At 40.5% G+C, this 285835-nt stretch overlaps 15 protein-coding genes and 1 long non-coding RNA gene across 36 annotated transcripts; 9 read left to right on the plus strand and 7 right to left on the minus strand.

Annotated features, from left to right (window-relative positions):
• Positions 1-32611: 32611 nt before the first annotated feature.
• Positions 32612-35202, plus strand: LOC113012188 (uncharacterized). The gene is made up of 3 exons (XM_026152237.1): positions 32612-33426; positions 33579-33646; positions 34013-35202. Exons 1-3 carry the CDS (start codon positions 32917-32919, stop codon positions 34113-34115), a joined length of 681 nt encoding a protein of 226 aa, XP_026008022.1. The 5' UTR covers positions 32612-32916; the 3' UTR covers positions 34116-35202.
• LOC113012187 (kelch domain-containing protein 1) lies at positions 35089-42817 on the minus strand. 3 transcript variants are annotated; one of them, XM_026152235.1, is made up of 14 exons: positions 42709-42817; positions 42278-42394; positions 41741-41811; positions 41386-41503; positions 40864-40976; positions 40182-40269; positions 39982-40065; positions 38269-38349; positions 38120-38178; positions 37895-38004; positions 37717-37789; positions 37531-37615; positions 35735-35787; positions 35089-35369 (listed from the first exon to the last, which is right to left on the minus strand). In XM_026152235.1, exons 2-14 carry the CDS (start codon positions 42383-42385, stop codon positions 35225-35227), a joined length of 1188 nt encoding a protein of 395 aa, XP_026008020.1. In that variant the 5' UTR covers positions 42386-42394; positions 42709-42817; the 3' UTR covers positions 35089-35224. The 3 variants fall into 3 exon arrangements, with proteins under 3 accessions (XP_026008020.1, XP_026008019.1, XP_026008021.1); XM_026152234.1 differs by having other exon boundaries at positions 42278-42432; XM_026152236.1 differs by lacking the exon at positions 35735-35787 and having other exon boundaries at positions 35302-35369; positions 42278-42432.
• On the plus strand, positions 42450-49612 carry pole2 (polymerase (DNA directed), epsilon 2). Of its 2 annotated transcripts, none has more exons than XM_026152233.1 (19): positions 42450-42522; positions 44198-44298; positions 44388-44463; positions 44727-44804; positions 44958-45051; positions 45146-45220; positions 45340-45423; positions 45585-45641; positions 45727-45775; positions 45871-45943; positions 46526-46698; positions 46780-46869; positions 48195-48249; positions 48338-48397; positions 48488-48565; positions 48715-48823; positions 49000-49176; positions 49276-49343; positions 49451-49612. In XM_026152233.1, exons 3-19 carry the CDS (start codon positions 44399-44401, stop codon positions 49467-49469), a joined length of 1404 nt encoding a protein of 467 aa, XP_026008018.1. In that variant the 5' UTR covers positions 42450-42522; positions 44198-44298; positions 44388-44398; the 3' UTR covers positions 49470-49612. The 2 variants fall into 2 exon arrangements, with proteins under 2 accessions (XP_026008018.1, XP_026008017.1); XM_026152232.1 differs by lacking the exon at positions 42450-42522 and adding an exon at positions 43725-43886.
• Positions 49613-51261: 1649 nt separating this feature from the next.
• On the plus strand, positions 51262-56993 carry klhdc2 (kelch domain containing 2). Its single transcript, XM_026151168.1, has 14 exons — positions 51262-51440; positions 52049-52330; positions 52425-52504; positions 52682-52799; positions 52940-53052; positions 54172-54256; positions 54447-54530; positions 54742-54822; positions 54974-55032; positions 55227-55336; positions 55426-55498; positions 55592-55679; positions 55765-55817; positions 55896-56993. The coding sequence occupies exons 2-14, from the start codon at positions 52067-52069 to the stop codon at positions 56017-56019; spliced, it is 1332 nt and encodes a 443-aa protein (XP_026006953.1). The 5' UTR covers positions 51262-51440; positions 52049-52066; the 3' UTR covers positions 56020-56993.
• nemf (nuclear export mediator factor) lies at positions 56815-66526 on the minus strand. The gene is made up of 32 exons (XM_026151161.1): positions 66339-66526; positions 66159-66227; positions 65226-65328; positions 64800-64925; positions 64534-64682; positions 64348-64415; positions 64163-64252; positions 64001-64074; positions 63859-63929; positions 63690-63765; positions 63455-63595; positions 63144-63352; positions 62878-63051; positions 62736-62799; positions 61749-61837; positions 61560-61663; positions 61417-61479; positions 61191-61303; positions 60227-60284; positions 60082-60140; positions 59876-59996; positions 59550-59793; positions 59417-59459; positions 59280-59329; positions 59026-59173; positions 58770-58847; positions 58444-58659; positions 58181-58216; positions 57946-58052; positions 57826-57869; positions 57661-57740; positions 56815-57251 (listed from the first exon to the last, which is right to left on the minus strand). The coding sequence occupies exons 1-32, from the start codon at positions 66395-66397 to the stop codon at positions 57174-57176; spliced, it is 3204 nt and encodes a 1067-aa protein (XP_026006946.1). The 5' UTR covers positions 66398-66526; the 3' UTR covers positions 56815-57173.
• A 59-nt stretch (positions 66527-66585) lies between these two features.
• Positions 66586-73034, plus strand: mok (MOK protein kinase). Of its 3 annotated transcripts, none has more exons than XM_026151165.1 (12): positions 66586-66913; positions 68606-68720; positions 69062-69151; positions 69222-69292; positions 69381-69459; positions 69544-69592; positions 69690-69868; positions 70098-70199; positions 70585-70758; positions 70905-71064; positions 71137-71334; positions 71570-73034. In XM_026151165.1, the coding sequence occupies exons 1-12, from the start codon at positions 66730-66732 to the stop codon at positions 71645-71647; spliced, it is 1479 nt and encodes a 492-aa protein (XP_026006950.1). In that variant the 5' UTR covers positions 66586-66729; the 3' UTR covers positions 71648-73034. The 3 variants fall into 3 exon arrangements, with proteins under 3 accessions (XP_026006950.1, XP_026006952.1, XP_026006951.1); XM_026151167.1 differs by lacking the exon at positions 66586-66913 and adding an exon at positions 66938-67376; XM_026151166.1 differs by lacking the exon at positions 66586-66913 and adding an exon at positions 66938-67338.
• A 224-nt stretch (positions 73035-73258) lies between these two features.
• Positions 73259-80158, minus strand: wdr20a (WD repeat domain 20a). Of its 3 annotated transcripts, none has more exons than XM_026151163.1 (4): positions 80127-80158; positions 77727-77909; positions 75949-77292; positions 73259-74386 (listed from the first exon to the last, which is right to left on the minus strand). In XM_026151163.1, the coding sequence occupies exons 3-4, from the start codon at positions 77203-77205 to the stop codon at positions 74333-74335; spliced, it is 1311 nt and encodes a 436-aa protein (XP_026006948.1). In that variant the 5' UTR covers positions 77206-77292; positions 77727-77909; positions 80127-80158; the 3' UTR covers positions 73259-74332. The 3 variants fall into 3 exon arrangements, with proteins under 3 accessions (XP_026006948.1, XP_026006947.1, XP_026006949.1); XM_026151162.1 differs by lacking the exon at positions 80127-80158 and adding an exon at positions 79830-80120; XM_026151164.1 differs by lacking the exons at positions 75949-77292; positions 80127-80158 and adding an exon at positions 79830-80120.
• Positions 80159-81206: 1048 nt separating this feature from the next.
• On the plus strand, positions 81207-83484 carry LOC113012537 (uncharacterized). 3 transcript variants are annotated; one of them, XM_026152807.1, is made up of 5 exons: positions 81207-81476; positions 81667-81736; positions 81834-81908; positions 82116-82208; positions 82298-83484. In XM_026152807.1, the coding sequence occupies exons 2-5, from the start codon at positions 81710-81712 to the stop codon at positions 82937-82939; spliced, it is 837 nt and encodes a 278-aa protein (XP_026008592.1). In that variant the 5' UTR covers positions 81207-81476; positions 81667-81709; the 3' UTR covers positions 82940-83484. The 3 variants fall into 3 exon arrangements, with proteins under 3 accessions (XP_026008592.1, XP_026008590.1, XP_026008591.1); XM_026152805.1 differs by having other exon boundaries at positions 81681-81736; XM_026152806.1 differs by having other exon boundaries at positions 81681-81736; positions 81837-81908.
• Positions 83485-83987: 503 nt separating this feature from the next.
• Positions 83988-110980, minus strand: dync1h1 (dynein, cytoplasmic 1, heavy chain 1). Of its 2 annotated transcripts, none has more exons than XM_026152804.1 (78): positions 110583-110980; positions 109410-109497; positions 109135-109308; positions 108754-109009; positions 107756-107942; positions 107383-107654; positions 107027-107254; positions 106260-106913; positions 105710-106132; positions 105422-105601; positions 105132-105281; positions 104853-104999; positions 104530-104670; positions 104184-104360; positions 103907-104017; positions 103689-103808; positions 103360-103599; positions 103040-103195; positions 102767-102880; positions 102551-102661; positions 102247-102456; positions 101996-102142; positions 101696-101862; positions 101329-101502; positions 100828-101182; positions 100532-100726; positions 100153-100435; positions 99963-100063; positions 99687-99846; positions 99214-99454; positions 98951-99134; positions 98595-98807; positions 98247-98485; positions 97986-98142; positions 97653-97877; positions 97334-97564; positions 97077-97217; positions 96749-96982; positions 96399-96605; positions 96173-96294; positions 95903-96068; positions 95640-95803; positions 95399-95528; positions 95121-95254; positions 94898-95012; positions 94656-94817; positions 94284-94498; positions 93984-94188; positions 93676-93849; positions 93447-93566; positions 93203-93323; positions 92411-92606; positions 91957-92074; positions 91654-91869; positions 91332-91544; positions 91046-91173; positions 90804-90957; positions 90471-90617; positions 90192-90342; positions 89828-90081; positions 89559-89693; positions 89375-89469; positions 89106-89280; positions 88945-89020; positions 88669-88829; positions 88475-88586; positions 88306-88366; positions 88098-88221; positions 87883-87996; positions 87619-87789; positions 87252-87469; positions 87065-87168; positions 85877-86085; positions 85459-85612; positions 85225-85367; positions 84930-85098; positions 84522-84646; positions 83988-84401 (listed from the first exon to the last, which is right to left on the minus strand). In XM_026152804.1, the coding sequence occupies exons 1-78, from the start codon at positions 110830-110832 to the stop codon at positions 84273-84275; spliced, it is 13923 nt and encodes a 4640-aa protein (XP_026008589.1). In that variant the 5' UTR covers positions 110833-110980; the 3' UTR covers positions 83988-84272. The 2 variants fall into 2 exon arrangements, with proteins under 2 accessions (XP_026008589.1, XP_026008588.1); XM_026152803.1 differs by lacking the exon at positions 92411-92606 and adding an exon at positions 92787-92982.
• Positions 110981-114844: 3864 nt separating this feature from the next.
• On the minus strand, positions 114845-119279 carry tmem30b (transmembrane protein 30B). Its single transcript, XM_026153039.1, has 8 exons — positions 119121-119279; positions 118536-118734; positions 117283-117390; positions 117052-117159; positions 116803-116893; positions 116584-116721; positions 116262-116471; positions 114845-115652 (listed from the first exon to the last, which is right to left on the minus strand). The coding sequence occupies exons 2-8, from the start codon at positions 118722-118724 to the stop codon at positions 115474-115476; spliced, it is 1023 nt and encodes a 340-aa protein (XP_026008824.1). The 5' UTR covers positions 118725-118734; positions 119121-119279; the 3' UTR covers positions 114845-115473.
• Positions 119280-119867: 588 nt separating this feature from the next.
• kdm1a (lysine (K)-specific demethylase 1a) lies at positions 119868-132188 on the plus strand. Of its 6 annotated transcripts, none has more exons than XM_026152242.1 (22): positions 119868-119976; positions 120655-120706; positions 121278-121562; positions 121890-122058; positions 122197-122330; positions 122408-122486; positions 122580-122672; positions 122792-122898; positions 123040-123121; positions 123440-123534; positions 125072-125089; positions 125940-126082; positions 126164-126254; positions 126346-126480; positions 127862-127935; positions 128851-128962; positions 129146-129278; positions 129382-129569; positions 130556-130670; positions 130848-130975; positions 131398-131544; positions 131882-132188. In XM_026152242.1, exons 2-22 carry the CDS (start codon positions 120662-120664, stop codon positions 132080-132082), a joined length of 2574 nt encoding a protein of 857 aa, XP_026008027.1. In that variant the 5' UTR covers positions 119868-119976; positions 120655-120661; the 3' UTR covers positions 132083-132188. The 6 variants fall into 6 exon arrangements, with proteins under 6 accessions (XP_026008027.1, XP_026008029.1, XP_026008030.1 ...); XM_026152244.1 differs by having other exon boundaries at positions 121893-122058; XM_026152245.1 differs by having other exon boundaries at positions 120655-120691.
• An 8995-nt stretch (positions 132189-141183) lies between these two features.
• On the minus strand, positions 141184-189615 carry luzp1 (leucine zipper protein 1). Of its 5 annotated transcripts, XM_026151237.1 has the most exons (8): positions 189244-189615; positions 169293-169349; positions 152006-152358; positions 149662-151888; positions 148323-148906; positions 148119-148238; positions 142775-143044; positions 141184-142135 (listed from the first exon to the last, which is right to left on the minus strand). In XM_026151237.1, the coding sequence occupies exons 3-7, from the start codon at positions 152135-152137 to the stop codon at positions 142811-142813; spliced, it is 3297 nt and encodes a 1098-aa protein (XP_026007022.1). In that variant the 5' UTR covers positions 152138-152358; positions 169293-169349; positions 189244-189615; the 3' UTR covers positions 141184-142135; positions 142775-142810. The 5 variants fall into 5 exon arrangements, with proteins under 5 accessions (XP_026007022.1, XP_026007024.1, XP_026007025.1 ...); XM_026151239.1 differs by lacking the exon at positions 169293-169349; XM_026151240.1 differs by lacking the exons at positions 169293-169349; positions 189244-189615 and adding an exon at positions 189046-189211.
• Positions 189616-197959: 8344 nt separating this feature from the next.
• LOC113012464 (platelet-activating factor receptor-like) lies at positions 197960-202786 on the plus strand. The gene is given in 2 exon segments (XM_026152697.1): positions 197960-198014; positions 201537-202786. A coding segment is annotated over 1 exon segment (1215 nt). The 5' UTR covers positions 197960-198014; positions 201537-201542; the 3' UTR covers positions 202758-202786.
• An 8877-nt stretch (positions 202787-211663) lies between these two features.
• LOC113012355 (platelet-activating factor receptor-like) lies at positions 211664-215006 on the plus strand. The gene is made up of 2 exons (XM_026152491.1): positions 211664-211717; positions 213040-215006. The coding sequence occupies exons 1-2, from the start codon at positions 211664-211666 to the stop codon at positions 214270-214272; spliced, it is 1287 nt and encodes a 428-aa protein (XP_026008276.1). The 3' UTR covers positions 214273-215006.
• Positions 215007-220854: 5848 nt separating this feature from the next.
• Positions 220855-224606, plus strand: LOC113012139 (platelet-activating factor receptor-like). Of its 2 annotated transcripts, XM_026152155.1 has the most exons (3): positions 220855-220981; positions 221069-221090; positions 222707-224606. In XM_026152155.1, exon 3 carries the CDS (start codon positions 222713-222715, stop codon positions 223835-223837), a length of 1125 nt encoding a protein of 374 aa, XP_026007940.1. In that variant the 5' UTR covers positions 220855-220981; positions 221069-221090; positions 222707-222712; the 3' UTR covers positions 223838-224606. The 2 variants fall into 2 exon arrangements, with proteins under 2 accessions (XP_026007940.1, XP_026007939.1); XM_026152154.1 differs by lacking the exon at positions 221069-221090.
• Positions 224607-224653: 47 nt separating this feature from the next.
• Positions 224654-226100, minus strand: LOC113012499 (uncharacterized). Its single transcript, XR_003270701.1, has 4 exons — positions 225837-226100; positions 225258-225398; positions 225119-225146; positions 224654-225026 (listed from the first exon to the last, which is right to left on the minus strand). It is a non-coding gene; the product is annotated as an uncharacterized LOC113012499 (long non-coding RNA).
• Between the last annotated feature and the right edge of the window lie 59735 nt (positions 226101-285835).

Consider the following 285835-nt stretch of genomic DNA (forward strand, 5'->3'; position numbering starts at 1 on the left):
AGACAAGACTGTTTTTGTCAGTGACATCAAAACTGCCAAAACGTCATGAAATCATTTTCTGATCTAAACAGCAGGAAATGTGTTTAGGTCGAAGCCAAACTGTGGCCATAATTATTGGTCCACTCTTTTGAGCCATGTTGCTGTGCCTTAAGCGAACCGTGATGAATAGAACAGCATCTGTTGACATGACGTCAGAATGGGTTCTTAAATGGTGTCAAAAATCAGTCAAAAACAGCCTGCTTGATGATGACTTTTATGTGAAGGTCAAATAGAAGATCTGCATTGACCCAAAGGCTTTTGTGTCCTCTTTTTTTTTCTTTTGACTCTCTCTCTCTCAAAAAGATGGAGGGGGTCAAGCAGCAGGGTGGGGGTAGGCGGTAGTGACTTGACATGAATTGTAAATGAGTGAATAAAAGTGTGGATGCGAGTGTCCATCTACACAGCACTGCTTCAGCCCTTTTCCCTTCTTTTTTGCTTACTTCGATTTTATACTGTCTTGTAAGCATACCTAAATGTTAATAATTCTAGTGCTTGCAGATGCATTTCTACCAAGCTCCCTGTTTTCTTGCAGACTCAAAGGCCTTGAACTGTCAGTGTCTTCCCCCCTGAGCACATACAGCGCATTGTATCAACTTTCTGGTTCAGCAGCTTTGATAATAATCTGACCTCACCTGTTTGGTTGACTTGGGGAGTTATGATTTTCATTCTGCATGCTGTGTGAACACCGCAAAGTGGGAGTAAGTATTCATCTCGCAGCCGCATCCTTGCTTTATTTTGCAACGGTTATATTGTGGCAACAATCCTCCTGTAATGCAGTGTCATCTGATGCTGTTTTGTCCTGGATTGAAGCCATTTTCTACAGATCACTGCCAATTAACATTAAAAGCAAGCAAGATATGGCACTAATGTTGCCTGATAAAGAGCGCGCACACACACAAGCACACACAAAGAACAACACGTGAAAAGGTCACGATGACAAGGTGATAAGCCGGTGATAGATATGAACTTTGGCAAAAAGCAAAAGCCAAAATAGCCGCCAAATATTGCTGAATTTAATAGAAAGCAGAAGAATGTGCTCGCTCCATACATAACGGTATAGTGAGTGTCATGAAATAAGGATATTCCTCAGAAATAAGTCGCTATTATGGATCTGATTTATTCAAAGTGGCGTTTCAGAAAATGTGTGCACAGCTGACAGACCTGAAGTAGGTTATTTGTACTCCTACACCTAATACACTGTGAAAGTCTGGGGCACATCTGGCTCTCTTTCAGCTTTTACTTCTGCCTGGAGGCTGTGTTTCCTTATCATGCCTCATCTTTTGTACACTATGTTTTACTGCCCTGACAAGACACCAGAGGTAACAAGTACATTTACTCAAGTAAGATGTATTTAAATGCAGATCTGAAGTTCTCTAGGTCTTCAATTAATTAATTTAAAAGGAGTGTAAAATGTTTAGATTTACTTCTAACTGCTACAAACTTTTGTACTTTTACTTAAAAATTTTCCCTTTCCTAGATTAAAAAAAAAACAAAAACAGATTCCTTACATCTCAGTATATAATTATTGGTCGTATGCTGCCAGAGTGATACAGAGGGAGAATTGTAGGACACAGGAGATACTTTAAACTATCTTGAAATTATTCTTTAAGTAGAATAAATGGATGCAAACTACTATATGCCACAAGGCTGAATGCAAAGGTTTGATTTTGATCTGAGTGCTGTATGTCTTCCTCCTCTCTCTCTCCCTACTTTCTTGTATCACTTGGTCTAGTCTCTTGTTATCTAATAAAGGTGAAAATAGTTATCCATTTTTTCTCACTTATCCAATTCAAGGTCTCCGGGAGTGGTTCATGCTTAATATAATAATATAATATTGCTTTATTTGGAAAACTGTCAACTAAATATGGTCATTTTGTATCGTACACTTGCAAAATCTGACTCCTGCCTTTTACGTTTAAGTCCCTGAGATGCCAGCAGATGTTGGATGCCAGCTCATGTGGATGATGGTCCTCCATGCTGCAAAGGTTTCACCATGGCAACGCTTTGGCATGTGCCAACGAGGCCCCTGGCAGCACTCGCTCTCCTCCTCAGCGATGTGGCAACCCCGGTGTTCCAGGCCACCACATTGTTTCAGCAGTGATTAATTACTGTCCTGATGAAATGTGAAGGCTCTGGAAATGTCACAGGGATGACACGAGCTTGTCAGTGTGGGCCAGCAGGGAGCAGCGTATCACACACGGACATTTGGAAGGGTACAAAGTACCAACCATTATTATCTGAGCCGGTATCAACCAATTCAAATTAATTTGTCATGCAACTATTAGCTCACAGCAAGAGCAGTAAACATCTGATTGTACTTGTTATTTTAATGCCCACAAACACTGAGCTCTTTGGTTTCTCTAGGCTGTAAGAACACAATACCATCTCATGCAAACATACTGTATGTTTGAGATGTCTGCATAAGTCTTTAATCCATATTTTTCCTAGTGGAAAAAAAGCAAAGGAAGGTATCGCTTGATGAAAACCACAAATGGCATACCGAATTTCCCTGATGAATTGGTCCATTTACTGAAATAAATTGAATTGATGCAAAGGATCCCAGAGGAGCAGAAAATTGTTCAGCTATGGATGAAAACCTTCGCCGAGCTTCAGCAGCTACAAGCAGCCAAGCTTATTTTGTGTTACAGAGCTACTTATTACACGTAAGACTTGTAAAGATGTGCTGACAGCCTCTGTTTATCCCACTTAATAAGAGCAGATTTTTTTTTTTTTTTGTCTCTGACCTAAAATGTTTGCTAATTAACTTGGGACAAAAAGAGGAACAAAAGCAATTATTTAAATGAAAGACTCAGATTTCCTTTTGCCATCATATGAAAGATATCATGTGTTGAAGCTCAAATGATGAGCCTCCATCACAACAAGTATCTATATGGTGAAGAAGATCTCTAGTGGTGTTGAAAACGAGTATTTCTGTGACTGAGCAGACACAAGCATTAATTCATGGTTTACCATATGTTAAAAAAAAAAGCTGGAGATGCGTTGTTAGACTAATTACTTGTTAGGGTTACAGTTTTCAAAGTCACTTTCAAGAATCCTTAAATGGCAGGGCGCATATGCTTGAGCCTGTGAGAAGCATCATTGTCAGAATTTATTGATTTTGATCTTGTTTTCTTAGTTTCCTCTTTTGGCAACAAATGGTGGTATATCCATCTCTCGTGAGTGCTACACTGAGGTTGCGAAACATATGGCAAAGCACCAGAGTGAATGTGGGAGCAGATGCTTTTGGTTAATTGAAATGCATCTGATCTTGAATGATTAGTGTCCATCAGAGCATTTCCTTGTTTGGTGTGCTAATGATCGGGCTGCTGTGACAGCGTGTTTCCTCATGCTGATTTTATGGGAAATTTAGCCACACACCATTACCACTTCCAGATCACTGATGTCAGCATTGTAGGTCAATTTTTGAGTAGCATCAACTCATCTGGATAGACCGAGAACAACGCAGTTCATTCAGCAACGTCAGTGCTGTATGTTTACTCGGGATGCATCTGTTTACTTATAAATGGATGCACCACAGCAGTAACTCAAAACAGAAGGGATCAAGATGGATAAACATGTTGTGTTTGGGGGTTTTCAAGGTTTAACAAACAAGTATTTATTTATTTACTTATTTATGATGCACCTATGACTCAAGCACATAAACCAGAGATGTCAAACTCATTGTACATTGTAGACTACTTTGATCTTAACTGGACTAGACCAGTCAAACTCCCCTTTATGTCAGTGTAAATAAGCTTAACTACACATTTAATCTCTTAAAAGTGTTAATGTGAGGGAAAGAGATGCAATTTCTACAGTCAGTCTCAGTTTTTCAACATGAAAAATTCATGTTTTGTTGGGTGAGGATCGACCGTGATGACTTGTAGTGACTCATAAACCTCTTTTCCATTATTACCTCCTCGGTTCGACTCGCCACGACTCGACTCGGATCGACTGGTTTTCCATTACAATTTAGTACCTCCTAATGTGCGTGGTTGTTGTCATAGCAACACAGGTGGATGTGGAGGCACAAATATACCTGCTGCTTGGTCTGTGGCTTTTTGTCAGACTCAGGAACCGCATCGTCATTTTTTGTAGCCATTTCCCTCATTGCCGGGTTTCAAAAAGGGCGGTTTTGATTTTCGTGAATGAGACACTCTCACAACTCATCGAGACTGACCAGCCAATAGGTGGCATGCAGTCTCATGACGTCATATTTTAGTACCTGTTCTGATCATTTCGAACCCTGGCTGACCAGGTACTAAAAAAGTATCTGGTACCAGTTACTGTGACATAATGGTCAAAGTAAACTGTAGCACGATTTGAATGGTTTACACATCATTTATCTTTGAAGAAGTCTCCACTAGTTTGAAAGCTGCCCAGCTATCATCGTGGACTTTAAAACTTAAATTAGTTTGATGTTTTGTTTTTGTTGTTTCAGTGTTCTTTCATTATGCAGAGGTTGAATGCGTTCCCTTAAAAATGTACAACAGTCAGTTGAAAGACATCAGAAGTCTGAAACAAAAGATAGAAACTATCTAATCAGCTAAATGGCAAATTACCAACTAAAACAGGTCATTTCAATAAATATCTGATGGAGGATTTGCCCATTAGGCCCTTTAACTGTTACAGACAGCACCCATCTATTTCTGACTTGTTCATTTCTGACATGGAAGAGGTGGAGCGTGACATTGCAATTAGATACAGTGCAAAAGACTTCAAAGACACTAACAGTTTTCACTCAATTTTCACAGCATCCCTGCTCAGCGTCATCAAAACTGAGATTGGCATCAAACCATAAACAAAATGAAAAGTCTTCAGTATCGTGTTTTTCAGGTATACAACTGATCAGTCACTATCAACACATGTTAAGCTGTTTGTCAGTCAGATATCGGTTTCCAAAGAAAATTAGGTTGTTGACAAGTGATTTTTAAGAAGACATAAACGGCATACTGGAGACAGTTGCTGTTATATTTTAATCATTCTCGCTTCAAACCTTCTACCAACATCAAAGATAGCGTGTGAGGCAGAAGTCAGACGGATATTCACAGATTAGAAGAGCGCTGGAGCTGATTTACAGGAGCAATATTCCTGCCGAATGGTAATTTGCTGTCTCATTTCTATATTGGTGGTGACCTCCTGCCTCTTGTGCTTTTGAAATGTTCATCTGATAGCGAAGGTGATGCTCAAAGAAGGAAATATGGACTGCGAGTTCTCCAAACTATAGGATTATACATGCTTCCTGTTTCATCAGCAAATGAGCGGGCCTGCGGTATAGTGTGGTCTCCAGGGGTTTTGTTTTCGGCTTTGTGTTTTTTTAGCACATCTCTTTAAGTAATTTAGTTCAGACTGTGCAGTTTTCTCAGTTTCACGCTGGTCATCGGCTTCAGGTCCTTCTCATCTTGCTTTATCACGTTGTTTACTTAAAAGAAAATGTTTGCAACATTTTTTTAAAATTCAGACTTTGAGGAATTTGTAATAAAGTACACTGCTGAGCATGCAAACATCAGTTACATTAACACACTTCACCGAACAAATCTAAACAAAGCAAACATCAGCGGCTGTCCTTGGGCTTGGTTCAGGCTGGGCAGAGGGGTAACCTAAAGACTCAGAAGGTGTGTAATGAGGATTTTACTGCTCGTGGGGACTAGAGGAAAACAGTAGTCTGCTGCCCTGGTGGCTTGTGCCGGGGATCAATGGTCATTAATCTTTCTAAAGAGACTCTGGCTGCACTTTTTAGGGGGTAGAAGGATTGCTGACCCAAGTACAGGACGTCTTTCTGGGTCCAACAAGCAAGGTTTTCTCTGTTTGGATGCCACAGCACTTCTCACCTGTTTTGCCTAGCTCAAAGCAGAGCTTAAGGTGGAGACAAAGAATTAAAGCCAGGACACAACGTGAAGTTATTGACGCTTTCTCTTTTTTAATTATACAGAAAAGGTTTTTTTCATTCAAATATTTTTCTGCAATTAATCAGGTTGTAGAGCAGTTTACTGTCACTGCCACTCCTTTTTTGTTTTCAGCTATTTTAGAGGTTAAATAATATAATATAATAAAACCTTCTTGCCCACATGATAATATAATTTCCCCTTTCCCAGAGGATCAGTAGCTATAAGGTTGCCTACCATGGGTTATGGGTGATAGTGTGTTTGGACCAAAAAGCACTAGTATCACTATTATACTCACCCTTAGGAAAGGTTTTTAGAGTGCTGCAAAAAGCAATAACCTGGCAACTCGTGCAAGGTTACTAGAACTAGGTGTCTTGGTTTCTATCTTCTTATCACACCATTTTAGGTTTAGGCCGCACAATTATCAGTCTGTCCTTTATATATGTGTCCTTTATGTCTACATCACCAGAGAGGCCTCTGTAGCATCAACATAACACAGCAGTCTACTGCAGCTCAATTGGTGCAGAGCTAGATGCCTGTGGCTCCTTATGGAATAGGTCATTGCAACTCCCTAGGTACCCACAGCCCGCCTCAAGCTGGGCAATCCATAGCCAACAGTGTGCTGCCTTGCCACAATCCAGGAACTGACAGCATGTTGCCTCTCCAGCTCTACTCATCAACAGGACTGAATGTCTTAATCGGTCCTCATGAAATTCTGACTTCCTCTACAGAAGTGGAGCACAATCACAAGACCAAAGTTAAGTGGTGATCAACACCTGGTCAAAATGTTGGGATGATTTTGGCTTTGGGAGAATTAAGATGACTGGGAAACTGCTGGTGGAGCTTTCGCTGTGGTCACCGGAAACACTCTGGATTCAACCACTAGCACTAGCATTAACTAATTGTTAAAAGGAGCTCCAGGATACTAATTATCAAGCTCACAGTAAGCTAACAGACTGCTGAATTTGACACAAATCACTTCTCAGAATGCAATAAGCCAGAACACCCTTACTACATAAGTGTCCTCCAGACCCATCCAAATATGGGAATACTTTAGGTATGTTCTGTATAATGCTTCCATGTCTACCTTTAGCAAGAAGATTCAGCCAACAGAAGTGACCTCAATTAGGAGAAGAGAAAAACTCTGTCTGCATAATATGCTTGCACTAATGACTAACCCTGCAGGACATCCTAAGTAAACTTCAGCGGCATGCCAGGCGATGCACCACTGGCTATTAGTTCAGGCTCTGCCCCCAGATACAGATCACAGCTGACATAGGCATCACCAGTGGATGTATCATGGAGTCAAGTAGGCAGTGGGTCTGTCACAGAGGAATACTGATCCTTTGAATTTTGCTTTAGGAAATTATTGCACTACTCCAAGTGAGGAGTACACGAGAAGAACATGGTCATTGAACATGTCTTCAGTGACAGTAACTGCCTGCCTATGTTCCAAGAGCTGACTAGAGACCCAAATTTGTTTAAGCTTAGTAACATCCCAGGCTTTTTTTTCTTGGGAAAATCACACGGGAAAGCCAGGAGCCCTTATTAAGACCCTTCACAGGATTAGATGTCTACTAGACAACTTAACACCATCAAGTCCATTAATGACGACATGTCTAAACTGACAAGTGTGTGCAAAATTGCACGCTGGCATACTCCAGTTTACATTGTTAGCAACACTGAGTCCCAAACTCCACAAAGATGTTTTTTACAAGCACTGCCTCTAAAGCAACCATAATCACCACATCCCTTTGCATTGCAAAAATGCTAAACATCACCATACTGGAGAGAACTGGTACATGCAAGTAAAACAGAGATGGGGAATTCTGACTTTTTCTCAGAATTCTGAGATTAAAGTCAGAATTGTGACTTTTTTTCTCAGGAATCTGACTTTAATCACAGAATTCTGAAAAAAAAAAAAGGGTTAATCCTCTTCCATAACTATCCCTCTTCTGCATATGTCCATCTCAGCCTTGTCAGTCTGTCTCCAATTGCCTCAACCTGGACTGTCTCTCTTATGTACTCATTTTCCTATTTTCGATTTCATCCATCTTGGTCACTTCCAATGAGAACCTAAACATCTTCAACTCTGTCAGCCTCAGCTCCAGGTCTCACTAACTTTTCCACACTGAAGAACAACTCCAAGACAAACCCCAAATTACTTAAAACATATGAGTAAGAAATACTTGAAGGTTTTGAGTGCTCTCCTGAACTCCAGGGGTGAAGCTGTAGCCAGAAATGTATCAGTTTTAAGATGAATAAAACTCTCACAGATAGACGGCAAGGATGAGTCTAGAAGGGCGGCATGGGGTGCACCCCCACTGACAATGCAAGTGTGACACTGTTATCTGCATATTTCAAAACATGTCCCTTTTTCAAACAGCAGAGTCACAACTCAACTGCAGATCGCATGTTTCTTTTTGGCATACAAAGTTAGTTAATAAAGTTCTAAAGATGTGAAATCACATTTTTTCCTTGTTGCAAAGTAATATGCATAAAACTACTTTCACACTCACAATGGCTTCCATGTGACCTAATACTGATTTTAAAACTTGTGGCTGTACCTTTGCTGTATGTGATGGGCTTGCTTCATTTTTGATTTATAGCCTCCTAACTGTTATTAGGTTAAATTTGTCTGTTTTTATGTAAAGCTCATGGTTTCAAAAATCAAAGTAACTGGATTTCAAAATCTATACATTAAAACAGAGAACAACATCAAGTGAAGAGCACAGACTTCAGTGTTTGTTACAATTATATACTGTTAAATTAATGACCCCACCCCCCAGCACAAACACCGTTTGTCCCCCCTCTGCCACCCCACTCAAGAAATCATAGAAACGCCCCTAATAGAGGGTCCTCCAAGTTTGAAGAGACAATGGTGAATGATGAACCTCTTCTTGCCTGAAGAATAAACCTGCTCAAACTTCACCTGTGCCACAAATCGGCTGATAGAGCAACACCCATTGCTGCACCAGAATTCAAAGCACAACTATAAATTCTTCTAAGACCTTATTGTAGCCTTTTTTTTTTTCACAATAACTGTCCAACAGCATCATGATTGAAAAAGCTGGTTTCATATTTAAACTAGTGATCTCACCTCAGCTTCACATGTGCTGTAGTTCTTTTTTTTTTTTTTTTTTTGTAAGTACTATAATTCCTCTGGCCTTTAGCAATATAACTACAGCATAATAGCGGAGCAGAAACATGCACAGGCGATCACGTAATGCATAAAATTACTGATAAACACTTGGGAGGGGAAAAAAAACAGACCTCCCCACCGCTGTGAAATATATTTGAAGAGTACTTTTCACTCTCGAGTTTAATGACATGAAAGTAGTGTTTAATAGTTTAATGAACTTGCTCATACAATATAATGCCTGTGTGATTTAGCCACCCACACACGACTTTCACAGAGCAGCTAATGTGACATTATAAAGAATTATAAGTAGTCATGTGTGTAAAATAGAGCCGTCATCACAGAAAGACATAGGAACTATATTTTACACACTCTCTTGCCAATATTACTGTAATACAGCACTGGGTATTACACTGCATATGACATTGTACCATTAATGTAACCATGCAGACTATTTCAGTTCACATTCTGTTGAATATTCTACCATAGTCTCCTCAGTAAGTATATATTCTTCAGTAATATTATAAGGAGTTGTTTTGCAGAAAAGCAAGGGACTCGCAATCTTCTTTAGCTGACCTCAGATGAATAACTAAACATCTGTCAAATTAGTTTTTTATTTGATCTTTTCAGTACTGTACAAAGCTGCATTTTAGGGAGGGAGACTGTAAATACAACCCAGACATCGCCGACAGGCGCGGCACTGTTTGACTGGAGTCAAGGGCACTTAGTGACATGATACTAATAGGGGTTGGCACTGAAACATAAAAAATACAAACACATTTAGTTAAGAGGGCTTCAAGGATCTCATAGGGCAAAGCTATAACTCTTTAGGCTACAACCAAATAATAGCACCGTTGCTTTTGTGGAATGATAAATATAAGGTTTTATCTTATAAGCCAACATAAAAAAGAGATATTTCTCTAAATGATGCAAACTTTCCACCAAATGATGGAAAGAGACATGCAGTAGTTCCCTGGTAAATCCATTAATTGCATGTAGTATGAACTAGTAGTTTTTCATAACATAAGGTTAAATACAAATACAAAATCATCACATAGTTATGATTACTTATTGTCAAACTGAATATTAATGAAACACTTCAACTTCTACTAAACATTACATTGTGGAATAATAACTCTCTCAAACTGATCGTATTTAATATGCATTTTATCTCCATTATTGCATCATCTTCCCAATATTATTATAATACTGCATGGAGTATTTTATTCTGTATATTATACTGACTATGTTAGAACACGTGTTTTTGTTATAAAAGGGTGTGACTTACTTAATTGCAATCATTTATGAGAGATTTCACCTCCTATATTCCCAGTAAATGATAACTTTTATCCTCTGGTTACAGTAAATGTCGGTTTAAATTTGTATCCATCGAACAGTGAGGTATTTCAGTGAGGCCTAATGTGCTGGAACTAAAGATTTAATTAAAAATCAGTGCATGACTAAAGTTGTATTTTTAGACATTTTGTCTTGCATCATGTTCATATGTTTATGCGTCTTTTTCTACTTTTATTGAAACGACATTAAATCCAATGCAGATCACGGTGGACAGCTTCTTTGATTTTATTTATGCACAGTGGCAGATGGCATCCCTAGTCAAAGAGCAAAGCGGGCTTTATTGAGACATGTTATAGGCAGACGCAGGAGCAGGCAAAAGCCCATAATTTAGACCAAATGCTGGGTTTAAAGCCTTCAACTTTTTTTGCTGGCTTCCTCACGACACTCTACTTTTTTTTTTTTCCTTTGGTCAGTATCACAATGGCACCAAGGAAATATTTTATATATTCAGCTCATTATTCACTATGTCTAATTAATGCTACACTAGAAATAAGGAAAGTGCAATTTAGCATCTCTTGCTTGTCCCTGCAGGGGAATCCATTTAGGTGCAATGTAAAATCCTCTTTGATGTAGAAATCTATTATCATTGGTATCCAGAACGGTTGATGCACAGCACAACAGCAAACGTTCTATTTTATATCCCGGAAGGAATTTATTTTGCCGCACCCCCTGTAGCTATTTATACTTTAATTTCAAGTTCATAATATTTTTCTGAGGTTTAATTGAGTGTATTCGCCTCCGTTCTGTCCTGCATTCACTGCCTCTTGTACTTGTCATCCATGTTGAAGGAATAAAGACTGGAGGAACGTTACAAGCATACTGAGCTATAAGTTGCTGAAAATCAAACTTTCAATATTAATCTGTTTTTTTTCATTAATCTGTTTGATGAACAATAAAGCTATTATTACAAGTAGCTTCCTCTTCTTGTTCTTGCTTATTTTTTAACCTTCCTAGTCATTCAGTTAAATTTACCCAAATTGTTTTCCCCCAGTTTTAGACATTTTTTTACCCTCTTTTCCCGCTTTCTGGTTTAAAAAACACACTTTTTCATTCAGACGAAAAATTGTGCTAAACAGCTTTGGTACTATTCTGTAGTTTTTGCTATTTTAAATGGAATATACTTATTTATTATCGTTTTATAGGTTTCCACATAGGGTCCATAGATGTATACCAGTCACTTATTAAACAATTAGTAAACATTAATAAGCATTATTTATTTATTTTTTTTCTTTCCATTACTAGTATAGTTTTCATCAAACAACACATGAAGTAGTTTTTTAAAGTGCCCCCTGTCATTGTCTATGTCGTTGTAGATTAAGAGTTACAATAGTTGTCTTCTGGAAATAAAGCTGAATAAAGTGTAAAGTAAGTAAGAATGTCCAAATAATTAAGCACTTTTACCTCAAAGTAGCACTTGATTAAATGTATTCAGTTGCTCTGACACTTCATTGTTGCAAACGTGAAGGACGACTGACAGACTTCAGTGTCCGCCTTTGTCTTGATGAGTTTAATCAAAAACTAATAGTAATAACAGAAAAAAATGAGGCTGAAAGATGAGGGTACGTAAAAAGGTTTTTTGTTACTGCATGAACTGAGTTTTGCCCTGCAGCATGCTGCGGTGGTTTAATATTTAATTTTGTTCTCCAACTCCAACAGCAAACCTTGGCTAACTCAACCTGTAAATAACCCCCAAATATACCATATTTATCAATGAAACGTCAATTGAAGACAGACTTTTAAAACAGCGTCTCATTCGAGAAGTACATCTGGCAAGGTCGACAGCTGTTTCACTTTCAAATTACAAATAGTGGGTCTGTTTGAGTTAGTTTTTTTTTTTCTCTGTTTCTTGGCCCTCGGCCATCCGGTAAAAGGTCCAGATGACCTGGATCAGCTGAGCTGAGCAGAAAGCATAGAATCGCTGTGGATCTCATCTGGTCTTCGATGTGGACACATGAAGGACCTCAGCTGGATCTGAGTTTGCCACAGCATGCAATCACAGTAGAGCCAAATATGCTAATTAGTTACATAAAGAGTTGCTTTCCCAAAGTAGGTATCAACCATTATATAAAGCACTGTTAACCCTTTTAAAATGATTGCTGGATCACTGTGACAGCTAATAGCCCGCGCATTTTCTGTGGTTGTGCATGAAGCAGAAGACACAGGGAAATGTGTGTCTGTCTATATGCAAATTTGGTCGCATGTAAATGGTGTTTGTGCGTGTTAGTCTTTGAGACTGTGTATATACATCAGAGTGAATTAGCATGTCTTAGGCTTTACAGTCACCTATAAAATAGAGCTGATTTGTTGTCAGAATAAATATGTTACATCTGCATTTTCTTGTATAAACTGTCATTTTAAAAAGCTGAGAATCCTATTAAATCTCTCTCGCCGTTCTTTATGTTAATCTTTGCTCCATACTGCAGGTCCTGCCCTAAATTCCTGACAGGCACTATTCCCAGTAATTAGGCTGACGCCAGCTCCCGGTAATGCTCCAGCTTCGAGATTCCCTGTGACAGAACCGCGAGAAAGTGTCAGGTATAAATTATATTTACAATAAACTCAGCCAGTGGACCGTATTCCTGAAGCAAGCCAGACCTTCAAATGACATCATTTAGTATTTTCTGTCACACAGGCTAGCATTAGCAAGGAACAGTTTTTTTATTAGGTGGTTTTTGGCCCACATATCTCGACTTGAGCTTGAGCTGGACATTAATCGAATTATACTGCCTGTACCTCTACCTCATTTTGCTTTATGTATTATACGGACACTTCCATTCTTGTCTTTTGATCGTGCGTCTGTTTTTGTTTAAATTAATGCATCATTGGTACTTTGCAAAGTGAACAAAAGGAAAGTCCATTTGTAGGAATCTATCATTATTTTTGGACTGATAAACACTATACAAGTGAAACAATAACCTTCCTGCTTCGTGTTGCCTCTGGTTGAATTCAGCATTGTCACAAAAAGTAAAAAGAAATTGTGTTATGTGGACTGAGGCCAGAGAGAGCGGTTGTCTTTCAAAACATTTGTCATCCGAGGTAATCAAGTAGAGGCAGCTACATTCATTAACTCGCCTCAGTTCATGCCCACTTGTCTGCAGACTTCAAGCTCCATTATTGTTATGGGGTAGCTCGGTGACATTTTGCTACTGCTCTGAATATTCATAATGCTCAGAGTGCGCCGTGAATGATCAGCAGTCCTGACATGCCGAATGTACAAACACTATAGTGACTGTGCTCAGAATTTGTGAATGAATTCCAGTGAATGAATGAATCATATGGGATCTGCTCTTTGAAGCTGTTTACAGTGATGATTACTTCCCTTAAGTCATGTTTTGTTCTGTTTTTTTAGGGGACAGTTTGCCCCCAAATTACATCTGCATACAGTACTGTCTAAGTCTTGAGCTACCCCTTGTTTCTTTACATTTTCCTTCCTGACTTTGTTCTTTAGAGTTGTCTTTAGCAATAGTTCTTCAGGTCTTTCAAAGTCTTGCTTTATTCTGCCTTTTCACTTACCATTTTCTCTGACCATTTTCAGAGGTTTGTATTTTGTTAGTTTGCTTGTTTTTTTTGTTTTGTTTTTTTGTTTGCTTCAAAGTTACTTAACACTGAGCTATACATTATTAAATTATAAAAATAGATGAACCAGTGTTGTGTCTACACATAAGAGACAACTTAGCAAAGGACCAACTTCAAATTATATCTTCAGGCACCTCTGAAATAGACAACTGGAAGGAGATGGATGGATGGATGGATGGATGGATGGATGGATGGATCTACAATGTTACTGGCCTTGCAGATCAGTTTATTGTTATTGTTTATGTTCCCATGGGTGGTCTAGTACCAACTCTGTGTTTTGTCTTCTGTGCATCTCGTCTGTCTACAAGTCTGTGTTTAGTAACTTCCTGTTTTATTTTCTTAGTCTTTGTCCTGTGTGCGCCATATTTAATTTTGCTTCCTTTGTCTTGTCTGCCTTGATTATTATCAGCTGTGATCCCGCCTGTTTCCATCCTCTCTTTATTAAGAGAGTATTCACTCTCTGCATCACCCTGTTTATTGTCACGACAGGTGTTCTCTACTAGTGAGGGGTGGGGGGGGGCTTCAGGGGGGAGGGATTTGCTCTATTCTGCTTCACAGTCCTGGGTTCTGCATTTGTGTCCGCAACCTGCCTGTTACACAGCACTGCATAACACATATCTGGATAGAAAAACACACAGTGGAAGACACAGTCATGAATTGGCCCCCCAAAGCCTGGACCTCAATATTATTAAAGCACAGTGAGACCATCTTGACAGAATATGAAACAAATGGCAGCCAAGATCTAAAGAAAAGGTTTTAATGTCCTTCAAGAAGCCTGAAGAACTATTCCTGAAGATTGTTTAAAGAACTACGAGAAAACTAAAAAGGGGGCTCAGGCTGTGTTGAAGAAAAAAGTGATCATAAGACTTTCAAGAAGTCTACAAATTCTGTTTTTGCCTTATTTTACCATATTTCCATGTATGTTCGCACATGTTTCAACAAGTCATCGCACCTATTTCCCATTTTTTTTGGTGTACTGGAAAAGAAATGGGGGGTGGTTTTAAGACTTTGGCACAGTACTGTATTTTTCTCTGACTCCTTCTGCTATTTATGCACCTATATGGTTTTGTTGTGAGTTTCCCAGTTTTTTGAGATATTGGCTGTAGAAATGTCGGCCTCCCTCTTGAATTTAATGGAACTAAATGGACTTGTGGTGCTCCAAGCACCGAAAACAAAAAAAAAAGAAAAACATTTTAAAAGCTTAGCAGCAATCACTCTCTCCAGAAATAATGATTTCATTTAGGGGTTATATTTCTCCCAAACGACATCTGCCAACTGCAGAAGGAAACCTGCGTCTAACTGTGATGAGAACTTGTTACACTGCCACAGGATGTAAACATTAATGGCATCCCCTTCAACTGAAGTTTAATGTTAGCTAGCTAGCTGCACATTTCTTTGGGTTAGCTCATTAGAAGGACCGATAACGCAATACTTTAGATAAGTGTGAAATTGTACTTTTAAGCGCTTGGAAAAATAATCATATTATCAAATTTTATTTTATTTTGCCTTCATTGATGTTATTTGTCTTGAACAGCATCCCACTGCGTAGTTTAGGGATTTAGCAGGAGAGGTAAACTAAACCTGGCTTGTGAGTGTTTTTTGCCATGAGTAAAATGAAAAGATTACATCTTTACATCATAGAATCATGACCTTAATGTCAGCTTATTTAATTTAAAAAAAAAAATGCTTTAATGCCAACGTTGATTTTATCCACACACGTTCAAATGCATGACTTTTTGGTGCAATCAGGGCATAAAGCTGTAGCTCCCATTTTCCAAAAACAAAAGTAGAGAGGAGGTGCTTGTCAGTCCAGACGTCTCTCAGTGGAGGACTTGCTAAACACAGCAGAAATTCAGAGGTGGGTGGGATGCTGGTAAACAACAAGTCTCCTTCTCCTCTTGTAGTGAAGATGAAAGTAAGTGTCTCTGTCAAAATAAGGGAAGACAGTCTTACGATTTTCTTAGTAATGATAACCGCAGGCAAGATGTAAAAGATTAATGAGTAGATCCTGTCAGGAGCGAATCAGTCAAGTAAAGCTCATCACAGGCACAATCAGTCTCTTGCCTTCTTTCTTTCCTGCTTTTTTTTAAAAAAAAACATGCTAACTTGTCTTTCTTTCAGTCTGTCAATGATAGACTCAACACTGAAGGTGAACTGTGTGGCTAACATAAAGAAGCTACTTTTTGCAGCTCCTTTATTTACAAGGGGTCACCACAGCTGATAGCTTTGCATGTTTTTTTTACACAGGATCCCCTTCCTGATGCAACCTCAAAGAGGTTTGGTGTCTCCTCCCGAGACCAAACCAGGGAACCTTTATTTGTGATGTAAATATGTAAACCACTACACCATGGATACCATGCAAAATATAGCTAAGGTTTCATTTTGTAACCTTACATGCAATCGGAGTGATTGGTGTTATCCTGCAAAGTGACAGACAGTGAAAGGTCAAGCACAAAAAGTCCTAGACAGCATGTGGTAGTAAAAAGCTGCCATGACCTTCAGAATTCTGGGAAGAGGAGCGCAGCGTTATGATGTGGAGGTAATTGAAACATGGGGCCATGATTAGTGGAAGTATTTATTCCTGGCTTCATGGCAGTGAAAGGTCGCCAAAAAAGCCAGGGTTATTCATTTAGATCTTAGGCCTTGCAAGGCTACAATGTAACGTCTAATCTGTATCACAGGTAGAAAACACTGCAAAAAGTGAAAGATTTTAAGATTTAGATTTTAAAAATTAAAGATACGGTTCAATTAAAGTGTTAAACATCCCGTAACTTGTCCTGGGAAATTGTTTTTGACCTTATATGGAACTAAAGTTTATATGATCAATAGTTCACAGCTTGCTTCTTATCAAGAGATAGTCAAATGCCTGAATTGCCTGGGCTCCTAATGTTTTTAAATGTATTCACTCCTCCGGAGGCATAGCCTTAAGTCAGGGTTAAGTAAGGTTATTCTACAGTGAGTCTATTTTTTTAGCTGGAATAAAAAACCCTTCTCACGTCTGAGAAGGGCAAACATAAAACCATGAAAAACTAAATTATTTAAACTTTTTGTAATTTTTTTTTACATATTAATGTTGTGTTTTCTTATACGTTTATTTATTTTAATTATGTTTAATGTTGGAGTTTTTTGTTTTGTTTGTTTTTTTCCCATGAAGAATAGAAATTTGTGCAAACAGCTAGCCCCTTTTTGCACATGCTAGCAAAGTACATATTAAAAAAAATAAGAAATGTATATTTTTTTGGTATGATGCTGAAAAAGCAGTAGATACAGCTAAATTGTTCATTTTTTTAGCCTAAAAATACAACAAAAAATGATTTTCTTTTATGTCCAACAAGAGAAATCTATGTACAAATCAAAGACTAGATGAGCTGAACTACAACAGAAGGCTGTTGCTTGCTCTATTGCTGCTGACACCCGGGGTAATTGCCCTGCTCCACTGCTGAAATGTCATGGCTGCTTTTATCCCAGGTGGGCTATTCCATCAACCAATAAATGCCAATGCCCCTCTCTCAGCACCAAAGCACCATAACATACTCTGACACAACAAATCAGTGAATGACACACACCTCAGAGGAGATGTAATTACTTATCAAGCACTTAGCACTTAAAAAAAGCTCTAATTTACTGACTGCTAATATGGGGACTAAGTTGAATGTGACTGGTCTTTCAGTGGGATTGACAGTTTACCAGCGTTAATGTTGTCATTTAATGGTTAATATTTTAGAATAGAAACATATTTATGTAAATATTCTAACAAGATGCTTCACGTAGTACAGTAGATTTCTACATGTTTCAACAAATAGCTGCAGAAAAAAGAGCGTTAATCTAGGAGTCACTTTACTGTAAAGCATCACGATTTCCTCCCATGCAGACAAACTGTCTCCACAGCCGGTCATTTCGCTTTAATTTCAGACAGCAATTACCACAGACCTTATCTCATTTATATGGTAATAACACCTTTTGATGTGAGCTCTGGCAGCACAGATCAGAGCTAAGCAGGGCTGGCCTTTTGCGGCTGGGGCTCGTTCACTTCATTCCCCGAGCTGGCTGCACTGACCGGCAAAGAGGGTCAGTCTCTGAGGGGGCTCAAGCAGCAGCTCCGGCCTTCGTGGATCGGAAATTTAATTTAGTGTGACATATTGTTGGTTGCACTTAAAGAGGTAACATGTCGTCCTTTGTTTTGAGACGTGAGCACAAGGGGTAGTTTGACCTTCAGCTGTGTTTATTAGCAGCAGAGGTGTTGCTCATTATGCCGTCAACCTGCATTGGCAATTGCAGAATAACAATACATGTGAATGGCATTAGCAAAACATGCTAGTTGCTAGGGCTGCTCGATTATGGCAAAAATGATAATCACGATTATTTTCACTGAAATTGAGATCACGATTATTTGACGATATTTATTTAACCCTTTAAGACCTACTATAGAACCAAGTCCACCAGAGCTTATATTTTTTTTTTACATGCTGTAGTGCCATTTGTGGGAGCATTTCAAGTTGCTATACATCAATACAACTGTTATAGCCCATATTTTAATAATATGTATGCATTAAGTCAATATTAATTACATAAATTGCAAAAAAGTGCAATAAACTACAAAAAAAATTGAAAATTGCTTTTGTTTTGTTTACATATATTTCTACTTGGAGAAATTTAAGAGGTTTATCCCTCAAAACTTTAAATACAATAAAGTTGCAAAAAATAGTTTCCCACCACAGGAAATTTATTTTGAGTGTCTTCATAGTTTTATTTTGGAGATACAGCAATTTTTATATACTGCAGGAAAAACAAAAAACAATCCTATGATGCAAATTTGCAAAGAAAACAGCAGGTGCATCATTTCACTGTGGGAAGTGTTACGAACAGCTGATAGGAACGGCAAAGCGTGTTTCTGGAATATTATGTTTTTGTTCCTGCAAGCGCTTTTTATGCGATTTTTGCAAAGCTATATGTGGAACGAAACCGTGACCGAGGACAAGCTGATGGCATCAGATGTAAGTACAACTCCTCCGGTTTCATATGCAAAACAAATTATTGCGCTAGCTTACACGGTTCAGGTTCTACAGGGATTTAAAAATAGTTACGCAAAACGGAGCGTGCTGCTCTGACCGGCTTTAAAGGGTTAACAATAACTTTTAAAAAATAATATAAAATAGTGTGCAACACCACTGAAGTTTTTTTTTTTTTTAACTCTTTTCAACCAACGGCAGTCACTCTCCAAATAACTTCTGCTTAGCTTTCCGAGCTTCCCTCGGGTCCTCTTAATCAGCGGTCTCCACCCTTTTTTGCGCCACGGACCGGTTTATGCCCGACAATATTTTCACGGACCGGCCTTTAAGGTGTCGCGGATAAATGAGGGAGGGGCTAATAATCGGCTCAGTCATTTTTAATGATCGTTGAAAGCCCAGATCGTAATCGTGATTAAAATTCGATTAATTGAGCAGCCCTACTAGTTGCTTTTGTGCACTTACATTATAAATTTTGTCTACATATACTTTAATGGTTTTGTTGGGTTGAGTCCTGTTGATCTTATATAAATAAACATACATCACTAGAGTAAAACTAATGGGCCTCAGGACTGTCTAAACCCAGGTCACTCATGTTCCCTTTTAGTGGGTGAACAATCTAACTGTCATGGTCCCGGTGAGTGTTGGCTTTTTCCACAGTGCCAGTGATTTCCTCCTCTGGGCGGAGTCACGCATCATCACTGACAGGCTGCACCTGGAAGTAATTTGGCTGCCGGCTTTTAAGACCAGCGCTCACAATCATTCTTCGCCAGATTGTCTGCTAACCTCAGTTAGTTTAGGCCATCATCGCTCATGTTTAAGACTCCTTTGTGTAGTTTAAGTTACACTATTGCTCGTTCACTAATTGTAAATAAAGTGTTGCTTTCACCCATTCCCCATGCTTCCGTGTGCTGTCTGCATTTGAGTCCATATTCCTGGTGGCCATTGGGCCGTAACACTAATGCTTGGTGAATTCTGCTTCACAGCAAGAGGTGACATCAAAAACTGGGTTTGCTAGTCGATTATCCTTGTGATAACTTTTCTGACACCTCCTACTTAAAGCTAGGTTAGCCCTGAGAGGTCAAACACACTGCAACTTAAGAAAACACCAATGAATCAAAAATGCTTCAAAGTAGAAAAAAAACAAAATTATTTTTGGGGCAACAATAACGTAACAGAACAGCTGGGACACTCTTAAAAGAAGCCGATGATTCATCGGTGTTGTGAGGGCGAAAAAGATGCAGGAACTGTGTGTTTCAATCAGATCATTAATGCTAGCTTGTTACTGTTAACCTGTCACTTCTGCAGTTGTTCCATCACAATATTGTGTCACCAAAAACACTTCTGTTTTGTGAATTGTTGTGTTTTTGTTTGTTTTTAGTTTAGTTTTTTTTTTTCCATTCTGTTTTATTGAACTTCTGTTGTGTTTGTGTGTTTTAGCAGCGTTTTAATATTTCTTAAGTTGCAGTAGGTTTGACCTCTCAGGGAAAAACCCCAAAAGTCAGAAAGCTCATGAAGCCCTGCTTTATAAAGCTAGTATAAAAGGTAACATTTGATTATGTGAATCTAATCAACACCATCATCTTAACATTTGGTTGTCTGGTACCTTTGATGTAACCTAATACTGACTGAATACCACATCCTGTCCAAAAGCCTGTGCAGTACAGGAAACGTAATCACAATACGGGAAACTAACCAGTTAAGCCTTCACCAAACTGTACAAGCTGCCGAGCTCATTTTCATAAAACCTTTGACTAACACAAAATTAATATCCTTCAGTTTGGTTCTAAGAAGGCATTTTACAAAAGCATAATTCAGCAACATTATGTAGATATAATATCTAAATTAAAATCTCTAAAATAAATCAGGACACTATGTGTATGATTTAAATTTACATTTATAAAACTTTACTTGGTGAACATCCCTTATCTTTGAAAATTACCTTTCATATAAACGCTATGAAACGGTAACCCTGATGAGGATCACACTGTGCCATCCCCACAGTCCAAGGTCATAGTTTTCCCAGCTTCCTGCTATCCCTTTTATCATTATTTCTATTTTTATTTTCAATAATATTGTCATTTATCTTCATTTATTTATTTTATTTTATGTTCTTCTGATTATTAAGAAGTAGTAATAGTAGCTGTGGTGGTGGTATTATTATTAATGATATTATTAGTAATAACAACAACAATAATATGTTGTTGAATAGTGTATAATCTATAATATCTATATACTTACATAATAACATTTGTGTGTTTTTATGTAGTTATTGTTATTTGTGTGTGTGTGTGTGTGTGTGTGTGTGTGTGTGTGTGTGTGTGTGTGTGTGTGTGTGTGTGTGTGTGTGTGTGTGTGTGTGTGTGTGTGTGTGTGTTTTGGCAAATAGTGGAAAAGACTTCATTTTTGCCCAGAATAGATTAGCAGACACTTGGCAGGATAGACAGCTTCACCACATTCAAGATGTGATTTGAATATTAACCTGAAGCGTGATATCCGTGTCACACTGTGAGAGCTGAAGGTAACGGGAGGTCAGCCAGAGGTTAAAAGAAAGTGTGAGCCATGCCATGAAATATGGGATGTGAGAGTAATGACGTTTCCAAATGTCTCCAAAAACTAAACATAGTTTGTGGAAAGTCTGAAGTTAAAGGAGCGCATTAAATGGAGAAAATATAAATGATGTCCCCAACTGCTGTTTTTGTAACAACAGACCTTTTTTTTCCCTTTCCTGGCCTGAAGTGGCTGCCAGGTGCTCTGGTACAACCTGGCTGCACTGGGTTTGAGCTTTTTCCTTCAGTGAATCTGACTCGCCTTGTACACAGCAGTATGAGGACAATAATGAGAAGCACAGTATTGATTTTCTATGAAAACACTACACTACTTTGTTGCATTTCCTTAACCTTGGCTTCCCTGAACTCAGAGCTGCCCAATTCAATTTTACTCTGTTGGATTCTCATGTCTCTCTCTCGCTCTCTCTCTCTAGGGAAAATTTCATTAACTCTTTTTTTTTTTCCAGTGGTTGGCATCTGCGGTCCTGCCCGCAGTTTAGTTAGGGGCAAAAAAGAAAACACGGCTAAAGTCAACATCGTTTTTCCAAACGGCACTCTGTCAGTACTCAGAGGGATGTGAGAAGGTTAAATTTACATGTGCGGTTCTGACAACTTCCAAAATATGACTTTTTACGTGACAGATCTGCACTGTCACTTCTCAAACACTCATGAATCCAGAGCTCGCGGAGAGCAGCCTCCCACTCGCAGACGAGCGTCGACAGCCTGTGTTTCACGCTGCGTTTTAAGCTCATTTGGGCTCAACAGTCTTGGCAGGTCAAAGCAGAGCTGTAAGCACCATCAGACTTGTCACTGAGCAGAGCTTTTGGGATGTTGGTGGTCTGTTTAACAGGCGTAACATTTATCCTCTGTCAGCCTGGCAGGTGGTTGAACCAACACTGTGCCTCTGGATGGAGCTCAAAGTTAAGTCCTGCAACCTATTTGCCTTTTGTCACCATGAGCGCTATTGTTATATCAACTATGATGGATACGTTTAGGAATCTTCAGTGTTCCACGGATATGACACGTTCAATAAAATTGAATTCTACATTCTAGCTGAAAAAAAGGCTGTCAGAAGAGAGCGGTGAATGCAGGAGTTTCTTCCTTATAGTCCAGACTACAGAGCTGCAAGTGTTCAGCCCCCTGCCCAGTGTGTAAACTCCTGATGTAAACTAGGTCGGTGCAGAGAGAGAGCGCGAGCGAGAGAGATGCTGCTGGGAGCGTTGAATAATTCAGCCAAGTCCACTGAGCTCTGATAACACGAGCAGAACAACAGCAGTATATGGGCTCTGTGCAGCCGGAGAAGTGAATCGCTTCATATGGACAATGCATTGCACCCTGTGTGCAGTCAGTTAGCTTCACTTGTGTTTTCAAATCAAAAAAAATGTGCGTGCAAATGCTCAAAGTGAGCAAAATAAAGACAATACTTAGATCTGTATGTTACAGCCTGATTAGAGTGGTATTAAATCCTTCCTCCTAATTTTTAAACGAGCAAAGGGCAAACAAAAAAAAGCTTAAATGTCCTCCTCGTCTACACCCCAGCGTAAGGCTTTGATCAGCATAACCTGCCATATGTCAGAGTATGTTTACTGCACTCCTATTATATGCAGAGGTTGTTAACTTTTACAACCTCTTTTGAATGATGGGGGAAGTGCACACGTCTTCACAAAAAACTGTTGAGGAAATCTCCTTTTTTTTTTCTTCATTGCTGACTTTCTGCCGTGTCTGCCAGATCCAAGTGAATTAGATGTGGATGCAGACGTGCTCATAAATCTTACAAACACTGAGGTAACGTGTTTCAGACTTGCTTACCAGGTGTAATTTGTCAAGAATGGGTAACTCTATTCTACACAGAGCGTGCGCCCTTCCACCTCAGTGGCGTGCTACAGCCGATAGGGCTCAATGTTCAGTGTGGCATCACTACATCAGGCCATGGAAGAGATGTCATCGAGACCAAGACAAGACAGTCCAGGCTTTTCTTCTGTATTTTCAGCTGTGATAAGTCGTTGTTGGGTTTTTTTGTTTGTTTGTTTGTTTGGGGTGTTTTTTTGTATTTTAACGATTCGGGTTTGCAGATAATATTTCCTTGAGTAGCATTTTGCAGATTTCTGTATGTTAAAATGTGGTATTGCAACACGTGCAAGACAGTCTATGATAACTTCCTGCGCTGCTGCCCTCCAAAGGACTGCAAATACCAAGATTCAAATAAAAAGCTGATAATATGCGTAACTGTGTGTGAATTGTCAAGTATTTTTTGCAGAATGAGCCAATCAGGGAGTCAGTCAGGAGGTAAATCATCCCTATTATCTTCACAAAACACTAACTGTAGGGAAAACATCTTCAGGGCTTAGGGATGCTGCAGTGACAGTAAGGTCTTATCACTGACTTTAACTGCATGCTAATTAAGGGAAACTTTCAGCCAACAATGCTGCTCTAATCTTAAGTAGATTCCCTTCAAGGAGTCTGATCTGTAAGCACAACACAGCTGAGGGAGCAGAGAAGACTGTCACTCTGATAAACAAGGAATTACCTCGACATATCTGCACGCTGCTACCTGATGGTGACGATTTACTGTATGTGTGATGATGTCAGAAAAAAATGCAGAGAAATTACTTTCTCTTTTACTTTCTTTGCAGAGAAATGACCATAAGGTAAAATGATGAGGTTTTAGCTTGAATCACAGATCAGATTTGCCAAGTTTACCTTTCTTCTTCTCCTCCTCCTTCTTCTTTTTCCGCTGCTTCCTTTGTGGATTGCTACAGCAGATCATCTGCCTCCATCTCACCTTATCCCTAGCATACTCCTTTGTCACACAAACCCTCTAATAAACGCAGCTACAGGAGGCGGGGGGACAGTTTACTCCCAGTGACGAAGCCGAACCCTGGATAAATAGGGAGGGTTGCATTAGTAAGAGCATATGGCGTAAAATCCTCCCCAATTCAAACATGTTCATAAGAATGAAGTTTGTCATGTTAACACCTAATATTTGTGATATTGTGAACAAATCAGAAATATAGAGGTTATCCCTTGTTGGAGATGGGTGTAATCTGGGATACAACAAAATAATGGAGTAAGTAAAAACTGTGCTCTTTGGCTTTGCAAGTACTGTTAGGCTGCTACTTTCCTGTAGTGTTTATCCAACAAACATAACCTTTAACCTGTATCTTACATCTCTGCACCTGTGTTTTTTGTACTTTGAGAAAGGTTGAAATGGCAATACACATACACAATTCACCGTCCAGTTTGTGTTTTGGAAAGTTCAATGTCAGTATTACTAGCTGATAATTCAGTAACTGTCTGGATTGCTTTGTTCAGATGTGATTAATGCCTGAAGTGTCCTAGGCACACAACACAGCTGCAGGACCATGGTTCAGCTGATGCTAAACTCTGACAGGTGGAGGAAGTTTCACAAGGTTTAGGCATAATAAAAAATGCTTTACTTGTTTAATCAAGGGGGGGGGGGGGGACTTCTTCATTAGTTGTAGACGTAGATGAAACTAAGAGAAAAAGAAGCTGAATGAGAAAAATGCTTTTTGGGGGCTTTAAAAGCAAAGATTGTAATTTTTCATTTTCTTCTTCCTTTAATTTGTGAAACTTTTCTTAGATGTTCAAATTTAATTGAATTCCTCTCTCAATATCTGTGAGAGTAGTATTAGTTTTTAATACGCTTTATTGGAATAATACCTTTAAGGACTATAAAATTAAACAGCACAAGGCTGTTTATGCAGCGTAGTGTTGTAATAGATGAATCACAGTTTGAAGAAATTCGCTGCAGATGGGTGAAAGTTTCTTTGCAGGTGGCCCTTGCAGGGATATCTGAAGTGTGCATGATAATGGAGCTGAGTTACCTCCGCCGCCTCCACACCCCCACCGCTACTCTCTCTGTGGCTCTCTGCTCAACACACTCCCACACGCTACCTCCCGCTCCCTTTATACTCAAGTCTGAATCTTTTCTCCTCGCTCGTCCTCTCTGTCACATCGGCTCTGGACTGTCACAGAAACGGCTTGTGATCCAAACCCTTCTCCTGTTCTCTTCACTTACATAAATGCCACATACTGTTGGAACCCTGAACCATATTTTTAGACTGGCATAGACAGGGCCGATAATGATGCCAGCCATCAACAGTCCTATTATGTAACATGGACAGGGAGAGGCGGTTGCACATGCGTGACACTTTTTTTTCCCCAAAACCACACTATATTTTTCTATATCTGGCAGGTTTGTTTGAGGACAGGTACAAGCCTTCACATGCACAGTAAACACTGAGCTGTGTGTTTGTGTACTGCGTCCACACTGCAGTGCTAAAAGCGATCTTTCAGCAACCCACCACATACTATGTTGTCTGGCAACTCTGCAGCAAAGCCCAACATGGATGTTACTTTAGTGTTCAGCCACCTGTGAATGTTTTTTTTTTATGCCAGATCAGTTAAAAACCAAGAGTTTGCTTCATAAAAACTTTCAAAAGGCAAGACGATCTGTCAAATATACAATGCACATACATTTTAAAGGATTTAGGGATCCAGGAAGGTCTGTGAAGAAGGCCTGTGGGCTTTTCCTAAGGCATGAAAGATGTGACATACGTAGCTGTCTGGGTTTTATCAATTAAAGGGTACTTTCAGGACCATGGACAGCATCAAATTGGTGTTGCTTCCTCTACTGGGCATTCTGTACTTTTTCTGTACCTTCAAAAAGTTCTTGGAAGTGAAATACCTGGGGATGGAATCAGATCAACTTTCACATTCTCTCTGTTGTTTTGTCAGAGAGTAAAAGAGAAAAGGCAGGAAATCACTGACAGAAACGTTTCAGGGTCCTGTTCAGTATCACAGCAATAGAGGCTCTTTCTGTATTGAAAAGGTAGTTACATTTACCATTTAAAGAATTATTTAAAGCATTGATGAAGCAGGCAAATGCTGATGAAATACACAGGAGATAAGCAAAATATGAAGCAAAACTGAAATGTTTAAGAATCTGTCAGTATTCCACTGTTATCTGCAGTTCACTGAAAGCTGGATGAATTAAGTACCAGTTCAATGAATAGAACTATTTGGGAAAATAAAACTTGAATAAAAGTCTACATGATCAAGGACCTTCAAGACTTTATTTCTCCACAGCTATGTGGAGAAATGTGTAGTAACACATTTGGAGTAACCAAAGGCTGATTTGATTTTGTCAACCTATAAATAATAACTTCAGCATTTATAATTACATGTATAAATATTACATTAAGATTACAAGACAGTATAAAACATGCCCATGACTTTGCTCAGGACCAAGTACCCGATCTGTGCAACAAAACGCCACACATAACTCTGTATGAAATAGAATCATAGCAAGAAAAGGTAAATGGACTGACACTTGTGTACCTGTGCTTTTCTCTCAACTGGAGCATTCCAGTTGGAGTGCTTTTAGCTAACATTCTAACACTTTTGCCCTAATGAATGCATCAGGGGCAACTTTAGGTGTCCAAGGATACTTCAGCATGCAGACTGGAGCAGCTCGGGATCAAACCTCTGACTTTCCGATTAGTAGGGGTGGGTGTGGCTCAGTGGTTCGGTTCCCCATCTGCTCATACACATGCATACCTCAAATTGCTCCAAACTGCTCTTCAGCAAGTTATGAATGTGTGAGAATGTTAGTTGGTTTATACCATTTTTATCATTCATAGCTTAGCATGTTAGCATAGCATATCACTAAAATGTCTTGATGCGTGTTCAAAAATCCAGGTACGTCCTGGACTACAGGTAAATCACTGTAGTCTTTATGCCCAGCTGGGAAGAAGCCCCAGGATATATCCAAAACCCACTGGAGAGATTATATTTCTTATCCGGCCTGGTCTGGGAACACCTCACCCAGCAGGAAGTGGAAAGTCTAGCTGACGAGAAATTTGTCTGGAATATCTTGATTAGTTTGCTGTCACTGCAACATGACCTTGGATAAGTGGAAGAGGATGGATGCTGTAGTCTTTCCACGAAAGATGTCTGCAGTTAAGTTATTAGCAGTCCATAAAAGATTGCAAAGATTTTTTTAAAGAATTTACCTCCTAATTCCCACCATTATGGCCTTGATTTTTACCCTTGACTGTTTACAGCATGCTAGAACAGTGAGGCAGTGGTGAGGTGTGTGGTATGAGTTACAGATAGGCTCAAGGTGGGCATACGGTTACATTAGGGATCATCTCTGAGCTCAGGGATGAATTTCCATGGAAATTTCCACGCAGATGAAATTGCGAATCTGTAGTGAGAGTAATGAGCAGGTGGAAGAGAACCTGGAGAGGTGGAGGCATGCTCTGGAGAGAAGAAGAATGAAAGTCAGTAGGAGCAAGACAGAATACATGTGTGAATAATAGAAAGAAAGGTGTAACAGTGGAGCTGCAAGGAGTAGATGTAGTGAAGTTAGATGAGTTTAAATACCTGGGATCAACCATATAAAGCAACAGTCAGTGCACAAGAGAGGTGAGGAAAAGAGAGGCAAAGTAGAGCAGGTGGAGACAAGTGTCAGGGGTGATTTGTGACAGAAGGATAGTAGCAAGAGTGAAAGGGAAGATTTATAAGATGCTGATGCTATGATGTATTCTTTGGAGATGGTGTCACTAACAAAACGACAGGAGGTCGAGTTGAAGATGCTAAGATCTTCACTGGGAGTGACCAGAATGGACAAGATTAGAAACGAGTACATCAGAGTGAAGTCTGGCTGAGATGAATAAATAGTGGATACAAAGGAAGTTGACACAGAGAATGCTCATGGATGTAGTGAAGGAGGACATGTAGAGGGTTGGTGTGACAGAAAAGTACGATAGGGTAAGATGAAGGCAGACGACCCACTGTGGGGAGTCCTAAAAGGAACAGTGGAAACGAAGAAGAAGACTGTTTTCAGCATACTTTCAAATGCACAAAGACATGCAATGGGACCATTAAAAACAAGAGTGGGTGTTTAGGGTGACACATTCTTTCCACAAAATAGGCAATCTTTTGTAGAATGTAGAAATTTGGAAAAGACAGAGGGAAAAAAGCACTAAACAAAGGATACACTTTTAAAACCCATGCTCTAGGGGGAAAAGGTTAGCACTAGCCTGGGAGCAAAAGAGTGAGTAAAAGGAGGGAACTGTAATATAAACATGAACAAGAGGCACATTTAAAAGGGAATTAACAGCAATAAATACAAGATCCAATAAACAGAATGTAGGTCAAGCAGAAGTTAATCAAACAAAACTGAAATGAACAGAGGTTTCAGCGTGACACTTCAGGATGCTGACAAACAAACCAAGTTTAATGCAGGGATTGATTGCCGTGTGTTTCTCTCCAAATGAAGCTTCTTACCGAGCAGGTAATTAGGAAGTGAGCAGATGCTAGTATTGAGCGCTCCGAGCGCCTGAGAGAGAGGCAGTAATTGTTTTCTGTTGATTACATGGCCTTTTGACAGAAAAATGGGTCACTGCAGCAGTGACCACTGGCTTGCCTGAGAAGACCTTCCAGGACACTGTTATAACAGTTAATAGTGGGGAAGTGAGAGGATCTCCAAAGCTGATTTCACGTCCACATGTAAAACACGTGGCTGTATAAAGTGCCAACATGCTTTGCTTTTAACATGAAGTAGCATTTATGCAACTTATATACTTTTTCATATTTATTAAAGTCATGGTTTTTGCTGTTATTTGCTCTCATATGACCAATAGTTTGGTATTTATAATAATCTGACAGGTTACTTGTGTCACTGTTACACTCACATACTTTCACTTTAAACTATAGAGTTCTTTTTTTGTCCTTTCCTTTCTTTTTTGTCTATTTCCTTGTGTCTGCTTCAGTATTTCAGTGGTAAAATTTTGCTTTTTTGTTTAAAATAGTGTGAAATGCATTGTTTTTCTTAAATAACTATACTATTACTAAAGGTATAATTTTGTGAAATCCCATAGAAGGAGCTCTAAGCTTTTCTTTTTGTTCTTTTTAAAAATAAAAAATGCATTTAGCTCATGAAGAGTAACAACTTGTCCTGTGCATGGATCGGCATGGAAGACACCCTAATTTGCTTTTGTTGAATACTAGCTCCATCTGCTGGTTACAGTTTCACCACTTCTAGATATCAGCAGGCAGTCCTCCCTTACAGCGACCTGTCAGACTCTTATGTTAAGGAGAATTCGTTAACTTTAAAGGTTTGCAGGCTTGTCGCCGCTTCATCTCTGTGACGTACTTTTACCGCTATCACAAAAGCAAACGCTTTAATTTATGCTTGGTAATGTAGCAGATTAAGAGCTCAAAGATAAATACAGACGCTCCTTGTTCTTTTACTGCACTTCAACTCCTCTTGGTTGCACTAACTGTTGCCCTGACAACCTTATGTCACCCTGTGAAAGTTACAATATCCCTCTGTCTCAGCTCCGCTCATCTGCTCAGCTGATTACGTCTACAGTATGTGACCCTGAACGGCCCTTTTATCTGACTGTGAACCAATTTGGCTTCCTTTCCCTGTAGAAAATCTGTAATCTATCCATGACTTCAGAGGCATTATATGGCCTTGGATTCATTTCCTGCAGACTTACTCTAATCTAGGGAACTACTACATCCCTAACCTTAACCTTAAGGCATGCCGTCACCTTTAAATTTAAGGATTTATGTTATAGCGACTTGTTTATGTTCATGAAAGGAAGCCATGTGCCCAGAATGTAACAATGTAAACAAAATGAGGTCCCCACAACATGAGTAAGACCTGCTCACCACACACACACACACACACATTTTCTTGTCTATCTTTGTGAGAACATTCAGCAGTGTGATATATTTTCTAGCCCCTTAACCAAGTCCTAGGCATCCAACTAAGAAGTGCGTTTGGTTCACTTGTTTAGGCTATACTTTAAACCTATTAAATTTACTTCTAAAACAGTAAAAGCATAACAGTGCCTCAGTATTTTGCTTATGTTGGAAATGTTGGCATAAGATCCCATATACACATGTGGATTTTTCTGTCACTGAAGGAAGTCTGGATCTGATTATTGTGAGGCAAAATCTGAAGTTATATAAAAAAAAAGGATTTTTTTTTTTATATCGTGATGATGAATCAATTTATATGACGTGGTCTTGCCAAAGACGGGTGTGGTCTTTTGTGAGGCTGTAGGGAAATATTTATATAATCATATTTTTTTCTATTAAAGAAAAGGGTCTGATTCAATGTGGTCCCCATTAAGACATCATTTAGGCTATGAAAAAATAAGAAGGAATAAATTGCTTTACAATGTTGTGGTGTGTAGATCCTGTTGACCCTGTCCTATTAATGCTTGTCTACTGAGGAAAGAGGTCCAGGCAGTTTTACTGGAATGCCTATCAGCGGGCAGCTGGCTTGTTAAATACTCTCCAGAGATTTGGTTTTGGGGTTGTTGTTTTTTTACAAACATATGGCAGTTTTTTTCCTTTTTTACTCAAACACAACAACAATGCTTTTATTTGTTGTCCTCCAAATGGAGCAGCTGAGTCATAATAATTAACATTTTTCACATATGATGTTCTGTTGTTGGGAGGGAACAAAGGACGTTTGTTTCCACAGCACTGCAAAAACAACTCACATGTCTGCTGATTCAGAGTTTGCATAGGATATGATGTACAAAGCTAAACTAAATCCAAGGTCAGCGTTTCATAAATGCTTTTCCCAGTCTTTTAAACTTCATCCATACTGGAGAAATATTCTTGAATCTGGAAGAAGTAAGAAAAACCACAGTTATGTAGCGAGCTGGGCCGTGGCTTCTATTTTGTGGCAGATCCTCCCCCTCGTCTGGAAGCTGTTGAATTTTTCTCCAGATGTGGCGGCCCGATCTCTTTAATGATACACCAGAGTGCAGTGCAGGCGGAGAGTTAACAGAAGTAGAGGTTGAAAATAACATAAACGAGACTGCTCGAGAAGCAGGGCTGGAAAGTAAGCCTGTTGTTTAAGTTTTATGTTTGACTACTGTCGAAAAACAAGACTTATTTTCATTTAAGGAGATTTAATTTACATTTGGGAGAGAGAGGCAACATCTGCAGTATACATGCAATTTATTGCACAATCGGGAAGATGTCTCAGTTTTCCAGCTTAGCTCTGAATCTCCATTTTTTTCCCCTAAAAGGCAATCTCTGAGATTATCCAATCTTTGGACAGCATCACTGAAATGGAGAGAGTCAGTAGTGGGAGGTTTTCATACTACTGTAAATGTGATCAGGATGCCACACAGGCTCTTCTGTCATGATGAGATGTAGCTAACTGCAGCTGAGAGTGTATGGAAGGAGAGCTATTTTTATATTTCAGTATCATTTTACTTTTAAAAGTTTGCAGGTTAAGTAAGATTTGCCGACATGCTGCGTGTGTTCTCTAATAATCAGTGACCAAGACAGGAATTTCCTCAATGAGACATTTGAGACCTGCAGGCCGACTTGCTTTTTTTCTACTCTCACATTGCCAATTTCCTAAACGACAGGTGTCTTTGACTTGGTCAGCCTCCAGAGAGAACAGGTTGCACAGCTGTCTGGCACACACTTGCATGTGCACACACACACACACACGTAAGAAAAGAGAGAGAGAAAATGAGGCATTTAATGAAAGATGGCAAACAAGTTTTTTTTCTTTGCTTTGGTGCACTCTGGGTTTTTGTTGGACAGCTTTGGCACTGAGGTGCTCCTGTCATGTCTTTTGTATGCGCAAGTGGACCAAACAAAAGCTTATTGAGGAATCTCTGGGAAGCCTGAGCTGTTGGAAAGGAATGCCCTCTCTCATGGTCCAGCACTTTAATCTTAATCATTCACTGGAGGAGGGGGGCTCCTGCATCAGGGTGACAGGAATTCACTCACTGTTGGCCCCAATAAAATCTATTAGGTGAAGAAGGGAAATAGGCTGGTCATGTTTCTGATACAGACAAATTGGACTAATTCTTCCTGTTAGCCTTTCAAAATGACTCCCTATCATTAAAGGGAACACGTGAATATTTACGTATATTTCCCTTTTTTGGGGATTGGTTGCTTAAATCCATGAGAATACACAGGCAGATGTTATTTTTTTTAGCAGTAGACACAATGGAGGATGTGTGTTTCCCCCTATAAGAAGGCGGAGTTTTCTCCCTGGGGTCCTGAGCCAAACTTGGTTATGTAAGGGATACACAGTTTCTCATCTTGATTTGGAGTTACTCGAAAGTTTACTGCCGTTTATTTTAACAACCTGTCTGTAGAAACATTTTAAAGAAAAGCTTCGTTTTTTGCCAAAGAACTGCCTTCCTATCGTAAAACTAATTGAAGACTGACCTTAACCACTGCCAAGGACCACGCTTTTGTTGGTTAATATTCAACTGCAAAAGCGCTTGCCGTGCCTCAGGAGCAATTTGGAAATGAGACTACACTAGCAGCCCAGACACACGGACATGGGCTCGGGTACAAGCCGAGGAAAAAGAGTCGCACCTGCTTGTGTCAGCGAGGTAAACGTGACCAAAACGGGGACCGATGTCGCTTCACCTCAAAAGGACAGCCGTCTGTTCAAGCCTCTTAAAATTCACTCAGTTTTGCGCAATGTGCGTAACCGCGCGCAACCTGACTGCCACAGCGAAGGGCAGGATTCGGACTTTTCTGGGAATGAGGAGGATATTGATGGAGAACTGGACACAGTTATGGCAGATTACACAGAAAGAGAGAGCGCTTCGGTAAAGAAGACCCCTCCGAAGAAGACGTTCATCAGATCCAAAACATACGGACTGTGTCATTTCAGCCAGGAGGACGCTGAAGACGACTTCAGCTCTGCTCCGAGGCTCCGAGCGTCAGGAAGAGACCAAGAGCCACGTGTCGCACACAGTGTGTCAAGAGATGTAAACAAGAAGGGCAACTCTGCCTTCGCACACGTTAAAAAGCACACATCTGGGTGTACCACCGAGCACAATGTAAGGACTTTTAAATTTCTACTTTTAAGTACTTTTGCCAGATTGTAATCCAGTTTATGAGAACAAAAGTATGCTTTTAAAGTAACAATAACCGCGAGTTATTATTGAATGAAACACATAATATCCATCCTTCCCTCTCTGCTTTATGTCAGTCCTCCTCACAGGGCTGTTTGACAACAGAGGCTTTGTCGGAAGACGTCCCCACATCAGAACAACAACCGTAAGTAGGCAACTTAAATAAATTATTCATTCCTGACCTCAGTGGAGGAAAAATGCGCAGAGCAAGATCAAATTCACCTTAAAGGAATCGAAATACCAAATCCATTATTCTCAGAGCGTATCAGATACGCCAGATGTTTGCAAGCAGGGGAGAAACAGACAAGTGTCTATTGTTGAAGAATGCCAAAAAGAAAAACATTCATATTTCCAACTTTATTCCAACTTTCTCACAGCGCCATTTTTGTTTTGTTAGTTTTGTTTTGTTTGGGCCTCTACACTCTGAGCGTTGGGTTAAACTGTTTAAATATGTGTCACATTTTCTGTTTGTAATCTTCACCTTCCTGATGTGGGTCTCTACATTTCCCAGGACGTTTGATAGCTGCCATGGCTCTTCTCTCACCACGCCAGTCATCCTGTACGATGGATCAGAAGAGGAGCTGATGGATACCATTGAAAGAGAGTTTAGTTGACCCTCCGAGCTAAGAAAGCTCTTTTAGCAAGCTCTCATGACAGGAAACCGTTTGTATTCAAAGAAAGGGAACCAGGGTTTATTCTGACAAATTTCCTGCTTGCTGGAAAGGCTGCACAATCTATATTTATGCAGGGTTGCCAGGAAAAAAATAATGAACACAGTCTGTGTTGAACTTAAAACAGCATCACTCCCAGTCTGTGCATTTAGCCAAGTCTTATTTAACAAGATGCAGCAGTAATTGCAGAGTTAAAACACCAGCTTGAATATGTGCCAGGAAGTTCTCCTCACACTCACAAGGGTTGGGTTTCTGAAGCAGGTAGGGTGTTACTGTCCAGCTCGACTCCTACTGAGCACTCATTTGCTACCTATTACTAACATGGTTTAACATGTCTGTTTAATGAGACAACACAGACCCTTTCTGCCAGTTCTGTAAATGTCAGCAGGAGAGGTACATGCTTGTGATCTTTTAGCAGTAAAGATGGACTTGTTTCCACCAGCGGTTTTGTGTGAGCATAAAGTGTTCAGGGCTTTAGTTTCTCATGTAGCAAACCCTGCCAAGGTATGAGCAGAGAATGTTTACCTAACATTTCCTTCCTGACCGCAGCTCCTGCACTTTCTCCACCCTGCGAGAATGTGGCTACAGAGAGACTTTTAGTTGGGCAAAGTCTGTTTCTGCTGACACAATTCAGCCATTGAAACACTTCAAAATAAAAGCCTGCTGCCACTTAGTGGCAGAATGCAGAAGTTGTGTGCATGAATACAAACGTGAAATTTTATCAAACTTTTTAGAGGAAATTTCCAATATGAAAATTTGGAAGCAGAGTTAAAAAAAATTTGTGTGTGTTTGAAATAAAAAAGCAGAAAATGTCGAGTTGTTGGTCATGTGACTACTCTGGGAGAAAACGTGTCTGTAGCTGCTCTGTTCTGCTGACTGAGTTATCTGCGTATTGTAATAATCTGCATCAGGCAAATCAAAGTGTCAATCTGTCATTTATTCAGCGCAGTCATCGCAGGGACTGTAGGCAGACTGTACAAAATAAAATATTAATTTGTAAAACAATAAAGGAGAAATATAGCACTTTAAACAGCATGGCATTCAAGGTCTTTTTAGCTAGTCATTTGCTTTTTCGAAGGCCTGTAGAAAGAGATCCTTCTCTGTAAGAGCTTCAGTAGCTTGCGAGGCAGGAGAGGAAGTTGATTTCGGAGCACCTCGTTGTTTCTCACATTCTTTGCAATGTAATCCTCACAAATCCTGTCAGGAGGAGGAAAAAAAAGCCTGTCAATTCTCATTTCTATTTTGGGAGACGAATGCATATTTAAAGTAACGTGCCCTACAAAGCAGCAGATACTTAGGACAGCAGATATTTTACTTGTCTCTAACAGAGCTGCTGCAGGACAAACTTGTTTGTAGCAATAAAGTGAGAATCACGGTAGGTCAGGCAAGGCTGATGGCGCCTGTGAAAACTCCGCCTCCTCCCACTTTACATCCTATTCATTTTGCATCGGACTTAATAAGTGCTGCAATGCTCTGTGTCGTACAAGGGATCTCGCTTTTACTTTTCTTGCCTTAGTTTTTTGACATCTTGCTGGTAAAGGTATCACAGAAAGTTTTTTTACCTAAACAGGGGATATGGTTGCGTCTGAAAAACAAGTGCATCATTGCAGTGACCCTGAAAAGAAATGCACAAGGTTTACATAGGTTCACATCCATAGACATATTTGTAGTCTTCATTTATTCACAAAACTATGTTCATTAGATCAGTTCCTTTAGCAAACATTCTCCGTAGGTTTTTTAATGCCTCATTGTCAGGTGTAGACTGCTCTGTAGAGAGAAAGAGACCTGATGCCTTACAAAGCAAGATTAAGGGCTTAGTTAACTTCATGGTTAACGCTGAGTTTTCAGTGTTAGAAAGGCAGTTCACTTCATGTTAGGGTACACTGCCACGGTAACTTGTACTTCAGACCTAAGGGGAGTACTACAAATCAGGATTAATGGGTTAATTTGCGAAGTCTCGAAATGGGCTGACTTTTTTAGTAATCTATGTTGAAAACACCCAGACAGGAACATGTTCGGTTTGAAATCATCATAAAGTTCCAATTTTTTCCCTATTCTATTAATTCAGTTTGCTTCAGTTTTATTTATATAAAGTACTTAGTGTACTAGAAACAATCCCACAACACTCTATGAGCAAGTATGTGGCGACAGTCGGAAAGAAAAATTCCCTTTTAAGAAGAAGAAATCTCAGACAGAAACCAGGCGTAGGGAGGGGTGACCCTTCCACCATGACCAGAAGAGGGAGAGGGGAAATTTAGAAGGGAGCCAATATAGGGCAGCTCATAAGGGAGAAATATGGTCTCTCTTTCAAGTCCCTGTCAGTACACTCTCTGCACCACTTTGGATCAATTGGCTTTTCAGGGAGCTTTTGGGGCAACCTGATAATAATGAATTAAAATACAGGAGCCTCAAAGTAATAAAGCATTAAATGAAATGTAAATTCTGGTGATTCTGAAATTTTACAAATATTTTATACTCGATTTTAATCAGTTGCTAACACTCGTTTACACATCTGGAATTGCAGCTACTAGAACACAGAGCAGAAACTGTTCAGACTTTTTATAACCAGGAACACTTATTCAATCAATAAAACCTGCTTCACTTTGATCTGCAGACAAACTAACTAACCTCTGATATAGCTGTGTTGAACTTGCTACCTCATATAGCACTCTGACCTGCTCTGCAGGTTATGTTTCAGTTAAGAGATAAACAGTACAAAAATACCACCTGATCACAAATCAATTCTCTGGAAAACAGTGTCACCATTCCTGGAAGAGCCCATGTAAAGGCAGATCTATAGTTTAAAAAGACTGTTTAAAGTCTATGTTTTTTTGTTATAAGCATTAATAAAAAACATAGATCGTCAAAAACAAGCTCTAATTTGCATTGGCTGCAGCCATTCAAACCCACTTACACAGTGCTGCTTCGGCTGCATTTGTGTCACCTTTAGCCGATATTATATGTTCAGATTTTTCATATTTTCCTAATATGAAGAAAAAGTTTGCCCTTTCTTTCTGAAATATGCCACTGTGCTACCAGCAGACTTGTCCATGTCTACGATTGTTGTCTTTCATGTCATAGCTTGGAAGCGCTGGGTTGACTTAGTTAATTACCACCTTTGTTTGTGTCAGTGGAAGTGAAGCCAGATAAGCAAATGATAACTGTGCACGTTGAACTTGCTTCGAAGTACAAGCCCCTGCAGTATAGAGTAAACCCTGTTTAAATTTTACATAACATACATGTAAACAAAAACATAGTTTTCATGTTGCACCTGTGTCATGATTTCCAAAGACGTGGAAAATTAAACTAACTTCACCTTTGTTTTTAGCTTCTACATGCGTCTCCCTCTGATACTTACAGTGTCGACAAGCAAGATGTAGTCACAACTTCCACCAAACACAATCACATCAGCATCTTTGCCTGGATTAGCTGTGTGCCACAACCTTAAACAGGAGAAGGTACCACTTAAAATCTGATCACAGTTTACAGCAACGCTTTATAACGTTTGTTCAGAGTAATAAATATTACATTCATAAGTTGTTACCTTGGCTTATTCTTAAAGGGATGCTCTAACTCTTTCCACTTCTTTGTTTCGACATCAAGCAACCACCCATCACCTAATCGAGCAAGGTTTGTTTTACTAAGAAGAAAACAACTAGAGGACATAAAAGGACCAAAGCAGCAAAGGAAATAAACTTGAATAAGAGGATGCATTTTCTTACTCATTGGTTTGCAGTCAACACTCAGACCTCCAAACAGGAACAAGGTGTTGTCTGATACTGCTGTGAGTGTGTGCCATGATCTCCCCACCGGAGTTGGGGACAACGGGATTCTGGAAAACCGATTTGGCATGATACACACAGTTAACTTAAAAACTCACTGTGAGCTCAGGTTCTGCATACACCACATGACAAGGTACAGTATAGCAATGACACATGGCTACATACATTTCTGACCATGTCCATGATTCAAGGTTTAAGCAATGGATGTCATTTGTCCTGGTTTCCTGCATTTAAAAAACAGCACAAGTAACTTTCTCTGATCAACACAACATGCATCCATAAACACTACATCGAAAACCAACTGGGACTCTTACCATAACTCTACCTCCACAAATGTATCCTCTGTAACCGAGCGCAGCACTGCCATGGGCTGCCCTTGGAGCAGGAGCTCGGCCCTGCAAGCAAAAACAGTGTATAGTACTGTGCAAAAGTCTCAGGCTACTCCAACATTTCTTTATTTTTTTGCTTCCAGGGACCCAGATGTTATTGGAATTTTTTTTAAAGTTCTTGATGAGTTCTCCAGACTTTCTGAAAGTCAAAGTTACCTTTTCTGTACAACATTGAGTGTCTAAGAGCATTTCAACCAATGGTGTTTTCAAAATAGATAGCATTATGAACACAGAAATGTACTACCTGATTTTGTTTCATTTACTTATTTTTTAGCCATTCAGTGATAGACTTTCTAATGTGATCATTGTCCCTGCTGCATAACCCAAGTATGCTTGAGCTTTGGTGCACAAAACTGATGATCTGACATTTTCTACTCAATCTGCTCTCCATTAATTTCGGTAAGTCATCCCAGTCCCCAGACCATCACACTACCACCACCATTTTTGACTGTTCTGTATTGAAATGCTGTGTTAGTTTTATGCCAGATGTAAAGGAATTCAAACCTTCCAAAAAGTTAAACTTTTGTCTCACAGAATATTTTACCAAACATCTTTGAGCTCATCAAGTTTCTCCTTGGAGGTCTCCCATGAATGCTGTTTTTGCCCAGTTTCTTTCTTATTGTTGAATCATGAACTCCTAACTGAGGCTAGTGAGGCTGGCCTCTCTCTCTAGATCTCTAGATGTTTTTGTGACTTCTGTTCTAACCTCCTGGATGAGTCATCAATGAGCTCCTAGAGTAACTTTGGTCAGCTGTCCACTTCTGGGAAGGTTCACCACTGTTCCAAGTTTTCTCCGTTTGTGTATAATGGCTCTCATCGTGGGTCACTGGATTCCCAAAGCCTTATAAATGGCTTTTCAACCCTTTCTAGACTGACATATGTCAATAATTTGACTTTTCAGTTGTTTCTGTAGCTTTTTGAGATCTTTTAGCCAACTTCACTTTGTTAGACAGACTATATTTCAGTGATTTCTTGAGCCAACAGGTCTAAAGGTCTTGGGGTTTGATAGTGAAATTGAACTCAGATTGCGGTTTATCACAGTTAACTCCTTTTTAAAAAGGGGAAAATTCTGTTTTTCAGGTAGGTTTGGATAGCCTTTTTCCCTTAATAAATGAAATCATAATTTAAAAACTGCCGTTTGCGTTTACATTGGTTATCTTTGTCTGAAATTCCAATTTGTTTGATGATCTGTAATGACGATCATGTAATATGAAAGTAAATCAAATATGCAAAAAAAACAGCAAAAGGGCAAACCCTTTTTCACACTGTACATGGTAGCATTTCTTACAGATTGCACTGGATAAGAACAACACGCATAGGTGATGATGAAATATTGCATCAGCTGTTTCTGTTCAGCTGTGTAAGCATGCCCTGCAGGAGCTGCAGTCAAAGATGTTCCACATTTCTTATACACTGTCTCATCAAAGTGTTGTATAAAGATTGCATGTGCTCAATTTTGGAACATTTTGAGAGCAACAGTCAAACATGCCTAGCCTTAGGTCTTAATAATTATCTTTTATTTATATTTCCACTTGTGAAGTTACTAATTAAAGTTTTATAGCATCAGGGGAAAAATCCCACACATGAAATTCCTGACTTCAGTCAATACCAGCATGAATTAATCTCAAACTGACTCACGTGGGTCCGCGGTTCACTCCAGCTGGACTGCATGGGGTCAAATATGTGAACTTCATTGTTCCATCCCCAAAAGACATCTCCCACCTGGCAATAACAAAAGAGCTAAGCAGGTGTAAAGAAGCTAACTTTTCTAACAAAAACCTTCAAAAAAATCTCACAGAGACAGCTAACAGACTTGTAGTGAGTAACAAAAAACCTACCCATGAAGTTTCATCCACAATAAAGCTTCCACTCCTCCGGTCGAGATCACTCAGTAGTTTGTGACCATAACCACCAAAGTAGGCGAGCCTGGAAAAATATCACACAAAAAAATAATTTCCAATTAACATAAAATTATACATCCAATCAAGAACAGACGTAACGCTGAATAGTTTTCAAAACTCAACACAGGTTGTGTTTTTGTTCGGATGATGACTTTAAGATAAAGAATGCTAAAAAGATGTTGAAAGCCTGACAAAACCTGGATTTAACGTCAAATCCAAAAACAGTAAAACCAAGATTACAAGATTAACTTGTTAACAAAAAATGTTGATTGTGTGGACATCCAAATCTGCTCGGAAATTGGTGCAGGAAACAAAGACACATGGATAGCCTCTTCACTTCATGTATCAAAGTAAGATCAAACACCCAGCATTCAATTTAAAAAATGAAAAAGACACGGAAACCTAATTTATCTATTTATCTGTCCATTTTCTTTCACTTTTCCAAACCAGCGTCATGCGGGGAAAATTCAGTATCTAATCCTCAAAATTTCTTTAGTACCAGTTTTTGACAAGTAATCTTAAAAATAGATTTTAGTTCACAACTACTGATTTCCTGTAGTGATTTATGTGGTAACAAAATGCTGAAAATTAAACTTGATTAAAATTTCACTGTGCTCACCGTCCATTGTAAACCCAGCAGGACAATTTGTCTCGGGGAGAGGGGGCTGAGCCAAACTCATGCATTATCCTCTTCCATGTATATTTCCCATCTTCCAGGTTGACGCCGTACATCTGTAGGATGAGAAACACTGATCAAATCTTCATTCCTTTATCTCTTTGCTGCATTTATTTATCAACATTTAACATTTTCTTTCAGCGTCTTTCCGGTCTTTCCACCTTAAGTTCATGCCCATAGATACTTCTGTTTCGCACAACATTATAAGGTTTATGTGGAGTTTTTGACCACTAGAGGCACTACAGAGTAATCTTTAAATGATCAATACTTCCAGCTACTGATCATGGACACAAAAAACATAAAATGTACATTATTTTTAAAACACTATCTCTCCAAATTTTACATAAGGAAAGAAAGCATCGGGAGTGCTTGCTAAACCTTAAGCATTCACACAATGTAAACATAACTATGTTTACAAAAAAAACACGTGTCATTAACAGTCACTTCCTCAGATATTAGTCAAACCTGATTGGTCTGTCCATTGTCATCACAACCTCCAAATATGTACATGTGTCCATTCATGTAGCAGCTGCAGGTCCCAGACATGGGGGGAGGGACGTCCCCATCCATGTGACACACCTTCCTTCAGAAAAATGGAAAAAGAAAAGAAAAATGCAGAAAAACTGCTTATATTCACTCACAACTCAGAAGTCAAACAGCCCCAGGAGAGTGCTTGTAAGTTCAAACATAGCTGAAATGTCATATGACTCCAACACAATTTCCACGAGTTGAAAAACAGAGTGAAAGTCAGGGCTTAACAGGCATTGGTATTTTTTGTTTTGCAAACAGAAGCAAGCAGGAATTTTTTCAGTCTTCTTACCAAATACCTGCGTCTAGTTCATACACCCAGATTTCATCATTAGGTAAGAAAACTTCTTCCTCAGCAACAGACTGGAAAGAACAAAATAATTAAATAAATTAAGCACTTTAGCATAACGTCTCATTTCATTTTTATATTTTCATCTGTCTCCAGAGAAGTGTCAGGTGTTTGAGTCAGAAATGAAAAACAAAACGAAATTAAATTAAACTAAAAAAAATATTTTATATTAACAGATGTTTAATCACTACTGACTTATTAACATATAAGAAGCATTATAATACAGGTGCAGGCGGTGGAGTTAGGTCATGTGGTTTGGGAAATGAAAGCAAAAAAAAAAAGCAAGAAGCTGTTACATATAATAATGCACAGCAGTCCTCATTTATTTATGAATGTATTTTTATTTTTAATTTTACTAGGTATAAATTGGCATATACAGTTAATGCCACCATTTAAATATCACATGTTTAATACAGTACTGGAGAAATTTCCCTTCTCTTCCTTGTCATTTGTGTCTTTTATGTTTCAGTGTTTTCTCACCATATAGCCTCCCCACACATACAGGAGATTGTCATGCAACACAGCAGTATGTCCGCTTCGTTCCCGGGCGACCAGCTCCGAGCAGTGCCTCTCAAAGGCGGAATCCATAACTGACTGCTATTTACACACAGAGACGTGAAGGCATGCACTTGAACCTAAAAATCACACAAAAAAGGAAAAAATGTCTAAATGTCTCACCTATGCTCAACTATATGTATTTACGAGAACAAAGGCAACAGCTAACTGTGAGTAGAAACTCGAACCATCCTACTGTCTTCGGTTTATGCTAAATATTATTTGGGTATGCGAAAAGAAAAAAATGGTAGTCTACTAATTCAACCGACAAAAGCTCGGAACAGGTTAATACATAACCACAGTACAAAAACACTGAAAAACTAACGTTTAAATAACCATACTTAGTGCATACTCACGGGACGCAACGCGCTGTTAGCTGTCGGATATTATTTCTTCATGTTTTTAAACCTACATATTTTGGACAAGAAAGCCTCGGTGCCAAATACTGTAAACACAGCTACAAAATAAAATACTACTTCCGGTGAACCTCTTCCAGCATAAAATTTCTATTTGTTTTGTTTGTTTGTTTTTATCTCACAATAACTCGGAATTTTGAAGTTATTGAGTCAAAATTTCGAGATATTAAGCCAAGAATTTTACTCTTGGACAGCATTTTGTCCTGTTATTTATTTATTTATTTTTGTATAGATTTTTGTTTTGGTTTTGTTTGTTTCAAAAGAAGACCCAGAAAGGCACAGTTGTTCAGCTTGTACAACATGGACAGTTTCTCTGTCCATCCATTCATAAGCACTAATAACCAGTACTTATGACTAATTACACTATATAGTCAGTAATATATTCAAAAGGATTTTTTTTATAAACTTGAATTAAGGCCAAACAAACAAATATTTTCCAAAATCAATTTCGAAATCAAAAAATACCATGAGACAAATCTACAGTTTTGGAGCAGAATTGTTTGTGTCATCGATACAGTTAATTTGTGGCAATAAACAATTACTAACGTATGGTTCACTATGGTAGCTTACTGACAAATAATGAAACTACTATGTTTTATATAATTATCACAGTCTATAAATGGCAGTAAAATATAAGGTGACACGTGATAGAGTAATTGTATTCTGTTTTGTCAAATCACTATTAACATGCTAAGAAATATACAATATAAACAATGTAACACCTTTTGCGCTTCGTTTTGATAACTTCTGTTATTATTGTTATTATTTTTGTTATTCATAAATAATTTATCCTTAAAAAGCTAGGTGATGTTTTATGCATCTTTAGCCTGTATTAAAAAACACAATAATGGAAATTAGAATAGACTTAAAAGAGAAACTCACAGTCAAAAAAAACATAATTTTGTGAAAATGATTCGGCAGATTTGTTTTCAAGTTCGCTTTTTTTAATAAAATAGAGGCGGCCCCTAAGACGGAAGTGACGACACTTGCGGAAGTTTGCGGAAGTTGACATTTAGCGCCAAAGCTTGAGTCGGAGCAGAAATAATCATGGATGTTGCACGCAGAATAAAGACGAAAGTGTCTTCTGGCTTCAAGATGAGAGGACTTATACTGCGCCCGTATGTATTCTTGTGTAGATAAAAATTTTTTTTTTCTGCTTTGAAAACTTTCGAAAACACAACGACGTCTTTTGTTTCATCTTGAAGTTACGAACAGGCAGCTCGCTGTGCAAGCCTTCTGTATTTTGCCTTATTAAATACAGAAAAAATGTTTTTAAAAACGAACAAAGAAAGCTTTTTACACTTTTGTTAGACTTCATTTTTATTGGATGTGCACATATAATTCGATGTAGTTGGACCGTGTTTAGTCATGTAGTTGTTATCTTTGTTTATTTATTTGTTGATTGGCTTCTTCTTGTTCTGCGCTCCAGTGAGGCCAGCAGGTACCTTGTAGAGGTGCTGGAGTCCGTCAGTCATTCTGAACTTGATGATATTATTGAAAGGGTCTTGGATGCAGTGGAAAAACAGCCATGTGAGTGCAGTACAGCTTGTTGTGTGCTCCTATGTTTGTGCTCCCATGTGAGTTTTTTCAGACTGTGACTGTACTGATTTTTCGCGCAGTGTCCTCCAGCATGATCGAGATGTCCGTGGTGGAAAGTGCCGTGCAGGATTGCACTCAAACTTGTGACGAAACAATGTAAGTTTAAAAAAATAGCATTGTTCTAATATTTTTGGAAGGACTCGGGGTGTCCTTTGTACATCGACTGAAATGAAATATCCACTGGACTTATTACTCATGTAGAAGCTGACACAGTATGCTTAATTAATTGATCATAAAGCATTTTAATATAATGAATGCCGGTAAAAACTAAATGCTGGGACAGAAATCATTCAGTTGCAGGTTCTTTGTAGAGTAAGGTTGGGATTAACTTGTTTACTTATATGAGTCGTCCCTTCCAGAGATAATGTTTTCAACATAATTGGAGCCTTTGATGTGCCCAGATACATTTACAGTGTGGAGAGGAAGAAATTTGTACCGTGAGTAAAACAACTTTGGTTTTTTTTTTTCTCTTTTGTTTTAAAGTTAATGTAAATTATTGTTTAAATATAAATGTTTCTGCCGTTTTGCAGACCGCAGTGTGTCTGGCAAAGATTGTAAAGCTTTTATTTTGACTTTTGACTTCCATCCAGCATCAGTATGACCAGTCATCCAGCCCCCAGTCTGTGTGGCCTGGCCAGAGAAAAAGCTGAACTCTTCAGGGAGCGCTATACAATCCTTCAGCAAGTCAGTAAAATCTGTCTCATGATTCCAGGCTGACCTGCTGTCTTTGCTGCCATTTTTAATATGTATAGTGTGCATGTCGTATTCATTTCTGCAGCGAACACATCGCCATGAACTCTTCACCCCGCCAGCGATAGGAGCTGCTGTTGAAGAGGGTCAAAACAAATTTCAGGTATCACATCTAAGCTACTGTAATGGACACTGTGTTAAACGTGTATTACCTCATGTCAGCTATTTAAAAAAACAAAACAAATTTAACTAACCATTTTTAGCATTATTTGTGTTTCCTAGCTGAAGACGGTTGAAGCATTGCTTGGTAGCACAGCTAAACTGGGAGAGGTGATTGTACTTGGTATGATCACACAACTGAAAGAGGTTAGTGATCCAGATAAATATAAGAGATTATGTTTTGTTTTGTTTTCCATTTCACTGAATGCGATGAAAATTGTGACTTTATGTTCAGTTTGAGGATTTTGTTGTTGTTGTTGTTGTTGTTTAATCTGGTTCATTTAACATTTGAAAACCATTCTTTTCAGGGTAAATTTTACCTGGAGGACCCAAGTGGAACAATACAGCTGGACTTGTCCAAAGCAATATCCTTTGATGTTAATAAAAGTCCTTCATATTATGCAAAATCACATGGAATATAAAAGATAAATTCCTTAGCTCCACTCTCACCAGTTTCATAATGGCCTCTACACAGAATCCTGCTTTGTACTGGCAGAAGGTAAGATAATTATTCTAGTAAAAATGGCAAAATGTGGATTTTATACACACATCCAAGCCTATTTGTGAATTTGCAACTCACGGTTTGTTTTCTAGGTTGGTACGAGGACTCTGTGTTCCACGTCAATGGTTTCGGGTTCCCACCAACAGAGCCTTCATCAGCCACAAGGTCAGAGGAAGAGTAGTTGTACTACAAAATATACATTTTGACATTACATTCTAGTATAAAGTATGAGTTTCTGTGTGTGTGAGATCATGTTCAGACTAAAAGTTAAGGAGCTTCCAGTGAAGTGAAGTCAGTTTAACTTGTCTTCCTTGTTAATTTGTGAAAATGCCACTGAATTAATATGAAGGCAAATACTCTTTAAGTTGGAGATCATCGTCATTATAAGCTACACAGACATGCCAAGATCACACTTCTCAACAGCAGACTATAAAGACTGAATACAGTCACAGTATGTTACAGGAGGGCTTAGTTCCCCAGCCTTATTGTAGTCAGAATGCAGGACTTAAAAATGTTTTTTTAGGAAACTTTTAAAGTGTATAATTTTAATTCAGTTACCATCAGGGGATTGTTAAGAAACAGCATCTTATGAGAACACGATGAGCAATTGTGGATTTGGGCTGTCCTGCTTGGGTCCACAGTATTATTTCATGTTTTACTTGAATTCCTTGATAACTACGGCTCTATTATATGAGGTCCCCAGAAAATGATTCTGATTCCTTGGTGTAATTGTTATATTATTTCCAGAGCATACTACGGAAACATTAACTTTTTTGGAGGTCCATCTGCCACTTCAGTGAAAACGTCCGCAAAGTTGAAGCAGCTGGAAGAGGAGAATGAAGACGCCATGTTTGTTATCGTCTCCGATGTCTGGCTGGACAGTGTGGAAGTGATGGAAAAGCTCAACATCATGTTCTCAGGTCTGATAGTGAACTTTACAAGTCAACAGTACACTTTTGCGTGACACCAGTAACATTTTTGATGTCATTTCTAAATTGCAGGATATGCTGCCATGCCCCCCACCTGCTTCATTTTCTGTGGAAACTTCTCTTCTGCCCCGTATGGGAAGACACAGCTCAAATCACTCAAAGGTAAAGTCTCATAACACACTGAACATCTTGAAATCTCTGCTTGTGAGTTTTGACAGATGCTCTAAAATTTTATTGACATAGTTTTTTGTGTAAACACTGTATGGATCAATTGACTGGCCGTGATATGGAGCTCACGCTGAACGTAAGCACAGCGATTTCCTGTCACGTATGTCCTGTGACAATTCCAGGAATGTTTATTTAAACAAGACAGCTGTGAAACGACGTGTCCTCTGCTGTCCGCTATTATTTTGGTGTCTGAATCCTGGTGTGTGTCCTCAAAAAATTCCTCCGTGGAATGAAAACATTAGTGCCCCTGACATACTGCATACTCTGACCATCTCATACTTCAGTGCACGTTATTTATGGAGCAAATATGGCTGCTGTGCAAGTCATTAACTGTTATAGGAAACAGAGAGTGAATAAAGAGCCACAAGCCAGTGTTATTTGTTTAAAACGATAAGAAGAATAACAAGCTGCTGGAAACACTCCTCAGAGATTCTGGTCCATATTGACATGATAATATCACACACTTGCTGTAGATTTGTTGGCTGGACATCTCCCATTCAACCACATCCCAAAGGTGCTCTATTGAATTGAGGCCTGGTGACTGTGGAGGTCATGTGAGTACAGTAAACTCACTTTCATAGTCATATCTTGTTGGAAGCAGTCATCAGAATATGGATACCCTGTGGACATGATCAGCATGATATTCAGGTAGGCTGTGGCATTTAAAGTTGATGCCACAGCAGAAATCGAGACTCGACAGACCAGGCAACATTTTTCAAATCTTCTGTTATACAATTTTAATCCATTGTAGCCTCAGTTCAGTTTTTAGGTGACAGGAGTAGCAATCAGAGAGATCTTCTGCTGCTGTAGCCCGTCTGCTTTAAGGTTTGACATGTAGTGCATTCAGAGATGCTCTTAAGGATACAGGGTTGTAACAAGTGGTTATTTGAGTTACTGTTGACTGCCCATCAGGAAACAAGCCAGTTTTGTCCAGAGTTGGTTGTGTGGGAAAATCCCAGTGGATCAGCAGTTTCTGACCAGCTTTTTTGGCACCAACAATCACATCTGCTTAAATCACCTTTCTTCCCTATTCTGTTGTATGGTTTAAGTCTTAAATGCTTCCACATGCATAAACGCATTCAGTTGCTACCATGTGATTGGCTGATTAGATGGATATTTTGAATAGCTATACATATATAATCGGTCAATGCTAAAATCTGTAGAACATCTGAACAATTTAATAAAGGGACAAAGACAAAGGTTTTCAGAGGTTTTACTCATTTTTTTTATTATTATTAATTTTGTTTATTGTTTTTTAGAGTCACTGAAAGCCCTTGCTGATGCTATATGCTCATACCCCAGCATTCATAGCAGGTAAGCTCTAATAGATTTTTCACTCTGTTCTGCTATTGTTTTGTTTTCTACTTACTCATGTTTCAGTGTGTTCATCTTAAACCCGCAGTAGTCGCTTTGTGTTTGTTCCCGGTCCTGAAGACCCTGGTCCAGGCACCATCCTGCCACGGTAAACCTTAATAGACGCTTAGATTTCAACTTTATTCTGTGAGATTTTGATTCGAGTGGTTTGAACAAATGTGGGTAAACTATGTTTCAGACCTCCCCTGGCAGACCACATCACAGAGGAGTTCAGACAGAGAGTGCCATTTTCTGTGTTCACAACTAATCCATGCAGGTGAAACAAACATGTGGCTCTTATTTGATGCACAAGTATCTGCTAGTGTGTTTAATTAAGCTTGGAGTACAGGTTTTAGATATGATTTTGAATAGTTTTAGTTAAAACCATGCAGACACATAATGTAATGATGCATATTTCTCTGACAGGATTCAGTACTGCAGCCAGGAGATTATCATTATCAGAGAGGACCTGGTCAACAAGATGTGTAGGAATTGTGTCCGATTGCCCAATAACAATCTTGACATTCCAAACCATGTGAGTTTCAACTTTTCTTAACAAACCTGTTCATACAGGAAGAATCATCACTTCAGCATTTATCATGTTGTCAGAGGTTTATAAGCCTTTGTTAATCATTTTTTGCTAATATTTTTAAAGCAAAAAGTAGCTTTTAGTAGTGATAGTAGTATTTTTCTTTTTCTTTCTCTTCTCAGTTTGTTAGGACAATCCTATCCCAGGGTCACTTGACTCCACTGCCTCTGTATGTCAGTCCTGTATTCTGGGCCTATGACTTTTCCCTACGAGTCTACCCGGTACCTGACGTCATCGTCTTCGCAGACAAATACGACCCCTTCAGCATCACTAACACAGACTGCCTCTGTGTCAACCCGGTATGAATGAATGACAGATTCTTTGTCAGAAAATCGTAGAGGATGCTTTCTTCTAATATAAGTAAGCAATATCTTTTTTTAACCTGTTTACTTTGTCAGGGTTCCTTCCCAAAAAGTGGATTCAGTTTCAAGGTGTACTATCCATCCAACAGGACAGTTGAGGACAGGTGGGTTTTTTCCTCTCTCTTTGTTTTTGGTGTATTTAACAGTGACAATGGTGGTTTTAATGGTGATTGTGCTCAAACTAAACAGTTTTCTTATTTCTTCTTCACAGCAAACTTCAAGGGCTGTGAAGAAAATCCCGGATTTGCAATTTGACTGTACATTACTTTTGTATGATATTAGATGTTGAAAATTGACTGGTAATCAAATAATTTTATGGTCTTTGAGTCTTTGTTCTATGAGGAATAATAAAGTTTTTATGCTTTGTACTGAACTTTCTGACCTTTTTGTGTCTATTAGGGCTGCCACAAACTATTATTTTGATAGTCGACTAGTCACCGATTATTTATGCGATTAGTCGACTAATCAGATCATCATCCACTGGACGTAAAACTACAGCTTATTGCACCAGCAGCATCTGCTCTTATATAACTATCATTAGCTTACAGCTTTAAGCTTTTAAGGTGCTAACTAAAAATAAAGACAAGATGATAGTTTATTCAATTTTAATGAAATTTGCAGATTGTTTCGGTAAAGTTTAATAAACTCCTTGCTATCTAAAATATAACAGGACACCGGAGTATATTCTCCAGCATCTCACACTTCTGATAATCAGCTGTCTGCTTGACGTTTATTCAGCTGTGTAAAAACTATAACTTTAATCTCAGCCAAACCGATTTACTCAGGAACAAATAAAATACAAAAAAAAAAAAGCCAAACAACAACATTTTTAATTTATCTAAGTGACTCATATATATTTAACCTGAGTCGCGAAAGACGGCGGTGGGTTTGAAAACAATTTGCCTGGAGTCCGGTGTTCTCACGGCGCTAGTGACCTAGCCCCCGGCTAGCTATCGAGCTAGTGGGTAACAGACGTCTCCGAAAACGTCGGAGCGCTTTTGAAAATATGTGGTGTCCTGATAAACTGAGCCGATATTTGAGGTTTACACAGCTACATTCTCGCCTGAAAATATGTTAAACGTTTATTTTGTGACCCAGAAAGAATAATAAGAGTAATATTAAAACTAACTAGCTACCGCCATTGTTGGAAACTAAGCTGGGCCGCGCTATGAATTCTGGGACACAGCTGCTTCTTCTTCTTCGGGGTTTAACGGCAGCTGGCATCCTTGTACATGCTGTGCTGCCATCTTCTGTTTCAGTCCGTTATTACACTCTTAAATCCTGCTATTATTCCTGCGTCTTTTGCGATCTTACAAAGCTTCAAACGACACGTCGACTATTAAATCAGTCGTCGACGATTTTGATAGTCGACGTAATCGTGACTAGTCGACAAATCGTGGCAGCCCTAGTGTCTATGCATTGAATTGCAACTTGAACCATCCTTAGTAGTCAGTAGCATTAAGTTAATAACATTATCAACTCCTATCTGTTTTACCCTCTATAGTCACTATATCGTAGCTTTGTGAAATATGTTTTTCTAAAATTGTTTCAAAAGGACCGACACATTTTTATATGTGCAACCAATTTTACTCAATTAATGTGCAAGGTAAATACCAAAGAGTGGCTCTTGTGATAGATGCATCCTGTCCCTGATACAGGCATATATGCTGTTGGATTCAGCACAGTCAGAGCTTTGAGTTCTGCTGTAGCCTCTCCCATTCAGCTTGGCAATTTATTTATTTATTTTTATAATTTTATCTTTATATAACATCCATTTCATATGAAACTTTAACGAAACGAAAAGCGTTGTTGCGCTTTGTTCTGCGTTTGGGAGTCTTAAATTTTGGGGGTACTTTTCCACCCTACTATTAATGAAAACAATTAAATGTGGAGACTTTTATTTTGAAAAGAAAAACGTCTCCATTTGATTTTGACCTAATTGTGTGTACCTGTTTCTTATATGAGAGTTGTCCTGTAGCAGTAGTGACTTTGTAGTAGTAGTAGTAATTATAACAACAATAATATAAATAATAAAACCTTTATACAACGCAGGACGGCCTAGCCCGTTAATTCCGACCTTATAAAGATGGTGGATTTAAAAAGTCTGTCATTTCCGGTCGTGCCCCCCAGAAGATTGTGATGACCTTACATAAATGGCGCATTGCTACTGAAATTTGCAAGGAACCCTAGTATCTGATAAGGTAAAGCGATGACAGGACTGGCTAGATTTTGTGTAGGATATTTGAATTCTGGTTAGTTTAGACAAACGAGGTAGATATATCTGAGCGATATTTAGCGCACAGTTTTCGGTGTGTTTTTCTTCTGCAGAGGGAAATAACTGTTTGGTGCTTGCTAGCACGAATTACAGCAAAGCAATGAAGAGAATTTTAGACAAATATATGAATTAACAGCATTTTGTTAAGCTGTTATTCACTGTAAGTCTTCCATGTAATATTAGAGGTATGCTTAAATGCCAGCGTTGGGCTAGTAGCCTAAATAGTTAAGGTAGAAAAGTAGGTCAGCATTTGTCGTGCTACTTGCTAACATGATACAATCCGCTGCCATGGTAAATGATGATGTGACTTTGACCTAGAAACAAGCAAATGTCTACTTGACACAGAGAGAGCATGTTCTATTTTTATGGCTAATTTTGCTCACCTCCACTGTTTTAAATGTGGGTCATTTCCTTGATTGTTTGTTTTTGCTTGTTTTAAAGATTATTTTTGGCCTGGGATTAATGCGTTAATAGAATAATCCTATTGGCAATAACCTAGTCGATTTCTCAGTACCTTACGTCTTGCTTTGATAGGAAACAAAAGAGGCTGGCATGGCAGAGGGAAGGGCAGAGATGGAAGAAGACAGGGGAGATCTGCCCAACGGAGAGGATGACAACGACTCGGATAGAGATGAAGATAACAGATTAGTTGGTTGGATATTACATGAAGATATGGATGAGGACGAGGAAGATGAGGAAGTGGACGATGAGCAGTTATTAGACGCTGAAGCAGTTGAGCAGGACGCCCCAGCTGAGCGCAGTGGTCATATAGCAGTGGTTGACAGAAACATCATGTATGTGTGGGGTGGATACAAGGTATGCTCCTAAACTGCATTGCCATTATGTTTCTGTATCTTTCTGCCGTCTCCATAATTGTCTAAATTTCACTGTGTTCATCCTCCTGAACAAGAATGCTGAAAACCATGGATTCTTCGACTTGTATCTGCCGAGAAACGAGATCTGGACCTACAACATGGAGTCAGGAGTCTGGTGAGGGCATCTGGCTTGCAAGCCAATCATACCTCTACTTTGTAATTGTGTACAAAAATGAATATAAACATATATATATATATATATATATATATATATATATATATATATATATATATATATATATATATATATATATATATATATATATATATATTTATTTTTTTCTATTTACAGGACAAAGCATATAGCTGGAGGTAGCCTCCACACATCGATGTCAGGCAGCTGTGGGGTGTGTGTTGATGGAGTTCTCTACCTTTTCGGGGGGCATCACGCCCGGGGAAACACAAACAAGGTAGGGTGTGACTAGGGTTAGACTAAATTTCCTATCTGCTTCTGGTGTTTTTAAATAGGTGCTTGCATCACATTACCTTAAAAACATATCAGCCAGCTGTGCGAGCGGACAGTCTTTACAAAACGTCTTTGCTCGTATAGATTTACCGCTTGCCCTTGAGAACTCCCAGCCTTGTGTGGGAGGAAATGAGGGATCTTAAAGGACTTCCGCCATCATCCAAGGACAAGCTGGGCTGCTGGGTTCAGAAAAACCGGTAACAGGATAAGGGTTTTTGTTTGTATGTTTGTTTTGGAGGTTTTTTTTTAATGTAGTTACTCATTGTGCTTGAGAAAATAAGGCTCAGTTTCACCAATCCTTCATTTCTTTTGACAAACATGTTTTTAGATTAACTGTGAAATGGGTTTTTTTCCTATAAAAAGAGTAAAAACAATAGATTGATCTTGAGTTTACTTGAAAGTAAAATGGCATTAATTTTGACACAATGATGGTCGTTGTTTTAGAAGTTTTATTACTGTATAGTTTACATACTCTAATTGTAGAAATGAATGTTGTGGTAATTTTTGGCTTTTAATGATTTCTTCTTCCAGGATGGAATGATTGTACGGCAGACATCATTAATGACTGAGTGCACAAGTTTGAATTTATTTTGGATTTCCTCTAATCCAAACAGGGTCAAATACATACATACACCCCCGCTTAAAATTTGATAAACTCTCCTTTGACTAGATGCGGTTTCTAGTCATCAATACTTGCTTCATTGTGGTTGGTGACACTAGCACTCCAGCAGTTTCCAGTTCATGGCAGGCTTGAGCCTTGGTGGTTCCTGGGTTGTTCGTAAACATCCTAACCAATTTCCTCTTATCTGAAGGTGACAGTTTGGTTCTTCCTCTAGACACTGGACAAAGTGGTGACACATCTGAATGTGTGTGAATCTAAAATTTTCCTTCTTATATCTTCTTGAAGTTTCACATTGTTCTGAGTATTGGTCAATCCAATGACTGCTGTCAGGCAAATCCTTTTCAATGCTGCACATAGAAACTACCCGTTGTAGTCAATCACGATCACTAATGAGGCCTTTGCCTTCAGAGCCACTTATTAAAAGATTTAAGTGAGTTTATATATATGTTTGAGCTTGTATGTATGCTTTTGACACTGTGTGGATTAGAGATTTGTTTGTTTTTTTAAGTCATTAAAGACACATGTACAATCCTTCCACGCTGGAAAAACAGTCCAAAGAAATCATTAAAAGTCCAGAGTTCATGCTCATGATAAATCTGTGGTCATTTCTGATCACAACACAATGAGAAATGCATAAGAGAGATCATTTCTGTAAGATTTTAAATATGTAAGTAATTTGTCTGAATGATTGCAGAATTATCTACTTTGGGGGCTATGGCTACGCTGCACAGGGCGCTCATCGAGGGACTTTTGAATATGATGAATCCTCTTCTCTTGTGGTCTGTAAAAACAAAAATCTTATGACAAATGATGCATTTAAACAAAACTATTATAAAATTGTTTTGAAATCCATTAGATGCTGTTTTTGCTAATTAAATGTACTTTTGATAGCTGGAGCTTCTTGAATAATTACGGCTTAATATCTAAATGTATCCCTCTGCCTTGTCCTCTTTGTTTTCACCGCTACAGTGGGACAGCCCTGGGCGAGGCTGGAACAACCACATCCATATCCTGGATCTGGAGACGTCAACGTGGAGTCAGCCAATTACCACGGTAAAAACACTTCCTTACAACTTCAGCACATTCGATTTTATGCATACACACAAATGCGTGTGTCACATTGCCCTGCAGTAAAACTTGGAAACATCCTCTGTAATCAAACAGCCTCTCCCTTTTTCTTCTAATTTAAAAAAAAAAAAAAAAAGAGAGATCTTAGTGATCTTTAAACAGTATTTTCAATTTGTCTTGGTTTGGCCTGATGCAGGGGGACACCCCTTCACCCAGAGCAGCTCATGCCTGCGCAACAGTTGGCAACAGAGGCTATGTGTTTGGTGGCCGATACAAGGTAAGCATGGGCAAAACGTGAAATTTCAAATCAAAGCATCACTTTTCTTCTTTTTTTTTTCCACTCCTAAATTATGTGCATAAGTGTGTGCACTCATTTAAAGATGAAGATGTTTTCAAAATAAACAAATGTACTTTTGTTTTGTTCACAGAACTACAGATTAAATGACCTGTACTATCTTGACCTGGACACGTGGGAGTGGCATGAAATGTAAGTGCTTCTTAATGTGCTGTGGTATGTAATCCACACTATAAAGGTTTTTATTAATCAGATTATACATAATACGGATCATAGCAAAGGTTTTGAATTGAATCTTTTTTTCTTTTCTTTTTTTATATCACGTTTCTAATTGCAAGACTATCTGATCCGATTATTCCCCTGTGACCCACTCTGCCTTGTTCTAGGAGCGTTCCCCAGCAGGGTCCAGTGGGCCGTTCCTGGCACTCCTTCACTCCTGTGTCACCAGACCACATCTTGCTATTTGGAGGTTTCACCACAGACAGGGAGACGTTGAGTGAGTCAGACACTCGACCTCAAGGAGCAAATAATCAGAGGTCCTAAAATAATACCTGATCTCAAAGAGATTATTTTTCTGTCTTTTAGGTGATGCTTGGCTGTACAGTGTGAGCAAAAATGAATGGAAGCCTTTCAAACACAGTCACACAGAGAGCCCCAGGTGACCATCTCACGTTACTGTGAACAGCTGGCAGTGCGCTGGCAGTTTTTCCTGAGCTAAAATGTGGACAATGTTTGACTTTGTGATTTTTAGGCTGTGGCACACAGCGTGCGCTGGTCCAGATGGCGAAGTGTTTGCGTTCGGAGGGTGTGCCAACAACCTGCTGTCGCAGCACAGAGCTGTAAGATGGTCATCATATCTCAATTTAACCTGCAGTTAATGCAAATTTTCACTTGGTGAATTAGATTTTTTCCTCCACTTCACAGGCACACAGCAATGACCTGCTGGTTTTCAATGTTCAGCCCAAATCATTAGTTCGGTGAGTGCATACAGATTTGAAATCCATTTCAATTTATTTTGCCATCACGTCGTGTTCATCTAACTCTCCAATTTCCAGGTTCTGCATGGAGACCATCCTTCAGCACAGGGAGCGTTTGTCTAGCTACTGGGACTGTTTGCCTAAACACCTCCTGCACAGCCTCAAACAGAGAATGGCACGTGTCAACACACTGGGCTCTTAAGAGGACAATTAGAGGACAATATGTATGCGTGGAAGGGATACATGCTTTCTGAAAGCAGGTAGTCCTTTTCATGTCAGTGGATACTTTCATACATAAAAACCTCTCCAAGGAATGCTGAACGGCTTCGGATTTGTTAGAAATGGGTCCCGCCTGACGCATGATGGTTCACAGGCCATCCTCAAAACTGTTAATCACCTTTATAGATGTTGCCGGGACAACCATCATTGTTGAGTGGTGGTGGTGATGTGATAGCACAGAGGAGAAACCTCTCACTACATTTGGGATTAGCTTTTTTTTTTTTCTCTCTAAACATTCTTTGCCCATCTTAATTTTGATGAGTCGTTTCGACAGTAGTGATGAAAAGCTTAAATGATGGCGTCGTTTTCTGTCCAGATTAGATGAGTCTTATGACGACAAACGTGAACTAAAAACAAAACTTAAATTCATTAAGACAGTGATTCTGTATCAAACAATAAATTAAAAATAAGTTTGTTGTAATTATTACTATAATTTTTGAGAATATCTTGAATACAGTGTTTATTGATGTTGAATGATTTTCCGAAGTTCTCACAGACCTAAAACTCGTGCTTGATGCTACACATGACTATCTACTTTAAGGCACAGAAATGCTAACTTTAAGTTTTTATGTGTATATATGATTATTTATATATGTGTGTGTGTGTGTGTGTGTGTGTGTGTGTGTGTGTGAGATTCTGTACGTTCAAAGAGGTTTTTAAAGCCTGAAATTGGAGAAAATAAATTGTTGAAAGTGGCTACTGTAGCATACGAACTTAATTTAATCAATAACTCACTGCAAGTTTATTGGGGCTGCGGCTTTGTTTGGAATTGCCTGGTTTGCACAAAATTCCCTTGATTGATTTAGTTTGTTTGTTTGTTTTTAAGTGTGGGATTAAAAAGGCATATTATTACTGCAATGCATAATTTGTACTCAGAAAATAAACACATGACATATTCAGCTTTGTTACATGTTGTGGTTCACCAAATACAATCTCAAGAATTCTGAGAAAATAACCACCCATGTCTGAAATATAGGTGAAGTCGGCAGAGTCTCAGTGAACCGGACTGAGGTGCAGTTCCGTGCTGAAGAAATGCTGTAAATTTCAAAAGTCTCTCCGGCTCGTGTCTTCTATCCTTCATTTTTTCTTGGCAGCCAGCAGGTTTGGAGCAGACACCTTGACTTTTCCTGGCATGTTTCTGGATAGGTCAGAATCCTGCGGCAGAGCGTCGTGAGAAAAGGGACAGTTTGAATTGTAACACAAGGGAAAACTGTGCTTCCATGCCGTAACAGTTTCAAACAGTTTTCGATAAGATTATTCTATTTTTACAGTTTGTTGGGTGGAAAATGTGAGGTTAAAAAAAAACCCTGAAACATCTGTTTGACCCTAAACGTAATCCAATAAAGATTCAGCAACAGGTGAGATGACTGTGCTGAAGTTCATTCATTTTAATCTCATGAAATGGCTACAAGTGAGGCGACTTTATTAAAATGCTTCTTATTTTGTGTAGCATTCCTTGATAAATGACTGGATTGTAGTTATTTTCTAATGGATACTAACTATGTAAATTTAGCAACACAAATTAACAGAAAGCACTCTTTAAAGGCAAGAAGGTTTTTTGTACCTTGACGCTGCGGAACAGGTCTTTTTCTCTTGGTGACACCTCTTTGGCTTTCATGAAGCTGAACACTGCAGTGCGTGCAGCTGGTAGGAGCACGAACAAGAATTTACCATCAGCTTGAAAGAAACTATCTTTACAGTAATGTCAGTCAAAAGCTTTCCGAATTACCTTTGCCTTTTTTCTGAGAACCTGGTGTCAGTTTCACTTTGTGTCTGCAGAAGACAAGCAAGCAGTTAGGCTTTGGTCTCTTCAATTTGACTAATACAAGGAAAAGCTGATACCACTCACTTGTAGTTGGAAAGAGCAGTGTACGGAGCGCAGACTGGCACTGCAAACAGCATCACATCCTCCGGATGCGGCTGGCCTGTTAGAGAGGTGAGCAGATTCTCTGCTTCCTAAAGTAACAGACAAAAAGAAATCCTTTAAAATCAAGCTATTCTTTTTAGTAGTATTTTTAAAGGGCATACAGATTTCTTTTTTAGGATTAATAATCCATATTTAAATATTTATACTGCAAACTTACCTCTGCTCCAGGATTGTCCTGGTCCACCTCATCTTCCTGAAAGAGAAGAAAGCTTTGTTGAACCTTTCCAGGTACCGGTCTGTGGCCATGAGTCACCAAACAGCCACAGATAGGTTTGTTCTAAATACAGTATTGTGTAAAAGTCTTGAGCTACTCTTAATTTCTTTATATGTTTCTTCTAAGGAGGCAGACTTTGATTATTTTTTTATGCAGATAACTTTGTAAACATTATTATACATACACATACTGAATCCTTTCATTACCTTATCCTCCTGTTCTGCAGCACCTCCCTCCTCTCCGGGCTGCCTCTTCTCCTCCTCCTCCCCTGCACCCTGCTCTGCTTTCTTCCCAGCAGTCTCCACATTACGAGCTTTCTGATGTTGTTTTTGAGCGGCCGGTTTCCTGACGGGCTCCTCTTTCCCCTTCCCTTTCTTTCCTTTCTTCCCTTTATCTTTCTCCTCCTTCGTGGAACCAGCTGACTAAGGAAGCAAAGCAGCTGAAATGTTATTTACTGCGACACCATCGAGAACCACGTGCGCTGCAAGTACTAGTGCCAGCTGCATGTAAGGGTTTTTCTATTCATTCTCACCCCAAGCAGCTGCATCATCAGCTCTCTGTCCTCTTCATCCTGATCTTTATACTTTTCTTTGATCTTCTTCAGTTTGTTCTGTAATGACAGAAGAGTGTGGCTGGTACCTTTAGCCCATTTTTTAAACTAAATGTAATCTTATAATCTTCTCATTTAGTAAAACTTCAGCTCTCAATTAAAAAAAAATACTAAAAGGTTTTAAGACCTCTGATGCTTGCACAGCACAAAAAATGCCAACTTCATCCGTCCGTCTCACCTTTTGACCTCTCTTTAACGGCTGCTGAGAGGGTCCACTGCCACTTTTGGACCCCTGATCCCCCACCGGTCCACCGGATGACTTGTCAGGCTTCTCCTCAGTCTCACAGCCCTCCTGTTTCTGCTGCTGCTTCTTCTTCTTCTCTTCTCTAAGGGAGGAGGCAAAAACACAGCAACCGGTCATCTTTCTCTGCTCATGCTGTCATCATCCGCTTGTAATATAAAACAGGATTTTCATTTGGGTTATACGCTCACCTTCTCTGCTTGGCAGTCATGTGTTTTTTCCCCTGTGAATCTACGTCATCCTGAAAGTCAATGAATAAAAAATTGCTATTTATTGTACTTTAAATGAGATGGAAAAAACTTAAATGTCCAAAGATGGTAATATTTGCCTGAGCAGTTGTTTCTTTTTTGAAGCCGGAATTCTGGGAGCTCCTAGAAATAAGGAGAAATGTTATTAAAGTACTTTTAATTCTGCAAATATACATCTGTTTGGCTTTTCTTTTGCTTGGTTAGTGGTACTACCTGCTGGGTTGTAAATGAGAGAGGGTGATGGTCGTATCTGGAAAGCTGAATTCTTCACTCTCTTCTTCCATACCACTGTCACTCCGCTCTGACACCTTCGCTCCTGTATCTGCTGCAGAGTCTACTTCTCCACTCGCGCCATCATCCTCCTCCTCTGTGTCATCCTCCTTTTTCACCTCCACCTCCTTGGTCTCTCCATCGTCTGCTCTTTCTTCACCCTGATCTTCATTACTGCTGTCATCCCCTAGAAAGGCAGCAGAAATGGCTCAACAAATGCATATAGATAGATATAGACAGAAATTACATCATTGATGGCTTCTTCCTACCTATGAGCTCCTCTCCCTCATCTAATAGCTCGGCAGTTCTGGATGTGGCCTCCTCCATGTCTTCCTCTACGGTTCTCACCTTCCTCTCCCCTTGGTGCCGAAACACACTCTGATCATCCACCTGTAAAAAGCAGAAGAAACATTAGCGAATTCTTTAAAAATGATAAAGGCTTGAAAATACACTCACAGCTAGTGATGGTACTCACCTTGAAGAGGAACCCAAAGCCCATAATTAAGTAAGAAGGTGGCAGAAAATTTTTCTTTCCTAAGGGAAAAAAAATTACAAAAATGAGTCCCATCGTATCTCTTTGTAGTCGGTCTTTCGTGCATTCGAATTCTGCTCTTTGATACCTCTGATCATGAAGCTTCCAGTTGTCAAGTACTCGCCAGTGGGAGCGGTTTTAGACACCTGGGGGAGAACAAAACACATAATACCACTTATCAATTTATTAATAAACAATTATACTATAAAAAACACCACATGCCTGTAAGTTCAAAGGTCCCAGAGAGTGTTTAGACTTTAGTATGGAGCAATTTTGTGAGTGTATCCCTGATTTAATTACTGCAGTCTTTGACTGCTAACAGGATGGCTGCTTTAAAACTAACATATCTGTGAGTAGCTTCTCATTTCTTAAACAGCCATATCAAAATATATCAAAAGACGTAATTATTGGCCTGCTTCAAGCAAAGGAAACAAGTAAGGAAACTACAGAAACTACAATAACCTGGAGAGATTAGTGGTTAACCATCTCTTAGGAAGAGGGATTGTAATCAGTGATCACATATCAAATCAGAAAAATACAACAGAAGAGCTCACAGCTTTGATTAATAGTGAAAGTAAGAACATTTCCATGCGGACAATGCAAAGACAACTGGAGACTAAAGAATTAAAGTAGGAAAACCACTTATCAGTGTGGCTAATAGGGAAAGGAGTCTTCAGAGTGCTAGGGAACATAAAGATTGGACTCTGGAGCAATGAGGAAAAGGTCATGTGGTCTGATAAGACCTGTCCTGAAGTGATGGGTGCGTCGAGGTAAGAAGCAAGGCGGATGAGGTGATCCACTCATCGTGCCCAGTGCCTACCACAGAAGCTTGTGGGAAAATGTTATGATCTGAGGCTGTTTCAGTTGGTCAGGTCTAGATTCACCAATGAGGCCAGCTGACTATCTAAATGCACTGAATCACCACGTTTTTCCTTCTCTGATAGCGCCTGTATATTCCAAAATGATAACGTCATGATTCATTGGGATGAATCGTATCACTCTCCTCAATGATAATACATACATAAAAAACATGAAGAGTTTTCTAGACTCACCTGATGATGATGAACCCACCAAGCACTGGTGACAATCTTGGCATCCCAAGCAGCACTGTAGCACACAGCCATGGTGCCAGCTTCTGTCAGAGTACGGGGAGGGATGGGATTCCCTGGAGCAAGACGATGAGCAAGTGGAGGGTGTAAGGAGAAACTAGTTTAACTCAGAGAAACCTAAACTAGTTTAGTGGGGGGAAATGCATTGAAAGCTGCATTTTAAGTTTACCTGAGGGGTTTTTGATGACACAACTAGTTGCTCCATGGAGGTCAGCATGAACATAGATGTCACCTGAGAAAGTATAGAACAAGTGATAAACCAGATTTTGACGGTATTTATTTTCCAAGAGAAGTGTGTAGAAGCTTCCTTACCAGCCCGGAGGTACCGTTTAACGATCATCTCGTTCTGCTGCTGGTCCCTTCCTGCGATGACGAGATAGTTCTCGGAGCTGATGAACCACAAGAACTTTTCAAACCTGCCAAACGGGAACAGACAGTTAAAGCAGACTCAACAGATCAAGCACATTATAAAGTTCCCACACATACACATCCATGTCTTACCAGTAGACTTTCCTGGCCTTCTGAATGGTGGTCACTGTCTGGACTTCTTTCAGGGTCTGCTGTGTTTTTTTCTCAGCTGATTTCATGGCCTTTAGTGACATTAAGTTAGAAAAATTATCAGTAAAATCTAAATTTAAGTATAAGAGTATAAAGTATGTTATTCTGTTATTTCACAACAGATGTAGCCTCAAGGCATTTTATTGTAGCGTGAAGACCTGGCAGTAGTAGAAAGAAACTCATACAATCAGTTGACCCCTTGTGAGCAAGCACTGTTCACAGTGGGAAGGAAAAACTCCCTTTTAACAGGAAGAAACCGCCAACATAACAAGGTACAGGGAAGAGCAGCCATCTGCCGTGACTGGTTGGGGGTATGGGGGGAAAATAAAAAGAGCAAACAGAAAAAGGACAAGAGAGAAACTGTGAGAGAGAGCCCCAGAGTTTAGTGATAACTTATGATTAAATACAGCAGTGGTGTACCAACACGTGGGAAGCAAAAAGAGATGAGTGAAGAAGAGCTGAAGGTGACGGCTAGTCGGCTTGAGTACATTCATTTCTCCACTGCAATTAGTTCCAGGTCATATGCCAGGCAATGGTAGCATTTTATTTAGTGGTGGTCGCTTCAGTCGCCCCGTCTCAGAAGAGATAAAAATGTATCTCACACCTACCTCCCATCACCAGTGGTATCATGCGCTTTGTACAGTCAGTGGTCGCTTCCAGTGTGGACAAAGCTTAGTTGATGGTTCAGGGTAACCTGATCCAGCCCTAACTATAAGCTTTACTAAAACAGGAACGTTTTAAGTCTAATCTTAAAAATAGAGAAAGTGTCTTGGCTCCCCCGCATAAAAAAACTGGGAGTTTGTTCCACAGGAGAGTTTTTTAATGCATAAGAAAACAACGTTCCTTAGAAGAACAGATCTGGATCTTGCTTCCTGCTGATCGTACAGTCACATCATGGCATATGGAAAAATGAAAAGACAGTTTTCTTACTTTATCTGCTGCTTCAATGGTTTTCTGTTCCTTTTTTTCAGCGCTGCGTTTGGAGTCGTAGTACCTAAAAAAACACAATAATAAAGTCTATCAACTTTCCCCACAGAATGCATTATTGTGTGCACATCACACATCAACCTACTTTTTGGCATTGGCATAAGCAGACAGCCCAAGATCCACATCCACCAACATGGGTTTGTTCCTCTGCAGCTTCTTGTTCTGTCCTTTGTCTTTATTTTTGTTTTTCTTCCCTTTCGTTTCCACAATTTCTTTCTTTTCTTCCTCTTCCTGATCCTCCTCAGAAATATATGGATTCCTGGATGTGACACAACACAACACGCGTATATCAATCTGACTTCACATAAAAATTACGACATTTAAGTTCATTGCTTTTTGGGGTGATCTCACTTTAAAAGCATGGTGATGTGGTTGGTCTGCAGCTTGAGCTCTTTGATGGCACAGGCCACGGGGTCTCCAGCAGCTTGTGCTTCTTTGACAAGAACACCGATCTCAGTCCAGTCCACCTGATTGGCCAGTGCGCTGCGCACCACCTGCAGCGCCCTCTCCACCACAGGCAGGTTCATCTCCACTAGTTCACCCTTTATTCTGTCCACCTCCTGCAGCACACAGAACGAGATTTTAGTCACGATCAGCTGATGTCCTCAACATCTCCTTGTGCGTACAAGCAAGAATTATTATGTAAAGCCTTTGCTGCTAACCTGTGCTTGGTGCAGGGCCTCCAACCTCTGCTCATGGTCCTTCTTAACATTTTCCAGCTTTTTCAGAGCCTGTTTCTCCTGCTGCAAGGCCTTCAAGTCAATTTTTTGACTCTCCATCTTGGAAAAAAACTCATCTACCACCTGTGTCAGATTATTGTGGTGGATTAGTCTTTATTTTTCTTGAAAAAATAACTTAATTATGATCCCCCAGGTATGTAGCTGCGCTAACATGTACCTTGTCAAAGGTATCAAACTCCAAATAGGGGCTTTTTGCATGCTGGGCAAAAAGGAATGGATGGAATTCATCGTATCTGCAAGTAGACATCATACACATGAGCTAAACAATCCTTTACTTCACAACCAGATGAAAAAAGGTACACCTTGATGTAAAAGCAGAGTCATACGTGAGAAGCTCTTCACTGGGTTTGCCAGGAGTTAAACTTGGTTTCTTCTCAGTCTTTTGAATGATGTAACCCTTGTTATAATAAAGAAGAGTTAGTGAATTCAATCAGACAACTACAGAATCTTAATCTAAAAACTGCTTACTCTGCCACTGAAGTTCTCAGTTTTTTCCATGTAAGTTTCTGCAATCTGCAGAGCCTCCAGGATTTTAGGAGCAACTGAAGAAAAAAGCAGGGAGACCAAATTTAGTTGGAGATTTATAGAAAAATATAAGAGAAATAAAATAGTCTAACTGCCCTACTATACCTTGGGCAGAATCAACTTGACTGTCAATTTTGATAGAGCCCGACAGTCCTGCTTCTATCAAACTGTGCTCTATCAGAGTGGCTCCGTATGCTGTGGATGCGTTAGGAAAGGAAAAAAAGATTCATAGTCTTTCTACATGTTGAAACAAAAGATTAAACTTGTGTATCTTTTGCCTGGATACTTACGAAGGTGAGGATTCAGGACCCTTTTCACTTGCTCCCCATTTGGTGCTTTGCTAAGGATTTCAGTCAGCCTAAATAAAAAAAACAACAATAAATCACTGATATAAGGTTCTGAGTTTTGTTTTGTTTTTTTTAACTAAATTTTGAACCATGTTCAGTTTATTCAGAAACTAGTAAAGAGGTCCTTGCCGCTCCAAACTGATGAGAGGTTCGGGGGGTCTGGCGCTTTCCACAGGGTAGCGCTCTCTCACAGCAATCTTAACGTCTTCTGCCTCTGCTGTCCGAAACCGCAGCAGATTCAGGATGGTGTACTCATGATCTGCAAGGATGATGTTACCCTGAAAATGGAGATGAACACCCCGACAAATAGGCATAAACAGATATGCGGTTGCACGTAAGTAACAGGTTTTGAATATGAACATGAAATGTAAAAAGCATCTGAAATGTTTTCTGACCCTGTCATATAGTTCGATAATCAAGTGGTAGGCAGCTTCATCTGAGCCAAACTGCATGTCGACAATCCGGTCAATCCCAAGCTGCTTAATCTGAGTCAGTCGGCGTGTCTTCAGGTGTTTTCGACACTGAAAAAAACCTCTTTAACATCAGTTTCATCACAACAAGTGATCCAAAAACAAACAAACACAAATGTAGTATATAAATAAATCACAACAACCACAAGTCATTGTAATGACATTTACTGTACAGATCCATCTATTAGGGACAGGCAAATCAATACAGTCACTGAATTTGTGCAAGTAAGGATACTAATTAAATTATTTATCCACAGTGAAGCCAAAGGGACAATAAACTCATTACATCACAATAAATATCCTAAAATATCAACACAATTATATTATTTTATGTTTTTTAAATAGTCTTACTTTCATCGCAAATCCTGAAGGCATCATGTTCTTGGGCCATTCAAAGTCTGTGGAATGAATACGAGTCCCAGACTCGATCAGGAGAACAGCTTTGCTGTCAGGCCTGCCGATGCAACACTCTGTTATTCTCACTGATTCAAAGTGCTGGAAACAATTCAGTAAATTTACTGTTTAATTTTAAAGTACTTTACTTGAGTACTTCCATTTCCTGCTCTGGTAGGAAGGAAAATATCATAAGTGTGCAAATGTATTGCGCCGTCCCTAATTTCTATATACTTTTCCAAGTATATCAGACTTTACTGACTGACCTAAGGCTCTTTCAAAGTTTCCCTTGGAGACTGGTTGCCTTGTTATTTATTTTCAGTTCAGTCCTTGTACCTGACCATTTTCACAAGAATGTTGGTTTTTGTTATTGTTTTTTTAGGCACTTGACACTGATCTAACAGGCCAACACATAACTCAAAGGATAAATGAGTGATGTGTCTAAAATCAATTTTAAATTCTATTTTTAACTCTGTTACTAGCAACCTGCCACAAAAGCACACATCTGTCCCCATTTCTGTAGCTGAAGCTATGCAAAATACAGACATCACAGTTTGACGGGCATAAAATTGTGTTTTTCCACTAACAAGGTGATTACTAAGGAACTATTAGTCAAAAGAACAAAAGAAGAATTGACAAGTCTAAAAAAAAACTATCTACAGCAGATGAACAGCAACTGACTGGGACACACTTGAAACATATTTCCGAAGACGATGCATTCACTGAAATGTGGCAACTTGTGTATGAATGCATCAATTGTCATTAGCATAAATGAAATGCAAAACCTAACAATGTCATTCTGCTGCATAGCTAGTTTTGTGATGTTTCTGTTGTATTTACTAGCTTTATTCATTATAAAAGAGAAAAACTTTCAGAGGACAGTTTTCTTACTTTTGCAAACGGATGAGATACGTCTTGTTGTCGATGTCATACACATTATAGACTCTCATGCCAATGTAGCTGCGGAAGAAAGAGGTAAAACTTCATGAATAACTAAAAGTGTGTGAATATGCAGTGGACAGCCAGTCAGACGAGAGTTAATTTTAGCTTAGCTTAACAACAAGCACCTACTTGGCATTGATCTCGGCAATAACGGCCCTGATATCCACAGTAGTAAATCGTGTTTTCATCGTGATTTTAATTCAGGGTACAGCAACAACAAAAAAGAACTGTTCAAAGTGATAGGGAAAATATTCACATTTCTACAGCAAAATCGGCAAAGAAAACATGCAGGTAATTCCTGAACATGCGCACATATGGCAGTTTTACGGAAACTGGTAAGGCACAAAAATGATCAGGTCCACGCCTTTTGCGCACAGTGGTCGTGAGTGAATAGGACTCTTATCTGGTAACGTTATTCTTGTTATATGAATGTAGGTGAAGCGGCTGCTTTGCTCCAACGGGACTTGTTTCTGTATGCTTTTAAGCTAATGGTCTAGATTTTACCAATAAATGTGCAACAATGATGCACTACTCAAACTGGCTCATTGACGTAAAAAACAGGGCAAGCTTTCGAAATGAGTACAAATCACCACCTAACACCGACTGGATTAAGAGGGGGAATATTGCGGACATGCAGAATAACAACCCGCATCTTAACGAAAAAGCATCCGAACTAGCAGCTGCCATTCATCTCTTGAAAAAAGGTAAGAAATCGATTTGCAGCTATATATCTGGGCCTGCTGCGAATAATTCAGCTCGAGTGGCACTTTTCATACGTGACAGGCCATATTTTGTTGTTTCTTTTAATTCAAACCATGTTCGGACTGATGTGAGGGAAGCAGCTAGAGTTTCCAGTTTCCTCCTTCAGGTCAAAGTGGAGGGCGAAGGCGTGCTCCGTTACCAGGGCGACGGTCAGCTAACAGGATTCACGCTAACGGCGCTAGGCTAGCACCCTCAATGCGACTTCAATGTCCTTTTGACGCAACAGTACGCTAAAAAAAAAAAAATATATATATATATATATATATATTTTTTTTTTTTTAAACTTATGAGCGAAATGAAGCATCCACATATGCATGTTGTGGATAGTCGACGCATAAGTGGTATCTAAAACTCAAAGGAATGCATCGTAAGTAACTAGTTAGGAGCTGAGCGGAGTGATGACAGGTCTGTCTGGGTTACACATCGATTACGTTTCTTTACAAATGTCTTTTATGTATTTGCTAACTATGAGCTGTTTTAACTGTAACTGACTAAGTAAATGTTATTGTTAGTTATATGTTTTCCCCATACATTAAATCAGCATTATACCGATAATTGGTAACGTTAGAGTTGACCTACACGCCCGCCCGTATTTGCCATTTCTATTGCCAGACATGCAGCGAGACAGAGAGAGAGACTATAAACAGTAGTCAGTAATTAAAATAAAAAAATAAAAATAGACAGCCTATATATTAAAAAATACTTTTCTTATTAATTTTGGATAGTTAAGACATTAAAAATCAGCTTTCTTAGCAAGAAAGAGCATTAAAAAATGATGTTATCTGGTTTGAATTTAGCTATACAGATTGTCAAAGCTGCAGTCACACAAAAGTAAATCTCCTTTATAGACGACACGAAGTGATTTTGCTCTTGTGGGTTCTTTCGTGTATTTATTATGTGTGTGAATTAGAAAAAGACAGATACAAAAGGCGAGACTTCCACTTTTGACATTTCCATACTACAGACGTTACAGCTTTTGTTATACAAAATGAGTTGGTACAAAAGATGAGGATGCAAGGAGTAGAGGTAGTGAAGGTAGATGAGTTGGGATCAAGCGTCCAAAGCAAGGAGCAGTGACCAAGAGGTGACCAAGAGAGTTCAGGCAGGGTGGAGAGAAGTGATAGAAGGAGTAAAATAGTTATTACCAGTTAGTTAAAATCATTAAAATTAAAGCTACATTTGTAAGTAACAAATTCTGAAAGACCCTAGTTTCTATATGGGTAATAGGTTGACCTCTGCATTCATAACACACTGACTATCTTTGGGTTTTTGACTGTTGGATGTATGAAAAAAAAAGATTTTATACCAACTTACATGTTTGATAAATTAATAGTCTTCATTGTTTTCTCACAGTTTTAAGACAAAATGTCTTCAATTGGATGTTGAGGGCTATAAATTAGAGAATGACAGCTCCTTGTCTCCCACCAAAATTATCATGGGCTTTATTGTCCAATGGGGCGTGTTCTAGTTTTTACTGTCTGTGGAGCACAGGATTCCCCTCTAGATTAGGCAGACTTGTTTTTTTCCTGTGCAATTACACACACAATTTAAATTATTCATAATATTAATATGAGAAATAATGTATTCTTGTTTTTTGAAAACCTTTTATATGTCTTTTTTATGAATTGTTGCAGGCTACAAAATAATCAAGAAAATTGGGGAAGGCACATTTTCAGAGGTCCTGAAAACTCAGAGCTTAAAAGATGGGAAGTTTTATGCATGTAAAGCCATGAAGCAGACAATAAACAGGTATGTACTCTGGAACTAGCTGTCAGTTAGTAATGTGCAGTTCCCCCATACTCTGCTTTGTAAGGGCAATTGATACATAAGTCAGCAGTTGAGTATTCTGTTCACAATAATGCACCAATTACGGTCATTAAATCTGGTAAGCCTGGTGTAGCTCACTGAATTAAGAAAGCAACCCATATATGTAGGGGTATCGCCCCAAGGCCATTTACTGAGTGTCTTCCTCTGCACTCCCTCCCAGAGTTCCTGTATTATCGCAATAAAAGCTAAAAAAAAAAAGAAAAGAAAAAAAAAGTACATCCTCTGTCATATTAAATGTGCTAATGGTTTACTCTGTTGTTAAGTCTTGAGCAGGCCAACAATCTGCGGGAAGTCCAGGCAATGAAGAGACTGAGCCCTCATGCAAATATTGTCCAGCTACATGAACTGATTTTGTAAGTGTTGCCTGTCACGTAGTTAAATGTATGATATGGTACGTCATGTTAATTTAACAAAATGTTTCAGTGACAAGGAAACTGGAAGGGTATCTTTGATTTGTGAGCTGATGGAAATGAATATCTATGAGTATATACAAGGTAAGTTTAAATCTGGCAGGGAGTCACTTTAACTTTTAGGCTCACTTTGTAGCTGTTTAAGGATCAAAACAGTTTTTATTCCTTGCAGGAAGAAAAACACCTCTGCCCGAACATACAGTAAAGCACTACATGTACCAGCTCTGCAAGTCGCTTGAACACATGCACAGGTAAAAAGGAAACACTCAAGTTCACATGAAATGATTAAATAAAGGCATTATTTGGGTATCCTGAGGCTGTGTTCTCTTTTATAGCTGTGGGATCTTTCACAGAGATGTAAAACCAGAAAACATTCTTATAAAGGTGAGATGCATCATTGCAGTAATCAGACTTACAAGAATGTAATAGTTGCACTTTTATTTTCAGTGTCATTTTTAACATATATTTGTGCAACTTGCAGCAAAACATTTTGAAGCTTGGCGATTTTGGCTCGTGTCGGAGCGTGTACTCGAAGCCCCCGCACACAGAGTACATCTCCACACGCTGGTACAGAGCCCCAGAGTGCCTGCTCACTGACGGGTATTACAGCCTCAAGATGGACATTTGGAGCGCCGGTTGTGTCTTCTTTGAAATCATGAGGTATCCTGTGCAGCACAGAATTTCACCTGTAATACTTGAAGTTTGGCTAGAGGACATTGCATTTCAATTAAACTTCATTCCTTGTACAAGAGCATTGCCTTTGCCCTTCTTTGCATTCTCAGCTTTCTGTGTAATTCGACCTCCTGTCTTCCCACCCCCAGCATAAACAAATGTGAAATGAAACCTGTGTGAATGGCTTTGCTGTGTCAATAATACCTGTGTGTTTCAGCTTGAATCCTCTCTTCCCTGGAACCAACGAGTTGGACCAGATTGCCAAGATTCATGATATTTTGGGAACACCAGATCAAAGTCTGCTTCAAAAGTTCAAGCAGTAGGTGGTCATTATGTTTATTACAGTTCATTATGGTAATTACATGTGACCGAAAGCGGCACAAATAAATTGTGAATACAGGTCCTTCCATTAATGCTTGAACTGTATAAATATTTTAGATTCAGCTTATTTTTTTTACAACTTTAAGAAATGTAATGAAGTACTCCAAGTACACTAGGGTGGGAGCTAGGGTTGAAAATACATTTAAACTCTGTTACAAACTTCATCCAAATTACACACACAAATTTATACCCACTCCAATTATCACAAAATTCTGCATGACTTCATTAAATATGCTAAGGTTATTACACAAAAAATCAGCTAATCAGTACAGAAGTTTAATGTGCTCAGCTATGCTTGTCCCGGTGTTGTAATGTCTGTGCAGGTCTAGAGCGATGCATTTCAACTTCCCTCCAAAAAAAGGCACTGGCATCTCACGGTTAGTCCCCAGATGCCCAGCTCCAGCTCTGTCTCTCCTCTATCAAATGCTTGCCTATGACCCCGATGAACGAATCGCTGCTGAAACAGCCCTAAGGCACACATACTTTAGGGAAATAAGGTGAAGTGCTTAATTGTATTTATGTATCTTAACTGATAACTAATATTTTCCAGAAGTTAAATTATAGCCTTCCTTAGTGTCAAAGTCAGTTTGAGTGTATTGCTTAAGGGTTTTAAATAAATATGCTCTTGTGTTTCTTCTCCTAGGATGGCAGATAAGAAGGCCGAGAGTCTTCACAGAGTTTCTGGGACTATGGATGTAATCGGAAGTTGTGTGACACAAAACTCAGTTGACCATATCTGTCGACCAGCTCGAGTTGGGAAACAACTGAGAGGGAGACACACAAGACAAACACCTTTAATGAGTGTAAGCTAAAGCTCTAAAAGTTGGCTCCAATAAAATCCACCAAATTACATCTGATACTTTCTCTATTTCCAGCACAACATGAAGCATGTAGCAGACACCCTCATCCGACGGAACATCCCTCATTATCCAGCAGAGCTGCCCAAGCTCAACGTGGTTGTACCGGGACCGCAGATCTCCTTCCCAGTCTCCACTATGCCTGCATTTACAGTCACTCACAGAGGCACACTGCCAACTATCACATCCAAAAAGTGCCAGTCACAGTTGGCCAAGGTAAACACCAGTATGACAGACACCAGGATTTTCACATTTTTGAATTCTTCATTATACCTTCTGGGAATAACATCTACCAAGAGCATTACACAAATGCAGTAAAATAAAAAAACAAAAGGCATATTAATGGTCACTAGAAAAAAATGTGAAGAATCAAATTAATACCACTAACCAAGTGCCCTGATGATGCTTTTTGATATGGCCTTTCATTTGGCTGCATCTACTCTCTTCACAGCCCCGGGATGACTCACACCATGCAGCTTTCAAGACCTACTATATGCCACCTCTGGATAGAAAACATGGAGGCTGCTGAGAGCCAAAAAACAGGAAGTATTACATTAAGAAGAAAAAAAAAAAAGAAAGAAAAAATAAAGCTACTGGCTAGACCTGTACTGAAATGGATAACTTGAGAAGACACGTCTGTAAAACATCACAACTGTGCTTGAGACGCGAGTCACAGAAGACCATAAAACCTGTTATCTCAACTGCAAACTGACAACTGAAATTCATAAACGGCATATTCTTTAATGCCGCGGATTAAGAGCATGGAGGTTTAGTTTTACTCTTAAAAATTGAACACACTGTACAGTGGGAACTTCTTGTAAAGCAATACGACACCTGCAAAAAGCAGCCACTTGGGCTTGAGCTTTATTATTGTACAACTTTGAATCAAATGATTAAGCCAATTTTAACATCCCCCCCCCCAAAAAAGAAAAGTGCACACAGATGTCTTCAATTTGCTACCCTGCTCTGACCTCCCAGCTATTTTTACAAAAACCACTTTTAGAAGTTTAAAACGTTACTTGAATGAGACTGAGACTGCCTCTATATAATTATAGTTTGACTTCACTGTAATACTCTGGAAGTTTCAACAGCTGGGTTCTTTTTTTTTTAAAGACAAAGGGACATTTCAAACAAATCTCCACTAACTTTGTTGACTCATATTTTTCCAGAAGCTGACATAAATATTTTTGAGGAAAACCTGAGATCAGGGAATTCCCCCCCAGTAACATAGGAGAGGTCCAGTTGGAGAGTGCACTACCTTACCTGGAAATCTTCACATTCCACACAGTAGCTTTGATTAATCTGCTGGGATTCAAAGTTGTAAAAAGTAATAAATGTGAAAACATTCAGTGGTGTTAATTTTTTTTTTTTTTTTTATTTCTAGAGATGTGATGGAAGTCCTTGAAATAAACAATTTTTTAAAAAGCCCAGTCTTCCTGTACAAATGTCAAGAACAAGAACTTAAAACAGTCCTCAGCATCAGTGTTGTGGTTGGAAACAGATTTTGCACAGTTATGCTTAAAAACTGACTGCAGATTAGGTTTAAAAAGGATATTTGAATGTTTGTTGGATGCAAAAATGTAGCTTGGCCAGTACCTCCATACCCCTTCGCTCGAGGGACTGTTGCTTTTCATTTCTCTCAGAGCTGTGAGCTCTTTAAATCAGACTGACTCAGTCTGCACATCATTGTGAAACATTACTGGAGTAAAAAGAAAAACTCATCAAGCACCATTTGTATAATGTTGTATTAACCACTGCTCAAAGCTCGCATATTATCGACAAACTCCTGACGTGCTGACAGAATAAACTGATGAGAAAGTGGGTAATTTAAGCTCCATCAGCTTTCCATCTAATGCAGGGGTCACTTATGGCATTATTATCAGTGCATTAAAAATGCATAACTGTCAAATGGAAAAGCCTCCTCCTTTGTTGTGTTTGTCTGTTTTTCGTCTTTCATTAGTTAAAATTTCAATCTGGAGAAAAATAATAAAATAAATTAAAAACAGCAGTTCTGAAGTTGAGCAGCATTAAGATTCAAGTATCTGCCAGACTTCCACTGGAAATTCCACACAACACACATTACAGCTTTTTGTTATACCAAATGAATTAGGCGTGAGTGCAGGAATGAATGAAAACGGCAAACAGTGTATTCAAGATTATTTTAATATTATTAATATGTATACTTTAGAAATATAACTATCAATGACAAAACTTCCACTGGAGTAATGGTAGTTTGCTTAGGCCCCCATCAAATCAATTAATTACAATATACACATTATGATACAGAGCAGATTTAAATCTGAAATAATATTAAAATAAATGCTCAATAGATAAAGGTTTTAATTGTATTTTTTATCATTTTCTTGACCTACTGTTAGCCATCTGTGAGTTCTGAGCACACCCAAAAAATGTAAAGCCATATTCTTCTATAAACTAATTTAAGTGCAAACCTTTTTTTTTTTTCTTTAAAAAGACTATGATTGCAGCATCCAGCTATATAGATTCAGAATTCAAGACTGAGGCTGGTAAAGCCAAGTGGAACCAGGCAATCCTCAACTCTCTTTTTTTGTTTCATTAGAGAAGTTATAAAACAAAAAAACGACAAAGTAGCTAACAAAAATCAGTGCAAAGTCATCAACGGGGAGATTCTATTCAAGAAAAGAGAAGTAGTGGGTGAATGTGGATGGATGCAAAAATTTCAGATGCTTACGCACTTGGTCATAAAAGGATAGTTCTTCTAAAGTTCATATTTTAGTCAGTAACCCTGAGTTGGGTTAAATGACAACATTAAAATAAAAAAGATGATTATGAAAATTAAATGAACTATCCCTTTAGTCTCAAGCCACAGTTGTCTGGTTTGCATCTAACAAAGCCAAGCATTAATTCCAGAAAAGCCTAATGAGATTTGACACGCGCGCACACGCACGCAAACACACACGCACAAACAAACAAAAAAAAGATTTTAAAAAAGAATTCTAAAATGTATTAAAACTCGAGAACAAAAGCACAATAGTCCACAATTGCACCACACCTTTTCCTGTTCCATTCCTTCTCTAGGTCGAGTGAGTGATAAAACAAAAAACAACAGAAAAGCCATTAACAAAACTGGGAGAGGGAGGGGTAGAAAAGAAAAGGAAAACTTGCAATGCTTGCAGGGTGAAGAGCAGCATCAGACTCTGGGTTGCAGGGTTCTTTAGCAGCAGAAATATTGTGGCTATACTACTGTTCCACTGGGAGAGCTGGCTTGGTTTTGGGATGACAATAAACCCTGAAAAAAGGAAAACAAGGAGATTTGCATTGGGAAAGTCCACATACTGAAGCAAAGAAAGGAAAAAAAAAAAAATCAAACAACAAACAGCTCATTAGAAAATGCGTCCCATCTTTCCATATTCCAACCGATGCAAGAAATGAAGAGCCTGTGCACAGCGGTTTAAATAAATGCTTGGTGTAATAACATCCGCGATAAAGGCACTTCACTTTATAACTAGCCTTATGACCCTCCTGATGGGACCTTTATGAACATTTGACATTTTATTACAATGCACCTGGATCCTTAACACAGCACACTTCTCTGTAGCCGTGGGTTTTGTATTAAAAAAATAACTTTTCCACAGCCTCAGCATTAAAGCATTTTTTAACCATATGTCTTTTCAATACAAAGTAGACTTTTAGTTATGCTGCATATTCCAGACTATATGTGCAATTCTGGATATGCAAGTGTGCACAAACATATTTTGCTGTAAGCGTGTGGGGAAGTGCAGAGAGCCTGGGCAAATACAGAGCTATTAGCATAAAGGGTGAAATATGAGCAGGGTTGGGATTCAATAGCAGTTTATCAAATCCAAACAGTTTCAGTTTAGGTCTCCGATCAGCTGGCCTAAACTGGTCGCAGCTTTAATGAAGACTAACAATGATTAAGCCAACCTGTTCACAACCTGCATCTCAAACCTGAAAATAAGATCTAATGTTGATAACTGATATCACAGCTCAAACATACCGACACCACAAAATTCACTTGCTCAAAATGTTAATTTGATAGATAATTGTCTTCTGGGCAACAAAAATCAACATAAATAGTGGTTGCAGAGTGATAATGTCTTCATCTCAAAAAAGTCAGTGGACTGAAGAAAGCACATTAACCAAGAGACAGCTTAAATGGAGCCTTTACAGAATTAACAAAGTAAGTGTCACTAATGGCAAGTCATTTTAACTGGAGAAATCAACAGACAGCACTAGCAATAACGGAGAAGCTGCTTATATCACCTGCATGATTTGATCATTGCTTTGCTAATGGGAAATAAAAACTCTAAGAGATAAAAATGAAAAAAGCAAAAACAAGTGTGCACGAGATTTGAGAGTGTCTGAGCTTGATGAAATTTGACCATCTTGTTGAACGGGAAATGCATCTGATGACAAGAACCCAACCATAACCCTCTGAATGTGACCACATATGCAAATGACTTGTTGGCTATGCATTGCGAGATCGTTATGGCGAACCAATGAATACATCTTATGTCTTCCTTCACCTGACAGGTCCACAGAAAATTCTATCTTATTATATAACCACAAACTGTATTGTCATAGCATAGGATGTTTTTTTTCTCCCACTGAAACTTGGGCATTGGAAAGCAGGTGTACATTAAACCAAGTCTTATAACTTATGTTTATTACTTCAGTGGCAATTTGACTATAAAAGCTATAAATCGTATTCCAAATATCCACAGTTTAACGTATGCGTTCAAAATAAGTTTAGTTTCTTAACTGCTTTATCGACTCATAAGCGCCATCATTTCAAATTTCCTCCCATTTCCTACATTAAAAAGAACTTACCACTTTGCCTGGCCTCGCCCATGTGCAAATAAATCCCTCCTGACAAGCAGTCACTAAACAGTCCTCTAAAAATATGAGTACAGTCAGTCTCTCGTGTGCTATTTTTTTACAGATGAGGGGCTCGAGGAGGGGCACGTCCTCCATGCGCGGGCACAGCAGAGTGCCCAGAGTCTTGGCAGGGTCTGTTTTGGTTTTTGTCAGCAGGTTGAGCTTGTCGCTACTCTTGCTGCTGATGTGACCCATGCTGTGGTTGCGTTTGTGGTCCTTCTCGTGGTGGCGCTCCTTCCGATCATGGAGTGACAGTGTAGCAAACTTACTCACACCTGTAGCGATGGCGCTGTCCATAATACCACTACTGATTCCACCGCCACTGCTGGCTTTGTTGGTATTGTTTGCCGTCGTTGTTGTGGTGCCAGCAGAATGGGGAAGGCTGTTGGAACGTGGTAAAGTAGTAGCGATGGAGTTAATGCCAGGAGTATTGGCACCACTGTTGTTTCCATTAGTAGTGTTACTAGAGGTGTTAGTGATTATTGTAGCACCTGCAGGAGGGCTGGTAGCATTCATCACATTAGTATGTGTCCGTGTCCGTGAGAGGGGAAGATGCGGGAAAAGGATGTCCTCAGTGAGGTCCCATAGGCACAGCTGAGTGTCCTGCCCCACTGAGCCAAACCGGTATGTAACACTAACAGGCCGGCTGTCTGTGGAGTTACGCTTAGAAAGTCGAGACTGTGTACTGTTGGCCCGGTCTCGTCCAAAGTGGATCATCTGATCCTGGAAGTCCTCATCGCTGCCACTGAACTCCATCGGGTCGCTCTCCTCCACACTTGTGGTGTAATGGTCAAAAGCCACCACACTCACCCACGACTTGTGGCCGTGACCTCGAGCAATGACCCTGCAGTCCAAGAACGACCACACAGTCACTAGATCGTCCTCTCCACCCGCAACTATATATTTTCCATCAGGGCTCCAGCACACGCACAACAAACCACCAAAATAGCTCTTCATGGTGCCGTGAAGCTCAACAGCATCAAAGTTGAACACCCGTAGGAAGCCGTCTTGGCTTACACAGGCGAGGAACTTCCCATCTGGAGAGAAGGCAAACTCATTCAGAGCTCCCTCTCCTACAGTCCATTTAAGGAGAGGGTTCCTCGTGGATTTACTCTTGCAAGTGTGCACAGAGTAATTCTCTCCCTGTTTGAGTAGCTGGTAGTGTGGCGCTGTGGTGCCGCAGGTATGCTCCACATTGTACAGGTACATATTCCCACTGGCATGAGACACTAGAAACAGACTCTCTGAGCCTGGCACCCATTTCACACATGTTACTCTGGACTTGTCTATTAATCTCTGTCAGGAGAAAAAAATAGGTTGAGGTTTGAGAGGCAGGAGAGAGCAGAAGAGAAGGGGAAGACAAAAAATAATAATTTTAATACAGTAAAATTGACGTTGGTATGCTCAACAAGCTTTAAGTTTTTAATACAACAAGCTTTGGGCCATTTGGTAATGTTATTAGTAATTTTTACTTGACTTTTTTTTTCATTAAGATGCATTAAATACATAAGAATATCAATGCATTAATCACACAAAAAATCTTATCAGTTGTAAATTAATTGTGGAGTAGAAGATAATCAATTCTGTGGGATTGGATGACATGCAAGCACCATATTGTCACTTCCTGGTTCCTAAAAAAAAATATGTACGGTGACGGTAAGGTGCAACCTTAAACAGTACTACAAAAATAGTACATAGATGTTATTCCAACCTGTGTCCTTTAGACTTACCTCCTCATTGAAGAGCTTGCTTGTCTCCTTCTTGATAGGGTCAATGAGCTGTACCTGTCCTGCTGAGAAACCCACCAGCAAGGACACGCTCTCTGCTGTAGCTGTGAGGTGGTTGAAGTCATGACACGTGGGCTGCGTTCCCTTGTAAATGCGCTTGTCTATGGGCTTGCTCAAGTCAGCGGCCTGAAAACAGAGACCGAGATTGCAAGGGGGGAATGAATGCATACAGATTGCAGCAACCTTCAAATATCTAAAATGCCCAACTACTCTACTGCATGGCAAAGTCTATACTTAGTCACACTACCAGTAATAAACCATAGCAGCTGAGAGTGCCGTGTTTTATATCAAACTATCAAACCTTTAAGACTGAGGCAGTGCGTTTTAAATCAAGCATCTTGAACCGCGTATAAGACAAGTGCCTGGAAGCAAAATACTAAACATTGAAAAACACACAGAAGAGCATGAAGAGCAAGGGCATGCCTTTTCTCTATAGAGAAACTGATCAAAAAGCAGTTGTTTTAGCCATTTTAAGGAAACAGTATTATACTACTGTAAAGAAGCTGCAGTAAATGCATTGCAGACAGTTAATATAACACAACAGTTAAATTTGTTAATGATTAACAGTTTGAACAACTGGTAGAACGGAAAATTCTTTTCAGGGTAAGGTGATGACTCAGGGGTTCCTCCATTTCCATGACATGCGACTGTTTTTGTCTTGCCTCAAAGAGCAAACGTGTCAATGGAGGTCTTGATCAAGAGTCCACTAAAAAGTACAAAATCACAAGACTTCTGCCTCACAATGGCAGAAACAAAGGCTGAAAGAAAACTTCATCATGTTACAATACAACTAAACATACCTGCTGTATTGCACATTGGCTTGAGGGCTGACATGCAGATGTTTTCCAAAAACCAGTATGTGCCAACAGTGATGGCTACTGTACAACTCTAGCTACTGTACATTTCTAGTTTGTGTTTTTTGTTTTCAAAAAGTATGTCTGCTACAATATATCAGAATACATTTCTTACTTACCAAGCCTTCCAAAATATATGACTTGAAGTAATTGCCAACTGTGTAGTAACCTGGCATTTAACATTTTCTAACTATGTTAACTTGCACATATTAAAAACCCTGAGGTCACACGAGTTTTTTCCTTTTCCCAATTGCTTCAAACAGCTCAAATATATGGCAGACCTTCAACCAGGATACAACTATTTCCCTCTGAAAAAAAAATGGCTACACATGACATGTTTGTGTGTAAATATGGAAAATGCTTTTATACGCAGGTTCAATTGAACAAAGAGCTCATTCAATCTGTGATGTCAAATCAGGTATCCGTTAATAACCACATTAAGGTGCGACAACATATTTTTTATCAACAGTAACGTGGACAGTTAATTTTGATACTCAATGACAGCGAAGACCTGTATTCATATTAATTGCTATGTGATTTCCACATTATGCTCAACTATGGGGTAGCAGATCACAATAACACTATGTGCCCATTGATTGTTATTAAATACCAAAAATATACCAAATCAGCTCAGTTTGATTAGCTCAGCCTCTCAAGAAGAATTCTTAAGCCAAAATCAGAGTGCCATTACGGCAGCAGTTAGCCACATGAATCCGCATCACCGTGATTGTCGATATCTGTCAGTCAAAAGGTCTTCTACAGGTGTCAAGGGTGGCAACGTAAATCTGTCAATGCTGACACGGACAGTTTTATTACAAACCAAGCCCGTTATAAACACCATTTAAGCTCTGTCAACTTGAACCGTTACAGTAGGTCAACTTCACCAACATGATATTTGCAAAACTACAAAAACCCGCCATCAAGTGTAAAGAGAGTGACGGATAGGAGACGGGAGTTTTAGCCCCTGGCCTCGGGGTAGCTACTGGCTTGCTAACGTTAGCCAGTTACGCTGGCTAGCTAACTAATAGGCTAGCTTTGAGCTAAGTAGCTAGCTGCCAGCTAATTTCAAAGTCAAGCACCTGTCAGAGTGACTTGACACGCCTAAACTCCTGCAACACCTCACACAGCACTGTGGCATTTTAACTTGCAGCATAGCGAATTTCCTCAGGCATAAGCCACATTAGCATGCTACCTTTCTAACGCCTTTGTAGATGTAGAAGTAGAGCTCACGGCCCACATTGAAACAGATCCTGTCGCCGTTGCCTGACTGGTCGTTGACGTTCACGAAAGAGACCTTGACGGGGTTGGAGCCTTGTGAATTGAAAGGCACCCTATTAGGACGGCTGTATTCGGAGTGAGTGAGAAGTTTGTAGACGCCTTCCCGAGTGGTGAACTGAGTTTTAATTTCGTTCATCTCCTTCCCTCCTCCCTCCGCCGCCATCTTTGAAATTAACATTCATCCCTTTCCCCCAGGCCGGATCTTACGCACGGATGTGAGCGGCCGTTCCGACTCTCCCGTTCCCCCCAACGGCTCACGGTGGAACTGGTGGAAGGGATGCGACTGGTTTCAACAAGTTGTGACAGCTTTATCTAAGACCTTGCATTATCAACTTAACACAGAAGTTTGATTCAGCCACAGATTTTAATTTTGATTTTAATTTTCGCCCGTGAGTGAACATTTACATATCTCGAAATTTCAAATACTCAGGAATAAGTTTATTTATCAAATCAAAATCAAATCAAATCACTTTTATTGTCACATCACATGTGCAGGTACATTGGTACAGTACATGTGAGTGAAATTCTTGTGTGCGAGCTTCACAAGCAACAGAGTTGTGCAAAATACAATAATGTAAACAAGCAAAATACAAGAATGGCTACATCTGAAACTAATAAATATATGTACAATATATAATAGTATATGCATTTCTGGATGTGTATACTAAATATTTTTCTACGTGTGTGTGTGTGTGTGTGTGTGTACACATATTTTACAAATTAAATAGAGTAAACAATAAATAAATATATAAAAATATACAGAGTTGAGACATGTTCAAAACAGTGGCATTACTGTACAGTAATACATAATGTTGAAGTTCCAGTAGTTAAGGTGAGGTGTCTATGACGTGTTCAGCAGTCTGATGGCCTGATGGAAAAAGCTGTCTCTCAGTCTGCTGGTACGGGACCGGATGCTGCAGAACCTCCTTCCTGATGGAAGGAGGTTTATTTATGTTATTTATTTATTTTTGTTGTTTTTAGTTTTTTTCAGAGACGGAAACAAGCTCCCATAAACTAGGCTTGATTGTATTAAAAAAAAATAAAAAAATACATTTTGAAAAATAAAAAAATACAAGTTTTAGATATTTGCACTGTTTATATATAAATATATAGTAAGTTACTACTCGATCAACCACACGTTTAAGCTTATGATCAAGTTGCTGTTTTTGTTTTCTTAAAGTACAGTTTACAATATATATTTCATACAAAAAAAATATATGTTTACATTTTAGTTAGAATAAGCTTTAAAACTTAAAAAAACGCAGGACCGGTACACGTTTTATTTTGAAAAAGCAACAACCGGACGTATTATTTTGTCACAATTTTGAAATTAGCCAAGTCTGTGGTGTTTAAAACTTGTGACAGTGCAGTTGTGTAGACTGCTCACCTGACTGTGGCCACACTTGGCTGTTTCTTATTCAAGGCACCTGCTCTTTAATTAAGCTGCCAGCATTCCTGACCATCTTATCTCGACTTATTTGCGTTATTTCCAAAGAAAATTTGTTTCACGCGCCAAATGTCATGGCACACAGAAGAAGAAGAACACAACGTCCACTTCCAGGTATCAGTGATTACTATTTAATTGTTTTTTCTCCTTAGACGTGGTATTTTCCTAGTTAATTCATTTTCATTTGTGGTGTCAACGTAACATGTGCACAATCTTTTCCAAATAAATAAAATAAATAAATCACCTGTATATGTTATTGGCTGTCTTTTGATTTAATCATTATTGCAATGTAACCTACATATAGTTTTCTATATTCAGACAGCACTGATAGACAAGCACCCAGCAGTATGGACCAGCTTACTTTAAATTACATGGTAAGAATACTTACCCAATGCCCATCTGCAGGTGCTCTGCATTCTTCTTAGACCACTTGCATACTGTTGGACTAGTATGACCTTTGTTTTTTGTTAGGAGATGTGCAACATGGAGTCCAGCACAGATTCTGACTCTGAAATCAGTCCAAGATGGTCCGACACCAGTACCATGGTACTGCTTGAATTCATCAATTGGGCAATACATGCACACTGACATAATAAGCAAATTTGGAAGTATATAGTATAGTTTAAGCATTTTTCAAATAATAGGGGAAAAACAGTTTTAGTGATCATTTAACATATAAAGCCAGACATGCACCGATCTTTGTAAAAATAACTGCCAACTTATTGATGTTGAACCTCTGGTGGTTGTGTTTAGGGATGTGTGAGCAGTGCACCAGAGAGTGGTGCCTCAAGGAGGGCGTTGCCATTAACGCTTAAGCCTGCAGAAAGGCATGGCTGTTATTCTTTGGTATGCACTCTCCTCTCATTCATCCATTTGTGTTGAAAATGCACATTGCTGATCATGAATTAAAATGTGTGCGCTTGTTATGATTGTAGGATTTGGACCCGTACGATGGGAGCTCTGAGGATTCTGACGAGTCAAATGTCAATGTCTCCAGCAGGCAATCGAGGCAGCAGGCAAAAGGTGGTGGAAAAGGAGGATGTCGACTCTCGGGCCGAAGCAGGCGATGTATCTGTAATCACTCTGCTTCTGTTGCCCTCAGAGAAGGGACAAAAAATGACAAGAGAGACTGTCTGAGAGAACAGCCGAATCTTCTGGATGTCCAGATGAAATGTGGAAGTGACTCTGACCGGTTGGTCTGCGAACTGGACACTCTTCCCTCTAACAGTGACAGGGATGCTTGTAAAAATCTTCCAGAAGAAAGGGTAACTGATTCAGTAACACACAGACAAATCTCTGATATGGAATTGCAGCTTGATGATTCAGGCTTGCGTATTACAAGATCCTCCACACTTCACCCACCTAAACCTCAAAGCTCAGTGGAGGGGAGTTCATCTCACATGCTGGGTTGCTCCTCTGAGAGATCTCCCTGCTTGTGTAACCTTGGATCTCTGTACAAGAGAAAGCTGAGTCTCCCTGGAACAGACATGATTGAGTTGGGACACAGGAAGAAGCAGTGTGTCTTCAACATGGACGATGAACAAGAAGGAAACAATTCTGCATCTGAACCATGTTAGAGTTCTTTAACAGTTGAGATTTAAGGTGGACTGAAATACTGTAAATAGTTATTTGGAATTGCACTCGGTTTATTCATGAATAGTTAACTTTGAGCACCTCCTGATCGTTAAGGTGGCATTTGGTTATCACTTGCTTAAAATTTAGTCACAGGTGACTCATCAAAACCTAATTTTTGTTCAAATGAGCTGCTTAAATCCAAATGAATGAATAAAGTAAAATATTTAAGTCTCCAGTGGTTCATGGAGGTTCAATGAGTGTCTGCAGTTAGGTCAGTAAGCATTTGAACAATGTAATGTTACCTCAAACAGTTAATATGTGATTTTAAGTGCAAACCTTTAGCTTTACTTAAAGGGTTTTAGCAAAACATGGCCTTTTGGTGTTGTGCTGGTCTGTGCATTCCTTCCTTTTAACCAGATGGTTATGTTGATTTGACTCCTTAGGTTTGAGTAACAGGGAAACTAGGCTCACCTGGCCTTGTCAGTCTATTGTCTTCTACTTTTGACCCTCTAAAAGAGTGAGTGTATAAAAATGGTTTTGCCAAACAGTTATTGCTGTAACAGATATTTTATGCATATTGTCATGAAACTTTGGTAATATACTTACCCCTCCAACCAGCAGGTGGCAGTAATGGATAATTATATAGTTGTGCCTGGCAGCTCAGTGAAGGTTTCATTACATTTCATTAAAAAAAAGTAACTAAAAGGAGGACTGTGACAGAGGGCAAAAAACAAGTTTACATTTGAGATTTCTTGCTGAACTTTGCTTTTGTCTCATGTTCAGTCCAGATGTCTTTATATAATTTGGAAAAAAAAAAATCATTCAGGAAAAAACTGTCTAAAGTTACAATGCTGATATTGCATTTGGGACAATCCATAGCAGCTTCACAAGAAAGAACATTATGTCACTGATGTTTCCTTTGGCATGTGTGTGTGATTCACTTAAACATTTCCTTTAGAATACTTCCCAGTCTGAACAGGCTCCTAAGAAGAAAAGAGCTCCATAGCAACAACCATGCACGGCATTAATTAAAACACAAAGACCAAGCAGTTCATTCCAATGAGCTTTATTCCATCTAAATACAACAACGTGCTGGTTCTTCCATTAAAACATCTTTTTTCCAACTTTCCTTTCCAAATTTCATTTTCTTTTCATTAACCATCAGACAACGTCTCAACCTTCCAAAACACTTTCTAAACACTAAGAACTGTTACATGTTCACTGCAGTTCCACAAACATCTCTACTACAACTACTATTATGGGGTAATGAATGTAAGTGATTAAATGTGGTTTGATTATAATCAAGACTTAAAGTGAGGAAACGTCTCGTTTCAATTACTCTGTGCACAGGATGGCAACTCCACGCTCGTAGAAGCTGTGAGGATCTTCCTTGGTGGCGATGTCGAAGTCGACGGTGAAGATTAGGTCAGACCGGGTGAAGTTCAGGTACACGGGTAGAGTGACCTGCAGCGAAAGGAAAACACAAAAGGTGAGAAGGACAACTCCATAGCTATATTTCAAAATCTAGCTTTTTAGATCCCAATGGGGCTGGGGTTTTTTTTTTTTTGGGGGGGGGGGGGTTACCATGTGTCTCTTCTCAGCATTACTCTGCTTGATCCAGCGGAGCTGAGTGAGAGGCAGCTCAGTGGAGATGGAGGTGGACAGAGACAGCTTGTTGTTGGCACAAGTAGCTCCCTGAAGCTTCAGACCTGAGGGTGCAGCAAGCAAGATTGGAATGAGAAAAAGAAATTCATGTCTTAACAACTCACTACATTAGACCACAAATACAGTTAGTAGCATGTTTTAGAGTCCTGCGAACACCTTTTTAGGTTAGATTTCAGTCCAGATTAAACAAACAAAAAAAACATGTTAAATTCATATGGATATGATTTAATTACAACGCTGTCTGTTCAGTCTAAAGGCCGCATTGTTATCTGATTTGTGCAGTGCTTTTGCCGCCAACTAGATCAGATGATATGTGTTAAGTCTAACCTTTGATGCCGAAGCTGCAGGCATCCAGTGAGGCGCCCTGAGCAGTGGTGACGTTAACCTCGAGACACAGCTCTTCCAGGGACCAGCTGTTTGCCTGTGCCACATACTGGCGGGTGGCGGTAATGTAAGCCTCTGGCACAAACAGGCTGCCCAAGCACACATGGATGTTCTGGAAATGATGAGAGGAAGAGACAAGGGAGTAGAAATAAAAAGAAAATGAAAACACATTTTGTTTTCATTTTTAACCAAACTATTTAAGAACCAAAGCTTGTTTGAATGTGTGCACAAACAGTACCTTCAGTTCCTTTGCACCCCCGCTGGCAGCTGCCTGGGAGATCTGCTGCAGCTGTTTGATACGTTCACTGAAGTCTGACACCCACTGGATTACAGTCATGGAGACGGGGACTGTGTACCGACACCAGCTGCGAGGGAGGATTCCTGAACAGACAGGTGTATACCACAGGTATATAAAGTATTCAAACAAATAAACAAATTCATTAAAGTACATCAAATAGTCTGAGTGAAGAACCTTTGACAAGGTCACTGATGAGTGTTCGCAGGTAGTTTGTCTGCTTCTTCTTGCCCTCGCACACTTGTACCACGTCGGACAGATCCTGACGGACCTCCTGAAGCATCTTACCTCCCATTTTCACTTCACGCTCAAAGAACCTGAACAGGGGGTCCTGGTATTTGGACAAAGATAATATTAATGCCAAAACAAAACCATAAATTAGAAGCCAGACAGATGTGCTTTGGTGAAACTGAAAAAGAAAAATTGTTCATTTACTGAAAATCAAACTTTTTAAAGTCCGTTATACCCGATTACCTCACATTTCAGGCACAAAGATTGAAAATCACCCGACGGTGAAACAATTCCTTGGTTATAAATGAAAGAAGGATATTGTCAGCACAAGCCTGCTTGCCAGTCCTCTATTCTCTGTCATTACCTTGATGTTCTCCACTGTGCGTTTGAGAGGATTAACCGTTTGCGGCATGAGCTGCAGCCAGTTGCAGGCGGTGGTGTGGAGGGTCCTCATCCAGGCTGGCTGGGTGTCAGATGTGGATGAAGTGCGCTCCTTCTTCTCAGTCTCGTAGGCAAGGTCATCCTCATCCTCCAACATCTGCATTTTCAGCATCTTACCCATCATGTCAGTGCCTGCGCAGCCCGGCAGAGGGAGTGATTGGGCAAGGAGGGAGGTGGAAGACAAGGCCATGGTGGGATGTAGGAAGGGAAGAAGAAATTAATCACAGAAAAGAAACAAACACCTTACCTCAAGGATGGGTTAAAGGGTTTGTTTTATCAAAAATAAAAAAAATAAAAATAGGACTACACTGGGTCAGACAAAATACACAAGGCTTCAGGCAATAATTCCAACACATGTAACCTTAAACGAAATTGCCAAGTGGATAACGATCCACATTTCTGAATTACTGGATCTGTAAAAGAAATCAGCACAACCCCAAAAAAAAAAAAATAATAATAAAAGGGGCGGGTTTTAAGGGAGAAAGTTTGTGGTGGAGTGGGGATGAAGGAAGGGGAGACTGGACCATGTGCTCAAGGGATGGATGCTTTGGCAGCCATGACTGTGGAGGTCAGAGAGGGGGAGTGAAAGGATGGGAAGCAGGCATGGTAGGATGTTTGAAGTCCTAATCTGCAGGTGGGACAAGATAACATCTAAGCAAAGCAACATGATGGCTGTGAAATACAGCTGCTGAAGGGTGAGGAGACCCACACCCATCCTTTGGGAAGAAAACCTTTAAAGTAAAATGGCTATGACTACAGCTACGCTGCACATTATAGCTATGCTACAGAAGGCTGCTTCTAAAAACTAACTGATAAAGAGGGAAGAGAACTGATGGAAGGATGAGAGATGAGGAAAAGGAATGTTCTTAACATGTTTTTTGACACCCGGCACAGTGTTCTGTCCAAAGTAGACGCAAAAAACAACTAAATCTAAGATTTCGACCTCTCACTGCACGGCGACAGCCTGCCAAAGTACGAGTTATGACACTAGAATAGAGAGAGAGTTGGTTAATGAGCTACCCAGTGAGAATATTCAATCTCAACTTGTTAAGTATAAATGGAACACAGATGAAAAACAAGCTGTCGTTCAGTAACAGCAACAGCAGCATACCCTGAGTGGTAAGCAGGACCTTCTCTGCATTGCTCGGTAATCCGAGCCAAGATGGCGTCTGAGTGTCAGGAAGCATCTCCACCCAGTGCATGAACTCCTCACGTCTGTAACAAATCAAAATGATCAGATGCTTAACAGAGAATGTTTATCAGAGAACAACAAAAGCTAAAACTTATCAGATACTAACCGAATGCCATCAGGCATCTTGATGTCCTTGTGTCCGTCAACTTTGAGAGCCAGTTTGAACTCGCTGTCAAAGCTTCCCTTGGTGAAGATGCGGTCCAGGAAGGTGTTGAGCAGCCGCTGGTCAAACTCGTTGTCGATCCGACCTCCATAGATTGACTGGGCCATCAAGGTTTTCAGAGCTGCCCAGGGGATCTTGTCTGGAGCGATGTTCTGACGACCCTATGTGTGCATGAGTGTAACGATTGGAGTGAAGCAAGGTCATATTATTTAAAACTGACCATTATCTAATAGATTTAGGCAACAGCTACAAGGAGGAAAGGATTAGTCATACAAAAACTAGAAAACATTTAAAGTGTTAATTCTCCAACCTTAGCAGTGTCATCCAGCCAGGTGTCAACCGTGTCACAAGCAGAACGGAGGTCAGACTCTCCAAACTCGTATTTCTTGGACCAGCCCAGTGGTGCGTAACGCAGGCGCTCCTGGATGACCGCATGGAACCAAGCAAGCAGGAAGTAGAGACGCGCACGTTCGTTGGGGGCCTGCGTGGATATGGGACAACATGATTTACATGGAGAATGTTTGGACAGCACTGATCGTTTATTCTTCACATTTGTGTGTGTCCATTATGTTACCTTGCACATGCGAGCCACTGGGATGCTGCTGAAAGTTCTCAGCATGTTAGCCTTGACGCCGGGAGGAGGCTCAAACACAAAGATACGGCCAGCACGAAGCAGATTCACTGGCACCTGGTGGTAAAACACAGCGGCATGAAAAACAGGAAGTAGTGAAAACTGACAATGAATTAATCCAAGTCTAAATGACAAATCTAATGAATGATGTGATATACCTTGGGGTTGATCTCCATTGTGAGGAACAGCCTGAAGCTGGCATGAGGCTGCATAGAGTGAAGTTTTTTCTCCAGCTGCATCAGCCACCCAGGGGCCAGATGGACGTTCTCCAGCATCACCCACCTGCAGGACAAGGAACAGTCAGGATATCAGTACAAGAACACAAACTGTACAGTCTCACAAACACAAAGAAACCACATTAGTCACCTGCCAGACTTGACAGCAGTATTGATGTCTCTGTCAGCCTTATTGAAACCTTCAGCAGAACCTGTGGAAAACATCAGTAAGCAGTTATTTACAATATCCTCAAAATTTCTCATTAAGCACTTGATCTACATTACTGGTAAACCAAAAGTTACGTTTATTTCCTTCTTACCGATAGAAATTGAGGTGATTTGTTTGTTCTGCTCAGCAGCCAGATCTCTGACAAGCCCACTGGCATCATAACCTGGCACAGAACACATCAGCACTGGAGTGCTGGGCTTCACCTACAGACACAAAAAAATAAGAATTATCAGCAAGAGTGACAATGGGAAGGTCATTGATCTGAAATAAATAAGTGATCATTACCTCACTGTCGATGATATTAGCTAGATCAAGAGGCTGCTCAATGATGCTCATGAATGTGTCTCCCAGCACCTTTGATACAAAAATGTGTGACATGGCCAGGAGACGGTCGGGACGGAAGGCCTGAATCAGCAGGAGCTGGTGCAGAGCTTGGCCAATGGTAGCTGAACATATAATGGACAGTTCAGGCAGATATAATTTATACAAATATATACACTGTAGTGTGTTTGTTTTGTTTTTTGCTTGGCCTTAATGTTTGTACACAATGTATATACTCACTGGACTGCTTCTCCTCTGACCACAGGTATGGAACAGCCAGCTCTGGAGTGTTGCTCTCAATCCACATGAAGAATTGCTGAAGTAACAAGCAAAACAAATGATTACTAATAGAGTTTCTAAGAGTCAAACTACAAACTACCCATCGGCCTACCATTACTCACCTCGTCAGCCTCGACTTTTTCAACCAAGTCTTTGAAAGCTGGCAGGCGGCTGAGTCGAACCATGGCCTCACTCTGCTCAGCGGTCAGACCTTTCACCTTGGGAAGTGGTGTGCCTGTCAGTACGATCTCCTTACCACGTAAGAAGTGCTGGAACTCTGGATCATATGGCAGCTCACTGGAAAAAAGGAGAAAATAAATAAGTAACGGTGCTTCATGCAGTATGCCATGACTGCTTGTGCTCCATTAGTGTAACTCAGGTGTTCTCTTACCTGGTCATGCCCTTTATGCTGATCTTAGCCAGCAGCATGGCAAATGTAATGTGGTCCTGGTGCAGCATACCTCTGGCAACCCTGTTGAACGCCACCTAATGCCACACAAATCACATATAAAGCTCATGACTGTTACATTCACCCCCCCAAAACAACCCTTATTCATAGGAGTTATGTTATAAACCTGGAAAAGATCCTTGGTGATGACAGCAAGCCTCTGTGAATGATCACTAATGTTCTTGAGGTTGGCGTTCTCATACAGCACTGTGTGATACGTGTCCAAGAAGAAGTGAAGAGAGTACTGGTAGAGGAAGTGCATCTGAAGGGAGAACATTTGCTCAGTTTATTTCTGAGTTCCTATCTCTGTGTGCATTGATGTTACAGCAATTTTGAGAAAAGAAGACAATACTACCAACAGTACTAGTTTAAAGAGCAAATGAGATGTGCCCAGACCTGGTTCAGAGCCTCCATAGTAAAGTAGATGCTGCTGCAGGCAGAGGACAGAGACAGGTACTGCTGTGACACGGCCTCCACCTCAGCCATGATGATATCAGTCTCCTCCACCTTCCTAGTCACCTCAGCTGCCTCCTTCTTCAGATTCTCCAGTGTGGTGATGATGGTGTCATCATCAAGGATGCGACCCTTAACCTCATTGAGGGCCTGCAGCAGAGATTTCTCCAGCTGACGAAGACGCAGCTGGAACTCGCCTGAAAGACAGTCATAATATAAGAGTTGAATCATTAAAATTTCACCAATCTCTTTTCCCACCACCTGTGTCTTATCATTTTATCACAGAATCTCAATGTTTCTGTCTCACCCTGCAGTTTAAGGAGGTCTGAGCGTTTCTCATCCACGTCAGGTCTCTCAGCCTTTAGGACCTCGTTGAGACACTGGCTCTGAAGGCTGCTGCGTGTCACAGTGAAGTTGACAAAGGTAACACGAGAGCACAAGTCTGGTGGGAACTCAACCTGCAGACACAAGAGACCATAACAATGCAGATAAACACTTTTGTATAACTGTTTTGTTTTGTACTTTTTAAACAAAGCAAATAACAATGTTAGTTGATCAATACTGATACAATAAACAGTGCCCTTACCGTTGGGTCTCGGGTAGAGAGGAAGATGACAAACGAAGGTGACAGATCAATGTCCTGGTCTCCAAGGGTGATGAGAACACGCCCTCCAGTCCTGCGGACCTCTCTGTTCAGCACTGGGTTTAGGATGGGGTCGTAGCTTTCTACGTCCTTTGGAAATAAATATTTCAAATTTAATCTCCCTTGAGATTAAAATCTATTTTCCAAGTTGTTTTTTATTACCCCCCCCCAAAAAACTCTAAACAAACTAGTCCTTTGATTATGGCAGCTTTAAGAAAATTATCAAGCAGCAAGCACACAAGGAAAACACTGGCAGTTGGAGAAGGTAGCTCTTACCTGAACCAGCAGTGGGTTTCCAAAACGCAGAGCACTCTCCAAGTTCTTCCTAAAGGCATCATCCAGGAAGCTGGTTCTTGTGATCTTGCGGTCTTTGTACTCATTCATGATGAACTCTGTGGCTTGGCCTGATGGATCGATTATTAGTGGGTACCTAATAAGAGATAAAGAAAGATCAAAGATGTTTAGAAGTAAGTTCAACTGAACACACAGCCTAAAGGAGATAGGTGAGGTTTGCGGACCTGTTGAACCGTTTGAGCATGATGGCATTTTCAGTACAGAGGTCATCAGCTGGGAGAGAGTTTGCTTGCCAGCGGAGCCTCTCATCTGCATTGGACAGGTACTCAGTTCTAGCAATATCTGTGCGGAACTGCAGGAGAAAATCAAGTCAGTGAGCACCTTGAAATTTGATCTATTGACAGCACTCTTGCTGGTGACTATGGTTTATATTAGTAATCACAATGAGGCTGACATTTGGAGACGTGTTGATCAAAAATGACTGGACATGTGGACTGGAGTAGGAAATACCTGAATGTTGGCCTGCTGCAGGTGATGAGACCATGTAGTGAACAGGTTCTGCCTCATCTGTTGTTCAAAGTAGCCGGCATACGTGATGAATGCTGCAGAAAGCAGACAGTCTCCTGCGATGGTGGACATCTGGTTCTTGAACGTCTCACTGGTCTTCTCCCAGCGGTCTCTCTCTGCTGACAGACTCTTCAGCAGGGCTGTGCTGCGGTTCACCTGGGAGTAAAGAACATAAGAAATGAGATTTTTTTTTCCTCCAAGAAACTTCTGTTTAGTCCTGAACAGATGATCTGAACAGAACCAGGCATGTTTTATGGACAATTACCTTTGCCTCGACTGCTGCCAGATCAGCCTTGATGGCCTGGGCCTCAGAGATAAGGACAGCGTATTCCTCCTTGTACCGAGCAATGCTGGCCTCCAAGTCTCTGATCATCTGCTCCACCTCTTCTGCCTTCGTCTTATTGTCCGTGGCATCATCCTCAAGCTTCTGCAGCTCATTACGCAGAGGCTCCACTCGCTTCAGCATGTCAGCATAATTAAGCTAGAGGAGTGGTAGAAGTGTACATTAGACGAAAACCCTCATTACCCAGTTATAGTCCTTATTTTCATATTGTTCAGGCTTCTCTACCTGAGCAATCGCCCATTTCACCATGGGTCCACAGGCCAATGATGCCCTATTCACTTGGTCATAGTTGTAGCTTGGGTTGGAGAGATAGTTCTTCTTCATCTTCTCACGGATGGAGTCGCTGGAAATAGTTGAAATAGTCCAAGGAGTTACAATACAGCAGCACTCTGTGCAGTCAATAATCATTGAGAAAATCAAACTTGTGGAACAGTGTGGAGGATTATTTTGAATTGGGTTTGGAGGTGGGGATGGGAACAATTTCTACCAATTTCTGGCTGCAAGAAATCACAAGCACAGTAGTTTTTACCATCAGCTTATTCTTAGATTTAAAACCAGCCGATTACACTTTGTTCCAGTAGATTAACACTGATTGCTAATCACAGGTGCCACTTGTACTGATTAAATGGCATTTGTGCTTCCATTAGAAAACAAAAACAAAACACACTGACACATATACCTCATTTCCTCAGAGGAAAAGTTGACTATGCTGCTGATGAAATTATCCCTGATAATAACTTGTCTGATTTTTTTCCAGTCATTTGTCTCCTCGCCCAGCATAAGGCAGATAGACTCCAGGGCCAGTTTGACTGCAGCTGGGGGGTTGGTCATAGCCCGTACTTCTACTAGGTGCTGCCGCTTAATAGAACTCACGGCTAGTTAAGTGAAAGGAGGAATGTGTTTGCAAGATACAAATAGTAGTGTTTGGGGGGGGGGAAGAATTTGGAAAGAGGTTCAGGGGGGCAAAGACAGAAAAACATGAAGGAGGGGGAGAGAGGGAGACAGAAGGGGAAATTTTTAGTAAACAATTATAAACAAAGATTCTCTCATGTCACCTGATCTCTTCAGCAGAGAAGTTAACAATGGTGGGGATGAAGTTCTCCCTCATGATGATGGAACGGATCTGCTTCCAGTCCGTTGTGCTCTCTCCCAGGAGCAAACAAATAGACTCCAGAGCAAGCTTCACCGCTGCGGGTGGATTGGCCATGGAACGCACCTCCACCAGGTGCTGCTTCTTAATGGACTTAACAGCTATCAACATCAGGTGAGCAAGGATGAGGTTTTATGATGAGGGAAGGGGGCATGATGATGGGAGGATGTAAGCAGAAGATGTTAACAAAGTCTACATAACAATTCAAGTGCTGTTGTACTGGTTTTGCTGGTTTTATGACATCAAATGACTGAAAGAATAATCTTAAATTAATTTTTTTTTTAAAGACACTGATGAATAAATGAACAAGAATCACTGTACCATTCTGAGCCTCAATAACAGCTGGCTCCACTTGGTCCAAATCCTGTTTGACGCTCAGCTGTTTGTCCTTAATCACCTCCTGCTGCTTGTACACAGCTTCCTGAATCTCCTGGCTCATCACCTTGAATCACAATGACAGAGTAAATAAATTAAAATCTTAAACACTTAAACACGTAATTGCAGGCCTAAGCAACAATGTCTAAAGTCTTTAAAAACTAGTCATTTCAAAGTTCAGCCTTCCTACCTTTTTCTTCTCGGCCTCCTGCTGGTCTTTCACCATCTTCTTCAGCTTGTCATTGGCAGCAGCATTCTTTGCCTCCAACTCCTGGCTCTTAATTCTCAGGTCACGACGAAGTTCCTCCACCTGTGAAAGGAGACAAACACAAGCACTTCTAACAAGCTGACAAAATTTTCATTAGAGAAACTAATCTGATGGCTTTTTAAGATTTCATGAAACGAAAAGGCTACTTCACCTGATCCACAGTCTCCTTGATCTTGCGGAGACCAACGTTGAGGTGCATCTGCTGCTCCTCCAACTCGCTGCGTTTCTCATTGAACAGGTTGGCATACTGATTGATGAAGTCAAGGTAGTGACGAGGAGTAATGGCCATTGTGTGACCGCCACGCTTGGCCAGACGGTTGTTTGCCTGAAAGAAGTTAAAAGTATTATTTATGTACGTCTCAGTAAATTTTACAATCATTTGTATCCAAGAACGTTTGCAAATTTGCAACTGCTGTTGAAATAACAATAAAGTAGCTCATTTGCTGGAAACAGCTCTACCTGATGAAGTGTCTGATGTACAAACACACAGCCATTGACGATAGCTTCTCGGTGAGATGGTGGCTGGGGCAGTTTGTCGTAGACGATGGGCATGTAGTCTGGCACTTTGTAGTTGGGCTTCTCCAGATCCATCTTGCTGGTGAACTCCTTACCCACCTGATATAGGGCCTCTGTGGACCAGTCTCCAAACCAGTTCAACACACACCTGACGCAGAGGAATGTTTTCAGTAAACACGGAAACTCAGTGCAGTTTTCTTTTTCCTCACATTTATTACAATCATCCACTCTAAGTGTCTGTACCTGTTGAACAGGGCAGGAGATGTGGCAGCTCTGTCCTTCAGGCCCTCTGATGAGGGGTTCATGGTGAAAACCACGTGAAGGTTTCTGATAACCTGGCTGGTGAACCACTTGTACAGCTCCTCATGTGTGTCAAGCATCAGACCCTCTTTCTGGGCTCCTTCCTTACACTGAGTCATCAAGGTGGCATACTCATCTCCCTCAAACAGCCCAGGAACCTATTAAAAAAAAAAGAAGAAAAAAAAGAAGGGTAACATTAACACAATAAAAGCCAGAAAACAATGGACATACATTAACCTCAGAAAACTAGGGGCGGTGTTGTCTTTACACTCAAATGAATAAAGCACCACAAATAAGAAACTAGCTGTAAGTTACCTCTCCATTGGCCAGAAGTGTGTTCATTCTCTCAAGGAAACCAGAATCCAGCACATTGGACTCATCCATGATGAAGGCGATCTTCTCGTTCTTACAACCTGAGCGACGCAGCACAGTACGCAGGTCTTCATCAAAGTCCTCCCCAGTGTATTTCCTGTGTACCTGAAAACACAAAAACACGCTCAACAATCCATGCAAAAGGCAGGGAAATGTTCTATGACTACAAATCACTTGTATCTAACCTTAATCTGGTAGACGCTCAATCCGTTCATCCAGGCTACAAAGCGGGACAGCGTGGTCTTTCCTGCTCCACTCACACCAATTAACAGTAGATGTCCCTGAGGCTGACGGAAGATTCTAACAAAGGATAAAGATTTTAAAAATGTAATCCAAAATTAATATTTATTTTTGTCATTTATAATTAAAGTAACACTGAGATGACAACGCTCAGAAGCCTTTACTCACCGGTCAATTCTGAGGACGTGGTCCAGAACCTCATTAAAGAGCACCAGAGGAACATCCAGCTCCTCCTCATAGAAGACCTTCAGACGGGCCTTCACGTAGTCTCTCAGTTCCTCCTGTTCCACTGGGATGTAATCCTACATACACAAAAACACAAACTCAGTAAAATTCTTACTAGAGCCATTAATGATGAAGTCAATTCTTACAACTCTTTAGTAACTTAACAGCAGCAGGATCAGAGTTTGGCCATCATATTTGAGTACATATGGCCACATATGTACCTTGGAGAGCCAGTTACTGTAGAGGATAGGCCTGTTGAGAGCCTTCTCCTTATCAATGTTGGGGAAGTGTTTGAGAGCGACCGTGTCAATGTTTTCATCTGTCCACCTTCTCTCTTCATCACCTACAAGCCTGAATGACACAATCAGATATGATCACATTTTAAACGTTACTATCAAAAATGTTACACTTTACAGCTGATGCAGAGCAAGCACAACTAGCCTCACATCAGTGAGCACCCACCTATCCTGGAAGAGACGAAGGGCTTCGTGGGCCCAGATGCGGATGAGCCCTTCTACAGGAAGAGTCTCAAGTGGCCGCAGGGCCTCGAAGATACCCCTCACCCAGCGGGTCATCTCTCTGGGAGAGTAGATGTAGTGGGGTTGTGTGTCCTGGGTGAAGCGCTCCTGAAGTGGAAAAAAGAATAATATTCAATATTTTTATTTATATGGAAAAAAAAGTCTCCAATAAAACATGCATATTAAGAGAAATGTAATCATCTTTACCTGAGACATGGTGTAGAACTCAACCATAGCGGCTGTAAGAGGTTCAGCGTAGGTTCGCAGAGAGGGGATAAGGCGCAGCATGGCACGGTTAAAGGTTCCATAAATCTGGGTAAGGGAGGCTGGGCCTGGATAGTCCACATACACCACAGGGACGTGACGCAGGAACCTAGAAAGATTATGTGGTAATATGACCACTGTTAGAGCCTGCCTTTTGCATTAAACATTAATTATACTACAGTTCTAATCAGATGTTCAGTCTGAGAGCTGTACCTGTGTGTGAGAGGCTTTCTGCCAGGGTCAGTGGGAGGATTACAGGCTCCAACAAATTGAATCCTCTCCAGTTTGACCCAAGTCTGGTCTGAGGTGCGGTAGAAGCCTCCGTGTTCCACCATCTGCACAGACATAGGATCCCAATTTGATGCAGCAATGACTTAAATGAAGTGCTTAGACATACTTAAAAGTACAAAGGGCTTAACACAGAATCATTTTGTCATACCTGTCTGATGAAAGAGATAACTCTCTGTGTGCCGTACTTGTCCATGTCTGGCAGATTGATCTCGTCGCAGAACAACACCAGCCACTTCCCCAGCTGGACAGGGGCGAGGACCACACCATTTGGAGTCCGCCGGTACTCGCAGTAGTGGTCAAACGTCTTCAGCAGCAGTTCTGGTGTGGTGGCACTGGAGAAGTTCAAACCAACAACCTGGTAGAAAGCAGCAGTAGACATTTTAGCTATTAGATGGGAACAGCTTAGTTACAACAATAATGCCAATATCTGATTAGAACTGATTGTGAATATTTCAAAGATCAGGCAATTAACGTGAAAATGATTTCATAGCCCAGTACCTCCATATCAGGCAAAGCCCTGAGGGCACTGAACAGGGTCATGGTCTTTCCAGAGCCAGGTGGTCCACACAGCACCAGTGGTTTGTGCTCGGCCAGCCATGTGTAAAGCAAAGCTTCATGGCGAACAGTGTCCAGGGTAGGAACAACAACATCTGGGGATGCCACCTTGTGGGTTTCCACTTCAATCTGGGGCACTTTGCCCTGCCAGGATTGCCACTCCCCTGAGATGCACACCTAAACACAAATAAAAACATAATAATTAATCTCTAAAAAAGTGGATATAGGGAATTAATAGCAGCAGCAACTCTTTGACAAAGAAAGGATGTACCTCATAATCAATGATGGGAACATTGGGTGCAGTGGGAAGTGGCACAGTGGTGATGCGACGGATATACTCCCCAAGCTCTGCCCTCATCTTCAACCTTCCATCACCAGAGAAGGACCAGAGCACAGCGTAGATCAAATACCTCTGCAAAGAAATTCCATGAAAACAATTAGTTTTAGGAAAGCACAGTAATCATGTTGATGCAACACCTCAGCATTTATACTTCTTTCATTACAGAGCAAGAAAAAGGAGAACATTACCTGCATGTACTTCTCCAGCTGATCAATGGGCATGGGGAAGTCGGGGTGGTTGTTGTTGTACAGAGCCACATTACGGCAGGCCTGGTGCAACATTGAGAACAATGAGCCCAAACATCGCATGCGGGTGAAATCCATGATGTGTTCCATCTTCGAGGCATGCTCCAAGGCCTTGATCACGAGGCCGGTGGAGGTAAAGTACGGCTGAAGGACCGATGCAGCATCTCGCTGGATCTAGTTTAAAGCAGAAAGTGGGGACAGCATTAGTGTGTTTTTTATTTGTTTGTTTTTAAATACAGCATGTGTTCTTCTCTAGATTTACCTGCAGCATTGGTGACGCAGCCTCGTCCTCATCCTCTGTGCCTTTCCTCTTCCGCTGAGCTTCATCCTCTCCCTCGTCCAATGGGATGCTGCGAATGCGAGCCAGGAAGTTGTTGAAGATCATGTCAGTGCTGAGAACATCCTCACTGAACCAGACCATACCACACCGGGACACAGTGGCTAGGGTGGCATACTTCAGATCCTGCACTTCAAACATCACACGCACCTGGACAGAAAAAGAATAATTTGGGTTGAATACTTAATGAAGTCTCCAGGACAGACTTCATTAAGAAAAGAGAAAAATAAATTTGTGTATAAACTGCCATGCTCTTACATTTGGTGGCAAGCTGAGACGTTCTCCATTGGGCAGGGTGAGCAGCTTGTTGTCATCCAGAACAGAGTTCAGATTTTCAACCCACTCTGGGTCAACGTCGCCATCAAAGATGATCCACTGACGCTTCTGTAGTTCACCTCGGACATTGTCAATGATCCTGAAATTGAAAGAAATCGTTCATTTAAAGATTAAAAAGAAATTAATTACAACAATTAGACTAGCTTGGAAGATGTGTAATTACTCAATTATTACAGAACTCACTTCCTGAGGATGTGTGTGAACAAGCCATCAGTCCATTCACGAGTGTTGGGGTCCAGGGTTCCGTACAGGTGGTCTTTGCTGATGGCCTTGGGATCGATAATGTGGGCCACGCCCTCCACACCCTCCAACCTTTCCAGGGCCTTGAGCAGCACCCTCCATGCCATGGTCTTCCCACTTCCTGAAGGTCCCACCATCATCAAACCGTGGTTGATCTGTGTGATCTGGTACAGCTGGAGCACCTGGAAAAGGTTGAACGACAAGTTAAATGTCAGTATATATGAATCTTATAACAGGAAAATGTTTAAAGCCCATTGAACTAAAGTATATCAGTTCCACTCAGCTTCATACCTTCTCTACCCACATGCTGCCTACATCGTCCCCATCTCCATAAGTGAGGTACATCTCTCCGCAGACCTTCTTCAGCTCCTCCCTCAGAGCAGTCATCTCTCCCCTATGGTACTGAACTCCAGGGAAGACGTCCGACAGCAGGCTGAACAGCAGAGGGATGTCTTCTGCCACCAGCTTGGGAACCATGGTCTCACACACACTCTGGATCAGGATCTAAAACAAAAAAAAAAAAAAAAAAAAAAAATGACAGACAGACTGAATAAAACAACTCATTTTCTAAAATAAGTTTGTTATACTTGCAAAAACTCTGCCCTGAATAAACATGACCTCCATGTCCAAGAGTCTACTTTACATACCTCCTGTTCTGGAAGGTTCTCTGCAATCTCATTCTCATCAACATCCTCTCCACGCTCAAGCTTCTCTCTCTTGATTTTCTGGATTCGCTCACGCTTGACATTGCCAGCACTGATCAGCACGCTCTTGAGTGCTCGGAGACCGAAGTCGTAATGGCTCTGGGAGGAGAGCTGCTCGTCGCACAGTCTTTAAAGAAGCAAAAGATTAAGTTGTCATACCTCTGACTTAAAGTCCTGTCAAAGTTACTAACTAAAACAATACATACTTGAAGAAGGGCACAATCTTTTTGGCAAGGGTCTCAGCTGTTCGGAAACCTTGAGAGTAGAGCATGACCTGTGCAATGAGCTGGCGGTCAGGCTTGGTCATGGCCAAGCTACGGAAGAGCTTCTTCAGATTGTCAGGCAGGTTGGAACGGCCAGCATAGCCAGGGTTCATGGTGATGAAGATGGCCATGTCTGGGCTCACCTTGACCTGCTTGTTCAGGAGCTCTGTAGTGACAGGTACGCCTAGGAAAGTGACCAAAAGGAAAAAGAAGGAAAAAAGACTTACTTATAATACACTCCCCTGGAAAAACCTAATCACTGGTGATGAATATAGTGGCATATTCTGGTGATATTTTTCCTCAGCAGCATGAAGTGTTGAAGAATATTTGCTTTGCTGCGTTTTATTCTCACAAATGTCTAAGTCTGGATATTTCTCATTAAAAGGACAGCCATCTTTCACAAATACTATGCATACTTCTGTCTCTGTTGGGGTTGCTGTGCTCCCTCAAGGCGACCTGGATGTACTGGACCTGCTGGGAGACGGCCGACAGCATTCTCTCTTCCAGACGGTTGAACTCATCGAAGCAGCCCCAGGCTCCTACCTGGCACAGACCCACGAAGATACGGCCCATTGCCTGAAGGAGAAAACGAAAAATGGTCACTGAATTAATAAGCAATAACAGAGCACAGTGTTTAATCTCTGATGGTATGCTGGTGTCCTGTTATAAAATTGCTAAAATGATAAATTTACCTGGAAGTCAAAAGTCTCATCACAGTTGAAGACCAGGACAAAGCGTCCAAGCTGGTGACCAAGGGCTTTCACTGATTCAGTCTTCCCAGTGCCAGCAGGACCTAGATAAAGGACAAATTCAGTCAAGGTTGGGGGGTTGTTTCCCTCTTTGCCATGTTGTAAAACAAAAAGTTAAATAGTAGTTCCATACCAAATGGAGATCCACCAAGGCGAGCCTCCAGGGCCTGGGTCATGGTGAGATAGCAACGGTCAGTCAGTGGGGTCTGAACAAGCTTGTCCTGGACACCCAGGTACTCAAAGCCATAGTTGAACTTGGCATTAGCCATCTGAATGGACAGCTGCTGCAGGACATCTGTCTGCTTGGGATCAAAGTAGAAGCGCATCTGGCTGAGCCACTCAAAGGACTTGGGGTTGTCGATCTTGTTCTTGATCAGAGTCCTGGTTACATCACGCTGGTGCACCAGCTCTGTGATCTAAGAATGGAGAGCGAAATGGATTTTAGACAATTTTTATCCAACAACAATTTTTCACAAATATCAAAAAAAAAAAAAAAAAAAGTCCAAACTCACCAGGTGCTCCAGTTTCCTCCTGCGGATTGGAGGCTGCTCCATCAGCACAGTGTCAGCCAACACGTTGAGTGTGGCTTCCACATTCGACAGAACTCCCTGCAGTGGCGTCATGTCCCCACCACCAGAGATGGTGGTCAAGGCAGACTCGATGTTCTCAGACCAGGCAATCTGGGCGGACAGGACCACCAGCTGGGCCTGTGAAACGAGAATAAAGATAAGGCGACATTAACACAGTTCCAGATTTCAAGAGTGTATCGAAATTAAAACAGTATGGAATTAATTATTTAAATCCCAACCTGGTAGCGATCAATCCAGTTGATGTATTGGCTCAGGTCAATGGCTGTGCCCTTGTTAAAAGTAGTGACCTCTGTGACAGACTCTGCCAGCAGTTTGGCCAAGGTCACCCTCATCTCCTTCTCCACCAGTGTCAGCCACTCATTTATCTTCGGGTGCTCTGTGATGGAGACTGGTGTCTTGTAGATAATCTCTTCACCCTCACGTGATGAGATTCCCAGCACCTCAGTGTTGTCCTCATTGAGGAGGATGCTGGAGACACCAGCAAACATCTTTTTGAAGTGCTTCTGGAGTTTGGCCACGTTCTTGCTGTTGCCAATTATCTCAAGCAGGTCCTCGTCTCCCACAAAGTAGAACCTGCCAACAAGAAAGTAATTGATCAAATCATTGTATTAATAAATGCATTCAAAATATCCGATACACTCTTTCACTTTTAAAATACATTTGAAGACATGTTACACATTCCTCCTTCTGTTTGCTCAGCTTTAGTATGCCCTTCATACCTGGGGAATGAGGATCTTTCTCTCTCCAGGTATTCGCCAAGGGCTTTCTGGATTTTTCCAAGAAGATCAGCCAGTCGCTCCAGGGACCTCTGCACTCCCTGTATGTTCAGGACATCCATCACCAGAGGAGACTTTGTCACCTTCTTCATCAGTGCCAAGAACTCAGTGCTGATACTGGAAAAAGACAGAGACAGATTACACAAGAAGTTAGTAGAAAATATTTTTATGGAAGGAAATGGGGACTAAACATGAGTGCGCCAAATAAATCAGGTTATGATTCTTAAAGTTAACTTATATTTTTTTTACTTATATTTTTTTAATATTTTTAAAATGCTGACACGATTTGGCAGCATTTAGAAAGACTTACCTCTGGAATCTCTGAGTTTCTACAGGCAGAAGATGTTTGATGTCAGCACTGCCTGTAAAGATACCTTCCAGATAGACCCAGCGACGCTGCACATCAATCCAGACATCAAACAGAGCCATGATTCGATTCAGCTTGTCTTCCCAGCTCAGGGCATCTTCTTCAAACACCTGGGAGAAAACGGAAAGAAAAACACGGTACTGATGTATGCCATCCTGACTGGCTGAAATATAAAGGAAAAAAAAAAAAAAAAAAAAAAGCTCAACTGCCACCTTAATAAACTAAACGTATAGTTCTGTTTACCTTGTAGTAAGGAGACAACTTCATGGCGGACACACTGTTGATATGTTCTTTGACCTTGTTGAAGAGGTCATCCCAACCTCTAATCAGACGGCACTTGTTCTGGTAGTTCACCAGGTCGAGCTCGTAGGAGTTCCACACTTCACGGATCTGAAAACCAAAAGAAGCATAAGTACAATTATAGCATAACAAACCACAGAGCTATTTCTAATGATGTAGGCTATAACTGCCCATCTCTTGCAAATCTTCTTTACCTGTTTCAGGAACTCCTCCAAAGCCATTTCTCCCTGGGCTACCAGAAGAACATCCTTCACCACCATCTCATTCTTCTGCAAATCCACATCCCAAATCTGTCCAAGAGTCAGCTCTGACGGGACCCAGTTCACATGCAAGCGCTTCATCAGCTGCTTCCAGTGGCGGTCCTTCAGAGCCTCTGATTTAAGCTCAATCACCAACATGTTGACCTGGAGTGAAAAGGAAACCACAGGAAATGTAAAATGTAAATTTGTCGTGTAAGTTAGAACTTTTGATTAGTTTGAGTGAAACTAGTTTACTGACCTTCAAGTAACCTTTAAGCATCCTCTGTACGTACTCGTATGAAGCATACTGCCTCAGCCTTGCTTGGAAGTTCTTCAGCTGGTTCAGAAGTGCATCAAGACTCTGACGGAGCTACATGTACAAATAAATCAACTAATGTTATATTCTGTGAAGAATTTAAGGATCATACAGAACGGCACAGGGATTTAATCTAAATGTTTGCTCTGCTTTTGGTACCTTGCGTGGTTGTACAGAAACCCATGGCTGCTCTTTCATTTGGTCAATCTGCTCCCAGATCTTCGACAGTTCAGACCACACCTCTTTCAGGTCATGCAGCTCCTCCAGCGCCACCTACAGGTCACCACAAAGACAGAAATGGTTCAAAATGTTCAGTTAATGGTTTAATTTTTAGTTTATGGATAATGAAATGCAGCCAGAAAACATAATGAATGAATTTTACATTTATCATTTTGTAATTTAACCATTTATGTAAATGTGCGCTGGCATTACCTGCACTCTCTCCTCACTGCCACTGAGCAGACCAGTATCAGTAAGCTCCAGGGCCTCTTTGGCACGGGCACACTTCTCCCTTTCAACCTTCAGACGACCAAAGTTGCCTTCATAGATGGTCAGAGACTGAAGGGCCTCTTCAGGACGCAGGTTACCCTAAGGGAACAGATCAGACATTTAAAAAAAAAAAAAAATGTAAGTCAAATTTATCTGCCATTTCTAAGGCATCATGAAGTTATGCATCTAAAAATATTAACTACATCTAGCATTAAATGTGCTATAAATAGAAAACTAAATTTATTAAGATAAATATTTCTTACAGCAACTGGTTTGGTCTTCTCCCAGTCATTAAGCAAGTCAGTGGTGCGGTTTTCCACAGCTTTGTCCTCTTGGACAATCTTCATCTGCAGGTTGGCCACCTGCTGCTGGATAGCGGTGTCCTTGCGCTTCATTATGTCACTGAACGCACCCCATTCGCCTTCAATGTTGTCAATGTAGAGCCAAGAAGGAGGGAACTGAAATCTCTGCTTCTCCAGCAAACGCTGTCCGTTACGGAATAACTACGGGTAAAAAGGAGGGAGATTGTGATTAGAAAATGATTTTAATTTAACCGATTTTAAAAACAAAAAACATAGTTTGGAGTACTTACATCCACATTTTTCTCAAACTGTTTGATCTTTCGCTTCAGAGTCTGGACATATGTTATGAAGTTGACAGCATCTGAAGTACTAGCCGTGTCCACAGAATGTTGTTCGAGATCTTGACGGGACTGATGAGGAACAGCAAAGCATGAGTCATCTGTCCTGAATAACTATTACCCTGTGTGAAAGTGATCCATCCAACTATGTTGGTAAAACCATACGTTACCTTGGAGATCTGAGCGTGGAAGTCCTGCATGTTCTGTCCCAGCATCTGACCAAACTTGCTGAGAACCTCCTTGTGCCAGGAGTCATACTTCAAGTTCACCTTAGACTGGACCTGTTATCAGATAGAAATATGAAAATTTAATGTATAGCCAACACATGGGGGTTCTGGATTGTCAAAAATACAACTGCACGAAACAAATAAGGGAAATTTTAATGTGGAAATGTATTTCTCCTCCTCCTACTTAAACACAACACTGCGAACCATCAGTCATTACTACCTTGCCATAGTCGATGACCACTGGTCCAAACTCTTTTCGAGTCTCAGCATTGTCAAAGGTTCCCCTAGCTTTGCGGATCTGGACCAGCAGGGCTTGCCACTTTGTGAGGTCTTCACCAAGACGGTTGTAAATGTTTTCAGCTTGCATGTCCCACAAGCACTGGTACTGCAGCCAAACCTGAACAGCAGTAACAAAAATAAAGCATATAAACAGTGAAATAACCACAAATGTATATCCTGTATGTCCGAAGAGTCATAAAAGCTAAAGACAAACAATAAAAAAAATAAATAATCAATAGCTATCAATTTGTAAGGTAATGTTTTATTTTAAAATAGGTGCCCCTTACCTTAACATACTGCTCCACCTCATTGACGATGTCTTCCACAGCATTGTAGGCCTCCTCTAAGGCCGCAGGTCCATCAGGCATCCTTGTGAGGGCATTACGGTAGAACTTTTCCTCCTCTGAAAGCTCGTAGTGAACACCCACCTAACAAGGAGGGACAGAGTGGCTTAAATAAAAACAGTACAAAGTACAATAGGCCAAACCATCAAATATCATTCCTGCCTGAGTAAAATAAAGACATTTTGTCTAAAAAGTGGTTTTACACTACATGATTACCTACACCAGATATTCACCAGTGCAAACAACAACTGTTTTAAGATGGCTACCTGGTATCTCTGACTCTGGATCCTGGGCAGAGAAAGTATAACCATCTTCCAAGCAAACATCTCCTGGTAGAGCTTGTAGCGACAGTCTTCAATTGGTGGGTTCAAGTAGATCACCTGGTTAGTGATCCTCAGCTCATGGACCACATTCTAAGAATAAAGAAATAATAATAAAACAGCAAGCTGTGCTTAGATGTTCATGGTTTTCCAAGATGTTAAAAGAAGTGTATCAACATTTGAAAAGCGTGACAAAGCAACACAGTACCACTTCACAACTCTCACCTTGATTTTGGGCTCCCCTCCTGGTTTGTGGCTGACTTGTGGAGCCTCTGTGTCCATGTCCACATCAGCTTTGTCTTCTACCTGGCCACGGAGGACCTGAGTCCAAGCCTTAAGACCAGCCTGAAGACGCACTCCCAGGATACGCTCAATCTAAAAGAACATCCATTTTAATAACATAGCAACAAGCACCCTATAAAACAAAACAAAGGTTCAACTATACACCAAAACATTCCAAGTATTTCTATTACTTTATATTCGTTACAGAACAATATGTAACTTTCAGTACAGACCTCAATGTCAAGCTTGTTGACCCAGATGGGCAAATTGGAATAAGAATGGAGGTTAAGGTCATCCACAGCTTTCTGCACACGGTTCAGGATGTCGGAGAAGGTCTTGTGGTCAAACATGCAGGTCTCCAGAGAACGAACCTCCAAGTCAATCTTCTCTTCAATCAGTAAGAGGTCGTCCACCTGAAAAACAATAAGACAAAATTGTTTGATACAACTTGTCATTTAAAAGTTAAATGACAGTTTGGAGTCTGTGTTCGTGCATATCTGTAACATCTATTTCACACAGACCTTCTCCTGGAAGTTGAAGACCGTCTCAGCTAGTCTCTGAACATAGGGATCCAGCTTGTAAGACTCCCAGACGAGAGTAATGCCCTCAGTTATGAGAACCTGAACCTCTTTCTTAAGTCCAGCAACCAGCAGGGAGATGGAGGACCGCTCCTCTACTTTCTCACAAGTACGCTCGTAGGTGCGAACGCTCTCGATCAATGAGATGGCAAATGGGTACAGCTGATTAGCTTGGTGGGCCTTGTTGACAATGGCCAAAGGAACACGGAAACTCAGCCACTTGAGGTTGCGGACCTCTTTGGAGAGGGTGATGATCTCAGGAAGAAAGTTGACTTTAAGCTTAAGCATGTTTCCTCCCCTTCCACGGGCCCGGGTACTTTCAATGGTGAAGATCCGACCAGACACACCAAGGTTACGCTGCTGAACCTGATTTAGAAAAGAAAGGGATAACAAATATTTTGAATTTGCAATTAGCCCAAAACAAAGGAAGCAATATGTAAGAATTACAATCTAATATTCTTCCAAATGTCTGAATCGGTGTTGAATAAAATACCTTCCGGGCCCAGTCATCAAATATCTCTTGAGTGTTGAGTTTAGCCCGGAAACTATCTCCATCCTGCTTCAGCTTCAGCCCTTCCACATGGTTCTCCCAGCCTTTTCCCAGAACATCTTCAACCCTCTTCATGTACGCAGTCAGCTGACGGTCTATCTGCTTGGCCCAGATGATGGAGCCAGACACCGGAGGCAGGTCCCGGACATGACTCATCTTACAGGCCTGGCTCTGAGGATACTGCACTTTGAACTTGTCGTGCAGCGATTCGATGTCATCTTTCACACGCTGGATGAGCTGTGTCTGATACTCCCGGATGGCACCACGGATGTGGGGGCGCACGAAGAGAGCATTGAAGCGGGAGAAGATGCGGAACATCTCATTGGCATTCTTGGCAGTACCCAGCTGATCACGCAGGCGGGCCGTGATACGGGTCTCCACGCGGTCAATGCGCTCATCATAACGTTTCATGGCGGCTTCCCAGGCCTCCGTGCCCTCCTTGGACACATCCAGGCCATCAACCTCTTTCACATTCTCATATGCCAGGTTGACCTCCTCAATAGCATTGGCATCAGCAGCATCAAAGAGAACTCCAGCCACCTTCATATCTTGAGGTTCAACTGTCTCTCCAGGGGCATGCTGAGGCACTGCAGATACCTTAAAAAAAAACAAAAAAACAACAACAACAGAAGAATAACATTAAATCTCTTAGTCAAGATGTGATTTAAAAAAAAAAAAAAAAAAAAAAAAAACACTATTTAAAGGTTTACCTGAGGCCTCAGCACACGGACGATGACAGCCCTCAGCTGCTCATGCTGCCTTCTGAAACGCCTCATGTGGTCCAGTCGGGACTGAAGTTTCCTATGAGCAGGGCTCAGACGCCACACCATCTTCAGGTTCTCCTCTCTCTTCCTCTTCACGATGTCCCTAAGAAGCACCTGCAGTTTCTCATACTCATCCTCCCAAGTCTGGAACACCTCGAAGCAAGCCACCATCACCTGCACAGAGAAGCGTAAGGGCATTCAGGAAAATGTATAATACTGTGAGTGGCCAAGGTGTGTGTGTTTGTGTGTAATTGTGGGTGTTATTTTATGCTGGAGACAAAAAAAAAAAAAACCACACCAACCTTTTCAAATTCCTCATAGGCTACATGCATGAGCTTCCTGGTACCCAACACCTTGAGCAGCTGGGAGCTCAGGTCCCTGGAGATGGCCTCTACTAGGCGTAGTGCTCTCTGGATGGGATACTTTGTGTTCCTGATCTTTTTCAGGTGAGTAAATATGGCCATTAGAGCCTGGCGGATCTTATCAAGCTCTGAGGCAGAAAGCAGGTCATTAAGAGGGAAGTCTTTCATCAGAGGATTGTAGTCATTGACGGTTTCCACTGCCTGTTTCAAACCTGCAGGAAGAAGTAGAGGAGAAGTGAACATTTACTCGCGCTTTTCTAAATGCAAACATGTGTTGAGCCAGCCAAGTAAAAACAGCAAAGTTATAACTTACCAGTGTCTGTATCAAAACTGACAGTAGCATGGAAACGTTTCCCGTGTTTCAGGATGTCCAGAGTGAGAAGAACCTCTGGGCTCTCTCTCTTCTCTTGGATCCTGTTAAGGGCTCTCTCCAGATTCAGCCAGAAACTAATTTCCTGCAAGGCTGTGCCCGAGGCCGGGTCACGATCGAGCTTAGTCACCTAGAAGGGCGCGAGCAATGATGATAGTGTGACCAGGAGATATTTTATTTTGTATTCTTATGATCACAGTTATAATTAGAAGTATCAATCATTAATCATTTACCATTGTGGAATCTGATGACAGTATAATCTTTGTTTTATATCTATGGTAATCTGAGTAAAGATTAATGGATGCATATTATCATCATTGTAATCAAGTCTCAAATGGTATCCACAGCATTGTATTCACCGTCCATAACTGGAGGGTCCAGCAGGACCTTGTTCTAATTCATTTGCAGGCCTACATCAGAACATGCACATAGAGAGTTATGTAAACACGCACGTTCACCCTTATTTACACAGGGAGGTCATGTCAGGACATTCTCTAGTTGGACACACAGGCTCACAGAACTGCACAACATGACATGTCACACACTTGTTTTTCTTTAAAGTATCATCTGATGTTTGTATAAGGAGAACTTTGGACTATGGGGAGACTGTTATCATTTCCAGTAAGGTCTAACTGTGTGATGTCATCATGGGTTATATAAGGATGGGGAACGGTCCACTCTTTGGAGATTGTTGCTGTACGTCAGTCTTCCCATACTTCTGGTTCAGAAGTGTGTAATAAAGATCACTATTCTGACATCTACTGAGACCATGCAGTCGTTTGTCTTCTCCTCAAAACTCGAATCATGACAATAGCAACCATAAATCAAGGGTTTTTTATTAGAGAGGTTTTTTTTTTTTTTCCCAAAGACTGGTTTTGCTTTGTTATATACTTCCATCATGGACTTTTAAATTGGGACAAATATATAGAAATTCCTCTTACCTTTTGGATCTCCCTGATCCAGCGGTTAACTCCAGATTGCAGCTGGTTCAGGAAAGTAGGATCTTCCACCTTGTCGCCAAAGTCAGTGACTTTGGGCTTCTCCCCACGCTCATAGCACTGCTTGGCGATATTTGTGATGATGGGGTGGATGAGCAGGCTGATTTCAGGAATCTCAATATTTTGCTGCAGGTGGAGAAGGCCCATCTCCAGCTCAGCAATCTTCTTCTCGACAGAGGGGGCCATTTTATCCCCATCTCTAGAAAGTTGTAACAGATAACAATGTTACAATGTTTTTTCTTTCCATTACATTTCCATCCATTACAATTCAATGCAAGTTCAGGATTTAGTTTATTTAAGGAAGGCTTTGCAAAGTAACATTACCTGTCGGCTTTCCCAGACTCACGAATGTAGGACTTGAAGAAAGGTGCGACAGCATTGCTGATGAAAGAGTGAAGCGTCTCGTAGGGAGAATCCTCGCTCAAAGTCAGCACTCGCACCTGGGTTGATATCGGTTTGTCTGCATCAATGACGCCCGTCCTCTTGATCAAAGCCAAGCTACAGAGTAAAGAAAAGGTGAATATATTCATCCAGAATAGCCAGAATTTAAATAACTGAAGGATCATATGCAGTATTACTTTTTCCAGTGCATTATTTACCTGTTGGACTTGATCCCATAGTGGATGTCAATGTTAACATTATAAGTGATGCACTCTTTCTCCTCCTCACTTTCATCTCCGACCTCCTCTGTGAGGAAACAAATACATATATTAATTAACTAAACAGATGACCCATCATTGAATGTGTGCATCAGGTTCTTCATACTAGGTGTAAAACAAGGTCAAAGTAGCACATTAATACCTTGTCTATGTCAATATGAGGACACCAAAGTGCAAATAGTCTTGCTTTATTACATTTCCATTTGCCTCATGTACAATAAGGTAGGGCATGTGACTGCTTTTATTTTTAAATTATTTCAAACTATTTAAAGACATGCATGATTGACTCCTTAAGGCCAGTGAAGTTGCAATGCAGCTAAAAAAGAATTAAACTATTTGGACTCTAGATAGATGTGCACAATGAGAAATGCTGCAGCAGATGATGGTGCAGCTATTCATGTCCACACCCTACCTTACAAGTGATGAGTGGGCTGCATTGCAGTATCAGTATTATTAATGCAAAACCGCGAATAGGCCGGGGAAGTGACTCTTTGGGCTAGGAATCCAAAACCTCCAGGCTAAGACTGGTCATGTGTGGTATCAAAGGATCAAGATTCAGCACAGATATAGTAGGAAAGCAGCTCAGAAGCTGAGGATTAATTTGCCTGGGGAAACTGAAGATAATGTGTTTATTGACACAAGCTGGTTCACATGATAAAATGACTTACAGCTATGACAAAGGAGCCATTCTCTTTGAATTCCTATAATTATGCTTCATGTTTTTATTATGACTGTGTATCTGTCTCGTTATTTGTGCACCAGGCCTCAACGTGATATGCATATATAATAGCTTTATATAAATGCAGAAGGAACACAAAAATAACGGAGTTACGTCAACATACAGCTCCATTTTTTTATTGTTGTGATTGATTGTTTTATCGTCCCCACCCAGTGCGGCGCAGTTATCTTAGTAAGTAGATGGACAGCTTTAGCGACATCTGTTAATATCGTTGTAAAAGCAGCAGTTAACGATGAGTTTCCAAACTATTTGGCAGGTGGTTAACAAGAAAAGCTAATTTGCAAAGACGCCGACTTTATTCTAAAGTAACTGGGTGAACAAACAGTGTTGCTATTAAAATCATATTTGTGAGCTAGTCGAGTTCTCTGACGTACCTTTCAGAGCGCTTCTCTCGACCAGGATGGTGTGAATCTGGGGATCGGCCAGGAATTTTCTCATCTGCTCCACGGAGCTTTTCTCTTCTAGGGCGGTTTCCAGCGAGGCCGGGGCCTCTCCGCCATCTTCCAAAAGCAGCGGTACCAGCTTCCGAATGTGCTTCTGCAGCACCGAGGTATCAGCCACCGTCTGAACGGCCGACACCTCCATAGTGCCGGAGTTTTCCTCCGTCCCCCCGCCGTCGGACATCCTTCTAAGAGCGTCAACGACGACTAGGTGTTGTGTGAAAGTGAACAAAGAAAAAAGGATGACGGTAACAAGCTGACTGCAGCTTCTACCAGCGGGTCATAGGTTGACTGACTGCCGCTGTCAAAACGTTGCAACTGACGCAATCTGTTTTATATGCGCAAAGGATTATGGTATTTGTCGTTCCTTAAATGGGGAGTTCACCGAGCTGTGGTCGTCAAAGACTACAATACCCATAATGCAGTTGAATTAATCAGTTTTTTTTTTCTGTCCTTTTGTTAGTACCATGTGCGACAAATAGGGGGAGAAAGGGAGTTGTCTCGAATGATGCAGCTGAAATAGCTTTTAAAATACAAACTTTGATTTGTGCTATTGTTAATTCAATAATAATGTAATTTTAAAAAATCAAAGGCATGTTGAGGCCCATGTTCTATTGGGGACTACGAGTACCAAAATAAATTTGATAAATAGATAATTAATGAATTAAATGTACCATTAATAAATTATAATTGAAAAAAATGAATAAATGAATTTATGGAATGTTTTAAAGAAATTAATTGACATTAATTCATTATTTACTCATTTAGTTGATTAACTATTTCCTATTTTAATTATTAAATGACACACTTTAATATTCATTTAATTCAAATCAAATCAAATCAAATCACTTTTATTGTCACATCACATGTGCAGGTACATTGGTACAGCACATGTGAGTGAAATTCTTGTGTGCGAGCTTCACAAGCAACAGAGTTGTGCAAAATACAATAATGTAAACAAGCAAAATACAAGAATGGCTACATCTGAAACTAATAAATATATGTACAATATATAATAGTATATGCATTTCTGGATGTGTATACTAAATATTTTTCTACGTGTGTGTGTGTGTGTGTGTGTGTGTGTGTGTGTGTGTGTGTGTGTGTGTGTGTACACATATTTTACAAATTAAATAGAGTAAACAATAAATAAAATATATAAAATAAAATATACAGAGTGAGACATGTGCAAAACAGTGGCGTTACTGTACAGTATGGAGTGCATAATGTTAAAGTTCCAGTAGTGAAGCTGAGGTGTCTATGAAGTGTTCAGCAGTCTGATGGCCTGATGGAAAAAGCTGTCTCTCAGTCTGCTGGTATGGGACCGGATGCTGCAGAACCTCCTTCCTGATGGAAGTAGTCTGAACAGTTTATGGCTGGGGTGACTGGAGTCCTTGATGATCCTCCCCGCTTTCCTCAGGCACCGCTTCCTGTAGATGTCTTGGAGGGAGGGAAGCTCACCTCCAATTATCCGTTCAGAGCACCGCACTACTCGCTGGAGAGCTTTGCAGTTGTAGGCGGTGCTGTTGCCATACCAGGTGGTGATGCATCCAGTGAGGATGCTCTCAATGGCACAGTGATAGAAGGTCCTGAGGATGCGGGGGCTCATGCCGAATCTTTTCAGTCTCCTGAGAAAGAAGAGGCCCTGCTGCGCCTTCTTCACTGTTTTGTTTGTGTGTACTGACCACGTAAGATCCTCAGCCAGATGTACACCAAGGAACCGGAAGCTGCTCACTCTCTCCACAGCAGCGCCGTTGATGGTGATGGGGGTGTGTACTTCTCTGCACCTCCGGAAGTCCACTATCAACTCCTTTGTCTTTGCGACGTTGAGGGTGAGATGGTTGTCTTGACACCAGTGGGTCAGGGCGCTGACCTCCTCCCTGTAAGCTGTCTCATCACTGTTGGTGATAAGACCCACCACTGTAGTGTCGTCCGCAAACTTCACAATGATGTTGGAGTTGTTAGTGGCCGTGCAGTCGTAGGTGTAGAGTGAGTACAGGAGAGGGCTCAGTACACACCCCTGTGGAGCACCAGTGTTCAGTGTGATGGGGGATGAGGTGATGCTGCCCAGTCTGACCACTTGGCGTCTGTCAGACAGGAAGCTAAGGATCCAGCTGCAGAGGGAGCTGCTCAGTCCTAGATCCTGCAGTTTCCTGTCCAGCTTCGAGGGAACGATGGTATTGAATGCTAAGCTGTAATCTACAAACAGCATTCTCACATACTAATTATGCATTTATTTAATTCCCTTTGGCACTCTGGGCCCTCCATAATGTGCAACCCTGTGACCTACTACATATTTATTATCAGTACGTGAAACGTGGAGAATTGTTTTGTGTTGAATTACTTGTGTTAAAGTCTTTACTCAAGAAAAAGTTATAATCCTTGTTAGGTAATACTTTTTAAAAAATTGGTTGCTTATATTTAATAATCTATATTACACCTATATAAAAAGTGAATACTCCCTTCTTCTTTTCAGGTTATTGTCGCTAGGGGTCGCCACAACTGGTCATCCTATTCTCCCTCTCACCCTATCCCTAATATCCTCCTTTGTTACACCAACTATCTGCATGTTGTCCTTCACTACATCCATGATTTGTCAATGTGGTCTTCCTCTTTTCCGCCTGCACGGCAGCTCCATGTTTAACATTCTTTGCCCAATATCTAAAATATACAATTGACTGAATTAATTGAAGGTTTTCAAAATAAAGTCATAGGACAACACGGGAAGGCCAAAGAAAATTTGTTCCTTGAGATCATAACACAGACGAAAGAAAATATTAAACAGATCTATAAAAGGACTGATTAACTCTTAGGAAAAGAGAACTCAAAAGTGTACCCATAAATGGGACAATACAAAATGTTATAAATGTAAAAAAGTATATATAACCTCATATTAATTTGTTTTTAGAGCTTAGTGCTAGTCCTCCAGAAATGCAGTCCCAGATTGGTTTTAACTAGCACAAATATTTTGACTTTTAACCACACAGATGATGTGAAAATGAATCAGATTCTCTCAACACTATCAAACTCAAAAGCGAGAAAAGTATATTCCCTGGCACATGAAAGTTGTTGTGGTAATTCCATAAATAAGGTGACAGACAGGAAATCTGAATGCAATGAATCTTTCTTTCTTTCTCATTTCTGCATGTCATGCTGCTCACAGGTGAATAAGACTGACTTAAAGTTCATCAGATCACTTTACAAACACATTCTACTATTGAATTCAGATATGCATTTAGTACATCTGAATACAATACGAGATTTATCCAGCCTGTTCTGGGCAAATGAGTATAGCAACAAGGTCCGCCATGTAGGTGTGCCTAAGTAATGCATCATTTTTTGCGCAGTCAGCTCTCTCCTAATAAGCAATTAATGACTGGAATATATTTCCCCAAAATTTGAAAACTTGTATAGATTTCTATCTTTAGTCATGATATATATTAAAAAAATGATTTTGAGGACTTCGTCTTGTGAGCATTCATTTCATTATGACTGCTTAATTTTTTATGTAATTCTGTATATATGTGATTAAAATTGTGTGTGTGTGTGTGTGTGTGTATGTGTGCCCCTGTTGATAGATTTTAACTTATATACTTTAACTGCAGATACAAGTTAGCTAAACTTTCTTTCCTTTTGTGTGTAGATTTGTATCTAAAGTTCTGTAAAATAATAACTAAAGCTTTAAAATAAATGTTATGGAGTACAAGGTACAGCATGTGCATTCAAAATGGAGCAGAAAAAGAAAGTAGCCTAGCATATTTTTAACTATATGAAAAGTGTGTTTGAGTAAAGTACTCTTTCCATCCCATTGTTAGACAGTAATAGTGGCATGGTGGGAATGGGGCCTCTGGACATGTGCTCTATCGGCACTCCATTGGATCACATTTAAATCAAGTGTCATGAGTGGGCCCCACCCCGGCAGGACAATGTGAGAAGTATCGCCCCAAAAAGTTTTCAGAAACTGCTGGAAGAACAGGACAAAGAGCCGGAACAAGTCCCTTCTACAGAGACCCCACCCACAAACCCACAGGACAAAAAAAAAAAAAGATCACATCTCAATCTCCCTTTGCCTTTTCATCAAGAAGGCAGACCCACCAGCACATGATATTACACATTTGATAATAAAATAAAATGTCATGTACCAAATTGAGCTTTTTGAGTATGATTATATATGCAGAATAAGAAGTAGGACACAATCGTACTGGTCATGTTTATTTAAATAAATACCAACATAAAGTAAAGCATGAGTTTCAAAGAGTAAACAGTTCAAACTGGAACAAGTTAAGAGAAAATATAATTAGGGGCTTAGCCTATACACCGCATCCCTGAGTAACAGCAACATTTGCAACTTCTATTACACACCCCACAGATTAAATAGCTTTTCAATGATTTATGGCTTTAATATTGTTACTGAGTTAAAGTGAGAATGCAGCTCAGTTTTTGATGACAAAAGCATGTTTTTAAGAGGTCTGCTGGCAATGACTATTTGTTGGCTAGACAAGTAAAGGATTAGTTTACAGATGTGCCGGTGGACAACTATATATACCAACATTTAAAAAAAATAAAATAAATTATGCTAGCTCACTAGTTGCATGGAATCAATACAGTAACATCAGCATCAAGTCCTTTGAAAGTTAAAAACAGACTTTGTCTGCACCTCCGGAGATAAATCTTCATACCCAGGATAAAATACGTAATTTGAGCATTTCACATGAGGACTAAACCGCACCTTGATCACCTCATCGAATGAAGGCCAAAAAGACGGAAAGGATAATTGAAAACGTTGATCGAGTCGATACATCCGCTGAAGTCCATGACAAGATGCTCATTCCTCATCGGGGAACTTGAATTTAGCATAGACGATGAGCATAACTACGGACATCACGACACACAGGGAACCAATCACGAGGTAGGCAATGCCGAGGAATTCATTGCTTCCACCCATCCAGGACACATTGCTGAACACAATCTTCTTCGCCCCATTAAAAGCCCGAACAGGATAGTCTGGGGCACAAGTGTTAAGGATATACACTGAGAATAGATACAAATGGATACCAGTTGTGGAAAACAATAACACTAAAGCAGAAAAGACATAAGTTATATCAAAAAGTACATTTTTCATTCCATAAAAATCTGTCTTGCTTGTATTGCAAACAAACAAATATATTTAAATGTTGTATTGAAAGTATTCAAACTTACAGCCCTGTTTTCTAAAGTGGGCGATATGGAGAACTTTACATAAGTCCTGCCTTGGCACAGGACAATCAAAAGCTATTTGCCTAGCTTGTTTACCTATGTCAGAAGATTTGCCTGTTTTTTTGGTCACCTTAAAGAACTCCTGAGTCATTGTGCTCAAGCCAGTGCTCTGGTGAACAGAGACACACCCAACCCGTTGAACAGGTTACGAATACACTGCTGTGGCTGTAACACGACACTGGAGCCTCGTAAATCTTTAAATCGTGGAATTTTTTATTTTTTAAACAGCAGGCTATTTTGTAAGTGTTAAATATCATTGGTTTCATATCATCATTTATACATGTGTATAAATACATATATTATAAATATGCATCATCCTTTAAATCATCGTATATTCTGTAATGAGTACAAGGATACTGTAGGTGATGTCAATCGTGTAGTTTCCAGCTGGGAGACCCTTTTGATAATCCCCGCTTGCATCGATTCGTCGATACAGCTTTCTGAAATTTGGCAGTGCTGCCCTCCTCATCCACACCAGGAAATCTTGATTCACAAACCCGTTGTTACTACGATCTGATGCGTCCAACTCATAAGCAGGCTTGGCCCAATTTATGGGTTTCACAGTACCTGCAAGTCAAAGTAGGCCAACATTTACCAAAGTATGTTAAGTTCCTGGAATGTGCACTTTATTACCCTCTATTAAACACAACTTAAGATAAAATTAAACTAAAGGTACTACCATTGAAGGCATTCTTCAGAGGTGTAACGCTTGGATTTCTGTATTTGATGTTGTAGTCTGTCCACCACGCTATTCCTTTTCCATCCAAGGTCACGTTATTTGTTGTCCCACTGACGGTCCGAGTCAGCGTGAAAGTGTCTTTAAAAGAAAAAAAAAATTAACACTTCCTTTTATAGAAGATACTTTAATCTCCACAATTACTAGAGATCCCATACAAACCATTGAACATGCTGTTTGCTATTGATCCACATGGCACAATTGGTTTTTTGCTGCTGTCGTAGTTATAGGGGGAACAGGAACTACTGGGGCTCTTCAAGAGATACAGACATTTTTTTTAAATTCATGGTCTGTAAGATTTACATGAATTACAGAACTGTAAAAGTAAATTCAGCACAGCTTTAGAAACTGCATGTTTTTACACATCCAAGTCTGTGCATGTCTGTGAAATACTGTGTGTTCTTAACTCACTGTAAAGGAACTCAGGTCTCCATATAGCTGATTATCGTCTTTGGATGCCCCATATCTTCTGTAGTTTTGGAAGTAGTTTGACAATCCGTAATAAAAGAACACAGGGCCCTGGATTAAGGAAAACAAAACCCACATAAAAAAAAAAGCAATAACCAAAAAACCCCACTGAATTGAGAGGCAGGAGTACAGTTATGCTGGCATAAATTATATAAAATAAGGATCCATCCCAACCTGAAACAGAGTAGTGAGGGTGAAGTTCAGTGAGCACTTGCAGTTTGCTATATCTGACTGGGAGCAGCTAGAACATGGTGATCCGTTGCTATCCCCAGTGTAGTCCAACTGTGTGGGAAAGAACATCAAAGTATGAATTCTTACTTCTCAAAAACACCTATTTTTATTCTTGTAATCAAGTCTGTAAGCAGACAGCATGGTCAGTAACTGTTTATAAGAATGATCCCATATATCAATTTTAATGTTTAAAGACTGTTTAATAACAGGGGCGGATCTAAAGAAATTTTCTTAGGGTGGCATGAGGGTGGCAGAGAAATCAAATGGGGTTGCAAAATCAAAGCCTTTTTTTTTTTCAAACACATATGCAGGTGATGACATATGGTTAAAATGATTCAAATGCAGTAAATATACATGCTTTTCATATAAATATTGTCTATAACTTAATTATTTTCTGTAGCCCACATAATTAAACATGTTAGTTTCACATAGAATCCACATAAAACACGTGAATTTTGATTCTATGTACTCTATAGCCAGTTTAATAAATAAATATATAGCACAATATGTATAAAATTCAGAAAGCTACACAACATGGAGCGGTGTTGTTCAAAATGTGCTCTGGCACAATCATAGGCATGGCTTTCTGCTGAAAACAAGAAAAAAGCCGGTCCTGCTATGAGCTGAACCATTTGTTAATGGTGTAGGGCAGCGGTCCCCAACCCCCGGGCCTCGGACCGGTACCGGTCCGTGAGTCGTTCGGTACCGGGCCGCGAGAGTTGAGGCTCGGGTGTGAAATGTATGGTTTTCAGGGTTTTTAATCGGTTTTCAGCGTTATTTTGTTATCGTTTTTATCGTTAACTCGGTTTTCCTGGGTCTTTTCACGTGTGTTATGAATAAATCTTTTTTTCGGTACCGGTACTAGTTTTATTTTGTTGTATTTTTCCGTGACACCTTAAAGGCCGGTCCGTGAAAATATTGTCGGGCATAAACCGGTCCGTGGCGCAAAAAAGGTTGGGGACCGCTGGTGTAGGGGGCTAACACTATTCAATAAATTCAAAGTTAATGGTATCTTATTTTAATAAACAACACTGTCATGTGCAAAACTAGGGTGACACTTGGGGTGGCAAGAGATCATTTTAGGGTGGCACATGCCACCATTCTAGATCCGCCCCTGTTTAATAATTATAATTATTTTAAAAAGTTGTCATTTGATTGTTCATCCTAGGCATATGCTTTCAGTGTGGAGGTCATACCTCTAACACCTGGATGCTCCTGGAAGTGACAAGGAGAGCGACTCCAATGCCGATGAAGGCCAGCCCAATGAGGACAAATCCTGGGATTACAATTCCAGCAGAAAGTATAGGCTGCCATGCCGGAAGCCTTTGCTGGGTGAAGGCGGTGTTGTCTGGCCGGTTGGCTGACTCTGACTCTTGTTTCACCATTTTCTCGCTTCTGTTGGATTGAATCATTATAGGTTTACAAGTATGATCCAGTTTATAGCATTGCAAATGTGTCTATCACATCCACGGCAATGTATGAACCCCCTACTAAAAGTATACTAGCTCATTTGTTCACCAAAGATTTATACGGTGTGTTGACAACTGACGTCACAAAACACTGTAGCACAGCTCGACATAAAACACAGCGAAAACCTTTGTAATACTGTACACACGAAATCTAAAACCCCGACCCCAACGGTATACAGATTGTTAAAAGTACACCACTGAGTTTTCGCTCACTTTTAAATGGGTTTGTTCAGATACATAGTTTACCCCAAACAAAATGCTTTATCATTATATTCACGCCTAACACTTGGGTTTATATGTTTAGCCACTTACGTGCAATCAGCTCTAAAACGAAGACACAAAAGCCTCAAAAGCAGAACATCGATATGCTTCCCTGAGTCGTGAGCCCGACGGAGCGGAACACCTTTACCTGCTTACCCCGCCTACTCTGCCACACCTGCTCTTTTCTTTTCTAGGGATGACGTCAGTTGTTTGCAGGGTCGGGGTTTTGCGGACAGAAAGTAGGACGGAAACGCGGAACTTGCAGGCTTGTTTTGGCCACTAAAAAATAAATAAAAAGCCGTGATACTGGGTTGAACTATGTCAACTAGGCCTATGCAAATTTGAAACTCCGAGGGTATCATATTTGAGATTTGTGTGAATAAACTCCACAAAAAATGCCGTAAGTAGCAAAAATTATGCAAATTAAAACCGAAATGGGCAAACTGATATGATTTACTTTTATTCAACAAATATTTTTTGAATCAGGCTTTACAAGGCTGACTTAATTAAAAAAAATGATAAACTGACTTGTAATTTTGACTCAGTATAACATATGCTGTAATTTAGTAATAAATGATTTTTTTTTTCTTTAAAACGCTCTTTCCGTGCTGGATTCAGAAGCTGTTCCAGAGCACCAACATAGTGTTCATATCTAAAGGTAAACAATATTTCATCCATTGCAGTAGTTATGATCCATTTAACCACGAAAAGCGCCCTCGAGTAATGGCAGTAACAGTAGGAGCTATTCAAAGGCTCGGCATTGTTTTAGATTGGCAGTTATCTCAACCATTAACTACACAGGGCGGCAATTGCGTAACGTTTTCCATTCACCAATCACAGAGAAGTTCGTTGTGCAAGGTCTAATAGTGTGGAGTCTTTGTGTTGACATCTTCTGGGGGATTGAGAGGTATTATTAATATTTTCAGTATTTTATAATTTCCGGTTGCCTTAAAACAGTAGCAGTGTAGTGCAGAGTAGTGTGAGAACGTTTGCAAACGATTTCGCGAACAGTGTATCAATACGCATTAATTTCCAAACAAACCGGCGTACGTGCTCTTATGCTACCATTGGTGCTAGCCGGAGCTTATTGTTAGCATTGGCTAACCTAGCATGGTCGCCAATGAGAAATTAGAAAGGAATATATTAAATTCAGTTAAATCTATATGGCTGCAGTACATTGCGTGTTTAGCAGTAGCGTTAAATGGTTACGATATGAAATTCATATGGTGCATTTAAGACTTTGAACAGAAGAAAACCTGCTGTTGGCAAATGATTGCTAAGCTAGTTTTGTCGTTAGCTTGCTAGCTGAAACAAGTCAGAGAAAGACGGTTCCTGACTAACGGGATTGGGCATATTTAATCAGAAAGTAGGATACAGACGGGCAAACGGCAAGCCATTTCCTGTTTTCTTCAGGAGATATCTCGACTTGATCGACAGACATTGTGAAAGACCTTCGTCCCACGCAGGGTCTCAGTATTTTACGAAGTAATTTAGCTAAGTTAAAATCAATTTAAAATTACACAAAAGGCCGATATCAAACAGTCCTGTTCGTAACCATATTTCTGGTTCTGTCTTTATTTCTTAGTGTTTGAATGGATATTACCAGGTGCACGGAGAAATGGGTAAAACAAGACAAGGTTACTGTACCTTGGTGCCCTCATTTCATAAAGTCATGACATCCATGCACACGCAACATTGTTTAAATCATCCAGTTATAGAAATAAAAAAAAAAAACGAATTAATGTCTTTATTTTGGGATGATGTATTTTCAAACACCAGGCAGTATTTTGCAGTTCTTGCTTCAAATGGCAGGAGGATGTTCAAATGTTTATGATGGAAAAATAATTGTTAACCAAACCTTCAATTACTGAGAATTACACTTACAAGGGCTTTTGGACTGACGGTGCAAAGACTTGCAGGCCCTTGTGCATTGTTTCTTATCCCTATGGATTTTGTACTTTTTATATGTTGCTTTAAAGTAAATCTTTAATTTTCATATATTTTGCAGTAGTATAAGTGCAGTAATGTGTGCACACAGTTATTTACCCAGTGCTCAAAACCACATCATCATGTTCATCCAATATTTTCTTTTATTATTATTATTGGTTACACTGTTGCTAACATCTAAATTTCAACCATTTCACTTTTTGTTGTTGTAAGCATCATCATTAAGGAGTACATCTCATTCCTGTTCCCTTTTTTGTTTAGGAGAGGCCTCCAACATCCTCCATAATGCTGTCTAGCAAGAAATCAGATGCGGGTTCCTCCTCCTCTTCTTCGTCTTCTGCAGCGGGAGGTGATAGGGTCCCGGGTTCTGACATCCAGACGGGATCTGCAGCCTCAGTGGCTGGAGCTATGGATTCAAAGAAAAAGGACAGGTCTTCCCCTAGTGGGGAACATGGAGGAGCCTCTTTGTCACACCAGTCAGGCCCCGGAGGGGCAGATCAGGACTCTGCTGAAGTCCGTAGGACGAGTCGACGCAAGCGAGCAAAAGTAAATATTTTAGGTTTATAGATGCTCACGAGGGAAGGAAAGGAAATAAGTTTATTGTGGCATCATGAGAATTGATTATATTCTGTGCTTCAGGAGCGTTCATTATCCGAGGAGTGTTCATTATCCCAAGACACAGGTATTTTTCTGCGTCTGCACCTCCGTGAAAAGTTAGAAGTGGCAGTTGTTTCCCAGTGTTTACAGTGTGATATTTCTGGCAGTTGTTGGTTATGCCTGAGAAATGTTTCAGCACTTCTAAGAGAAGTGGGAGTAAATGAACGATTTACACAAACGCCGGTTTTAATGATGCTTTTATTGTGCCTACTGTTGCAGGTGGAGTACCGCGAGATGGACGAAAGCCTGGCTAATCTTTCGGAGGATGAATACTACTCAGAGGAGGAGAGGAATGCCAAAGCAGAGAAAGAAAGGAAGCAGGTCATCCCTCCTCCACCCCCACCTGTGGAGGAAGAGAATGACAGTGAACCAGATGAACCGTCTGGTGTGTGAAACACTTGCATGTTAGAGCAGTAAAAGAAGACATGTTCTGCTAATTGGTTGCAATTCTTAACTGAGTGGCCTGTTAAACTGATCTTAGACTTCATTTCAACAGAAAAGAAATATGCGTGTTTATTTTTAGGTTTGGAAGGTGCTGCTTTCCAGAGCCGTCTTCCTCATGACCGTATGACATCCCAGGAAGCAGCCTGCTTCCCTGACATCATCAGTGGTCCCCAACAGACTCAGAAGGTCTTTCTGTACATTCGCAACCGCACGGTATGTATTCATATAAATGGATTAATTTGAGTTTCTAGATAAAGGGCAGTACTGTAATTCATGTTATTCTCATCCAGCTCCAACTGTGGCTAGACAACCCTAAAATACAGCTGACCTTTGAGGCCACAGCGCAGCAGCTTGAAGCTCCATATAACAGTGAGGAATTAAATAAAACACTTTTTCCCCATTATTTTTATTTTTGTCCTCATACAGAAAGAGAAATTTGATGTCCATTTGTTCTCTTTGTAGGTGATGCTGTGTTGGTCCACAGGATACACAGTTACTTGGAAAGGCATGGTCTCATTAACTTTGGTATTTACAAGAGGGTCAAGCCTTTACCCAGTAAGTTCATCCAGTTATTCTACTGCTGAAATAGCACTAGCAATTAACCTAATTTTGGTACATTTTATGTTTTCTACATGACTTTGAGTTGAAAAATAAAATACTGCCTTGTCCTGCAGCAAAGAAGACTGGGAAGGTTATAGTCATTGGTGGAGGTGTGTCTGGCCTGGCCGCAGCCCGGCAGCTGCAGAGCTTTGGGATGGATGTTACTGTGCTGGAAGCCAGGGTACATTACTAACAGTATTTCTGTTAATCAGATGTTGGTATAAGTCATTTGAGATTTTAAAATGCTCACTATAACAAGCCTCTAAATTCTATTCATGTATACTTTTAAATTTCTTTTTGAAATGTTAATCTTTTCATGCAGGACCGTGTTGGAGGCAGAGTGGCCACATTCAGGAAGGGCAACTATGTTGCAGATCTTGGAGCCATGGTAGTGACAGGGCTGGGTAAGAATCAGATTCTTTTTGTTGAGATGCTGAAGTTAATCATTTTTTGCATTTAGTAAGTGTTTAGCATCTGTGTGCTGTAGAGGTGTATATATTTTAGTATACAATTCCTAATACTCCAAAACTCAGAAGCGTTCATGTGTTCAAGATGCAAATAATTTTTAGTGTCACATGATCTGAGATCACAGTGTTAAGAGAGCTATTTTTTAATTATAGTTTTTTTTATATTGGTTTAGTTTTACTTTGATTAACCTGTAGAGGGTGATAACAGCCTGTGTAATGTCATTGTATTTTGGGTCTGTGTGTGCACTTGTTCAGGAGGAAATCCTATGGCAGTTGTCAGTAAGCAGGTTAACATGGAGCTAGCCAAGATCAAACAGAAGTGTCCACTATATGAAGCCAATGGACAGGCTGTAAGTACAATGAATGATCTTAATAATACTGAGGTGCCTCTTGTCTATTATCCTGTTGCAGCAAAACTCAGTGGGGCTCCTAAGATATTTGTAAATATATATTTGACTTAATTTTAATAACAAACTTTTTGTGTGTGTTTGTTGTTGGTTTTTTTTTTTTTTTTGTAAAAATCCAAATTTTGTTACAAAACCACGATGTGGCAATAGGCTAACAGCAATAGAGGCATGCATGCTGATGTGTGAAATATGTCTGCTTGCTTCAACCATGCTGCTGTTCATACTGACACACCCATTAAACATTCCCAGTGATGGTAACAGAACTATGTGAACCATTTGATTTAATAACACAGATAACCTCCATGTACAACTTATGTTTGCCATAGCTCCAGACCAGACCCACACAATGTTCAGTAGACATGTTAAAGTCTGTGTTTTCTGTTTCAGCTCAGTGGTCTTGTGAAGATTTTTTCAATGAATGCCTTTCTTGGGGTCATTTCACATGATTTCTGTTGGGTTACCTAACTCTAGGAGATGATTTTGTAATCGTTTGCAGCTTTAATCATTTAGTAATTGATGTGGAAATGTGGTTAAAGTTGGCAAATGTCTCGTGAAAACAAACACGTGGGAAGCCATAATTTTTATCAGTTACTAACAAAAGGGTTCAAATCACAAAGTAGCTTCACCGTGCATCACAGGGTCAATTTATTATGTTTTTTTTCTCACCTGGCTGTTCCCCATCATCCCCCACAGTTTGATAACCACTGCTCAAAACCCACCTCCATGCTGGTTTATTTATTTGATTTCTGTTCCTGATTGTGGGTCTGGTGGTTCACTCTGAATGTTTGAATGAGACTTTTTATTATGTCCAACAACAAGTCAGTGGTTTCTGAGTTTGTTGAAATTGATTGTGTGTTTGCACTTGTAACTTAAACGAGGGTATGGCCATGCTTTTAGACACATTCATGCATAAATGTCGGAAGCGCCACAGAGTCTGCTTTTAACATGTACAGATGTGTAAACCAGAACATTCTGTTAGGATTTTCTTTTCTTTTCTTTCTTTTGATGCTTGCAGAAAAGGTGAACTCTTGGCATTAAAGTGCTGTGTTTGCATTCCTAGCTGGTACTTGTCCCTTTTATGGCTTTCAAAGATTCACCGAAACATGGTGGTAGAGTTTTTAACTACATACTGTTGCGTCTGATCAACAACAGCTCTAGTTCCTCTAGGAACTGAACAGCCTAGAAACGGATCTAGCCTAATGTCATTAAATTGTTTTTTCCCCCTTTAGTTTGTGTTCTGCCCATTAAACTGCAGCAACATTAGTAGGATGTTTAGGATCCTTTTCAAGGCTCTATTTTGAAATCTTTTGAAGCAGTCACATCACATGTAACTAATTCCCCCCCTGCAGGAAAAGGCAAATTAAGTGTACATGATTTACTTTTGTGCAAAACCGTTTGACTTTGAAAATGTTTACTTAATATGTTGTCTCTCTCTTCCCCTCTCTCCTGCCATGTTCATCTTTTTGGTGAACTACTAAAGGGTGAACGGTGCACAAGTGTATGTATCTGTTTATTTGCATACTATTTCTCTTACTTCCTTTTTAACCAATTTTAGAACTAAATATTGCTGCTCATCCATTTGAGCTTCACATCATGTAACTTTTTTTTTAAATCCCTGTAGTAGTTAAAGAGAACAGCAAATAAGCAAAGTGTCATTAACTTTTGTGTTTGGATAAAAAATGACAAAACACTATATTTAACATTTTTAGCCTTTATTTTTTTAAAGTAGTGAGTTGATACGAAATCAGTTTAAATGTTTCTGGTTTCAATTTGTGAAAAAGTAACTTTGGTTAGCAAAAAACGCATTACAAACACGATATTTTAGCTCATTTTAATAACAATGCTATGCAGAAAATCTAGTTATATCATTGGCTATATTTCTACTAAATTGCAGTAGACGAGGCTGGCTGTGAAAAATATTCAATGCATTAATCAAATCAAATAAAGAAAGCTCCATTCTTTGATAAATGTACAGCATCCTCATGTGTTTCACCCCAATCATAATGTGTAATGTGTTCTACTAATGCTTAGCCATAGATCTAACTCTTTTCTTGCATTGTCTGTGTTCTGTGATTTTGAAACATGTCATAAATCTCTTTCTGCATGTTTATCAAGGCATCAAATACTGTAATATTTCTAAGTATTTTTTAAGGAGACATGAATAACTTTTATTAGTGAATCAAAGTTTTTTGTCAGTATTGATTCCATTATTCCTAAACATCAAAAGAGTTAAGTGTAGTTTTGTTTATTTGACTAGTGCCATGTCTCGTGTGCCTGTACTTTTATTATGCTGTCTTTTAAATGCCACCAATGAGAAATTCTCCTCATGCGATTGCTTGGGTGTCCAGGTACCAAAAGAAAAAGATGAGATGGTGGAGCAAGAGTTCAACCGACTGCTGGAGGCCACCTCTTACCTCAGCCACCAGCTGGACTTTAACTTCCTCAATAACAAACCAGTGTCTCTGGGTCAGGCTTTGGAGGTGGTCATACAGTGAGTAACAGAATCTGGTATCAGTATCAAAGATGCTTATAGGTACTTGAATACACCTCTAATGTGTCTGTATGTGTGTAGGCTGCAGGAGAAGCATGTAAAAGATGAGCAGATAGAACACTGGAAGAAGATTGTGAAGACTCAGGAAGAGCTCAGGGATCTTCTTAATAAGGTGAGCATAAATTACTTTATCAATTTCCTTAGCTGCCACTTTCTTCCCCTCGCTCTGCTTACCTACCTCAACTCTTTTCTCCACCTTTCAGATGGTATCCACTAAGGAACGTGTTAAGGAGCTCCATCAGCAGTATAAAGAAGCAAGTGAAGTAAAACCCCCCAGAGATATCACAGCTGAATTCCTGGTGAAGAGCAAGCACAGAGACCTCACCGCACTCTGCAAAGTAAGTTCGATGTTTGTTTGTTTTTTGAGAAATGGAAAATAGACACTGGACAGATCGCCAGTCTAACACTATTTCAGATCAAAAGCAAATGTATTTCACATGGGATAAGGGGAAGAGGATGGATGGTTGGATATGATCCAAAAATCACTAATCAGTGTCATAGAAGAGCATTATAGCTACAACTCCTTACACTATCCTACACTTTTGTTAGTGTCACATAGTGTCTGTGTTTTGTTTTTATTTTCTGTAGGTTGAGCTACTATGAGGCAGTATTAGACATTCTAGGTTTATTATAAGGTTCATTCATTGGTCGGGAAGTTGACCCACCACAGTGTGTAGGAAAGAACTTTCAATATTTAACAAGTGATTTTAAGAGTATTATAGTGCTAAAGAAGTACTATCATCTGAAGGGGATATTTTATGGACCACTAGTTCAGGGTGGATGCCTCGCAGAATTTTAATGCTGTGCTGTCTAAGTAAACCAGACAGGCTGTGTTTAAGTGGTTTAATGCCTCAGTTGGACGTAATATTAGAGTGAGTGCCGCTGTTTTATTTTTGGTGAGGATAAATCACCTCCACTACTGCTGTGTGTGTATTTAAAGGGGAAGATTTAGTTTAAACACAGCTGGTATCTGAACTGGATTTGTCTGCGACCCATCCGCTCTCTGAGAGACCACTTCAAGGGTTTGAATCACTGTCTTACAGTCTTTCTGTCTGCACATGTGTATACATACACTTTTAGCAAGACAGACTTGGCTTTTAAGAGAGTGTGTGTGTGTGTTTATGCACATTATATTCTTTTATGACTGCACTGTAGAACAAGATTTTAAAGCCAGTGAAATTCTTTTTGTTGAGAGATTCTGTGGTAGTCTTGCCACTTTTTGTGTTTCCTCAGGTCAGCTAGTTTAGAGGCGAGGGATCCTTAAGACTTAATGTAGCTTTGCCTGGAGCTTCGACTGCTACGTGGTAATACCAGACTTTGCACTGTCCTAGTTTTTTTTCTTGTGGTGAACTGAACAGGTTAAGTCAGCTCTTTCTGTCAAAGCTGCGTGTCCTTTCTGCATGACCTGAAACCCTCAGGGTGTGTACCGTGTACACACATGTACATGCATGTGAAACTCAATCTCCAAAAGTCTGTTGTTTGACAGAAGTACTGGTGTATTGCTAATTTTGGGTCCTGAAGTGCATACTAAATGCAAGCTGAAGTAAAAAATTATTAAGATAGTGATCGAGGCCAGACTATAAAAACACTTTTAAAAATCATGTATTTGTGATAATATTCCCAGTATCTGGAAGCATAAGAAGTTTCCTACACTGTGATTGTGATCCCTTGTGACACTGAATGAAATCTACATTACATGACTGTGCTGTTTGTTTGTAGGAGTATGATGAGTTGGTGGAGATGCAGGTCAAACTTGAAGAGAAACTCCAAGAGCTGGAAGCAAATCCACCCAGGTAAGACCCCACCCTCCATCCCAAAGAACCCCAACAGGATTTGGATTTTTTGGGGGGGGGTTATAAAAAAACGATTCTAAACACCGAGATGTTGTTTTTACATTTGAGTTCTGAGCTAGAACAAATACCCAGAGTTGGCTGTACTTTGTACCACTTTGGTGTTTAGTGGCAAAGTAAATCCTGTTTCCAGGTTTACAGTGGTGATTTATTATTAAGCAATTGTTTTTTGGTCCTTTAATGAAAGTCACAGTTGGGTTTGCAACACTAACCTGCGATGTCATTACTGATGTAAATCTTCAGCGGCTTTCACAAGTAAAAATACTGGACTGATTATGTTGAAGCATCATTTGCTAAATATGGATTGAGTGAAATTTGTTGGTTAAATAAACAACACTGTGTGTTTAAAGAAATATTTTAAAAATACAAACCCAGTCACGAAAAATTAAGGGACGCTTTCCAAGACATAAATAAAAAGTGATTACACTGATTTGCATTTTATGAAGCAGTATTTATAAGAGAAAGGGCAACAAAAGGCGGGAAAAGTAAGTGTTACTAAAAAGAAAATGAATTGGGTTACCTGGCGACGCGTCAGTAACCTGGGTATAAAAAGAGCTTTTTAAAGAGGCAGAGTTAGAAAAGTAAAAATGAGCACCACAAGGTTCAGCAGTTTCCAAAACGTCTCTGCACGCATGAGACAAGACCAAAAATCAACGGACACGGTGGTAGAAAGGGCTCTATCTGTTATCAGTTTATCAGATAACGGGTTTGTGTTTTTAGTTATATTTTTGTGTTTAGTTGTATTTTACACAGCATCCCAACTCTTTCAGAATTTCATTTGAAAGAGCAGCCTGAGTTGAGTTAGCGTGAGCTGTCAGTGTACCTCACTTCTCATTGCCTTCCCCTTCTTTCCCACAGTGATGTTTACCTGTCATCCAGGGATCGGCAGATCCTAGACTGGCACTTTGCCAACTTGGAGTTTGCCAACGCTACACCCCTCTCCACCCTTTCTCTCAAGCACTGGGATCAGGTATGTACACGAACACATTTTGAAAAGACTTAACTGTGCAATGCAAGACTGCGGTTGGTTTTAATGAAGACAGTCGAGGTTCTTGGCTTTTTCATATGCTCAATAAGCTATTGTTGCTTTGAAATACTTTTGGGGAAGTTTATTATTGTGCTGACATAAAATGTTAAATTAATGTTTCCACAGGATGATGATTTTGAGTTCACTGGCAGCCACTTAACAGTAAGAAATGGTTACTCGTGTGTTCCTGTGGCCTTGGCTGAGGGCCTGGACATCAAACTAAACACAGCGGTGCGGCAGGTCCGATATACAGCATCTGGTATGTGTCTTATGTCATTTGGCAAAAGTGGAACTGAAGGAACTCAGTATTGCAGTTCATATAAATGCAGAATGTTTAAGGAGCACTCTTGTTGATTCTGCAGGCTGTGAGGTTATAGCTGTGAACACTCGCTCCACGACTCAGACATTCATCTACAAGTGTGACGCTGTGTTGTGCACGCTACCCCTCGGGGTGCTGAAGCAGCAGCCCCCTGCAGTCCAATTTGTTCCCCCGCTGCCAGAGTGGAAGACATCAGCTATACAGAGGATGGGTTTCGGCAACCTCAACAAGGTTGGATTTAAATATATGGATAAGCATTTGTTAAAGTGAAAAGGATAAACTCTGCATTGTTTAGGTTCTACTCATAAAAACGGAGTCGCATTTTTATGCTGGAGTCCAAAGATTTTAATTTTAAACTCATTCACAGTGGGGTAACACATGTGATGTGCCCAACTTTTGCTTGACTCCTAACACATGTTGTCATGTTCAGCTTCAGCGCTCAAGCTATTTTAAATCATGTAGCGTGTTTTCAGCAGGACTGAGGAGCTGGTTTCTCAGGGAGATGACCCTCTGTTTTTGCTGCAGCATAATTATGCTGAAAACCTGACCTTCAGCTGCTGGAGGGATATTGCATTTAAAGCAAAATCATTATTCAGGATTTATTGATTGTAGTCCCGAGGGGTTTGTTATTCTGCGCTCAAATTGCTAAGCTTGCACTTCTGCTGTAGTGAGCTGATTTCTTTTGTGTTTTTTATTTATTTATTTATTTAATTTCATAAATCAGTCTAGGATTCCAATTTTCTCTATATATGTCTATGCTATTGTTGTTCTATTCCTCGTGTTAGTTTGGAAGATGATGAGTGGTGACTAGAGGAGAGCCATGTATGTGTAGGTGGAACAAAGCTGGATGGCGTGCACACCAAAGATGCTTTTTGCCCCGTGTTAGTAATCCGATCAGAGTGCTCATTCTGCGTCACTCCTGACCCCCACCAGCTCCTCTACTCCCTCTGTTGTCGTGCATCATCCGCAGCAGAGTACTTTATTTTCTAATTCTGCTGCATCACAGAGGAGAGTACTGCATTATTATGCAATCTGAGCTGCTACTAGCGCAGTTACTCCAGCAGGAGGAGCTCTACCATTCACATGGCCCAACCTATTCTGAGCTGTCAATGTGCTGAGCATTAGATGTACTTCACAAATTATTGAGTTTTGTCTTAAATAAGCTGCCTGATTGTTAGGTGACTATTCTTAATTTATCACCCTCCCTGTTTCTGAAGGTGGTGCTGTGTTTTGACCGCGTGTTCTGGGATCCGAGCGTTAACCTGTTCGGTCACGTCGGCTCCACCACTGCAAGTCGGGGCGAACTATTCCTTTTCTGGAACCTCTACAAAGGTGGTGTACACATCACATATTTCTAGCCGTTGATGCTATTACTGCTTCAGTACTTTCTTAAGGGCTTTTACGTTTACTTAAGAGCTGTTCATATGAGTAATTTGTTTCTTTAAAAACAAACCAAAAAACCCCAACCATATTTTGGTCTAAATAACGAATTGTGACTCTTTCTTTTAGCCCCGATCCTGCTCGCTCTGATGGCTGGCGAGGCTGCTGGCATTATGGAGAACATCAGTGATGACGTTATAGTCGGACGTTGCCTGGCCATCCTTAAAGGAATATTTGGAAGTAGCGCTGTGCCACAGGTAGAGCCTTTTGTGTGTCGTCTTTTGTTCTGTCCCCTAGTTTTGATCAGACACATCTTAATATTATGTTTGAAGCCTCCAGTGAAGTAGTGGTTGGGGCTTTTTTCAAGCTCAAACATTTGGGTTTTCTCAGTTTTCCAATACTTTAAGTGGAATGTCAAATTCATTCCTGAATTGACCCCCATAACCAGCAAAACTTAACAGAGCGAGCATATGTGAAAGCGCCCGCAATGGGGGGGAGTCGCATCCAAACCACCTTTCATTATAAATCATTTGCTTATGGTTTCAAATGGGATAAAATCACATGCATGCATGCCAGCGTTGGAGCTGTGCACCATCCAGCTGTTTACAGGTCCCTCTAATATCATCATGGAAAATTCTTACAAAGCGTGTGCTGTTTTTGTTGTGTGTTGTCATGGCAGCCGAAGGAAACTGTGGTCACCCGCTGGCGTGCCGACCCCTGGGCGAGAGGATCCTACTCATATGTAGCAGCAGGTTCTTCAGGCAATGACTATGACCTGATGGCGCAGCCCATCACGCCTGGCCCAGCGATACCAGGAGCCTCCCAGGTAAGTGCTCAGCAGACGGCTGCTTATTATTCAGGAGTGTGTGTGTGTGTGTGTGTTTGTGTGTGTGAGTGAGTGAGAGCGAGAAAGTAATGAGGAAAAGTTGCCCACAATATTCAACCAAACCAAAGCAGAGCGGTTTATTCCCAGCACAGATGTTTTTGGGCTGTTTTGATGTTGGTGTGCTGATTTGATGTGAACAAGTCGCATGTATGTGTTGACTGATGAGCCACAACAATTTACTACCACCCCCACCCTCCCAATCCCGTCTACTTTTAACCAACTCTAACGGCGGAACATTTTAAAGCTTATCTCAAAGCGTTTTTTTTTTCTTTTGCAGCCTGTCCCTCGTCTCTTCTTCGCTGGTGAGCACACCATCAGAAACTATCCCGCTACAGTTCACGGGGCACTCCTCAGTGGTCTTCGAGAGGCCGGCCGCATCGCAGATCAGTTCCTCGGTGCCATGTACACACTTCCCAGACAAGCCACTCCCACTGGCACCAGCAACCCTCAGCAAACTCCGCCCACCGCCACCGTTTGAAAAGCTTCTCTTGAGTTCCTCCCTACTCAGGACTGGATCTACTAAGACAATTTGTGATTAAAATGTAAAAACAAAACAAGGTTTAACCCATAAACTGGTGACATTTCTGGATTGGTCTTTTTACACACAAACTCTGGACAGCATCTAGTCACACACAGCAGGGACGGATGCATTCTCACTACAGGAAATGTTGGTTTTGATGAGGGGTGGTGTCTGGGTATAGCATCCAGCAGGCAGGACAGGTGACACCCATCTGCTGTGAATTCTCCCTTCACACTCTAGATAAATCTCTTGGTCAAAGCTCTGTAAGGTCTAAAGTCCCTTTTAGACATGGATAGATAAATAACGATGGCATTCAAACTTAGGGCAAACCTTAATGTTCCTCACAGCTTCATTCAAAACCTACCAGAGTGATGGTGATTTGTGTCTGTGCCTGTCCACACAGACAGAAATTTCTCTTCTGTATTTGGAAATTGTGAAATTCATTCAATTGCATTAGAAACGGTGTTAGGTACAGGGTCATTATGTACATGCTATTTCTTTGTGGGATAGTCTCCACTGAGCTGATAAAATCACAAAGATGCAGGAGACACTTCCCCAGTAAGGATCTATCATAATAATCTTTCAGACCTAGTGAGATAGACGACTATGACAGAGTTTTACAGAAAAGTGACCAGACATGTGCGGATGCCGTCAGATTGATAGAAAGTAGTGGATAAAATAAAAGGGGGCTCATGAAATTTTTTTTTTAAATCCCCCAATAAGTTTTGCTATTAGAATAAAATAATGAGACTTCTAGAGTTTTCTGGACATGCGTTTAATTAAGATTCTTTTGCCTTAGACCATTTCTTCAGACATAGTTTGGCTCTTAAGAGGTTCCAGAAAAATGTGAAAATATGCAGATAGTACAACTACAAACTACTACCAGAATAGGATATGACCTACTACATAGACTGGGTTGCTAGGGAACCGTGAGGGGAAAAATCTTTTTTGTTGTTGTTGTTTTAGATTTGCCGGCATGGAATTACTTTCGGTACTTGGAGTGATTCGATGTGGAGCTATCAGAGCCGAATGTCTTATTTATGTGTTCTTTTGTTCCTCCAGAAGACTTTTGTTTTTGTCTTGTTGTCTTAAAGCTTAACATGTTACTATATACTGTAACTGTGTGCCTGTTAAATTTCATTTGTTTAGGCTGGAAAGTGTATTGAAAAAGACTTGTATTACAAGTTAAAGAGAGCTATTCAAAGAATTAACTTTTTTGTTTATTGTGATCAACACTTTTTTTGTATTGTCAGTTTCTTTTATTAAAAGAAGAAAAGACATATATTAAAGACTCTTTTTTGGGGGGGGGGAAATCTTAGATTTAAATGTGTAGATTGTCAGATTTCAGGATTCATCCCCCCCTTTTCTTGAGCTTCTACTACCTGCAACTGTGTCGTGATTGCGCTTTTACATTCATTTGCATGTAACATGGCTGCATCTGCTTTGACCCTTCGGTGACCCTCCTTCATTGCAGGTCTGGCCGCCTCCCAGGGTCTGTGGTACTGTTTGTGTTTTTGAGAGAGAGATGAGGGTCCCTGGCAGCAGCTCCACATAGTGGGGGATCTGATGAATGAAGGGGGAGATTAAAATGGTCAGCCTTGAGCTATGAGGTTTTTTTCTGAAGTTTCAGGGCTCGGTGCCCCTCTGTTTCCATGCACTCTTGAGCGTCATGGGCCTTTTTTTCCCCTCCTCAGAGCTGTGGTTATTATTATCGTGACCAAAGGAGATGTTTGATGTAACAACAGTAATTTGAGCTGGGGTTTTGGACTGCTGCACTCAGATATTTTCACCTCCCTGGTAAACCATAGACTCAGAGCAGTGTGTAACTGTTGACTGGTGAGGTTATTTTTTATAATAGCCTGTAGCCCACATCAACTGATTGGTTTATAGAGAGGCAGAAAGTATTATAAAAGTCTTTAAGTAACTACAGCTCCATAGCCGCTGGGTGGAATGTGTGCTAATGCAGGTACAAAACCTCCCACGTGCTGTTCATCACATCTCTCCTTTAGTATACTTTTATGACTAAATACCAGTACAACGAATTATCTTCCCATCACTCATGGTTGTCTAAATTAAGTACAAAAAATAAATAAATAAAAATCACTCTAGTGCCACTTCTAAAACTTATATAATTCTGCACAATTGACCTCTGACCCTTTGCATGTTCACTCAGTAAACATCCCACTCGGTTTTCTTTTCACACCTGCTGTAATGTGTGATCTCTATCCTGCTTCACTCCTCCGCTCGCCTGGAGTGCCACTGAGTCATTTCTACGGCTGACTTCACAGCACTAATTCAGGTCAGCCATCAGAGCTGAGGCTCAGAAGTACCAGGGTCCAAACAGGCACCACCTCCCATCCATCTGAATGTGGGGCAGATTAAAACCACAACAGCAGGTTAACCCATGACTTTCAATGAGTTTGATTCCTGCGGGTTTGCTAGATGTGACTATTTGTCTCTTTATTCACATTGCAGAAGCAAAACCACAGGTGTGACTGACAATAGCAGTGACTCTTTAACACTAGGACTATGAAACTGAATGGAAATAAGCAACTGTTACTATTTTTTTCAACTGTGACATGTCAAACATTTTAAAATATCTTCACAATTAACACCTACTCATTGGACACGTAAGGTACATCTCACCAGTACTTAACTGGTCCCCCTTTTGATTTACTGGATGCACAGTCACCACATCCCAAAGGTGCATCGGAGTACAGTGAACTCAACACCTTCATGGTACATTATCGTGTTGGAAGCAGTCATCAGAAGATGTGTGCACTCTGGTCAGAGCTGGTAGGGCAGATTCCGATCCTATCATCTGTTCTTCCATGTAAACTGTAACCTCAGTTTTTTATTGTTAGCTGACAGGAATAGTAACCAGTGTGGTCCTCTGCATGCCCTTGTTGTAACGAGTGTCTGTAGAGTTACTGTTGCTTTCCCATCAGCTCAAAGATGTTTAACAACCCTCCTGTGTCATGTGATGCTACCATGTCAGCTGATGTTTGCATTAATAAGCAACTAAACCCAATGATGTGGCTGATGGAACGATTGAACCTTAAAGCAATATTACATAATCACCATCTATACAAATTTATGGGATGTCAAACATAAGGCCAGGGGGCCAGAAATGGCCCCGCACACTCGATGGCTTTGGAAAATGTGAAGGAGGGCATAAATTTGGAACTTAACTGCACTTTCATAAACTTTCACAGCTTTTCCTCCTGATTAAAGGGATGCCCCATACACATTCATACTACACCAATGAGCATAATGAATAAATAAGCAATTATAAGAGAGAAAAACTCCAGTTTTCACTATCTACTATAAAAGTGTATTTTTTATTGAATTATATTATTATTATATATATATTATATTAATTCTTTAATACAGCAGCATATCATTGTCAGGTAGAAAAACTGAGATGATTGTTGAAATCACTTTTTTTTTTTTCTTTTGCTAACATATATTCTTATGCAGGGATTAAATGTGTAGTCACACTTCTTTACATTGACAGAAATGGGAATTTCATTCATCTGAAGTGGGCTGTATGTATCCTGTGATGTAAAAGGAGTTTGATATCCCTGGTCTATGGTACATTATATGAGACATCTTTAGTTCAGTCCTGCACCTGAAAGCCTGGCAGCTCGACTGAACGTGTTGAGGCTTGTACTCTGGAGGTGCAAAAAACTGGCACTATGCAGCTCAAGCTGGAAAAGGAATAGGAATTACAACTCCTCTGGGATTCAGCCAGTGTTACCCATGATTTCCAAAATAACTGAGACTCGGTCTTTTTATGGTAATCATCATAAAAAGAGTGACTTACTGAGTAAGACGGGGCTATTTCAAAGCAACCTACAGCTGCAGGAAAAGAAATGCTGGCTTTCACAAAGCAAGGCGTAGCTGTTTAAGAGAAAGATGTGTGTGCTGACTTTGCATTCCACAGCAGCCTGCGGTTTCCCCCCCCTTTGTACCTGACCAATTTTGCCTCATTTGTCTCCCTGCTCATTTTGCATACCATCAGGTGCGGTTCTCTCCACTCCGTTTAAACCAGGATTCTCTCTTGCACACGCACACACACACACACACACACACACAAGCGCACCACGCACGCACAAAATGGGTGTACCGCTATGAAATCAGAACTTGCTGAGCTTGTTGGACAAAGAACATAAAACGAGATTAACATACACGTTTGCATTTTTACACAGGTTCCAACACGGAGACGCTTTACAAACAGGTCGGTTTTTATTTTTATTGGAATACATATGGTCTGCTGTACAGCTTCAAGAGACCTACATGCAGAGTGCGCCAGCCACAGAAAGGTTAAAACATGCACAATGTATTAAGTTTAAATTGAAAAGAAAAAAAAAAAAGCCTCCCCACACAGTACGCCTGGCATTGCTGACACAGAGAAGCAGTAATCAATCATAAAACAATTTTGATCTGATTTTAATTACATATACGTCTGTGTTTGACACCTCTGTCTGTCAGTCTCCTTGTTCTGCACACACATTTATATACACTCATCTATTAATAAAACCCAAATAAACAAACAAATAAACGCCTCATTTGTACAGTTCAGAAATTCTTAGATGTGGATGAATCAGCGTTAAGAGAGAGAGAACATCCAGTTAAACAAAAATGTATTATTTTAATTTGTTATCCGATTGTTCCTGTTAAGATTGTGTGTTTTCAATATATACACATGTCTGGGGACCTGCACCCTTCTTTCTTTGGCAGCACTTTCGAACATACAGCACAGAAGATGTACAAACCCTGAATTTATGAGCGAGAGGCTGGAGCAGTGAATGGTCCCCGATTTAAAAAGAAAACACGAAACCAAAAAAGAGAAAAGGGGTCGACACGTGTTGAACCGCTCAACATCGGAGACCTGCTCAGCTCTGATAAAACGCACGTGACTCTCACTCTTCAAAGACCATCGCTCGACGCTGGCTTCTCTCTTTCTCTTTTTCCTCATCCACGGTGCGTCATCATGTCTCCAAGTTGTGGGAAACGTCTTGCATTAAAACTACCAAGCACAAAATACATGAAGAAGAACTCTCCAGGAGTGTGACAAAGAAAAAGGAGATACATTACCTCGAAAAACAAAAAAGTCTTTAAGTCTAGATGGACAAATACTTTATATATTTCAGTAATAAGGCCCACTTTACAAAATTAGTTTTTCCTTAAATAAAATCTATCCAATATAGATTCCAAAATAAGACATCTTTTGTTTAACAAAGAGAAAAAAAATACATAAGAAGAGAGATGACAGAGAAAAGACAAACCTCACTTATATTTCCCCTTTATTTCAGAACCTTAAGAGACACCGTGTCCTCCTGGGGAAACTTTTGCACCATCTCTGTAAACTGTAAATACTGTGGAATGATTTTGGCACATTGTTAAAAGGCTGAGACGCAAACATGATTTTTCACTGAGTGCATGCCAATTTCCTTTACCTGCTGAGATGATTCTTGAAAAGAAACAGATAATAAACCCTACATAACCAGCTGTGGTACATTCAGCAAACAGCTACAGACAATTTTGGGGGCACAGAAGAGAAAACGTTTTAACAATGGGGGACTTGAAGGGGGCATTAGTTGTTTAAGTGCTGGTTAAGTGCAGATTACAGCCTGTGACACCCCAATGACACCATAACCCTGGCTTCACAATGGAGGCATTTGAGGACAAGGGCCTGCTAACATTCCTCCAATCTCCACTAAGTACATTCTAGTCTACTTTTATAAAACGAAAAACAAAATAACGGATGTTTATAGATATACCAACACATCTTCAGAGGATTTCTCTTAACTCTTTAGCTGGTATCCTAGCAGGAAAGCAGAAGCAGCCTCTTTTTGTTTTTAAACAGCAGCTATTACACCATTGCTGTAATTCAGTCCACATTCAACCATCAATCACAAATCAGAGGAGACATCAGGAAAAGAAAACAGCCCCGGAATCCTTAAAACCTGTGAAATTATCACTGCAGCTCCCCCAAAAACCAATTAGTACATTCCACCATATTAACACTGCACCAACTTTCACCGAAGCATTGAGTAAGACCTGTCGCCTGTGAGCAGTTGCATTTTGCACAATCACATAAGCGCACACAGATGCCACGGGTGGTCTTCATGCTGGGACAGTCCAGCTGAGTCTCACTGGATGGAGTGGATGTTCGATCAGGTTTAGCAGTAGCGTTTGGGAACATTGGGGCCTTAGAAGGAAGAAAGGTGGATCGCATAGTTTCAACTTTGGCCTTTACCCAGCCCGGCTTGCTTTGAACCCGACCTTGAGGAGGAGAAACCTGCCACGCATCGTAAAACCTACAGTTTCTGACAGCTGGAACACCCCCACCCCGAACTCAAACACTCTTTAGGGAAAGAAAGGACGAGAAAGATTCAAAAGAAACAACTCACAGATGGAGAAATGCTTCACAGTGGTGCTGCTTAGGGATCGGTGGTGGAGCATCACGTTGGATTGGAGGGAAACAGTAACAAGAACTTTATGGCCCATGAGGCAGGATAATGGGCTGTGGCTCAGGTGCTTGCATCACCATCCTGACCCACAAACGCCCTCCAGCCAACTCAGGGCTCTGCAGACGCCACTTGAGCTTTAAATGAGAACCCTCGCTGACATATCAACAACAGCAACAAACGCATTAAGAGAAGAGCACGTGTATATGTGGGAGAAACTGAAACTCGATACCCCCCCCCTGGATGTTTTAATTATCATCATGTGCACGTCACTGCCAAGCTGGCCATTTTTGACGCTCCTGTATTTAGAAGCCCTGAAATCAAGATGTAGAGACAGGATTAGACCCAGACCTGACCTTTCACCTTTCAGCTACTCAGGGAACTGCCCATCATTTTCTGGTGACAGGCCTCTGGCCTTCAATAAAACGAGCCTCTGCACCAGTAGCACACATCACTGCCGTTTAGGGAAAAGGTTTTCCTTTTAGGAAGTGAGAATCTAAGGAAAATACAGAGAAACAGAGGGAGGAGGAAGGGACACTTGATTTTTAGCAAAATCCTAAAAGGAAAGTTAAAATTGGCCGAAAAGATGAGAGACTGGGGACGAGAGGGCATTCTCTCTTGGTAAATGAGAAGTAGAAGAATAACAGAGGGAGCACAGGAGGACTACATGATCATCATGTCTTGGCTTGTGCACTGAGAGCTCTAAACAGTGCGTCTGGTCCGTTTTTGCGCCATCATAAAGCCGGCGGAGGCGGCTAGTCACAAAGCAAGCCTTTCAGAGGCGGAGCTGCACCCTGTGACTCTGACAGTCAAATCCACACAGCGGCGTGACTCGTGTCCTTTAACAGTTTCAGGGAGGATTTCCCCTAAAAATAATTTTACAATGTCAACCAAAACTATTCTCAAATAAAAGAAAAATGCAATTAAATGCAAACGGAACAAATCAAAACCTTACATGTTTGTATTGCATGTTATTTATGTTTACTGCAAGTGTAAGGAAATTGTGCGATGGTCTGAATTTGTTGGGACAGTTTACCTCTTATACCGCATCTCAAGGCACAGACGAACATGCTGTAGATATTACTGCAAGAAGGTAAACATAATGGAAAGACAGACTGGTGAAAATGTGCACTCCTAAAGGTAAACTTTTAGTTTTAACCTAGCAAACTTCTCACTTACACAGTCATCACCTCTTTTTGTACACGATGACGGCTGAAATGGTTACAGATATTGCAGTGGGGGTGGGGGGGACAGTTTAATTGCATATAATCTCCTGCTTGCATAAACTGTAAAGTGACAAAGTGGCAACAGACAGAGGTCCTGCCATTAGGCAGATCTTTTCACAATAAAAGAACCTGCACATATGTGGAGACTAATAAATATTACAGCTTGATGGTGGCTGGTAGAATACAGGAGACCAAAAAAAAACAAACAAACAAACAAAAAAAATAAGTGAACCAGATCATCCCCAGCAGGGTCCGACAACACAGCATTAAAATCCACAACAGCAGAGGAGCCAGATGGAGAGCAGGCTTTTAAAAAGTCCCAAGTTCTTTCACAGATCCAGAACTTGGTCCAGAGTTGTCACAGTTATGGTTCTGTTTTTCTCTCTTTCCCCCCCCTCGTCTACAGTTTAACAGATGCGAGAGACAAAGAATGCAGTCGTGTTGGATCGGAGCATTAAGCCATCGAGCAATTGGTCATTCTCAGCTGCATTCCTCCTGAGCAACATTCATAAATTTTGTTCTAGGATTAAAAGTTTACATAGCCTGTCATTCTGCAGTCAATCTTCTGCAACGGTCTCAAGATCCTGCCGGTGCCTGTTGATAGACTTTATGGAGAAACTTGAATACGTCAGCAGGGTTTCTGATGACCTCAGCAAAAAACCAAACAAAAAAAAAACACCTCATTTTATTACTGGCCGGTGGCTAAATTGAATTCTACTGCACAGTCTCCGCCGTAGTGGCCCCTGGCAATGAGTGATTGCTCCAACATACCAACCCACCAGGTGTTGTTTATCGTCGTAACAAAATAATACACCTCTATAGAAATAAGAAAGAGAGACACTAGCACGATTCGCACGGCGAACCAAGTCACGTACAAGCAGGACTGTCACTTCCTGGTTAGAAGTCCAACGCCCTTGGGTCGTTCCTATGACTGGTGTGTACACATTACTTATGGCATCACTAAAAAATGTCCCACCCTGCCAGGCCATGGTTGCTGGTAATCGAAAGTCCAAAGTTCAGTTCAAACAGAAACTCCATTTTTGCTATGGCTCTTTCAAAACACATGGATGAGGACAGTTGCAACAGCTGTAAAATACTGAACCATGGAAACTGTGTCATGGTTTGAGGTTATAAACAATGCCACCCCCCCATCCTCTTGTTTTTTATTTATTTATTTTTTCTTCTTGCATGTGCATTCCATTTCATTGCGTGCAGTCCACTTTCTTTTTTCAAATGACACGGTTGAGAAGAAAGCGAAAGGATGATGCAGAACAGGAAGCGAATTACAAAAGAATCAAAATAACAGAAAAACATAAACAAGGTCCTGGCCTGTGAAGACAAAAGAAAAAAGAAAAATGTGTCTGTGTGTACGTCTGTATTTGTATTTGTGTGTGTGTGTGTGCGTGCACCTAAAAATCCAGCCAACCGGCAACCCTTTAAGCATGCTGAGTCACAATCTTTCAAGTGTTCTTCATTTATTACTTAGAAACATGCAAATCTTCATTCAGCATCTAAGACCTCAAATTAAATCCAGTTTGAGGTTACCGCGTGCTGGAAAGTCGGGATATGGGCTGAAATTAAACCGAACGTTAAAAATGTGGATGTGTTTGCTTCTTGTTTTGTGGATACGTTTGCATGGCTTGTGTTTGGTGAAGGGGGGACGGGATGGGATTGGATGAAGGTTTTCAGAAGGAAAAACGAGTCTGAAACAAAACCGAGGGGAATTCGCTTCCTGTTTTTGGTCACATTTAAAGTAGCGATCGTTTGGTTTTATAGAGAATCCTACGGGAAAATCCAGCCCTGTGAGAGAGAAAGATGCGCTGCTGTTGACTGAGGATTGGGTTCGTCTTTTCAGTGATGAAGAAAAGTTGAAGTTCTGAAGCACAAGTGACATTTCCAGCTACTCTGAGGTTACTGTAACAAACTCTCTTGAGTCTATTTTCCTCCAACTCTGGCGCACAGGAAAATCTCCAGCCCTGCGCAGCGTGCCAGCCTCTCCCTTGTCAAGTTTCAGGATTACACTATAATACATCCAACAGAAGAAGCAGAAGATAATACACTGGCCGGTGAGGAAACCTCCAAAAACACTGTACAGGCGCTGACCTTCCATGCACGGCTTTTTCTGGAACAGTTTTGAATAGGAAGAAGCGTCCATGTCTCAGCGTACACTCATCATCAGGTCGGTGGTTTGTTGTTCAGTGTGGCTGCAAAACTGTTGTCTGCTGGAGGTGGTGGTGATCTATGTAGCCGTCATTTGATGGGAAACTAGCGCTTGGCCCTTATTTTGCAGTTGAGAGCTTAATGGAGTGCTGTTATGGGAGGGGAAAAAATGAATAGAAAAGAGACACATTTAATCCTTCATTTTTAAAAAATGTTATCGTAACTATTCATCTTTGTTAGAAACATGACTGGTCTGTAATTTCCTTATAATTTCGTGGAAAGTTTGCCAGAAAGAACAAGATAATTTGCAAGCAATTATTGGGGAAAAATATTGAGACCGAGCTCATTGGTACACTTCCAATTTAAATCACAATTTTTAATTTCCAGTCTTTTAGTCTTTTACGGCAAATCAGCTGTACATGTAAAATGTGAATATCATTAGTATGATGGAGGAATGAGGTCTCCAATCCTAAATGAAGTTACTGTATGCTTATCCGGGTTCAAAGTGAGCTTTTCTCTCAATTTTCCATAATTTATCCCTAATTATGCTGGTCTTTCCAGAGGAAGTCACCAAAAAAAGCATATTTAAACTTGAGAATTTTGCTGCAGCACAGTTTGTAAACTGCCTTGTGCAAAGATTTCATCACTGTCGCTATGACGATAATATATAAATAGAAGGAGAAAGCCCCTTTATAGATGAGACGCTGTTCCAAAAGGGGTAATTAATAATTGTATATTTTAATTAACTATCAGGAGTTAAAAGAAAAGAAAATCCAGCCACCTCCTACCTGCCCCACTTGCTTCAATCCTGCTCCTCACTTGGTCTAATGTTGCTCTGACTGACGCTGGCTCCACGGTCTGCCTCCTGCTCCGCTCCTCCCCTCAGCTCTGGCTCCTAAGCCTTGCCCCCGACTGGACCAGGGCTCCCCTCCTCTAGAGGCTCCAGGTGTCCTGCTTATCCGATCGTAAGAGGTCCCCAGATCACTACTGGGTATCTGTCGTCTCCAAGAGGCTGGGCTGTGACTCGGGTTTGGACTGGGGTCCAAGTTATCAGAAGCCTGGAAGAAAGAAATTACATTTAAAAACTGGCTGTTGTATTAACTGGCATCCGAAATAAGCGCTTTTCCAAGTTTAAGAGGAATAATTTGGATTTCTTTGCTGAAATTTAATGCCAAACTCTGGAGTTTGTCTATAGGAGCTCTGGGCATTTTGTGGGGCCTTGCTCGGACCTTTGTCTTATGCGGGCATTGACTACATGCCGTTAATGTTAACTGGTGTGCGACAAGTAAAGTCTGCCATGTGGATTTCTGCCAGGGGAAAAATCCCCAACCAAAAACCCCAAACATACCCCAAGCTGAGAGATTTATAATTTGGCGGGCTCACTAGAAAACAAACCCCAAGTTTCTAGTTTGTGGTGGATACAATGGCACGTCCTCTCTCATAACCTCAGTAACCCTTCTCTAAGAAAGCGAGAGTTGGATGACGATGCAGTTCTTAAAGCACACAGAAACAGCACCCCACTCCTGTAATTTCAGTTTTTAAAAAAGCACCATAATTAGTGACATTTGGTGGGCTGGAGTTGGCTTCTGGTGCAGTTTTAGAAAGCATTCTTGCTAATTGGCTTTAATGGAGCCCTGCTGGTCTGCCTTTCACAGTCTCCTGGGGGAGACAGGAAATCAGTCACCAGTGAAGGCTGCCAAAGTGGGTGTGCTCAGTGTGGTCACTTCCTGCTTCAGTCACTGTGGGAGGAAACCGTCAAGTGGCATATTCTCCTTCTATGGTAAGTTAATGCTCCAAGACTGGGAGTTTTCACGAACTTTCCTCGAAATGGATGTAGAGTTCCTCCTACACCCAACGGGAGGTTTGTACCGTACAACACATGGCAGTGGAATTAAAATAATGCTTGGTTAAATAAAACCTGCAACAAAACCCCCCAAATACACACACATTGCACAAAAGTGCTGCTCTTTGACCAGCTTTTATATGTCAAATGAACAAGCCACATACTCTAAGATATTAAGAAAATTAGTTTGACTTTTGGGAAATAGTCTAAAGTTTCACATATCTATGAAAAATATGAAGCCAGACTAACAAAAAAAAAAAAAAAAAAAGGTTGAAACAGGTTTTTCTGGAGTCTTTGTCCACATCAAATTACACTTTTTGTACAGACTAAACCAGGAAATGTTGCAGTATTTTTGTGAGTTTTACGTTTTCAGGATTATTTATTTATTTCACCTTTTCCCACCCAGTAAATCCCTCGAGATTTAATCAAATTTTCAAGGGAGAACTGGCCAGGAATGTCCTTTTAACAAAGCCAGCATAGCTGTTTAACCAGCTTCAGCTTTTATCTGGGGCACTGACATGAGAATGGCTTCTCTCCGCGCTTCCAACTGAAGGAGCATCTTGGCCAAAATACTGAAATATGACTAAGTGTGTCTGAGGATGAATTTTGCTCTTTGATGAACTTATGGCCAACAGATTTGTGAAATAAATACAATAGTGCATTCGAGTTCTTCCAGATCAGCTTTTTCTGTTTGTGGTTTCTTGTTTGCTGATGACTTGTTTCACAAGAGGTGGAACTTCCGACAATCTCACTGGTAATGATTTTAAAAATCAGGAGGACAGTTAACAGTGGATCAACTCTTGACTCCACACTTTACTGCCAGTATAATATGTTCTGGTGCCTCGCTCCTTGGCCAAACGTAAATTCACAGCTCATTCGAGTGCAGGCTGAAGTTTCCTACTGCTACAATGGGATGGAAGTACTACAAAGACATTCTGCTCTTGCAGTCTAAGGTGTGGAGTGACTGCCACAGAAAACAAGCAACCCCTATTTAAATGCCGGCCTGTTAGGCAATTCAAATCAAGTGTGCTTGGAATGCAATGCAAGCGGCTGTGTATGTGTGAACGTGTGTTGTGGAGCTGTGGCACACACACAGCTTTCCTTGCTTTTTTTTTTTTTTTTTTTTTTCTTCTCTTAATATTGGATGTTGTTGTGCAGCATGCAGGACCGACTGTCAAATGTGGAACACCACATAGATGAGAAACCATGAACAAAACTTTATTTTTCAAAAAACATCAAGACATACATCATTACTAAATTACTAAAATTCTAAGAACTAAGGTGTTCCCTCTATGCCCGAACTAAACTTAAAACAAGAACTTGTGTCCTAATTAGCAATTGACAAAGCTTAAATCTTCATAGAAACTTCTTTCTTATGAGCAAAGAGGGAGACGCAGACTGCGGAAAATGCACCGGCAGTCTCGGCACAAGTTCGCGGGCGGAGGGTGGACGAAGAGGGAGTACAAGGTTTTGAAGTGGTGGCTGATGACTTTTACGCTGAAAATTATTACAGCATCAGAAAAAGACTCCTCACCCCTCGTTTCATTCCATCCATTCAACGGCTGCTGATTGCTCGCCACATCAAAATGGACGACGTCAAAGTCTGCACGGTGGTGGAAACTCTCTTGCACTAACTAAAATTGGTAAAGAACTTTTTCTTTTTTTTCTTTTTTTTTTGCCTGTCCCGTTTGGCTCTTTTGCCATCAGAATTGTTGTCTAAAGGCAAAGAAAGATGCCCAACAGATTTACTTTACCAAATTGACCATCCCAGCCTTGCCGTAATGGTCCATTTGATTCACCTTTTATTGTTTATTTTATTTTCACTTACTGAATACGGGACAGACTTGACTCAGCTTTCCTTGCTAGCATGCTTATTGTTAGCAGCAATGCTAACCATCAAGCCATCTGCTCATACTTGTAGTACAAAGGGTAACTGATGCCACTGCACAAATTTGAACATCGTAGAAGCTCTAAAAGGATAAAAGATTGAATGAGTCTCGATAAATGCCATCACTACAAGCCAAAGCAGTTGATAGTTTAGTCACGCTGCTAAAGTGTTGGTTCAGATAAACTAGATATGACCATGACCTTTCACTGGAGGAAAAGATGTCTGTCTGTCTCTATTATAAATAACCTCTAGATAATTTATACATGAGGTTCAAAAGTGAAAGCTAATCAATAAGCTATCAGTCTGCCCAGGGTGCTGAGGGTACTTATAGGAATTGGGAGTGTTTTCTCCTCCTTAATGCCTATCGACCAATATGTCCTCACTGGTCCACAGAAAGCTGATTTTCAGTCTGCTCTCCTTCCATCACCAGGGCATGAAAGATAGTCACAACAATCTGATGTTTAAATCTCTAGAAGAAAAACTAGATTTTTTTAAATGTTCTTCATTCATCATTTTAAGGTTCAAAGACAATTTTACAAGGAGCAAACATGTCAAACAAAAACAAACTTTGATGAATCAAGAGGAACACAGATGCCCACCCAGCTGAATAACAACTGATGGGGTGTCAGTTAATGATGTTGAGAGCGGCTCCGTCTGCAACCTTGTAATAACACAACCCTCTTTTATCAACCCCTGACACTGCAAACACAGACTAATCCCAACCTTCCACTGTCCTAAGTACAGCTGTATTTATCCAAGCCTCTTGGGAACGGACGCAGTTCAGACCGCTGAAATATTCTACAAATCCAAACCAAAGATGATCGGCTTTGCTCCAAGACACGCTTCAAAGCCCAGTTTTGTTTTTGAAGAAACTTATTTTTTATTGCACTGGGGTAATTTCTGCACATAATTGCTATCCAAATCGAGTGACCAGTTCATGCATGAAATGTCATGATGAACAAGGTTCTACCGCACAGTGGATTTGGGAAATTCCTACAATAAAATTAAAAAGTGCACGAGTGACAAAAAAATGAACAGGGGGACGGTGGTTTAACAGTTCACAGCCGATCTTAAACAACGAAGACAGGACTTGTTCGATGGTTCCGGGTTCCCGGACCACAAAGCATCAGTGATGTGGGACAGGAGGCTTATCTTAAGTAGTTGTGGTTGTGAAATTGCAGAGCTAAGGCCGAGTGGCACTGAGTGGGCACTGCATAATGGGAGCATTAAAAAAAAACAAAAAACTCAAGGTTATTTTGTTAATGCCAGGGTTTTATGATAAAGAAAAAGAGCAAGGCCCTTCACACTTTTTCTACCAGTCTGCTAAATATCAGTGATGAAAGGGGGCATTTGGGGGTTGGGGCTCAGTGTTGGGTAGATTTCATTAAGCCCATTGATGATAATGACTAGGGAGGAGTCCTGCAGGCAATTATAGCTCCAAGGCCATGTTAGCTGTACTGAAAGACCCAAAACCCCAGATTTCCCCTGACACGTTACTGAACATGCATGACAGCGATCCATGACGATGTATTTATAAATCGCAGCATCACTACATACAAAATACATGTGAAATATTCACACTCCATTTTTTATGATCTCACATACATGATATCACAATATAATCACAATGGCCCACATAGCCTCACATATTACATTGTGCTAACAGTGGAAAAGTCTGCCACACCTAAATTGAAATTTTTTAAATTAAGCTCTTATAAACAGTGACAACATACTATGTACAAAACAAAGTCATAAAATAAAGTCACAGACCTTAACAGACACCTTTGCTTATTACATGGTGTCTTCCAGAATAGCAAACTGAGTCTCTCACTGATGTGGTAGAACATTCACATAGGAGAAAGCTATTTTCTTCTCCTTGAGGTTTTTCTAACCTACTTTTCCCCCTGTTGAGGTCTTTTTCATTTCCATCCTTACTACTTTCTGTCCCACCCTTTTCTCTTTGTGCTTACTGGGGCAGCAGGAGTGGGGCCTGCAGAACTGCTGTGCTAAGCTTGAAGTCACGGAGCCTGGCGTCAGGGAAAAATACCAGCTGAGCTCTAATGCAAAGTGGACACACCAGGAGCTAAGGCCTGCAGCTGCACTTTGTGTGGAGTCTTTATCTTCATGCTAAAACTATTTGCAGAGAACAATACTCTAAGCGCAATACCAACTTTATTAATTGAGTATCACCAATTCATTTTTTTAAATTTACAAATGCTTGAGAAATGTACCAAGAAAACAGACTCAAGGAACATTAAGCATATTTCAAAGCAGAACAAAAATGAAAATAAAGTTGCATCCAATAGCCACGTGTTTTATATCATATCTGATAAAAACAAAAGCCTATAAAACTGAATCTACTACAGGAAAGTGTTAACAACCTGAAGTCAGTTTTCCTTACCGGTGGCTGCTGTGAATATGATCGGCTCCAGGACTGAGAGGTAACGGGTGCATGGGGTATGGCCCTTCCCAACCCTCCTGTTTCCATAGGGGGAGACTGAGAGATCTTACGCATGTACACCTGGGACAAAGAGAAAATTCCCTCTATTATTTTTTTCCTTTGTGTGTGAAATTACTTTGATATACACTTATTAACTTTCCCCACCTCAGCAGGGGACGGCTTGGCTCCCTTCTGTGCTGCAGCATTTCCGCCGCCTCCGTTTCCACTGTTTACAGAGTCCTCTGTGTCAAAGGTGGTTGCCCTGTAAGCCCTCCACGTTGTTGCAGTTTCGGTTTCATCTTCAGACCCGCCATCTGTCATTGCTCTCGTACTCCTTCCTCGACTTCCCTCGTCCACAGACATGGCGCTTTTGTTCCTCCAGGGGCTTCTCACGGTCACATTCTTCATATCTGGCAAACTGTCTTCGTGTGACGGTTGGCTTTGCCGTTGGCTTCTCCAGCTGGTGACGGTGGTCGTGCTGCTGCTGCTCTCAAATCCTGATTCTGTGTCGTTGAAGTCTGAGGAAGTGACGTCCGGGGACTGGAGGCTAAAGTTGCTGCGCTGGCAGCACAGGTGGCTGGTGGTGGTCTCCACCCTGGAAGAGTTGTGGAGTTTAGACCTTGATGATGAATCACTGTGGCTGTGTGGCCCACAGTCCTGGTCCTGGCATGGCCGCAAAGTGATCTCACTCTTGGGTATGGAGATCTCATATGGGACGGAAATACTGCCATGATGATCAGTGTTTGGGCCTGGCAATATATATAAAATGATACATTTATACAGATGCAACAAGTTGACAGTAAGTTGACATGTGCTTTAAAATATCAGTTTTTGGGGGGTGCAAAATTAATCTCGGTCCAACAGTTTGGCTCAGGACAAAAACAAATAACATCCTATCAGCTTAAGTTTGTGTTTAATGCTTGTTAGCAAATATTACCATGTCACTAGGCTCTCTTTTCTTTCCCCTCATCTGTAACCAGTCAAGGCAGGTGGCTGCCTATCCCTGAGCCACAAGGCTCAGGGGGTGGGGGGGATTGTTGGGATTTTCTGAGTTGAACTGAATAAAGATGATCATCTCAGGGAACACAATTTCATTCTGCAGAGAGACAGATGGTTCTGCCGCCAACATGACTAGGGGTTAATTACATTAAAACACCCAATCCTATAGAAGACAAAAGCACATTTACAGACTGCTACAAAAAAACCTTTACTGAGGTTTAATGTTGGGGAAGCAGATGCTGATGACTGATAGGTGTTCACCATGCACCACTTTCTGGACATATAATAATGGGGCTTGTAGCAGGTTTAATTACCCTAACAGCCTGTCCAAAAGGTGTGCTACAGTTTTGTGAGTGCTGCAAGTTGTGAGCACTAATTAGAAGGTTTCACGTGACAACAAATAAAAATGTTGTCTTTACTGTACTATTTAGAATTAGTATCTAGATCCTGTCCTGAAAAATGCAGTATAAGTTTAACTAGATCATTCTAAATTGTTGACACGTACCTATAACGATGTTACTGGTAGATGTGTGGCGTCCTTTAATAGGTGCAGGTTCACTGGACACACTGCTGCTGCGACTGCTGGTTCTGGAAGAGCTTGGATCATTTGGGTAGATGGTTATACTACTGGTGATTTTATTAGTAGTAGTCACTATTGGTTTGGTCGAGATCTTGGGTTTCCCATTTGTAGGCAAGGGTTCTGAAATCATTACTTCCTTTCTGTCAATTTCCACAATAGCAGGCTTGATCACAGCTCTTGACCTCAGTGCCTCTCTAGGACTGCATACTCGTTGGATTTCAATCCCTGCTGGAGTATGCATGGATCCCTGGTGACCTCCCTCAGCTCCCTGTGACCGGCTGTGCAGCTCCTCATCAAAAGAGCTCCTGGAGGAGGAACCCTCTGAATGAGAGTCCTGGACTTGAGGGTATCTAGAATACCTGGAGGTTACAGTCCTACTGCTTACAGCTGTGCTAGTTGCCTCAGCTGCTTCAGCTGTAGGGTCCAGCTCAGATGGCCTTGATCCAGTAGATTCTGTTTCTGAGGCAGAAGAATGACCCTCTGACCCGTGGTCATTGGGCAGCAAGGGATTGATGTGAGATTTGCAGGCTGTGTATGAGCCATTGGCTTTGGATATAGTAGAAATAGAAGAAGATACAGATTCCTGAATCTGGTCTGTTGATTCCTGCTCGGACACAGGCACCGTTTCCTTCTCTAGAGCAGAGATGCTGTTCATGGTACTGGAGGTACTGTCAGGCACGACATCAGAGCTGTTAGATTCACTGTCACTACCTACGTACAGTTTTGAGAACTTTTCTCTGCTCTTCTTGATGTCATCCGTATGCTTGTGAGCTGTCCTTAGTGGCTTCTGGTCATTAGCTGCTGGAGGGTATCGACTAAGGACGGACACCTTCTTGGTATCACTAGAAGTTGTATTCACAGAGCTGTATGTGGCTCCTCTTGGCTTTTCCTCAGCTCCTCGCACTGTATCTCGTATTCCATTATCAGATGAATTTGTGGTAGTTGTAGTTCTGGGTGTCCTTCTCTTTTGGGCAGGACTCAGGGCTCTTCTCACTGACTTGGGAGAACCCTTCTCAGAGTTGCTGAAATCTTTGTTCCAAGATTTATGCTGAGGAGATAAATCTCTGTTCCTATGTTTTGGGGAACTTGGCTCTGGGACAGTTGCTGCACTTCTATATTTAGGCTTTTCTTGTCTAAACCCTCCCTTCAGGATAGTCTCTTCATTTTCAACTTTGCCATTTTCAATGACCTTAGCAGTGCTGCTTCCATTGCCGTGTTTATCCAAGTTACCAATTCCATTTCCTCTGATTCCGCCTTTTCCACACAGTTGCATCCTGAGGTGTTCCACCTGCTCATTTAACTTTCGAACTCGGTCCCTTTCTATCTGGAACTTTTCGTGAAGCTCACCATTTTTTGACTCAGAGTTCTTCAAATCCTCTTCCACAATCTCCAACTGCTTAAGGCGGTTCTTCAGTCGTTCTACCTCCTGTGTCAACTCCTTTACTTTGTTGTCCTCCTGCGAGCCTTCAAGACCGCTGTTTTTCTCATTCTCAGACAGCTTTGAGTAGTCATGGCTCTTCTTCTGTCCAGCCAGCTTACTTGTTAAGAGTGCTGTGGATGTTAGCTCATCTTCAATTCTTGAGCTCATGAAATCTGCTCTGCCAGAATCCGTTGACATGCCAAAGCGATTCTTCTGGTGCGCCAGCTTTTCTTCCAATTTCAGAATGGTCTTCTCATCCTCTCTTTGTTTCTCTAGCAGCCTCTTACGCTCATTCACAAAGGTTTGGGTGAATCCCTTGAGCTTTTCAAGCTCCATAGCCAAGGCCTGCTCCGTTCTCTCCAGCTTTGTCTCAGACCCCTCCACCTCTTTCAAACGGGCTTTTAGTGTCTCCAACTCAGATGAGAGCTTCTTGGTTAAGTTCTTCTCCTCATTGAGGCTAAGGCAAAGCTGGCTGCAGTCAGACTTGCTTTTCCCAAAAGCTTCTTCCAGTTTCTCGAGTTCAGCCATCCGTCGCTGAAGACGTTCTATTTCTGCCTTTAGCTCTTTCGTAAGGTTTTCCTCCTCTTCCAGTTTCTCTCTTACTGTGCGGCAAAGATCCTCAGCTTTACGTACCTCCTCATCTTTCCCCTGGATCTTCAAGAGACGTTTTCTCAGGGCTTCCACATCACCAAGCAGGGACGAGTTACTTCCCTCTGCCTGGATAATCTTGTCCTGCAGAGGAGAGAGTACAACAGTTCTTTTCATGTACTGCGTTTCTTTTTCACTTCAGTCATTCTTTTGAGATGCACAAACACACACAACCCTCCACACCCTGTCACAACAACTTACCTGTAGGTCAAGAAGCTCATCCTCAGACTTCTGTAGCTTGTTTGTTGCTTCTTCCAGTTCATCAAGTCTTCGGCCAAGACTCTGCAGCTTGTGCTTCAGGTGGCGATGGGTCATGTCTTTATGATCTGACATGGTTCCAGATTTCTTTCTATTGTATCGACCAAGTTTCTATGTTGTCCAGATTATCTGATGAAAATCTCTTGGGGAGTCCACATCTGTGCCGTTGTGCTACCAAGTTCTTTAGGCTGTCAAGGAAAAGCTCCTTTTTCTTGTTAGGCTGTTCTGATTCGTTTTGCCACCGTCTCTTTAAGACTTCAAAATTCCCTCAGTGGTTTTCAGCAGACAAATCTCATCTGTAGGAGGCACAGAGAGAACACTTAGTCATCTCTAATTTCACAATGACAACCATTTGTATTCTCAAAAGTAACACAGTAAGTACAGGAAGTAAGTCAGAGAACATAGAAATTAGCTCACTGAACCCTGTGTCACACGCACATGGAGACCATATAAGGACAGGCCACACACAAGTCATGTATTACACACACACACACACACACACACACACACACACACACACACACACACACACACACACACACACACACCCCCTAATTCACACTTACAGGTCGATATAACAACTGTGCAACATAATGAGAAATTGTTTTTTTCTGAATAACCATAAAGTCAGCTGATCTTTTCATATTTGAAAAATTGTGTCAAAAATACACTTCCTTACTTTGATAATCAAACATAATCCATAACTATGCCTCCCTTCCCTTTTGCCACTAAACTACCATACAGTTCATCTTGCCCATAATTTAAAGGATGTGAGTGGATGACAAGGTTTTTAGTACATCTCCACATGCTCCCACACCCACACAAACAATGCTGAGTCCCTGCTCTTGATCCTACCGTATATCGATTCTTGCCTGCTTGCTTTTGCTGACAGTGGCATATCTCAATAACACCAGCGTCCTCCACTACATTACCGGTCTGTCTCAACACTACACCATTCATAGTCCATTCAGACAGTAACGATTAAAAAGAGAACACTATGACAAGGAGGTTTTGATTATCTCCAACATAAGTGCAGATTAGACAATTAAAAAATAATGTAATTCTTGCCAATAGGGATATTTACATCACTTTGCCTTTCTGTTGTTAGTACAAAGATGTAAAAATAGAGTGGGAGTCCTAACTGCAAGCTCAGCATGGCTCAGTGCGATGAGAACACAGAATATTAGCACATTACAGTCTGACTGTAGGCAGAGTCTTGGTTAATCTAACTGTCAACACACTTAAGTCAATCATGACTCAAGCAGTGAGTTCTCCTGCTTGTGCTTCTAGACCCTATTACGTCCCTTCCCCCCAATGATTCTGACCAGGGCAAAAAGAAAAAAGAAAATCGACCTAAGGGCAGGGCACAACATCATCATTTATTAATCCCCTGACAATCAGCAGTCTCTCTTCCTTACCCCACATTCAGCTCAGGCAGCCCGTCTGAAGCTACACACCACTACATAAAAAGACTACTGCAGTTTGCTTTTGAAGCAGATAACTTTTACTGCTGCAAAACATCAACCGGTGCAGTAAATTCAGCAAACATATTTCACCTCTTTGAACCACGTATGTGGATGGTATACAGTATGGTAAAACATGTCGTAGTGGTTTGCGCCAAGACAGAATAATATATTTTCTATAGTTTCAGATGGTGTAAAAAACCCAAACCGCTCAGCCCGCAGTTCATAAAATGTCTTGTTGAACATAAACTAAAGCAGTAAGCTTTGAAAGTCAGTATAGCAAAAATTACTTAATGACAAAGCACAATGTGGACTCAAAGGCTTTGGCTGTAGGGTTTTAATTATTTTTCACTTTCATGAGGTCTAGTGGTTTGGTAATCTTCTCTCTGGAGTGTAAGACACTGAGGAAATAAAGAACATGGGCTTAGTATGAAGGAAGACAAATGGAAGAATTTGGAGCGAAAACTGCTTGCCTAGCTGTCTATTTGAATGCCAAAACACCTTACTCTATAAGTCACTTTTGATGCACTGACATTACTCAGCTGTGGCTTGTTAAGTGAGCTGTAGACCAATTTATCTCTCTTGTCTAGAGCTAGTTGCTCTATTCCAAAGCTGTCCCGACTGATCCCCTTCCAGCAGAGTAAAATTACAGAGAAATTCCCATCGATCTATTAAAAACAGAGCAGACACTCTGACAAAAATATTTAGGTTCAAGACAACTCTGTAGACTTCAGCACAAAGCAGGAAAGATAAACCTAGCTAAAAACAAGAAGTCCAGTAAATGACACTCTGCGCCTCAGGCTCTAGACAGCAAAACTAGGTAGATATGACCAGTTTGGTAATCCTATGATCATGACCAACAATCCAACACATTTATTTTTTTTTTTTAAATAATTTTATCTTTAACTTTATCTTTAACATAATCCCAAATCCTGACTTAGTGTCCAAATCTGGTCCCGAAAAGCAGCTCCTGTCCTGCTTAATAAATGTGTTTTGTTAGATCCAGACACTCCTGTCTTGGCAGGCTGCCTAGCTCTCCTCTCATTCACTCTTTATTTCGTTGCCAGTTCTCTACCTCCCTCTCCCCCTCATGTCTCCCCTTCATCTCTCTCTAACACGCACACCAGCACGGCCAACAGAACGCTTTCAAGGGGTGGCAGTGCGTGCAAAGTGACTCTGGCAAGGGCCTGCTTCTGCCAAACCAATCAACATACATGATTCACTTATGGCAGGCCTGGGGCCTCATTATCCATGTTCAGGACAAGACAAGAGGGAAAGAAAAGGCTAGTGGGTGAAAGGCGAAGAGCAGAAACAAGATGAGGAAGAGAGGGGAAGCCAAAAATGAGCACTAAAGAAATTACTGTATGAATGAATGAAAAAGAAGAATCCAAGCAGTATTTAGTTAAAGACCATGCATTCCTTCTTTTGCAATCCAAGATCCAGATCAGATAAGCACTTTTAAAACTCCATTTATGTCTCTATATTCCTTTGTTTTTCCACAACTGGCTACTCATAAGTCAGTAGGATATTCTGTACAGCCAAGAACATGAAAACATGCTAAAGGGAGGATAAAGAGGGAAGGAAGTAGGGCAGGAGTGGGGCTGCTGAGGTATTCTGAACTCAGCTCCAAGTTTCATTCCCCTGTTCTGTGCTTTGTTTGACAATTATGGAAAACCTAGATGGGGGCAGGAGCTTTGAGGCAGTGAAACTGACCCGTTTTATGTAGACACATTCCTAATGATGGACTAACCAGGGCACTGGCAGTCCCTCATGCTACCTTGTCTGCTCCTATCCGGGACACTGACAAGCTGTCCTTGGCCATTTCTTTCTTTTCGCAGAAGTGTATTCCTAAGTTGAACACGGTTTATAAATTACGGCCCAGCCACAGAGAGTATATTTAAAAGCCCGTCTGCTCAGATGATCAGGTCAATCGGAACAATTGGTAACCAGATATTTCAGTCATTGGTTTCTGAACACATTCCTCCCATTCATTTTCTTCTGCAATGGTTGCATTGTTCTGACTACATGATAAACCTGGGTAACTCCTGCAACTATCTGACCCAATTCTGATATAGGACTGTATATGAGGAGAGCGCTCAACCAGTCGCTATATGATGCCGGCCTCTTCCACTTCCCTGAAACGTGGACAGGATGTCCACTACTTGACCTTCATGCTCTATTTTGCTGTTGTTACAAAAATGAGGGCACGGAAACTGTTGATTGCAACACGAGTTCAGCGAGTACCGTAAACGCCATCTGAATAAGTCACTGAGGTTCTTTAGAAATAAAGGGAAGTCAGAGAGTTAGTGTTAAAACGGACAAGAATGAATGGAAGGTGGTTCCGGTGAAATGGGGATAGCTGTTGGGAAAGCAAGGAATAATAAACCAGGAACATGTGAAGGTAAAAACCCAAGGTCACAGTGTTACTGATACCAAGGCATGACTGAATTACCAATCAATTCAAGCAGGCAGTTACCTTCAGCCCTCAGGGTATATGGGATTCAAGTGAAACACCGTAAACATAGACCTACAAGCTGATCAATTCCCTTTCTTAATGCCAGCATGTTTTCTGACAGCTCTGAAGCTACACAGGACATTTTTTTTCCCCATTCTGAAAACTGGTCAGGTTTTAACAAAGTAAACTGACAAAGAATTTGACCAGGAAGTGAAATGGTCAAGGCATTGTTATCAATACACATGAATTAACAACACACAATGCACGCACAACTGTAGCAGAGACCATTCTTTTTTAAAGCCAATACAGGCTTTAAACCTGTGCCTTCAATGGGCAAGAAACGTCATAACTGTAAGTTGCAGAATTAAATGTGCCAATTTCTGCAATCAAATGGCAAGAAGTTGAACAGCTTCTTCTATCTTAACAATTCAGCCACCTGCAGGGAATACAGCTAAAAAAGAAAAAAAAAGCATAATTTTTATATTACACAAGGGGAACAAAGGGAAAAATTTGTCAATAGTAAAAATTATAGTAACTATTTATTTCCTCGCCTAGGTTCGCACCAGCGTATTAGTAACCCAGCAGCCCAGCAGGCCTAAGCTGCATCTGCATCTGATGATGATCAATTTCTGAGCAACAAGGAAGAGAAAATAAGAATCAGTCCAGTTCAACAGACGAATGAAGATGCAATGGGAGGGCCGAACAGTGACGTACGAGAGAAGAGGGTGAGAAAAAGAAGAGGTGAAAGCAGAGGGGGCTCCCAGGACTACTGTTGTTCTGAGGAGACACAGAACAGCAGAAGGATACAGAAGTAAAGCTTTGTAGAGGAGGTCCACACACTCTGCCTGTGCTCACACACACACACGCACATGCACACACACACACACGCACGCACACACTCCAAGGTTACAATCATACACCATATCATTAAGGCTTTAGCCACTCTCTTCCTGCCTGCCTGCTGCCTTCAGTACATTCTGTTCTCTCCATGAAAAAGAGAAGGAAGGAAAGAAAGAAAAAAAAATCACCTCTCTGTTGCACTTGACATTGGGTTGGAACTTATGGGCCTGAAGCTTCTCTGCCTCATACACGGTAGTTAAAGAAGGGCTCCAGTCCAATCAAAATGCCTCAACCACATCTTCATGTAGGGGGGTTGTTGCCAGTTTGAATATTTAAATGTGTGACATGTATCGTGTATTTTGTGTGTCCAGTGAGTGAGTGAAAGGACAACTGCAGTGGAAGGATGCTGGCGCAGGAGTGGAAGCCACAAGATGGTGGAGAGACCTGATGCTTGGCCTGCATTTTTCAGTTTTTCCAAGAAAGAGAAAACCGGCATCCCATAATGTTTGGTTTCCTGTGCTGTCATGTTGCTTTTTCTCCATTTCTTTCACCCTTTCAGTGTTGCACCACTTCTGGAAAAATGGTAAAGAAGTGAAAGGCAGTGTTGCTCTTCAGCAGAAAAACGGATAAGGAGCTAAGGTCGGTGTAGCTTGTTCAATAGGAAAAGCTGAAGTGGGATGGGAATAGCAAGTTGGATTTTTCCTTAAGCGCCAGAGTGAAATGGCAATTTACAGTATAAGTACTGAAATGTGGTGAAATAGTGGGTAAAGAGAACGTCGTCTCTAGTAGAAAAATAGATATGTTTATGTAAGGGGACATGGCAGTTAACCACAACCATAAAGACAAAGCAGATGCTGTCTGTATGTCAGGAGAACATCACTCAATGTTAAAACACATCTTAGTGATGATTTTGTATCCCCTTAAAACAAGGTAAGGTGATACGTCAGGTTTTTCTTTTTAATTCTTCCAAAGATTGGTAGGTGATGGAATTACTCAGCAACTGTATAAATGTATTTTTTCTTAAGATGTAAAATTAACTTCAACTTCAAGTTGCACAGACTTTGGATAGTGTGAAAAACCAACATTTGTTAGTTAGATGGAGAGCAACAAAAAAGGAAAGGACAGAAGAAGTCTAAAAATGCATAATCTGCCATCTGTCACACTATAAAAAGGTTATAGCGATATCGCCAGAACAGATACTTATGTTACCTTTTGATACCAAAATTCATAAAATGGGATGGTATTACTTTTGTCCCCCAGTAGTGCAGGTACTATAGATTGCATGTGTACAGAGTACGATAATTAGAAAAATTAATAGTCTGTTACTAATTAATAATAATAAAAAATGCTATCACACTAGAAGCATCTTTAAGACTCACACCCTGGCATTTATAAGGCCTTTCGAGAGGTCAGTAAAGCTCCCATTTCAACAAGACTGAAGTATTAAACCGTTGTCATAACTCTTAATGTGGCCAGCAAACAGATTAATGCTAGCCATGCAACGATTAGCAGTTACCCACAATAAATCTATTAGGTCATCATCAGCGGCTTTGGCTAGTAATAAAACAATAATGTTAATATTGAAGCTAAACAGAAAATCCTATCAGTCACAACAGACTGTTATTTTAACAGAATAACACAATCATTTGTTTGCAAAAAGTGTTATGTTTCAGTTAAAACGCCAGATTGAAGCTGAGAAAAGTTTACTGGCAACTAGACAGAACCAGAAAATAAACAACACTGTAGCAACTATAACATCTGTATGGACAATTGTTGTTCAAATCTTTGTTTAATCAACCCCTATTACTTAATTTTATCCCCCTTGGTATCAAAAATTGCATCGAGTATTTTTCTGAGTATCAGTATCAGGTCTGTCCAGCTGAAAGGTGGTCAAAAGTTATGCTTAAGATAAGTAAAAGTTCTGCTTGTGACCAGTCTATGGTTGTGACCCACATTTCTCAGTCCGTCAGTTTTAGCTTGAAAGCTTTGGTGAAAAGTAACCATCCTCTTCCCTGTGAGCCTAGTAACCCATACCCATTTCTAGGTCTCTTATCCCCTCCCCTCCCCTGTCTACATCAAGGGCCTTGTTGCTGGGGCTTAAACCACCACTACACTTGTGAGGATGGGCATGATAAGAAGATGAGAGGGAGGGGAAAGAGGGAGGATGTGGATGAGAAAGCCCACAAGAGGTGGAAGAGAGGGTAAGACAGATGTGGCAGGGTGAGTGAAAAAAAGCAAGAGGAGTTGTCAGACTCGTTGGAAGAGTATTGCTGTTCCAAACATGTACTACATTTTTGGCTTCTCTGGTTATGACCTGATTGAAGCTGTGCCTTTGAATTCAACTCAAAGCTCCCAGAGCTTTTTTCTTTCGGCTCTGCTCCTAATCTTTATGGCCAAACAGTTAATTGTAGCATGTTTTCCAACAGAAATCAGGATTACATCCACAAGTCACTGTTGCTGCAACACAGAAGGAGAGAGGCAGGGGAAGTATATTTGATGCTCTATTTAAAACTCAGCACCCGAAAATACTAGCCAGTCAGTAGCTAACTTGTCCTCGGGCAGATCTGCAGCCAAGGAGATCTGGAGCAACTTAAATCTAGTTAGTTCAACAGAAACACAAAATATCTCAAAAATGCATGGATTCTTTGATCCCCAAGAGCACACGGATATTAAAAACAGAGCTGTCTCTTTACTTGCTATAAATCAGTGTCAGTGCTGACAAATTAGAAGAACCAGGCCTACTCCGATCAGGCAGCTTCTAATAAAAAAAGGCCACAATGATACATCTGCCAACTGGCTGACTGGCTTCTCCAAAACTACTGGTCAGTTTATACTTCAATTCTGGGATGTGGTTTCAGTTCATACCTCGGTTTTTCTTTAGAGGGGAAGAATAAAAACAGGGGGGAAAAAAAAAGATCTCTTTACCGCAGACCTGATAAATTGATCATAATCAGATCAAAACAAAAAATATATTTTCCGTTCACTCGTTACGTGAATGATCTTCAGGAGGCACTTTTTGTAAATTATTGTGTTTATAAAAAAAAAAAAAAAAAAAAAAGTCTGTAACCTTCTTAACTCAAGCTAACGGCAGAAGAAACCACTCGTATGACTTTATGTCCACTGTGTAATGTGCTGTAGGGATATCAACTGAAGCTGAACCGGGTGGTACTTTCATTTCAATACCACACTATGCCACAAGACAATCAATGTAACCTTTATTTAACCGGAGAAGCCATTATTTTCGATGGTGACCTGCTAAAAAGGCAGAGGTCGGTGGGGAAATTGAGGTACAGTTATAAAAAGTAGTATCAAAAGTTACATTTCAAAACGCCCATTGGCAAAACGCTACCCCCAACTGATGAATGTTGTCATTATAATCTAAAGGAGGTAACTGCGATAGATAGCTTTGAACATTACAGCTTTTACCATGCTAACCTGCTTTAGCCAGGCACATGCAGGTCCACATGGGTGATCCATGATCCATGATCCAGAAAAGCTAAACTGAGGATGTTTCGATCCCATTTCTGTCTCAGCTTCAGAACAGATTCAGTATGTTGAAGAATTGCTCAAAGTATTTAGTCCTTCACAAAAAGCATTCAGAAAATGAGCATTAAAGTTAACTGCTTTGTGTGCATCAACTCATATCCATAGCCTGCCTATTCGTCAATGAGCCTAATATCCTTAAGATCCTTATCAACTCTATAAACTTTGCTCACGTGGTACATTCTTATTATGAAGAAAAAGTGTGGCATACTTGTTCCCAGTCCAACTTTTTGATTTGTAAAGTCCTTTGATACGAAAGACCTTTGATACTAAAGACTAACTTTCAGACACTCTGATAGACATCTGTATAACCCAACATATTTCTTTGTCTTGCTCAATCATCCAGGTAAGTAAATCCCAAAAAGTTGATTCTGTTCATCTGGACGTAGCATTTTCAGCGGGAGATACGTTAGCTGAAACTAGCCCACTGAACGAACAATGGGCTGTGAGGTCAGTTCCTTGATCATTAATATGCAAATTGTCATGACCATTGATCAAGACCATTGATCAATAGCCACGAGCACTATTAAACACACACCCAGCTGAAGAGAACATATACTTAATTTTTTCCAAAGTTAGAAAGTGCCTTAAATCACTGACATATGTAAATAGCTGTGTGTATGGACACTTGTATTTCAGACAAAGGCGAGCTTAGAAAAACCTTCATTTTGATGTTCTGGTCAAAATTTATGTCCAATTTGAGTTGCCACATAGTTCCAGAGAAATATTTTCCTACTTCTAAGGAATCATGCCCTTAGCATGTTATCCTCCATGCTTGGGTTCAGAGGTCACCAACCCTTTCAAATAGCACTCCTATGTGATCCAGTGTCTTTTATGGAGTAGGCATTGTTATGAAGAGAGTGGATTCTGCTGCTGCTGATTTGTCTGTGATATTAGCCATTAAACACGACATAAATAAAAATAAGTAAAGAAGAGATGGCAGAAACACCCTTCAGCCATGTTATGAGCATTGACGTTACATAGTTTGTCCACCAGAGGGCATTTGACAATGTCACTGTTGGAAACACAAACATCTAGAACACCACAAACACAACTACTAGTTGATGTGAGCAGCGTTGGGGAGAATGTAAATAAATAACACATAACAAATCTTAAGAAATGCATTTACATCTCGTGTGTCTTAAAGAAACAAATCAGCCGATAAATCTGTTTTCAAAATAATGATAATAATAATAAAAACAACTGCTGACAATATCTGTCCCACAAATCCTATATAGGCCGGACTCCAAACTAAACTAGCAACAACGTAGAAACATGGAAACGGAGCTGTGCACACCTGAGTCATAAACTGTGTTTAAATCCAGTTATAATACACCTTTCATTTAATTCAGTGCTATTAAACCACTATAATGTAGTTTAAATGGTGAATATCAAATACTCGCCAAACTGCTGCACTGAAAACAACATATCCATTCTCTCTCACACAAAGGCCACCAGTCTGAAACGTTAGCATGCTGTCGACTTTTTCCTGAAGTTTTGTGTAACACATTTAACAGCTTTTAATTAAGATAATAACAGCATGTTTTAATTCTGAAATCCATTATAGGAATCCACATGCTCAGAAATGAATTAGGGAATAGATTTTATGGGTCAGTCTGTATTGGTGTGTGGGTGTGCCGCTCGTAGGAAAATGAAACCTTAGAAAGTCCCACTTGTAAAGTGACGGGAAGACTTTGGCCACTGTGAAACCATACTATGAAATTAGTATATGCTGTGATTAGATGATTAGAGAACAGAAAGAGACAGAGAAAGAAAGAGGAGCTTTCTCAGTAAGCTTGCATAGCATGAATAAACATCTAATAGGCAAACCTATTCTCGTGCTTTTTTCAATCTCTTTTTTGAAATCAGTTCCGGTTCTCAAGTCACTTTAGTTTCACAACTTTCTCTCGGTGTTTGTTCAGTATTTAAATTGCAACGGGTCATCCACACAGTTGGTTGATAGCATACATGACCTGAGAGCAAGGGGGCTAAAGGTCATAGCAGCATTAAAGCATCAGCCTCGATTATAATGAGCTGAACTGCAGTTTTGTGGTAGAATAACAGATGTTCAAACAATTTCAGCACGCACAGGTAAAATCCTCATGCTGCAATGAGCGTGTGCGAATACGCAAAGATGTGTGTGACGATGAACTGCTGCTAAAGGAATGCGTTTGTGTCAGCGTTTAACACTGATAAGAGAACGTGAAAACATCACAACATGATGACACTTGTTAAGAGACAACACTATGTGAACAAGTGTGAGCAATGCAGAAAAGGAATGAGTGGAGGCAGAAGTTAGGCGAGAGCTAGAGTCATGAATACCATTTCTTCTTTCCATATTTAGACTTTAAGTTTTAAGTATTTTCTCCCTCGTCTGCTGATACAGAACTGAATCCATCTGCTTACTGAACATTTGGAGAATCGAGCAGTGTTATTTGGTGTATGCTCTGTATTACTCTGTTTTCGTCTGCTTCATATATGATCCATTATATATGCAGACCAGCAATGAGCATATATATCGATCAGGCTCTATTTCACATAGAGAAGAAGAAGAAGGATACAATCTCAACTAACTGCATGACTTAAAAGATCAACATCAAGATTGGAATTAAGGTTGAGTAACTTTAACTGAACATGTTACAAAATCTAAAATACTATCCTTGTGTGGTGTTATTCTGAAATACACATTACCACTGTGTTTGGAGACAGCTGGGCTGACTTCTTGAGTATCAGCTGACAGGTTTCCCTAACCTTAAAAACAGAACAATTGCATAATGACTGAAACTAGCACCATTTCCTAACAATGACCCACAAGCTCAGTTTCAACATCATTGAGATGCAAATTGTCATCAGTATTTACCAATGGCCATCAGTACTTTTCACAGAAAAATGGGGAATGACTGGAATCACAGCATTGTAAATAGGTAAAGATGTACTCTTAGGCTTCGCTCCTGGGTTCAAGTGGTCGTTCCATTTCTCACATACATTGGCTATGAACTGCAAACCTGCAATCCTTCATGCCCAGCATGTACAAATCCTCATCAGTTGAAAGAGTGGCCACTGGCCTGTAGGTGTAAATAGACTGAGGCGTCCAGTCTGACAATGTAGCTCATCCGTTTAGCCAGTGATTGTTTAATTTCCCAGATGTATAATTCCCTGCAATCCTATTGGTAGAGCTGGGCGATAGAACGATAACGATATGTATCGCGATATAACTTTTACTCGATAGAGAAATTAAGCTATCGCGATAGACCTCGCCTCTCTTGTCCTCTTTTTTAAAAAAAAAAAAAAAAAAAAAAAGGTCAGCCAATCCAAATTAAGTAGCGCAGAGCCGAACCAATCACAGCCGCAGCATCACGTCGCGTGACTTGTTACGTACAGCACAAGTGCCAAGCCGCACGTGTGTTTGTTTGGGAAGCAGCCAGCGGGTAATGGAGCCAGCGCGTAATGGAGGAAATGAGTGTGCCGACTAGAAAAATCAACCGAGCATGACCGAAGAGAAAACAGATGATGGTTCCAATGCCGGAGAGATTGTCGAACAGAAGAGCCATAGAAGTTCCGTAGTGTGAAGGTATTTCGGCTATTTCAAGTCTGACAAAAAACAGAGTAGCGTGCACTGTAAATTGTGCCGAAAACAAGTCTGGAAATACAATAAACTGGTGCATGCGTCACACTGTGCGCCACGTTATTGTTTCGGTGAAATGAATTTCTACAATACTGTTAATTGTACTCTCTGCAGTGTTTAAATGCTTACATACACACAGTTACTGTCCGTCCACACATACGACTCGGTTCTGCTTCTATGCCCCAGCTTTGTTTACTTTTTCCCACCGAGGCTTCTAGACCTCTGATTGGCCAACATTTCTGCACGGTTAGGAATCTAGCGCCACCTGCTGCTTTGGCATGTTCATAGCAGCGTTTTCCTTCATTTCTGCCTTTATGTGTGGACGGGATTATTTTTTAAAACGAAAACGGAAAATCTCAGTTTTCAAAAACTGAGATTTTCCACACGTGTACGTGTACGTGTGGACATAGCCTCAGTCTCTGAATGGAAGCACTAATTCGTCATTCGGCTTTTGTCAGACTAAAGTAACTGTTAAAACTGTTTGAAAAGCTCAGCTATACAAAAAGGAGAGATTGAGAATTTCCTTTTAGTTCTCAGTTTATTTGATATTGACAAAAGTTAGTCAGTTTTGTCTGTTCTTCTGTAAAACAAACTAAGATTTATTTTTAGAATTAATATTTTGTTTCTAAGTGGATTTGACAATTTAGTCTGTTTCGTTTGTTCCATTTTGAAACTTAAACGCTTTAGCGGCTGCCTTTTGTGTAGTTTGCAATATTTGCCTTTATTTATCTGAAAAAGTCTCATGTTCCTTAAGTACATCTACCCTGTTGAACTTATTATGAGAAATAAATATTTAAATCAAAACAAGCTGCTGATTATTTCACATTTTACTTGTGAGCAACGGCACATTTAAATCTTACAAATATAGTTATTTGGCTTATATCGTGATAGATATCGTTATCGACTGAAATGAAAAAAACATATCGTGATATGAAAAAATCTCATATCGCCCAGCTCTACCTATTGGCACTTAAATTCATTTACTGTTGCTCTGTTAGTACCAAGGGACCCATTCCTTGGGGTTGGTAAGCCACTGAGATGCATGTCTTGGTTGTTCTGCCCCTCCGGACACAAAGGATCAGCACACTTTTCACTATCGGACCATCGCGTGATTGCAGCCTCTCCCCAATTCTCTGAAAACAGCACTCATGGCCGCTGATTAAGGGTCAAAACAATTTGCTTATCAATGATTATGAAACTGATCTCGTGGCTCAGTGTTATGCAGTGCTGCTGGTTTTGATTGTTATGCAGCTGTACTGTTCATAAGGCTGAGGAAACCTGAAGTCTGCTGTGACTGAAGGAATCAGAATGGTGATGAAACGTTTCTCCCACTGAAAACGTTGCGTCCAGATGAACAGAAATCAACCTTACTAATTCATTTCTGAGGATGTCTCAACACAGTCTGTGTCCTATCAGCAAAACACATTGTTAACATTTTAAATACCAGTAATTGATGTTTATGCTGAAGTACAAGAGATAATTAGTCAACCATATTAACTCTTACTGGTTTCGGCACAGACTGGTCTCGTGCCCTCCCTTGCTCACACACTTAAATATTTACATAGCACTTAATGCTCTGCAGTGTCACTGGGAGGAAAGTGTCTTTAGACAAACTGAGCAACGTGTAACTCTGCACCACGTGTTACAGGGAGGGCCACAAAAATGCATTTCCATTTAAGATTTGTGGTGTAAACACTCACATAAAGGAATTACACAATAAAGAAATCATGAATTGATCTCAAAGTGATTGACAATTACTAATGAAACTAATGAAGAAATTATATGAATAGAACTAATCTACAGAGGCAGCAATTGTCCTTTCTCCAAAAAGGCCAAGGACATCAATAATAATTGATTACTATACATCATTTTCTTTCATCACCCCAGCTATTGTTCTCCTTTGTCATCAGTCTCTGCTACCATCATCTGCTTTCATGTGACCTCTAAATGTCCCACCCCAGTCGCCCATTTCTGTCACTGCTTTCCTTCAATTTCCTTCCCTTCACCTTCACTGTATTACCCCTGCTTTCCTGCTGCACTTCTGTGTCCTTCCCCTTGCACTGACAAGAGGGGGAAATGACAGCTGATCCTCAAAGTCTCCTGCGATTATGAATTGGAAATTTTCTGAGCGTAAGCCTCGCGGTAGCTAATAGACAATCACGGTCAATTCATTCAGACACATCAATAGCTCTTAACATACAGCCGTTCCACCTTCTGCTCCGCATCCTGTTCATTCACCGTTTTCCCATCCTAACACAGGGCGCGCACACACAGAGTTTGCTTGGCAGAGCTTGGCAGTGCTTCATCAGCCTGAGCCTTGGCATTAGAAGCCCGCTGCGGCTGAATGGAGACCTCAGTGGCTCTGTGATGAGAAGGGGGAGAAAGAAGAAAAAGAAAGACACAGGGAGAAGAGACACAGCAGAGGAGCTCAGACGAAATAAATGTGCAGAGTGAAACGTGTGCAATAATGGAAGAGAAGCAATGACAGAGAGCGACAGAGAAAAAGCAGATTAAGATGAGAGAGAGGGAGAGAAACAAGGGGAATGACTGTATAGAATGCAGAGCAGGTAGATGACAGAGTGGATTACTGCAGCAGGAATGCAGCAGTGGCTGCAGGAAGAGGGGAGAGAAAGAGGGAGAAGAGGAGATGTAGCAGAAGGTAAAATGATGATGTGTTTCAGAGGAGATGTGCGTCCCCGTGGGATGATGCGGTACTTACAGATCGTCTCGCTCTAACTAAGAGCAGCGTGTGACTGCAGATTGCAAAAGTACATCAAGGAAAAAAACAAAAACAAATGATAAACTAAACTGAGTGCAAAGCATAAATCATTCATAAATTAAAAGAATCATGCTCCTGTAAGTGAGAGATGTTAATAGGATGGGGAAGTGCCTTCAGAGTTTCCTGTTTTAATGTTGGTTTTAATGGTCAGTTTTAGGATTTCCATTCAGAATAATAAACATGTTTAATGGCAGCTCGGTTTAGACACACAGAACACGCCCTGGCCACATATTGACCTTATACACTTGTGGGAGCAGACAGCAGAGGAGATGTGATAAGACAGTGATACACACTGTCTGCTGACTAATCTGACGTAAGAACGCAGACACCCACACACACCCACTGAGCACTGAATGAAGTTTGAAGATAAAGTTTGCGAATCCTTTTGGCTGTCTGCTATGACTCATAATAAAATGTGACCTGATCTTCATTGAAGATATAATTTCTTGGATTGAGTTACTCACACAGCCTCCTTTATATATTTTCTGCAGCTTCTTATGAGAATTGCACAACAGCGAGGAGGAACTCTGGAACATCCTTGTGATGGCATCAGCCACACAGGGGTAAATTAGTCCATTTTTCACTTTATTATTTTGCTTTGCAGTTTTCTTCATTAATCATTTGGTTAAACCTAACACTGGTATTATGAGGCGCGCACATAGTAACATTGTGTGGTTTTTCTAAAATGTTTTGTTATATTAATTATGTTTCTCTTTCTTTGAGTTACCTGGGTTTGGGCGGTGGCTGTTTCCTGTCTGGGCAAAAGGCGTGGCTGAGGACTCTGGGGACAAAATGCCTGCTCAGCAGGACCAACCATGGGCTTACCAGGAGCAGGGGTGTTTTAGGTTTAGTTAGGTTATTCTGTGCTTAGTTAATATTAGTGTGTGTTTTGTTTTCCCCCTATTGTGTTCAAATGGTTTGGCCAAATCATTATAAAAGCTACCCTCATGTGTCTTTGTAATTAGGTCAGTTTGTGAGTTAAGTTGTGTCTCATTTTGTTGTTTAAGTTTTTGGAAATTACTTTTTGTAGAGTTATATTTAGTTGACCTGTTTTATGGGCCTGCTAAGTATGGTTTTGAATTTTGTTAATTTTGGACTTTTTGAGGGTTAAAATAAAGAAAACCCTTTTTGAAGATATTTTTGCTTGTGTCCTCTTTGCTTTGGCTGCTTGGTCCCTCACAATCCTTCCTTACGAGGCCGTTTCAGTTCAGCAGGATTTCTGGGATGCCTTGAGGTCACAACATCTCAGTTGGGTTAATATCAGTAATCTGATTTTGCCATTGCAAAACGTACATTTCAAACTAAACCGTGGACAGACCTCTCAACCACTTCAGGAAAAGGGACTGCTGCCTTGAAGTTGTCCCCTTCAGCATTCTTCATCTTTTTTTCTTCATGTTTTGGTGCTCATACAGGTCCCGCTTCCTGTGAGCATTGCATTGTGCACTGTGTTTGATCTTTTTAATTTCAAACCTGACTCACAGTAGCTTTTGAAGATTTAGAGGTTCACTTACGTTGAGTGATCCCTCTATGTGCTTGTGTGTTATTAGTCACACCATTTGTCCTTTCCGCTGCCCTCAGTGAATATCAAACCGTATTTTACTGGAAATTGCATTTTTTTTTTTGCAACTGTACATGTATGTACCACTCCTGTATTACTTTAGGCTATAGGGAAGGAAATGCGGCGCCGGCATTTGTGCCCAACAGGAAACAGACTCACAAAAGAGTAGAGGAGGGGTTGAGGAGGCGAGGAGGCAAGGAGGAGGGGGAAAGGAAGGGAAGAAAAGTAGGCAAGACTGGAGGATGAGGAGAAGAAGTGAAGGGAAAGATGTGAGAGTTTAACCAGACTAGCCTGAAACTGAGAAGCTGTCTAACACGGTTAGTGACCTAATGCATTTAAATACCAACTGCAATACTCTGGTAGGTTTTGACTCAACTTCAAACTTAACTAATAAACTAAACTTCACTACTTCTGTCCCCGGAGCTGCTGAGAACGCGAGAAAACAGCAAGCCTGACAATCTCAGAAGAGGTTGATTTGGCACAACTCAATGTTGCACTCAACTAATGGTGCTATCCATCCACTATAATGTCAGTTGGTAATTATGTGTCAAAGAAGAAGTGCTGCTGTATGAGCTGTAAACTGGAAAGGGCTGAAGAGAAACACCAAATAGTTTATTTTCTACTTTAGACATGAAAAGGAATGAACTAGAGGACGAGAAGGAGAGCACGAAATTGCAGTTGACTTTATTCACACAAGTGGAGACGTATCAGCCTTACAGATAAAACTGTATTGGGTCATAACATCTGCCTGGTCACTCAATGCTTATTTGTGTAAAATAGTTAACAAGAACAGTGGGTTGAGAGGCTATATTAGACAACTTCCTGATTACAGATTATGTCTTTAAAAAAAAAAAAAAAAAAAAATCGGCTTAGATTGGCAGGAGTGTAAGTGCAGGCCTGCTGGGCTGCAGGGCTTTTACACACTGGCAGAAATCCTAAAAATCACAAAGAACTTCCCACAACTTACTTAATTTAAGATGCATCCTTTCCTCTAAAGCAAATCAAGCTCCACAAACTCTCCATCCTGTGGTTAAAACACACAGAGAGGGCGTGAGGTTAGTAAAAATGGAAGCACTGGTCATCATTATATCAACACACACACTCATGCAATCTTTCGCCATTGTTATCTTTGGCACTTGACAAAGCCCGGGGCCGGCGGCCGGGCTGACAAAGCAGTCGCTGTAAGGGAGAACGTTCACAGTCAAGCTAAGAGGCTAAGAATGAGCTAACTGCTCAGATATGGGGCACATTCTGAGGCTTTGCAATAGACTCATGCATGAGCAGACAAGCAATGTTTGGCCACGACAACAGAAGGCCCTATTCAGTTCTCTGGGGAGGCACTGGTAAACACACACACACGCACCATTATCATAATCATCATCATCCTAGAAGCTCTCATCTGCTTCAAAACATGTGTACACACACACACACACACACACACACACACACACACACACACACACACACACACACACACACACACACACACACACACACACACACACACACAGCATTCCACTACAGTAGCATTCCATATGTTTGGTTAAGCGCAGAGAATCCAGATTTAAGACCTGAGTCTGGACTGAATTTAAAGGATGAGAGGGAAAGGCTGAGAAATGAAGTAGAGGACTGGGCCGAAAGAGAAAGGGAACACTGCTGGAAACTGTAAGCAGCAGCAGGACGCTCACTTTTGTAACTGTACATCAGAGAGGGAACATTATTTACGACATAACAAGCTTGAGTTTCGAGACATGGAAAATGAAGAACAATGTAAAGTCTGAGAATCTAATTCACAAATGCCATCCTGATGAAGACAGAGCAGGCTCATAAACAAGAAAGCAAGCTCTGATTTGTAACTGTTTTGCCCACAAAAAGGGAAATGGAAAATACTTGTGTAGTTGACACTAGTTTTTATGAATGATTAAAAAGAACAACACAAATCCTCTAAAATCTGTGGTTCTCAGACTTTGTTAAGCATGAACCACCCCAGAAGCACAAAAAGAAGTTTACACCCGCTCAATATTTCTTTTCATTTCCTGGATGCCTGTTCTAGCAAGAAAATGATTCCACGCTTCAAAAAAAAAAAAAAAAACCTATTGTGTTTACCCTCTGTCTAGGTCTAATGGATCAAAGAAAATGAGCTACAACATGTTGATGTGGGAGCTTCAAGGCCATGGCTGAGCGAGGTTCATTTTTTTTAATATATATATTTTAGCAACTGGTGTATCTGCGATATCATCAGTATCCTTACATGACAAAGGTTTTCAAAAGCATCACAATATCAATGATACAGACACAATACTTTTATGCTTGTTAGCGTGTACAACAACAACAACAACAACAACAACAAGGCCAGGCATGTCTGAGGCCGAGAGCCACGTGTCAGCTTCTGCTCATGCTGATGAGCACCTAAAAAAGAGCTACTTCAACAACCAGCAGAGTAGTTGGCAAAATATGCAAAAAAACTGTTTCTGGAATGGTGGAAACAAACTTGTTTCACCACTTTAAGGGGAAAACACACCAATGTGTGCAACAGGGGTAAGAAGGTATGTAAAGAGGAGATACGAGCAGCTGCCGACACGCGACCCAAATGTAAACAAGTGACTCAGAGCACTCCGTATGACAGGAAGAGCAAACGGTGGATGGAAATTACTGATGCAGGTACATGGCGGAAAGGCAGCTGGTTAAGATAAAGTAAGATAAACTATCCAAAGTAGGAAAAAGTTTTCGGTTTTGATTTAACTATCAAAGTGCGACAGGTGCCATCACTGGAAAAAAACAAAAACAAAAAAAAAAAAAAAAGACTACTTCTCCTACCACTTTATATAAGAGACTGTAAAGCAGTTTCCCTTTATTTAACCTAGGCTGAACTAAGGAAGGGTGGCAAGTGATGTACTCAAATACTGTTTGATCATGTAAGTACCTTCTGACAGACACAGAGCACTTGCCTTTTACTTGATCCTGCCACTCTCAACCCCTTTCCATGAGTCTATTTGTTCTTTCACATCTTTACTCCGGAGGAAGGAGATAATCCAGCAGCTCTGCGCTCAGCCATGTCATGTTCGACTGAGGAAAGCAGCCGTATAACACGGGTTTTGCTGAATCATCTGACATTCTCACGATTCATGACATTACAGCACTGCCGTAAACCAAATGTGTAATTCTGCTGAGCATAACAAAACGAGAGTGTGTGATTAATGAAATTGATTATAATTGAAACGTATGACTTCACTGATCAGATTTGACACATTTTTTATGGTCCCAAAGAAATTATAAACAACCCATGTTTGTCTGCTTTTGTGTGTGCTGTTGAGTTGCGTATTTGTGTGCGTGTGTGTGAAGGAAGTTCAGATGGTTAGCCAGCCCATAACCAAGGAAAACTAAAAACAGCTGTCTCCTGCTCATCCATCACACCCACTTGCTTCCCTTTATACACACAGGTTGTGGAGAATTCATCATTCTACTCAGCAGAATTAAGTGAAACAGTGTGAGGTGGAACTTCCTTCAGAATGCGTGTTGGTGACTTACCTATCAGACACCTGAGGGCTCTACTACAAAGAAGTTTTAGGGGGTTAGCAAGGTAACACCGTTTTTAGTGTCAGTTCACCCTAAAATAGTGAATTCATTCCTTCGATGGCCCATGGACCTCACTGTGCATGTAGTAATAGGGTCTAGATGTCTTTTTTGGCTTTCGCTGAGGAGCATTAATAAAGAAATACATTTTTAGGAGCCATCTCTGTGATTTTTTTCTTCCCTCCATTTGCAGCAAGTAATCGTAAAACAAGTGCCTATATTGTTCTATAAGCAGTAATATAGTGTTATCATCTGTAAACAGTTATCCAGATAAGTAAAGCCAGATAAGGAAAAGATAGCCTTGGGATACTAAACTTGGTTCCTAATACAAACCCCAGTTCAGTTGTTTTTCTTTCCCTTAAATCAAGTTTAATTTGCATGAAAAGAAACACATTTTTAGGAGCATCTTTACTCCTTGATTTTTGAATTGTTTGCTGCAAATAATGTTAAAACAACTTCTTATATTGTTCTTTAAGCTGTAATATATTGTTATGATCTTAAACAGTGGGATTATCAACGTATCTGGAGTAAAGCCCGATAGGGAAAAGATATTCTTTGTGTACTGAACTTGCTTCCTAATAGTTTTCCCCCTTCCTTACATCATGTGTCATTTACACAAGTTTAAACTGACTTTTTACTTTTTAATGGATCAGGAAAATGTCTTATAAATGTCTGACTTGTATTAAAAAAAAAAAAAAAAAAAAAAAAAGTACACCTAGCTCTACTGCAATGCAGTAAATGCAGTCTACTGCAAAAATCCCTGCAATAAACTCAGCTTTCGTGCAGCCACTGAAATTTATGGCATTATGGAAACTTGCTTTTATGGGATGGACAAAATATTAGAAAAATCTCTCAGTTAAACAAGACACAATTCAGCAGCACCGTAAGCACGAGCCTCTAAAATGACTAATGTTGAGCACACAGAAACGCCACTAAAGTGGAAAGTGAGGATACATTTGTATTAAATTAGTTTTAATGTTACCTTATCTGCTTTTTCAGACCAAGATTATTTATTTTCCCTCATACTATAATAGTAAAAGCATGTATTTAGTTTTCATTACATGCACAGTGTGTTAACACAGCATTAACTATGTGAAACAGGGCAGAAATCCCTGTTAAGGGGTTTTCCTCCAATAAATTCCTCATAAACACACAATGTGTCATTTACTGTGCCTTTATCATCCTTTTATGATTTATGCAGTATCTCTTGATATTTTTTTCAGAACTTCGGCTTTCACTTTCACATGCAGTATGCCAAAGTTCGAGGTGTGAGTTTATTTTTCAACACCCGAACTTTACGACATGTTGTTGTTGTTTCACTCCAATGTAAACGTCATGGACGACATGACCAACACACAGATAAACTGATTACAATAAATGAAACAAGGCAGAACCAAAGAAGTACAAAGAGAACTCAGGTTCTGTTTCTTCCACGAGAGAACATTTCAAGTCCTCAAACGCCATCCTGGGTTCCAGCGGCCAGGCGCTCCTTGTTTGCACGGGAGCCCATTTCCTGTGTGTGATTAGAAAAAGGGTGTGTGTGTGTGTGTGTGTACGTCTATGTATATGTGTGTGCACATTGGGGCTTGCAGTTCAGTTAGGTCCGAGGTTGTTTTGTCTGCTAAGGGGGAAAGGAATGCCCAAATCAAACATGGTGAATAAGATGCCTAGAAAGAGACACAAAGAGAAAAAAAGAATCAGGAGTGAGGAGAAAGATGGAGAATGGTAGGGAAACAGCAAAGCAGCAGACAGAAGGAGCGAGCAAGAGAAAGGAAGAGGGAACAGCAGTGAAAAGAAGAAAAAGAGGCTGTTTTTCAATTTGCTGCCAACAGCGTTCCTGCTGCTATTTGCGTTCCAGTGGAGCAGGAAGGTGGAGTAAGAATTTTGTTAACAGGCTGATGAGCTGTCATATGGAAAATCATCCACCTCTTTAACTTCGCCATGAACCTGCAGAACCTGCCCTAATATCTAATGACTTACAGCCTTGCAGCCCTCCCTGCTCCACAAATAACAGCTGAGGCATTCACAGCTACTTCTCACTAGAAGGGCAGATTATTTTGTGCCATTAATCATTATCCAACAACAGTAATATGACAGCTAGCAATGTCACAGAACGACTTTACTGGCTTCACGCCACCACTCAAGAGGACAGGAACTTCCTGACATGATAACTTGGCAAAATATGGGGGGGGGGGGTCATTAAAGGTCACATTGACTGGTTAGAATAAGCTCCTGCTATAGGAATCAGAAAAATTATACTGCAGGGAATTAATTTTATGAACCGATTCAGTGTACTCGTCCTTTTAATTACTTTAAACCATCACACTTTTAAACAACAGCCATTTAAACCTCAAAATTTATTTACCAAATGTTAGTCGGAACAAAGGAATCTCTGACATCCTTGTTTTTACGGTTACTTTCATTCTCAGCTCAGTAATACATGACAAATTATAGCTTGTATCAGTGCAAAATATTAATAATAAAATAAATTATTAAACTTAACAATTTCTCCCAAACTGCAGTGAAAATATAGTGTAATGCTGATAAAAAAGGACTAATAATTAGGTGTACATACATTCTTATATATATTAAAATACATCAATATAATAATATATTATATCATAGGTATTAAAAAACAAATTTAATGAACTTATATCATTTACTGTACTGTTTATAATCATATAACAGGACATCAGACCTTTTCTCTTTTTCACTTGTCTCAAGAATTTTCCATGTAGCTGCTTGGATCCTTTGATTGCTCATACCGAGGCTCTTAACGAAATAAAATATCTATGCTCGGGTAGGTGAAGGTGATTTTTAGCACAGATTTTAATATGAAGATGCAAACCGAAATTTTATCTAAACATTATCTGTTCAGGCACACAAGCACTGTCACTTTCATTTAAAATCTAGATTTTGCTTTTTAAAATAGCAAACTCATTTCGGACCACCTCAAAATCCTGGTATTAGAAGTTTCCCATTTGCAGTCTGGGTAACGCTGAGCGGTTGTTTTTGAGCAGGTTTTGATTGTATGCAGGTAAACAGTGTGCATGAAGAGTAAAGGAGAAATGTGCTTGCTGAAATGTGATTGTCTGGTAATGACGTAGCATTCAATTGCATTTTACTTTACATTTTATCTGCATTCATGGGCTGTAAGCAATGAACAGAACAGGAAGCCTGCATCAGGATATGTGCTGGAAGCCCCGAAACACTGACTGCTGCCCCGAGAGATTACAACACAAACAACAAAGCAAACAAACTAAAAAATAAAAAATAAAAAAAATAAAATAAAATAAAAATTGTGACATGATATCAGTAAGCATTTTGGATTCACCATAACAGGTTGTGAACAAAGGTAAGCCTGCTACAAAAACATTACTAGCTACGTGGGTGGAGTTAGTCATAGTAAACAAATTCTGTAGTCCTAGTCAAACGTTATATTTTCAACAAGCACACACTGACAACGCTAAACAAGAAAGACTTATACACTCACTTCATAAACTAAAAGGAAAACTCTTTGCTGAGTGCACTGTGACTCTCCTACTTCCCAGTTCCAAAGTTCAGTTTCCAAACACTTCCTTGTGTTGCGCACACGAGGTGGACTCTGCCTTTGCACGAATGAGCCACTGCTTGACTGGCAGAGCAGAATTGATAGGCTGCTATTGTTTCCTTTTAAGGTCAATTGTGTCTCAAATGCTTGGCATGTCTGAGAGTACAGCTGGCTGGCAGGAGAGATAAAACACTAATTTTACTACATTCTTCTGCGCAGTCCACACCTAGGGAGAAAGGGGGAGGCAGAGACAGAGAGAGTATTTAAAAGAAGTAGGGATATGAAAGATTTGAGCTGGTTTGGAAAGAGAAAAGAAGAAAAAAAAAAGTATAGTTATGGTTAAAGAATGAAAACAAGGTGAAGACTACAGGTTTGGCCAAGTGGGTGAGCACTTTGACAGGGGCATCAAGCTTTGCTGTGCCCTTATTTGACTGGGCAGTCAAAACACGTCACCACAGTGGGTAAACACGCACATATATACATGGATGCCTACCCACACAGAACTAAACATCTCCCAGGATGAGAGACCAAATCGCATTTCATTGCCTCAAATTTGCATGTTTGACTCCTTAGCTTAAAATGCTAAATATTCTGCTCCAGAGTGATGGAGACTGTGAGGTGGGGTGGGGGTGGGGACAGCCAAACCAGCTTAGTATTGCAAATAAACCAGACGCTGTGAGAAAGCGTGGCAGCCGGCTGAAGGTTGGATCATAAATTATGCCTGGTATTTCACAATGTTCCACAGTGCACAAATGATCCACTCAGGGACTCGGGAATGATATTATGGGATTCCTGTGTGGCTTCAGTGTCTGAATGTGTCCACATGTACACACACACACGGCACACACAAAAACCTCAGCCAAGGACGAGCCACATGCTCAAGTCTAAAAGTGTATCGTGCAACAATGAGCGTATGCTGACAAATAAAACAACCAAAATTAAATCAGAACAAACAGGTTACTTGTGTTTTTTGATAGTTCTGATAGTAATCCAAATGTTGACTTAGAAGGAAGGGACCACCGGAGAAGAGCATGGCTAGACTGGCTGTGCGTGTCTGCTTTAGTTAAGCAGATGGGCGAGTATGTGTGTAATGACCATATTATCTGAAACATGTTGAACTGGTCTGAGAATGTCCCACTGAACTCGACACAGCCGTAGTCCTTAAGTGATTTGTACATTAAGGCCTCAGTCACACAGACCAGTCAGCGACCCACTGGAAACCTCTGTTCATTAGGGAAAAACGCATATTCCCTGAATGCTTGGCAAGTGGTTGCTGGCTGTTGCTAAGTGACAATGGTCAATGAATGCTTGGATTGCTAACAGAATCCCACAGTCATCCGTAATGTGCATGGAGGACACCAACGTGTCTGCAAATACTTGCCATTTATTCTCCGAGCGCTAAATTGAAAAAGAGTGACTGTAAATGAAGAATGTAAAAGTTGTTCCTCTTAAAATGTGCTTGTTACAGTGAAAAGGCACATCTTTTACTTTGATGCAACTTTACTTTTCACAGTTTCACTGCCACTTGGCGAGTAGTTTTTGAGTCTCTGCAGACAAGTCAGCATCTTCGACGTAAACTGCTTATGACCGCGGCAACCTGGTAAGGAGGTTTTTGGTGCATCGTTCTTTGCAACTGCCGGGAAACTCCCATAATCACTTGCAAACAAGTCAGGGGAAACACTGGTGGTTACCAGGGAGTCAGTGAATGGTCTCTAGGCCCGTGTGAATCGATTGCACCAACTACTCATGACCACTTAGGGAATAAACATTTTTGCACCAGTGGTTGCTAGAAGGTCATTGACTGGCGCCCAATTAAATTATCAGAGAATTTTTTGACTGGTTTGTTGATTTGATGGCATCATCATCGGCTTTTATGTTGGCATTTTTCAACTAATCATCCATTTAATCATGTAAAATAACCTTTAAATGGGACCTATTATGCTTTCATTTCAAGTCTATGAATTTGTTAGAGTAGCTCTGCACAATTTACAGTTCAAATCCTTAATCTTACACTGGAGCCATGGTGCAACTCATCATTTCATCCATCGTCTGCAATACTGACAATGCCAATATACGATTCAAACAGCGGGTCGTTGGGGCTGTTGTGTGCCTGAGACAACCATGTTAGCAAATCTGCTCTCACTAACATCATAGAGAGCCAAATGCAGAAACGCTATCACTTTACATCATTTTTCAAGTATAATTCAATTAGATATAGCTAAAAGCAAGCAAATAAAGTCTGTTCTGGTTCTGGTTAAGAGACCATAAGGGTATATTGCTTACCGTTTTGATTTTGTACAATCCCTCAGACATGAAAGGAAATGGAGACAGTCATACATTACTGGTGTAACTCCAGAACACAAGCTGGTGTTTAAGTGACAGTGGTGCAAGCACTAACCTTGGAAATGTTCACATCCTTCAAAACAAATATCCAAATTACTTCCAACAGTCTCCCAGCCTGACTTGGTTGCATGTCACACACTCCTCTTGTTTCCTGTCTAGATCGACTGTTCTACTGGGGGAATAAACACCCCAAAATAAGTTTTAGTTGTAGCTCTACTTGGCCAAAATTCTTCTTTTTCCTACTCCCACTTACTACATAAAACTGACATAAAAGCATTTCATGGCTCTTGAAGTAAAAGCTGCACTTTAGCAAGTCTATTTTTATGGCTTCACCATAGCAGCATTGTGCTGCTTCACTTCCCCTGGTCAGGGCAGCTAGCATGAGAAGGAGCTCCAAAAGCAACGTTGGCATGGAGGAGAAAACCAGCAAACCCGGCCCTCAGCGGCCCTTAACAAAAGGCAGCAGTGTAGAGATCCCCTCAAAAGTAAAAGCCAACCAGAGAAGAAGAGGGGAAAGGGCAGAAAGGAGGGGGAAAAGGCTGAAAATAGTCCAGCAGTCTGAGTCTGCATACATCAATGCCACAATGACGAAAGCTCCAAAAAGAAGCAGACTTGTTAATAGATGGATGGCTGGAAGAATATGAGGAGGGATGCCTTGAGGGGAAGAAACGCATATTAGCAGTTTTAAATATTGTGGGTGAAAGCAAAAGAACAAACTCAGGAGGAACGTCATGTGACACCAAGCAAGGGAAGCAAAGGTCATACACATCAAATTGTGACAACTTAATTACCTTTTCCATTCAGCAACTTATTTCAGAACTTTCTAAAAAGGCACAAAAAAGTATCTAAACATCTAAAAACAAGACAAAATAGCAAAGGATAGGAGAGGGTAGGAGACACAGAAGAGGGGATAAGTATGTAACAACCCGCCTGTCTGTCTGAACATTCCTCTCTCGGAGAACATGTATATTTTCTGATCACAAGAAAAATAATCCGCAAGAGGAATTTTATTTTGAGAGCCGCCCCGTAGATCCAAGGCCTACAGCAGGCCAGGGAGTAGTGTGTGAAAGCGAGTGTGATGGCGAGACTGTACATGTTCCTCTCACACGCTCAGTCACGATTTAAGTGTTAAATAGTGAAAACACCGCATGTATCACCGGGCAGATCGCTTGCAAAGGAAGAACATTTGAGGATCCACACTGCTCAAGTCACACATGATCACATGAACAAAACTTCACAACCTCCCCCGACACACATACACATAAGATATATGAGGTTACACTCCAGCCAAAATTGATTTCGGAGTTCTTCTTTTGAAGACGTTGATACCGCTATCACTCATCCAAAGTCCATTTGTTTTAACCGCAGTCATCTCATGTGCGACTGTAAGGAATCTGACACTAAAATATAGTTGGCAAGCAAAAGCAGGCAGCTACATATTTTAAACTAGACTGCGAAGCATTTAAGTAGTTTTACATTTTAATAAGTAAGCAATTTTGCACTTTAGCTAAAATAAGTAGATCGATACCAATCTAATGTATCTTTAAGCCTACAGCTGCTAGCCAATCAGAGCTGGGGAAGCACAAAGGCTGGAAACAGGAGGAAACAGCTGACCTGGCTCTGCCCAAATGTGACAAAATTACTAATTAACAAGTGATATCTTGTTTGTTCAATCTGTAGTGAAACAAAAAGGTAGAGAGTGAGACACAGGGAGTGGTTCCATTTCAAACTGTTAGGTCCAAATTAGAGAAAAAGGGATATCGTAAGCAGCAAAGTGCAGTATTATAGGCAATCATCTGTGAATATCCCAGAGTAAAGTAAAAGTAAAAGCATAACTGATGAAGTCTGATTATGATGCAGAGCAACCAATGAACCTTGGTACAGATTCTTCAGCTTGCTGGGACTCTAAAGCTGGAAGGATGTTAACACCTTTCCTCTGAAGAACATTTTCCCCACATTTGTGTTAGCACACATTCGACTGGGTTCATATCTAACAATAAAAAAAACAAATTTTGCATTTTTCACACTGAAAACGAACACTTTGTTCTGAACGTTTATTCGTGTTTTTCCTTCATCACATTTCTGCCGTGGAGGTTCCCAATTCCAGATTTAACGACTGAGATCAAAACAAAAGACACCCGGCACATCAAAGAAAAACGACAAGACGGCACACGCATTCGTTAGTGTCTCTCGGGGCCTCGCCCTAATGTGGCGGCACCTGTATGAGGACAAATAATTACTGGATATTACAAGTTATTCACTCTCTTGTGAGTTTAATCCACAGTCCTTAGCTTGTGTGAAGAGGAGTTATTATGAACTGAGAAAAAGATTTAATCACCTAAAAGTATTACCAAGTGGACATTTTGGCAACCGCAAATTAAAGTCATTAAAAGCTGCAGGTTAAGAATAAAGCTGTACACTCTTGACTCGTGACCTCACCGTGAACTGGACCGGTATCGCCATAGCAAAAGCCTACCAACCACCGTCACGTCAGTCAGCGGCCATTGACTGCAAATACCAGACTAAAATATTATGATTTCTGTAACTATAAGGCCACAGACAAGAGGTTGAAAGAGACATATTGCAGCTTTAAGCACATAAACACTTATTAAATTGTAGAGATGGTACCCAAAGCATACAAACCATACTGCTGGGTGAAGGACTTTGGTTCAACATTTAGCCTTTTATGGACATTATTGAGGTTACAGCGACGCTGGTTACTTAGACATCTGTGTTTGGTGTGTAGGTGGCATGAGGTGGTGTTTGCCCATCTTTTTTTTACCACCTGCGTTGGTGGCTTTTAACCTTTAACTTGATCATTGCGAGGCAGTGTGCACCATCTTCCACCAGAAGCATCACGAGACTGAAACAGAACATGATGTTCACCTTTCTTCTGTCCAGAGCTCTAGGAAGAAGAACATGTCTCGAATCCAGACTGCAATGGCTCCTGAAATATGCCAAATATGCCTCTGAACGCCCCCCCCCCCCCTTTTCCTAAGGACGTAAGCCTGTTTCATAGTCCACCCTCCTTCCCTGCTCGGCCCCCAACCCACAGCATTCCTGCGTTTTACAGAGCTCCGAACGCACACATTCTTATAATCACAGATGACCCACTCGCATAAAAAATGTTAAGGACATTAATAACACAAGTTTCCACCCAGCTGACCCAGACATGCCTTTTAAGGGTAAGCGGTTCAGATTTCTCTTTTCATTAACTTCCAAAAATACTCCTGGACCAGGCAGGGCAAGAAGGGGTGGGGTGGGGGTGGGGGGTGAGAGGGGAGAAAAAAAAAAAAAAAAAAAAAAAAAAAAAAGGTAAGTAGGGGGTTCTCTCCCCTCTTCAGGAAAAGGAGAAGGAGAGAGTGAGTGAGACAAGATAACAATCGGAAGGAAAGTCAAAATATTGGCCAGTTAACGAGGAGAACAACTGGAAAAAAAAAATAAAAGTGCGTCTGAGGAATTTACTAGTTATCTCTTAACTTTAGCTCTCCCCTGTTAAAACGCCTCAGTCCCTTCCTCCAACTCCCTCCCACCCTCCCTCCCTCCGCTTTGCTGTGCTTCCTACACGCTTTTGAAGTCGGTTTCCTTTGCACTTCCTCCCTCTTTTCTTCCAGCATCGACAGGATAGCCATTTTTTTGAGGAGCCTGTACAGTGCAGGAACAGAACAGGCTCACAGGGGACTTTCTGTAAAAGAGCTTGTTGGAGGCTGAAACTGGAACGTAATCCCACGCAGGAACCAGTAGGAAAAAGTAAAAATTACCCAGAGGCAAACCATTTCCCTGTCAGGTCAACCTGAAAGCATGTAAAAGGCAAAAACAGCAGCAGCACCACCACCACCACCACCACAGTGACCCACATTATCAGTGAATGTGGTCCAAACTCCAAGCCATGTGGGGCAGCCGGCTGATTAAACATTAGAGGACTTATCAAAAGGAAGATATCAAGATACATGAAAGGCCACAGCTCCTCTTCATGAACTAAAATGCCCTCATCTATGCATCTGCTAAACTTTCTCTGTCCTTTGGATGGTTGCAGGGGTGGAGTCTAGTCCTAATATGCAGATATAGAACCACCCTTGCTCGCACACACCTACACCCATTTACCTAAAGATGCCTTCGGATGCTGGAGTAAGCCGGAGTATGCAGAGATAACTCGTGCAGACACAGCACAGAGTGAAAACATGCCCGATCCATAGCTGGAGCAACACGCCAGGTCCCAAAATCTTCTTGCTGTGAGGCAACTGTGCTCACCAATACGTCAAAAAAAATAGCCATTATGACACAACTTATCTTCAGTGTACCTGTGATAAGCAGCAACAAGATTTATTGGTATTGTTTGCAAAAGATAGACAAGGAGCGAGATAGGAGACTTTAAAAAGCTGGCTTGCATTAGAAACCCGGCTCTGTTAAATCTGAAGACTAAACAAACTGCAGACTACCAAACGACTGTGGCCCTGGGAACAAAGGCCAAATGTAAAAATTTGTGAATCAGCATGAAGTTAACCACAAATAGATTACATTCCAGTTTGCAGTTATGGACTGGATGCTACATGCATCTTCTCATTTGGCAGACGGTTGAGAATCTTAAATGAGGACCAGATGAGGATTTGTGTTTCCCTTCCGTGGCTGCATGTGAAGAATGCTCACATGGTCAACATCAGGGCCGCTACTTGGTTTTGGGGATGAGCGTGAATGAATTAGGACACCTGAAATATGGCAGTGCGATTTAAAACTTGCGGATAATTCTTAAGAAAAAGTCTTTGAGTCTGTGAGAATAATGCATTTGTTATTGAGATTATACTGATCACAACCACGCCTTTTTGGTTGGTTAATATCTCAGCATAGCATGTTTTACTAAGGTGACTCTAGAAACTAGGTCAAAAAGGCAAGCATTATGGTGCAGCTCTCCAATAAGAGTGGAAAACAAGGAAATAGAAACGTGCCCTGCAAACTTCAGGTTCAGCAAATGTTTGAAAAACTCCCCTTTTCCCCTCAAACTCGACGAATCACAGTTCTCTGGCAGCACTCACTGATACATATATTTTATCTGGTTTAGCATTAAACCTGCTCAATCTGGCACATTTTTCCTTTCTTAACCCCCTGTTGCTGGAAAAACTTTCATAACCACCCAGTAACGCAACACAATCTTTTACAGGTCACTAAATACTTGATACGCTCCTTTGACCAATGGGTTAAATGAGTGGCAGGGCTAGATGATATTTGCTACAATGGATGGGAATCCCATAGCAGCTCCAAATTTTCCAGCTCTTTGGAACTGTATGTCTCAAAGCTTATCACTTCTATCTATAAATGCTTGCATGCTTCTTTGACATTTGCACGACCATACAGCTTCTGCACACCCAATTCACATCCAAGCCTTTGTCTACCGTTTCTACACTGTGGTCCGACGCAGTGATAAAAAAAATGTTTGTGCTGAGTCTGAATACCTGTACGGGCCTACTACTCATAATTCTGTTAAATAAAACGAGTTATGAGTAAAGAAATGGCCAAAAGTTGTTGATTTCAGTTGTGATCAGACAAAGGATGGATAAATCCAAAGCATGAAAATAAAAGTAAAGCAGTTTTATTTTGAAATTAAAAAATTCCGAACCAATTTCGACATTCCACAAACAAATTCGTGCAGGATTGGTGGAGATTTTAATGTACCAGTAAATCATGACAAAATACAATCAAGATTTTAACCTTTAAATCGTGCATTAGCATGAAATTGTACTGCAGATGCTCCACAGTCACGTACACCTACAGCTGCAAACAAATGAGATAAGTGCAATATTGAAACCTCCGTAAGTGGCCATTCAACTACATGATAAAAAAGCCCTCGAGAGGAGTTGCGAAGCTGTTTGGCACACTATGAAAGACTAACAATGGAGATTCGTTTACACTTACACACACACTAGAAGGGGTATCAGCAGAATCCATTCTTGTCTTGACATTCTTACAGAGTGAGAGCATGTATTAGTGTGTCAGCGTATGAGTTATTATCAAGTTGTGTGAACACTCAGGGCTAAAATGTACCTCTGGCTACTGCTCGCTGAGTGACTGACACTCTCAGCCTCTAGGATCTGATGACAGCACTAAGCAAAAGTACCTTCAAATGCAGAAATACCTGCGTAGGCTCACATAAAGTGAGCCCATGAATAAACAGAGAGTTCAAAAAGTTTGAACTCCAGCTGGAATCACAGAGCTCTGCCCTGTTTCAGGCCCGTCACTGCTGATCAAAATCAACTGAAAATCAAAAAAAGCAAACCAAGATCAAAATAATTCAGCACCTGGAAAAAGACAAGTTATGTTCTGTTTATAACTTCTGCTTTTAGTTCATTGTTTTCATTTTTCCCCCTATTCATTCACTGTTCAAACAGTTAAAGACAGAACTGCACACAGAAACATGTGTAAACATCTGCGGTATCCGCAGCTTGTTTTTTATTTTTATAATTAAATAATAATTTAAGACTGAAACCTTTCAGTTAATGAATTCTTAATGTGCACTCTGATGTTTATGATCATAAAAGGGGAATAAACAACGCAGGTTTTCCACAAAGGAAATCCTGGAAGCTGAGCGTGTTTTATCATTTATGCTTTAAAAATAAACAGTGTTGGGGAGTAACGGAATACATGTACCGCCGTTACGTATTTAAAATACAAAATATGAGTAACTGTATTCCGTTACAGTTACCGTTTAAAAAGGTGGTATTCAGAATACAGTTACTTTGTTGAAATAAATGGATTACACTGCGGTACTTTCCTGTTTCATTTTGTCGCGGGCCAGGACTGTTTGGGTTTTGTTTGACAGCTACGTGCTGTTGTTCCAGGCGGCAGCGCTACGGTTGCCATGGTTACAGGGCGACGCTCTCTCTCTCTCTCTCTGCGACTGTGTGTTTCCTAGGTGAGAGAGCGCCTTTTCGTTGTTGTTGTTGTTGTTGTTGTTGTTGTTGTTGTGCTAAGCTAACAGGCAGAATGCTACAAGCATAGCTCTAAAGAATGTAGCATCATGGGCAGTGTAGTCCGTGTTGCAGAGAGAATGGACTGCCATACACGTTATGGGTCTGTGAGCGCGAGGAGGGAGATAGAAAAAGGGGAGTGGAAAGGTTGGAGTTGTCATCGAGGAAAAACGGGAGCTGGAAGCATGTAAATATAATAATAACCACTTCAGCCAAGCTATTAAGACTCGACTGTACACCGTGTTCGTGTTTTCCTCCGAAAACAATAAGTTCCGTTGGAGCAGTCTTTCAACGCCTCTCTCTGTCTCTCGCAAGAAAAGTTGACCCACACAACAAAGTAAAGCTAGTTTTCGGCTACGAGCCGACAGGGACCCCGCCGTATTAGTCAGAGGTCCCTTTACTACAGTTCGGAGTCGCGGACCTTCAGTAATAGTAATAAATCACATGGCAATAGTACATTCACGTTGTTGTAAAAAGCATGATAATATATTAAGTAATCCAAAGTATTCAGAATACGTTACTGTCATTGAGTAACGTAACGGAATACGTTACAGAATACATTTTGGGGCATGTATTCTGTATTCTGTAATGGAATACATCTCAAAAGTAACCTTCCCAACACTGAAAATAAATGACACCGTCAACTGTCAGATTAGCTGCATGTTGATCTTCTCAGATGACTAACTGATTGATTCACTACTCCTTTCAGCTCTTTCTACTTTAAACACATACACACACACAGACACACGACATGTACAATGTCCAGTCAAAGCCTCACGCTGCCGTCATCGTGGCACTAAGCCATCTTCCTACAAGTCTGCTTATACACAGACAGCAGCTCCAGCTGGCCTGCATATTATCAGCAGCAGCCCTTGTCCCGGATACGGAGTCATTTATTGCATTATCACAAAACACACACATTCATAAAATGTTATGTGCTCACAGGATGAGTGTGGGCTTCAACAGAAGGCGCTCAGAGATCATGATTCATTTCCACTACTTCAAGTAGGCCCCTGGTAGGTTCGTAACAACATCACTTTGCATCCTGCGCTGCTCTATTCCTGGGTGAGAGGGTTACTGAGGGTGAAAGAGAGAGTCTACCTCTAAGAATAACCAACACCATCCGGTCCCAATTCTAGACGAGCTATCTATTACAGCATATTAGGATGTATAGGTTATGCTGCTCGTGTGGGTGCTGACTCTCCCATTTATACCTTTGAGGACTCCTAGAAATGCACCGCTTTCCATTAATCTGATCATATCACGTTCACACAACTTTGCAAAGCTTCAGACCGCAATCTGACCAGGTCAGACTAACGTAGCTGCACGTGTCCGACCTGCAAGTAATCTGTGGCTCTCTCTGTGTCTGAATGAAGCCACGAGGAACACGAGGAGCGACCTACTCAATTAATACAGTGCTATAATCTGCTATAATTCTAATTGTGACACACAGAGATGGGCGAGAGTCTGGGTGATGAGAGAGAGACCACAGAGCAGAGAAGGGTCTAACCTACGATAATATGCAGTTCAGTTACTGAATAGAAATCATGATTCTATAGGTTTTAGAGTTGTTTCTTATGTGCATAACAGGGAATAACAACAAGAGGCTTAGCTGTTTCACATTTACTATAAATGTAATTATCTGAAATAATCAGCCTGGGGGGGGGCGCAATAAAGTGCATATATATGATTTTCCAGATGTTAGAAATCAGGAAAAATAATAAGCTGATCTCCAATGAAAACAATGTTCATTTAATAAACTGTTGAACTTTGCTACTTTGTGTTTTTGTCCCCTCCATTTTTTGATATCATAGGAAAAGGACTGACAGCTATAGTACGGTAGTTCCTTCAATCAATCACAGCAATGACAATATGCGTTCTTATTTCTTTGCACTTGCAACGCATGACGTCAGTGCCAATGTCGTGTAATTCCACACTGATGTGTGATCGCGCAACACTCACAGGAGGGAGTGTGCATAAACCCTGATGTCCGGAGTGGCAGTAATATTACCGTCGACAGGCTTGGGTTTGACATTCCCGGTGGTTTGATTTTCCCAGGCAGAAAACCTCAATATTTTAATTTAATCCCCAGAGCATTTATTTAGCCACTCCGTAATCCACAGGTCCAGTGCTTAGTCTGATAATTACCCTTATTGGACACCCATAATGATTAGTTTTTGGTTTCACCCAAAGCAGTGCAGGCAGTTTCATAGGGCGGTCGCAGCGCTTTGCGGAGTGGAAAACCAATCATGCGTGCTATAGCTCAGGTCATAAAAGAGGAGAAAGAGGTATGATTATTACTGCGAATGGCAGGCGACAATCCCCGGAGGAAAAAAAAAAAAGTGCTGCAAACTCTTTGTGCAACTTTCACTTCTTGGCATTCATTGTAAAGATTGCAGAACAGGTGCTAGTAGTGCTGACACTTCTGCTGTGTCAACATTAACAACTATCATTGTGCTGAGCAGTGGTGTCAAAGAGGGCATCTGCTGTGAAATATCCCCCCCCTGCAAGAGCCAACTGAACCGAACCAAACCAAACTTTGAGCGCATTTTCCGGGGAATGGACGCGCCAGAGATCAGACATTAATCAGGGGAAATTTAGACATCTTACTCCTCACTTCGCTGTTACTCTCATTTGATTTTCCCCTTTACATTTCCACCCCAACATTTCCAAACTGACAGCATAAACTGCCAACATTCCCTCCACATGCGGTTTAATAATACCACCCAGAAGTACCAAAATAAGCCCTTTTTGCGCATCTACCACTGTGACAAGCTTCCCTGCAAATGCCTGTCCGAGCTAGTAGCTCAGCTGGTATGTTCTACAGCTGGCTGGGAGTACGAGCCTTACTGGAAATTCATCAGGGATTTTTTTTTTTTTGTCTCCTTCATGTCTCAAACAGGTCAAGGCAGGTCCCCTCCATCTCCTCCCTTCCCCTCGGTGCTCTTTATGAGCCCCACCTGGCAGATTAGTATTCCACCACCACAAGTACCTTTTCTGCTGTTTACACATGCGCACACATTCATCTGTCACCGTTCTGGTGAAGGAATACAGGACACACACTGTTCAGACTACGCCCCTACCACCACCAGCACCACATTGTTTTCACACGTGTAGGCCGATACTCAAACAGAATAAGGATGTATTGTCATGTTAGTACCTTTAACAAAACATCCGAGGGCAGCAGGACATTGCAGTTGTTTTAGTTGTCCTTTAATGTGGCAATTTCAGTTATATTAGTTGATGGAAATGCCTGATTTTGCATTTGCATTCCAGTCTAAGAAAGGCCCAGACAATTGGGTAAAAACTGTTATCAGTCAGTATTGGTCTTCTTGAGTAACACTAGATAGTTTTGCCAAAAAACAGTCATGTATATATTCGTATTTTTATGTTTCCCTGAGACAAAAAGAGAAAAGACACTCAGATTGGACCAGAATTTCAAGAAAATGTCTATAATTTAAATAGGTTATATGTTTCTTATAGGCTAGATTGTCCACTGTTTAAACAGCTGTGAAATGGATCAATTAACTCTATTCTAACAAGGGAGTTTAAACTTTACTTACCAACTTGAAAATAAGCTCATTCAGTAGGTGGTCTGTGTGCACCATAGGCTGGTCTGTGTGCACCATAGACTGGTCTATATGTGGCCCAAGGATGGCTTTGAGCCCAGTTTGTGGTTTTTTAGTATGTAGCTTACAACTGAGCGTAGGCAATATATATATTGTTTGCATGGCACTCAACAATCACATATCATCATATTGTTCAGTATAAAAACCTTCCGATATGGCAGCAGAGTCCAGACCATCGTACATTCACAGCACTGTGCCGCAGAGTACTCACAGCTGAGCAGACAGCCATGCAAAGTTAAGACATGTTTTCGGCTATGTATTTCACAACTAGTTTGTGTAATGCATTGCTTCAAAGATAATAAACAATGACCACATCACATCCCCTTGTCAACACAACTCCAACATGGGGCAGTGTTTATATCACAATTATTTACTCCCTACACTCTGAAAAGTCTGAGTACATGCAACACACACACACACACACACATACACACATACACACACACACACCAAATGTCAAGAACACGTCCAAGCAGCCTCCACACTTCTACTCCATGTTCCTACAGCCCGGGCAGTCAGTCTGAAAGGACTGACGTTACTATGTGCGTAAAGCAGTAAAAAAAACGTATCGAGTGCAGAAGCAGATAAATGCAACCTCATAACAAAAATGCCAAGTGTTACCAAAAGAAGATATGAACGGTTTATGTGCGGCAACATTTTAACCACCTGAGGTTTTCCTGCAGAGCTGGATGCTTCAATTTGGCTTAAGAACGACGACGAGAAGGAGGAGGAGGAGGGCTGAAAAACTTGCCGCAGTTCAGACTTCTGCAGTCCGGACTCCTCGAGTCTCAACAAGCCGCTGTGTGAATCCCCAAATATACACTCCGCTTCTTCCTCAAACACAGAATAAAGACTCAAATTTACCTCAGCAGTTCCACCGCCGGGTCCGGAAAACGCAACGGTAAATCCACAACTTCACGCGGGCTGAGCTCGTGCGGACGGTAGGGCTCGCTGCAGCCGACACGGCCGGGACAAGTTCATCCGCATATTCTCATTCAAGACCAGAGAGTTGGAGGCGATAGGGGGGGAACCGCTTTCTGCTTTCCCCCTTTCCCTCAGTCGCTTTCGCTGGTCCTTTCCTCTCGGATATTCCCCTCCCTGGTCCTTTTGAGATCAAACCATCACATTCCACCGCGTCCTTAACAATGAAAAAAGGTGGGTTTTCCTTTTCTGTTGCCGGAGGACCCACCCCTCGGGATGACTCTGCCCGGTCTGACCGCAAAGAGAACGCCCTTCCCGGCGTCAAGGTCCCGCCTCTCTCTCTCTCTCCCACAGAACATACACAAGCCAGGCCGGTGAGGAGGAATGAATCCGAGCTGGATCCTGCATAGATGCAGGCTACTGCTTGTGTCTGAGCAAACGTATCATAAAAACCAGTTGTCTGTGAACGCTGCATGAACTATTGTTTTATGGCATTTATACCATTTGCAATAGAAGTGACAGAAAAGTCACGGGCTCAGCAGCACCTGTAGCATCCCACAACACTTTCAAAGATCATATCCATATAATTAGGATCCCCCCAAGAAAGTACTGATTACCACAAAAAATATTGGGGCTATAATATAGATGAAATGTCCAAACAGTATAAGCTTGTTGGGTTCTATCAAATGTCTCTAAATATGTATGGACTAACCATTATACAAAACCAGTCAAGACCACAGTCTTCCCTTACGGGAATAATTAGTATGAGTTCACCTCTCTATTCCCTCTCTTTCAGCTCTCAGAATGTGGTTGTTTAATACGCTGGTGCCACTTGAATGAATACTATAGCATTGTTGTTTGTTGCGCTTTCTTTTTCCCCCATGTGTAACTGTTTGCCAATAGTAATGACTTGTCACAGCCGTCTAGACAAATACACACAAACTAGTCCTGGTTTTCCCCAGAAAGTTTTGGAACAGAGGTGTATTGTTCGCTCTGTTTCTGCAGCACGGCCATGAATTCTCCACTGGGTGTTTATTATCTTTTAGTTGCATGACACTGGAAGGCTGCAAGATGATAAAATATGAATAAAATGTGATAGGCAGCCAGCCAATTAGGTGACGTCATGCCCACACAAACACTCACTCACATTAAGGAGATTGTTTTTGTGTTCCTTAAACAGTTTTGCATAATTCCCAAGAAGCGTAGCTTTATTTGACAGCACGTGATAACACTATTAAAACAAAACCCACGCTTCTTTCATTGGTTGTGCTGTTTCCCACTAACATACCTCTGTCTCAGAAGTCATTCTAGTCGTGTAACTTGACACAATGGGCTAAGAGAGATGTAAATAATGTTTTCACTCTCGGCTGGTGGGGAAAGATACCAGAGATACCAAGGAATCAAAGAGAAATTAAATCCTTTCAGATGATGCTGAAATCCAGAGGCATAGCTGGGCATGCCTGAATGCCACTGCATGAGAAGCCAAACACAGGTGTACCTGAATATGCATGAGCGCCTATGTATTTTTTATACGCTTGATAGGTGTTTGCATATATATATATATCAATATACTTGTCTTCTTCAAAGACAAATAACACAGTATGATAAAAACCTGTAGGATATGGTTTTATTTCTGACTTTCAAGAGCTACTGCTCTGCTGTGCGCATTAAAATAACCATTGATCTTTAAAAAAATCTATCAAGGCAATAGAAACTGAGATGACATGTAAGTAAATGGAAAACGGCTTGTTTTATAAGCACGAGTATCGGTCATGTTTCATCCATCTTGAGAGGGTTGGCTCATGCACAGACAAGCTTCTGTCATTTTGGGAATTTGCCTTAATATATCAAGTGATATAAATGTGAATGCATTGCACAGACTGCGATCTAATGCATAAGGACAGGGTTACAGGGGAATGTAATCCCCTACACCGCATGACTCTAGCACGCAGACACAAGCTGATTCAGGAAGAGCAGGTTTCTAGCCAACATCCTTCCTAAACACAAACACCCTTCAACAGCCAGAAACTTTTTTGTTCCAGTAAGAAGTTATGGGTGAACAGCAAAATTTGAAATTGAGTCAAGTAAAGAAAACAAAAAACAAAAGAAAAAGGTTCCCAAGCAGACGCCGGCATTGTTTTGCTGTTTGTGATTCCCATGTTAGGCATTTTATCTTAACTAGAGTAGCTTGCAGCAGTTGCAACAGCAGATAATCTCTGATAATCCCATGTAGCACACTAAAAATTACAAGCAACCAGTAGCAAGGAGTGTGAGGGTTAGGCCAATAGTCAACCCATGATATGCATTTGACTACAAAACAAGCATGAAAGAAATTAAATGAGAGCAAAGTGGAATCTCCTGCCTAAGCAAATATGGCTTATGGTGGAGCTTTCCTGCTTTATATCCTTTTTATAGTGAGGATAAGGATTAATGTGCTTAATTCACTGTCCTCTCAGGGTGGGTTATAGCCAGTATAAACAGATGTAACCCTGATGGATCAAAATGTGGGGCAGCTTGTCATGTAGAAAAACACTAATCGACTGCCATCAAGCAACCGTTGTGTTTGAAGGGGCCATATTCAAGACGGCATTCCCTCATTGTAATAATAATAATAATAATAATAATAATAATAATAATAATAATAATAATAATAATAATAATAATAATAATAATGTGTGGCTTGCAGTTGCTTAAACAGTCTTTTCCACTTAAAGCAATAAGAGTTAACATCTAACGGCTCTTATTAAGTTCTGATATTTGAAGTCTTAATTTGGAAATACTCAGAATGTCTCATGGGAGAGGAGCGAGAGGGCGAGCGCTCCAAATCCTTTGATACTTAAAAAAAGTCATGTCCTACTGTCAGGTCTTATATCATCTGGAAGTACAGATGCCTCAGTCTGTCTTGTTCACCCTCCCATGGCCCTCTCTTTCTCACTGCAGGGGGACATTCCTCAATCCTCAGCCTCTGGCATGCAGTAAATCTGCCTGAGAGAGACCTACTCTCTCAAGCCTGCCAAAAACAATCTGCTAGGAAAGACGTGCGGCTATTTATCAAAACCCAACCTCATGTTTGCCTTTTGTTCTCCTGACAAGCGCACAGAGCCATCAGGAATAAAATATCTTGTGTAAAATAGAAGTCTTTCTTGTCTGCCAGAGGAGAACTACCTCAAGGTCGAGCTGTGGTGACGGAGCCACTGTGAAAAAGGTGTTAATTGGGACAGGAGGAGCCTCACACAGGCTGCGCCGTCCTTTATTTAAAACCGACTTTTGAGTGCATAGATCTTACAGGTGGAAAGTAGCCGTAGCTGGCAGCGTTCCTAAAATTTGTCTTTGCACACCTGGATCTTGGGATGAAGGATTCCTTAGACTGACCTGTGCAGTAGTGCTGAACATCAGGGGTCACCTGCATGAATCTGTGTTGGACTCTTTTTGATTTTTCCTGGCTGTTTAAAGGCCGTGCAGAGAACACTACATGAGAAAAGGAATCAGGGCCTGCAGGTAACGGACAGTGTAAAGTCTGTGAAATAATTTGTGAACTTTTGTAGGGCATGGGCATGAACCATGCCACACCCAGCATTTACCTCCTAAGCTAGTGTGCACATGTAACGTGTACAGTATATTCATGAATTAGGAAACACAAAAGCCAAATACAGTAAAAACAAAGAAAAGCAACACAGAACAGTGCAACTACTATGTACTGAAGTGCCATAAAACAAGAGGCAGCAGATTATTCATGACAGTTTGAGTTTAAAATGATCCAAAACGGAGTTCTGGGTTCATTTGTGTAAGTAAGGAATTCCACATGTCGACGCTCCAAACAGAAATTACGATTTCCACAATGGCACCCATAGATGCTGCACATGTTACTGAGATTTATACAAAAAGCTTTAAGAGGAAGCTCACTGCACACCCGGGGAGCCAAATTGTGCAAACATTTATATTATACTTTTATGCTACTGAATATAATAAAATGACCAAAACTAAACACTGTCGTTGTGTGACCTTACTGACTTATTGTCCATAATTCTAATTGCCCATCTTTATAAGGGGCCCGATTTTTGCAGATGCTGCTTCCGACCAAGAAATAAAACAATAACTGAGAAGAAATGCAGTTAGCACCATTGTCTCACAGCAAGAAGCTTGGGGGCTAGTTCAAAGACATCCACATTTCAGCAATATTTGGCTCTAAATTGGCAACAGGTGTGAATGCTAGAGTGGATGGCTGCCTCTCTGTGTTAGCTCTATGAAAGCCTGGCGACCTGTCCAGGGTGTACTCTGCCTCTCACCCTATAACAGCTGGGATCCAACTTAACCACAACCCTAAATTGGATGGATGGATGGATGGAGAAATCATATTATCATCTAGTTTGCCTTTGCAACCTTACTCACCTTTTCGACTTGTTTCTCAAATCTTAAGATGGGAATCTAAAAGAATAAATGGATATTAAACCTCTGAATTCTGTTCCATCCATTGTCCATTAATCTTTAGATCTGACTCAGTTTGAGAACTGAGCTCTGGAAGAAAAACAAACTGACACCATTTTCTTATTGTTGAGCATGTTTTCAAGCCATGCGCTGCCATGGATTGTAAATGATGGAGACATCCTTTATGCATTTTACTGGACTCCATTGTCCCAGTGCGCTGTGACTGTGGAGTCGATCTCTGCAGGACAAAGCCTTCAATATCACATTCACATAAATGCAACTCAGAGCTGCCACTTAACCCAGCCTGCATCATGTGTTTGGACTCTGGGAAGAAATCAGAGGACTCATGGCAAAAACCAACACAGGCAAGGGGACAAGCTGAAATTCAACACACTGAAAGGACCTCACTGGCTATTGTTTAAAATATATTCAAGAACATCACTTATCCACACTTTGAACCAAACCACATCTCATATAAGCTGCTCTCCGTTTCATGACCGAGACAAATCTCAGTGACTTACTGTGGAATCTTTTTGAATCCACACCCAAACCATGAGCAACAAGTTGCATGTGAAAAGATTTTTACAGTTTATACCCCGCAATGGCACAGCATGTCTGGCAGTCATGAAGGGCACAACCACCAAAAAGCTCTGCTGTCTTGTTCCACTGCCAAGCCATAATTACAGCAATAAGGTTGGAGAGGCTCGTTAACCTTAATCTAGGAATTATACTGTGGCACCAGGGAAAGGAGGACGTGTTGTGTTGTGTGCTTGTACATAGGACCTGGAATTAGACATTTACCACAGAGGGGTGCTGGTGCTGCTTTGAACTACACCGAGTGAGAGTTGTGGTTCATGCAGTTCACAGAGTGCCGTATAGATCCTGCTTGAAACTCTTACCTACTGTGCACTGTTTGAAATGGAGGGAAAGTCCTTTTGTTAGCCTCTACCGCCATCGTGTGGTTTAAATGTAGCATTGCTCACTTATCTTATATACAATGTTTTGTTCATTAAGCCCCACTGACCTATGAATATCTCAAGGATAAAAATGGCAGCTAGCTGAAGGGAAGAACAAGTGTTGTTTCTACACATAATAGACAACTTAGCAAAAAACAATTTTAGCAGCCAGTCGCAAAGACATGAATTGTTACCATTTCTTTTGTTGAATATATGCACCAACAAGGTGATTCCCACAGAGATGTTAGCTGAAAACTTTCGAAGAAGTCGAAGTCGAAGAAGTAGAAGACCACACTTTAGTTGATCATCATAAAAAACATTAGCTATTTTGCAAAGGTTAACTGACTATCATTTGACCATTTATTACTTGTAGTTGTTCTAAAGCTAAGGATTAAAGGCATGGATGGAGAGGTTGGTGTGGAAAATTGAGAAGTTTATCTTTTGTGCTTTCCAACTTTTAACATGATTCTGACATGATTCAGCACAATTATCAATTTGCATGACAATTTGAATATTCTAAAGAAGTACACACAAGGAAAACTAACTTTGGCTCCTCCCTTCTTCACAACGCCGCCGCAGCAGCAGCAGCAGCAGCAGCCTCTCCCACACCACCACCACCACACTGCTCTTCTCCAGCTTATCACCTCTGAGGGTAATTGGTGGTAACGAGGGCAGATGAGCAGCAGGGGCAAGAAAGAAGGAGGAGGAGAGGGAGAAGACAACACCACGCCCACACACTCCCACAGCCTCACAGGATGTAACAGAAGCAGTTCCCTCTTGTATTACATGACATCGAGAGGCTATTACAACAGGCCAATTTACTGCTAATTCTATGAATCGCCAAAAAGTTAGTAAAATGTTGCAGCGAAGTAGACGTTTCTCTTCATGTTATTCTCAGGTGCATGAAATCGTGTAGGCGAATGTTCCGTATCATACAGGTCTTTCCTAAGACCAAAATTTGCTTCCTTATAACTGTTTGTGGTACAATTGCTGATCTAATCAAAGACATTCATTGCCTGCTCAAGATTGCAAATATGTTGCAAACCTCTTGCAAACTGCAGCAGGCTATTTGGTCATCGCTTGTTCAGAAGAGACCATTAAACAGGTTCAAACGTGTCTTAGCTGTCACAGTCAGGTCAGCACTGAAATATATAAACAGATCTGTGTAAGACAGACACATGTTTCTACAAACCCTGAAGGACATGAAAGAAAAATATATGGCACAATAATATTTGCACCAACATTCGGTAGCAGGTTGTTTAAAGCAGGTTATAGTCTAAGAACCGCATGTCGCTTAAACCACTTGCATACTTTTTAGTTCAATTGTTTTAATGAATTCAGGTTAAGTGATAAAGAGCAGTATCAGTACCTACACAACTTTGGTTTCAACTTTTCAACTTATCTTTCGCAACAATTTTATCTTCAGTAGGAACCTTAACAGTCACAAAGCCCACCCCAGTCAGTCTCTCTTGGTCTGTAACTGACTGTGACTTCTTTTTTGTATTTGCTTCTGAGAATTAGATTAGAAAATTGGTAATAGGAAGGCTGTGGCAGACACCAGAGTCCTAGTACGCCTTTTATACAGAAAAACACTAAACACTAAAAAATACTACAAAAATACAACGAGATCGAAAGATCAGTGACGGACATTTTAGATCAACTGTTAAACTGACACGCAGTTGTTCGCACTAAAGGAAAACACCACCATCATCTCATGCGGCTACCACATCGCCGCAAGCTGCAAGGCTGGAGCTGAACAACAACAAATTCTCTCCCTGATAACAGGACTGTGTTTATCTCCCATCTCCAACACCTGGTCTGCTAACTTCCAAGGCCGATGTTTAGACGGCGGGTCCAGCTCAGCGCCCTCCGATGGCAGCAGATGCGGATAGCTGTGTCTACATAGGCCTACTTCTCGCCCCTTACCCACCCCTGTTGCTTGTCATGTGCTTCATGGTGTTGTAATGTGATAATTTCTGTGCTCTCCTCAGAGTCCAGCAGGAGTAGAGGTCTCTTTTTTTCCCTCCTCCACTTGCCCATTGTACTGTACTTTCTGTGTTTTTCCATAATACTACCAGTATTTCACCGGAGGGTAACCTTTGTGTGACAAATAAAGGTTTTCTGAACATACTAAGAACTAAAACTAAACTGAAACAACAAAATCCACTCTGGATACTAACAGAAACTAAACTGAATTAAAAACAAAAAGTCAAAATGAAATAAAAATAAAAAATAATTAGAAAATACAAAATTAAACAGTGGTGAGCTATGATAGTTTGAATTACCAAAAAAAAAGTTAGTGCTGGTTCTAGCATAAAAGTGTCAGATTGTTGTGTATCAGCTGATTGCTCATGCATCAGAGCTGGACCACAAAGCAATGGAAGAAGGTGGCCTGGTCTGAGGAGCCCATGTGGATGTTACTTTGACATGCACCACCTGTTGCAGACCATGTACACCTTTCACAGAAGACAGTTTTATTTATTACTTTTATTTATCTTACCTACCTTCAATGGAAGGACAACAAAAAGTTATTCTCAAAGGCTTTTCCCTCCATTGTACACTACCTTTGTCATCTGCATCAAAACTCTGCTCATCTGTCATAGGACACTGTATTGATGGTAATGTATTTTGTTTCCCACAGACAAAGATGACACAATCAGTTACTATGACAACAATGAGTAGTGAAAACCAAGTAACTGTTGCACTCCTTCTGTAGGTTTATGCTTATGCATATGATGCCGAAAGGATGGCACAGCGACACAGGGCCTGCACCTACTCTGGTTCCCGTTTTATTTTAGGGTGATTAAAATCATCGGTAGCACATTTTGCTGCATTTTTAGGAAATGAAATTCAACTTAAATCTGTGAATAGTGGCAGTGACTTTTCATACACAGACTAACATTTATAACTCCCCAATTTTATGTCTCATATTAGCATGTGCAAGTCTGTCTCCTTTTCAGGACTAGTTTTCCTAGGTAAGCAGCTAATTTCTTTACTTGGTAACATCATTTTTCGTGGTGGTGTTTTGAAAACAATTCTATGAATCGCCAAAAAGTTAGTAAAATGTTGCAGCAAAGTAGACGTTTCTCTTCATGTTATTCTCAGGTGCATGAAATTGTGTAGGCGAATCTTCCGTGTCTTGGACCTTTCAGGTTTTTCCTATGAAGCGACACCTCCTCCGTCTAGACCTGAGAGAGCACTCCCACTCACACAGTCAAACACATAACTGTCCTCTCTGTCAGAGAAGTCGTGCTGCTGCTGAACTGAAGCTGTGAATTCATTCAAAGTGTTATTACATACAGAAGACGATTAAACAACAGAAGGAGCAGTCGGGTAAGCAGTAACTCTGTCATTTGTTTTTTTATATGTCAAATAGAGGTTATTAAGAGATGCAGATAAAACTAAGTCTAATGTAAAGTGTGAAGCTGTATGTAGTGGCTGCAGTGTCTTCCACTCACTAATAATAATTAGAATAATTACTTAGTGTCAGGACTGATATTAGACGAGGACATCTCCCCCCTCCCCCTTCAAAAATGTTTTTAAAATAAATAAATAAAATCAACAAAACCTTTATTTCAAATAAAATTCCTTTATCAATTTCTTAGTATGATATTTGTATAAAATGAATATTTTGGGGAAGGTAATGTCTTTCTCATAATGTTAAACTGAATTTGAACTCCAAATTATTATTATTAATTATAGCATAACAGGATTATTACATTTTGACTAACTTGTAATAAAGCGATTAGATTTGATATTATCAGTAGTTGAAATCAAAATTGTAAAATTGCTAACTTGGTTTCTTAGAACTGTTTGTGGTGTAGCTGCTGATCTAATTAAAACCATTCATTGCGTGCTCAAAACTGGAAACATGTTGCAAACCTCTTGCAAACTGCAGCAGGCTGTTTGGTCATTGCTCGTTCAAAAAAGTCAATTTGTACCAACATTCGGTAGCAGGTTGTTTATAGCAGGTTATAGTCTAAGAACCACATGCTGGTTAAACCACTTGCATACTTTTGTAGTTCAATCTTTTTGATGAATTTAGGTCATGTGCTAAAGATCGCTATCAGTACTTAACCAACTTTAGTTTCAATAACGTCTCTTACGTAACCATTTTGTCTTCAGTGGCAACCTTTACAGTCACAAAGGCCACCCCAGTCAGTCTCTTTTGCTCTGTAACTGACTGTGACTTCTTTTTAATACCCTTATGTTGTGTAGTGCTACAGTAAGATGCAGACTCATGTGTCCTCTTATCAGAAGCATTTTCCTCTGAGAATTAGATTAGAGAATAGGTAATAGGAAGGCTTATATGCCTTTTATACAGAATATTGAAATGTTTGTTTGAAGACAGTTTCTGTTAACACATTAGAACTACAGTTCTGCGAAACACAGTTGCAAATTGTGATTTATAATCACTTTATTGTATTGCTTGCTTTTACTAAGACCTTTGTAACACCCCTTTCAATCCTTGGAATAGAGATTTGAATGTTTACCTGTGTGCTGGGCCAATAGCTAAGGTTCGACTGCTAGAGCAAAGTGGATGACTAATGAAACGCTCAGAGAACTTGGTTTGATAAACTTGTATTCACAAATGAATAATCACATATATATACAATGAAAAAATAGCATTGTAGAGCGGAAGTTGTATTTACCTCTCCAGCACTTATTGAGCACTTTTAAGGGCATTTCTTATCACTGCTATGCAGATGATATTCAGATATATCTCCTTTAAGCCTCAAGATGTTTCCAAGCTACAGATTTTGCATAGATGCATAGACTCCGTTAGAGGTTGATTGGCTCTAAACTTTCTTCTACTAAATGAGTTGAAGACTGAACTCCTCGTTTGTTTGGGTTATGGAAAACTTGGGTCCACTTGCTACTTTTACCAAAACTTCTATCAGGAACCTTGGTGTAACTTTTGACTCAGCTCTGACTTTGGTCATGTTAAATATCTGGTCCGCTCCTGTTTTTATCATCACTTGAGAAACATTGCTAAGCTGAGTCCCACTGTATCGCGCTCCGAATTAGAAATAGTCATTCATGCATTTGTTTCATCTTTCATTCATTGTTTATTGTTATTCTTTGTTTACTAGTTTATATAATGCCTCTTTGGAGCATCTGCAAGTTGTTCAGAATGCTGCTGCAAAGCTTCTGACCAAGTCCTCCAAGTACTCCCATGTCACAGCCCTGCTGCACTGAGGGTGTGTTTTTGGACAGCTCTTTTAAATTCGGCAAACAAGTGTCTTCTGTTGTCAAATCTTGCTTCTATTGCGTCTTATTTGCAAGGCCAGACACTATGACCCGCACAGGGACCTGGAAAAGCTTCTCCACGCCTTCATGACATCTAGGTTGGATTACTGCAATTCCCTTTATTTTGGTCTTAACTCTACTTTTCTCCATAGACTGCAAATTGTTCAGAATGTGGCGGCTCATTTCCTTACTGATACCGGGCGGCGTGTCTCTATTACCCCTGTCCTTGCCGACCTGCATTGGCTTCCCGTTAAGTACCGTATTCAATTCAAAATCCTGCTGCTCACCTTTAGAACTATTAACAATTAAGAGCCAAGTTACCTCATTGAACTACTTAGATTATACACCCCTGATAGAGTACTAAGATCATCTTCCCAGTCACTTTTGGTACCACCGAGATCCCAGCTGAAGACTAGAGGTGACCGTGTGTTTGCCTTGGCTGCACCCGTGAGTCTGATCCATTCAATTCTTCAAATCGCAGTTAAAAACCTGTTTATTTAGCCTCACCTTTTCTACCAGTTAATGCTTGTTTGTTAAGTTAGTTTAATGCTTGTTGCAATTATCGTTCTATTCTTAACTATTTTAAAATTTTTCTTGACTCCTTTATCTTTTACACATATTGTTCTATTATGCTTTTATATGTATTTCTTTTGTTTCTGTGTTTTTAATGCCATTAACCTGCTAGCATGTTTGGTACTTTGCCATGGCTTTCATCTTTCTCTATTACTTACTTCTGACACTTTTGTATGTTAAGCACTATTATACCACTGGTTTTTACAAGGACAAGCACCAACATATATCAGTGAATTTTTACATCCATACATTCCCAGCAGGTCCCTGAGGTCATCTGATCAAGGGCTTGCTAGTTGTCCAACACACGAGGCTGAAAACAAAAGGTGACAGAGCTTTGTAACTGTGGCCCCTAGACTGTAGAACTCTCTCCCTTTGAGCCTGAGATCTGTGGACTCAGTGGTCACTTTTAAAAAACAGCTAAAAACTGATCTTTTTAAACTTGCTTTTGGTTGATTTTTATCTTTGTTTCAACTTCTGTGAAGCACTTTGTGATTTTCATCTTAAAATGTGCTATATAAATAAAATTTAACTTTACTTTTACTTACATGAAAGAAAAATGGGGCTCAATCATGAAAAATAATAAACAAAACACGCCCTGTGGGAATTTGACTCAGTCTCTCTCGTGTCAGCCCACACCCTTAAGTGTGAGTCCAATAAGGGTTCTCTTTGCAGAATGTGCAAAGGAGCTATGAGGTGCAATTCTGTTCTACCACTTAAGTAGAATTTGAACAGTTCAAGGCTCGTCCAAAGAATTTAACTTTCTTCTCAGAACAATCATATCAAGGACTCCTGGACGGAGCGCTCGCCATCTTTGGACTGGATCATCAATGAACCCTGACCCTGACAACACCCTGACCTGTATAATACAGTCAGAGTAACATTCAAAAATATACATTTAGTCATTCATACATGTATTCTTTCCCTTTCTTTCTTTTCCCTCCATTGTACACTACCTTTGTCATCTGCATCAAAACGGAGTAAAACTCTGTCATAGGACATTGTACTGATGATAATATATTTTGTCTCCCACAGACAAAGATGACTCAATCAGTTACTATGACAACAATGAGTAGTATGGTGTCCACAACCATTAATCCGTTCCTGGACTCTCAGTTTCGTTATGTGCTCATCCCGGTTTCCTACATTGTCTTCTTCATCCTGGGCTTCATCTCTAACCTCTACGTGCTGTTTGTCCTGCGCTGCATCCATCAAGCCAAGGCCATGGGAGAAATTCACATCTATATGACCAACTTGACCATTGCTGATCTTCTGTTTGTGTGTGCTCTTCCCTTTTGGATTGACTATTATATCCGTGAGGGAGACTGGGTTTATGGAGACATCATGTGCCGGGTGACAGGCACCTTCTTTTTCATCAACACCTACGGCACCATCCTCTTCCTTTCAGCCATCAGCATCAACAGATACTGGGCGGTTACTCGGCCTCTAGACGCAGCCTCGTCAAACCGCAGAATTCGTGGAATTATTGTTTGTATTTGTATCTGGGTGTTTGTTCTGACGATTTCTGTTCCTTTTCTGGTGAGTCCAGGGATCAACGTGCACCGTAAAAACAACACCGACATATGTCGCTGTTTTGAGGGATACCAGGGTGGAACTAATGACAAGAAGAAAAAAGTGGCTGTCACTCATTTTCTAATAATTGGATTGTTTTTTGTTGTCTTTTTACTCATTGTGATATGCAATGTCCTTATTGCTCAAAGTTTAATTTCTAAAAATTCTCCTTAGTCGGAAAGTCAGTCTTCAGGAACACAGTCTAAAAAGCTCACTGTGACATCCATATTTAAATGGCCCACAGGGGTGAAACGGAGGGCTCTCCAGATGTTGCTGGCAGTGGTGGGAGTGTTTGTTCTGTGTTTCCTGCCACACCACATAGTTCAAGGCCCCTGGGCTCTGGCAGTGCTGGAGATCGAAGACGGCTTCGGCCACGTGAAGTACAGCGAGACCACTCGTCAGTTGCTGAACGACGCTCATCAGATCACCCTGGTTCTTATGGGCCTCAACTGCATTTTGGATCCTGTAGTTTATTATTTTGCCACAGGGAAGTTTAGAGGACTCATCAAGGCCCACATTAAAAAATTAATCCCATGCACGCAAACTCGGAGCTACCACTTAAACCAGCCTGCATCACCTGTTTGGACTCTGGGAGGAAATCAGAGGCCTCATAGGAAACCCACAAAGCCCGGGGGGCAGGATGAAACTTATTACACTGAAAGGAGCTCTGTGGTTATTTTATAAAGTATTTTCAAAAATCTAACTTATCCAGCATTTTGAACCAAACCACATCTCAGATAAGATTCTCTCTATTTTATGACTTAGACGAATCTCAGTGACTAACTGTGGAATAATTCTGAATCCTCAATTACATTATTAAAGAGGACATGAAACACTACACATTTGAAGGTTAATTAGCTCAGTGGAGCCCTGTTGTAAAAAAACAATAAAAACAAACTGTAATTGAGGTAATATGGATTTAGGAAATAATTGTTTTAGGTTAGAGTTTTTAGAGCAAGTCTATGGTTTGGTTGGTTTCTGCTGATAGACTTACATTAGGTTATGTTAGTTAACTAGTGACAGAACCAACAACTCAGAGGAAAACAAAGAGACTAAAATTAAAAAGCATTCTAAGGGAATCACATTTGTACTGCCCCTGGCTGCAGCAGTGAGTCTGATGATAATAAACCAAGGAGGTACTGTCTACTTTCACTCTGTCAATTTAGCAGTAAGTCATCTTTTTCTTCAAAATATAAGGAAAAGAGGGGTAGCTCAAGACTTCCACAGTGTTGTACCTTTGGCCTATACCTCTAACTGACCTGTACCTATAACTGGTTTTAATATAAATACAAGAGATTTGTGATTTATGACACATCACCTTGTGGAAGTTAATCTCTGTTTTTGTTATCTTGTGACATTATTACAACATTCTCATAGACATGATGGATTGTTTAATGGAAGTTGATTCATGGAAGATAAATTGTTAAACAATATGCAAAACCCAATTTTTATGTACTGAAAACTCTTTATCTGTCATTCTTCTTTACCATTTTTCCCCTCTCACCTACCTCACATGTTTTTATTCTTATTTCCTCATCTGTGAGGATCTCATTGTTATGGGAACCCACTGGTCAAACCTTTCTTTTTTTTTAAATGAAAGGACATCTTTTTTCTCACCTTTCCACATTTGCAGGGTTCCCTCTGAAATGCGTTTTTGTAAATAAAAACATGAAATCAAATTTGATCAGAGGATCTCTGCCTTTATTAATTCCTTGCATTCTGATTGAATGCCTACAATGATAGCACATGATGATAACTGAGGGCCAGTTAAGTAAGTATAGCAATTTTAAATATGATGATGTCAACTGTGGTGGCAGTAGCAATACAAAGATACTCTTCTAAAAATCAGGTGCAGGAGTGTTACAGATGTGCAACTCTGCCACACATGCCTGTGTAGATCTTTGATGTGTTTTATTAGGAGCAATGAAAGGGTTAACCCAATAATGTTACATCAGAGGACACCAAAATCATTTTAGCTTATATCTCAGAAGTGTATAACATAACAGCTAGCCTTACCAGCATGAACCAACCACATAGTGAACAGATTAATAAACATTGCACTTCTACGTAAGTGGATTCTCTAAATGTATTTCTTTCACATTTTATTTGACAGTGCTCAGTTACATTTATAAAAATGGGTCATCATTTCAGATGAAACATTATAAACTCTCATTCTCGTGAAAAACTACAGATGTTGTTGGACGGAGAGAAACTCAATGTTTGGCAGACACACCTGTTCACGGTAAAGTTTTTACACCATTTCTGATAGTTATATACTGCAACAAGAAAACCAAGTGACTGTTGCACTCCTTTCGGTTTGTGCTATGTACATGATGCAGAGAGGATGGCACAGTGATACAGGACTTGCATTTACTCTGGTTCCTGTTTTATTTTAGGATAATTAACCCCCAAATTTTACGTCTCATATCAGCATGTCCCAGTCATTCTCCTTTAAGGAACTGTTTTCCTGTGTAAGCAGTTCTTTCTTTACTTCGTAACATCATTTCTTTGTTGTTTCATGTTATTATCAGGTGCATGAAATCGTGGAGGTCAACATTACATATTTTGGACCATTCGGGGCTTTCCTAACAAAACTGAAGCAACACCTCCTCCGTCTAGACCTGGGAGAACACTCCCACTCACACAGACACGTAAATTCCCTCTCTGTCAGAGAAGTCACTCTGCTACTGAACTGAAGCTGTGAGCTGAGCTCACTAGAACTGAAGAAGCTTCTCGAATGAGAGGTGAAACATCTTCAAGCAACTTGAAGAAGTCCAGACACTTTTCTTTCCAAGCTCCTTAGACTACAGAACGATGGTGGTACAGGGTGAATTTTTACCCATTTACATTTTTATGTTTTGTCAACATTAAATGAAAGAAAAGAAACAAAAACTGTCCCACAAAATGCCTGTGGACATCATTGACGTGTTATATTAGGAGTGATGAAAATATGCTAATGAAATCAAACAAAACATCAATCGGATCTTTATTTAAACTAACTGATCGGTCAGTTGCAGTGTTGATCATGGAGCAACAGTATTTTGATGATGCAACTAAAACATCAACACGGAGATATCTGATAAATCACCTCTGACCATGGATGTGTAACGGCCACACAGAACAGCAAGCTAACCTGTTTATCCTTCACAACACTGCCTTGTATTTTCATGCAACCAATGAATAACACAAATTTAGCGTACCTCCATTTGTTTTACAGGACCTTTCACAATACAAAATATAGTATAGAAAAACACAGCTTCAAAGCTTTAAATTTCCAGTTTATCATAATAATCTAAAATGATTGCCAGATATTGAAAGCTGAGGTTATTCTGAAAAAAGGGCAAGGGTATTCACTTACCAAAATGAGTACCAAACTACCAAATGAGTTCAGGCGGTATGATGCTTGACACTTTCCTGTGATTATTTTCATGTTGGCTTGAAACAAAATATCAAAACTTTGCCTCTCTAAAACGTGAAATAGACACAGTGAACTGGCTTGATTTCACGATTTGACATGATATTAGGTTGGATAAACCCCAGTGATTGAGGCTACATCAGTAACATTGCTATTTATGCATTCTTATTCCCTCAATTTAGGCCCAAATCGATTTGATGTTTGAAGGCACACAGTGTTGGGAAATACAAACTTCCCTCAAATGTGTTAAACTTAAAGTAATGAGTCTATTTTGAAGATGAAAGGAGTAGAAAATACAGATATTTGTGGTTAAATGTAACGAGTAAATATATAAAAAATCGTCAGAAAAATAAATACTCAGGTACAATATAGATATCTGAAACTTCTACTTAAACACTGTAACAAAGTATTTGGACCTTGATACTTCCAACTCTGAGCACAATAAAGGGTGTCCGTGGAGAGCTGTACACAGTGCGTCTTGAGTATGCATCACAATACTAAACAGTCTCAATCAATAGTGTGTAACATTCTTTGCTCTTGTACAGCAAAGTAATGCTGTGAATGTGAGAACTATTAGATTCTCTTTTCTAAAGAAATTCATGAAAGAAACAATGCCAAATAAAGAAGAGGGCTGCATATTTGTCAAACACTACCAAATAAAGTCACGCAGAACTGCAGATTAGAAGGGTTTGCAGTGGAATAACTACAGTTAGTAAACATTAGTAAACATTTGGAGAACTCAGGCTGTGGCTTCTTCTTCCACTCAATATTTCATTGTTTCATTAGCATCAAAACGACTAGACAGTTCTTGTCGTGCTGTGGTATTCACACACAACAATGCTGAAGGACATCTCGTGTCCATCTCTGGGGAAGCCAGTGATTTTGAGATAGATGAAAGCAACTGCAAAACCTTTTTAACAAAATAAATAATGTTCCAACCACATTTTGTGACCCAAACTAATTGAAAAACGGTAGTAGCTATTTAGTAAAGGTTAATTGGCTCAGTTTATCTAACATGTTCAAGATAAAATGGATGGATGTAGATGGAGGAATCTAGTGTGTGTTGAAAATAAGGAACAAAATGTACTGTGTCTGTCACGATTCTGGTATCTCGCTTCTTTGTGAATCGGAATTTAAAGCATTTTAAAAACCACAACTAGATAAACTATCCATAGAGTGCAGCATCAGCTTAGGCTCGAATCTTTTGCATTGTTTGAAGAGATATATAAGTCAAATGTAATAACTGTGTATAATAACTGTACAACACTTTAGGTCTTATCTCCGTGTCGCAGTCACGCTCCTTTTTGAACGAAATTCCTCTGCAGTTCATTTCTATAACTGATAACATTCGTTTCTTTCTCTGCTGATTTTAATTAGCCGCAAACACAGTGTTGGGAAATAAAAACTTTCCTTTAAATGTGTTAAACTTAAAGTAATGAGTCTATTTTGAAGAGGTAAGGAGTAGAAAATACAGATATTTGTGGTTAAATGTAACGAGTAAATATAAAAAATCGTCAGAAAAATAAATACTCAGGTATAATATAGATATCTGAAACTTCTACTTAAACACTGTAACAAAGTATTTGTGTCACGGTCTGTGTGGCAGACCGTGCGGATGAGGGGAATGAGGACCCAAGATGCAGGACTTTGTGATGAAGGCAGTGCGTTTATTTACAGTACTGGAAATAGTTCACAGAATCAATCCCGTGTTCTCCCCTTGACTTCCGTGTCGTGTCTTCACCCACAAGTCCGTGCTCCGTGCTCTTCCGCTCCTGTGTGTCCCCGCACCCCGTGCTCGCTGCTCTTGTCTTCCCTGCTCCTTCCTGGAGAAAAATAACAAAGAAGCAACTTGTCAGGACACTCGACTACCGCGGGCATGCACTCGCTGGACTTGGTATTAATAACACTAACGTGGAGTCTCACGCAACGATCCCACGCCGAGGAGCGCTCGGCCACCGTTTTAAGAAGCTCCCCGACAACGCTTCATTAGCTGCAGGTGTGTGAGTCATCATCTGCTTCAGGTGTGGCCATCCTCTAGATAGGACACACCCACCAGGCCTACCTGAAACCCAGTACTCAGCCACACTCACAGAGACACCCACTTGCCTATACATACCAGGACGGGGAATCACAAGAACAGCAGCAGTGCAGACAACACACACATCACATAATCACAGCAATAATTATAACAGTAGTCCACACTGCCCACGGACCCTGAGTCCCCGGAGCTGGGTCCGTGACAATTTGGACCTTGATACTTCCAACTCTGAGCACAATAAAGGGTGTCCGTGGAGAGCTGTACACAGTGCATCTTGAGTGTGCATCACAATACACCAGGGGTAGGCAACCTTTCTGATGGCGAATGCCATTTACAGTTTTTTCTGATTGCTTAAGCACATTTTTTGTAACTATTGGCTAATTTTGCAAAACTCTTCACACAAATAAGAAAACCTGTCACCCAATAATCAAAACATTGTAGTTCTCTTGCAAAAGCGAACACAGCTAGATTAACTCTTCACACCTTTGTAAAAATGGTGTTTCCGTATCAAACAGTACACACAAGCCATCATCTACTAAGCACACAATGCGCCAACTGCACACTGATGGTATGAATACAAAACACATCTGGCTTTTGCTTTCTCTGTGCACAAGGTAGGCTATGTCAGTTTGAGCTCATACTTCTGTCATAGATCCATAAGCATAGAGGGATCCAAACTTCAAGTACTGGTGTTTATTCAAACAAATCAAAACAAACACAAGTGTTTATTTCCAAGTATAGGATTATTTGCAATCGCCATAATGACTATATGGGTTACTTGGTCTGCAGTGAACATGCTTCCTCTGCCCCCAGCATCTGGTCATCTAGCAATTCTGTAAAGTAACAATTTCAGTATTTTTACATCAATGGTATTGGTGTGTTTCTCATTGGCATATGGCAGTGCTACAAATCTTTGTGCGAAGTGACTGTACTAACCGATTCTCATTTCAAGATGTCCTTATGGTACTTGCTACAGTGTAGCGGCTCGAGTTAGGCTGGACCCGTTGGCCAGCTACCCTCAGGGTCATTCCACGGTTGATTACATGGTCCACTATTGTAGCTCTGATGTCATCAGCAATTCTATTTCTTACTCTTCCTACCCTTCCTCTCCCCCCTCCTCATCTTCCTCTCCCCCCTCCTCGTCTTCCTCTTGCTCCTCCTTGTCCTTGTCGTCCTCTTCATCCTACTTCTTCACCTCCACGTCCTCTTCCTCGGCCTCCTCTACTTCTCACTCTTTCTGCTCCCTCCATTGTACTCCGCACACACAGCTTACCTGTATTATAGTGCTTAGGCTGATTGCAAAGTGAACTAATTATCTAAAAAAGTTTTCACATGTGAAAGTGTGCCAGACAGTTGGCAAGTTAGTGTTAATGATAGCCATACATGTGTATACTTTTGCTAGGAGTGTGTTGGAAATTTGGTAATTGAGTGTTGTGCAGTGAATTGTGCCTACAGTTTTGCAAAGTGTGTGCAAAGCAGTTTTTGTGCTTTTAGTTTTGCAAACTCAGTGAGTGGTTTTACTATAAGTCTGAATAGTTTTAGAGATTGTGCTACAGGAATCACAGTTAGGGTTTAAGCATTCAGAAAAAAACTGTAAATGCAGTATTGCTCACTTATCTCAGTGGCTGTAAAGAAAGCAGTGTGATCTTCAAACTGCACTAACATCCTGTAAAGATGTGGGATCATTCTGAGAGTCAACATCCAAATATGTTTTGAATGGCCTACAAGAAACCTGGAATTCAAGGTGTATTGAAGAACAAATGTGGCATTGTAAAATATTAACTTTTACTGTTAGAATTATGGCACTCTATTTTTGCCTTTTATAATGTATTTTCACGCATATTTGCACATGCTTTTTCTGTCATTCTTCTTTGCCATTTCTTCCCTTTCACCTGCATCACATGTTGTTTTTTTTGTAATATTTCCTCATCACTGAGGATCTTATTGTCATGGTCACCCACTGGTGAAACCTTTTTTTAAAGAAAGGACTTCTTTTTCTTACCTTTAAACATTTGCAGGGTTCCCTCTGAAATGTATATGAGTTTTTGTAAATAAAAACATGAAATCAAATTTGATCAGAGGATCTCTGCCTTTATTAATTCCTTGCATTCTGATTGAATGCCTACAGTGAAAGCACATGATGATAACTGAGGGCCAGTTGAGTAAGTATAGTAATATTCTGAAAGATAAAATGAATGGAGGAATGTGGTTGGTGTTGACAAATGAGAAGATGTTCTGTATCCTTTGTGCTTTCCCACTTTTAACATTTTTTATGCTGACATGATTCATATTCTAGTATTATCAGATTCCTTCTCATTTTTAATATTCTAAGACGCACACATGGAGAACTTCTTTTCACTGCTCGCTTATTCACAAGTACAGATGTCTTCTACATAAGCTGATTTCCTAAATGACATAAAAGGCTCAAGACTGTCCTTTCCAGGCAGGAATCAATCTTACAGTTCTTTAGCGACGCACACAACTCACACCATGCCTAGATGTCCACTGTTGAGTCAGTTTGAAAGGTGGCTCTTGCTACCAGTTAGCTTAATCTCAGTGCTCTGGAGTCCAGACCAAGTCTGGTCTAAAGACAAATATCGGTACCAAGCAATGATACAAAATATTAAATCAATAAAACTTTCATAAAAAAGGGTCATCATTGCAGATGAAACATTAAAAACTCTCAATCTCCTTAAAAAAATACAGTCGTTGTTGGACATTTTTTTTCAATGTAGCAGCAAAATGTGACTCAAAGGACAGAGCAATAACAAGAATAACCCACAAATACTTATAGCTATCCACCAGTTCAATGGCTGCACCATTCATTGCACGATGAGGGGATGGCTTCCTGAATTCAATTACCATGTCCTTAGTTTTCAAGGTGTTGAAATTTAAAAACGACTGATAACACCAAGAAACAAACTCATATCTCCTTTGTAATTTTTTTTTTACCTTAGAGATATTCCCTTCAATAAAAGCTGTCTTCCTTTCATGAATCAGCCTCGAAGACCATGGTTTGTTATTTGGGAAAACTATGCACAACTTTTAAAGGAATAATCATATCTCTACAAAAGCTGCAGATAACGTTGATCAGTTCATTAATGTTTTCGGATGACTCTGTAAACACCGACCAGTCAGTGCAGGCAAAGTAGCCCTGCAGGTCTAAAGAGACGTCGTTATCATACTTTTGTGGGGTGTTTCCTCGCCTTCTCTCTCCGTAGCACAGTCCTATAAACAGGCAGGAGATGCACCGTGTTTTGGTCAGAGGATCTGAGTGCGGGGCCTGCCACAGATGTATACGCACCTTTAATGGAACCATAACAAAGATCCAGAAGCGTGTAGGAGAATTGACATATTTATAGAAAGTGCCCAGTGTTTTCTTCAAATTACAGTAATTAAAGTCCAACAGAATAACATTAGGGGCCTCGGGACAGAGGGATTGGAGCGAGTACACGGGGGTGTCAGTCGCAATCTTCGAATTTGCTTTCGGATGGACGTAATTAACGGTGACGTTGATCTGCGGGAATTCCCTCGGCAGGTGACGGCCTGATAGACAAGAGAAGCTCAGTGTTTGGCAGATACACCTGTTCACGGTAAAGTTTTTACACTATTTCTAAATAATATATTCCTCCTTCTTTCTGTAAGTTTATGCTTATGTATATGATGGAAGAAGATGGCACAGCGACACAGGGCCTGCTCCTACTCTGGTTCCTGTTTTATTTTAGGGTGATTTAAAATAATCGGTAACACATTTTGCAGCATTTTTTTTTTTAAAGAAAATTACATGTAACCAAGATCTGTGAATAGTGGCAGTGACTTTTCATACACAAACTAACAACTATAACCCCCACATTTTTATGTCTCGTATCAGCATGTGCCAGACATTCTCCTTTTTAAGGGCCAGTTTTCCTGTGTAAGCAGCTCATTTCTTTACTTGGTAACATTATTTCTTTGTTGTTGTTCTTCTTGGTGCTTGTTATTGTCAGGTGTATGAAACTGTGGAGGTGAACTTTACGTATTTTGGACCATTTGGGGCTTTCCTAAGAAGACTGAAGCGACACCTCCTCCGTCTTGCCCCGAGAGAACACTCCCACTCACACAGTCTGATGCATAAATTCCCTCTCTGTCAGAGAAGTCATGCTATTGCTGAACTGCAGCTGTAAATTCATTAATCAACAGAAGAAGCAGACGGTAAGTGTACGGTTCTTTCTGTAATTTTTCTTTTAAAATGACACAGAGGATATATTATCACAGCAGGTCATGTAACATCAACTAACCATTGATAAAGCAATTACAGTAATTTTAGTGTGGCACATATTCAGAAAAAAATACAGTAAAACTAACAACAAACAGAGATTATTATCTACTTATTTACTGTTGGACTGTTGTTCTTTATCGTAAGTGGGTTTCAAGCTTGTTCAGTGACAGATTCTCCTTGTATGTATTTAGGTTGTAAGAGTTTGCACTGTGATTCAGTGTCAGCTGTTTTACAGCAGTTCATAGTCTGAGAACCACGTCCTGGTTCAACCTTTGACCCTTTTTGCACTACTTTCTGTTTTAATTCTGACGCTTATCTTTGACTGAATTCAGGCCACGTGAGAGAGATCTTTAGTTCTGTAATCACTTTAGCGTAAGCAATAAAATGAACATAAACAAGTCAGAAATCCAACCCCAGTCTTTCCCTCATGGTCTACAACTGAGGCTTCATGATGTATAGTCTATTGCCTTTATTTTCAGGGCCGTGTCCACTTAATACCACGCTATATGGTTATATGGCATTTTAGTTAATATAAAGCATAGAACTGAGGCACTTCAAATAATTCCATCCCAACACAGGATAAAGCGCCCTGCCACAACACAAAAATGGTTCAGCAGTGGTTTGAGAGGCACAACAACAAGTTTGAAGTATTGGCTTGGCTTCAAAATTAACCAGATCTCAATCCAGTCATGCATCTTGTGAGTTCTCCAGGACAAACAAGTCAGATCCATGACTTCATCCAGGACTTCAATGATCTGTTACTGTCTTGGTGCCAGATACACACCTCTGGGGGTCTAGTGGATTCCATGCCTGGATGGTTCATGGCTGTTTTAGAAGCAAAAGGGGGAGGAACACAACATTAGGCAGGTGGCATAATGTTATGCCTGATTGGTGTATACATTAATACATCTTAAATTAATTTAATGGCTAAAAAGGTGATGAAAGGGACACAATATTTGACTGGTAAATACATTTTTACAAATAAATACTGATACACAACTTAGTCCTTGAAGCAGGAGAAATGTTGTTGCTTGTTACTTTCATTATTTTAAACCTATTGTAGTCATTTACTGTTGTTTTTATTTATTTGTTGCTTTTATTTATTATACCTGCCTTCAATGGAAGGACAACAAAAATAAGTTATTCTCAAAGGCTTTTCCCTCCATTGTACGCTTTACCTTTGTCATCTGCATCAAAACTCTGCTCATCTGTCACAGGACACTGTATTTATGGTAATGTATTTTGTTTCCCACAGACAAGGATGACTCAATCAGTTACTATGACAACGATGAGTAGTGTGGAGTCCACAACCATTAATTCCACTGAGAGTCCGTTCCTGGACTCTCAGTTTCGTTATGTGTTCATCCCGGTTTTCTACATCATCTTCTTCATCCTGGGCTTCATCTCTAACCTCTATGTGCTGTTTGTCCTGCGCTGCCTTCGTCAATTCAAGGCCATGGGAGAAATTCACATCTATATGACCAACTTGACCATCGCTGATCTTCTGTTTGTGTGTGCTCTTCCCTTTTGGATTGACTATTATATCCGTGAGGGAGACTGGGTTTATGGAGACGTCATGTGCCGGGTGACAGGCACCTTCTTTTTCATCAACACCTACGGCACCATCCTCTTCCTTTCAGCCATCAGCATCAACAGATGCTGGGCGGTGACTCGGCCTCTAGACGCAGCCTCGTCAAACCGCAGAATTCGTGGAATTATTGTTTGTATTTGTATCTGGGTGTTTGTTCTGACGATTTCTGTTCCTTTTCTGGTGAGTCCAGGGATCAACGTGCACCGTAAAAACAACACTGACATACGTCGCTGTTTTGAGGGATACCAGGGTGGAACTAATGACAAGAAGAAAAAAGTGGCTGTCACTCATTTTCTAATAATTGGATTGTTTTTTGTTTTCTTTTTACTCATTGTGATATGCAATGTCCTTATTGCTCGAATTTTAGTTTGTAAAAATTCTCCTCAGTCAGAAAGTCAGTCTTCAGGAACACAGTCTAAAAAGCTCACTGTGACATGCATATTTAAATGGCCCACAGGGGTGAAACGGAGGGCTCTCCAGATGTTGCTGGCAGTGGTGGGAGTGTTTGTTCTGTGTTTCCTGCCACACCACATAGTTCAAGGCCCCTGGGCTCTGGCAGTGCTGGAGATCGAAGACGGCTTCGGCCACGTGAAGTACAGCGAGACCACTCGTCAGTTGCTGAGCGACGCTCATCAGATCACCCTGGTTCTTATGGGCCTCAACTGCATTTTGGATCCTGTAGTTTATTATTTTGCCACAGGGAAGTTTAGAGGACTCATCAAGGCCCACATTACAAAATTAATCACATTCACCCAAACTCGGAGCTACCACTTAAACCAGCCTGCATCACCTGTTTGCACTCTGGTAGCAAATCAGAGGCCTCATAGGAAACCCACAACGGCTGGGGTGGAGGACCAAAGTCAACATGGTAGGAGGAACTCATTGGTTATTTTATAAAGTATTTTCAAAAATCTCACTGATCCAGGATTTTGAACCAAACCACATCTCAGATAAGATTCTCTCCATTTCATGACAGAGATGAAATGGAGAGCATGTCCACATTAAAGGTTGGAGAGGCTTGTTAGCCTTATTCTAGGAATTATACTCTGGAATCAGGGAGAGGAGGATATATGGTGTTGTGTGCTTGTACACGTGGAGTTAACCATTTACCACAGAGGGAGGCTGGTGCTGCTTAAATCTACAGTGAGTCAGAGCGGTGGTTCACGCAGTTCACAATCCACTGTATAGAGCCTTCTTGAAAGACTCCCCTACTGTGCTTTTATTAGTCTCTGCCTCCATCATGTGGTTTAAATGCAGTATTGCTCACTTATCTCAGTGGCTGTAAAGAAAGCAGTGTGATCTTCAAACTGCACTAACATCCCGTAAAGATGTGGGATCATTCTGAGAGTCAACATCCAAAGTTTTGAAGAAACATGGAAACTATTCCTGAAGATTACTTAAAGAGTATTTAAGGTGCATTAAAGAATAATTGTGGTATTGTAAAATATTAACTTTTGCTGTTGTTAGAATTATGGACACTCATGTTTTGCCTTTTATACTGTATTTTCATGCATATTTGCACATACTTCAATTAACCTCTGCCCTTGTCCATCTTCTTTTTCAAAATATAAGGAAACAAGCTGTAGCTCAAGACTTTTTCACAGTGTTGTACATATTGACCTATACCTCTAACGGACCTGTACCAATAACTGGTTTTAATATAAATACAAGAAATATGTCATTTATGACACATCATCTTGTGGAAGTTGTTCTCTCTGAAAGTTTTTGTAAATAAAAACATGAAATCTAATTTGATCAGATGACCTCGGCCTTTATTAATTTCTTCCATTCTGATTGAATGCCTACAATGAGGGTTAACCTTTTCTTCACTTAATAGAGGAGGGGTGGAGAACTTGTGCAGACGCCTGGTAATGAACTAATCATTTGATTCAGGTGTGTTGACCCAGGGTGATATCTAAAACCTGCAGGACACCGGACCTTGAGGCCTGGAGTTCCCAACCCGTGTAAAAGAGTTACTTGATGGAACTGAATGCTTGTGGTAACCTGTGGAAACACTCCTTGTTAGAAGGATAAAGCATTACCCTCACAGTGTGAAGGGTTGACTAAGACACAGGAGTGTGAAGTGTTGAAAGTGAAACTGTTAAACGCTTACAAGCCGTGTGTGGGTGTATGATAACATCCTGTTCCAGTAGTGATGATAGTTGTTGGTAAAGCTGACAACTGCATGGAAATGAAACTACAGTAACAATAACAACTGTAGAGTAGGGAGGAGTCACACAGGACAGGATCCCTGACTGGAGGTCAAAGACCATTGCCATGAGGAAGGACTACGAGGAGAACAAATCAGGGAGCGCTAAGTCTAAACCAGGGCCTCTCCCCACAAATGTTTTCTGTTTCAATGTGTCTAATATGTGCTTTGAATTACGAATTGTTCTCCAGTTCTCTGTGTCCTGACACTGAGAGCTCCACAGTTGTGCATCCTGAATCTCTAAATTGTTACCTAAAATAATGTGAACTGATAAATTGCCTCCTGAACTTCTCTCAGTAAAAAAGATGTACAGGTACAGGGTGAATTTGTATATGTTGCTATATCATTTTTATGTTTTGTCAACATTAAATGAAGGCAAAGAAACAAAAACTGTCCCACAAAATGCCTGTGGACATCTTTGATGTGTTATATTTGGAGTGATGAAAATATGCTAATGAAATCAAACAAAACATCAATCGGATCTTTATTTAAACTAGCTGATTAACTGTCATCATTATGACTAATAGCTTCAATTATGACTCACTGATGAGACAGAAACGTGTGAAATTAGATGCCTGGCAGCTTGTAAATTAATCACAGACATTAATGAAATGTATGATGCAGAAGATTAAAAAAAAAACAGCCAAAAAAAAACCCATCCCAGAAACTTAAAGCGACTCTGGTTTTAATTTGGGCAAATTAAAGACCTGCTTTATCTTGAAAGAAAGTAAGAGACTTAGTAAGAGACAGTATATCCTCAGTTTCTTAACGTAAAACTAATGGAGTCAGGGCCGGTACAGAGTGCTTGTTAGTTTTAGTCCCCTTGTTTTCCACTGAGTTATTGGTTCTATCACTAGTTAGCAAAGTTTATGTAAGTTCAGTAACCTCAACCAACCTTCACTCGGTGATGTGATGTTCTGTACTAGCACAAGATGGTGCTAAACACGTTCTAAAAATGTTAATTTTAAGCACTTATTTCTTAAATCCGGCCTCACAGACAGTGTTACATCTATATCTACGCAAAGTTTGGCAACTCTAAGATTGGTTGCAGTGGCTCAGCATGGGGGAAAGAATCACAATATGTTTGTTATATTGCGTAAGTATATAAAGAAAACACTTTAGATGCTTACCATTTGTTTCAGAAACAAGAGCATTTTGTCCTTTTCCCCCCTATTACATCACAACAACTTGATTGGTCAGTTTCAGTGTTGATCCTGGAGCAACATTATTTTGATGATACAAGTACAACATCAACAGGGAGATATCTGTTAATCAACTCTGACCATGGCTGTGCAACAGTCACAAAACACAATGCATCATTGCATATTCACCACAGAACAGCAAACTAACCTGTTTATCCTTCACAACACTGCCTTGTATTTTCATGCAACTGTTGAACAACACAAATTTAGCATACCTCAGTTTGTTTTACAAAACACAGCTTTAAATTTCCAGTTTATCAAATGCTACTGAGCAGTCCTTACTTTTAAATATAACCTCTCTTCTTCCTCTCCTGACTTACATCTCTCTCCATCTCTGAGTGAGGTTATTGCTCACTCTTTTCTCACTTTGAATTACAGCAGCTCTACTTTTAGCTATCAGACAAACTAGGAGATTAACTGCATTGAACCAGTTTGTGTGTTTGCTCTTATTTGTTAATCTCAAGAAACATTGCATCTAAAATGGGCTCCTACTTAAAAAGCTATACTCCCTTTATTCCTGCTCCTCTTCTGTAGAGCTAGCTAGCTATAGAAGTAGCACGATCAAACTTACGGATAAATTTATGAAGTACATTCCAGGGTCCTTAATAGCCAGAAACGATTAAGCTAGGTGGCTAATATGTATATACATGCAAATGTGTTTTAATTGTCCGTTTAACTCTTCATTTACCATGGACCCGCCGGCAGGCCCATTTTACAGCGCTGTTTACATGACTGTAACTCCATCATGTGGCACAGCATCAAGGCCATCACCAACTACAGGAAGACAACAACTGCCTACGAGGGTGACGCCTCCCTACCAGATGCGCTGAACAACTTCTATGAACAGTTTGACACTCAGAATGGCGTGTTGGTGTGTCAGGTTCTGTGTCTCTTTGCAGAGTTAACTCTCAGAAAGCTGCTGGTCCAGATAACATCCCTGGGTGAGAGCTTCATTGAGCACTGCTGCTGTCCCAACTTGCTTCAAGGCCACCACCCTCTTTCCTATGCCAAAGAAGTCCCCAGTGTCCTGCCTCAATGACTGCCGTCTTATTTTTCTGATTCCCATCATGATGTAGTGCTTTGAGAGGCTCGTCATGACTCACATTAAGACCAGGTTGCCACCCACGCTGGACCCACAGCAGTTTGCATATCGCCCAAACCAGTCAACAGATGATGCCATCGCCACCACCCTACATCTTGCTGTCACCCACCTGGACAATAAAGACACATATATACGAATGCTATTCATAGACTTCAGTTCAGCATTCAGCACAATCATTCCTCAGCACCTGATTGGAAAACTGAGCTTGCTGGGCTTGAACACCTCCCTGTGAAACTGTATCCTGGACTTTCTGACAGAGAAACCTCAGAGAGCCCAGATCGGTAACAGCATCTCCAACACCACCACACTGAGCACTGGAGCCCCTCAGGGCTGTGTGCTCAGCCTACTGCTGTTCACTCTGCTGACTCACGACTGCGCAGCAATGCACAGTTAAAACCACATTATCAAGTTCGCCGATGACACGACTGTGGTGGGTCTCATCAGTAAGGACGATGAGTCAGCATACAGAGAGGAGGTGCAACAGCTAACGGACCTGTAAATGGTAAATGGCCTGTATTTATATAGCGCTTTACTAGTCCCTAAGGACCCCAAAGCGCTTTACATATCCAGTCATCCACCCATTCACACACTGGTGATGGCAAGCTACATTGTAGCCACAGCTGCCCTGGGGCGCACTGACAGAGGCGAGGCTGCCGGACACTGGCGCCACCGGGCCCTCTGACCACCACCAGTAGGCAACGGGTGAAGTGTCTTGCCCAAGGACACAACGATCGAGACTGTCCAAGCTGGGGCTTGAACCAGCAACCTTCCGATTACAAGGCGAACTCCCAACTCTTGAGCCACGATCGCCCCTGTGTAGAGTCAACAACCTGTCTCTGAACATGGACAAAACAAAATAGATGGTTGTTGGCTTCAGGAGAGAATGGAGAGATCACTGTCCACTTAACATCAATGGATCCTCTGTGGAAGTCGTCAAGAGCACCAAATTCCTTGACGTTCACTTGGCGGAGAACCTCTCCCGGTCCCTCAGCACCAGCTGCATAATTAAGAATGGTAATGGTAAATGAAGGCCCAACAGCGTCTCTACTTCCTGCGGAAGCTGAGAAAAGCCCATCTCCCACTACCCATTCTCACCCCCTTCTACAAAGCGACTATCGAGAGCATTCTAAGCAGCTGCATAACTGTCTGATATGGTAACTGCAGCGTATCAAACCACAATACCCCACAACAAATGGTGAGATCAGCGGAGAAGATTATTGAAGCCATCACAGACACCTATCAGACTCGCTGCATCCGCAAAGCCATCAGCATTGTGGAGGATCCCACACACCCCTCTCACACACTCTTCACCCTGCTGGCTTCTGGCAAGAGGTACCGGAGTATTCGGGCCCTCACTGCCAGACTGTGAAACAGCTTCTTCCCCCAGGCCGTCAGACTGCTGAACACTCAGTGACGGGAATGACAAAAACACACGCATACCTTCATACACGTCACTACCAAGCACTCATCTGCAGAATCTTATACACACACACATTCATACAACTAGTTACTTTTTGCACAATACTCAGTCTTTTGCACATTATATTGCACTGTTGTGTCTGTATCATTCTGTTAAATAAAAACTTTCCTCAAACGTGTTAAACTTATGTAATGAGCCTATTTTGAAGATGTAAGGAGTAGAAAATACAGTTATTTGTGGTAAAATGTGGGGAATAAATATAAAAAACTGTCAGAAAAATAAATACTCAAGTACAATATTGATACCTGAAAATTCTACTAAAATTCTACTAACAGTATTTGAACTTTGATATTTCCAGCTCTGAGCACTCTGAGTACGAAACAATCACAATCACCAGTGTATAACATTTTTTGCCCTTGTACAGCAGAGTGAGGCTTGTGGCTGTGAATGTGAGAACTATTAGATTCTCTTTTCTAAAGAAATTCGTAAAAGAAACAATGCCAAATAGAGGAGAAGGCTGCAAATTTCTCAAACACCACCAAAAAAAGACATTCACAGGATTTGCAGGGGAATAACTATTCTTAGTAAAGTGATGCTGAACTAAACATGGAGAAATCAGGCTTCCACTCAGTATTTCGTTGTTTCACACTAGCTGGTGGGACATGCTTAGGCACCAAAACTACTGGACAGGTCTAGTCTTGCTGTGGTTTTCACACTGAACACTGCTGAAGGACATCTCATGTCCACGTTTGGGGATGCCAGTGATTTTGATAAATGAAAGCAAATGCAAAACCTTTTTAACAAAATAAATAATGTTTCAACCACATTTTGCGACCCAAACTAATTGAAAAACGTTAGTAGCTATGTACAAAATGTTCAAGACAAAATGGATGGATGTAGATGGAGGAATCTAGTGTGTGTTGAAAATGTGGAACAAGATTCTAGTATTATCAGTTCACTTTGCATTTTTAATATTCTAAATAAATACACAAAAAGGCAACTTCTTTTGTCTGCTCACTTGTTCACATCAGATTGGGGGCACATTTAAAGCATTTAAAAACCACAACAAGATAAACTATGCATTGAATGCAGCATCAGCCTACGCGACTTCCCAGTTCGTGATTCTTGAAATTGGAATTGTTGCATTGTTTGAACGGATACATGAGTAAAATGTAAGTTTTCATACGCAGACTTATAATAACATAATAACTGTATATCACTTCATGTCTCATCAGCATGTCGCAGTCATGACGAAATTCCTCTGCAGTTCATTTCTATAACTCAGAAAAATCTTTTCTTTCTCTGCTGATTTTAATTAGCCCCTAGGACATAGTTTCCTGATTCCTTTACTCATATCGCACACGTGATGTTTCTATGGAAAAAAATGTTAAAACTCCAGCGTTGCATTAAAGCGGGGGTTCCTATTCCTTTTCACGGGAATCGTGAAATCGTATAGCTTAATGTTCCTTGTATTGCGCAACTCGGGTCTTTCCTAAGAAGACTGAAACGACACCTCCTCCGCTCTGCCCAGAGAGAACACTCCCACTCACACGCTCACAAGACGCACAACCCCCCTCTCTCTCAGAGAAGTCGCACTGTTGCTGAACTGAAGCTGTAAATCCATTCAAAGTGTTTACGCGCATCAGGAGACTGAAAACAGAAGAAGCAGTTGTGTAAGTGTACAGTTTTCCTTGTTATTTATCGTTTTACGTGACAAAGTGAGTGAGGATATTAATCATCGGTCTAATAATATGTTTTAGTCAAGAAGAGAAGACAGCAAAGGTAAAAGCATCCTTATTTTCACAAATCGTTCAGTTTTTATTTTGCTTGGAAAAAATTTGTTTGTGAATTAACTGCTGCTCTACTCAAATCTATAAATGGATTTATTTATTTATTTATTTATTTTTTTTTGGGGGGGGGGTCCACAGTCTTTACAATGCTGTGATTAATTAAATCAATATTAAATTGATGATTAATAGTTGACAAAAGGAAATGTTTGTATTTCACACTCCTTGACTGGTTATGAGGTTATTGGTTGTTCAGAGGAAACCATTAAACAGGTTTCTCTGAACAGATCTGCATAAGACAGATCCAAACAGGTTATAAAATAAACACCTATGGCACTTATTCAGAAAAAAGTGCTGTAAAAATGGTACTCAGTTAAACTTGTTCACAAGCTGATAGTATTTAGCAGTATCAGTTATTTCCCAGTAACAAGGGTGTGTCAGTTTATCAAACAGCGTCACAGCTCATTTACTGTTGGACTACTGTTCTTTATTGTAAGTGGGTGTCAAGCTTGTTGTCTGTAATTTGTTGTTCACACATTCGCCCCACCGAGTGAAATCCCATTGTTCAGTGACAGATTCTCCTCGAACATCTTTAGGTGTTTAGAGTTTGCACCTCCAATCAGTGTCAGCTCCTTTACAGCAGATTAAAGTCTGAGAACCACATCTTTTTTCAATCTTTGACCTTTTGCACTACTTTCAGTTTTAATTCTGATGCTTGTCTTTGAATGAATTCAAGTCATGCCAGAGTGATCACTATCAGCAGCTTCAAGTTCTATAACCATTTTAGTCTTAGTGGCAAAACCAAAGATAAAATGAACATAAAACAGTCACAAATCCAACCTCAATCTTTCCCTCGTGGTCTGCAACTGAGTTTTTAAAGGCTTCATGATGTATAGTGTTACTGCAAGATGCCGATTAATGACTCTACCTATAAAGACTTTGACTGAGAGTTAGATCTTAGATGAGTAATAAGAAGTCTATGGCAGATAAAGTCCCAACAGGCCCTTTTATACAGAGTGTTGAGGTATTTGTTTGGACACAGATTATATTACTATGATAAAACTACAGCTGTGCAAAACACGGCCACAAAACTTCACATGAAGCGTATGTTCAAATATGGGTGCGGTCCAGCAACTCAGTGATTTCATGCTTCTGTTGTTTCCTGGCAAGATGGTCTCCAGTTTAAAACTTATCATACTTCTGTGCCATTACATCAATTTGGGACATATGATTCATAGCACAAAGAAATGTTAAGACTTCTCAGACTGTTTAGAATTACCTGACAATTTCAGAAGATGTGCTCAGATAACAAGAAATTAATTAATACAATAAATGTATGGAATGGCTAATAATTTATCTGGTAAATACATTTGTGCCAATAAAAGGTGATAGATAACTTAGTCCTTGCAGCAAGGAAAGTGCCCTCTTTCTTTATTTTAAATCTTTCTTACTCATTTACTTTTTTTGTTTTTTCTCTATACTGAAATTGAAATATCACAAAAAGTAGTTGTTCTCAAAGATTCTACTTTCTAATATACCCTACCTTTGTCATCTGCATCAAAAGTCTGAGTAAACCATTGTACTGATGATAATATATGTTGTCTCCCACAGGCAAAGATGAATGAAACTATAGGGAATACCGATGAATCCACTTTCCTGGACTCTCAGTTTCGTTATGTGTTCATCCCGGTTTTCTACATCGGCTTCTTCATCCTGGGCTTCATCTCTAACCTCTACGTACTGTTTGTCCTGCGCTGCCTTCGTCAAGCCAAGGCCATGGGAGAAATCCGTATCTACATGACCAACTTGACCATCGCTGATCTTCTGTTTGTGTGTGCTCTTCCCTTTTGGATTGATTACTATATCCGTGAGGGAGACTGGGTTTATGGAGACGTCATGTGCCGGGTGACAGGCACCTTCTTTTTCATCAACACTTACGGCACCATCCTCTTCCTTTCAGCCATCAGCATCAACAGATACTGGGCGGTGACTCGGCCTCTAGACGCAGCCTCTTCGGACCACAGAATTCGTGGAATCATCGTCTGTGTTTTTATCTGGGCATTTGTTCTGGCGATGTCTGTCCCTTATCTGGTGAGTCCAGGGACCAACGAGCACTTTAAAAACAACACGAAGATCCTTCGCTGCTTTGAGGGATACCAGGGTGAAACTAATTATGAGAAGAAAAAAGTGGCTGTCACTCATTTTTTAATAATTGGATTGTTCTTTGGTATCTTTTTGCTCGTTGTGATATGCAATATCCTTATTGCTCGAGTGTTAATTTCTCAAAGGCCTCCAGAATCAGAAATTCGGTCCTCAGCAGCTCTTTCTAAAAAGTCCACTGCATCCTCGACTTTAAAAAGGCCCAGAGGGGTGAAACGGAGGGCTATCCAGATGTTGTGGGCAGTGGTAGGAGTGTTTGTCCTGTGTTTCCTGCCACACCATATAGTTCAAGGCCCCTGGGCTCTGGCAGTGCTGGAGATCGAAGACGGCTTCGGCCACGTGAAGTACAGCAAGACCACTCGTCAGTTGCTGAACGACGCTCATCAGATCACACTGGTTCTTATGGGCCTCAACTGCATTTTGGATCCTGTAGTTTATTATTTTGCCACAGGGAAGTTTAGAAGGTTCATCACAGCCCACATTAAAAAATTAGCAAAGGGAGAGGGATGCTCTCAAATGGCCACCACACAGATTTCCATGGATAGCAGGATTCCAAGTCAGAGACTCCCAAGCGAGCACTAGCTGACCAGAGATGAGTGATTCATACAAGTTCAATACATGTCTAAAATCTGACTATCAAACTCATGTGACTCTCTCATGCTGATGGCGAAGATTACATACAATAAGGCGTTGAGGCATGCACATCTGGGACAATAAACTGTTTAACTTCATGTGATCTCGAACACGTCGCCTTCTGAGTTGCCCCAGAATTTCTGCACTTCCTGTGTGAAGAACAAACCGAAAAGCAGAAGTTTTGCAAGCAGCCAAAACTTTATGTATCTTTAAAGAACAATAGCATCACTCGATGATGACACAAGACATCTTCTCACAGAAATCCTGTGGCGGTGTTTGACACAACATTAGGACACAAAAGCAGGAGAAAATGACAGAATAACATACATGTGTGGGTACACCTTATCTCTACACGTCTGATGTTATGTCAGCAACATGTGTTGTAATCGCACTGTCTGTCCTCTCTGAGAACAACTTTAATTTTTTTTCATCAGGCAAGTTAAATCAGGTATTGTGACACCAAGGAACAAAAGCAGTAATGCCTGGGGTACGTTTCCTCTCTGGTGTTCAGTGTTGGGACACTTCATTTATGTCTTGTGTTGAAATCTTATAATTCACTGAAACAGACAGAAGTAGCGTACGTATGTGTATTTAATGTGTATCTGTGGAAATGAATTGTTTCTAATGTGAGACTTTTTGTTGTCGCAAATTTTGTATTTTCTATTAACTTGAACCTTTTTGTTATTATATATTGTAGAAAACAACAAAAACAAAAATACTCCCTAAAATTTGAAAATCTTTTGTATGTTTTTCAGTTTTGCAATGTCACGATTAAAAGGAGAAGAAAAACAAGCTTCCAGTTAATATATAAACGTACAAACGCTATTGCCTGCGTAGATGCACTCAGCTTCTCTGGGTTTTAACCACATTTATGGTGTGATAGCTTCTGCGCAACAGATAAAATCTGATAAGTCAGGAAGTAAACTCACTGGCAATTTTCATATAACTAACCCAGAGATAGAGTTAAAAAAACACAGGCTTGTTTTAATCAGTCCACTTTCCACTGCATGTCTCGATCTCCTTTCACGAGAGACTTGAGTACACACCCTCCCAGGTCACATTGGCGGGTTCCACATCGGCGTAGCCTTGGCTAGTGTAGTTTATGTACACGTCTGTGTCAGGCTGTGGAAGATCTCCCCTAGTGTAAACAGAAATATTATCTGTGAATAGCTTGTAGCAAGAGTTAAAGTGCATGACTGAAGTGTGCATGATTCTTCTCTCAAGACTTACGTTGGTGTGATTTCAGGTCCAGGAACATCTTAAAGAAAAAGGAAAAAAAAGAGTCACAAAACATTTTAATTCATACTGATTATGGCACTCATTGCCCTCCATACTTGTAGCCCTCTATACAAGAAGAGCTCAGAGATACCTTTAACTGCTGGAGTGCTGGAGGTGGTCACTGTTCCACTGGTCCTTTGGAAGCCCAGCCAGAAAAAAATAACAGCAGCGATGACGATGATCAAGATCAGAAGAGAAAAGACGAAGGCTGTTATTCCTAAATTCTCTCCCACTGTTGGGAGTTGAGGAAAGAGAAAAGAGACATTAAGACTTGCAACTTCACAGCCAGATGATGCACACAGCATAAATAAAAGATTAATGAATCCAGTCAGTCATGATTGCTATCCATTGTATGATAATCATTTTACAGTTCGCTATTTCAGTTTAAAAGTGAAAGCCTTAAAGATTTTTTCCAGGTTTTTATGGAATAAATATAAATTGCTCAAAACACAAGTAAATACACCTAAAATTTATTAACATTAATAAATTGTCGAGTATTTAATTAAATGTACCATTCAAATTATTATTTTTTCTTCATTTATTTATCTACATAAATATATATTTATGTCCTATTTATGCAATTCTAATATTTATTTTTTATTTTTTAAATAAGCAGATTCGATCATCCTTATTTTAGTAAGTTTAGGGTGTGAACAAACACATAACCAACCTGTGGTTTGTGTTGAAATGATGTAAACTGTGTGGGTTTGGTTTGCGCAGTTGACAACTGAAGAACAGCAGCGGTACTCTCCACTTTGCTCTGGCTTGGTCAGGATCAGTTCCCTACTGTTTCCCTCTTTTTCCCAGGTCTGATTTCGCAGGCGTACCCATGACCAAGTCCCAGTCACTGATATTATGGAACTGCTGCAGTACAGGCTTACTTTTTGTCCTGCTGCAACCGGGTAGTCCGGCGTGGCCACCACCCATAGAGGAGGAAATGTTTCTGTGAAGGAGAGTGCAGAAATAACAGGAAGTTGAGGTAAAGCTGTAACCAATCAGATTTTTAAGCAGGACATAGATGTTGCATGCTGAATGTGTACATATAAACTATTTGCTGACCACAAAAGCGATGTAGTTCTAGAAATAGCAGTCTTGGTCTGTTGGTCACTCGGTTTACTCATTCAGAGAATGAAGTCATTGAACTTGAATGGTTTTTTTCCCTTTTTGTGCCACTGTACAGTTTTTTCCCCCCCAGTGAAATATTCAAAAACTCTTCTTCCTAATAAGAGGTAAAGCAAGCCATGGTGATGAAGACGAAGTCCTAACTGCTTTAGTGATCTTCTAGCTTTTAATGTGGTGCCATTTGTAAAGCATTGCTGTTGACCAAACTCAGTAAAATATGTCAGTAATATCTGGTAAAATGAATGGCAAGTCAACTGCACACGATCACATAGGATTTATTCCAGTAACTTAGGTGATCCTCCTGGGTTTTCCCTTTGTTGTTTATATTTGAATATGTGAAAAACTGTTAAGCAGCTCATTTAGTTTGGATATGCATGCCTAAAACAGGATGATCTTTAATAACTTTCCATTGTCATCATAAAATGTTTGTCTTGTCGAATATTTTGGGTCAGGTTTAATTACCTTCAATGCCAAAGATAGTTCAGATCCTCTGTTCCACTTAATGTTTAGTTTTAATTATCAAATGTTAAATCATAAGAAGGGTGTAACATGTTATTGAACAGCTCAAAATACTGCAGTACACAGCAATGTTTAGGTTCACAGAGCCACCAGCTTAATTTCAATCATTTGATTCGATCTATCCTTCCAAAAGTTCAGAGTCTGTATTACCTTTGTGAGTCACTGGAGCTGTCGGGGAACTCAGAGTCTGGTTTTGGGCTATAAGTGCAGACAAAATAAGAGGCAAAAATTATTCATGACAAAGCATTAGAAGTCCACTTTCTAGATTCTGTTTTAAAATTAAATGGAAGAAATGTGCTTACCTGTACCCTCAAAGGAAATAAAAAGGAGAAAAAGGACAGGCAGCATGTTGTTTGAGATAAACAAGAAGCAAATACTGCAGTTACCTCTGGCTAACAGGTAGAAAAATGAATCACTGTGGCACTTTAAAATATAGGTGAAAGTGGGGGGGAAGTAAAAGACTGGCAAACTGAGAGAAGGGAAGTTTAAAGTTCCTTTATACAAATAATCAACAAAAAGAGAGAAATAATAATTGGACTCTTCAATCTTCCATACAGGGGAAACTGTGTGCAGTGTTTCCACTGCCTGGCAATACGAGCAAAAAGCAAACAAAAAAATATATATACATAAAAACAAATGAGAAGAGTGATAAACAAAATGGACTGAAGCTTGAGCTTCCAATCAGAAATGTGGACTGGAGAATTCAGGGACTGATCCACTGCTTTTCTGACTGCCAGATGACCCACTCTACCACCTGAGCCGCAGCCACTGATTAAAAAATCCCAGGTCTCACTCACAACAGCCTTAAATCCATATAAAGAGCAGCTGCAGCCCCCTGCCCGAGACTGCAACATCAATCTTTTCCTGACTGAATGTGAAGTTACATCTCAACTCAAGTTACATTAATCCAGCTTTTTGAGTACTTATGATTTTTAAGACATTGCACTTCTTGGTCAACCTGGAGACTGGAATATTGGAGGACAAAAGAAAAAGTTTCAGACCTAAAACCTATTTACAGAAGATGAACACTTTCTAGAAGTCATGTTCTTAAGAAACAACAAAAAATCCAGCAAAGAGTTGATACAGGAACTGAAAGTGAAATGTTTTCAGTGGAAGGGTCGCTGAGGATCTTAAGGAAGGGAAACAGTGAGAAAAGTCTGAGGTCTAATGGAGTGATCAATCCAAATTTTTAATTTCTGGCCCGAATTGTCGGAGAAGATCAGGAAAGAGAGTTTGAACAGTGAATGTCTACAGCCATCTGTGAAACACGGTGTAGGCCGTGTCAGTGGTGTTTGCGATATTTTCAAAATATCTGTAAATAAGATTTGAAACCAGCATGCAATAAGATCTGGAAAATGCGTGATTCACAACATCTTCACTTTCAGCATGAAAACGATCCCGAACACACTGACAATGTGACAGTGTGTCAGAAAAATCACACGGTGGAAAGAAGATAAGATAAGATAACTCTTTATTGTCATTGCGCAGTCATACATAGTACAATAGTACAATGAAATTGGAAAACTGTCCTACGTCGGCACTACATGTAACTGTGGAGATACAGAAATTCTTTTAAGATAAGATAAGAGAGATAAGATAGAACTTTATTAATCCCTCGGGTGGGTTCCTCTGGGAAATTCGACTTCCAAAAAAAAGCACAGCAACGACCGAAGTTACAGTTACAGAATTGTTATATATATATATATATATATATATATATATGTACACACACACACACACACACACACACACACACACACACACACACACACACACACACACACACACACACACACACACATATAAATACAGAGACAAATATAAATAAAATATACAAAGGGGATAAATAGAATAAATAGGAATAAAAAATAAAAATACAAGTGAATTGCACATTTCAAGTATTGAGTCTATTGCACTGTTGACTATTTACAAAAAGTATTGCACAAAAGGTATGGTACAGTGAGGTGAAGAGGCACTACAGCTTAGTTGTTCCCCCCTCCTTTGTCCTCCTGTTTCCCCTCCCTCTCCCCTCCAGAGAGGAGTTAAACAGTCTGATGGCGTGTGGGACAAAGGAGTTTTTAAGTCTGTTAGTTCTTGTCTTGGGGAGAAGCAACCTGTCACTGAACAGACTCTTCTGATTGTTTATGGCCGTGTGCAGAGGATGCCCAGCATTGTTCATAATGTCCAGCAGTTTCTTTAATGTCCTTTTCTCTGCCACTGTCACCAGAGTGTCCAGCTTCATGCCGACCACAGAGCCAGCCTTCCTGATCAGTTTCTCCAGCCTGGATGAGTCCCTCTTTGCTGTGCTGCTCCCCCAGCACACCACAGCATAGAAAAGTACTCCAGCAACCACCGACTGGTAAAACATCCTCAGGAGCTTCCTGCAGATGTTAAAAGACCTCAGCCTCCTGAGGAAGTACAGTCGGCTTTGGGCTTTTTTATACAGGTGCTCTGTGTTGCATGACCAGTCCAGTTTATTGTCCACCCACAGCCCGAGGTACTTGTACTTGTTGACCACCTCCACCTCCTCCCCCTCTATCTGAACCGGCAGTGGACCTTCTCTGGACCTCCCGAAGTCCACAACCAGTTCCTTAGTCTTTGAGGTGTTGAGTTGCAGGTGGTTTGAGTGACTCCATGCGACAAAGTTCCTCACCAGACTTCTGTACTCCTCTTCCTGATCATCCCAGATACACCCCATGATGGCCGTGTCATCTGCAAACTTCTGAATATGGCATAATTCAGAGTTGTAGCAGAAGTCAGAGGTGTACAGGGTGAAGAGAAGAGGGGACAGCACAGTTCCCTGTGGTGCTCCTGTGCTGCTGACCACAGTGTCAGACGTGACACTGCCATATAATCTGCATCATTATAATTGCATTAATAACATTCTTTACAGCATTATTTCATCTAATAATATTTCTCACAGTATTGATATTGCATTACAGTTGTTTATTGAAGATGTCCATTTGAGGATCCTACCATTATGTTAACTTTTATTACAAGTAAAAATTTGAAATATTTTATACACATTGCATATCTGTGCTTATTTTGAGTTGATGTTCGGTTCATTAAGGGTCTTAAGCTTCACTGGCGTGACTGTCCAGGTGATACATGCTGAGGGAAACTAGAACATAGAAGGATAACTGCAATGCATGCTTACAGTACATATAATACATATAATCTAGGAATGTGTCCGGCCTGAGGCCTTAACTCATTTGGTGTCTTACTATATTTTATTCTACTTGGTAACAGATGATCAGAGTCAATAATTAGCCTCAGAGACCCTGAGGGCTTGAAGTTTATTGCCTTGTATGGAAGGTGTTATAGAAAAGAGAAGTTCTATGTCTGTTTATAGCTATTACAGTTTTTTCTGATTGCTTAAGCACATTTTTTGTAACTATTGGCTAATTTTGCAAAACTCTTCACACAAATAAGAAAACCTGTCACCCAATCATCAAAACATTGTAGTTCTCTTGCAAAAGCAAACACAGCTAGATTAACTCTTCACACCTTCGTAAAAATGGTGTTTCCGTATCAAACAGTACACACAAGCCATCATCTACTAAGCACACAATGCGCCAACTGCACACTGATGGTATGAATACAAAACACATCTGGCGTTTGCTTTCTCTGTGCACAAGGTAGGCTATGTCAGTTTGAGCTCATACTTCTGTCATAGATCCATAAGCATAGAGGGATCCAAACTTCAAGTACTGGTGTTTATTCAAACACATCAAAACAAACACAAGTGTTTATTTCCAAGTATAGGATTATTTGCAATCGCCATAATGACTATATGGGTTACGTGGTCTGCAGTGAACATGCTTCCTCTGCCCCCTCCTCGTCTTCCTCTTGCTCCTCCTTGTCCTTGTCGTCCTCTTCATCCTACTTCTTCACCTCCACGTCCTCTTCCTCGGCCTCCTCTACTTCTCACTCTTTCTGCTCCCACCATTGTACTCCGCACACACAGCTTACCTGTATTATAGTGCTTAGGCTGATTGCAAAGTGAACGAATTATCTAAGAAAGTTTTCACATGTGAAAGTGTGCCAGACAGTTGGCAAATTAGTGTTAATGATAGCCATACATGTGTATACTTTTGCTAGGAGTGTGTTGGAAATTTGAAAATTGAGTGTTGTGCAGTGAATTGTGCCTACAGTCTTGCAAAGTGTGTGTTACAAAATTGCAAACTGAGTGCAAAGCAGTTTTTGTGCTTTTAGTTTTGCACACTCAGTGAGTGGTTTTGCTATAAGTCTGACTAGTTTTAGAAATTGTGCTACAGGATTCACAGTTAGTGTTTAGGCATTCGGTAAAAACTGTAAAGATGTACGATAAACTGTGACTAATGCCTGGAACCTATTTTAATACGCCATGGGGGGGGGCGTGTACCCCACTGCTTTATAAGTATCCACAACATGTATTTTGGTCAGAAGGCATATCTTGATGTTATCTCCGGGCTGTTAATAAACTCAACGTTTGATTGCACTTTTCTGGGGCCTCCGTGGTTTGTGACACTGCTCTACATTGATCGATTTTGCGACATAACACGACACGATACGACACATCACAACGCAACACAAACAACACAACACAGTATAATAACTTAGTAATAAAAAAGATTAATAAGTGTATTTGTATTGCACGCCATTATTATTGCACATTAATTATTATTGCACCTTGTTATAAATATAAATATTATTATTATTACTGTTTTTACCGTTGTTAACCCCCCCAAAAAAAGTCCAGGTACGTAGCCAGTCAGATCAGCTATTTGCATTGATCAGGGCTATTGCCCTGTCGTAAAAGCTGTCCTTGAGTCTATTATGTTCGGGACCTCAGCAGCCTGAACCTCCTGCCAGACGGCAGCAGCTTAAACACCCCGTGTCCTGGGTGTGTGCAGTCCCGTAGGATGCTGCGTGCCCTCTTGAGACAGCGAGTGCTGTACAGGTCCTTCAGGGAGGGAAGAGGATGTCCAATGATTTTTTGGGCCATATTGATGACCCTCTGGAGTGCCTTTCTGTGTGCTGTGGTGCAGCTGGAGAACCACACACCGATGCAATATGTCAGCACACTTTCAATGGAGCAGCGGTACACTGCAAAAAACGATTTTCAAGAAAGTAAAAAAAACCTTGTTTATGGACATTTTTTCTTATTTTTTGCCTAAAAAGAAAATATATTCTTAACAAGCAAGTTTTGGACAAGAAAATAAAGCTTATTCTAGGAAAATATGTCTAACTTTTCCTTAAAAGGATATTTCAGCTCATCTTGAGCTTTATTTACCAGTTACAAGGCATGACAATGGTTTGGTTGAATTTCCAGAATAAAAATAAGATTATTTTTCTCATTTCAAGAGTAAGGGCATTTAAACAGCTGCTCAGTTTAAGAAATGTATTTATTGACACTAAAGTTTAATATAATTGCTGTCAAGTTTGACACAATATGCAGTATATGAACAAAGGCAGGAACTAAAAGCACAAGGTAAACATGAAATACAGGCCCATTTGAAAAACAGAAACAGCACAACTCATTCACTTTAGGCCATGTCAAACAGAATAATAGATCAGCATCAGTATATCTATACTATGGCAATGCTAAAATCGCATTCAACTGTCAGAATTTATAGGAAAACAACAACTTCATTTTAAAAATTGTCACAAAACTGTCCAAAACAATAACCTGAAAATACAGTTCATGCATGTAAAGCAGTGTACCTTTTATAAAACATATATTGAGCTCACGTGTAGTCCAATTACATCACCCAGGTAATATTTCATGACCGCACATGTCATATCTTTGTGTGTGAAACTGTAATATGGAATGGAATCTCATATCATATCATTGTTGGCTGGCTTTCCACCACTGAATCAGTCCTGTATGCCCACATGTTACTCAGATTTCTGTTCACTGCTGATGAGGGTTCCCTCCTAGAACTGCAATTGAGATTGGTTGATTAATTGACTAGTTGCGAATAAGGAAATTAAATACAAGGTACACTGATAATTTCTAAAAAATTTTAATGTCAGAAATATACTGCATTTTATAATTTACTCTAAAATATGCATGTTTTCAAGCTGAGTTTAATAAATGGATATTCATTTAATGCTCATTGCTATTTGGCAGCTTAACTGTAGTTTAAAAGCCTTGAAAAATCCTCAAAAACCTAAAATGGGAAAGCTAAACTAAAGAACACAGGAAACATGGAAAATGTTGCAAAAACCTTACAACCTTGAACAAGGAACATAAGACATGAAAACATCAGGGAGGGAACACAGATGATAACACAGGAGAGAATACAGACGATCCGACAAAGACCACACTAAATATACACACACAAAAGGAAACGAGGAATTGGCAGACAGGCACGAAACACAGCTGACACTAATCAGATGAGAAGAGACCAGGAGGAAGCAAAACAGAATACACCGATGCAGGGCAGGGACTATCAAAGTAAAACAGGAATAAACACGAATATCGAACCAGGGACAATACACTGAAGACAAGGGAGGTACAGAGAACACCTAAACACTGGAAATAATTAACAAATAACTAGGAAACTAACTGACACAATGAATATTAATAAACACAAACAACCAAGGAGACTGCGGACCATGACAATCGGTTTATTTAAAACAAAAGTTTAAAAAAATACAAAATGTTGTTTTCTCTAGTAGAAGAAATTAAACACTATCAGAATATTCTTTATAAATAGATAGCATTGTTGTGGATTATAAGGAATAAGCATTAACATATCTACTGTTAAGCTGTAAAAACAAGTAGACATCTAACATGAATATTTTATATGATTATTTTCAAAGATATTAAAGTATATAGTCAGTCTCACCTTACAGATTTTTGTGTCCTAATCGATCCGCTGCATCGTCCATTGGCAAGGTGGTCGGAGTGTGTTCGAAGAATGTGATACCAAAATTAGCTGTAAACACGATATTCTTTGACACATCCATCTATGCCACAATCTTCACGGAAATCTGGACTATGGCTATGTGCAGAATTAATATGACTCAGTAGGGATTTGAGGGTCAGACCCACAAAAACGATGTAGATAACACAGCGCCAAATCATTTTGTTTTACTGGTCTGTGAACTACTTTTCCCATAAAGTCAAGATAACCAGGATTATTCCATTATGGGGTAGGAATGGCTATCCTAATTCAGTGCCTTATAACAGCTGTAGTAAGTAACAGCACCCACACGTCAGTATTTACAGAACATAATCTAACTAAATAGTCAAATATTTAAATATATATCATTTTATAGGTATAAAAGAGCGAACTAAACCATTTCCGTACACAACCCCATACTCCTGAGTTGGTACAGCCCACCTCAGTGAGTTACTGACCCATTGCTGTGTCAATAAAAGCGCAAAATCTAAGAGTGCTTTTGCTGTCTTAATTTAAGATGAATTCTCTTATTTTTAGTAGCTTTTTGAAGAGATGGTGTCTTATTCTCAGGAATTTTTGCTGATTATTGTTCTCAGAGTCGAAACATAATTCTTATAGTTAGCTCAATCAAGAAAGAAACAATTCAGTTTTAAGAAAATTTGTCCTATAGTAAGGTGTTTTTTTAATGTGAAAAATCTAAATTAAGGTGTAGAATCTTAAAGTAAGCAAATAATTCTTGAAAACAGCTTGTTCAAGAAAGCATAATACTCATTTTAGGTGCAGATTTTCTAAATATCAAAGTGTCTTTTACTTATAATAAGTCACATTTTCTTCAAATAAGCATACATTTTAGACAATTTTGTCTAGTTAAAAGGCATATGGCAGTTAGATTAATTTGCTAGTTTTAAGAATTCTAGTCAAGCAACTTTTGCTTACCCCATTGGCAGATTTTTTTGCTCAAAACAAGAAAAATTTGTCAGATTTAAGAATATTTGGCTTGTTTCAAGTATAGCTGTTTTTGCAGTGTAGAAGACGGTCAGCAGCTCGTTCTTCAGGTTTTCTGAGGATTCTCAGAAAGTGGAGATGCTGTTGGGCCTTCTTTAAAACCACAGAGGTGTTAGAGCTCCATTGGAGGTCTGTGTCTATGTGCACACCCAGAAACTTGAAACTGGAGACTCTTTCCACACACTCCCCGTTGATGCTGACAGGCTGCAGCTCAGACTTCCTCCTTCTGAAATCAACTACCAGTTTTTTTGTCTTGGTGGTATTGAGGTCCAGGTTGTTATCTACACACCAATCTGACAGCCTCGGAACTTCAGCTCTGTACGCCGTCTCATCTCCCCCAGGGATGAGCCCCACCACGGTGGTATCATCTGCAAACTTGATGACTGCGTTGTCTGGGTGGGAACTAACACAGTCATGTGTGTACAGAGTGTACAGTAGGGGACTCAGTACACAGCCTTGTGGAGAGCCGGTGTTAAGGCTGAGGGCTGAGGAAAGATGAGGCCCCACTCTAACTCTCTTGAAGAAGAGCTTGTTCATGAAGTCTGAAGGAAATATATTACAAGAAGCTTGCCTAAGAGACCTCAGACGAAATGAAGAATAATATAGAATATGAAGAAAGAGAATACAGAAATGAAGAGCAAAAGCGGTCATAACAAATGCTGTTTTTGCCTCATATACTGTATTTATTTGTATGCTTGCACCTGTTTCAATAAATCACACCTAGTTCCTTGCAAAATACAACAAGAGATGACCAAAGACATCAATAGTACTTACTTATGACTTACACCTTCAAAAATGTTGCTTTTATTTTAATCCATGACTTATAATACCATAATAATGAGTCACATGAGCTATTTTCTAAATGTATTTTGAAGCGTTTCAATCTGGGTACTGCTGTTTTTGTACCTTCAATGGCCCACATCCATTATCTCATCACTGGTTGTTGATCTTTGTCCCTACTGGTAGTGTAGTTCTACACACAAAGTGCTATAGAAATTAGCTGACTGTCAGGTTCATGTATATGCATTGCTTTTGCAAAGTGAAGCTTCTGAAATAGGAAGTGGTTACTCTTGCATAACTTATCTGTTGCTAAAACAAAGCAAGAGCTTCAGATCATTTCTGCACAACAAAAACATCGAAAGAGCCAGATGGAGTATTTTTAAAATCCACATCAGTGGAAAGAATGACTTAATAATTCTAAATTCATAAAGCTACCCCAGCTTTCTTTGGGTGAGAGCCTGGGTACACCATGGACAGGTTGCCAGTCTGTCGCAGGGCTAATACATAAGCTGTGTCCCAATTCAGGGGCTGCATTTGAAGCCAGGCACAGCCAGGTGATGAAGGCTGTTCCAATTCGGCTGCACCAAATGCGACCAACAAATTCATTTCCTTGAATTTAAAGCATGGGTTGGGTGTATCCTTCGTGCCTCAACCTATCCCAGAATTCATAGCCAATTCCAGTTTCCAACAAGTGGCAGCAGCTACTTAGTTGTAATATTACTCTTATTACTCTTCAATACTTTATTAATTAAATTATTATTTAGAATTTGTCCCAGTGTCCTGTTATATTTTAGATAGCAAGGGAGACAGCTGGTGACGCAAATCTGAAGGTTAGACCGTCCCATTTCACAGCCTTGCACTTCGGGCCTTCTCAGTCTTCGGAGGCCCTGGCCCACGTACAGGATGCAGACCTTTACCTGAATTGGGACACAGCTAGAGACAACCATTCGCACTCACATTCACACCTATGGGCAATTTAGTGTTTCCAATTAACCTAACCCCACTAACTGCATGTCTTTGGACTTTGGGAGGATGCAAAAGCATGCAAAAGACCTGGCCTGATGGTGGAATTGAACTCGGGACTGCCTTGCTGTGAGGCAACAGTGCTAACCACCGTGTCACCCAGAAAATGAATGAAAAAGTTTAAATGAAAATAAATACATGAATAGGACATATTGGGAGGTATGTGGTAAATAAAGAGAGAGGAAATGTGCCTGAAACGTTACTTTATTCAAAATAGACAACTTTTACTTAAAACTTTTTTTTGTGTGCGTAATCGTTGCCATTGTTTTGGTTAGCTCTGGTGTCAGAGGTTTTCCTGCAGTTTTAAGTGGGAGGAAGTGGCTTCAGTTGCAAATTAAAAGTGTTGCTAAAACAAACAAAAAAAAAAACCCCAGCTGTAGTTTGTTCAAGTCATCTCATGTTAATCTGATGGGTGATCTGATGAGCTGACCAGAACCATGTGATCATCTGGAGTAGAGCAGGGCGATATGGCCAAAAATATTTATCACAATATATTTGAAAATTTGCGATAACGATATAACTGACGATATAATTGATGCGAGACAAAATACAACTCCACAACATTACTAGCGCAAAAAGACAACCTTCCATTTATTTTCACGTAAACAAGAAGCTGGTTTTTATGTACATTAAAGCTTTATAAAAATGTAACAGTGCAAATGCAAATTCCTTGCTGAAAGTTTAACCCAAAGGCATTTCCAGTAGAAATGGGCTGACATATCCTGAGCATAACCATGTATTATATCCACTGAAGTTAAAAAGAGGTGCTTTGCGACATTAAACTGCAGTGTGTAGTACGCATTTTTCGGACCATAAGGTGCACAGGATTATAAGGCACATTAAGCGAAACAAAGCAGTCAGATAAATCAAACTCATTCTTCTTGCTTCCTCCACTTCTGTACCATTGATTCATTAATGTTGAATTCTCTGGCAGCTGCTCTATTCCCATGTTGTTGCAGTATATTAATGACTAACCTCGTATTGTGGACGGATTATCTCAGTTGTTCTCCTGACTGAAGTTTGGTCCGTTTACAGCATCCTGCCATGCGATTGCATTTGTCTCTAACCATGAGGAACCTTCACGTTAACTTTTATAAGTGGAAAAGTGTTAGTGTTCCTCCTCCAGCTTCACTGTTTATGTTATGCTAACATAGCTGTGTCACTAGCGATCACGTAGCACATCATTATATACCAGCTAGCCCAACCTCAGTAACCCTACAAACGTCACTGCTGTTTAGTTTCCTGTCTTCATTTATGTTGGAAATGATAGCAGAGCTGTACGTTTGAATTTTTTCAGAAATCTCTCAGTCAGAACATGCTATATCATGCTTAGGTAACTAGCGAAACTAGCGAGCTAACTTCCGCTAGCTTCCTGCTAACTTCTAACTCCGTTAAATGTAATAACTTTTGTTTTCATGGATGCCTGGAAGTTAAACTTTATAGTTACACCTGGTAAAGCAGCAATGCTGATCGTTTTATTAAAGATCAAAGAATTTAGACAGTTTTCAACTCTTAGTGATGCTGCAGTGTTGTTTGACCTGAAGTCAAATATACGGAGTTTGGGACCCAGATTACTCCCAGATTTAAGAGCATCTTAGTCCGACAAATACGACAATAACAACGGCCGCTTGCATGTTCTGCAAAAAAATGTGCTTTGTTGTGTATCTGACGGACAAACACCAAACCAGTTCCACATCACGGAAGTTGCACCATTTTTACAAACCAACAATCGGCCATGTGTGTATGAAAACAAAGGCACTGCGCATGCGCGTTTTACTCCCATTCTATCGCGATATTTCATTTTCCTATCGTTGCCTAACATTATATGTATTACCGTGAACGGTATAATATGGCCCAGCCCTAATCTGGAGATGCGTTTAGGGTGCCTAATCTGCTGTAAGACAAATAATGGCCCCACTAAGCACAAAACAGCTTGGGTGGTGTGTAACTGCTAAATGTTGTGAATGTTGATGGATCAAGTGCGTTTTGTTCTCTGAGTAAAGCTTCGCATTGTTGCAAGAACGTGGAGGGGGTTCTTCATTATTACAATATGGAAATCATTTGCGGTTAAATTGTGAATTTTATCAGAGGTGTATTTCTCAGAAGTTCATAGTGAGCTTTGCAATAAAACCGAGCACTTTTGAAAGCAGCTTACTCAATTCTCACTAATCAAGTATACTGACGTGGGTTGTGCAAGCGCAGTGATAAAGACTGAAACCTGTCCTCTAGGAAATTACATTACATTACAGTAGAAACGCAGATATTTTCCTTGATACTGATTTTTTGTTTTTATAAAAGTGTAAGTTTTATTTTCATTTCTGCTAACTAAAATATTTTCTCACCTCACGCCACCCCACCACCTCCCACTAACGTCAGAGGGGAAACCACATGTAGATTATCAGTTCTTCTTCTCTGCACCTCAGACAGACACAGGAAAGAAAAAGTCCACTCCTTTGATGTTTCTTGCCAAAGTAGTTGCTGCTTTTAAACTCTTCTTCATATTAGTCTCTGTCAATAGAGATTACTTTGAAGGTCGATTTAGCCTGAACTGCTAATGCTAACATGTGTCTTCTTATTAAACTCTCCCAAGCATTGATGCCTCCAGTTACTGGTAACTTTAATAAATGTATGCTCTGTGGTAAAAGTGACTTATTAAAGTTTTATAATGGAATTCAAATATTTTGCACACGAAGAAACTTTTGAAGTTGTTGAAATTTTGAAATTTCCCACAGTTACATTTTTAAAAGAAACACCTATAAACTTAGGAGGTGTGTCCAAAAGTTTGACTGATGCATATACAAATTACATTAGTGTATCTGTCACGGTCCTGGGTCATTTTGACCCAGCATTTTCAGTTCTTTTATTCCTTTGTATTATGGTTTGTATTCTGATCCTTTTGTCATGCTTTGTTTATTAGTATTATTCTATGTTTCAGTTATTTTTTGTGAGGGATTAGTTCTTAGGTTGTGTCTCTCGTTTAGTATAAGTTCAGTTCAGTGTCAAGTCTGTCTGTTTCTTGTTTCCCGTTTTATTGTGAAAGGTTGTGGCTCATCTCAGTGTGTCTAGCTTTGCTCCCTGTGTCTCGTTAGCCCAAACCCTCCCAGCTGTGTCTCCCTCGTGTTTTCCATTCCCTGTGTATATAAGCCCTGTGTTTTCCTAGCTAGCTGTGTGTTCTGCCTCCATGTTTCTAGTGTTTAGTGTGCTTTAAGTTTCACTTCTGTGTCTGAGTCCTGCATTTTGGGTCCACCACTCCTGCTTGCTTGCCTGCCACACAGCCTATCATGGTTTAAATGTGGAGAATGGAACAATTTCAAAGTAGGAGGATTAGGACAGACAGAGACAGGGTAGAAACCAAACTCAAACATTGCAGCAGCAATTTGGGTTGATAGCCTCAAGGGGGGGGGGGGGGGGGCGACATGGAGTGGTTGTCCAAACCACTCCATGTTTCTTTAAAGAGTCAGGAGCTCACAAGTCTCAGCCAGACACTCTCTGTGGATTCACAGACGTACCTGCTCCTCACCTGCCTGCCAACTCCCCATCAGCGTTCTTCCACTTGTCATGGTTCCACCAAGAGTCTTGACTTGAGCAGGACACTAGTTATTTACAAAACCACTTAACTTGGAGGGAAGCTGGGAGTGAGGAGTGGTCAGCTGGCAGAGCAAGGGTCGATAGAGGGCACAAATGAGAACCATGCAGAAAACAGGTAAACAAGAACACAGAAAAAAAGAGAGCAAGAGCAGGGGAAGGACCACACAGGAGGACCGTGGGGTAATGACACTGCTCATCTTAAATCGCCACCTCCTAAACCACACCCCCTCCCAAGCTCTGCTCCAATGCGCAGAATACTTGAGTTGTGACTGAAACCCGCCCCTTGTCCTAACTGTCTGTCACTGAGCTTTCTGTAAACAAACCTTTTAAGGCTATTAATTATGGATGGAGTCCACTACTTGGATCAGAAAAAATGTGAAAAAAGTAACATCCAAAATCAAATCTTTAATACTGGCAGGGGCCTGGGCACAGAAAGGCATTCAGTAAAGTGAAACAATTTAGAAACTGAAACTTCCAAGAACAGGCAAAGAGTCTACAAACTGAATAGGAGAAAATGCAAAAATACACAAATCTTAAGCAATATGAGGAACACTGGATAGACAGAGTGAATGTAATGCAAGTACACTAATTATGAGAAGAATAGCACAAGAATTGAGACAATTAGGGTACAAAGTGAAAAAAGAACAAGAAGTAAAACTAGAAAGAGGAAAACAATCCATTAGTGAAACAGGAAGTAACCATAATATAAATAAGATTAAGACACAGAGACCACACTAAACATGGAGGGAACACGAGGGGACTGGAGCATTAAAGGGTAGACAGAACAGAGGGAGGCTAAATGGGAACATAAAGAGGGAACTAAAAGCACAAGAAAAACAAACAAACCTCAAACAGGAACAGGAGCCAAACTTAATAAACTCACTTTGTGGTGCGTTAGTATTCCTTTCTATAAGGTTCAAGAAAAGCGGATTACTAGAAATAATTGATAGATGTTAGGTAACAGATAAAAAAGCAGTCTTTGATAAGCTGCAAGTTGTCACATAAATTATCCGGTGCACAATACTTCCCCCTGAATTCTACTGAAGAAGTACAGACTCAAAGAAAATAGAAGTCGATGCTGATTAGATGTGCTTTCTAATTTATTGTTATGCCACTCCTTTGAGTCAAGCTTCATGTTTCAAGAGAAGACTCATAGCTTAAACTGTTATAACTGTGAGTATGCATTCACTTAATTCTGAGTGATTTTTAAACTGTGCATTACTTAACAGCCCCCCATGCTCAAATGCCATGCCAATGGAGGAGTCCAATGCAGTGCTATTTTTAATAGAGGTTAAACCAAGTTCTTGCTGACTTAAACACTATTTTTCTGTTTCTAATGTAACAAAAGACCGGATGTGTGATTACGATCCACTCGTGCCCTTTGGCCAGCTACAACTTCCTCTTAATGAAGCTGAACTGCTGTCTCTCTCTGAAAAAAGGCAAATGGTGATACTGAAATGATCTGTCCTCATGTGTGCGCCTATTAGTTTGTGTTTGTTTTTTTTCCTCAAAGCCATTATCTTCATTATTCTTCTATTATTCATCACACATTCATTATTCTGGCTGCATTCGTTACCTTTTGGTTCTCACTTCATCCATAATTGTAGTCTTCTTGTCACAGGATGGCGATAAAATATTGTAGTGAAGCATGTGTGATTTGCGCTAATGCAAACCATAGTTTGTTTTCTTTTATCTTCGTGGACATAAAAAAACTAAGATTTAAACACTTCATTATGCTGATTTCACTGATCTGCAGAGGGCAGCATCTGCCCAGTGGTTGACGAAGCTGGTTGCTGTGTGTCACGTGAATCTCTGGAAGATTGAATGAGTCATCTTCTCTGAATAGGAAAAGCATTTACATCTCTCTACTTTGGGTGTACAGAAAACAAAAATTGAGAGATCCATTAAGAAAAGCAGAATTTTAAAGCCAGTCCATGTACACTATGGCCACTTTGTTAGGTACACTGATTCACCTGCTTGCATCTGTACAGTTAGTCACATGGCAGCAAGTAATTTAGGCATGTTGACAAGATTAAGACAACCTGCTCAAGTTCAACCTAGGTCAACCTTCAATAGATGAACTAAAGCAACAGAAGAACGCGAAACTGAAGCTACAATTTACACAAGCTCATCAAAACTAAAACTGGAATAATAGAAGACCCTGAGACTCTACTTTAAAGAAGGTGTTTTAGCCCCGCTAATCATTCTACAAACACAAAACAGTTTGACACCTCTGTGCCATGGCCAGAACCAGCCCAGTCCCAGGGATCGGGACATGAAGCACTTTGGAAGTCAAACCAAAGTCTCCAGTGAGCTCTATTTATCCCGTCTCAGAGTGTAGGTGAAAAGCTAGTTCACCCGTTCACTACCTCTCGGCAGAACTATTGTAATTATTTATTCAGGTTGTTCCAAATTGTTCCTAAAAAGTCTCTAGATAGTCTACAACGCTGCAGCGACAGTGCCAAAAGGGTAGAGAAAAAGAGAACATATTGCTCCCACATTGGCTTCTTTTGATTGTCTCCCCGTTAACTCCAGAATTTAATTTAAAATTCTTCTCCACACATTCAAAATCTTGAATAACAAGACCCCATCTTATCTTAAAGACCTCATAGTACCACATCACCTCAAAGGAGCACTTACTTATGCTTTTAGAGTATCTAAAAGTAAAATGGGAGGCACAGCCTTCAGCTTTCAGGCCGCTCTACTGTGGAACCAACTCCCATTTTGGACTTGGGAGGCAACGCCCTCTCTACTTTTTTGAAATTGGGTTAAAATGTTCCCGGTTGCTAAAGCTTACATTTAGGGCTGGATCAAGTTACCCCGAACCCTTATACTGCTATAGGCTCAAACTGCTGTGAGATTTATTGTAATACACTGTGATGCACTTAGCACTTTCTGTTCATATATCACTCTACAATAGCATGTCATTAAATTTTGTCTTTCTTGCTGTGCTCTTGTTTCTTTTCTCTTTCCCTTCACCCACCAACCGCTCACAGCAGATGGCTGCCGCTCCCTGAACCTGTTGAAGATATCTTTTTATTAAAAGGGAGTTTTTTTCCCCCAACAAACCATTGCAAAGTGCTTACTCACAGCATGATTAAATATTTCCTAGAATATTACTGTGGAGTTTTTACCATACAGTATAAATCACCTTGAGGAGACTGTTGTTGTGATTTGGCGCTATATAAGTAAACTGATTTTCACTTTTTCATATTCAGATTAATGGCAGACGTCACACAGTCTGAACTTATACCTGTAACATGTGGGTATAATAATCTTTGGCCACTTGGCGGCGGCAGAGTCGAGTAGTAACAAAATTAAAGTGATGAATTTCTCACCTATTATTATTTCACCTTATTTATGTTTATGTTACAGGTCTTTTAATTAGTTTAAATTATCCATCCATCCATTTTCTTATCCGGGGCCGCAGCCCAAGCAGAGAAGCCCAGACCTCCCTCTCCCCCGCCACCTCCTCCAGCTTATCCGGGGAAACACCAAGGCGTTCCCAGGCCAGCCGAGAGATATAAAATTATAATTTTCTTCATTTTTATTTGTAAAAGATTTTGTTGGTTATAACCTCCTAAGACCCGAACTCTTCCACGGCCTGCATTTTTAATTTCTCTTTGATATTTGGTCATATTGGGGCCCGATGAATGTAAAAACAAAGAATTACCAGATTTTTTTTAACCTTATTTTTGTTTTTAAGAAAAATAAGAGCCAAATATGAGGATATTCGTTTAAACTTTTGATAGAACAGTAGCAGGATAACATCCTCGTAAGTGGATATCAGGCCCTTGTTGAGCAAAATTCAGTATTTTGGTCTAAATAAGCCAAAATGTGATGTCCACATATGTGGACGCCAGGTCCTAGGAGGTTAATGAGTCTTATTTAATTCACACTTCTTTTATGGGTTAAACTTGTATTGGATGGATTAAAAATTATGTTATTTCTTTATTTTGTTTTTTTGTTTGCTTTTTATGAGAGATTACTGTTTCTTAATTGTTCTGTTAATTCACCGACTTGTCTGTTAGTGGATTTAGCCGTGCATTATATGTTATGCTGCACTCTGTGGAATGAAATGTGCTATGTAAATACAGTTTTGCGTGCTACAAAATAATGGATTAGAGCAGCTTTAAGAGTAAAGCAGAGTTTACGGCTACAAAACACTAAACCCTTGAGACCCTTTTATAATTAAGTGCCTTCATGCATTATGTTTTCCAGTTTCCTTGTGCAGCTCAAGTCTCTCAGTGAGTGCTAAACACACATGCTTCCACTGGATGGTGCTCAATGCTCAGGGTTTATACACCTTGTTTTTACATGTATTAAAGCCTCAGCAAAAAACCTCCTCATTTGATTTTTTTTATCTTTTACATACTGGCAGGCAGGTTTTCCAACTATGAAGAAGACTGCAACAACACAAGAATCTTTTTGTATGGCAGTGTGGCAGTAATCAAATTGTAACCATGCAGTTTTATCAGTAAAAAAAAAATCCAAATGTATAAAACAGCTGTTTTTAAGCTTCTAGGTTAATTTTCTTCAAATGAATTCATGCGCTTGCCTTCAAATTGTCTCTGGCTTTGGGTGTTTTTAGCTTGCACTTGAATTAATGCTTCCCCCCGCTTGTCTTTGTGTTCTGAACATTTGCCCGATGGGGGGGTTACAGTCACTTTATTAGGAGGGAAATACATTACTGTATTGTTGAGTGGAGAAAGCACGAGATTCAGTCAGAGATTTCCTCTCGGAGACAGTTGCTCTTGATGACCCAAATGAAATATGAAAGCATTATGTGTGTGTTCATGTGTGCGTGTACGCGCAGAAAGCTCGATCAGTGCACTCATCCCTGCATCATTCTTTGATGGATAAGTTTCCTCCCTCCTCTCGTCACGCGTTGGTTGTCACAGTGATGACGAGTTGCTTCCTTCTGCTTTTCTGGCGGGTGGTGGGTGGGATGTGACAGTCATATGGGGCAGCTGCCAGCCAGCGTCTCACTGCTCTTCAGCCCCCCGGTACACATGATAAACACCCTACCTTTTCTCCATTTCTCCATCTAATCTTTGGCAGAGCATCTTAAATCATGAGAACGATATCCTCTCACGTGTCTTTGTAAGCTGGCCTGCATGTTGCTTCATTAATAATAATAATAAACAGTATTAAAAACACCAGCAGAAGTGAGAAGAGCCATTACAGCAACATGCAACACAGCAACAGAGTACATCTAGCGCTCAACTCCAGATGGGCTCTTCCTGTGCCAGGCAGGAAATGCAACTAGGCACCCTCGCCGTCATATTTCATCTCAGCAGAGAATATCACTTCATCTCCGAAACATCCGACGGCTGAGCTGTAAATTTATTCCAGTTTTTTTGTTCTCCTTCTCTGCATGGATTCTGCTCAAGTTGTTGTCAACATCAGCGAGGAGCGGCGGACTTTCAAACGTGAATATTTAGTCTCGGAACCTTTCCCCTGCCTGTTGCAGCTTCTCTCTGAACGGAATGGGAACGAGTTTACCGTCAGAGCACACACAGATGTGCACAGTGGCAGGGCTATCATGCAAACACACTCATCTGCATACACATGGATGCAACATGAATGATCTGCAAACATTCTTGCAAATATAATAATATTTAAAAAAGGAAAAAGAAAACGATTTCAAGTAAACATGTAATTTAAGCAGTTCACTATTTTTATGCCTAAAGAAATGTTTTCTGCAGGTGCAGAGGAGCTCTTTATGTTAGCAAGTACTGTCAGCTCGAGCTTTAACAGGAAAATAAAAGATGTAAAACAGGTGAAGTCACTCTCTCGTCTCCCCCTGCTTCAGACAGGCTTCTTGCTGGTTTTAGCAGACAGCAACATCACCTCAGTCTGACCACTTTCCATGGCTTCCTGATTGTTTAAGAATTGATTTGAATAATTTACTGATCAGTTTTTGGCTTTGTCCAAGGTTCACCCCGCCTCTTACCCTGTGACAGGTGAAATAGGCTCCAGCTCACCTGTGATCCTGAATTAGACAAGCATCAGGATGGATAGATGGATGATTACTTTTAAAGTACTTCTGGGGGGGTTAAATATGAAAAATGAAATGATGAACTTTGATCTTCAGACAAGGCCCTTCTGGCTGTTTTAAAGGGCCCCCATCAGGCAGAAGTCCAAAAAGTGATTTCTTTTAAAAATCACTTCTTCAAACGCTTTTTCTTTCAGCTTTATTTAGAAAATCTGATTCATTTTTAAAAACAATTTTTGCATGTTTGTCCTCACCGTTTTAACTCCTGACTATCCTGCCTTTGCTTATCTTTTTGCAATCCCTGCCTTTTAAGGCAGATGCATATATGAAGCTACTGTATTATAATTTACCAAATAGGTAGAGGCTAAAAATGGTGCAGAGGTATAATATCTTGTTTAGGCATGGAGTTTTAAAGATTAGGGACTTTAATGGTTGCCAAACAAGTGTCAGAAAGATACCTGCAGCCGAAAGTAGCTTCATGCAGGCAGAAAGGTTAGGATGAAGGATGTTTTTTAGCTGTATTTTGGGAAATATAGGATTCAGTAGGTTTAAAAAATAAAAGTCTGGCCTCTGCTGATTTTATTTTGAGCCTTTTACTGAAGTATCTTTTGCACATCAACATTCTCTTTTGAATCTCTTCTAGTCTGTAGACATCTGTAAGTGTAATAGTAAATTAAATGTTGCTGCACAGCAAGAAGGTCCTGAGTTCAATTCCACCATTAAGCCGGGGGCTTTCTGTGTGGTTTTCATGTTCTCCCTGTGTTCGTGTGGGTTCCCTCCGGGCTCCATTGCTCCCCGCGACCCTGAGAAGGATAAGCGGATGGATGACTAAATTTATGCTCAAATCTAATCTGTGTAATGTCATTTGACCTTCATTTAGCCAGAAGGGTCTTGAGTTTTAAAAAACCCCAAAAACCAACCAACCAACAAAAAATATATATGTATATATATTTTTTTAAAGAGGAGAGCAAATGGCAGTCTAATTATCTTTCCATAACCAAATCACATTTATTCAGTTTTCTTCTTGATGTTTCCTAGAATCACAAGTATAATAATCCCTTTTTATCTATTTTGGCTTTTCTTTTTCATCCTTAATTGGAATAAGGAAGAAAAGAGAGGACAGATCAAGTTCCAGTAAATATCCTAGTAGACACAAATTCACACAAGGAGAATCGAGCAAAGCAAAGAGGGGGAAAAACGTTAAAAAGGTCATGCAACACCTGTGAAACACTCCAGTTTTTGTTGAGTTCTGCACATGTTGGGTAAGTGTGTGTGTGTGAGACTGCATTATCCCTGTGCTGCACAGTATAGATGATATGCTCAGTTCTGCCGTGTAGGCCCTGTGTTGAACAGATGTCACGGACGCTGATACTGTCCCCATGCTGAGCAGGAACAAATTACAGGCCGACACACACACACACACACACACACACACACACACACACACACACACACACACACACACACACACACGCACGCGCACACACACACACACACATGCAGCAAATACAACCTTCAGATTACAGATGGCCCCTATCAGAGGCTGCTGGCTGGATTTGGAAGATGTAAATACTGGGAGGGTAATCCAGCACAGGACAGAGGGGGGTCTGAACATGGGGCAGGACTGGCACCAGATGGTGGATGTGTGTGCATGATGTGTGTGTGTGTGTGTGTGTGCATTTTAGAGGGAATGTTAAGCAAGCTGAGGTTCTGACATTGGGATTATGGTTTTCTGTGTTTGATGTGCCACAGATGGACCTCTACTTTATTGTCCTCAGCACAAAACGCAGGTGGATAGTAGTGCTCAAATGAAACACCCAGATTCTCTTTCATTGTCTCCCTGTCCGTGCTGAACCAAGGCAAAGGGTTGTGAACTTCTCTTATTGGTAAACGAAGGCCTTCAATTAGCTCGACCTTGAGTAGCAGGCATAAGCAGAGTAAGTAAATGTGAGCATGAGCACAGTGAGGCAGGGAAGAAGATGGACGGAGACTAACACAAAGAGAAAGCTTGTTGTCATACAAGTGAAGCCTTGTTTCATTGTTTGACTCGCAGAGGTCACAAGCCAATCGAGCTGGCGCATTACGATATGGTGTACCATCCTCAGGAACATTTTCTACCCCGCGCTCCTCCTCATTTCACCTCCTCTCCTCCTTCCTCCTCCAGCCCCCATCCCTTACACCCTTTTTGTCCTTGCCATAATTTCATCCCTTTGCACGTCATTAGCAAGCTGGCGCCTAATGAATTTCTTATCTCTCTGAATTCAGTGGCTGTTGTGATAACGTTTATTGTTTTCGGTTTTGCCATTCCCCACGCTGGCAGCGCTGCTGTGTATGCGAACAAGAGGGTGAGAGGGAAAGAAACAGGGAGAGAGACAGATGTTCAGACGTGAAGACAGAGGCAGAAGCGAGGGGAGCACTCACAAGTGGCGGCGTTTTATAATCCGATATGGAAGTTTAAAATGTGCGAGGAAATGAAAGCGCCAGCAGTGTGTGCATGAGAGAGGCAAGAGTGGATGGCAGTAGCCTACAAAGGGACAACTCAACAAGAACAGGTGGTGCGAGTGACAGAATGAGGAGAGCAGGAAATGTAAAAAGGGGACATTAAAAAGAAACAAAAAGCATGACTGGACCTTTTTCAAAAGACAGAAAAGAAACCTTGAAAGCGAAATGAAAACAAGAGTCGATGACTGGAAAGCGATACAAGAAGGAGAAGCTGAGATGATTAAACAAGGGGAGAAGAAAGGATGGGAGGCAGATCCGAGGACTGCGCAGTGGCAGATGGGAGTGTTTTGGTCTGTTACTAATGTTCCTCGGAAGAATGGAAGTCCAGGAAGAGGTTAGGACAATCACACTAGCTCATATACGCACAATCGCGCTGTCAGCTGAGTAGGTGTTACCGAGGGCCCCTGTAAACATCAGCAACCACCTACCGACTTTCCCTCGGCAGTATTTAGTGACTTAGTGACCCATGTAACCCCTCACACACCGGCGTCGGTCCCAGTAGTAACGCACGGTCGATCCAAAGTGTCACCTCGCTAAATATGGGCACGCACATATATACACACCGCTCGGTGGAAGTGTTAAGCGCATTCCTCTGACACCTTTCCTGATAACAGAATGCATGCAGGGTGTGATGTGAGAGATTGGAGCTAATAGCAACTGTGCCTCGCCGTCAGAATTAGAGTAAAGTAGTGCCAGCACAAGGCCTCAGCTGAGCATTTGAGCTGTGTTTTAACGTGTGCCATAAATTGGCATTCTTGTGGCTTTGGAACTCCATTTCCACTGCAATAATATAGATTTTCTGTGACTAAATACTTTATGACCTGACCAACTGTATAACAGTCTGGTACGGGAACTGCTCTGCCTCGGACCGGAAGGCGTTGCAGAGGGTCGTGAAAACTGCCCAGCGCATCGCCGGAGCACCACTTCCTGCCATAAAAGACATCTACAGGAAGCGGTGTCTGAAAAGGGCTGGGAAAATCATCAAAGACCCCAGTCACCCATCACATGGACTCTTCACCCTCCTGCCCTCTGGGAGGAGCCACAGGAGCCTCCGGACTAAGACCACCAGGTACCGGAACAGCTTCTTCCCCACAGCTGTCAGACTCCTGAACTCTGCCTCCTGACATCTGACCCACGTTAAACTCATGGACTGAACATACACACACCCACAATGGACAACTGTACCCTCAAACACAATAATAACATGGACTGAACCACCACTCACAACCACTAGCACTTTATATAGCCTCTGTAGAAACTATCTACACCCTCACTTATCTTAACTGCACTACTGTATAGCTCTGTGTAAATAATCATTCTGTACATTCGATAATCTTTAATCCTACAACTGTTTACAACTTGCATAGTTCCCATTTCTGTATAGCTGTATATCCCAGATTCTGTAAAGTTATTTATTTCATATTCTGTATAGTTTTTCATATTTATATCCTGTTCATATCCTGTACATAGCTTGTACTCACTACAGCCTGTACATACTTATAGTTATAGAATATTCACAACATACTTCATACCGTGTACATTATAACATACCATAATAGACCCATTTCTGTAATATACTCACATATCTATATTATTGCTAATATATATTGTAATATATCTATATTATGAAACTCACAACTGTTTTTAAGCCTCTTCTGGTAAGCACGGCATCAAAATTGTACATTAGATTTGAATATTTAGTGAAACGTCCAGCCTGAGAGTCTTCCTTCTGTTCACTGCTCAGTTCTGGGCTTAAATCCCAAAGTGTGTTTGACTGAAGATGTTTGACAAATATAGTTCAGCATCAAAGTTTGTATGAGATAAAGATAATTGTTAAAGAATATAGAAAGAAGATGGAGACAGCGGATGAATTTCTAAGATGTTTTTAATGTCATAACTAAACATCAGAACTCAACTAAATAGAGCCCACTTTGTCTCCTGTGGTGCTCACAGCAAAAATAACTTACTTAGAGGCACCCAATCATAAAGAGAAACCATACCTGACACACCTGTGACCTCCCAACCTTTGTTCTATGTGGATGTGCCCTATCGCATACAAATTCCCACAGACTGCAGTGAATGCTGAGACACCCTAGCACACCTCATGGATCTGAACAACATGATTTCAAATGTGCAATATATATGAAGATATTGAACTGACAGAATAAACTGCATGGATCCCAGATGGAACCACGGGCAGTTTCTTTCTTTGCCTTGTTGGCAACCCAGTAATAATTGCACAAATTACCAGGACTGCTACTAATACTATTAATGTGACTACATTCAAAAGTAAAAACCTTGAACTGACAGTAAAGTCATGTCTGCAGCACCATGTGAATAAAACTAAATAGATTACACATGCAACCTGAATTCCCAAAAAATGTTCAGAAAAGAACGCTTTTCAAATCTCAGAATCCCATCAATTATTTCCAGTGCACAATTTTAAGAAAAATATTTGCTCATTTTGAATAGCAATGTGTCTGACAGTTGGGACAGGGCCATGTGTAGCAGCCCTCTTCTTTAACAATAGTCTGCAAACATCTGGGAACTGAGGAGACCAGCTGTTCAACTTTTGGGAGACGAATATTGTCCCATTCTGGCCTGATATAAAATTCTAGCTGGGTCTTCTTTGTCATGTTTTATTTAATAATGTGCCAAATGTTTTCATCTGGTGAAAGGTCTGACCTGCGGGCAAGCCAGTTCAGCACCTTCCACTATGGAGCCGTGCTTTTCTACTGGATGCAGTATGCACGATATCATTATCTTGCTGAAATATGCAAGGCCTTCGATGAAAAAGACGCTGCCTGGATGGGAGCATATGTTGTCCTATACCTTTCAGCACTGATGTAGTGATTCCAAATGTGGAAGCTGCCAGTCCATAGGCACTAATGTGCCCCACACCATCAGTCTATTTTAAAACTTTGGATAGCAGTGTTTCTGGATCATGTTCACATATGACTCCTTCTTTGCACGATGGGACTTTAATGTGGATTTGTGGATAGCATGGTGAACTGTGTTCCCACTGATTCCTGAACCGATGCAGTGATTTCATGAGATATTAATACCGGTTTTTAATGCAGTGCCATCTGAGGGCCTGAAGATCTCAGGCATCCACTACTGATTTTCTACCTTCTCCCTTGAGCGTGAAGATTTCTCCAGATTCTCTAAACATTTTGATGATATTATTTATTATGTGGGAAGTCTTCATAATTTTACGTTAACCAACATTATTCTGAGAATGTTCCAGAATTTGTATATACAGTCATATCACATACCTCTGGCCAGTTAATGAATGAATCCAATTAATCTGCTGCTCCAGTGGTTTCTTTATAGAAAAATATTGTTTGTATGTGTTGCCACTAGGGCACAGTCTACTAAAACAGTCTGCTCTGTGAAAACAGAAATCTAAAATGCAAGCAATGTCATGTGACACCCTTAATAAGTCTCTAATACCTAATCTAAAGTCCTCCTAATCTAATACCAGTGCTCTCTTTAGACCGTCGAGTAAGTTAGCCCTTGTGCTCTGACCCCTCACAAAGAAAAAAAAAGAAAGAAAATGTAACTCCTAGATCGATAAGTTGAAGGACAACAGGGAATGAGTGTGAAAAGAAGTGACACGTACGCACACGTGTGTAAAGATCTCCTGAAGGAGAGGTCAGAAAGAGGTGAGCCCTGTTTTTAAATGATTTTAACCCAAGCTAAGGCTTTGAGGAAAGGAGAAGTCTCAGGAGCGGCTAACACTGGCTTTGATGCTTCCAACTGATGTTGATATACTACTTTGAGGCCATCGGACATATAGGGTATTAAAAAATATTTGAGGCTACTGAGGGCTAAGTTAGAGCTACCTTTGGGCTGCTTAAAAGCACAATGTTATTACTACATATTGTGCATGTAATAATCAGTCGCGAGTCAGGCCATTTTAATTTGGCCTTCATAAAAACTCTCTGACAATTAGAATTTCAAATTATCCTAGTCTCTTGCAAGTGAAACCGTACAAACTTTCCATCCTGTTCTGCACCAGCAGCTCAGACAGCCATTGTACACGGGGTAGCGAGTCTACACAAGGACCCAGCAGCTTCATTATACTCCCAGTCTCATCACAGTACACCCAGCCAGAAAGCAGCCACCGTGCCGGTCGGCGCTGCCGAGCCTGCCAACCGTCCACATGTCCTGAGCACGGCTGAAGTGGGCGCGGCCTGCAGAGAGACGCTTTACTGCCTCCACAGGAACATCAGGAGTGCAGTTCTGCTTGCTGTCCCCACACATATGGCCTTGTTTTTCATTTTTTTGGGTGTACACAGCGGAGAGGAGATGGTGAAGCTAGTAAAGAGGAGAAAGCAACAGAAAGGAAGAAGGAGATAGAGATGACCAGACAAAGACAGACTGGAAGAAAAAGAGAAAGAGAGAGGAAGAAAGGCAGAGCGGCAAGAAATGAGTAATTGAGGGAGATAGAGAGAAAAGGGTTGAGAGGGTGTGAAATGCGAGAAGAGAGTTTGATTTGTTTTTCGGCAGTGTCGTGCTGTCACAGAAATGTGTTTACCAGCCCCTACTTTGCCATTAGTGACACTTGGGCGCTCCTGTAGAAGAAACCAAATAGGTTGATAACTGCCTCATGTATCCTCCAAATATCCCCATAGCTCTCCATCTGTTGGACTGTGTCTGTCCGTATGTCTCCTCTCCTCTCGTCATCAGTTCCCCCTCTCTCTGTCTCCCTTTTCTCGCCTTTTGTTTTTTTCCCCCTCTTGTTCCTGTCTGTTACCTACTCGTGCTCAACCTTCCTCCAGGTTTGAGTCACTGCTGAAGCCGAATCAAGGTTAGAGCAGTGAAGAGCATGCAAATTAGAGAGAGCAGGACGGACGCAGATGCTGTGTCCAATTTTAGGGATCACCTCCTTTGAGAGATGTGGCCTACTGAGGTCTAGCGTCCTAAAATAAGTCTGGCTGTAGAAGATTTAAAATAGAATCATTGTGAGTTTCTGCTGCAAAGACTTTTGCAGGTTTTGTCGCAGTTATTAGAAATACTCTTGCTGGTAGCCTACCTGACCACAAATACCTATTTAGGATGACAGTCCATCCTACATTTCCTGTTACAGACACGCCACTAGGATAGCTAACAGCTGGGGTTGAGGCTGATTCAATGAGCACATGATAAAGAAAAAGGTCAACTCTGTACAAAGATAATTTGCACTACTGACGTTTCACAGACGAGTGACCACTTACCACCTAACAGCACTGACTCGTCCGCTATTTGGAACGAGTGATAATCATGGTGATGATGAAGGATCAAATGAATAAGGCCTCAGTGACACAGGCCTAGAGAGCAGTCTCCAACAATTTAGACAACTTTCAGGCATGAGGGAAAAATCAGTACTCCAAACTCGTTGCGAGTGGTTGTTAGAGGTTTATGGCAATTGCTGGGTAAATGATCTCTTACGGTGTGTTCACACCGAACGCGATGGACGCGAATAGAGCGTCAGGTTTACATGTAAAGTCAATGGAAAGGCGCGATGACGCGCGATTGCGAGTCCCGCGAAAATTCGGAAGCAGATTTGCGTCGCGAAAACGCCAAAACGCGTGAAACGCGCGTCAGTGTAGCGCGTCTGGCGCGTTTGACTCGCGAATAAAACCACGCGCGTGAGTTTTTGTGTTGCATTTTGTGCATACGCGCGTTTCGCGTCTACCGCTCGAGTTGGAAAAATCTGAACTCCAGCGTCAAATCGCGCCTCAGCATCAATCAGAGGCCCAGACTGGCCAGTGACCCCCTTGGCAACTACTTGTCGCTAGGGAAAACTGGTTGGGAAAAATGTCCTTGTGACTTCTATGGTTGACCACTGAAGCGACTGTGTTTTATACTGGAAAAGTGCATCTCTTTCAGAGACTGACCTTGATTTTGACTCTCTCAGAGCAAAATGTAAATACTACTATAAGCATCCAGCGCACACTATATGCTGAAACAGGATTACAAGAACGCAAAAGACCACAACAAGGGGTGATCTTGCATTAACAGCTGCTGGCTGGCTATTACATAACTCCTGAGTCCCTATTAGCAATGCAAATGGAAATGGAAAAGAAAGAGAAAAAAAAGACAGTATATTGTTCCCAGAGGAACCCTCGCTAGTGGGTACTTACTCTGAGACAGTCCCCTGGAACTATTTTGTCCAAGCGCTGTTGTTTAGAGGTGCAAAACAACAAGAAAACTGGTGATTATCTAAAAGGATATCGGCAGACCGTGGACTAAGAATGGGTTAGCTGTGTCCTTGAGATCTTTGCACTTTACCTATTGACATCTTTTCAATATGAAATACAATGCATGCCTGTCAAACTTTTTCCATTTTCCAAAACAGGTGCATGAAGCCATTTAATGCTCACTTTCTCATCTCCTCTGCCCTCTTTGTTCCTAATCTTTTTTTAATCTTTTTGAATCCCAAACCCCATACTCATAAAAATACCATTTCACACTGAACAAATAGCCCTTTCTTTTCTTTCTTTTTTTTTTTTTTTTTTTTGGCTATTCACACATCTTATGTCTTTTTTTGTCTATAACCTGCCAGTCACCTTCATACAGTTGTACCTCTGACTTCATAGCACTTTTGTCTTTCAACCTGGCTGCTTTTATCTCCCTTGCCTGCATAATAGCTCGTGTATCCATCTTGCTGCCAATCTCTGCAGCCCCCTCTATTTTGCCCTTTAGCAGCCTGCAAGGTCTCTCTGTGTCTCCGCCAGGCTGTCAGACTCACTTTCTCAGACTCAGCTCTTGCAGACTGCGTTGACTAACAGAAACTCCTCAATGCTGGAAGTGACATTATGTGAAGAGCTTAGAATAAGTCCCAAATAAGACATACTTATAACTGTCATGGTCATGGGTCATTTGACCCAGTGTTTTGTGTTTATTTATTTTTTAAATTATTTTGTTGTTGTTATTATGATCCTTTGTTCTAGTTTATGTTGATTTGTTTATGTGTTTGGGTTTACACCCTTTGGTTCTTAAGAGGTTTGGTTTTGCGCTCCCTCTGTTTTGTGTCTGCTCATGTGTTCCCTCTGTTCTGTCTGTACCGCATCTCAGAGTCCAGTCTGTGCATTTCCTGTTTTATTTTGAAGGTCTGTGTCTTTTGTCAGTGTGTTCTGTTTGTGCTCTCCCTGTCTCGTCAGTGTAATCAGTGTCAGCCGTGTCTCCCAGCTGTTTCCTCTTAGCTCTGTTCACCTCTTGTATTCGCGTCTTTCCCTGCTCGTTGTCGCGTCGTAAAATCAACCTTCATCATGTGATCCGTTAACCTGTTTGCCTGCCCGTTAGTTTATGTTTTCCCAGTATAGTTGTCTCCTGTTTAATCTGCAACTGGCAATAAAGCTGTTTGTTTTCAGTTTCACCCTTGCCTCCGTGAGTCCGCATTTTGGGTCCTTTTCCCTGCCTGCCTGCACACAGACAAGACAATAACGAATCTGAGTGACGCCAACAACCCAAGCAAAGTGACAACATTTAAAAAATGAACCTTGCTCTTATTTGACAATAGAAATCTGACCTTAATTGACAAAAAGATGCCAGTTTTGCTTTTATAGATAGATTATAAAATGCCATTCAGTCTTCCCTTCTCCTCCACTGCATTGAATAATCCTGCCAAAAGCAGGCTGGAGGTGAAAGGTGCGACTACGCTGGGTCTCGCTGCGGCTGCTGCCAAATTCTTTAAAGGCGTAAGCCTCTTCTCATATTCTAGTGTCAGACCTGTCACAGAGCGGTGCTCAAAGAGCAAGATAGAAAATACCCTTTGTTAATATTTTAACGGCCCTAATGGTTAGAGATCAGACAGAGTGACAGGAACAGGTAAAGCAGATTGAATCCAATGGTCAATACATAGAAGAGAGCTGAGCCAAAGTAGTCTACTCTCAGGATTTCTTTCTTTTCTTTTTTTTTAAGTCAACATTCGACATTGCAGTGTTGACTTAAAGCTGTTGACTTAAGGGATGGAAAAGTAATGGAGGAGAACAGAAAAAGATGATGGGAAAAAAAGAGTATTAAATATAATGGAAAAATATCAAAGACAAAATCTGTTCTGTGGGTGTATGTCGCCATCTGCGTCTCTATGTGTATGAGTTAGTGAAAGTCCGCCGAGCCTTGTGGCCGTGTGCGTGCGCATGTTTGTGTGCCATCTTGGGAGCAGCTTGTGAATGGGAGGATTTAAAGGGGAGAAGTTTGAGCAGAAAGCTGCTGGAGGTAATCTTGTGGCCTACAGCTGATAACAGCTTTCCACCTGGAGCCTCTTAACAAACGCCTGGACCACCATCAATCAACCAAATGTCCTTCAGAGAGAGAGAGAGTGAGAGAGAGAGAGAGAGAGAGAGAGAGAGAGAGAGAGAGAGAGACTGAAAGTGTTTGAAGTTTAGAGATTAAGAATGACGTGATGCAGTGCAGGACTATCAATTTAACCTTTTAAAGCCTAAACCATGAAATAAATGCCACAAAATTCTATTTAAAAAAAACAAGTGTTTTTTAACATTCTGAAAATGTTTTAACAATAAATTAGATCATAATATATGTAATTTGCATTTATATTTGAATCACAGTGGCGATTTAGAAATCGCAAAAACTCAATGTATCAAATGGCATTACTGTGTCAAACATTTGAGGATGGAAATACATGCAACTTTTTGGGGGGTTTTGCTCATATTTACAATCATTTTCAAAGGGCTCTCCATCAATCTGCTCTTTAAGTCTGCCCGCTGTTATCAGATCCAAACTCCTCTGTTCCCAATGTCAAACAAACAGTGTGGCATCACTGAGAGTTAAAAACTGTCTAAATTCTTTAATCTTTAATAAAATGATCTGGCTGCTCTTCCAGGTGTAACAATAATATTTAACATCCAAGCATCCATGAAAACAGGACTTGTGAAGATGAACAGAGTTAGAAGTTAGCAGGGAGTTAGCTCGCTAGTTCCCATCCAAAGATGATATACCATGTTCTGACTGAGGGATTTCTAAAAAATAAAAACGTACAGCTCTGCTATCACTTCGGACATAAATGAAGACAGAAAACGAAATATCAGTGATGTTTGTAGGGTTACTGAAGTTGCAGCAGCTAGCGTATGATACATGGTTAGCTTACTATTTTCCATTCAATAAAAGGTAACATGAGGGTTCTCGATGGTTAGAGAGACAAATGCAATCGCATTACAGGAAAAAGATGCTTTAAACAGACCAGACTTCAGTTAGGAGATCAACTGAGATAATCTATCCACAATATGAGGTTAGTCATTATTATACTGCTGCATGGTTTGGATTACTCATTATGAAAAATTCCTGAAATCTCTTTTAGCCTCAGAGTGATTCTTTCCTGATGTGATCAAGTATTTGGTGTCTGGCAAACCATCAAACCATGAGCTGTTAGGCAGTAGTTACATCGTAAGGTTTTAAAAACTGAACTTTAAAACATGCTACAGATGAATTGTGCTACTAAAAACCCAGAGAAGCCAACAGTGATCACTGAGTATTTTGTAGGGGCTTGTTCAGCTTTAATATATCAAGATATAAAGCATTAAAACACTAACACAAGACAACAGAGTTAATGAATGCAAAGTAGTTTGGACCCATAAGCAGGGTTCATATGCTATCACTTAGCAACCGGTGACATAAAATTACTAGTTGCAGACATCCTATCAAAAAGGTCTTTTGTGATCCTGAATTGTGCTTTTTCAGGTCTAAGAAAATGATTTAAGGGTCAACCCATGGGTGACCTAGATTGGTCCTCAATAAAAGTCTTCATTTTAGCTCAAACCATGTTACAAATCTGAAGTGTGGAGTAAAAGTAGCCCACCTCACAGTGTCAGTGCCAGTGAGGTCACTGTTTGGTGAGATTACAGGTGCACATTATCTGTGTTTTACCGGGTGAAAAACAACTGCAGCTTGAGATCGTAATGAGAAATATAGTCTGATATGAAGTTACTTTTCAAGTACCCAACCTGAACTCAAGCTGTTACAATAAATTGGTGTGGCAGTCTTTAAACTTCAGAAGTCTGCAACACGAGAAATGCATGGTGGAAAATCTTAAACTGTATCCCAGACGTGATTGGGATGCATGCGGTGGCACATCAAATGTGTGCGAGCGTGTGTGCGCACATCTGTCCATCTGTCTGGTCCTGGCCTAATAGGGGCTCAGCCCACGCGTTGCTGACAGAAAATCAATGACCCACTCTGTAGGCCCAATACTTCCACCTCTATGTAGTGAGAGAGAGAGGAGGAGAGAGCGAGGTTGACCCACAGTAAACACTATGGATTCATGTGCAGGGCTTATGACAGAGTTGTCACACATCTCCTGTCTCTGAATCTTGATTTCCATTGTGGACTCTAATCTTCCTGGGCTTTCATGCTTGCACGCAACCTTGAGAGCACACAAATTAGTACACCAGATGCACAACACCATTTGCACTACTAAAAAAGCATTAAGCTAGAGACTTGCAGTCTAACGTTCCCCCACTGGGGTCAGGTTAATCAGATTACCCACAACTTTAGTCATTAAAGACGCTTCTTGGGCAACAGAACAGATGAGAAACAATAAAAGAAAATGGAAAGAAGAGTTCCACGGAGTTAAACAGTAAAAGTGCAGATTGTGTACTGTCTTGTCTGCATTCTGGCAGTCAACTGTGGTTCTTGCTGAGTCTGAGACAAGGCACGTGGGAGCTGTGTGAAAATCTGCAGTGAAGGTGTGAGGACTCAAAGTTAAATTAGAATTTTAAGATAAGATAAAATGAAATTTTAATGATCCCTATGGGGGAATTAGTTGGGTACAGCAGCAAAAGTAATATGATTCGACAGCAAAATTGGCTATACAGAACAAAGGGGAAAAGGAAAAAAAACACACAATAGGGGATATCTTAACCCGAGTGGGGAGAGCCTCTGTACATGTATTGACTCACAATCACTGGACACTTTATTAAATATCTAATCAGTCAATCACAGCAGCAACACAATGCATTTAGGTATGGAGACAAAACAAGCTCAAACAGAGCATCAGCATGGGGAAGAAAGATGAGTTATGTGACTTTGAATGTGGCATGGTTGTTGCTGCTGGTGTGAGTACTTCAGAACCTGCTGTGGCTTTCTCACACAACCATCTCTACACTTTTAGGGGACGGACTGAAAAAGAGAAAATATCCAGATCCAAACGACAGTTCTCTGAGTGAGAAAGCTGTGTTGATGACAGTTTCTGAGGAGAATAGCCAAACTGCTTTGAGCTCAAGAAGGCATTGGTAACCCAGCTGACCAATCATTACAAATAAAGTATGCAGAAGTGCATCTCTTAATACAAGTACTCTGAAGCAGATGGGTTATAGCAGCAGAAGACCATAGCAGGTGGCACTCTCCCCAGCTGAAGCAGTTCAGAAGGCAAAAGGAAGTCCAGCCAGGTACTGGTAATGAAGTGGCTAGTGAGTGCACATCGCATTGCTAATATGTGCTGAATACAGTATGCATATGTGAGATGAAATGTCTCTGAATCTCAGCTGTAATAAGAATTCCCTGCTGTGTTTGAAACTGGTCGAAACATCGTTACTTGTTTTAAGAAAGGCCTCTTAAAATTATCACATTTTTACATGCAGTTCACAAAGCCTGAAATGATAAGGCTTATCTGCAGTAAGGACAGGCAGAGTAGTGGCTTTGTTGCAGAGCCAAGACAGTTCACAGAGAAACACTTCATGGTGGCCGGACGGGTGAACAAATGTCGCACTGACATCGGAGATTGTGATGCTTGTTGGATTTTTCCTCCCTGAAGTTTTTCCTGTAACTATGATGCTCTCACTAAACCTCAAAGGACATGTCCGAGCTATTTAAAAAAAAAAACCCAAAAAAAAAAACCATGGATTTTGGCATTCTTGTAAGGCGTCACATGAGAAACTCATTATACGCTTTCATATCTGAGCATAAAGGTCTGGACTGCTGTTTGCCATCTTTGCAGGGCTTACATGCCACTTTCCAGTCTTTGTGCTAAGTTAAGTGAGCGGGAGGGTATCATTCTTATCAAATAACTCACTGCCACAAAGCAAATAAATGCATTTCCCTCTTTTTCTGCAGCGCTGATTTGTAATCATTTTGAAGGCTTTAAAGGCAATGACTTTCCGAACCAACTGGATCAGGCTGAATTGCGTTTGGTTTTCTGATTAATGGAATGAAAATGTAATATAACAGAAGAGAAGTGACCAGAACTGAACTAAACTGAGCATAATGAAATGGAACAGACTGGAGTGGATAGAGGCAGGAGAGCAGAATCAAAAGGGAAGGACCAAAACAGTATGTTGTCGAGCAGAACAGATCGCCATACAGCGGATTAAAACGGAGCAAAGCGAAATGGACTGAAATATACAAACAGGGATGCCACAGAAGAAAACAGAAAGCCAAGGACAGAATAAATAAATGTTAAGAATAAGTAAACACTAAACAAAGCCAGAGCCCGGCAGGGCAGGGCAGAAGAAATGGAATCAGGCGGCCTAGAGGAGGTCAGCCGACTCCCGCCGCAAGCTCTGTCTCCCGCTGTTGTGTGGATTTCCCTGCGAAATACTGGATCACATTGTAATCTCAGTCTAATACACAAATCCCCAACCCCAATCCAATCAAACCTAATACTCCCACTGGGCCAAGCAAGAGCCACCCACCCGCCATCCCCCCCATCAGCTTCATCAAACACCAACATCGCTCGGCACTTCTGAGAGGTGGAATCTCCTCGTCAAAGCGGTGTAAGTGTATGAAAGGATTTACGTATTTGGCACTGGAGGGTGTAGCGCCCATGTCAAAAAGCTTTTGAGGAAATGTTTTGCTCTGTAAAATAACATCTTTTTATTTGAGGTGTTTGGATGAAATGGGAGTGAAGGTTCAATACTACAAGACTCAGATCAAACGGCATATGTAGAGTCACAATATGTTTCATTTTAATTCACATAAATGCAGGAGAGAAATAGTGTGGACTTAAAACACACACAGGGATATAGCATGTGTGTGTAACTGTGTGTCTGTGTGCATGTAATGCCCAGCCGGCAGTGTTTAATGCTGTCCCAGAGGGTTTTAATCCAGATTATCAGGAGTATAAAGTCACCGAGTCTCCCTCTCAGCTCAGCCTAGTCTAACGCTTAGCGTCCACACACAGACACACAAATCTCCTCACTCTTGCTTTCCCTTTTTCAATCTGTCTCACACACGCTTGCATACACAAAAGGGGGGTTGGAGGATTGGGAAGGGGTGGGCCTTGGTTGGATTATCCTCTAGGGGGTGCTGTGTATCCAGAAACAAAGCCTCATCCTGGTTGGTGTGTCTGAAGCAGACGATGTCGCCTCATGGCTGCGATTCAACACGCTGCGTGAAGACCTCAGATCAGCCGCATTCAGCTTGACCCATTTCAGCATATTCACAATGTTACTGTTGACTCGTTTTACATTTCTATGATGCCTTCACCCTGCAAATCCTCTTTGTCTTACAAGAAATAAACATCTGATCCCGTGACATAACAACCGAGGCATATATATCCAAACGGTACCAGTTATCGATAGCCGTTTAGGTCATAAGCAAATGCCAGATTTCCCATCCACCTTTGAGGCAGCCGCTCCATCATTTACATACAGCAGTGTGATCTGCATATCGACCAGTTGGTCTGGATTCATTTCAGTGTGTTTAATCTGAGAGTGGAGATTGATGCTTGCAGCAGGGTAGGCTGGTCCGTGTATGTTTCCTCATATTCCCTCGCTCACTCAGACGTTGCAGTGACAGGCAGTCTGATTGGATCACAACCAATCATTTTCCACTCAAATAGAGAGCAAATGAAATGTCTCTGCTACATGCAGTGCTGTGCATGGTTAGGATCCAGTAGGCACAGAGGCCCTTCCCTTATTTTCCTCTGTAAATACAGCGAATATCTGTATAGTTTCTTGCTCTTCGTCTTCTCTTTTGCTGTATTGTTGCTTTCCCCTCTGAGATCGCACTACCTCTAGGTTTTTCTCCCCCTCTTTCGCATTCTCGCTGCATGCATGTTTCCCGGTGCTCTGTAAATTAGGCTGAAAATGGAAGATTAACCTCTGGAGATGAGAAGCTTTCTTAATGCGCTCTGTTCCTCTCGCTCCTGGTCTCTTTTCAGTAAACCACTGCATTACAATATTATTTAATGGGAGCATCTAATTGGAATCAGCTGGAAAGCAGAGAAACTGGGTGGCCAAACCTTTTACTAGGCTGTTAGATTCAAACATGGAGGATTATGCTCATTAAAACACTCTAGTGCTCAATTTATTTTGTGTGAAAGTGTGTGTGTGTTTGTCAAGACAGATGAGGCAAGTGGGGAGTTTTCTGGAAATTTGCATGTGCATCATTCATGGTTGCACAAGTTACTTGACCTCATTATTTCACCTAATAATTGAAAATTGTTCCCAAAACTACATTTTTCCAGCATTAAACATTTGAATTATCAGTGGATTGTCATTCTATGGGCCTTTGTTGCATTTTGTACCTCTAAAAATGTTCCAGCTAACTTCCTGTATAGTTTACTGGCTTCAGCGTGGGTCCCTCTGCAATCAAAATGAGTAAATACACGAGTCCTTGTTTGCTGCTCCTTTAAACAATTACAAAGGAAGCTTTTTTAGCAGATGTGGGCGGCCTTTTCTGGTTCTGTTCAGTGTGAACGTTGCATTGCAATCCTACAGTAGGTGTTGCAATGCCTAAATCACAGCGTAAACCCTCTTTTCTTCCCTTCTATTGTATTTGTGTTAAAAAAGAGCACTGATTCATAAAACATGTAGAGAAAGCATGTAAGTTGTTTCGTTACTACACACAGCAGTAACGACTAAATATAAATAAAATAACGAATAAAAATGGGCCAAGTCACAGATGATTGTCAGCTGGTTTTGTTTTTACAGGGTCGTGCAGTCTTTTCACCATTGCTTTGTGCAAAATGCTATTAGCTTCGATTTTAATGTCAATATAATAGAACAATAAATCAAACAACTGTTTATACTGTGTGTGTGTGTCTCCTCCCCAGCATGAACTCTTTTGGTTAAGTCAGACAACTACAGCTCATTCAGAACTCTGCTGCTCGAGTCCTCACTAAGACCAAAAAAGTGGACCACATCAGTCCAGCTCTGAGGTCTTTACACTGGCTGCCTGTCCGTCAGAGGATAGACTTTAAAGTTCTGATGCTGATCTATAAAGCTCTGAATGGTTTAGGACCAAAATACATCAGTGACCTCCTGACCCAGTATGAACCTTCCAGATCCCTCAGGTCATCTGGATCTGGTCTTTTATCAGTTCCCAGAGTCAGAACCAGACACGGAGAAGCTGCATTCAGCTTTTATGCTCCTTATATCTGGAACAAACTCCCAGAAAACCTCAGATCAGCTGAAACACTCAATTTATTTAAAATCCAGGTTGAAGACTCACCTGTTTTCAGCTGCATTTGAATAAAACACCAAATCCACACTTTTAAGCTTAAATTTCCAAACTTATATTTTAACTACTGATTTTATCTACTGTTTTTTATTTATTTATTTTTTATCAATTTTAAATCATGCTTTTTATTTGTTTTTTGTTTTTTAATGTCTCTTTAAAGCACTTTGAATCACCTTGTTGTTGAATTGTGCTATACAAATAAACTTGCCTTGCCTTGCTTGCCTTAAACTACTCCACGTACCAGTGCCAGTAGATGAGCTGCTTTGGAACATCTTATCTCTTCAATTTAATGTTGTGTTTAGCAGAGTGGCTCCACTGAGAGGCAATATTGGCTGGTTGGTCCATTATTTTGGTCCAGGTCAAAAAAATCTGAATACAACTATTGGGTGAATTGCCATGACATTTTGTACACATTCATTGTCCCTGGACAATAAATTTGATTTGTGCTATCACAGGATTTTCCTTCACTGACATTTTTTTTGGTTTATAGAGAAATGTCTCCACAAATTTTGGACATATAGGCATAACATTTACTGTTGTTCTTCCTTGCAGGATGAATTCTAATGTCTTTGGTGGTTTATTAACTCTCTGCAAGAAGCCTACTTTTAATTTGCTCAGCGGACTTATGACCAATCATCTTGTCCAATCATCTTTGTAGTGCTAATCAACATGCAAATATGCTAAAACTAAGATTATGTTATCATGTGCTTGTCAAAATATAAGACTTACAATCCTGTAAAAGACTGTAAACTGTATATAAAGAGTTAATATTCACCTTGCAGTCTCAAATCAACCAAGCGTTCTCCTCGACCGCAAAAAATGTGAACATCCAAAATGATTACTTTTGCTTCACATTAGGGCTGCCACGATTAGTCGACTAGTCACGATTATGTCGACTATTAAAATCGTCGACGACTAATTTAATAGTCGACGCATCGTTTGAAGCTTTGTAAGATCACAAAGGACGCAGGAATGAGTAGTAGGATTTAAGAGTGTAATAACGGACAAACAGAAGATGGCAGCACTGCATGTACAAGGATGCCAGCTGCCGTTAAACCCCGAAGAAGAAGAAGCTGTGTCCCAGAATTCATAGCGCAGCCCAGCGCAGTTGTCAACAATGGCGGCAGCTAGTTAGTTTTAACTTTACTCTTATTATTCTTTCTGGGTCACAAAATAAACATTTAACATATTTTCAGGCGAGAATGTAGCTGTGTAAACCTCAAATATCTGCTCAGTTTATCAAGACACCACGTATTTTCAAAAGCGCTCCTACGTTTTCGGAGACGTCTGTTACCCACTAGCTCGATAGCTAGGCGGGGGCAAGGCTAACTAGAGCCGTGAGAATCGTTTTCAAACCCACCGCCGTCTTTCGCTAGTCAGGTTAAACATATATATAAGTCACTTAGATAACTTAAAAATGTTATTGTTTGGCTTTCTTTAGTATTTTATTTGTTCCTGAGTAAATCGGTTTGGCTGAGATTAAAGTTATAGTTTTTGCACAGCTAAAACTGTCAAGCAGACAGCTGATTATCAGAAGTGTGAGACGCTGGAGAATATACTCCGGTGTCCTGTTATATTTTAGAAAGCAAGGAGTTTATTAAACTTCACCGAAACAATCTGCAAATTTCATTAAAAATGAATAAACTACCATCTTGTCTTTATTTTTAGTTAGCACAAACACTTCAAGCTGTAAGCTAATGATAGTTATATAAGACCAGATGCTGCTGGTGCAATAAGCTGTACGCTGTACCTCCAATGGATGATGATCTGATTAGTCGACTAATCGCAAAAATAATCGGTGACTAGTCGACTATCAAAATAATCGTTTGTGGCAGCCCTACTTCACATATCAAATACTTTTCAAGATATGTTTTTGAAAAATGGACCAGTGACCCACTTTCAGGTCTTTTTCTTTTTTCTTTTTTTTAAATCTGGCAATATTTCAATACTGTATCTCAGAAACTATCAAAGATAAAAGTTTGAAAGTTAAACTGATCTTTTTTACCATCAAAATGATTCAGTGTCTGTAATTTGGGACGCATTCATTAAGTATTGGCTGGTTAAAAAATATAAATAATAGTCCAATGCTCCTGAAAATTTTGAGCGCATATTAACCAAAACGGCAAACTGCCAAAGACAATTAGTGATGATTTTTGGATAGCATGTAGGTGAACTGCTGTAAAACTGTAAAATAAAGCATGTAGAATCCTTTTAACCTAAAACTCTTAGTTGCAAAAGTTTAGCTTTCATGCTGAATAGAGCTAATTTGACAACACTACAAAAACATAAATAACAGGAGATTTCTGGAAAAAAATCTGGATTTTTCAGATGGAAATGAAGCAGTCATCTTGTTAAAAAAAATTTCATTTTCAAGGCCTACCCTACCTACCTACAATTTGAAGCCAGGAAGAGTCTGATAATTTATGTAAAAATAAACTAAGAGGCACAAAAATACATTTATTTAATAAATTATCTTCTCAGGTATGACTAGAATAATTAAAATAACACTCGGTAGCTTCGGCAATCTCACAAGAATTCCAAGAATTCCCTGACATTTGTGAGTCTTTATACTGAGACTAAGATTATTATTCCTAACTTTGTTGTAATGGTTACTATAGTTACTATTTTCTTACCGATAAATGAAAAAACTACAGCGAAAAAGAAGCTTAAAATACGCCGGAGAAATCGACCGCACTGAACAGGTCGATCACAACAGTCGATGCTATGTGCAGTTACAGCTGCAGGGACGCGCGTATCAGGTTATGATGTAGGTGTTTGCGTGCCTACACCATAGTTTTAATCACCTATTACATTTCGAGAGGAAGCTTGTAGATGAGCTGCCATTTTTTTCCTCCCCTTGTTTTCCGTGGTTTGTGAGTTGATGTGTAAAATTATAACTTTTCTTTTGAGTAAGTTAGTCAGCTGAAGGGTTTTTGTTTTAAGTCGCAGCTGGGTTTTTTTTTGTAATGTTGGCCTTAGCTCTCCCTGAAGCTAATTTATTCTTCCTTTTTCAATATCCTGGCAATAAACTATTTCAAACTGACCCAAACAGTCTCCTGGTTTTCCCCATCTAGTACTGTGTTATTCTCTTTACCCCTACACCAACCTGCAGACGTAACAAACATATTGACCCTACAAGAATAGCTTCTGGATCCAAGCCTTGACTGAGGTTTTTGAACACGCTGCAGTGCCTTGTCCCTGTTGTGGATGGTATTATCTCAAACACTCGTTTGGTTGCGCTTGTATTTGTTGCTTCTCTCTTTTTTTTAAAAAAGAAAACATAAAATCAAACTGCAAATGTTTCACAAAGGTATTGTAGTTTCTGCCAGGCTTGTAAAACTGCCAGAAATTCAAATTCTACCTCACTACCCATCATTTCCTGGAAGTTTTCTATGAATATTACTTAACCTGAATTTCTGCAGAAATCTACAGTCCTCTGTACAGTTGAAAATCGTTGCTTAAATGCAAGGCATAAACAGTTGTTGATTTTTTAATTGGCCATATGCCAACTGGGACCTTTATTGAAATTAATTTCACCTCCACGCTAAAGCTTCTAGGAACCATTGCCAGATCTGTGTGTTTACTAACTCTCCAAACCCCCCCAAATATTTGCTGCATCATTTAAATTATAGCATTTTCATCTTCCTCTATATAGCTTTACTGCTAACATCTAACTCTGTTGAACCTTGTAATCCTCTTGGTCACAGATGCCTTGATGCTGCGCTTGAGTGCAACACCTGGAAAAACAGCTACACTGATCACTCTGTTGGAGTTGAAATCACGTGCACCAATTTTTACTCTTGGTATCTGCCTGCTTTTGGGATCTGAGTGTTAGAACCCAGAAACAGCAATTAGCTTAGACTTAACCAGTAAATTGTCATTATGAGTTGTGTTAGGGAGCCTAAAGCACTGCTGTGCATAAGTGAAACCTCACAGATCTTCAGCGAAACAGCAGCGATGTTTATCCTGTTCAGATTATTTCACTGCTTATCATTAGAGACCAGGTCCTGTGACAAGGTGATTAGCAACACAGGGGCACCACAGGGGACTGTCCTCTCCCCCTTCCTCTTCACCCTCTACACCACAGACTTCAGCCACTGCACAGAGACCTGCCATCTTCAGAAGTTTTCTGATGACTCTGCGGTGGTTGGATGCATCAGCAGGGATGATGAGACAGAGTACCGGGCTGTGGTCGACTCCTTTGTCACGTGGTGTGAGCAGAATCATCTGCAGCTCAACGTGGCAAAGACCAAGGAACTGATCGTGGACTTCAGGAAGACCAGGAAACACTTGACCCCTGTTTCAATCCAGGGGGTCAGTGTTGACATTGTGGAGGACTATAAATACCTTGGAGTACACATTGACAATAAACTGGACTGGGCTAAAAACACCACAGCACTTTACAGGAAGGGCCAGAGTCGTCTCTATTTTTTGAGGCGACTGAGGTCCTTCAACATCTGCCAGAAAATGCTGAGGATTTTCTATGAGTCTGTGGTGGCCAGTGCGATCCTCTATGCTGTTGCATGCTGGGGGAGCAGGCTGAGGGTCGCAGATGCCAACAGACTTAATAAACTGATCCGTAAGGCCAGCAATGTTGTGGGGATGGAGCTGGACTCCCTCAAGGTGGTGTCGGAGAGGCGGATGCTGTCCAAGATAAAGACAATGTTGTATAACACCTCCCACCCACTCCATGACATGTTGGTCAGTCACAGGAGCTCGTTCAGTGAGAGACTGAGATTACCGAAAAGCACCACTGAACGACACAGGAAATCATTCCTGCCTGTGGCCATCTCCCTGTACAACGCATCCACTTAACACACTGTTTGCTGCTACAGCTACACGTGTTTCTTTTCCAACTATTTATTTATAAGTTACTTATGTATGTATGTATGTATGTATATATATGTATATATTGTACTATTCTTAGTTAGCGTATTGTCTGTCTTGTCTTAATGTTGGTTTAAAATGGAGCACTGTAACAAAAAATAATTTCCCCCAGGGATCAATAAAGTATTCTGATTCTGATTCTGATTCTGATACTTGTTTATGGTGAACCCTGCCTCTAGCCCAATGCTAGCGTGAATGAGTTTCAGCGGCCCATTGTGGGTTTCTATAGAATAAAGTTAATTAATTCAATGTACTAGGCATGTCAAACTCATTTTAGTTTGTGGTCCACGTTGGGCCCACTTTGAGCTCATGTGGGCCAGACCAGTGAAACTGCTCTTTCTGCCAGTGTAGAGAAATTAAATACATATTTAATCCCCGAGGCTATAACATTTATTAAAACACAATAAAAAGTCTTAGATTTCTAATCTTTTTCACATTTTATTTTCCATTTAATTTCATTTGGAGTCTTTCTAGGGCCAATTCTGGCCCCCGAGCCTCATGTTTGACACCCCTGGATTGGACAGATGACAGCAGAGACTGACAGGCAACCACAAAAATATCACGTTGGTGCAGCTGTTTTCTATGCTTACGTACTGATAGTATGCTTTCATTACAGATCATAACTTTGGCTTTAGTTGTTAATAGCAGTTAAACACTTAAAAGACAAGGTGAAGTGTTGCTCAAACAAACACACAAACCTCGACCCACACCCACCCACACACACACACACACACACACAAACTGCTCTCAGGTTATTACAGGGTGTCATTATTTAATTCTTGCTCATTAAATGCTCCAGACAATGACAAAGCGCCTCAGTCTCTGACAGCCTCTTTGTTAACCCTCTCCCTCTTATCTCTTTCCGCCTCCTATTCTCGCCCCTCTCTGCTCCGCTTTGTGTCTATTGTATGACACTCAAGGACGATTTGACGGCATCCCCAGCCACCACTTAAACATCCCTATTCATCTCCAAGTAAAACCTGCGCGGGAGAGAAATACCAACTCAAACTGTCGAGAGAACAATTTGCGAAAGCCTTGGAATGTCAGATACCTCTCGCCACTTACTGGTAATATAAAACTCACGCTGATGGAGACAACGCTGATGGCATTGGCGGCGGAGACAGTGGTGATATAAGATGTCATAACCCTGTGTCCTTGCGCCGAGTGTTTCAGAAGCATCAATCTGTTTGACCTTTATCCGGGACTCAAGCCTGTCTACACTCAAATTTTTCCTCTCTATTTCTTTCACTCTCTCCTGGCCTGCCCTGACAATGATTGTTACAAAGAGTGCTGGGAGTCTACATGTGTGCCCGTGCGAGCGAGGGCGAGAAAGATCGAGGAAGATGGAGAGACAGAGAGAGGCTGCCCCTGAGTGCATTCGCGTAAGAACTGGGGGCCACCTGAGAGCAACCGAGCACAGAATAGCGAAGATGAGAGAAAATGAAGAGACAAAAGCACTTCCCTGGTGTAATTATGCTTTCATTTCATGGCCAAGTATCCGCATGATGTGCCCTGCATGCAGAGACACTCATTAGGGTTATGGCACATCAGGAATATAACTGGCATCTGCCTGTTGAGAGCAAGAAAAAGTAGATGCACTGTCAGGGTGCGACTTCGAAAGCAGCGCCAGTAAAAGATGCAGGGGTTACAACTGTGCAGTGCGGCACAACGGCGAGCACATAAAGAGCACGCTCTCACATTTGCATGCATACAAACAAGTTTTTTCTTCTTTTTTTTTTGAGCAAATATAGCTGGTATTATTCTGCTAATAATGACGGTTCTAGTGGTTGTTTTGATGACTTTTAGGGCAAGTTTTTTCCCCTCGTTTTTCATTTTGGGGAGTAAATATCAAATTTTTGGATGAGCACAGTCTCTCCTGTGATGCTCATGAAAGGAAAACACCAGAGCAAACAACAAACCCTCTCAAAGCATTACTACAAATACAAACAAAGCTCAGAGCGAATCCACAGAACTTACCCTGCATCAGAGTAGAATTCCCCCTGCGTCCCCTCTGCTAGTAAAGCAGTCGGTTCCTGATGCTTGGATCAATGTTGCAACAAATAACTCTAATATGTCTGACTGTGAGCGCTGTCATGCCCTACCTTATGCACCGCTGAAGAAGAATGGGATGTTAATGTGGTTAAATATGCGCTCTCATTACTGCTGGCAGGGACTCACTTCATTAACAGCCCCCTGCTAATGTGCCACTTTACTTTTTTTGTACTTTTTGTGTGCGTTCGCCAGTCTGTGTGTGTCACTGGCTTGTGATACGTGAAGAGAGAGATAGAAAAGTTGTGTGATGGAAAAGTGCACGTCTGCGCTCCAAACACACTGTACAGGTGTTTGAATGCAGGCATGACGGAGGATGAAACAGACATCTGTGTGCCTGCGGTTCTGCAGTATTAACTAAATAAGCAAACTCCAAAGCTGTCAGATATTGATCAGTCCGCAATTTGTTCTGTCTTATGTAGTCCTCATCCACATATCCTCCTTTGTGAGTCATTGGGATGTAATAAGGGAAATCAATGAAAAAAAATAATGGCTTCCATGTAGATTCACCTCAACAGAATCAGGAGTACTGATATTTAGTATATTCTTATAGCACTTTAGCACCAAAAGCATTACAATTCACCCAAGCACATTTATTGTCAAAGTGCTTTCTATCTAACATTCATGCATCCCAGAGCATCTCCGGGTTAAGACTGGAATAAACCGCCAAACCTTCCAAGGAAGCAATGAGGTCCTGAAACACATAAAACCCTCTTCTTGTCATATTTTAACACACGGTGTGTATCATCTTTGGGTCATTTTCAGAGACACAGTGATACCCCTTTAGGGTTGTTTTACTTCTCGATAAACAACCAAGAACAAAGGAGCTCAAGTCCTGTACAAGGCCATGTTTTCTGCCCTTATTTTCCTTTAGTTTTTGACTTTAAATTTGAGAGTTAATGATGTAGCTATGGTTAGAGGAAAGATAACGGGTTAAAATAGATTTGTTTGCAAAGTTAACGGTATGTTATCAAGGTTATCTTGCATTTCCTTTGTTGCCATGCTTGGGCGTCCATGGTTACCACAATTACATGTCATAATGAAAACATCTCACAACTGCTGATTTAGAGTTTTTGTGTGACTGCTAAGTTTACCTAACAAGCAGGAGATCCTTGGTTCAGTCCTGTGAGGAGACACGAGGTCTTGGGGGGGATCAGGTGTAAAAAGCTTTCTGTTGTGAATAAAGGGCTTTTATACTGTATGACCATGATGAAATGAGACTAGGTTTGATTTTACAGAACAGTCATGGCCAAAGGATTTTATACACTTTGCTGCTTCAATTTTTATTCAGATTGCTTTTTTTTGATGTTTTTTTCTGCCTCTATGATACAATGAAAAGAAATTGTAAGCGTTTCATTAGTTTCAAAAACTTTTATTGGCAAATAAATCAAATTTACTCAAAGAGTCAGCCTTTACAGTGTTGACCCTTCTTCTTTATAACTCCGGCAGTTCTCTGTGACATGCTGGATATCGGTTTCTGGGCCAAATTCTGATTGATGGTGATCCATTTCTGCCTTATCAGTACTCAAAGCTGATCATAGTTTGTGGGCGCCCCTCTTTTTAAAGATTGACCTCTGATTCTTGATTGGATTAAGATCCGGGGAGTTTGACGATCTCCAAGAAAGTTAGTTATCAGTTTTGCCTTATGACACGGTGCTCACCCTGGAAAATGCACGGATTGTCACCGCTATTGGCCCTGAATGGTTGTTTTTTATACCAGTCTTTGTACACGGCAGGGTTCTGGGGCAGAACTGTGAGTAAGGCATGGGTGTGTAGCAGCCCTACATACGAATAGTTTCAGAATGCTTTGCTGTTGGCACAACAGAGGATTCTTGTGATGCTCGTCACTTTTGGCCACATGAGTGCATTCATTTTTGTTTCCCTTACTTTGCCTGCATTCCACTGACCTACACATTGATTTAGGTTAATGCAGACTAACCCCTAAATACAACTCATGATTACAAAGATATTATCTTAGCCTCGACCTTATTCCAAGCATCAAACCAAACTTTAGTGCTAAATGTGAGAATTTAGTTCTTTTAGTCTCCAAAGGATAGCTAGGTTCCCACATTTTGACTATTTAAAGAGATTTATGTCCCCACAACATGACTAATACGAGCTCACACTCTCAGGCACACACTCAGAAACACATGCACACATACCTCTCTCACCAGTGTCTGGGATTCTGGCAGTTAATGGGGCGGCAAATGAGATTGTTACTGATGTGTGGTAGCGAGTTGAGCGAAGGTGTGGAGGTGATGGAGGGAGACAGGAGGAAGACAAAGAAGAGCCGAGGGGAGGCAAATGGCGTGAAGATGTTGTGATGCAAATTAGAAACTTTTGCATGTTTCAAATGTAGGTTGGGGTCCTGAAAATAGACTTCTGGGTAACTTTCATATTCCTGTAAAACAGGTGTGAAGCTAAAATAACACAGAGAGCAGCGACTTTAACTTAGAGACTCAAGTTTGCAGGTAAACTCGGATTATATTTTTTAATGATTCTGTGATATAATGATAAACAGTTGTAAGCATTTTAAAGTTTCAAAGGCTTTTGTTGGAAAATAAATGCATGCAGAGAGGCAGTATTTACAGTGTTGACCCTTCACGGGCGACCGTGGCTCAGGGGGTTGGGAATCGCATCTGTAACCGGAAGGTCGCCGGTTCGATCCCTGGGCTCTCTGTCCTGGTCGTTGTGTCCCTGGGCAAGACACTTTACCCTACTTGCCTACTGGTGTTGGCCAGAGGGGCCGATGGCGCGATATGGCAGCCTCGCTTCTGTCAGTCTGCCCCAGGGCAGCTGTGGCTACAACTGTAGCTTGCTTCCACCAGTGTATGAATGTGAGAGTGAATGAATAGTGGCATTGTAAAGCGCTTTGGGTGCCTTGAAAAGCGCTATATAAATCCAATCCATTATTATTATTATTATTCTTCTTCATAACTTCTGCAGCCAAATCCTGATTGATTGCAATCCATTTCTGTCTTATTGGTGCTCAAAGCTGATCACTGAGCTCAGCTTCAGCTTGGAGTTTTGCTCGTCCACTCGCTCAGTTGATCATAAATTCTTGATTGGATAAAGATCTGGGGAGTTTGCTGGCAATGGATCTAAAATGTTAATGTGATGGTCTCTCAGTCAGTTAGTTATCACTTTTGCCCTGTGACATGCTGCTCCATCAAGCTGGAAAATGCATAGATTATCATCACTAGTGCGCCTGGATCTCTGAAAGAAGTCTTTGAAAACATTTTTTAAAACCATTTTACACATAAACGACATTTTTTAAGCACTTTAAAGGGAAAGTGAGCTCTAGTAGACTGTGTTTCTCCTGTTGTAGCGCTGCAGTCAGTCACTGTATGTCTGTGACTGCACAGATACCTCTTGCATGCATAAATAAATACAGGATGCATTGTTTCTCCACTTGAAATGAAACCCGAAAAAAGGCTGATTTAGTTTTATGACGATTCTGTATTCCCTCCCTGCTTTTTCCCATCACTCAGATGTATATTGTGACCCACGTCTTATGCCAGGGTGACTCATCTTAATTGCTGATTGCCTCTTCTCCTCCATTTGTCTCTTCCCTCTTGTTGCTGATCCTCAGTTACTGTAACACTGGCCACCGAAATAACGTTCCCCCCGAGAGGCTGGGTTAGGGGTTACAAGAGAGACTTGGCTGTGTGCAAAAACGTCTCCCTTGGGGGCCTCTATTTTCCTGCAGGTGGTGAATGAAGGGGAAGAGCTATCCATTTATATCACTTAATCCACGGGACACACTATTAGAGTGCTAGACAGGAGGAAAACTCACACGTCGTTGCCTACCACACACACCCACACTGTGCTTAAGTGTACTGTTTCACGTGTATGTGCATTAATGCCTTCTAAATATGCATTTTTGTGTTATTAGTGAAGTCATAGATTTGAATATCAATCACACCGATTTTTTATTTTGGAATTGTATTGACACATTAACTGTGTCCAAATTCACGATGCAGTTGTCAGAATCCATTAATCTTAGTCTTTCTTGTGTCAACGTTTGTCTTTTCATTGCTTTTTGTATGCACGGTTTAATGTTCACACTCATGTTAGTGAGTGTAATAGCATACATTACTGTGCAGCTGATTGTGTACTTTCTATTGACTGTGTAATATGACGTGGCACACGGGCATTTCGTTTTTCTTTGTCATGACAGCAGCAACGCCTCCCACTCAGTCCTGAATGTATGGCTGACTGTGCTGGTTGTGTTTTTTTTGTCATCGCTTCTCTCAGTAATCTGCGGGACTGCACATAACAAATGTCTTCAATCTGTTGTCTAATCATGGCTCAAACCAGGGGAACAATAACACGCCGACATCATACAGCAGATTACAGTGAATCTGCTCTGCTCTCGCAGGGCTTTGCCAAGCTGTTCCGCCGCACTTGGGGGAGGAAAGGAGTCGGAATTTAATAGAATATTCTCAGGTATCACTAATCTGGTTAGTTTCTCTGACAATTCCTCTTCCCTCCAAGTTAAGGAAATGCAAATTGTGCCACTCTAACTTTGAGAAAGTAAAGCTTCATATTTTACAAATAGCAATCATAATAAGATGCAATTCAAGCAATGCAATTTAGGATGAAAAACAGCTATAAAGACGAGTCTCTGAATAATTTCTCCCACTGCTTTTGTCATTATTCCCAGAAAGATGACAGTGTTCGTTTGACGTTCCATTTACAACGGGCTCCTACTGTGGCTGAAAATACAGTTCATTTACATTTAGTTATCAAACTCAAACATGCACAAAATGAATGAGATCCATTCACGCGTAATACATTTAATATTAAAAACGACCGGCACCATATTTTATCTGTATGACCACGCCTTTGGCTTATAACAACCTTTCCAATCTCAGCCCTGCAGAGTCCAGATGTCACTCAGCTGCAGCACTATTACGAAAAATATCAAACAGGGAGTTGAATCAATTGGATGTGGTGTAATGATGTAATCAATATGCATCATGTTCTGTGTTTCTCATATGGCATTTAATCATACTAATGGCTGTTCTTTAAAGTGGTAAGTGAAGCATGATGACACATCTCAAATGCTACACTTGTCCTCTCGCTCTGGTTTAGCTTCAGCTGAACAAATTGACTGCATGCAGTGAGCGAGGCAGCGCCGTGACCTTTTCCCCAAACAGTTCTACAGTACAGCCCGCCTAGAGTTTGATATCTACTGTGTACAACTGAAAAAGATACTGGTTGAACTGACAGCCGACTCCTCTGTTTCTCCTGCAAATAAATCTGTACGTCCTCCGTCCTGCCTCCCCCCCCCCAACCGTACCTTTCTGAATCCACTTGTAGTAGACCCCCAACCAATAAAACGTGATCTTCATAAGTCTTGAGGGGAGAGGTGGGCTAAGTTTGGGGAAATTGCTGCATGGAAAAGGCAATATATGGAATTAGAGATAAGAGAGAGCCGAGGGAACTAGCTGAGGATATTGCCTGCTTAAGGCTCTGATTTACACTCTGGATACGGGGACCGGAGAGGAAAGGGAAGCCCTGAGCCAACTGTTGGCTACAGACATTAGTATATATGGTTAGTAATTAAAATTTCCCACACTGTAATGATGTATTGGTAAAATTAAATTTATCTGGCTGGCAGATTGTGTTAGAAATATTACTGAAAAATGAAATGACAGCTCATTCAAGCGCGAGATTGCCACCAACCAGACACACCTTAGAGGTATAATTTCTCCATCTGCCAGCTTTTACTGTTCCTCCAACACTTACATCCTCCTGCGCATCTCACTTCAGCCATCCTGTCCCCCAGAATCCACAAATATTTGATCTGACATCCTACAAACATGCAGTGACGACCAAATGAGGGACAAAATGGGTTTTGTACTCCGTGGCGAGATTCGGCGCCACCTGATTTTAAGACAGGGTTGGTGAGGTGTCATGTTCACTTCTTCAGTGCTCAACCTGTTTCTCTCAATTTATCTCTCAGCAGTATATTGGATAATAAATGGCATGACATTCAATCAGCATATTTCTGCATCCCCGCGGTATGTGCTTTTGTGTGTGTGTGTGTGTGTGTGTGTGTGTGTGTGTGTGTGTGTGTGTGTGCGCGCTCTCTGTGTGCATACAGTATATTGTAAACTTGATTGATGGATGGATGATGACGGAGGTGTCACGCAAGGACTGCTGTGCATTTTTTTATTTGTCTGCCTGGAAAATGATGCATGCCTCAGATTCGTCCCTACTTAACCCACACACAGATCTATACTTGCACATGATGTGTATACCCACTAAGGAACACGAACACTGTTTTAGCGCAGTCGCATCGTGCATATTGTGTGTTTTTGCCCAGTAGCAGACAGGATAGGCCCATGATGAGGGAGATGTATCGATCACCGAGCAACAGGCAATGTCACTGAAACATACCTAATAGATACTACAAATAAAACACCCATTCCAAAGTTGGAACGCTGTGTAAAATGTAAATATAAACAGAATGCAACGATTTAGTAGCTCCGCAGTGTTTCCACATTTGCCTAACAAGTGAAAAATTGCTGGTTTGATCCCGGGAAATAACTCACATCCCTTTGGGGTTGCATCAGAAAAGGATATCCAGCGTACAAACTGCCAAATCTAACATGCAGAGCTACCCGTTGCGGCAACACCTTGTGAGTAAGGAAGCAGCCGAAAGCAGCTTCTTTTTAATGATTTGCAAATATCATAAAACCATATTTTATATATAGTAGAACACGGAAGACAGAGAAAATGTTCAAACTGAGACATTTTAAAATTTTATGTGGCAACTCAAAAATGTTGGGACATTGGCAACAAACAGATTAAAAAGTATGCGGTAATAAAAAAGAAACAGCTGGAAGAATATTGTGCAACTAATTAGATTAAATGGCAACAGGTTGACATCTTAGAGGGGCAGAATTTCTCAGGAATAAATAAGGACAGAGGTTCACCAGTCTGCAACAAACTGCATCTACAATTTGTTGCACAATTTCAGAATAATGGTCATTAACATAAAATTATGAAGACTTGAATAGTTCATCTACAGGACACAATAAGGGACAAGGCTGAAAATCAGTATTTGACCCCTGTGAACTTTAATTCCTCAGGCAGCACTGCATTAAAAACAGGCTTGATTCTGTCATGGAAATCCCTGCAGGGGCTCAGGAAGACATATGTGAACGTGATCCTGAAACACTGCTGTCTTCTCCGGACCAAAGCTCATTTAAAATGTCCTGATGCAAAGTGGGAAACTGTTCTGTGGTCAGACAAATTCAAATTTGAAATATGTTTTCAAAACATGGACATCGAGAGGAAAAGAACCATCTGCCTTGTTATCAGTGTGTACCTAAAAGGCCTGCATCTCTGATAGTACAAGGGTACATTAACGCCTATTGAGTTGGCACCTTGTGCACTTAAAAAAGTTCCATCAGCGATGAAAGTGTTATACAGGTTTGGGAGCAACATATGCTCCCAAACAGGTGAGATCATTTTCAGGGAAGTCCTTGCATATTTCAGCAAGACAATGCTAAACCACATATATGCACATATCGCTATTACAACAGCATGGCTTCATAGTAGAAGTCCAGGCGCTGAACTGGCCTGTCTGTAGCTCAGACCTTTCCATCACTGAAAGCATTTGGTGCATTATCACACAAAAAATATGACAAAGAAGTCCATGCATCCAGGATCCTACATCAAGCAAGAATAGGACAACATTCCTCTCCCAAAAGTCCAGCAGCCTGTCTATTAAGTTCCCAGATTTATATTAGATAAAATAAAAAAAAATTGATGTGGTTTATTGTGATTAAATATGAGTTTATGAGGTTTGCAAATCATTGCATTCTCTTTTTATTTGCATTTTCAACCCATTTTGAAATTTGGGAGATGGAATTAACTTGACATTTTTAAGGATGTCAGGCTCTTAAATCATTGCAAATGACTTTAGGGTCTTATAGTTGGCAGCTTAATGTTCTTTGAGATGCATTGTTTGTGTAATTTTTATAGCCAGAGTCAAGCTCCTCTTACTCAAATGGGAAATGAACAGTATCCAATTAAAGTGCAAGGGACAATTAGTAGTAAGAGAAAACCAAGAGAAAGTAGTCATATGTATGTATAAAATATCATCCTATGGGATTTTTGTTGAATGTTACCGAGCAGTTTCTGCAGTAATTTTGTAATTTGTACAAATCATCTGCGATCCATTTTTACCATCTACATCAGAAGCCTCAGCAATTTCTAAGAAAACTGCTCTTCATGTGTAAAAAGAAAGAAGGATGGAGAGAAACAAAGAGCCTTTCTGTTTTCAAGCCCTAACTGGCAAGTAAACACAGGAGCCAATCACACTCCTGCTCGCTGCAGTCACATCACTGAGAAGCAATCTGGATCATCTCCACTCAGTCAGGGTGCGTGTGTGTTAAAGCACCCTGCTCAGGGAACTGTTTAGCTGTACGCGTTGTGGATCTCTGAAAACACATCAGCATCCCAGACACCTAATTTCAGCGATCTCCCTCTGCCCCCTCTCTTTTTTTCCCTTCTTCTCTACCTCACTCTGCCAGTCGCCATCTCTCTCCGTCTTTCCGCTGGTCTCCCTTGAGCACACACACACAACACCCATACTCATTACAGTCATTCTCATTGTCCAGGAAGTGGAAGCGATAGCTTTTTCCTAGTTATTTCCATCACCCCTCGGCTTTGCCAGCTCTTAGCCTCCCCTAAGATAATACCCATTTATCCCACAGGGTGTTTACGCAAGCGATTCAGGTTAAGTGACTTTCTGAGAGCAATGACAGACAGCAGCTTTCCTTTATTCAAGGAAAATTGGATTCATCAGCCACTGCTTAATGGTTGCATTCAAGCTTTTGACTACACTCCATCTGACACATTAGTAGGTGTCTGTGGCGTATTTATCCGTGTTTTTGCTCACATGTATGCCTGTATAAATGTCCAAGCCTCATGATCTCAATAAGGGATAGAAAAATATGCTGTTGGTTTTTGCTATCAGCGGTTCAACAACCATAAAGCCCAAAGCTTTTCCATCCCTGAGCCTTATAAAAATCACTCTCCAGCTTCCCCGCCATAAACTACAGCAATAAACAGCCTCACATTCACTATGCTAATTTGCAGGCTTTTTGCATCTTTCTGCCTATTTGCATGAAGTGTGTTTCTAATGTGTTTTACCGGGAAACACGGGGAACAGTAGCTGATCCCAAGGTCATTTCGAAATGTTATTTCGATTCAGCAGCTCTACAGTAGCATGAGCACACACACAAAAAAAACAAAACAACAAAAAAAAACCTTTCACTGATTTTCTCCTTGATTCATTGTTTTTTTATTCCCTTTGTTTTATATCTTCCTTTCTCTCTCTCTCCCTGTTTTGTTTGCGTTCAGGACAAATCTACTATATCTGCCTTGGCACTTGTTCAATTACATGTGAAATGCCCCATTACTTCTTTAGAATGACCTGTGGTCACCACAGAAGAGCAGGTTAAGTGCACTTTTAACACAGACCAACATTTGTCTGTTGCACATAAGGCTATAATAAAACAGAATAAGAGAAGGTTAAAAGCAATTCCGAATTCCTTTTTGTGCCATTTGAACCCTTTGTTTTAGTTTATTACACCCATTTCAGCTACTTATTCTAGCACAAAATGACTGTTTATCATGGAGGATGTTTTCCACTTGTACAACAATGATCTACTCCCTATTCAAACAAGCAGGATGCACATGTTTACACTTTGTGCTGAAAGGATTATTTTGCAAAATGGTTTACTTGTACCAACAAGGACTGCCACACTCTGAGGAACATGTTCTTATAATGGATAAAAACACGAAAAAATATATTTTTTAAAATCAGCAAATGTAGATCATTTAGGCCTAGAAAGCAGAAACTGGGCCCTTTAACTGATTGTAGAAGAAGAAGATGGATGAATGGATAATAATTTATAAGATTTAAATGCTAAATTCATCACTTTAAAGTACGTGACAAAATAAGATCATTTTAAAATGAGATAAATACAACTTTAGATGAACAACACGTGACATATTACACTGTGTCATTATTTATTCAACAAAAACTCATTCAAATTTCAGAAGCACCGTATGGAAAAACTGAGTACACCTTTATTGCTTCCACGGGAATTAGGAGTGTAAGTAGCAGCTGGGTGCTGCTCTTGATTGTCCTTGATTAATTAATCATCAGCAATCGTGAGTGTCTCTGTAAAAGCAGAAGTTTTGTCTGTTTGCTGGTCTGGAGTATTCAGCTATGTGTTAACGAAATGCAACAAGAGCAAAGATATCTGCAATGATTTTAAAGAAGCAACTGTTGTTGTCCATCAACGGATATACAGCCATTTCTAAGCAATTTGAACTCCATCATTCTAAAATGAGAAACATTATTCACAAGTGGAAAATAGCCAAGATAGTTTATGTCCCAGTGAATTCACCCCAAAGTCAGACTGTGCAATGCTCTGAGAAACTGCAGAAAACCCAAGAGCCACATCTCTGATCTCAGAAGGTTGCCAAATGTTAAAGGTCATCACAGTATAATTAGATAAACCACTGCAGGGGTCTTTTGGAAGGATTACTAGCATGGCTCAGGTTTGCAAAGTTGCATCTGAACAAACCACGCGACTTCTGAAACAATGTGTTTTGGACAGATGAGACCAAAGTGGGCGTCTCTGACCATAATGCAAAGTGGCACCAGACACAACCTATCAGCATAAAAGCCTCTAGTAAACACCTATACTAACGTCGAAGTACACTGGTGAAGGGGTGATGATTAGGGCTTGTTTTGCAGCTACAGGACTTGGGCAGTCACTGAGTCAACCATCAACTCCTCTGTATACCAAAGTATTATAGAGTAAAATGTGAGAGCATATGTTGACCCATACAACAGGACAATGATCACAAACACAGCAGCATCTCTACAACAGATTCGCTGAAAAAGAAAAGAATGAAGGTGTTGCAGTGACCTAGTCAAAGTCCAGACCTCAACCTGATTGAAATGTTGTGGCAGGACCTTCAGAGAGCTGCGCACGAACGAAGGCCCGGAAACCTCAACAAACTGAAGCAATGCTGTAAAGAGAAAAAGGCCAAAATTCTTCCACAATGAAGTGAGAGAGAGAATCTGTATCTGTATTGAAGTACAAATGCAGACAAAGAGACATTCAGTTCAAGCAAACAAAAGTAACTTTAATAAAATTTTCTGTGAATAAAAGCTGGCAAACAAAAGGTGTCTGGGAGTTTTCTTTGTTCCCGACAAAGAACCATCCAAAAAGAAAAAGGGGAAGGATGAAAAACACGTGGACACACAAGAAAGGTAAACAGCAAGTTTGATAAAGGACGGAGGAAGAAACACAACACTTTCAAAGAACAGGTGGAAGGATGTTGGACAGAGCAGACAAAGGCACCACTCTTTTTCAAATGTGAATAAGGTGTTTAGTAATAATTGAGCTCCATGTTCCATGTATCTACTTTAGTTAATATTTTTCTTAGTGTGAAATGTTAACAGATATGCTTGTACACTAACTTGAAGAAAAACATAAAATTTAAGTGAAAATAAGAGAAAAATGTATCTGTATAAGAAAAAAATCATATTACATCTTGAGTCATGCCTTTGTTTTACTGGCCCACCTTTCTAATGGATAGCAAGCTATTTCATTCCAGTTTGTTTCACTGGTATAAGGGCTCTCTCATTGTAATTAATATCTGTGGAACAACAAACCGTCACGAGTGCGTGCCTTGTCTCTGATTTATGAAGCATTTAAAAGGTTGCAGGGGGGAAAAAAGACAAAAGGTTCCCAACTAAATAAAGCAGGCCTGAGCCAAGCTCTCACAGCCAATGTCAGAGAGAGAAAGGAGAGGTGAGGGACTGAGAGAAAATTCATGATTAACTTTCATTTCCTATGCCTTATTATTCCTTGCCCAAATGAAATTTCAGAGGAGGAGATAAATCTTCCGGCAGTGCCCGCTTTTTGTGCACCTAATGTCCAGGAATAGCTTCTGCTCGCCATTCCTCAGCTTATCGCTTTAAATTCACAGCAAACTAGCTGTCTAGTTTGGCCTGGCAAACTATGAAAGTCTGCATCACGCTAGTTTGTGTGTGTGAGTGTGTGTTACTGTGAGGAAGACGAAATGATATCAGTCTGACCACCTCTGTTCTGATATTTATAGACATCTATATAAAAGGGTAAATTAGAAAATATCAAAGGATGATGCTAAACAATAACCAAAGGTAATGCTAACACATAGTAACTGCAAAAGCTGTTATATTGCAACAATTTTGTTACGCTTTACGAGCGTCATTGTGTGTCTGTCATGAACATGCAAATTCCAATAATTTTTATGCAGGAGCGTCAATAAAAGTGAACCCATGAAGCACACAAGCTTAATCACACTTTTCTTGGCTGATTTCTGAACGGATGCATGAATAAGTAAGTATCGATGTCATGACTCAACTGTCCCTCCTGCTCATTATTCTATTTTAGTGGAAAAGCCAACTGCCTATTGATGTCTCTAACTGTCGTCTCGCCTGCTTTTTAGAGCAAAATGGGTAACAAGCGCTTTCCTGTTTCTCACTTATTCCAACCAGAGAGTTAGATGGCTGAAGAGAAGATTTGCAAGGTAAACAGACTCAAAATATGATATGTGAGACTGCAAAGTTTTTACTATCTAAGTTTAACTTTAATTCACTGAAAGCTGGAAAATGTGTTGTTTGACCTCCTGGACAAACAACAGAAGCACACTTGCATCTTTTGAGGACTGACTGTGTCTCGCTCATGTCTCGCTTCCTTCTGTCTGTTTGGTCCTCTGCACATGCTCATTATAATCCCTCTTCCTGGCTCGGTTCACTTTCACCCACCAAACTCATTGACTTCTACTGTGAGACGACATCGAGCATACATCAACAGCTCTTTTGGAACCTTTTTGATGTGTTAATAATTTAACAAGTATTACTTAGAATATTGGTGAGAGTTTACAGAGCTCTTTTACAACAGTGCTCTGTGGTTACAGCTTCTTTTTTAATAGCAGATGTCTTTCCTTTTCTCACTGGGTTTTCCTAGCAGCACAGCAGCCATGCAGAGATGTTTTCTTGCCTCTAAATTAGGGCTGCCACGATTTGTCGACTAGTCACGATTACGTCGACTATCAAAATCGTCGACGACTGATTTAATAGTCGATGCGTCGTTTGAAGCTTTGTAAGATCACAAAAGACGCAGGAATAAGTGGCAGGATTTAAGAGTGTAATAACGGACTGAAACAGAAGATGGCAGCATTGCATGTACAAGGATGTCAGCTACCGTTAAACCCCGAAGAAGAAGAAGAAGAAGAAGAAGCAGCTGTGTCCCAGAATTCATAGCGCGGCCCAGCGCAGTTTCCAACAATGGCGGCAGCTAGTTAGTTTTAATGTTACTCTTATTATTCTTTCTGGGTCACAAAATAAACATTTAACATATTTTCAGGCGAGAATGTAACTGTGTAAACCTCAAATATCTGCTTAGTTTATCAGGACACCACATATTTTCAAAAGCGCTCCAACGTTTTCGGAGACATCTGTTACCCACTAGCTCGTTAGCGAGCCGGGGGCTAGGCTCACTAGCGCCATGAGAACACCGGACTCCCCGCAAATCGTTTTCAAACCCACCGCCGTCTTTCGCTATTCAGGTTAAATATATATGAGTTACTTAGATAACTTAAAATGTTATTGTTTGGCTTTTTTTTTTGTATTTTATTTGTTCCTGAGTAAATCAGTTTGTCTGAGATTAAAGTTATAGTTTTTACACAGCTGAATAAACGTCAAGCAGACAGCTGATTATCAGAAGTGTGAGATGCTCCAGAATATACTCCAGTGTCCTGTTATATTTTAGATAGCAAGGAGTTTATTAAACTTCACCGAAACAATCTGCAAATTTCATTAAAATTTAATAAACTATCTTGTCTTTATTTTTAGTTAGCACAGACCTTAAACACTTAAAGCTGTAAGCTAATGATAGTTATATAAGAGCAGATGCTGCTGGTGCAATAAGCTGTAGTTTTACGTCCAATGGATGATGATCTGATTAGTCGACTAATCGCAAAAATAATCGGTGACTAGTCGACTATCAAAATAATCGTTTGTGGCAGCCCTACTCTAAATCCATCCACAGCCTTAACAAGAAGCTTTTGTCCTGAGTTACAGCAGGATTCAGGGACAGTTGAGCTTGTACGGGTGCATTGTGGGTCATTAGCTTGTGATTGGCACACCTTGTAGCGGTTGGTTCAAGCTGGAATGAACCAACCACTCAGGTATCCTCAGGGTATCTTCAAGGCAAAATTAAGCTTATGATAATCAATAGTTAAATTGTGTAGTCACCTTGAGGTAAATTGGAAAAAAATCACAACACACATTATCAGGTCCCAGCAAGTCCTTCAGCGAAAATATATTGGTTGTTTTGTTTCTACTTTATGATATTAACCCTTTAAGTATAACTGAAACGAAGTGTAATATAGTGCAACAATGTCCAGCTGCCCTAAAGAAGGACAGATTTTCAGCCAGATGTAAAAACATGTATGGGAGGAAGTTTTGCTCACTATTTGCTTGTCTTTGAGTCTGTTTTTTACAGCCTTGCATTTAAGGTAAGTTTGATCGCAGGGCGATCGTGGCTCAAGAATTGGCAGTTCGGCTTGTAATCGGAAGGTTGCCGATTCGAGCCCTGGTTCCGACAGTCGCGGTTGGGCAAGACACTTCACTCATTGCCTACTGGTGGTGGTCAGAAGGCCCGGTGGCGCCAGCGTCCGGCAGCCTCGCCTTTGTCAGTGCGCCCCAGGGCAGCTGTGGCTACAATGTAGCTTGCCATCACCTATAGATAGATAGATAGATAGATAGATAGATAGATAGATAGATAGATAGATAGATAGAAGTTTTAA

Source organism: Astatotilapia calliptera, chromosome 19, assembly GCF_900246225.1.
Source record: "Astatotilapia calliptera chromosome 19, fAstCal1.2, whole genome shotgun sequence".
Lineage (NCBI taxonomy): Eukaryota > Metazoa > Chordata > Actinopteri > Cichliformes > Cichlidae > Astatotilapia > Astatotilapia calliptera.

Bases quoted from the DNA above. Each gene is read 5' to 3' on its own strand.
- LOC113012188 (XM_026152237.1), top strand. From the start codon at position 32,917: ATGGGCTCGGGTACAAGCCGAGGAAAAAGAGTCGCACCTGCTTGTGTC. The intron at 33,427-33,578 runs GTAAGGACTTTT...GCTTTATGTCAG, and splicing joins GGTGTACCACCGAGCACAAT to TCCTCCTCACAGGGCTGTTT. The intron at 33,647-34,012 runs GTAAGTAGGCAA...TACATTTCCCAG, and splicing joins CCCACATCAGAACAACAACC to GACGTTTGATAGCTGCCATG.
- LOC113012187 (XM_026152235.1), bottom strand. From the start codon at position 42,385: ATGGATTCCGCCTTTGAGAGGCACTGCTCGGAGCTGGTCGCCCGGGAA. The intron at 41,812-42,277 runs GTGAGAAAACAC...TGTTCTTTCCAG, and splicing joins ATGTGTGGGGAGGCTATATG to TCTGTTGCTGAGGAAGAAGT. The intron at 41,504-41,740 runs GTAAGAAGACTG...ATTTTTCTGAAG, and splicing joins GAACTAGACGCAGGTATTTG to GAAGGTGTGTCACATGGATG.
- pole2 (XM_026152232.1), top strand. From the start codon at position 43,816: ATGGATGTTGCACGCAGAATAAAGACGAAAGTGTCTTCTGGCTTCAAG. The intron at 45,642-45,726 runs ATATCCTTTGAT...CTCCACTCTCAC, and splicing joins AGCTGGACTTGTCCAAAGCA to CAGTTTCATAATGGCCTCTA. The intron at 48,824-48,999 runs GTGAGTTTCAAC...TTCTCTTCTCAG, and splicing joins ATCTTGACATTCCAAACCAT to TTTGTTAGGACAATCCTATC.
- klhdc2 (XM_026151168.1), top strand. From the start codon at position 52,067: ATGGCAGAGGGAAGGGCAGAGATGGAAGAAGACAGGGGAGATCTGCCC. The intron at 54,823-54,973 runs GTAAGCATGGGC...TTTTGTTCACAG, and splicing joins TGTTTGGTGGCCGATACAAG to AACTACAGATTAAATGACCT. The intron at 55,818-55,895 runs GTGAGTGCATAC...TCCAATTTCCAG, and splicing joins CAGCCCAAATCATTAGTTCG to GTTCTGCATGGAGACCATCC.
- nemf (XM_026151161.1), bottom strand. From the start codon at position 66,397: ATGAAAACACGATTTACTACTGTGGATATCAGGGCCGTTATTGCCGAG. The intron at 63,930-64,000 runs GTAAGCAGTTTT...TATTATAACAAG, and splicing joins CTGAGAACTTCAGTGGCAGA to GGTTACATCATTCAAAAGAC. The intron at 61,304-61,416 runs GTAAACTTAAAA...GTCTTGCTCCAG, and splicing joins TGTCATCAAAAACCCCTCAG to GGAATCCCATCCCTCCCCGT.
- mok (XM_026151165.1), top strand. From the start codon at position 66,730: ATGATGCACTACTCAAACTGGCTCATTGACGTAAAAAACAGGGCAAGC. The intron at 69,293-69,380 runs GTAAGTTTAAAT...TATTCCTTGCAG, and splicing joins TATCTATGAGTATATACAAG to GAAGAAAAACACCTCTGCCC. The intron at 70,200-70,584 runs GTAGGTGGTCAT...ATGTCTGTGCAG, and splicing joins CTGCTTCAAAAGTTCAAGCA to GTCTAGAGCGATGCATTTCA.
- wdr20a (XM_026151162.1), bottom strand. From the start codon at position 80,093: ATGTTAATTTCAAAGATGGCGGCGGAGGGAGGAGGGAAGGAGATGAAC. The intron at 77,910-79,829 runs GTAGCATGCTAA...CTCTGTTTTCAG, and splicing joins TCTACAAAGGCGTTAGAAAG to GCCGCTGACTTGAGCAAGCC. The intron at 77,293-77,726 runs GTAAGTCTAAAG...TTCTCCTGACAG, and splicing joins GCAAGCTCTTCAATGAGGAG to AGATTAATAGACAAGTCCAG.
- LOC113012537 (XM_026152805.1), top strand. From the start codon at position 81,437: ATGGCACACAGAAGAAGAAGAACACAACGTCCACTTCCAG. The intron at 81,737-81,833 runs GTAAGAATACTT...GTTTTTTGTTAG, and splicing joins AGCTTACTTTAAATTACATG to GAGATGTGCAACATGGAGTC. The intron at 82,209-82,297 runs GTATGCACTCTC...TTATGATTGTAG, and splicing joins GGCATGGCTGTTATTCTTTG to GATTTGGACCCGTACGATGG.
- dync1h1 (XM_026152804.1), bottom strand. From the start codon at position 110,832: ATGTCCGACGGCGGGGGGACGGAGGAAAACTCCGGCACTATGGAGGTG. The intron at 105,602-105,709 runs GTCTGTGTGAAA...ATTGTTTTTCAG, and splicing joins TCTTCAACTTCCAGGAGAAG to GTGGACGACCTCTTACTGAT. The intron at 91,174-91,331 runs GTATTTCCTACT...TTTCTCCTGCAG, and splicing joins TGCAGCAGGCCAACATTCAG to TTCCGCACAGATATTGCTAG.
- tmem30b (XM_026153039.1), bottom strand. From the start codon at position 118,724: ATGGTGAAACAAGAGTCAGAGTCAGCCAACCGGCCAGACAACACCGCC. The intron at 117,160-117,282 runs GTTGGGATGGAT...TCCTTAATCCAG, and splicing joins CCCTCACTACTCTGTTTCAG to GGCCCTGTGTTCTTTTATTA. The intron at 116,894-117,051 runs GTGAGTTAAGAA...TATCTCTTGAAG, and splicing joins GAGACCTGAGTTCCTTTACA to AGCCCCAGTAGTTCCTGTTC.
- kdm1a (XM_026152242.1), top strand. From the start codon at position 120,662: ATGGATATTACCAGGTGCACGGAGAAATGGGTAAAACAAGACAAG. The intron at 122,331-122,407 runs GTATGTATTCAT...ATTCTCATCCAG, and splicing joins TGTACATTCGCAACCGCACG to CTCCAACTGTGGCTAGACAA. The intron at 126,481-127,861 runs GTAAGTTCGATG...GTTTGTTTGTAG, and splicing joins ACCTCACCGCACTCTGCAAA to GAGTATGATGAGTTGGTGGA.
- luzp1 (XM_026151239.1), bottom strand. From the start codon at position 152,137: ATGTCAGATCATAAAGACATGACCCATCGCCACCTGAAGCACAAGCTG. The intron at 151,889-152,005 runs GTAAGTTGTTGT...TCTCCTCTGCAG, and splicing joins ATGAGCTTCTTGACCTACAG to GACAAGATTATCCAGGCAGA. The intron at 148,907-149,661 runs GTACGTGTCAAC...ATATATTGCCAG, and splicing joins TACCAGTAACATCGTTATAG to GCCCAAACACTGATCATCAT.
- LOC113012355 (XM_026152491.1), top strand. From the start codon at position 211,664: ATGCTATTGCTGAACTGCAGCTGTAAATTCATTAATCAACAGAAGAAG. The intron at 211,718-213,039 runs GTAAGTGTACGG...TGTTTCCCACAG, and splicing joins ATCAACAGAAGAAGCAGACG to ACAAGGATGACTCAATCAGT.
- LOC113012139 (XM_026152155.1), top strand. From the start codon at position 222,713: ATGAATGAAACTATAGGGAATACCGATGAATCCACTTTCCTGGACTCT.